The sequence below is a fragment of the Balaenoptera musculus genome, chromosome 9, assembly GCF_009873245.2.
Source record: "Balaenoptera musculus isolate JJ_BM4_2016_0621 chromosome 9, mBalMus1.pri.v3, whole genome shotgun sequence".
NCBI lineage: Eukaryota > Metazoa > Chordata > Mammalia > Artiodactyla > Balaenopteridae > Balaenoptera > Balaenoptera musculus.
Genome location: NC_045793.1, coordinates 48,232,155 through 48,475,947, shown reverse-complemented (window position 1 = coordinate 48,475,947; position 243,793 = coordinate 48,232,155). Strand labels below are relative to the sequence as shown.

Genomic DNA, 243,793 nt, shown 5'->3' with positions numbered 1-243,793 from the left:
ATAAGTCCACACCTCCCACCAAACACTGAGGTGCCCCATAGAGCTTTCCAAAATGAAATGAACTCACCCAATACATTAGGAAGGCGGGAAAACAGACTGAATAGCTCAGCCTTCTGTCTTCTTTTCCTGCCCTCATCCAGCCCCAGCCCCAGCTTTCAGTCCTGGATTCATGGACTCTGATTTCACTCCACTTGGAAATTAGCAAATGGCAACACTGACCAAAAAACTTGTCATCAGGCAGGACCTTTGTGAAATGGCTCTCTAATTAGCCATTTCATATTTCTGTTATTTCTTTTGCGATTCACGTTAAAAATATGTTCCACGGATGCCAGCCCACTAGGACGCGAGGAGCCCTTGTCACTCAGCAGTAATTCAGTGAAATAATAAATAACCGCGTCGGCAGCCCTGCCGCCCACATCAGCTCTTCCCCATACGCTCCCAGGCCAGGGGGCCGGGCTCCCCACACCAGTCTCCATGCTCTCCGCGGGGCACGAGTGGTCGCCACAAACAAGGAGGGGATCTTGTCCTCCCAGGAGCCTGCTCTTGGTATGTCTCCTGTGTCGGAGGTCACCCAAGGACTCGTGTAAAAAGCTGTCTTCTCTGACACCCTGTTATCACAAGCAGCATATCTCTTGAGTGAAATTTCAGGAATGGAGGTTCCTAAGGGAAAGACGCCATTTCATCCACTAAAGCCAGATCAGCTGGAACTGGGAGACAACTGCTTACACCTGCAGAACAGCTTAGACCAGGACCTTGTGTTCTGTCAGCTTCCAGGTGGGATCCCCTCGCAGGCTCTCGCCAAGATTTCAGCCAGGTCCTCACCCTACCCTGGCCCATATTCGTCCCCCCTGAGCATCTCAGGAAAGAAAGAGTAACTTCCCCTCAGAAGCTCACCCTTCCTCATCTGTGTTAGAAAAACAGTAGGGAACTATCAAAATATGACAGAGAAAGATGTTATTCAGACAACCCTGGGCTACAGTCACAATGCTCATGAGGGCAAGCCAAATGTGGCCTGACATACCAGGCAGTATGTCAGTGGAGATGATGGAGAGAGAAAGCAGCGAGGCAGAGAGAACTCAGCCTCCTTCCTCACCCCACAGAAGGCTGGATTCTCATTTAGGGCTAAGGGTTTTAATCCAGCCTATCGCTGGATGTCAAAGAAATAAGAAAATTCCATAGAAGCACTAGAATTTATGTTCAGTCAGGGACACTCAGAAACACTCCTATTCTTTTTAGAACCTTCTGTACACAATGAACAGAGTTCTGATGAGAGATTCTCACTTCCCTTATTTTTTGTACCCTTATTGGCACACCATCCCCAGGGACTGGGTCTTGGACGCCTTTTACTTCATAGATTTCTAGATAATGTCAATCTTCTGATCTAGCAGCCATAGGTGAATGATAAGGGAGACCACCACTGAAAAATCACATCTCCTGTGACAGGAAATGAGCAGAAAGGGTAGAGCAGTTCTGTTATTCTTCCAAGGCCCTGTAGGATGAGATAAAGAATAAAGGCAGTTAGTGAAATGTTCTAGCCATTCATTTTTCTTTTTGCTCTCTTGATTTTTTAAGCAATCATTGTGTGATTTGGACATCCTCAAAAACATTAATTCTTTTGAAAACTCCCTTATATCCATCATGTATCATTTCTAAGTAAAGAATAGGTTTTTCTTCACTTCTCTTAAACTTCGTCAGTGCTGCCTGCATAAAAGGTAATTGATTTTAGAAATAGATTTTTTCTTATAGTAATCTGAGGTTTCGCTGAAATCTCAAATTGTCAGCATTTTCTTTTTTTTTTTTAATTTTATTTATTTATTTATTTATGGCTGTGTTGAGTCTTCGTTTCTGTGCGAGGGTTTTCTCTAGTTGTGGCAAGCGGGGGCCACTCTTCATCGCGGTGCGCGGGCCTCTCACTGTCGCGGCCTCTCTTGTTGCGGAGCACAGGCTCCAGACGCGCAGGCTCAGCAATTGTGGCTCACGGGCCTAGTTGCTCCGCGGCATGTGGGATCTTCCCAGACCAGGGCTCGAACCCATGTCCCCTGCATTGGCAGGCAGATTCTCAACCACTGCGCCACCAGGGAAGCCCCTGTCAGCATTTTCTGATCATTTGGTGTAAGTTTGCTTAGTGCTATGTTTTCTGTACAGGCAGATTATCTTAATCCAAGACTCATGAGGAATGCAAGCAGAACCCATGTGTTCCATGATTTCTTTTCTCGACACTCCAAACATTAAAGCAATTGAATTTACTTTAGAACTATACACCTTCGGAAGAAGATCCTTGCAACAATCTAGGAAAACAGAACAATGATGTGGCCACAAATGGCCTCTTGATTGTTTGCATGGAGTTTTTTAAACTGGTCCTTTCTGGGGAGAGATGAGGCACATCTCATCTTTAAAAGTCACTGTTTTAAAATTGCATTTCATACCAAAAAAAAAAAAAAAAACCCTGAAAGCAACATAAATGGCTAACTTTGGAAAGTCAGTTGAATTAATTTTGATATATTTGTATGGTGTAATGCTCGAAAGCTTTTTAAAATGGCGATGACTTCTGTATTTATCCATAGCAAAAGACGCTCATGATACATTAAGTGAAAAAGTAGATTAGACTGTATAGTATAATGCATATTTTGGTTTTTTTAAAGGTGCATGTAGATCCACAGAAAAATATCTGGACAAACATATGTCAAAATAGTGTATGTGTCAAAATGGAACAGTGCTTATGCCTGAGTTTTGGGTGGAATTATGAGGGATATTTATTTTCTTCTTTACACTTTTATTTATGGTGTGACTTTATTTTAATTCAGGATATCTATTACTTTGTACTAAAAATAATGAGATTTTCAATTAAAATATTTTTCCTTAAAATGTGGATTCTTAGCACATTTCTAAACTGTGTTATCTCATTCTGTCATTCAACACTGAAGATTCTGGGATGGCTAGGAAGGTGTCTGCCCTCAAAGACACTTTTACGGGGGAAGACAGTGCAAAAAAATCTAGAGGTGATAAAGAGATATTCAAGATGTAAGGCTGGCAATAAAGAATGAATAGACCACATATCCAGGGTGTTTTTAAATTCTCAACCTAAACAGTTTTTGGAAATGTTATAGAAACACTTTATTAATTCAAATCCCATAAATTCAGAATTTGTAAAAAGTCTTTAGGAGCTGAATGGAAGTTATCTTTGGAAAGTTATTTATTAAGAAAGACCTATTAAACAACAAGTAATTCTTTAACTTTCGTAAAAGAGCCACTTGGATTGTGTCTTCTAGGGGACAAACCGCATCCTTCTTAATTCTTATGTAAGCCCACTCTGTGCAGTGCAAGACATCATAGGTGCTCGACAAAAGGGTTGTTATTATTATTATTATTACATTTCATATTACTTTACTATAATGCACTTACAGTTCATTCCTTACATGCAAATAAGGCTATTTCTTACAAATGGAAGTTATCAATAGTCATTCTGTCGAATTCACTTGGAAGTAACACTGTGAAAAAGGTTCCTTTTATACTGAAAAGTACTGATAATACAACTGCATTCTAGTCAGGCTTTGAACTAAATTTCTTCTGCTGATTAACCTACAAGATTAACAGGTTATATAACTTGAGATTTAATTAACAAAATTTAAACTGGTAGTAGAACGTCAAACGAATAGTAATCAAATACATTTCATCTGAAAATTGAGATTCTTTTACATATTTTGCTTCTCTTGACTGCTTACTGTTTGATTAGATTATACTAACATTTTCTTTTCATCCTAATCAAATCAAATAATTCTAATAAGAAATGTCACTTTCCTGCAAGGTATTCTTATGGTGTAACATTCTTTTCATGCACAGCATTGTAATTGGTATTGTTTGCTGCTCATTGAATTACATTAATTATATAGAGGTATCAAATTTGCAAATAAAGAACGTTGGGATGCAACAAAGAATAAGATGTTATTCACAATTTCATTGTCAGCCAACAGTGATGATATTCAAAGAGAAAGAAAAGTTGTGTGTGTGTGTATCATGCACACAGTATAAGCCATAGAAACATTACATCTAAACAATAATGAAACAGAATAGTCTTCTATAACTGTGACCAATTTGGAAAAAGAAAGGAGGGATTCACTTCGTTAAATAATATCCTTCTTTAAATTCACTGTGAATAAGATAGTAGAAAAGAACATGTAATATTCTTATCCCAAAGCAGAGGCTTTCTGCCTCCCCAGTTCTTTTTCTTCCTTTCCCCCTGTTGCTCTGTCTTCTTTGCCCCCCTTCCCATCTCACACGCACACACACACACACACACACACACACACAGCATTAAGTAGCTAGGAATTTACCAAAACATAGCAATACTAAAAGAAAAAAAAAATTGAAGATATTTATGCACTCAACTCTAAGAATAGTCTGAAATGATGTACCAGAAAAGTCTAGATTCAGACCTCTGGCCATGGCACATGGGGTTTTTGCAGGTTTCATTGTGTGAAGTCAGAGGTCTGTCATCTATGAAACACTAACACTGACTTGCTACTTAGAAAATAGCCAGTGGTATAACTATTCCCATCTTGATTCCAGATTTAGACAAACAACTGAAGAGAAATGCAGTCCTTCTTGAATTGGGGAATCATAAATGGGACAGGGGCACCAAAAATGCCCCTTCAAACCTGAGTCTTATTTTATTTCTATTTTTGTTGTTAACAAATGAAGTCCAAATTGCTATTTAAATATCAAAGGAAGATTAATCCAAAAATTCTGATAATGAACCTATTTTACATTTTAATTTTGTTTAAAAGTATGAATATTTTCTTTCTTTTGTTTCTTTTATTTATTTAAAAAATTTTAGCATCAAGTCAAGGAATTCCAGCATAAACTCTCATCTTCCCCAAACGTTTCATTATAAAACACCCTTTCTTTGTATTTGAGTTCATTTCTTTTGGGGGGGGGATGGGGGAAGAAAGGGCGAGATTCTGACATAAGAGAATGGCAGTGCTTCCCAGATGCTTTCTGCCACGCTTTAGGGCAGCTTACTTTAAAATGTACGTGGGAGAGGTTTCTAGACTCTGCCTTTCCACACCTAATAACTCACCCTTCAAGACTTCATGCCCGTACTTATCAGGGTTGGGAACGATTTTTTTTATTATTATTTAAAAGTCTTCCTTGCAGTTACTTCCTCTGAAACAGACCACCTCTTTCATTAGGAATATTTACGGGAAATAATATATTTGTACAGTTGAAAGCATCACCTGTTTTGCTAAGTCAATTCGTGTCTGAATGCAAATAGACTGTTAGAGGGTTTACTCAACAACATTTGCTAATGGAAAGTACTAATCAAAACTTTTCTACAGCAGTAAATTTTTATATTTTTTAACCACTGGATTCCAATTAAATGTATTCAATAGAGCAAGCTTTGATTAAAACAAATTTTTTTAAGAGATTATGTATACAGCACTGTGGAAAACAAGGCAGGCTGGGTATGCAGGCACTTGTACATTCTTAATAGAAGTTTTACCTGAAGGTAAAACCCAATAAAGTGTACCCTGTAATGTGCTGTGGACTCTATGTTGATTTACCTGAGTTACCCTGTCAGCAGAAATCAACTTTACCAGGTACACACTATGCTTATATATTTAGTGCATATAAGAGTGCATATAAAAGATCCTTTTTTCTTTTTTATAAAGAAGTACTGAATTTCATTAGGGCACATTTTTTTTTCTTTAAAAAGTTCTTTGTTAACCATGGGATATACTGATTGCAAATAAAGGAAGTTATGGCACTGTGCTGATGTTTTTAAAGGGAGGGAAAATCCTTAATGTGAGCCTACAATTTCAACGAAAAAAAAAGCATAAATACAAGGTTTGGCCTTACTCGAATATATATTAGCAACATCTTTCAAAGAATCTCCTTGATTTCACTGATATATAAATATTTTCCTAAATGACTCAAAAAGATGTTATTTTTTTTTAATTGAAGTCTGTGAGGAGAGGTCTGGGAATAGATGGCTGAAAATCATTTGGGTTTTGCGGGGGGGTGGAATCCCAATTTTTTTTTTCTCATCTGAGGATATTTAAACACAACATCTTTGCACATTTCCTGTAAAAATTTCACAGACCTTTCATATATAGGATTCTTACCCCTATATTTAAGTTTCAGGATTAGCTGCAGTCCTAAAAAAATATTTAATTCTCTTTGCTCTGCGACATGGCTTAATGAATCTAGGTTGAGTTTCTTTAGGAAACATAAGAAGCTTCTTGACAACTGAGAAGTCTCCCAGACACTCATTCCTGTCAGAGTGTTCCAAAACCACACATAAGCTGAGGCCACGAGGTTCCTACATCAGACAAGAAAAGAAGACCGCGGCTTCCCTCCCTGACCTCGGTTATGACTGAGTGAGAAATGTGTTTATTGCTCAGGCTCGCTGAGTGTTTAAATGTCCCTATTGTGCGAATTATGAGTGCTTTGAGTGCAAATTATGAGCAGAGCAGCCACTCTTTATAATTTCCAACTGTCTGATCTACTCTATTTGTCCTTTCTCACCATCCACCCTTGAGAATTGCAAAATCCCAGGCCCGTTATTATTTTTAATAATGCCGTTGCATTAAAACCTTGGTTGAAGTCCTCTAGTGATTTTTCTTTCCCTCAAAATCTATATTGCTTTTAAAAGCATTTCATTAAGACTGCGTTTTTAAGGAGGAAAGAGAAAGGAGAGATGGGTGACATTAGCTGCGGTAGACATCCTTTTTAATCCTAAGACTAAACTCCCAAAACTACAGAAAAGAACTGCCTCTTTGCCTTGGGCCCCTGACTTTTAAGGGGGTAGCACTGCTGGTGAGAGGGGCAGTTACGTAGGAGAGAGATGCAGACCAGGCTGCAACTTTGCAGCAGCCGGGCTGCGCGCTGCGCGTGGCCACCTGGCCTGCGCCAGGCGTCCTTGCGCACCCATGGGAGGGGAGCGGAAGCCAGGTGCCTTCCTCTCGGGACAGGGGGCCTTCCGACGCCCCGAACACTGAGACACTCTGCCCTCGGGTTTCAGGAGTAGGAGGTAGGGGCCGACAGTTTGACAAATGAGGCAGGAGACACCTCCGGTCTCTCCTCAGTTGTCCTGGGGCCGCCGCCTCCCTCCCCAGCAAGCGCCCCTTCCCATCCCTTACAAAGGAAAGCGAATCTATTAGCTTTTCGCTCCCAGGACTCCCGTCTGCCCCTCCCTGAAACATGCACAGAAAGGGTGGCAGCCTAGATAGGGGTCCTGGGGAAGGAGAGGTATGAGTGCCAGGGGCTCCGGGTCACCGCCCCAGATTCGCCGGCGTCGCAGCACCGGCTTCTTGGCTCCTCCTGGAGCCCCGCGGCGTTTTCCTCTGCTCGCGCGCCCTCTGGCTGCGCTATGGAGAGATTCACCCGGCGCGGGGAGCCGTGGGGGGAAAACACAGAGCAGCCGCGTGCCTTTGGCCAGGAAGAAAGCAAGGTGGGCGTGGATCTGGTGGCCCGCCGCCTACCTAATACACTGGACTGGGCTCTTCCCCAGTGTGTCAAGGTGATGGAAGCTGAGGTCATGGCTTCCCTGGGCTATATGTTAGTCACCAATGCACCCCAAACAGACTTTCCTAAGACCCCAGATTTAGAAAGGAGAGCAAGGAAGTCCCACCATTTCTGGTACCCACCTCCCCGCCCTCCGCCCGCCCCCCAGCTCCATCTACACACACACACACACACACACACACACACACACACACGCACATGCACACGCACACACCCAACCACCTATTTTCTTTACTCATCCACAGCATCTCCAACACATTCTTAAACCCATGTGATGGCTTTTTTGATGTCGGCTTGGCTAAGCTAAAGTACCCAGTTATTCCATCAGACGCTAATCTAGATGTACTGTGAAGGGGGTTTGCAGATGTCATTAAAGTCACTAATCGGTTGGCTTTAAGTAAGGGACAATCTGGGTGGGCCTGACTTAATCAGTTGGAAGCCCTTAAAAGCAGGGCCAAGACTCCCCAGAGAGAGAGAGAGAGACAGAGAGCTGGAGAAGAATTCCGCCTGTGGACAACAGCTTCAGCCATGCCTACACAGCCCCACTCTGCTGTGACCTTCTCTTCCTGATTGCCTGCCCTACAAATTTTCGACTTGCTCCGCCAGCTCCCACAATAGTATAAGCCGGTTCCTTGTAATAAATCTCAATATATAAATGTATTGATTCTGTGTCTGGTTGAACCTAGATGATACAATTCATATGGCCCAAATCAGAAGAAAGTACTAAGGAAATTCACAGTGCCAGAAGATTCCACCCCAGTTCCTCCCAACTGTCAGCCAATAGATAGTTTCTGAATGTCTATTGGTGGCAGGAACAAGGCACTGTACTCTGGAGATGCAACCGAGAGCTGACAGGGTTTCTTCCCTTGGGAAGCTCTCTCATACACACACACCCAGCTCCATGTGGCAACTTTGGTCTTTTCAAACCTGCCCCAGAAGCTAGCTTTAATTAATGGTTTGTTGTGGGTACCAGTGGCATGCTTGGAGCTATACAAAAGTCTAGTAGGAGGAGAATGCCAATGAGGAGAACCAGAGAGCAGTCTTTGTCTTGAGGGCTCTCCATCTATCAGCAGGAAAGGTGAAGTGCTCATTTATCCCATTGCCAAACATCCTGAGTCATTGGCCCCCAAGGTGCGTTTTCTTTGCCCTTACTGTTTCTATATATGGCAAAGGGGTGACACTTACTGATAATGGATCAGAGCTGTAGAATGTTGGCAAAAGCAAACTCAACTCAGGCTGGCAAAAGGGCGGCTCCTCTCTAGATTCATCAGCAGAACCCCTGGTCCTAAGCCAAACTGAGAAGCCCAATAAAAGCCTTCATTCCTTCTCCAGCATCTCCTACCCCTGCCTCAAGGCTCAGGGCCTGTCCCATGATGGCAGGAACCCAGTGCATTTCAATCCAACAAATGTTTAATGAGTACCTTCCATGCTACAAGTTTATCTTCTACAATCTCATGTCCTGAAATAGCTTTTGTAATCACCATTGGCCTGCAAATGAATTGCTCTATTGAGTGATAATTTCATGGGCATCCTATTGACTTCTCCATGTTGTTGCTGTTCTTTAACCTTTTATTTTCTCCTCGATATTGACACCTTCACTTGGGCTGGGTCAGAACTCTTTTCTGATTTTACCTTCTGTTAGTCTGTTTTGCTTCCTCTCAACCCCGTCTGGAAGGATTTTCTTCTCACCCCAGTCCTCATGATTATAAAGCAGGTGTGTTCAAGGGCTCTGTATTGGTCACTCTGTTGTCTGAATCTACTCCCTCACCTCAAGAGATGAACTGTACACTGATGGCCCCATATCTATACTCTGGATGGACCTCTCTCCTGAGCCATGTATTCTATTGCTGTGGACACTTGTGTGTAGCACGAGCACCAGTTCCTCCAAAAGAACTCAGCATCTTCTCTCCTTCTTTTCTAATCTGTTGCTCATTCTAAAAGCCGTAGCTGAGTTAATGGTGTTGAGAACTGTGTCTACCCAAAAGCCCACTCCAGGAACTCATGAGGCATTCCTGCTTTCCTCTTCCTTACCTTGTGCGTTCAATTGGTAGCTGAGTTTTATCAATCTGTTGCAGAATGTCTCTGGTCTCTGATCCTCCTTCCCAGACCCACTGGAAGTGCCTTAGTCTAGGCCTTACGAAGTTCACATCAGGAGCAAATGGTCTTCTAATGATATCCCTGCTTGCATGTGTCTGCTCTCTCTCCCATTCATCTTTCTAAAATGCAAATCCTCTTGTGACACCTTCCCATGTCAGAAGTGTCAGTGGTTTCCTGAAAGCCTTCCATGACCTTCTGCCTTCCCTCCCCGTGCCCACTCTGAGCTAGCTGATGGGTGGCCCTCCTCTTTGTTCCCACTGCATCCCAATCTCACCCCTATCATAGCACTTAGCACAATGTAGCATTTTCTTCCTTAAATATTTCAAACAGAGAAAAGTGCAAAAAAAATAACATGACAACTACCAACATACTCACCACCCAAATTGAACAAAACTTTGATGTACTGATTTCAGTACTTCTTTTTAAAGGAAATTAGCCATGATAAAAATAGTTGAGATCCCTTTGTGACTCGCCTATCATTGAAGCCACCACTGTTCAAGTTTGGGGTTGATTTGTTTGCTTAGCTCTTACACTTGATTATTAACTCCCAATAATGGTTTCCCTCTCTTGTTCATCTATGAATCCCCCGGGACTTGCCAGATGGAAATAAATAAAGGGTATGAGTAAACGTCCGTTAAACGATTGTATGAATGGGTAGGTCCACACCCATGACTCCTGTGGATCAATCCTCATCACATTGAAATGCTATCTCTTAAAATTTTGCCTAATTAATGTACAATACTTTTAGAGGCATTTGATCCTAATAAGTTATCCCTGCTTTCCAGAGGTGTTACCCTTAACTAGTAGCTCTCTATGTTGACTGCACGTTGGAATCCAGTGGGGAGGTATTAGAGGGCTAATATCTGGATTCTGCCCCCAGCAATTCCTATTTAATGGATGAGATGCCTCCTAGGCAGTGGGTTGTTAAAAGCTCCCGAGTGCATATGATATACAGACAAGGCTGAGAACCTCCATTACCTCCTACGAGGCATCATTATCATTAGCGTCATCATTAGCACCAGCACTGGCAACTGGTGAGTACTAACTTTATGCTATTTATGTACATTATCTTGTTTATTTCTCACCACAACCTAAGTATTTTTATTATCCTCATTTTACGAAGGAAGAAAGAAAGCAACACTCAGAAGGGTTAAGTAACTTGCCCAGAGTCAAACAGCCCCTGGGCCCTGCTGTTCTCACTGCATCACCAGCTTCCACCATGACCAGAGTCCCAACCCTTAACTTGCCTATGGCTCTTACAAAGCCCAGGATTAACAGAATCTCAAATACCCCTAAAGAAAGTCGTTGAAGCATGGCATCACCAGTGCTCTCTAAAACCCTGAGCTTTCATTGCTAACTCTCCTTCTTTCTTGAGTCATTTCCTGAAGTTGGCCATAAACTCCTTGCCTGAGCAGCTGCCAGAGACTCAAAAAGGTGGAGTCCCTTCAGCCTCTGCCCACCACACCCTCTTTGACTACAGGAAGATTCATCTCAATTACACTCTTTAATGCTCTGTTCCTCCCTCCCTTGTCATGCTGGACTGCTTTTTCCATTGCTCTCTGTCTCTTGTTCTTCCTTTACTGTATTGACACAATACCATTACACCAAAAATACACAAGACTTACAACTCGAGATCACACTACTGCCTCTTTATTCTCCTGCTCTGTCTTTTTAAGGCAAGCGTAGGAGGAAAATACACATCAGTACTTACTCTGTATACTGATTTCTTTATAGGCGTAATGCATGTGCTTTCAATAGTGTTCACTAGTGTTTTTCAATAATGTTCCAGCAACAGGATTTTACTGTAGGAGAGACCAAGGTGCATCGTCTTGGAATCTTGGAACGTTACGGTGTGAAGGGATCTGGGAGATCACCTAGTCTGAGTGCGGCCATAACAAAAGAACTCAAAATGGAAATCTGTGGCACTGCCTCAATGGTTAAGCGGTGGACAGTGAGGAAACAAATGTCAGATTTGGGGGAAATGCTCCTCCTTGTTATGCAGTCTATTGGCTGCAAGAACGTAGGAGACCAAAATGTAGGCGATCACAGGGTAGTAAGCCTACCACTCCCGGGGAAGAGGCTGCTGTTGACTCTGTGTGGCAAAGTGTAAGAAGAAAGAGATGAGCTCAAGAAAGAACTGACTGTTTTACAAGCAGAAAAGAAAGGAAATACATTCCAAAAATTTGAGGCCTGATGAAGTTGGTCAAGGGACCACTTCCTGATTCCTAATAGTACTGAGGAAACATTCAAGCAACAAAGATTCAAAGCAACTGAGGGAAAAAAATCAGACTAATGGCATGGTGCTCAATGAAACCTTTCCGTTGGATAAAAAGACTCGGGGTAAAAGCCTGTGAAAGGAGTAGCTTTCCCACCAAAGCAGAAAAGCACCATGAAGTTGCGACATGGAGGGCCACGGAGGTAAGAAAGCAAGGAAATAAAGATTGGATCATTCCTCTAAAAGAACGATGGGCGTGGTTGCTGGCTCATAGAATTGACTGGAAGCAGATAGATGAGAAAACTGCTATTGGTTTGAAAGGATCTATTTGAGATTTAATATTTTGCAAGCAGGAAATGGGCTGAGAAAGCCATTCATCTCTCTAACAGGACGTGCCCCCTAACACCCACCTCATATTCGACCAAGGAAAATAAAGAAAAAGGAAGAGACTTCAACAGGTGGGGCCAAACGCTATGAAGAATCTTGAACCCTGTTATTTTTTTTTAATAGATCTTTATTGGAGTATAATTGCTTCACAATACTGTGTTAGTTTCTGTTGCACAACAAAGTAAATCAGCCATATGCGTACACATGTCCCCATATCCCCTCCCGCTTGAGCTTCCCTCCCATCCTCCCTATCCCTCCCCTCTAGGTCATCACAAAGCACCCAGCCCATCTCCCTGTGCTGCTTCCCACCAGCCAACTATTTTACATTCAGTAGTGTATGTATGTTGATGCTACTCTCACTTCGCCCCAGCTTCACCCTCCCACACCATGTCCTCAAGTCCATTCTCTGTGCTTACCTCTTTATTCCTTCCCTGCAACTAGGTTCATCAGTACCTTTTTTTTTTTTTTTAGATTCCATATATATGTGTTAGCATACGGTATTTGTTTTTCTCTTTCTGACTTGCTTCACTCTGTATGACAGACTCTAGGTCCATCCACCTCACTACAAATAACTCAACTTTGTTTCTTTTTATGGCTGAGTAATATTCCATTGTATATATGTGCCACATCTTCTTTATCCATTCATCTGTCAATGGGCATTTAGGTTGGTTCCATGTCCTGGCTATTGTAAATAGTGCTGCAGTGAACATTGTTGTACATGTCTCTTTTTGAATTATGGTTTTCTCAGGGTATATGCCCAGTAGTGGGATTGCTGGGTCATATGATAGTTCTATTTTTAGTTTTTTAAGGAACCTCCATACTGTTCTCCATAGTGGTCATAGCAATTTACATTCCCACCAACAGTGCAGGAGGTTGAACCCTGTTATTGACCAGATACTGCGTTATGTCTTACAATCTTCTTTTTTCCAAAAGGGAGCGTGCTTTGTGATTGATCCATCCCTGTACCACCATTGTATATTGGGCGTGGGGGGAGGGGGCAGATAATTTGTCATTTTAGTTCACAGGTCTGGACCATCATGAGCTTTATCCTGACCCAGTAGAGATGCTACATATAGCACATCCCCTGCAGATCCAGGACTTAGAGCTGGATGCAATGACTAGGTGGGACTTCAGATAATCTCCCTTGGACAGGTGTGAGTTGGTTTATGTGTGTTCAAGGGTAGACTGTTGTAGAGACATTTTCCTCACCAAATAGTCATTCACTCCTCCATATTGCAAGCCCCCTTGCAATTAGGCAGAGTCTTGTGGGCAGCTCTGGCTAATGGGCTGTGATCAGAAAGAGTGTTTGTTCATTTTATAATCCCTTTTAACCTGGCAAAGATGTTCACCCTTTTCCCATGTCCAGTTATAAGAATAGAATGGTAAATAGCTAATAAATTAGAATTAGGTTTATAAGTTTATATCCAGAAAAATTACCGGTTTTTAATATGCATTTTAGCTTATCTGTAAATAACCTAAAAGTGATGTTAAGATCTAACCAGGTAACATCCCTTCTGTCATAGTCAAGTATAAGCTGGTGGGTGCTGTGTGTTAAATGACCACGATGTTCCAAAAACACGCAACATAATGTATCATATATTTTAAATGTTCAGTAAATATCCATTTATTATCCTTTCTTTAAAAAAAAAAAAAAAGAAAGAAAGAAAAAGAGTTTCTTGCTTCTGGGCCAAAGCATTCAGAAGCTGGTGTGTGAACTGCCAGCTCTCTCTTTGCCTGCTAGGAGACCAGGGAGCCACGTATTATGATGGCAGCATGATAATATCAAAACAGTCTAGATAGTGGAAATGCCTCATGGAGAAGAGGTGCCCTAGAGAGTGGACCAGCCTGCAATGGAGTTTGTGTGAGTAAAAACCTTTTGTTGTATTCAGCCACTGAGGTTTTCAGGGTATTTGTTACTGCAGCCTCACCTCACCTAGCCTATCTAACACAATGGCTATGACTTCTGGTGAGTCATTCTGTTACCCACATGACTGTGAGGCCCAGAGAGAGAGACACAATAATGGGCTGACCCTGAATGCTACTCAGAAAATCATTAATCAGGCAATAGGAATGGATTTACTGAAAGCCCAACACATAAATGTCGGTGTGTGAGCCCTCTTTGATTCATTCACTCAGTTGTGTTTATTGAGGTTCTACCATGTACCAAACATTTATAGGCGCTGGAGATACGGTGCCCAAAAGAGGGAAGGTCTCTGATCTGAGGTAGCTGACATCCCTGTCGGAGATAACCAAGGAAACAAAAAGAGCAAACAAGATCATTTTAGAGAGTGGATAACTTCTACGGAGAGAATAATTGGGGCAATGTGGTAGAAAGTGAGTGGGCGGTCAGGGAAGGTCTTGGTGAGAAGGTGACAGCTAAGCTGAGACCCTAATACCAGGAACCAGCCATGCAAAGATCTGGAGGTGCAACTTCCAGACAGAGGGAACAGTAGCTGCCAAAGCCCTGAGGTGGATGAGTTCTTATCTGGTGGGTTTGAGTTTTCGGTTTGACAGAAGTCTGATTTGGCTGGAAAAGTGTGAATCAAGAATACAGAGAATGAAATCAGAGAAGTAGATAGGGGATCGTCTAGGACCTTTAAAGACATCTTGAGGTGGTTGGGTTTTATTTTAAGGACAGTGGGAAGCCGTTAGATGATTCAAAAGAGGGACGTTACAAGGTCTGATTGGAGACTGATTAGCAGCAGTGGCAGCAACCCAGGTAAGAGAAGATGAGGCTTCAAAGGAGGTGGATGATCGTGGATAAATGTTGGAGAAAAACAGCCCTTGCAGATGGTTTGGATGTTGCAAATGAGAACAAGAGAGAAAGGAATCAAGGATGACTTGTAGGTTTTCAGCTTGAGTAATGAATAGTAGTGGTGCCATATACAGAGCTGTGAAGACTTGGCGAAGTCTGGACTGGGCATCGGAGAGCACGCAAAATTCTCACTTTGAGATGCCGTGAGACATTCCCATGACTATGTGAGGGAAGCAGGTGGAGTTTCAGGGCAAGGTTTGGCCTGGAGATATAAATTTGGGGCCAATCAATTTATAAATGTTATTTAAAGCCAAGGAACTGAATGAGATCACTTAGAGAGAGTGTGTAAATACACAAGAGGTCCCAAGACTGGGGTCTAGGATCCAACATCTATCTCGAGGTCAGAGAGAGGAGGAGTCGTTCTTCCAGAATACTGAGACCTTTTCCACTCCAAAGGGCGGTTTGCTTTTTAAAAGATGTTCTAAGACATATAGATTTTTCCACATATCTTAGTAATAAATGTTACATCAGAGTCTCCTGTGAGTTTTAAGTCACACGTGTCACTGTGGGGAAGCAGCTGTGGTATAGTGGGAAGTGCATGCAGCCGAGGGTCAGAAAACCCTGGAAGCTTTCAGCCACTTTGCTGCTTACTAGTGATGTGATGAGATAAGTCATAGGTTTGGGTTGTCGCCAGAATTAACGAAAGTAACGGACGTGAATGTATTTTGTACGTTCTCAGCTGCCCTGTCTCTTACAGTAGCCTCTAGCCACATGTGGCTATTTAACTTTAAATCAAATCAACTTAAATACTCAGTCCTTCACGACTAAGAAGACATGATGAGTAACTGCAATGTGGGATCCTGGATTGGATCCTAGGACAGAAAAACAGACACTAGTAGAAGAAACTGGTGATATCTGAATAAAGCCTGTAGGTGAGTTCGTAGTCTTGTATCAAGGTTGATTTCTTCATGTTGACAAGTGTAATGGGTTATGTAAGTTGTTGATGTCAGGAGAAGCTGGGAGAAAGATATAGGGAGCTCTCTGTGCTCACACAATAAAAAGTTAAAGAAAGAAAGTTTCTCAGCCACACCAACCACATTTTGAGTGTCCATTGGTCACATCGACATGGACAATTTCCATCATGGCAGAAAGTTCTATTGGACAGTGTTGCCTACAGTCGTAAATGAATGTACAGTTCTACTAAGTAGGGCACTTGACCACAGCACCGTGCCTCACCATGATTTCTGTGGGAGAAAGTCAATGGCTTCAATGAAAGGATTAAAGTCATGTCTAGGAACGAAAATCCAGTCTGCCCTCTCACACCCAAATTAAGTGTGTTATTTTAGACTAGCTTCTGTTTTTTCCTCCAAAATGTGACAGGGTTAAACCAAATGATGTCTGAAGTACCCTTTCCATCTAACATGCCATGGATCGTGAACAAAGAATACTATGAGGAAATCGCTCATTATCTCAGTAGCCCATGGAGAAGATGCTTCTGTGGCAAAATTTAAGTCCGCAGGGGTGGGAGGGGAGCAGCAGTTCCCCATCCCACCCCTGATTTGCCCCAGTGCCAGGTCATTCAGCCCTGTTGATGGTGCAGGAAGGATCTTGAAACACACCCCCCTTAACAGAGAGAGGCGGCATACACAGGGTTTTGATGAGTAGACGATAGAGGAGAATAAATAGGAAGTACTTTTCTTAATGTTACAAGCATCTTACTTTATGCTAATTTTTTTGTTCATGACTCACAGTTTTAAAAAGTGAAATAACTCAGCTTAGACTACATAGGGATTTAGAAAACACTACTGACCAAGGAAGGTAGTGACTATTGATTTTTTTCTCCTCTTCATACCCCAGTGAGCAGTCAGTAATAGTAATCTGCTGTCCTAATGAAGCACTTTCCATCCAAAGACATTTAAGATGAAGCATGAATATTAACCCATTTATTTCCACCATGTCCGTTGACATTAAGATACGGTATCTTAATCATTGACAGTAAGATGTGGTCTGAAATTCTGAGCACTATTTATTTCCTTCCTTTCCTTGTTCTTCATTAAGTATACATCGGTTGGGATTCTTGGCTAAAACTTCTGGCAAATTTAAGTCAAAGGGATTCTTACACCACAGATCTCCTGGGAGACTTGCCCTGAGACCTCATCATTCCCCCAAAGGAAACTGGAGTGACAATAGGAAAGGGCAGCCAGAATGAGAGAATGCCCACCACAGAGTTCAACCCATTTTTATTTTGGGTTTTTATGCATATTCATTTGTTTTATAAATTAATCATAACCTGAATGCATAAATGTGGAACTTTTATTACTTAAGTTACTGTTATACTCCCCCCCCCCCACCAACCCTCTCTCTCTCTCTCTCTCTCTCTCTCTCTCTCTCTGTGTTCATCAGAGAAAGTATATGTAGTCATTGATACTCATCATTGTCTTGAGTTAAACAGCAAAGAAAGATCCTATTAAGGGCCCTTAATCTCTAAACACTATATTTTCAATAAGACAAATTAGATATATGAACAAAGGAATAGATATCAGTATAACGTATCATTTGCCAAGGCTTAATAAATGTTGGTTTGATGAGTTAGTAAGTCCTATAATAGAAACTGTTGTTTAAATAACCAACAATTAGGTTGAACAAATAAGTATTAAAAGAAACACTTTCTATCAATAACTTGATATTTAATGATCACTAACCATGGAATATATACTACGGCTAGGAGAAAGATGACAAGAGGATTCTGCTATCTTTTCAAATGCACTCTTGTACCTTATGTGCATCTAGAATCCAAGTTCTCACCTGTAATGTAATAGCTGATGCTTATAAACTGGGTTCTGTAATAACCTTTAAGAGTTTAAAAGAATTCTTTCTGTCCTATCCAAGCCTAGAAGAAGGCAATATTATATCTCTTTGTTACAATATTTGAGTTTATTTTCACAGCATGTTAGGGCAATAATAAAGAACAGTGGCTTCATTACTTTCTCCATCTACACCCTTGTTACAATCCTTTCCACCAGCCCTTAGAAATGATTAGTTTTATTCGTTAAAAGCCAAACTACCATGGAACTGCATGTTTTTTTATGTCTTGAGATTAACAGCATCTTCTTAAGAGAAATGCAAACAACTGTTGAATTCCAGAGGAAAGGCAGAAAGCAGCCAGTGAGATTCCAGATTGTCACTGAGCATTAAGGTATATTTCTAAGGGAGGGGTGGCACTGTTTGTTTCCACACCCTCTTCTATAGATGGATCATCCAGAACAGACCTAGGGAGCCATTGGTGGCCTTGAATTCTCCTGGGAGAGAGAGGACTGTCAATGACATTGCTAGACAAGTTCAATGTTCTAATAATGTAGAGACTGTATCAGGGATGTGACTTAAGCATGCTAAGCAGAGACAACCCCCTCCCTCGCATTGCAATATGTTCTGCACCCTTTTAAGAAGCATGCCTTTGCGTTTGGAAATTACTCAGATATTTTTGACAGTGATGTTTTCTCTGGAGGACTAACACTAAGAGTCTATCAGGCAACACCTTGGCAAGGATTGCTGATGGCTAATCCATGCTGGTTCTGCTCCAGGAACCTAATAAAGCCTGAGGGAGCACCCCTGAGAGGGGGTCTGTGCCGTGGAGAACCAGATTCCAGGTCAGGTCAACCTGGCAGCCGTCGGTTGAGTGTCACAGTCAAGACATGGCAAGGGCACTGCAGGCAGTCAGGCATAAAGGGCAAGATGAGAACAGCCCAGAGAGAAAGGTAGATGGCCAATAAGTCAGAGTTAAGACAAAAGCAGAGTTAAGGCAGAAGAGGCTCCCCAAAGCTCCTGGTTGCTGGATCCCTTTATATAGGAAACTGAGATCTCTCATGGCTTAAAGGAGCAGAGCCTTCCCCGACCAGGCCCAGGAGAACTTACCCAGAGAAGGCAGGAGAGCACCAATGGGTGAGCACTAAGATGAAAACCCCACATCTGGGGAAGGTATTTGCATTCCTCTCTAACTGTTCCTCTACCAAGCACGCTGCTGCCTCTGGGCCTTTGAACTTGTTCTTCCTTCAGCCTGGAAGGCTGTTGCTCCAGGATTCACAAGTCTCCTCCCTGGCCTCATTCAGATCACTGCCCCATCAAAGAGGCCTTTCCTGACCACCCTATCTAAAATAGCACCTTCTGTACTGTCTCCCTCTCATCCTCCTTTATTTTTCTACATATTCTAGCACCCGCTTCTACATTAAATATTTTCAAAAATAGAACGCAAGCTCCCCGAGAGCAGGAACTTAGAGTGTTTGGTCCATTGCTGTGCCCCTAATGCTGAGCACTGTTCTTGGTAGGTGCTTAAGAAATATTTTTTTGAATGAACGAACTGAGGAATTATTCTTGCATCTTTACATGGGTTTGGTTTACATCATATAATTAATCCTCTTGTACTGGGGATGTAATTATATGATCCTTCTTTGCTCTTGTAAAATACTTAGGTTATACCTTGTAGTCCCTGTCTCTCTTTCTCTCTGCTTTTCCCATGCTCCCTGCTATTTCTTCTCTCTCCTACCCACCCACTTCTAAACCTGGCCACCCGTAAAATATTTTTGCATCCTGCATTCATGAATCCAATCAACCAGCATTATTGGATGCTCACCATGTGCTAGGCACAGTGCTAGGTGCTGGGGATTTCATGGCAAAGGAGGAAGAAAGAAACTCTGCCACCAGGAAAGTTATGGTCTACTGGAGAAGCCAGGAATTAATTTTTAAAAGCTCACAAATAAATGGAAAATCACCCCTTGATGGGGTTGTCCAGGATCGGTGCGTGTGCTAAGTGCTGTTTGTGGGGAATGAGCTGGTCAAGGAGCTCAGGGAAGATTCCAGTGAGGACACAGTGAGGCTCTACCATGGGGCTGAGGAACTTGGGCAAGAAAGGCAAGAGGCCAGTGTGGCTACAGAAGTTGGTAGGAGCAGATCATGCAGGGCCGGGAAAGTGACCCAGAGGACTTTGGCCATTATCCTGAGGTCTGAAGAACCACAGGAATCAATGCACTGACAGGTTTGAGTAAATACGTGGGGCCAGTGAACACTGTGTGGGAGAGAAACACGATCACACTGGGTGGAAATTCAGTTGGGTCCACTCTAGACACTGGGGTTCATTCTTATAAAAAATACAAAGATAAATGATCCCTGTCCTTAAAAGCCTTTAAAGCCAGAAAGCCCCATTGGCTAAGTAAAGGAAAACTTACGTGGTACAAACAAATGATTCCTGGCCAAAGGCTCCGAAAAATAGTTTATCACAAAGTAGCCTTGTTGAACTATATTTCCGATGATCCCTGGATAGTCCCAAACCAATCCATTGAACTCTACTATTCTCAAATAATAAGGGAACATTTCCTTCAAAGATTAAAATGTAAGTTTTCTATGATTCTGAGATGGCAGATGGGGAAGAAACTTACCTGCCATTGGCCTTTTATAGGATCAGCTGTGCCTGATGAGATTTTGTACTGAAAGGCTCTGGGTTTGTTTGATCTGGACAAACCCCCTGGCCAAGTTCATTGCTAGCATTAACTATAATAAAGGAAACTATCAATTTTACTATAGAAGCGCAAGGGCACTTAGTGCCTTCTATGTGAGGGGTATTATCCCTCTCTGAAGTAGCTTGGGAAAATAAAAAATGTTATTTTGTGTCAGACTTATTTAATGTATATTTATTTATTTGACTTTAAAGCTATTTAAGGGATAAAGGGGCTCATCTTTAAGTTTCTTCCAGCATTGGTGGAATGTTACCAAATAAATCTGAAAGGCATAATAGGTGTGGAATAAAAGGAGGCAGAATTAAGGTGTGAAAAGAGGGACATATCGTGCGTGGTACACTTACAACATTTAAAAACTGGTTTCTTAATATGCTCTCAGATGTGCTTATGATATTATGTCTCCAGAAAAAAAAAAGAAATGGGCTGAGTGTGGAGTTGTAGAAGCATGGGTAGGGAGACAAGATAATATACACTCTTCTTTCAATGAGGAGTCTCTCTCCGTCACCTGAAGTCTCTTGTGCAAACTAAAGATATAAAGAGCATGGAAACCGTAGTCCAACCATCCCCACAGTGATGTGTGTTTTGTGTGATGTTTGATTTCATTTTAGTTACTATTTAATATTTTCTTAATCTAGGCTGCCTTTTATCTGACATCCTGGAACATTTCCTTGTACTTTCTCTATTATTTCCTTCCCTACTAATGATGTTTCTGGAACTGAAGTATCCTCTTGATATGGGTTCTCTTCATTAACAAAGGGAGCACTGGGTTTGATTTATCTGTAAAACCCCTGGGATGAATTTTGTGCTTAGATGTCAAAGAAATTCTCCAACTCCTTCTCGACCATTAATTTTATCATTATCGAAATAGCTTCCATAATTGATAAAACATTGTCAACTGAGTTTGACAGACTATTAAAACACTTCTGAAGATTTGTAATCTCAAGCTCCTGTCTCTTGGGGCTTGCTTAAAACATTCACACCCATATTTATATTCTCTCTTAAATGTCAGTGGAAAAAAATGTTTGTGATAAGGTCATTGTAATGCACACAGACAGTGATCAAGAATCATTTCCCTCCAGTCCTGGCCAAGTCTTGTTATTATTAATAAAACAGGGTAGGTCATTCATCTTTTCCCACTAGCTGAGAAAGTTGAAGCTTTGCCATAAAGAGGAAGAGGACTACCCTACAAAAGGCATAGCCTATTGTGAAGTCTGGAGTATCTATTTTTTTAATTAAACTTTTTTATGTTGAGATAACTGTAGATTCACATGCAGTTGTAAGAAATAATAGAGCTCCCATACGCCCTATACCCAGTTGCCCCTAAAAATAACATCTTGCAAAAACTACAGAACAATATCTCAACAAAATTATTGACATTGATATGATTCAGATTTCCCGTTTCACTTGTACTCATTTGTGTGTGCATGTAAGTTCCAGGCAATTTTATCACATGTGCATATATTTGTGTATCTACCACCACAGTCAAGTTACTGAGTAGTTTCTACACTACCAGGATTCCTTGTGTTACTCTTTAATAATCACACCCACCTTCCTTCCTCTCCCTTCCCTATATGGTATCTATTTTTCTTTGAGCTTTTTTGAGCTTTTATGCATAATAAAGAGAAATCAAATTATGAAAATTAGTTGCCTTCAATGAAAGCATTTGAGCTTTTTAAGAGAGGTGTCCCCTTGTGATGGACGCGGCCAGAGCTTGATTTCTACACCTGGTTTCAGCCCCCCCTCACCTACCCGGATGGGCAGCTTTGTAAAGGGTCTAGCCTGCACAAGTGCGTGTGTGCTTTGCATTCAAGGCGACAACAGTGATAAGAAATGAGGCATTATGTGTTAGTAAGCTTCATTTTTTGCAAAATGCCATTGATAATATTCCACTGAAATGAGGAATTTTCAGATAAATCAGGAAATTGAGGCCAATCTCAGGGGTTTCTTGGAAAGTTATAAGTGGTAGCATCCAAGGTGCACAATTACCTACTAGTTAGGATGAGGATAGTATAACTCTCTGGAATTTATACTTCGATGAACATGGATCATGAGAATTTTCCAAAATTCTTTTTTAAACCAATGTGGAAAGTCAGCTCCAGTTTCTATGTTTTGTTGCAAACTGAGTTTTTTTTTTTTTAAATATGAACTCCCAGGCCAATACTTTGCATCTGCTAATGTAGGCATTTTTGCCCATCTGATATAAAATGCCAGCAAGTAAGTCCTCAAAGCCAGCTCAATGGCTCAATAAAATATGGTCTTCATGTCACCCTTGGTGCTTAAATCATTTGTTGTCAAACTGGGTGGCTTTCAGAGTTGACATTTACTGCTGTTTGCTGCAAAAGAGATTGTAGCTGCAAGGAGAGGGCCAGAACTGTCATTAAGCACTGCCAACTATGAGAACAAAGGCCTTGGCTAATTTTTTGTGATTCTGTTGCTGTCTTATGGTTCTTAAGACAGATGGTTTTTAAATGATGGATTTTCAACAAGAGACACTCAGGAAGTGTTTACCTAGTGGTCCCAATGGCCTCATGCATATACAGACACTCAAACCCATACAAAGAAACATTATAAGATCTTTTATCTTCCTTCTCCCAACCCCCCTCCTCTCGCTCTCTTTCACTCAGTTCTTTTTCCAAAGTCTCTAAGTAAGTTAGATCCAACATGGATAGGCCATATACATATAAGGAATTCATATCAGCAGTAGGAATGAATTTAAGAAGCTTTCAAAGGTTCAACAAAGACGTTATCAAGTGCCTTATATGTTTATGGCACTATGACAGTTGCTTTGGTAGACACCAAAATGAGTTTCATCCTTCAGAATGGAAGAAGCTAATATTTATCAAGGACTCATATGAGCCAAGCCCTTTGTATTTGTCATTTCATGCTACTCTCATGAAGACTCTGTGATACTTTGGCGCTATGATTTTCCACATCGGGAAGCAGGAGCCCAGACAGGTTAAAGGACTGGCCTAAGGTCACAGCTAGTAAGAGGCAGAGCTGAGATTCAAGCCAGGTGTATTGGAAATCCATGCTCTTTCCATACTGTGTCCTTTAACTTGCAAAGAAGGGGATAATACAGGTTTGGAAATGCAAGTATACACAAAACTGTAAAACAAAGCAGATTACAGTAAATTGTGTAAGAAATGTCAAATCAAAGAGTTACAAAGAGGGACCTCCCTGGTGGTGTAGTGGTTAAGAATCCGCCAGCCAATGCAGGGGACACGGGTTCAATCCCTGGTCCGGAAGGATCCCACATGCCATGGAGCAACTAAGCTCGCGCGCCACAACTACTGAGGCTGCGCTCTAGACCCCGCTAGCCACAACTACTGAAGCCCACGTGCCTAGAGCCTGTGCTGCGCAACAAGAGAAGCCACCGCAATGAGAAGCATGAGCACCGTAAGGAAGAGTAGCCTCCGCTCGCCGCAACTAGAGAAAGCCCCCGTGCAGCAGCAAAGACCCAATGCAGCCAAAAATAAATAAATTAAATAAATAAATTTCTGAAAAAAAAAGAAAAAGAGTTACAGAGAAACTCAACATAAGGTTGATGTGGTGGACATTTCCATGATTACCTTTCAATGACAGACTCACTGTCTCAGCTGCTGGGAGTGCTGGTGACATACAACCATTCAGCTGTCAGCCCCTTCAGGGACTGTCCCATCTACATAGAGCTACCTTGTCTAAAGTCATACCTTTTCCCAAGAAGCCACATCTACTGATTGTTTGATGTGGAAGCAAAAGCTTGGACATCTCGGCTCGACTCAGTATACCTCTTAAGGATCATTCTAGCTCCAGAGCTCCCCATGTGTTGGCTGCATCTGTTGTTGATCCTTCACGAGAGCTCCTGCTTTCATTCCCTCCCTTCCACAGGGGTTGACCCCAAGGACACTCCTTAATAAACATCCTACATGCTAAGCTCTAACTCAGAGATTACTTCCCAAAGAAACCAACACACGACAGTTGGATAGATTTGAAAATTCTTCACAGGAAACAGCACATGAAGTAGGTCTTGGATGACAAGTATGATTCCAACAGGACAACCACGTAGTTATTGTTGGAAAGGCAATTGTGACTCTGCTATAGAAGGTCTTGAAAACTAGATAAGGAGTTTGTACCCAGCTGAGAAATAGAGCACCTTTGAAGCCTTTGAGCAGAGATGTGACGTGAAGCAGGCTATAACTTAGAAAATGGTGTGGTCATTTATGAGGACAAATGTTGAAGATGGAGACAGAAGATTGGGAGTTCACAGAGAAGATGGTGGCCCAGACAACTCCCATCGGCAGAATATTAGATAATTTGGCAGAAGATTTAGGTTTGAATCCTGGCTCTGCCACTTACTATCTGTGGGACTTTTGGAAGTCCCTTTATCCCTCCAAACTCAATTTCTTCTTCTGCCAACTAAGACAATACTTGCAGTGTGGAATGGTTGTGAGCTTGCAAAACATTACACACACACACACATGAGCACACACACACACACGCACAAACCAATCTATAAATCCCTAAACAAATGCAGGTTTTAGCTGTGAAGATAAAGAAAGCTAGCCTAGAGCAGGAGCTAGCAAACAACCCACCATATTCAGTCAGCCTGTCTGGAACACAGCCATGCCCATGCATTTAGATATTGTCTGTGGCTGCTTTCAGGCTACAATGGCAGAGATGAAGAGTTGCTATATGACCCTGCAAAACCTAAAATATCTACTCTCTGGCCCTTTACATTAAAAGTTTGCTACCCCTGACCCTGAGCATCAGAAAGAAAAAGGAGGTGACTGATGTAAAAGACAGGACAGAGGTCAACTCTATAAGACCAGCAAATGCTCCGGCTTAGGGAAATAGAGAGAGCAAGAGAAAGGACCAATAACCTTGAGGTTTCTAGCCCAGGTCCCAGCAAGACAGCATTGTCATTAACTACACTGAAGAAATCGGAACAACAGTTTCACTTAATTGTTGGTTTCATTCTGGACATTCTGAGTTTCAAGCGCTGGTAAGAATGTTCAGCAGAAGGATGAAGACGTGAACCTGGTACTCTGGCAAGGGGTCAGAGGTGAGGTTTTGGCTTTTGGAACAGTGTGCATTGACATGAAAAAAAAAATGAAGGAAAATTGGTGATTCTGTAGGCAGTATAATTTTGACTTTAATCTTCCACTTTTAAATGGATTGAGTTCTGTCTCATATTTGAAAAGTTACCCAAAAGACTTAATGCTTAAATTGGATAGTTAAAGCAAGGCTTTCTGATCATTATTATATTAAGCAGAAAATGAGAAAAAGACAGTAAAGTTCTATTGTTGCTAGAAAGGAAATATTTTAGAACCAGGCAAATGCTCCCCTGCATGGAGGGCATCTGACCATGTTACTGGCCACTAAGCAACACTTGAAAACCATTTCTCATGTCCCAACTGACGTGGGTCCCAGGAGATATTAAATGGTTTTCTGCAAATAAAAGGATTTCATGGTTAAACAACTTTGGATAAAACCAGATGAAAGAAAGTTAAAGCTTTCTTTATTAAAGAACTTCTTAGAGCCTTTATTGTGTTAAGAAGCACTGGAATCCCCAAGAGGTAGACAAAGTAAGTAGATAAGAAAACTGGGGTTTAAAGCAGTAACTTGCCCAGGATTACAGAGCTATTAAGAAGCAGAACTAGGAATCAAACTCAGAAACTGCTTCAGTGCTCACAGCAATTACTCTTTCCTAATAATGATGATAAAGGGATGATGATGGTGGTGGTGGTGAGAAGTGTGATTACTGCCAAGTGGTTCCTGTGGTACTTGCTATCCCTTGGAAAGCTGTAGTAATCCTTAGACCAGTGTATCAGTCACCTGGTGACAAAGGAATGTCATATCAACCACTCGAAACTCAGTGACATACAATAGTAAGCATTTATTCTATTGCATGCATCTGCAGGTTGGCTGGGCAGTTTTGCCGATCTCATTTGGGTTTGGCTCCAGCCTGTGGGTTCAGATCAGGTCTGCCATATGGAGCTCTCATCTGTCTCAGATGAGCAGGCTGCCACTGGCACAGTCCCCTCACGGTGGAGGCAGAAAGCCTCCTTTCGCATCACAAAGTCACAAGCCCGCACCCTAGTCAAGGGGCAGGGATTTCCCCTCCATCTCTAGGGAGAACTGCAAAGTCAAATGGCAAAAGGGGTAGATACCAGGAAGAATGAAGAAATGGAGCCAATTATTCAATCTCCCATGACCCATGTGTAAAATTCAGCTTGGGACCATACAATAAAAAATTTAATCTGTCTATTTAAATAATTCACAGAACCCTGGCACCATGAATTCAAGTTCAGTCAATGCAGTATGTAACAATAATTTTTTTTTACTCTTATGCCTGCTTATTTAGAACCTGCCCAAGCCTGGGCTAAATAAAGTATACACTCTTGAAACAGCTCTAAGGGTTTACTAAATATATTAACAAATGGTCTGCAAGTCTCTTTGTGTTCCTTTGCCCAGGGTATTAGAACTGTTCACATGGCCTGTCTGCTGATGCTTCTCTGGGTCCTGCCACGCTTGGGGCCTGCTGTCCAACCGCCTCTCCCCAGCCGGTGAGACTAGAGGCTCAAACTGAGGCTGAGGTTTTAGGGGAACTGAGTAGGGCCAGCTTGAGTGTTTTTGAGTGTCCCTGAGCCTTCGAGGATTGCCTGGGCCAGGAGTCCAAGGGGGTGGTCAGAGAGAAGGGTGAACAGCAGAAAACTTGCTAAAAGGAAGAAGATCTGAAGGTGGAGCTGCTGAGAAAAAGTATGGAAGGAGGGTGAGGTTTCTGTGAGAGTCTTGTGGCCTAGTTCTCAAGAAGGAGTGAAGTTGGAGACCGTATCTCTGAAAGCTGTAAGATTCTTTGATGACAGTGATGATGAAATATCTGATACATGAAAGAGAAGATATGTAATATATACTAACTTAGAATATAAAATGATACCTGTCACCTCACTGCTCACCTTAGAAACCAGTATCTTACAGCATCCACCTGTACGCTCCACCTCTTTCCTGAGGGAAACCACACTTAGAATGTTGTGTTGATAATTCTCTTGCTTTAAAAAAAAATTGTCATATCTTGTATGTACATTCTTGAACATGCAGGAGACAATGCTTAGTTTTCCTGGTATTTGAGTTTTATAAATATGGCATCACATTACATGTAATCTCCTGCACCTTGTCATTATTATGTCCCTGAAATTCTTCATGGTTTGGAGTCGCTATGTTTTATTCATTTTCACTGCTCCACAATATACTTTATTAGAAATATACCAGTTTATTCATTCTCCTGTTCGTAAACATTTTAAGCTGTTTCATTTTTGCTACTATGAACAATTTCATAATTTGGATGTGTCTCCAGATACACGTACCCAAGAGTTTCTCTGGGATATGTAATTCAGAGTGGAATTTCTGCTTTAAAAGCTTTTACACTGTTGTTTGCAATTTTATTCCAAAGTGACTCTTTCGGTTTGTAAGTCACTAGCAGGGTATGAGAGTTCTTGTAGAATCACATTCTCAGCAACACTGTGTATTGTCAGACTTCTAAATTTTTGCCAATCAAGCAGGTAGAAAACAAATTCCGTTGTAGTTTAAATTTGTATTTTTTGATTACCGATGATGTTGAGCATCTTTTCATGATTTAATTCGCCACGTATGTTTCTTCTTCAGTGAAATACTCATTTCTTTCTTTTGCTTATTTTCTTATTTCTACTAGGTTTTTTCTTATTGATTTATTGTAGTTCATTATAAATACTAGATACTAATCTCTTGCCAATTACATATAGTGCAAACATCTTTTCCCATTGTGTGGCTTGTCTTTTCATTCGTTTTATGGTGTCTTTTGTTTTTTTTAATTGATTTATTTATTTTTGGCTGTGTTGGGTCTTCGTTTCTGTGCGAGGGCTTTCTCCAGTTGCGGCAAGCGGGGGTCACTCCTCATCGCGGTGCGCGGGCCTCCCACTATCGCGGCCTCTCTTGTTGCGGAGCACAGGCTCCAGACGCGCAGGCTCAGTAGTTGTGGCTCACGGGCCCAGTCGCTCCGCGGCATGTGGGATCCTCCCAGACCAGGGGTCGGACCCGTGTCCCCTGCACTGGCAGGCAGACTCTCAACCACTGCACCACCAGGGAAGCCTCTATGGTGTCTTTTGACAAACAGAAATTTTCAGCTTTGAGGTAGTCAAAGTACCTCAAACTTTTCATTGTGTTTTCTTAGAGATATATCCCTGCCCCAAGTTCATAAAGATATACTCTCCATTTGTCTCCTAAAAGTCTTAAAGTTTTGTTTCGAACATTTAAGCTTTTAATCTATTTGGGATTTTGGGGGGTGGGGTGAAGCTATGGTGTGACGTAGGGATCTGAATGAATTTTTTTCCATGTGGATAACCCATTATCTCAAAATATTTAATGATAGTGACTCCCCCACCCATCTACCTCCTTAGTCATCTGCAAGGACACCTCTTCCAGGTAGCAAGGCTGCCTCTTCCAGGTAGCAAGGCTGCCTCATGTACAGGGGATGTTGCATTGATCAGTATGTCTTCTCCTGTACCCAAACCATACCATCTCAATTACTCTGGCTTTACAATAAATCTTGGTATCTGGTAGGACCTCCTGGTAACTAGGTTACAGTTTGACTTTGAGGCAAAGAATGAGGCTCAAACATTCTAATGAAGAGGATAAGAGAAAAGATGTTAAAGAGTTTAGCCCACTGTTTGCTTAAAAATAATATCTGTTATTCTCTCCTGTTCCTTCAGGCTAGACTAAGATTGCTGTCATTAGAAATGCATGTTAGTGATTCTAGCTGATATACAAAATTCAGACTCCCCGGTGATTCAGATGAAGGTGGTGAAATTTGACTTTACTCTTCTCTTTTTGCTTCAAGCCATCAGCTGAGATATGTTGCAAAAATGATCAGCCCTTTATGACCCTTAGAAAATAAGGCCACATTAAAATGTTACTTTTGTGCTTATTCTCAAGTATCTCTAATGCTGTGACATGTCTTTGCATTTCTTCAAGGTTATTTATACAGGGCTTCATGTTTATAGAGCTAAGATAACTGGAGGAACTTGAAGTTTCCTCGGGGCAGGGGTGGTGGGGGGTGGGGGAGTCTTAGGGACTCTGCTATAAACTCTCTGCTCTCTATGGATCACACATTTTATAACTCATTCTGTATAAACAGCCCAAATCTTTTGAGCATTTTCCATCCAGTGAATGTTGAATAAATTCCTTTCAGTGGTGACATTGACTTTTTAGGCTGTTTATTTGGACTTCCTCATTGGAGATATAGTCATACAAATTGAAGAATCTTTTAAATGTGATGCCCAGGATGCACTGTAAGTCATGTTTATAAATGGGGTTATATATGAAGGTGCAGAAAGAGAGACAATATATAGTATACACAGTACTCACTATTCAGTCCAATACATGGTAGAGCACATAAAAAGTAGCCCTGGGGTTGGTAAATGTGTATCTATATAAATGTATATTTTAAAGAACTTTGAAAATTGGCTTACAAAGAAATATTAAAGTTGCAAAGAATTAGCAATATATATTTAAGTATCACCTACTAGAGAACATACTCATGGTTGAAGAGCAGGAATCAATAGCTTAGAAAGAAGAAAGCCAGCCTTCTGGGTTCCCTTTCATTTCCCGTCATCTCTCTTACTTCCTTCCAAGCCCTGATACCCTTGTCTTCCCTTCGCCCACCCGCAGGTAGCAGCATTATCTTTCTTACACGTGCTCATTGAGCGCTTTCTGTCTCTTTCAGTTCTCCTCTCATGTTCCACTCCACTGTGGACCCCAGGCCTGTTCTTCCATTAGAAAGGTCTGTGCATATCTTGGTCCACCTCCTGCTTTCCTTGATGGAGTAAGAAGCAAACTTCCTTAGCTCTCCCAAGGTTTAACCACCACGAGTATAAATGGTGACATGGCTGGTGTACCACTGGAAAATATAAAATCCCCAAAGAAGTTAGACCTTGGAGCAAAGATGCTTCTCTGTTGCCTCTGGCTCTTTTTCCTACTTGTACAAGGGAGGTGCCTGCCTAAGAAACGAAGCTCTGCCTAAGTGTAAAGTTCACAAAAAGCCTTGCCAGAAGCTGGAAGGGCTTTGAGATGAGGTGTGATTCTTGCGTCATTGAACTCCCACACTGGACTTCCTTTGGGCGTGTCACACATCTGCAGAGGGAGGCCCCACGGGAAAGTTTTACAACCTCTAAGGGAGGAACATGAACTAACCTATCTATACAGTTTATGAAGCTTATTTTTTACTTTTCTCCATATATTCCCTTTCCTTCCTTTTTCCCTCCCTTCCTTCCTTCTTTTCTTCCTTCCTATCTTTTTTCTTGTTCTCATCCTTTCATTCTCAACCTGTTTTTTTGTTTTTTGTTTTTTTTCCCCTGACTTAAATCTCTTTAGCTTTTCAAACCAGTCCCCACCTTGGCTCATAGCACCTATAGGATAAACATGATTTTTCCCTTGGACAGTTTTCATATTCTGAAACTTCAGTATTTAAACAGTCCTCTGGAGTCTATTCTCCCTTCTCCAGGCTGATGTGGTTCTCATTATCTTCTGGCCAGGTGTCTTCCCACTTTTATTCCTGCTGGGGTGGTTTTCTTCTCCCCTTTGTGCATTCAGAGAACTGAGAAGAATATACTCAGTGTCACCCAGCTGGTTATTTCATTAAGTTCGCAGGGCTTGCTCCATATTACCTGAAGGAAAATATTTTTCATGGCTAAATTGAAAGCTAGTATAAATTATGGTATATTGGTTGCAGAAATGAAGTTTACAATGGGAAGAGATTCTAATTGGGGGTCAGAAAGCATGATGAAAAACGTTTTAATGGTGTCGTTAGTATTGTAATTTATTCATTGATTCTTGGTTTGTTACTTATGCATTCATAAGTACCTGCTTGAACCATAGCCATCCCCTACACTGAGAATCTCATGATGAGAAACTTCAAATTGTCTTCAGAAAAGCATGGATAGCATCAATTTGAAATAGATGGTGTATTAGTTAGGGTTACTAGTTAGGGTTAGGCTTCTGTAGCAAAGAGACACGGCTCAAATACAATGGCTTAAATAAGATTGGATTTTATTTCTTTCTCACATAAATAGGCAGTGGGGCAGTTCTGCTCAGATTCATTGAGGGTCTCATTTTCATTTCATCTTGCTGTTGTGCCCGCCATCCTTAAAATGTTATCTTTGTCTAAATGATTGAAACTGGGTTATTGTTTTGCCTGATTTTAAACCCTTGGGAAAGGGAAAGAAAGGAAATAGAAGGCAAACAATTTCCTTTCAGATAAATGAGGTGGAAAATGCTCACATCATTGAAGCTTAGATTTCATTGGTGAAAAACAGCCACAGAGCTATTCCTAACTACAAAGGAGTCTGGGAAATCTAGTTTCCAGCTGGGAAGCCATATTCCCAGGAAAAAAGGAGGAGGAATTTAAAGAGATAAATAGTAGTCTGTAATAGGTACTCTGAGGTATCAATTCTGGAACCAATTCCAATTATCATCAGTTCTTCAAGGCACTATAGAATGATGGCCAAATGCTCTAGCTCTGGAGGCAGAAAGCCATGAGTTCTAGTTTGGGCTCTACCATTTACTAGTTGTGTGGCCATAAGCAGGTTACTTAACTTCCTTAAAACCTCAGTTTCCTCAACTGTAAAATGGGAAACATAATAGAACCAGTGTTAAAGATTATATGAGGGACTTCCCTTGTGGCGCAGTGGTTAAGAATCCGGCTGTCAATGCAGGGGACACGGGTTCGAGACCTGGTCCAGGAAGATCCCACATGCTGTGGAGCAGCTAAGCCCGTGCGCCACAATTACTGAGCCTGCACGCCACAACTACTGAGCCCGTGCACCGCAACTACTGAAGCCCGCTCGCCTAGAGCCCGTGCTCCGCAACAGGAGAAGCCACTGCAGTGAGAAGACCGCACACCACAACAAAGAGTTGCCCCCACTTGCTGCAACTAGAGAAAGCCTGTGAAGAAATGAAGACCCAATGCAGCCATAAATAAATAAATTAATTAATTTAAAAAAAAAGATTATATGAAATACACAAGTGCTCACATGATAAGTGGTCAATAAATGTTTCATTGACTTAGTTCCCTGAAGGGAGGAATTGACCTCTTGTTAATAATAAGACTTCCAGGCCAATGAGAGGTCATCCAATAAAGAGCTTCCTTGTTTCAGCAAAATTGATTTAACAAGAGTCTACTTTATAGAGGGCACTGGGATCGTAGCTATTAATTTATGAGCTAGTTCTGCACCTCAAATGACATGGATATAGCAATAGTCCTTTTCTCATTGAATTTAGAGGGATAAACAAGATACGTTTTTCAAGAGCATAACTCCCTCTCTGGCATATAGTAAGCACTGACTATATGTTAACTCTTAATATTATATAAGGTAAATGCTAAATATTGTTACAGGCAGTGCTATGGGAATACAAAGGAAGAAACAATTCTGACTTGGAGGAACAGGGAAGGTTTCAAAGAGGTGATAGCACTTTAGCTGGGTTACTAAGGATGAGTAAGATTTCAAAAATTTGAGATTTTAAAGGGATGATTTCATCAGAAAAAACTACATGAGCAAAGTATGTAGGTGAGCTACAGTGTGGCATGTTCAAGGACAGAATGTCTAGATCACATATGCATGAAATAAGAATGGGAGAAGTTGTGGAAGATAATACAGTGTGAGATCAGATAGTGAATGCCACACTTATGAATTTAGACTTCACTCATGAAGCAGTGGAGAGGTTTCTGAGGAAGAGATTTTCATACTCTGAGCTATGTATGAGGTTGCCCACCTCTGATATCAGAAAACAGGTAGATTAGAGGGGAGAAAAATGGATGAAATGAGAGGCTGGGAGTTCAGATGGGTGACCACTGCAGTAGTCCAGGAAAAGAATGATAGGGTCTGAATCTGGGCATTATCATTGATAATGGAAAATAAAGGATAGAAAAGAGTCATTGAAGAGGTAGAGTCAATAGGTCTTTAAGACGGACCAAATAAGAGATGTAAAGGAGAGAAGAGAGTTTAAAACACGTAAGATTTCTGAGTATTATAACTCAGGGAATGTACGATAACTTCAAATAGATCTGCTGAAACTAAAATCTACTTGAACATAGCTATTAAGATTTCCAATATAAATGACCTGAGGCAATGGTATTTCTTGCATGATGGTGCTGTAATAAGTTTGAGTAGAAAAAAAATGCATAAATCCCCAATGTGAGTACCCAATTGTATTCAAAATTTAGCCTGACAGGGTCTTCAAATGTCACCAGAGAATAACATTCACTTTAAGAAACATGATATGAATATGACTTCTGCTTCCAGTTTAATGACATACCTGGTATCAGACTACACCTCCTGCTGGGAACAACTGTCAAGTTGGAAAAGATACAAAGAAAAAAATCAACTGTTTGAAGCTATCAGAGAGTATCCAAAGAAAAGAGGACTTGAGATGCTCAGATCCTAGGGAGAGGAAAAGTGCATTGAGGAGAGCCCAATACTCTGTACTGGTTGCCCCTCAAGGTATTTGCTGACTCCTGAGATGTATATATGCGAGGTGAAATTTGTGAAACTAAACCCAAAGTACTTATTAGGTAGAGATTTTGACAGTTTCACAGCACAAGGAAGACAAAATAAGAGCTCTGAGCCTATAACAAGGAGTCTCCAATGATTTTTAGTTGACAGCCCTGAAAGCGATACACCTTAAAAGTAAGAGCAAATGAGAACTCTACAGTCCTCAACTGGATCAAGGTGATTTTTTAATATGCTATATGCTTGCCAGAAGAAAATTAATGTCCGGGTTCAGGAAGATAACACAATCCAGATTCTCTACAATTTTTCATATTCAGTGTCCATGATCTTTCATAAAAGATATAACAGGCATTTTCACTAAGATAAGGAACAAGGCAAGGATGACCACTGTCTCTTCTATTCAACATTGTACTAGAATTATTAGCCAGTGCAATCAGACAACAGAACTCAAAGGTATAAGGAGTAAAATGAAGTAAAATGATCTCTATCTGGAGATGATATAAAAGTATACTAGTAAAGCCACAAGGAATCAATGATGAAACTAACTTAAACAATAAAACAATTCAGTAATGTAGCAGGATATAAAACCGACATTAAAAATCAATAGATTTCATATATACAAGCAATCTAAAGTTAAGAGCTATAATGGTAGAGGAAACTTCATTTAGCATCAAAAAAGCTAAAATACTTAAGAATAAATTTAATAATAAATGTGTAAAACTTATATATACAAGGAACGTTTAGTAAACTCCTGAAAGACTAAAAAGTAGATCTGAACAAATGGAAAGACATCTTCTTTTCTCGGACAGGATAGCTCAACATTATAAAGATGTGAGTTTTCCCTAAGTTAATTTACATATGCAGTGCAATCCCAATAAAAATACCAACAAGCTATTTTATGGAGTTAAGTTGATCCCAAAGTTTATATGGAAAAACAAACATGCAGGAATAGCCAGGAAACATTGAAAATAAATATTTATGAGGGGGAACTAGCAGACACTAAAACATACTATAAAGTCTCTATAATTAAAACAGTGTGGTACTGGCACAAGGCCAGTAGAATAGAATAGAAAGTCAAGAAATAAACTCAAAAACATACGAAAATTTAATATATGATAAGGGTGGCATTTGAAACCACTGGAGTAAAGATGGACTTTTAAATAAATGATGATGGACAACTGAGTGGCCATTTGGAAAAAAGGTAAAATTAAATCCATATCTCACATTATACATAAGAATAAACTCCAAATGGTTTGGGGATATAAAGAAAAAGAAATGAAACTATAAAGTACTAGAAGTTTATATGGGTCAATTCTTCTTTAGCGTTAATGTAGGAAAGGCTTCCTAACTATGACTCAAAATCTAGAGGTATTACAAGAAGAGACAGAAAATAAACTTGACTAATAATAATTAAAAGGTTTTGCATGACAAAAACGACAAAATACAATTTTTAAAAAGCCAAAAGACAACTGACAAACTGGGAGAAAGTGTTTCCCCAAAATATAAAAAATACTTAAAATGTGTAAATAAAGGTATTGATATTTCACAATGCATTACAGATTGAATTCATTAATTCTCACAATGCTTTTAAGGTCGGTGGCCAGTATTATATGTGATACTTTCAGATGGAGAAAAAGGGGCAGAAATATTAGAAAATCAGCCTAAGTCACACAAAAGACTAAAGTATCAGCAGACCCACTCCCCAGCTAAACCTAACCCTAACCCCCACTAACGATGGTCTCTTTAGAAAAAGCTGGGAGGTGTTTCTCTAGCTCCTCCTCTTAATTTTACATCACTCTGCCAGTTGATCAGGGCATCAATTCACATTCCCTGTGAAAGCAAACAGCAGAGAGGAAAGAAATTGTTAGGGCTGCTTTGGACTCTCTTAGAGGGTGGAATTTTGAAAACATCCTACAGTGTTAAATAGTTATAAATTCTGTTTTGTTCAACCCAGAACTCAAAATTTCCTTTTGTGTATGTGCATGTGTCATTCTATTAAATTATTAAGTAATTTAGTAATTTATTAAGTTAAGTAATTTTAAAATTCATTCCCATTATAAATTATTCAAGTAAATAGAAAAATATATACAGGGCAACACATAAAGTTCATCCTGCTAAGCCTTATAAAAACATCTTGATGGAAATTTCATTGGAATTAAACCGAATTTTTAGATTAATTTGGGGATAAGATTGTCATTTTTACAACTGATTTTTTTCCTCTTCAGGAACATGGTACATTTTTGTTTATTTAAGTCTTTTTAATGTCTTTCAGTAAAATTTTATCATTTTCTTTTTTAAAGTCTTGCATATTTTTGGTTTCATTTGTACTTAGGTATTTATTTTATGTTTCAAGTTGGTATTTTGAATTGGATATATTTTTCCCCAATAAAATAGTGTATAAAAGCACAGTTGATTTTTATATGTTGATCACTATCTGGCCACTTATTGACCTTATTTGATTCACTTGCATTTTTTTTTTAAATAATGCTTCCTCTCCACGACCAGAGAGTTTATTTATTTATTTATTTATAAATTTATTTATTTTTGGCTGCGTTGGGTCTTTGTTGCTGCGGCGGGCTTTCTCTAGTTGTGGCAAGCGGGGGGCTACTCTTAGTTGCGGTGCGCGGGCTTCTCATTGCGGTGGCTTCTCTTGTTGCGGAGCACAGGCTCTAGGCACGCGGGCTTCAGTAATTGTGGAACGCAGGCTCAGTAGTTGTGGCACACGGGCTTAGTTGCTGCGCATCATGTGGGATCTCCCCGGACCAGGGCTCGAACCCGTGTCCCCTGCATTGGCAGGCAGATTCTTAACCACTGCGCCACCAGGGAAGTCCTCACTTGCATTTTTAAGTAGATATTTGTATTAGTTTGTTAAGACTGCCATAATAACAACTACCACAGAATGGGTAGCTTAAACAACAGAGATTAATTTTCTCACAGTTCTGGCGGCTAGAAGTCTGAGATCAAGATGCTTGAATGGTTTGGTTTTTTTGAGGTCCCTCTCCTTGATTTGCAGATGGCTGCCTTCTCACTGTGTTCTCATATGGTCACACCTTCATCTGCACATGTTTTGGTGTCTCTATGTGTCCAAATTTCCTGTTCTTATAAGGACACCAGTCATATTAGATTAGGGCTCACCCTAAAGAACTCATTTTAACTTACTCAGCTCTCTAAAGACCTTATCTCCAAATATAATTACATTCTGAGGATTAGGACTTCAACATACAAATTTAGTGGGGGAGGAGGGGAATGACAAAAATTCAGTTCATAATAACAATTATATCTGCAAATAGTGACAATTTTATTTCTTCCTCTTGTTCTAGTCATACTTCTAATTTCTTTTTCTTGTCTTACTACATTATCTAACTCTCTAATATAGTGTTGAATTCTATGGTAATAATGGACATCTTTTTCTTTTTTCTAATTTTAATAGGAATACTTCCCAGGTTTCAATGTTCAGTGTGATGTTTGCTCTTGGATAATCTTTATTAGGTTGAGTAACTTCCTTCTCTTATAGCTTACTAAAGGTTTGGTAGGGTTTTGTTTGGCTGGTTGGTTGTTGTTTCTTTTGTTGTTTTTTATTTATTTATTTATCTATTTATTTTTGTAGAGCTGCTATTTGATTGTAGCTGAGTTTGACTTTTCCCCCCTACCCCACCCTGATTTCAATTAAACATTTAAAATATTTCAACCACCAGTAAGAGGTACATGGAAGAGATTTGGAATGACATTAAGATCTGTTTTCAATCTCACTGTTTTTTTCAGTTTTATCCTCAACAAATAATTATGTTTGTGAATGACATGGGATTTATTCCAAAAATGTATTTTATAAACGCAGTGTTTCATACAACCGGAAAGCTAGACAATAGCACTGCAAAGAGTGAAGATCAGACCTCAAATATTCTTTAAACCATGAAATAGAAAACATTCCTTTATACTCTCCCTGCCTAAATCTTCACCATGCCCTCCATTCACCTTTGTCTTTTGGTTTCTCTAAAAGACAAATAGAAAGTCTTACAGCTAATATAAGATTATCTTTACACATTGAAGTAGGAAAGCCCAAAGAGAAAACTATGCTGTTCAACCCTTTAGCAGTTGTTACTGAGTACCCAGTGATAATGCTAAGAGTTCCCACTCATTGGGTGCCTCTCAGTTCCAGTGTTTTTCAGAGTGCCAGGGAACTAACAATGAGTAAGACACAAAGGGCTTATAGTCCAGTTTTGGAATCAAACTGCTAATGCAGGTTTGTTATATTTTTCCTTAGATTCTGTTTAATTTGTTGGCAGTACTTGGGTAAGGCCAGATAGCACTTAATTGCAAATAATTCTGGAGCTTCTTGGCAATGCAGAGCTAACTGAAATGAGAGAAAAGCAAGTGTACTTATATGATGAATAATATTAGGACCCAGGGGGCATTTAAAAGATGGAAAAAAAGGAGTGGGTTAATTTTGAACCATTTTCAATTTCCGTACCAGTCATTACCCACATTAGTGGATTTATTATGTTCTTTTTCTTTCCCTAATAAGAGCCTTGTAAAATTCAGCACATCATCAGGCAACCTAATAATTACCATATTTAGGGGCAAATGTTAGATCTTAGACAGAGACTATTTATTATGCCCATTCCCTAAAGTTTGACTGAATGGTCATTTTTCTGCTTCCTCATTAATAATCATAATAAGTAAACTGCAAAAAAAGAGGAGGAAAGAACTCAGCAAGTCAAAACTTAGAAAACTGAAAAGGTCAGAGCAATAAAGCATCCTGCCATTACTCACAGACTGTGTGAGATACTAGAGTTATGATTCTTAATTTTCATGACCAAAATTCTAAAGGGAATGAAAATGGCACCAAATGAATCCATTCAATTAATGTGGAAGCTCAGATGGAAAAAAGAGCAAAATAAATAATTCCCTGAATCTGCCTTTTACCAACTCAAGTCCAAAATTGTAGGCCTCCCTGGAGCTTAAGAATCACAAAACAAAAGTTAATGTGACTGGTAATTTAAGTGTTTGCTAACCTTTTGTCCTTTAAGCTCCATGGAACAACCAGAAAAACATTGCGTGATGAAGTCGCGCTGGTTGAATGTGCACTGGGTAATGGCATCAATCTTCGAATATTCCCGATCCAGGATTTGAAATACAGAAACAACTCCACCCCGAAGATTTTTTTTAGAAAGCTCTTTTGTTTCTTTGGATTACACTCAAAGATTTTCTTGCTGATTTCCAAAAGCGCATTATTCATTTAGTAAGCTTACCCCTTGCTTCATCACAAAAGATGTTATAGATACTTAAACTCTAACTCAATACAATTACACGTCAAGGAAATATTTTGGAGCTACAACATAATTTTTTGGTTACCCACTGTTTGGCTTTCAATTTGAAAATGCCTTTTGCAACAGACAAACATAAAAGTCTGCTCTGGAAGATTTTGCATTTTTTTCCTGCCTTTCTGTTTTCTTATCCAAATGTGAAACCAATAGCTTTGTTCCCATTATAGTTTTCTTTCCTCCTCCTAAAATCTGGGCATATTTGAGTGGGTGTTTAAAGACACCTTCTTCAAGTATTCCCTAAGGCTAAAGCAACAAGAACTCACTCTCTGTTTTTGAAAAGTTAGAACAGTTGGAAATTTTGAACAACTACTTAGTGCCAACGCTGCCCTTGATCTTCTTTTTACAGTACATGGGGTTTACACTTTGTGAGCCAGATTCAATCCCAGCGGACCTCTGCTGGAGAACACAGGAAGAAATCTCCCCGCATGTCTGCAGGGAGTATTTTCCGGCCAGAATGCATAAACCATTGAGAATATCTTCCATAGAGTCTGCAGAGAGGAAGATAATCCATTACCCTCCAGGCATTTGGCTGGGGTAAGGGAGGAGGGGGAGCCCCGCCTCCAGTGATACTAATGGGAGTTACATTTGAAAATCTCTCAAAAGCCAGATCCTGGAATATAGTTCTTTCTCCCCACAGGTTTTGCATTTCTCTGAAAGCAACATTAGGAGAGCTAGGGAACCAGAAAGTAAATCATAAGCTTTAAGAAAATATATAAATCAAAAGAATGGATAAATATATTCTATTTGCATAGCCGCTCTGAAGAGTTGCATTAGCTAGATCAAGACAAACCTTCGTGCCCTGGTTTCAAAAACCCTTTCCACATTGACCAAATAAAATCAGCCTCTCCTAGTGACCCTCAACTTTAACACTTCAAAGTGACACACTGAATTACTTTTATTGTTACCACAGTATTTGACAGCAATCCAGAGAAGGCCAATGAAAACCAGGACCAGAGAGAGTTAAATGCTTTCATGGAAAAAAAATGCCCTTTGCTGACGCTGAGTGCCAGCACATCATTAAGGGAAAGATAGGAGTGAGGCCTTCTTAAGAGCTGACATTAAAAATTGACATCCATTCTGTAAAAGACAGGCCTTGTGTATTTTTTAAAGCCCAAAGCCATAGCAACTAAAGGGTAATAAAAATCGCATATAAGAACATTATGGTGGTTAGATTGTTCCTAAGAACGCTTGATCCAGGATTTGGTATATATTATATAAATTTGGAATATATCTACATGAAAACTCCACCCAAAGCTAGTGGGACTTTTCAAATTTCAGAGTGGGGAAAACCAACAATCTGATAAAAAAAAATGGGCAAGTAATCTGAAAGCATGCTGTTCACAGAAAATAAGTAGAATACAAATATTTGAAAAGATACTTGACCATAATTATAATGAAAGAAAATCAAATCAGAAAAAAAAGTATGTTTTTCACCATGAGATAAGCAATGATGAACTAGTTTGGTGACACACAAGTTAAAGATGTAGGGAAATGGCATGTTTATTCTCTATGAGTTGGCTGTATATTTGGAGATAGTTTGAACGGAAATAGACTTAATCAGTTTGGCAATATTTAGCAGAACAAAAAATGTATATATCCTTTGCTCCAGCAACTCTACTTCTAAGGGTTTACAAATAGATATACAGCAAGTTTTTAGTAACAGAAAACAATCTAAATGTTTAGGACTGGCTACATTAAATACGGTGCATCCATTCGTGAAATACTTGGGGCATTGCTAGATGTAATGAGGCAGATCAACAAATAAATACTGACTTGGAAAGAACTTCAAAGTACAGTGTGAACTTTGTGTGTTTTTTCTGTAATTGTGATAATACTCTCCCGTTTGTGTAAAAAAAAGAAAGAAAAAAGAAACATATATGCAAATGTTTATATACTTGCATATACATAGAAAAAATCTGGAAGGATACATAAGAAATCATTAATAATGGTTGCCCCGGGGAATGGGATTGTAATGTGTGTTTGATTGTATGTTTTTTGTAGAGTTGGAAACATTTTATCATATCATTATATATATATATATATATATATACATACATATATATATATATATATATATAATCAAGAAAAAGTGCAGAGATGCTCAAATTGGGATGAGGTGGAATTGCTCTGGTCCTCTTGCACATTGCTCTGGTTCTCTTGTTTAAGTGGCTGGAAAACAATACGGTACCCCTGATGGACAACTTAGACATGGAGAGAGTGTTGTCTTCTATGAAGCCACCAGAGGACAAGTTCAATCATGCATATATTATACTCCTGGATTCTTTCTTAGGAGAAATTGTCCTAGACCTCCTTTCTTTTTAAAAACTACAGTCACCAACCATGCTGTACATTACATCCCCAGGACTTATTTATCTTATAACTGGAAGTTTGCCCATTTGACCACCTTTACCAACTCCCTACCCCTGCCTCTGGCAAAACCAATCTGTTCTCTGTATCTATGAGCACGGGTTTTTGTTTTTTTTTGTTTTAGATTCCATATATAAGTGAGATCATATATTTGTCTTTCTCTGTCTGACCTCACTTTTAATTGATGCCCTGAGCATAAAGAAATGATTTCCATGTTTAGAACTCTGTTTAAAGTGGTAAGTACATCAATTCAAACAAAGTAAATGTTTTACCAGCTTTTGTTTCTCAATGAAAGTACTCCTTTCGACAGAGATTTTTACCAAAGAAATGTTTGCTTTTCAGGCAGAATTTCCATGAGTGTCAACAAATATTTGCAAATGCTTGTTGTCTTTAATTAATCAACTTAAGTCTATGAATTTAACGTGGAAGTATATGGTGTAAGTGTTAAAAAAGGAAGAGGAATTGACAGCTAATAGACAGTGGTGTTACAGATTTTCATTTTTAAGAAAGCATTTGATGAAACACTGGACTATCATTTTCCACTGAAAATCTATTGTCAGTGTTATATGAAGAAATGACCTGTTCATCCAAACACCAGTCATCAGCGAAATTTGCCATCTATCCTACATCAACTTCATTTGGGAATACTAAAAATGAAATAAAAGGGCTGAAGAACAACAGAGCTATCACAAAACCATGAAAAAGGCAAGGTGCATCTCATGTTTGTTCATTGAACAGAGAAAGGAATGAGAAGTGACAATGAGGGGAGGTAACAGAAGAGCATCAAGAATCTCTTCTAGAGGCCCCTGATTTCATGAAAATATTCCCAAAGAAGTCAACTCAGATACAGGATGGAAGTGTTGTCTGGCTGCAGATTTGTAACCCCATGGATGGTCAAGGTTGATTCCATGTTTTTCTTTCCTTCCTCTGAGCTTCCAAATTGGAGGAAGGTTATTCTTCCATTGTGGATATAAGTAGGGTGGCTCCATGGCCAGGTTTACCAGGGATGGTCCTGGTTCATTCCTGTAGTTTCTAGTGTCATACCCTCCCCTTTCACTATCAAAACTGTCCTAGTTCAGATGATAAATTATATAGTCACCCTAATATAAATGGATTAAAGTGGGGAATGAGGAACAGGGCCCCTTGGATTATGACTGCTATGCTGAAAACATTTTTTGACCACCTCCTCAAAAGCTAAGTAATTGCTAGGATATTAAAAAAAAAAAAACATTTTTGGAAATCAACTGAATTTCTCTGCAGATACCACTCTACATGGCTCAGAAAAGAGAAAACGATTCTTCTCTGTTATTTGCCTAGAGTATGTTGTCTGTAGGGTGGAAACACATCGTAGTATACTTTGTCTTACCATTTACTCTGTGGAGTAGGTAAACATCTAAGATAGTCCGTAAAGATCCCCACGTCCTGGAATTATGCCCTATATAATTCCCATCGCTTGAGCGTTCTCATAAAATCCCCTCTCCTTGGCTGGACCAAGTGATTTACTTCTAATCAATCGAATATGGGAAAGGTTTTGGTGGAGGGAGGGTCAAAAGATAAGACTTGCCTTTTGTTAGCACACATACTGTTTTGCTCGTTTTGATGAAGAAAACTGCACCTTTAAGAGGCTCCTGCGGCAGAAGATCAGGGGAAGCTTCCAGCCAACAAACAGAAACTGAAGTCCTCAGCCCAACAGCCTCAAGGATATGGATTCTGCCAAAACTACATAAATGAGCTTGGTAACGGGGCTCTTCCCCATGCAAGTTTTCACATGAGACCCCAGCTCTGGCTGATACCTTGATTGCAGCCTTGTGAGGAGTCCCTGAAGCAAAGGGCCCAGCTAAACAGTGCCAGATTCTGGATGCACAGAAACTGCAAGATAATAAGCTGTTTTAGGCTGCTAAATTGGGGGGTAATTTGTAACCTACACTGGTAACGATTAGATTCTGTGTGATGTTGGTAAAAACCACTTAACACCTCCAGGCCTCAGTTTTCTCTTCTGCTTGGTGCAGAGTAAGGCCGAATATATAAATATTTGTAGCCTAAATGAATGCGACACAGAGGTGGACTAGTTAATCTCTAAAACTCCCCCTAATGCGAACACTTGACAACATATTGTTTAGAAAGGGACAGCTCTTGCTGACAGATTTTAAAATATGTGTTGTACTACTTTTCCTTTGATGCTACATTTTTCGGTATTTTTATATTGCCTTAAATTTTGATTTGCTTTTAAAAAGAACCTCAGAACAGAGGCTTCTTGTTTGAAAGGTTGCCTCACCAACTTCTTTTGTTTTAAAAATATTCTGACCTGTGCACATCTGCATAGTCGAGGATCACTGCAAACCTTTGATGTAAATGGTCATGCACCCTGCAACTTTTGAGCAGATACGGGTGTGTTTTATGATCACTGTCTCACCTGGCTCCAGAGCAACACCTGCCTCTCATTTAGGATGCAAGGCGACTGCAGCCTGGCCAGAGTGTTGGACACATTTCATTTCACCTTTCTCTGAATTCATGGTAGAACCTTTTTATAAATTTTCCAGGTCATTTCCAAGAATCTCTGGTACTAAAATACCACAGGTCTGTGCTAACCCTGCTTTCCTGAGGATTAAACTTTGCTTCATTGTGGGTAAAAATGGTGTTTTACAGGCTGGAAACAATGTCTTTGATGTTAAAATCATTCCCATGGTGAACTCCAAAAATCTTTTTGGAGGCGACACTTTAAAGTCTTTACCAAAACTTATTTGAACATTTTAAAAAAATTACTTATTTTTTAGGGAGTTATTTAAACAGTGAAAGAAAAATGCTACCATCCCAGTGCCATCTTGCACGTGTACCCATACACAAGTTCCACACATTCAGCTCCAGACAGCCAAATAGAAAGAGTAAAACCAATTATGCCTCTGTCGCAAAGTGCCTGGGCTCAGCGGTATGCAGATAAAATACTCAGGCTTGGGGCTTATTTTATTTGTATATGGATATTCTGGCTTTGTGTGATGACTCATTGATTATGCTTATGATGGTATTCTACAAAAGGGAATGCTTTTGTTTAAATAAGTAAACAAAAACACTACATAGAAATGTCTCCTTTCTCGGGTAGAATAGTAGGAAAAACAATATGAAATTTGTGTATATGAAAAAGGTTATAGGTTATAACTTCATGTTTTCTAGAATCACTGATGTCTTCTTAATATCCTTTATATTTTCAGAGAATTTAAACGATTCCTCTTAACCCCCACTGCAGGATCTTACTTGTCCCCAAAGTATGGCTTCATATGTTAACCACACAGTTTCCACAGAGGCCTTGTGAGGTGGCAATTTCAAAAATCTTATAAATAAGTGTATCTAGAGCCGATGCATTAACTCTATCATCCTAACCAATGAAAAGATGCAGAGCAGGTATATTTTGGGTATGAACAAGCACTTCACTGCCACAATACCAGGTGTTTCTGAGCAAAAGTCAGCTAAAAGAAGTTGTTAGGAAGGAAAGGTCATTAATTCCAAGAACTGTGATTTCTGCAAGCTGGTTTTGTTTTGTGACATTTTAGTGTAGTTTAAAAAATAATGACTGTATGACATTTCACATAAGCATGAGATTTCTAGTTGTAAGGCATCTTAGAGATCAGTTTAATTCAATCACCTCATTGTCTGAATTGAGGAATCCAAGACCCATCAGTAAGTGAGTGAGTGACTTAAACGAGAACATACATCTAGTGGAAGATTCAAGACTCTGGCTCATAAAGGAGGCTATTACAAGAGTGAGTGAATGACACTGAATAATTTATAAGGAATTAATGAGAATCCAAAGTTGAAAGATGGCCAAAACATGAAACCTCTAAATTTACAGTTTTTGTTACTATTTAAAAATATATTTGTGAGGAAGCACCTTAGAAAGATGTAGTATGTACAGTATTGGAGGGAGAGGTTCTGGTGAGGAAATCTCTCTCAATGCTTTATTAGCATCTATCCTACTTAACAGATAATATGAAATCTCACAGCCATAACCAGGGGAGGTTTTCCATTAACTTATGAAGAGCATGAAGCTGGACTGAAAACACCAGCCCTTTAAGCCCAGAGAGTTTGCTAGCAACACGGAACCAACCTGCCAGATGAAAAAAAGGTAGGAATAAGCTTTATTTCCTCCCTCGTGGTCTGATTCCTGGCTCAGACTGAGAGACTAACCAAAACAGTCAAAAACTATAATTATGATAGCAAAAATAAAGTTAACAGTAAAATGGTCAAGAGTAGAAATGTTGCTTTAGGACAACAAATCACTGAGATGAAAAAATCCCTTGAAGGATCAGGAGAAAGGACAAACTGATGAAGGGAAGTGATAGTTATGGAGGCACAAGCAAGACTCAACCTATAAAGCACAGTGATTCCAACCTACAAAGTGCAGAAAAGCTCAAGGAAAGCTGCAACAGACTTGATACCAAAGATATGACTGAAAAGAAGTTAATACTTATGAACTTACTGATTTTAATAGTTATAATTATTTAGCTTTGGGGTGTTTTAGAAATAGGATAAAACAATGAAAAGAAGGTAAACGTGAAATAAATAAAAACAGAGACATGAAACTAGGCCAAACATATCAACTATAACAATAACTATACATGGCTTAGTAAAACCTCTTTTTAAAAGATGGGTTTAGAAAACCTAAATCCAGTTATATGCTGCTAATAGGGGATATGCCTAAACCAAAAAGACACTAAAAAGTTAAATTATAGGCAATTAAGAGAGTGTGCTACTAGCAGAAGGATAAACAAATAGACCAGGGAACAGAACAGAGAATCCAGAAACACACTTATATAGTTGCTTCATTCATGACAATATGACACTACAGTGCAGTGGGGGAAGCACAGACTTTTAAATCAATGGTGCTGGGTTAACTGGATAACCATATGGGGGAAAAACCTCATTCATTACCTCACACCATATACCAAAATAATTTCAGATAACTGATAAATGTGTGAAAGATAAAAAAAATTAAGTACTATGAAAAAAAAAAAAAACAACCTTTGGAAAATATCTTCATGACCTGGGGGTAGGTAAAGGTTTCTTAAACATGTTACAAAAAAGTACTAACCACAAAGGGACAAATAAGTGTGTATCATTAAAATTAAGAATGTCTGCTCATTAGAAGACACCATTAAGAGAGTGAAAAGGCAAATCACAGAGTGGGAGAAGATATTTGCAATCTGTATATTTACAAAAGACATATGGAGAATATATAAAGAATTTATACAAATTAAAAAGACGACCCAATAGAAAAATGGGCAAAAGTCTCAAACAGGCACTTCACAGAGAGAATATTCAACTGGCAAATAAGCATAGAAAAAGGTGTTTAATATCAGACATCAGGGAAATTCAAGTGGAAACCATAATGAGATACCACGGCATACCCACTAGAATGACTGAAAGTAAAAAGCCTGACAATACCAAGTGATGCAGAGCAACCAAAGCCCTGATCCACTACTACTGGGAGTGAAGTTGGCACAGCTACTTTAGAAAATGGTTTGGCACTGTCCACTCAGTCAGAACACCAGCATATCCAATCACCCAGCAGGCCCATCCTGTTTTATAGCAAAGTGAAACGCATGTGCGTGCACACCAAAGACGGGTACAAGAATGTTCAGAGCAGAACGATGCAATTGCCCAAAACTGGAAACAACCCAGATGTACATTACTGTTAAGTAGGTAAATGGTGGTATAGTCATAGAATGGCTTCTACTCAGCAATGACAATGATTGTGCTCTTTCTCCATGCCAACAAGTGAACGGCTATCAGAAGCATAATGATGAATGAGAGAAGTCAAACACAAAACAGTACAACTGTATGATTTCATTTATAAAAGGCACAAAAACAGGTGAACCTAATTTTTGCTGTTAGGAGTCAGATTAATGTTTATCTTTGGCATGGGGTTGTGACAGGGAGGGAGCTTGATGGAAACTTTTGTGACGCTGGTGATATTCCATTTCTTGATCTGGGAACTGGTTACACCAGGCAGTTCACCGTGGCAAATTCATCAAGTTACACATCCTCATTTCTGTATATACGTTATACTTCAACATAAATTTTTTAAGTGTTAAACGCAAATTATAGGCAGGCTTTTCAAGCAAATACAAACTAAAAGTAAGCAGAAGTCGCAATCATAATATCAGAAAAGGCCATTTCATGGCATGCAGTATTACATGAATCAAAGAATGTCATTTTCTATCGACCAGATCAATCCACCATCAAGGTAATCAGTTGCAAACCTCTATGCATCAGATGAACTAGAATCAAATCATATTAAGTAAAATCTTTGAAAAAGAAATTTACCAAAACAATATTGTTAGGTATACCACGTAGATTCCCATTTATAAACATGTACACAATAATTAATGATGGCAGAGGCAGGGTCTTCAACTTGAACTTCCTCTCACTAAGGCTAATTGCACGAATGTCACCCCCTTGGTCAGAAAACCTGTAACCTAATACTTTCTGTTCCTCGTGAGGACCAACCAGCTACTTGATGTCAGGTCCAATGTATATGGACCCTCTCTAGAGGAGGGGTGGCAATTTGTTCTCACTGTGCACTGTACATCTGGGACAGGAGGTGACACAGCAGAGATGAGGCTGTATCAGGTGGGCCAGAGTGGGACAAGAAAGTTTTAGGGAAACTGGTAGCATTGATTCCTCCCCAAGGCCATCACTGATCTTGGTCCATGTGTGCACACTTTGTAAAGTTTGTTGCTTTTAGACCTTGATTGTGCACTCATGACCAAAAATAACTAGTGGGAATGCTGATCTTCAAGAGAATCTCTGGTCTTTGAACTGGCCCATCCATTACCTGGTGTGTGAAACTTGATGGACCCAGTACCACTTTCCTGTCTTATGTACAGGAAAACTCTAGAAGGAAAAAAAAATGTCAGTGCCTACACTTTGGGCATTTGGCCTAATTTTCTAGTGCTGTCTGGGAAAGGAAATGTGGAGGGTTCCACCTACATCAACTCACAACTTTGTTTATTTTCCTTTCAAGACTCCTTCAGAGGCCAAGATGTTGGTGCGATGAATAGCCCATTTATTGCCCTGGGTTAGGACATCAGAGTCTGTCATTGCACCATGTGTTTTTATGTGTGAACTTGGATGCTATATGAACCCTTAAAGTGGGGGAGGCAGTAGGGGGATGACAGCTGGTGGGAATGAATGGACTTGTTTCAAGATTGATTTAAAAGATGATGGGGTCGTAGTAGACCCTACCCTGAATATCAGTGGGCGACGGCTGTAAGAAAATAAACAAGTCTAGAATAAAATATGTGGAAGATAGCACTAGCACGCATTAAATAAAGTTGACACATTTAATCACCGGGGTTCATTTGTGATCTGCGTGGCCAAAGGAGAATTTGTAAATACTGTGAAAAGTCAGAGGAGATGCTAACCGAGTGAAACAAAATAATTGTTATAAAAAATGAATAATGACACCCATCTGCCCAGCTGCCACTTTAAGAGAACAAAATATAAATGCACATGCCCTAAGTGGGGTGGGGGCACCACTGTATTACGGATCACTAGAGTAGGAACATGCAAGAGTCTTATAGAGCCATTCCATTGAGCACAGTCTGACCCAAAAGAAATGGAGTAGATGTCAGAGCCCTGGAAGAGGAGGGGGAGGTTGGGGTCCAGATCTGGGCAGACAGAAAATGAAGACAACTAAAAACAGATGATGAAAACTTCTGGAGGATTAACTAACAGTAGCTGCCCTGCCTCAAGCCCAGGATAAAGGAGTGTTTCAGCACTTGTACCCTGTCTTCCTCTGCAAGGGATGAATAACATCTTAAGTTGATCTAGAAGCCAGTCAAGCAGGGACAATTTTTTCTTGTCTTAATAGCCCAGAAGCTGTTGTTTCTCCTTCACTACTGATTAGTTCATGTCTTAAGGACCTGGGACTCCTGGAACTTACCATGTTTCTTCTTTGTTTCAATTGCTAGCAAACTCCAAACTAAACCTATGATTCGCCAAAAGTTTCACAGAACTTCATTTTCCTTAGTGAGCTTTGTGGGCTGTCCAGTCTGGCTCTGTTTTATGTCCCTTTCCTTTTCTCCTTTTTCCTTATGCCTTGTGCCTATTTTTATTTTATGTTATTTTGTATTCTATCTAGATTTCAAAAACCATCTTAAATATTTTGACACGAAGTTCTGGTAAAAATAAATGGCACCAGGGTGACTTTTCGTAATTGTGCTCTATAAAATATTATTTGCCTTAAAAAGGACATTTTTAAACAAGATCAACAAATACGGAAATGGCGAAACTGGAACTTGGGAGAAGGAATCCACATTTCTTGCCTTCCTGGGTCACACTCTTCAGCAGGTAATGAAACTATTTTAGATCTGTGGTCAAATAAGCTCCTCCATTTCACCTTAAGAAGCAAGGAAAATACCAGGGAATTAATACAAATTCTACCAAAACTAATATATATTTTAAAGTTTTAAATAATAAAATAAAATACAATATTTCCCTAACCTGTTTATCATATTTTCAGGGCGTGTTATGTTTCAGATGGGCATATGTTCGGTTCTTCATTTTTTTATCTGTATATTTTATTTAGGATTGTTTTATTATGAAAGATACACAAATTTGTGTTAATACATGAATGAATGATCAAGTAAAAGTCTTCATTCTCTTGCCCTCATCTTCATCTCCAGAGGTTAGGATTATTGACCATTTCACACCTGTCATTCTTGAATTTCCTATGTGTCCACACACACAAATGCACAGATTTGTGATGTTATTGATACATTACAAAAAGAAGCTTTCCATTGTAACTGGATCAAATTAATATACCACAGTTTGTTTATCTTTTGGGTGATCTATTTAACGTTTTCAATGTTTGCTCTCATTTGATTTAACAGCTAAAATGGGAAAACAGACAGTGGCCATGTCAGCCCATGGTCATTGTAGGCATTCCCCATTGAATCCTAACACATCGGTGGAGCTGAATTCACTTGCTGATGATCTCTTTCACCTACAGCAGGAATTTAATGACATCAAACATGGTCGTACTTCACTGGTCACATGTCAGTGGCTTCAGGTTCCCTGGACAGGACTTGGCAGTCACCAACAGGCTTCCTGGGTGCTAGAGTTCATTGCTGCCTTAAATTTGTGTTAAATTAGTAAATTCTCAAAATGGCCACCAGAGGGCAACAACCACCCAGAGCATTCAAAGCTATTGAGCCCCTAGCACTGCCAGGCCGATGTTTAGCCCCTAGCTTGAATGTGTGCTTCTGCTCACATTGGCTAGTTTTTTGTTTTGTTTTTTTAAATTCCCTTATAATATTTTAAAGGGACATGATTGACCTCCCCCTCCCCAATTACTGAATGCAACAATGCAGGTAAAGTGCTTTACACAGTGCATTGCTAAATAAACATTTAGTTATTATTTTCTCTCTTATCCCATGGTAAAAAACAGAGAATCATCCCTTGCTGTGATAGTCTCCCTAACAAATATATCCTTGTCATGCTCTTCCATTTAATATCGGTCAAATGCAGGGTTATTGCGTCATTTCCAAAAGTGCTTCTGCCTTGAACTGTTTGATTAATTCACGTATAGATGAGGGAGTCTAGCTAAGTACACTTTAAAACTTTGTTTTGATTCTTATTTCTTGTTAAAGATGTATTACCTTATGTACTCCCCCCAATAAAATATATTTTGTGGAATATACACATCATATGTACTTTTTCTTCAGCATATTGGGGGAGATATCCTTTTAAAAGTGCATTTTCTTAGTTACCATCATCACAAAGGCAGAATTGTGGCCGAGATTAAGCTTGTTATCACTCACAAACATTATTCAATCACTTTCATGCCAAGGACAAATGGAAACTTCCTTTTACTAACAAGTGGTTCACAAATGCAGCTGAAGGAGGGTTCCACTGAATTTTGAAAATTTTCCATTACGTCCATATATTTTACATGTAAATATAGGCAAATGTGTTTTAATTTAAACAGATAATAGACTTTTGATACTTATCTGCCAATATTTATAATTAAAAATTCAAAGGTTTAAATGAGTAGTGAAGACAGTAAGCCATGAGACCACGCGGTGGCGCTATTTCACTGACTTGAGAAATGCTAGAAACAACCCTGGTGAAAACAGGAAGACCATGACTATATGCGAATGAATTGCCTTCATAGTATTACCCCAAGTAGGAGGAAAGAATCCAGTAGAGTTTAATGTTTTCAATTAATTTCTATAACCTATCTAAACAATAAAGCAGCACCAAAGTGCAAATGTAAGGAGTATGAGGAAATCTCATTGTTGAAAAGTGAGTTAAGAAATTACGCATAACGGCTCCACGATGCTAACTTATACTATTGCTTTTAATAGCAATATTTTATAGCTCTCTCTAGATGTACAAGGAATTTCCACTTGCATTGTTATATTTTGTTCTTCCAGTGAAGCAGGCAAGGGAGCTTTTGTCCCCATTTTACAGCTAAGGAAACTGAAACATTAAGAAGTTAAGTGATAGCTCCTGGCATTCAAAAATTGCAAAACCTTCTGCAGCGCTGAGGAGCATTTGGGGTCCTAACACCTTACTGATGTCTGGGAGGGAGTATAAATTCCACTGGTGCTTCACCTAAGCCACTTGGGCACTCTGGCTCTCAAGTGCTCCCCACACCCCACCCAGGCGGAACTGGTTGTATCCTAAAGTCTCCATCCATTCCCCATCGGCCAGCACAGGCTACATCCACAGTGCCTATCATGAAGAAGACCACAGCTTCCACAACCACAGAATCCCCAAGGAGCCTGTCTTCCATCCCAGAAATGTGAAATGATTTATTATCTGCACCCTCCCTTTAGCCATGGAGCAGAAATCTGCATCCTGTATCTAGTCTCATGATAGGGGACTGCAGGAAACAAAATACCATCCCCTCATTTCTTATTCATAGAGAAGGCAATGTATAATCTGATTACATACATGATGGATTGGATCCGACAGACAGTATAAAAGGCACGCCGGAGAACATTAACTAGGGAATGGGTTTTTCACTGATATTCAATGTCTCCTGTAGTCAACAGGGAAGGGAGACAAATGCAAAGAGGGGAGTGAGACAAATGCAAAGAGACACACAAATAACTTTCCATATCAAACTTTCAAATAAATCCCTCCATCAGGCAAAGGCTGTTTGCTCCATGCCAGGCACTTGGTTGTGTGCTTTATATACTTCATCTCTTTTAATCACCCTTGTTTTATAGACACGAAAAAAGAGGTTCCAAGGAGTGAAGTGCACAAACAGGACTTGGAACCCATCTTGCCGAGCACACCCAGACCGATATTCTTGACCATGAACTACACTGCCTCTCAGCATGTTTCCGGGACGCACCCTCTGATGCTCTTCAGGACCTTCCTGCATGGCCACAGGCTGCTTTCAGCTGCTGACCACTCTGAGTGATGGCTCCTGAGACTAGATGTGAAATTTGAAGAAGTGAATGAAGCTGAAGCCTCCTGCCTTCTTTAGCTCAGGCCACTGTGAGTTCTAGGAGTCACTGAGGACTCCAGGGCAGCAGAGGAAGCCAGGTTGCAATCAGAAAGCATTTCTAATTAAGCATCTTTGGTACACTACCTAAAGAGGTCTTCAAGAGAAAGGACCGAAGCCTCCAAGTTTCTAGTAATTTGTTGTGATTTATTTTTTCATTCTCAGTAAATATTCTCTATCATGCCTAATTTTGTACTTGTCATTGTATAGCTTTTTTGTTGTTTTTTTTAAAGAGAGAGTTCCCGGGCTTCCCTGGTGGCGCGCAGTGGTTGAGAATCTGCCTGCCAATGCAGGGGACACGGGTTCGAGCCCTGGTCTGGGAAGATCCCACATGCCGCGGAGCAACTAGGCCCGTGAGCCACAACTACTGAGCCTGCGTGTCTGGAGCCTGTGCTCCTCAACGAGAGAGGCCGCGATAGTGAGAGGCCCGCGCACCGCGATGAAGAGTGGCCCCCGTTTGCCGCAACTAGAGAAAGCCCTTGCACAGAAACGAAGACCCAACACAGCCAAAAATAAATAAATTAATTAATTAAAAAAAAAAAAAAAAAGAGAGTTCCCCAAATTGTATAAGCTTCAGGCTTCACAAAGTCAGGATCTGCCCCTGCCTGTGCCTTTGTTAAACATTTTGCCTCTCATCTCCTAAGAGGCTGAAACAATTTCTCACAAATCTTCAGGCTGTCATGGCTCAACAGAGTGCCTGAAACACAGCTGTCCTGGAAAAGGAGAGGGAAGGAAAGAAAAAAGGAATGGAGAGAAGAAGGAAATGGACAGGATTATATGTAGTTGGAAATCGGTTTGATCCATGGAGGGAGAGTCAGCACTGTTAAGAGCATTTTTTTTTTTTTAAAAAGCAACCTTCTAAATGAACTGGATCTCTGCTCTTCTGATAATTCTAGCACACTTAGGACAGCTTCAATAGACTATCCAATAATAAGCCAAAAGGCTCACTTTATCAGGGCCTCCGTATGGCTAGAGACAAGATCTAGACTTTATTCCTGTGATTTTTTTGGACATTTTGTTAACAAGAATTACACGATTATATTAACCACTGATGATCAATCATGTATTACTTGGCCCTCATCCAGTTGGAGGGTCTTGAAATTCCTTAAACAACTAAGCCACTTGTTCTAGAAGTTTGCAGCAGCCCTGTCTCCTTTGTCACACAGTAGCTGCCCCCAGTCATCTTGGGTGCTGTGTTTACAGAGCTTTAACTGTCATTTAGATCCTTGGATCTGAGGATGGGTAATGTAACTGCTATACCAACTTCATTGGCCCAAGCTACCTGGGTTCACCATCTATGCTGATCATACTGACAAGTTCATTGATGATAACCCTTCTTTTATACCTCCATAGATGTCATCTTTTCTTTCAGGTAGTATCTATCTCCAGAGTATTGGGGCTCAGGCTCATGTCAACTTGGGGTGTCAGAGTCATACTAAGTAAAATGACAAGGGAAAAAAGGTTAAACAAGCTTCAGAAATATAAACAAACACATAGGAAATGCTTATTCTTTCCATTTTTTAAGTAAAACATCTACGCTTGTTTTATGGTCTTAAGACACAAGCTGCTGCTTAATCAAGTCATTCACATTAAGAGACAAGAAAAGAGGAGAGATTTTTTTTCAAATGTGGGGCATTTAAAGGAAGTAGTGGAGTGTCTTCATCTGGTGTATGTTCATATAAAGTAGAAATAAACAAGTGCATGTTTATTCTATTAAGCCTATAAATCTTAAGGAAACCCAGCTGCTGCCCATCCCCAAGGCTTCTGCAAATTTCCTGTTCATAATGTCTGACCTTTCAGGCTCTTTGTTATTTGTTGTTCTTTGTTTGTATGGCCTAAACTCAGAACTACATTAATAGCTCTAGTCTACAATTAAACTTCTGGGTCATTTGTTTTACCTAATTGTTAAGAGAAAGTCTAGCTCCCATAGTCTTGAATAAAATTTTATTTTATGGAAATAGAAAACACCCTTTGCAAAAAAAGTAAATATCTATCATGAATTCACCATCCAAGCTTGGGTGGGTTGATGTTTGAGCATTATATTTTGAGACAGGTAAATATATAATTGAAGCCGACATGTAGATATAAAGTTACTTTAAAAAATATCCTCGTTGGGGCTTCCCTGGTGGCGCAGTGGTTGAGAATCTGCCTGCCAATGCAGGGCACATGGGTTCGAGCCCTGGTCTGGGAAGATCCCACATGCCGCGGAGCAACTAGGCCCGTGAGCCACAATTACTGAGCCTGCGCGTCTGGAGCCCGTGCTCCGCAACAAGAGAGGCCGCGATAGTGAGAGGCCCGCGCACCGCGATGAGGAGTGGCCCCCGCTTGCCGCAACTAGAGAAGGCCCTCGCACAGAAACGAAGACCCAACACAGCCATAAATAAATAAATAAATAAACAAAATTAAAAATAGCTTTACAAAAAAAAAAAATCCTCCTTGAAGACGAGGTTTAACTCTGTAGAGTAGCTTTGTCTCCATTCTCTTGGTTTTCATCTTTTTTTTTTAAAATAAAGCTACCCTCAAAAGCTTTATAGGATTACTAATTACCCAATGTCACCTACTGACAGAAGAAAGCCGTTAGAATGGTCTCTAGTTACCTGAAATTCAAGTCGGCTTGCCAAAGCTCTTAAGATGACAAATACATGCATTTGTTGGGCTGCTCCTGACCCACGGGGTTAACTAAATGATCTGGAGGTGGGTGAGGAGGATACAGGGGCCCTTGCAAAGCAGCGCTCTCCCCCGGGGAGGAAAGACATCCTGGGGAAGTTTCTGAGGTCCAGCTTAAAATAAACAAACAACAAATTATCTATATTTTTTCAGCTGAATCATTTCTTTTCACGTAGCAACTCTCTTCAGGGCATTCATAAAACGCTTCTCGTCGGATATTTCTAGCTACAGGATGCTCTTTTTATTTAAAATGGAAGCAGCTTTGAATTCTCTCCGCAAAGAACAGGCCCAGAACGCCGGCGGGAAGGAGCAAGGGGTCATGGGCTGCTGGGATGAGCAGGAGTGGGGTCGCAGGAAGGCCGGGTGGGGCTCGGGGAGGAACGGGCGCGGCTGGACGAAGGCGTCCACGTATCACAACGAGGCTGAGGCAGAAGCTACAGTGTTCTTTGCACCCGCCCACTTCCCCAGTCCCCTCCTTGGCTTCATTCTTAAAAGCAATTTCAGGAGCGCCTTTCTTCTGTGCGCTACAAAACGAAGTGGCCGCTAGAGGGCAATATGGTGCAAGACAGGAGCTTGGTCTCACCGCGAGGTGAAATAATAGCCATATAGATAAACAAAATAAAACAGACAGGCATTGCAAAGAAGTGTGCTGAGTATGCTTTCCAATCCTTCTTCTCCATACACTCCCCAAAATATCAAAAATTAAGTGAGTGATAAAGTACTGTGGATGCTAATCCATCATTTTTTCTCTTAGGCTCTGAGAATTAGAAGGAATTTTAGAGAAAATCTCAACTCCTCAACCTCAAAACAGTCTAATTTCTGGAAGCGTTCTCTGCTCATAAACCCAAATTACACGATCAAAGAAGTGGAACTCAACCAGGGGAGTTTTGCTCCTCAAAATGTCGATAGTGCAGAGGTTGAGGAATCCTGGTCCAAGGCGACAGCACAGCTTTTAGATGCATTTCTACCCAGGGATGTAATCTAGTCCTGCAGCATTTTAAACCAGGCACCCTCTCCTTGTTGTCTATATGCATCTCCTATGCACTGTGCATCTTTTCCCTAAGTAGACCTGTCAGTCTGACTGACATGTATTGAGCAGATAAGCTGGTTTTTCAGATCCCTGCCAGACCCGCGAGACCCCTCCACTGCACTTCACTCCTTCATCTCAGGAGTGATGAAGCGCTTGGGGAACCCTCCGTGTCGCCAGAAAAGCTGTCACCAGCTGCCCCCTCACCACACCCGGACTCTGGGGTCCTGGACTGACAGCAGTGGATCCCCTGGCCCTGCCCCCGGAGGTGGCCAAGCCAGTGGGCAGGAGATCAACTCTACCCCAAGGCACTCTGGTCTGGGTTTCCACCATTTGTCAGCTGTGTGATCTTAAACAAGTCACTTAGCCTCACCTGTAAAATGGGGATGATAACAGCACCAGCCCCATAAGGGTGATGTGAGGAGCAGATGAGCTAATATATGGAAATCCCGGTAGGTCTGTAAACATGAGGCATTTCCCTTCTCTCCCCCATAGTGCACGATCCACTTTTTGTTTCTTCTCTCACAGGGCTTCGTCCAAGTGCATGTGCAACTTCTGTCATTGTCTCATCATTTAATTGTTTAAAAAATACTTATTTTATATGTCATTACTATATGTTTCACCTTATTATTAGCGCTTTCAACTATTTTGCCCAGAGACAGTGCAGAGCAGTGATTGCAAACTCTAGCCCCAGATTGCCTGAGACTGAATCTCTCTCTGCCTGTCTCTAGATTTCTGATCTTGAACAAGTTACTTAACCTCCCTATGCCTCAGTTTTCTCATCTCTAAAATGGGTGTGATAATAGTACCCATTGTTATAAGATTAAATTAATATTGTTAAAGTATCTGGGGCAGTGCCTGGCACATAGTAAGTACTAAATAAGATATATGTAAGTGAAAACAACAGTGATAAGGTTAATACTATTTCCCCAGTACCTAAAAACAGAACCCAGATGTGCCAGAATAACAAATGATGGAATGGCTGAGGCTAAACTTAGAGGGCAAGAACTCCAAGGTCATCCATTCTCTGTGGGCGGGGGCTTGAGGGGAAATCTTCCTTTCCATCTACGAACATTTGTGTGCAGGAAATGCACGTTTGGTCCAATCCTCTAATTTTACCAAGAAGACAAATTGAGCACGACGTAGTCAGTGCTGCCTTGTTCAGAGGGAGGAAGACCAGGACCTGGGCTAGACCCGCAGCTGGCTACCCTTCTCCCTCCATTTAGTGAGTTCCATAACTGCAGTATTGATCTGACACTGTTACGAACCTTCTCCGAGACTTGCAATCCAGCTTCCCCACAGCCTGAAGCGGCGTTATGTTTCTTACCATGTGGCCCTCCGAGGACGTTTGATGTCTCAGGGGCACAAAATTCAAAGTATCTAGAAAATAATAGCTGATTTTTTTTTCTTCTACCAGTGGGTTTCACCTCAACTAGAATACCACTGAAAGAGAAATTAAAAGGAAATAAAATCAGTAAACACACCACAAGAAGGACATTATGGAATTGTTCTTTAAAAGTCTGCTGTCCTTCAAGGGTCACTCCAATAACAACCTGTACTTCCCAAATGTGTTCCGTATACTGCTGGCTTATTTCTCTCTCTAGTCTATGAAATCTAAGGACAGGGACTGTCACCATGAACTCTGTGCCCATAGCAGCAAGAGCACAGTGTCAGGCACACAGCAAATCTTACAAATATTTGCTGCTGCCTTGGAGGATGATGTGGACCCAGGCCCACGAGGACAGCATTTCCCAGAGTGTGGCATGTGGACCACTGCTCTCCCTCAGATTTTAAGTAGAAAGAGAGATGATTTTAGATAGGACATGGACAAGGTATTAAACAACATTGAATTATATAATGAGAAAGTTATCCCTCTTTCAATCATCCTTCTATCTTTCTGATTCCTTCAGTGAGAAATTTTCCATTTGTGCTAATATGTTTTAGGATGTCTTCAACTCTTCTTTCTCCACCCCCCCCAACATCTCAGACAAACTAAATAAACCTAAGAATCAGAATGTTTAGCAGGCAAAAATATCTACCAAGAATTTAATACACTGTCCTCATTACATCTGTTTATGACCGTCTCTTATTCACAGCAAGTGACAACATCAGTTTTCCATTTTCCATCCTTGCGGCAGAAGCAGTTGTGCTTGGCAAATATCCCACAAAACTCTGCTCCCCTTCCCTCTGCAGTCAGGAGGGACCATGTGACTGATGTTTACCTGTGAGATGCGGGTGGAAACATCTGAGGACATAGCAGACACTATCCTGCCCACTCTGCACATGTGAACTCATTTAATCCTCAGAGCAGACAAATGCAGAAACCGTTATGTTATTATCCCCTTAACACTGATGAGAAAACCAAGACTTCACTGGAGAGGGTGAGTAACTTCTTAGAAGTTACTAAGTCACTCAGTCACTAAGTGGGGGGGGGGGGGGGCAGAACTCAAAGTCAAGTGCATGTGGGCACGGAGCCCACAGTCACCATGCTTCCTTCCTCCCGGAAAGGACAGGCTGCTAGGGAAGGCAAGCTGTGGGTTGTTATTGACTCCTCGATGTGGTTCTTTGGACTGTCACACAGCCCCAGATTTTTAAACCAAGTCTGGCTTCACAGGGTTAATCTGAATAATCTGAATCGGGCAGGGTTGGACAGGCAGGTGACGGCCAGCACTGCCAGAGTGCACCACGCTACTTAGCAACGGGGAAAACAAGGGGCGCTGCAGAAGGGAGGGAAATGAGCCTCAGGGGTGGGTGGAGGAAAGAGGGCAGGCGGGGGAGGGGTTGGATCCTGCCGAATCTGGGAGGTTGTGAGCGGGATGGGCACTGAGGGCTTCGGCCCTTTCAAGCCAGGAGAGGATCTTGTGGGGAGGACACGCCCACGGCCAAGGGCTTTCCTGTAAAGCAAGAAAGGCTCTGCTAGCCTTGGAGGATGACAGGGCTAGCAGAGCCATCTGTTTTGACATCCAGACCCTATGTCTCTCTGGTGCTCTCTCCCTGGCCTTATGGATGGTATAGGTGACATCAGGATTTTGAACATTTTAACTTGAATGCTGTTCACTTAACTAATCTGAACACTTTCTCCTTATTATTCTCAACTGGTCACTCTGCTTATGAGGTGCCAGGGCCAACAAGGAAGGCAGAAAATGGAAATCCCTGGTCATCTAAGTTCAACTTAACTTCGGCATATAGGTGGCCTGTAGATGGTGAGCAGAGGTGCCAGCCCTCAAAGCCACTAGACTGTGGAAGCATGGCCTGAGGATGGGCCAGAGAGAGAACGCAACTCTCCAAAGCCAAAGTCTGCTGAGACCCTTGACAGGAGAAAATTCCAGATTAGTAAGAAAGCCCCAAGGAAGGCCCATCCATCCAGGGAAAAAGTATGGGCCGTTTCAAACTTCCAACTAAAATGTGTGAGGAGGTAAAATGGATACCCCTATCCCTCCTCAGTGTGGGTTATTTCTGTTCTGTTATACAATTAGAGAGATACAGAGAAGCTGCACCTCAAATACCTCCATGAAATTGTATTATATTTCCAAGGAATTATTTTTAATTTTGTAAAGGGTGATAAAGATACTGTGTTTATGTTTTTCTTTTTAAAAAGAGGCATTTTGAAGTACGATAAGATGATGTGATGTCTGGGATAAGCTTTAAAATAATTCAACAAAGAATAAAAAAGAAAAAGGGGGCTTCCCTGGTGGCGCAGTGGTTGAGAGTCTGCCTGCCGGTGCAGGGGACGCGGGTTCGAGCCCTGGTCTGGGAGGATCCCACATGCCGCGGAGCGACTGGGCCCGTGAGCCACAATTGCTGAGCCTGCGCGTCTGGAGCCTGTGCTCCGCGACAAGAGGGGCCGCGATGGTGGGGGGCCCGCGCACCGCGATGAAGAGTGGTCCCCACTTGCCGCAACTGGAGAGGGCCCTCGCGCGGAGACGAGGACTGAACACAGTCATAAATAAATAAATAAAAGAACGTGAATTTCTAAAAAAAAAAAAAAAGAAAAAGGAAATGTTGCAAATCATTGATAATTGTTTATCTGAGTAATGAATCTTTGAGGCTTGTACTATTCCTACTATTGTACTATCCCTACTACTTTTATGTGTGTTTGAAATTCATCATGAAAAATAAAACGTATTCATGGAACAGACACCAAAAAAACTTGCCAATGTGCCCAGGATATATTCCTTTGGTTTGAGTAACGTCAAAACATCTGAAACAAATTTCAACAAAAACTTCATGCCTAAAATCTCTGTGCTTTAACAGTCACTTTGTGAAAATTGATTAATCAGGTGATATTGTTATTAATGTAGGGAATTAGGAGAATGACAAATGAAGAAAAATGTGTTTTTGAAAGAAAAAATAGAGGCTGGGTACCAGGAAGCTGGTAAAGGAGGATGTAAAGTGCAGAAACTACATTGTGGGTTTCAGGAAGTTGGCAGAATGTCTTCTCAAAGGAGTTCTCTGATGGAAATAAAGTACCATGGATGGAAGACCAGCATATCTGGGCACTACTCTGGTCCTTGCCACTAACTTGTTGTCTGTCTTTGGGCATCTCATTTGTGTATTTATTCATCAAACATCTGAAACACCAAGGTGGGGAGAAAGACCCAAATGGCACCATCTAGTCCTGGGCTGCTCAGCATCTCTGGGATTGGATGCTGACTAACCAAGCCCCATTTAGCGTGGTCCAGTGCTGAGTGTGCACTATGGAAGGCACGATGGGGTTGCTGAGGCCCCAGGGGAATGCAGAAGGATGAAGAAGAGAGTGGCATGTGTAAAAAGGGGAGACAGGGTATTGCAGGGGGAAGGAACTGCACGAACAAATTTATGGAAGCGTGATACAGATCTTCACGGATCTAACACGGCTGGAGCGCAGGGTGTTTTAGGGAGGTGCCAGCTAGAGAAGTAGGTGAGGCTCAGATCCATATGACAATTCCCTCAACACATAACTATTGAGTTCTTACTATGGACCAGGCAGTGTGCCAGGGATGGGATACACCAGCGAGTAAGTTAGAGAAAAATACCCAACTTGGCAGAAATTACCTTGGTGCAGGTGAAGAAAAAGACCACAAAGGAGGCAAATGAAGACAAGAGTCTATCAGCCAACAAGCTGACAAGTGCAGTGTGGTACTGAGACACACCAGTGGGGGGAGCGGGGGTGAATGAGGGGTGGGGAGAAAGATAAGGAGTGTCAAGGGTGTTTGGTTTCAGTTTGAATATTTGAAACATGTTCTGAAGGAAGAGAGGAATGAGCTTTGCTGGTAGCTGGGGGAAAAACATTCTGGAAAGAGCTTTTAGGACCTCGCATACTAAGAGGGAAACCTTTGTCCTCACAGCTATGGAAACAATGGATTTTATTCCAAGGATCCAAACCATCAAATTTCAGTCTGTAAAGGACCATTTTCATAGTTCTATACAGCAGGTAGGTAGAAGGAGGCTGGGAGACCAATTGGGAAACAATTCCAGAAAATTCCAGAAAAGACACTCTAAGGGTATAAATTAGAAGGAGTTGGGGAAGGGGGGTGCAGTGCAAGAACATACAGAGAAGAACTCCAAGGTGGTAGGATCCCCGTGACGCTGGCTGGGGAGGAGGAGGGCGGGGGGATGGAGGTTCCGATGACCCCTGTTCTGATTCTCACAGAGGGGAGGTCTATGGGGCAGGTTTGAGTTGGCCACCTACTAACCTTGCCCGATCCTTGGTCACATGTCTTACCACCAGGGACACAACTCTCACCAGGACAAGAAGGGCCAGTCCACACCCAGGGCTGCCAGCAGCCACCCCAGCACACGGAGGGTCACTCTTCCTACTCGTGGTCAGCATCTCTCCACGTCACACAGCATGGCCTCACTCCCTGGGGAAGGATGCACCCACACCACCAGCTGCAAATCTTGCTTATTTTGAAAGGAACACCCTATCCTAAAAGGCGCATGGCAATGAAAATTTCCAAGTAGAGGAGAATGCCACTGTGTCTGTGAATTACCAGAGCCACGTTTTGTTTGCTGGGGCAGGTTGTTGTACAGCCATTTGTATCCGTTCTGCTCCATTAGGCTAACTTGTTTTCAGATATAAATTAAAGCTGATGTCCCGAACCCACTGTGCTGCCTCTTCACACAAACACCCCCTTCCGTGGTGAATGAGTTAGTAGGTTTGGTAGATGCAGAAGGTATTTCTTTGATTTAATATTCAAGCTAAACAAGAAAAACTGCCCACTGGAGCACAGAAATAATTATGCAGTATAATAGCGAGTGGTCCACGCAAAAGCCACATGCCTGGGGCAGGTCAAAGGTCTAACTGCTTCCTGATGCGGCATTTGCTGTTACACTTTCTGCATCAAAAAGCACTTGGCCACTGAGAAGATGCAGCAGGAATCCTCCTGCCCCTGGGCCATATGCAGGAGTGTTCAAAGCATAGGAATCACCCTGAGAGGCCTGTAGCCATCTGGGCAGGCAGGGCTGGTTAATATAAGCCCCCTCCATGGCTGTAATCACCTAGGATGGCAGAAAGTTCTCTGTCCCCGACATCTTTCCATACATCTGCCTGGTTACCACCATCACCACCACTGGTGACTTCATTAAGTTAAGGCAATGGCTCTTGACTAGGGGTCAACAGGACTGGCTACATATTTTGTTGGACGCAGTGCAAAGTGAAAATATGGGGCCCGTTGTCCAAAAAGTAGGGAAAAAGTGCAGTTGAACAAAAATATAACTGTTTTTCCTTCTTCTCTAGTCTCTACCTCAACTTGTTATGGTATTTTTAACTTGCTATTTAATGTCATGCTAAGTAAAGAAAACTTTAACATTTAAAGTGTCCACGTGGGGCTTCCCTGGTGGCGCAGTGGTTGAGAGTCTGCCTGCCAATGCAGGGGACACGGGTTCAAGCCCTGGTCTGGGAGGATCCCACATGCCGCGGAGCAACTGGGCCCGTGAGCCACAACTACTGAGCCTGCGCGTCTGGAGCCTGCGCTCTGCAACAAGAGAGGCCACGATGGTGAGAGGCCCGCGCACCGCGATGAAGAGTGGCCCCCACTTGCCGCAACTGGAGAAAGCCCTCGCACAGAAACGAAGACCCAACAGAGCCAATAAATAAATAAATAATTAATTAAAGGTGCTAATAATTTTTTAAAAAAAACAACTTTAAAGTGTTCATGTGAATTTCACTGTTCATCTTTACACAATGCAATGCTAGTTTTAAAGGCAAATAGAAGTGCATTTAACTCATACATGAAACCATCAAAATTACACAGCTTCCGTTTCATAGCTCATGCATGCATATGTATTTCATTCTTACCAGAATGGTGGAAATGTTGCACAAAATGAACTCAAATCACTTCTTGATCACAGGCCTTCTACCAACGCTCTCTGCCTTTTGCTTACTGAGAATTAAGGAAAGAAAAAGGAACTACAGGCTGTCCTGTCTTTCCCTTTCCTTCTCTGTTATTGTGTCCAGGGTAAGTGGTGGCCTCATACAGTTCATAATAACTGATCAGTGTTAGTTTCCTAGTTTTGACAGATGTATCATGGTTGTGTAAGATCATAACATCAGAGGAAAATAGGTTGGAGAACGTATATGGGACCTCTCTGTATTACCTTTGCAACTTATATGTAAATCTAAAATTATTCCAAGATAAAAAGCTTATTAAAAAGAGAAAAGACTTTTGTAGCACACACCTTGTCAAGAATTACTGGGTTAAAAAGGAAAAAAAGAAAGCATTTAAGGCATGACAGCAGCATTTCTCTAACTTGCCTGATAAGCTTCACCTGGGATGAATTCCTATACCCATTTCTAGACGATTCTGATTTATTCGATCTGTAGTGGGTCCCAGGATTGGATTTTTTTTTTAATTTTTATTGGAGTATAGTTGATTTACAATGTTGTTACTTTCTTCTGTACAGCAAGGTGACTCAGTTATACATACACGTATATCAGGATGGGATTTTCAACAAGCACTCACGCTGAGAAGTCTTAGCAGACAAATTCGGGAAATATCGCATGAGAGTGCAGTGGAACTAGCATAGTTTTAAGAGTCAGGCAAACTTGGGGCCACACTCCAGCTGTGTGGCCTTTTCTTACCAGATTTTTTTACTTACCAGCTATGTGACCTTTTAAGCACTGACTTAACTTCTTAGAAAATCAGTAGTAATAGGGCCTTACTGTAGTAACATTTAAATGAAGTACCTACAAAAATACCTAGCACAGGGCTTGACACGCCATGAGTTATAATTGGCACAAACACCTTGTATTCTGATTTCTCCTTCTAAGGAGAACGTGAGGTTAACGAACTGTGACCGTAGTTCTTTAAACAAGTTACACAAAGACCCATGCCTTTTTTCCAGAAGATAACTAACACCAAGAAAATAGGGGGTATAATCTCTTCAAGGGTCCCTTTATTTAGAGATTGTGCTTGCTCGTCCATTTTCTGGTAGACAATAGAGAGACAGTTGCCCTTCATCGTGCCAAAAGACAAGAGAGTCAGACTGGACATTTCCACAGGCTTTTGCCCTGAGGGAAGGTCGCTTGCGCAAGCACAGCTGTGGCAGGAGCAGAACCCTCTGTGTGTCCTCCTTCCCCACCGGCCACCCCAGTGCAGGCCCCAGAACAGCTGGGGCACTGGAGGAAATCCCTCCTTTGACAGAGGCCAAGAAGCAGTGTGGGTAAAATATGAACACTGCTTAGCGCTATATTTCATGGGAAATAAAAAGACAGTAAAATCCTTTGGCTGCTTTTTGTCTCCGGATGTCCTGAAACTTCTGGTCTCTTTGTGATGGAAAGAATTGCCCCCTAATTGAGACAAGCCCTAAGATAGTGTGCCACAAAGTCTCTCACCCCTGATAAAATAATACATTAAATTTTTATCATGTCTGCACATCTTAGAAAAAAGTCTTTCATGGTGCTGAGAAGAGGGACGTGTCGCAGGCATTGGCCAAGAAGCAAATGAGACGAAGAGGTAATGAAGATTTGAAGCTTAAGAGGTAACATCCAGGGGGCTTCCCTGGTGGCGCAGTGGTTGAGAATCTGCCTGCCAATGCAGGGGACACGGGTTCGAGCCCTGGTCTGGGAGGATCCCACATGCCGCGGAGCAACTAGGCCCGTGAGCCACAACTACTGAGCCTGCGCATCTGGAGCCTGTGCTCCGCAACAGGAGAGGCCACGACAGTGAGAGGCCCGTGCACCGCGATGAAGAGTGGCCCCCGCTTGCTGCAACTAGAGAAAGCCCTCGCACAGAAATGAAGACCCAACACAGCCCAAAAAAATAATAAAAATTAATTAATTAATTAATTAAAAAAAAAAAGAAGTAACATACATAAACAACAAGGTCCTACTATATGGCACGGGGACTATATTCAATATCCTGAGATAAACCACAATGTAAAAAAATATTAAATATATATATATATATCTGAATCACTTTGCTGTATAGCAGAAATTAACACAACATTGTAAATCAACTAGACTTCAATAAAAAAGTTTTTTAAATAAAAAATGTTTTTTAAAGAAGAGGCAGCACCTGGCACAAGGTCTTATAGAGAGGACACATGCAAGATCTGGGGGGAGACCAAAAGGGAAATGGAGGGTCATCCTTTATAGAAGGTTTCCCCTTCTACAGTAAGACCACCCTCGATGCCAGGGCTATTCTAACCATCCTTTCGACACATATGTAATGGGGCCTACCTACCATATTCCAAGTCTCATGATAGATAGCCGTTCATGACGCTGTTCTCAGATGCCATCCAAGCCCAAGGAAATGTTAGATGGTAATGTAGTTTACACACACACACACACACACACACACACACACACACACTAACCTATTGAGAGCAGCCAAAGCAAAAAGGGAGACTTTACTGGGAGACCCTAAGGGTTCCCAATGAAGGGCAATCAGGCTTCACAAGGGTCTGAAAATAGGAAGTGGATAGTCACTCTGAATCAAGGAAGTGACTCGCCTGGCTCTCCAGGGATGGGCAGTCTCTGGTATCTGCTTCCCTCACCGTCTCTGATTCACGGCAAAATTCCCCCACCCCCTCGCTTTCCACCTCTCTGGACACATGGCTGAAAATGGTGGCCCCAAACTCCAGAGCTCTGCCTTCTCCAAGCTCCAGCCCAACCAAACAACCAGCCCACTTTCCAGTTCCTGGAGCAAGAGTCTACTGTGCCCAGCTTGGGTCATGAGTTGACCAGCCTTGTGGGGTCTCATAAATTAAGCATGATCTACACTCACTGTCCTTCATGTGGTATGGGAGGTCAGGACCAATTCTCCAAGAAAGGGGCTTGGTCTCAGTAGATACCTCAAAAGACATTTACTGCAGGTGAAAATGTTGTGCTGCTAAGTCAGAAATTTTTTCTAGCACCTTTGCCATCTTTTTCATATCTCCTCTGCTCATCAGTTCTGTGTTACCCGCTAGGATGTTGGGATCTGGATGAGAAAGGAAATAAAGTGAAGGAAGACAGCAATGACAAACCATTTTAACGTTAAGATTATCTGCAAAACAGAGATATCCAGACTGCCTGCAATGTTTTTTCTCACTTCACGTGCTTGAAATCCATATTGCAGCAGAAACATCAGTCAATTCTGCAAGTTCCACTTATGGCACGGAGGAGGGAAAAGGTGCCTTTTCCCCAAGAGTGGCCCTCCAGGCCACAACTCACAGGCGGAAGGCACACACAGGGGAGGCTATAAACTGCTCACAAAGGAAGAAAGACAGAGTGGAAAGGATAGGAATGAAAAAGGATCTGAGGGCAGGAAAGCTGGTTCAAATTAATGAGACAATGCGAGCCTTGACATTCTTGATGGATGTCAGTGGTTAAGTGCTAGCCGGACCTTCTGAGGTTACAACCTCCATTCAAACCTCAGCCTAGGATGGCAACCTGAAACCCAAGGCCATGGGCAGCGAGCATCTGTGAGCCCGGCACGGATTAGTGCCGTGGCCTTGGGAGGCCCCTCCAGGCGGCTGCTTCCTCCCTGTGTACCAATTACCCCCCAAGCCAGGTGTGCTCTAGGGGCAACAACAATACCAAGTAATTAAGACAAAATGTTCTTGGCTGTGTCTCAGGCATATTCCTTGTGACAAGAACAAAGGGTTAGTTGATGAACTAATTTTTGGTGGGGAAAGCAGCAGCGTCTATTATTAAATGAATGCCTAGGATTTTTGTTTGTTTGTTTTTCAATAGCCCCATTATAATTTCAGTTCAGATACTCCAAAGCTCATGTTTCCTAATTTATTATCACTTGCTGCAATCCTCTGGGATCCAGTAATTGAATTTTACTGGCGTCATTACCATGTCCACAAACAAGCGAGTCTTCCTGAACTAAATCAGTCAAAGCCTGTTGGCTGGCCCACAGGAGATGTGCCCAGAGTGGGAGCTGATCTCAGCATAGAAAGGCGGGCATGTTTCCCTGGCCAGGGAGACTGGTTACTGCTGGGTGCCAGGGAGGCTGCATGTGGTCAGCTCTGAACATCTGCAGGAGCAGTAGGAAGAGAAGAAAAGAAAAACAGGAGGCTCCAAAGACCAGACCCCCCAAATAACCAGATTATTATCCCACTGCAGTCCAAAATAGACGAGCTTCTGACAGGCGGGATCTACATACTTGGTTGAGAACCAGGAAATTCCACAAGGAGATGTTGAAATTCCATCTTAAAAAAAAAAAAAGCAGATCGACAGCCTACATCCTCTCCTTTTTACATCCAAAACAGGAAAATAAAAAACATAACTTTAGATGCATTTTAGGGCTACATGGACACAGGGTGATCATCTAAATAAACCCAGTCTCCTCATTTTACACAGGATGCTCAAAAGAAAAAAAAATTTTTAAAAAGAATTCTTATCTCAATGTGATATTTAAGATTTGTTTTTAAAAAATCCACGTCTTTCAAAGATTTACCTTCAAAAACTTAGGGCAGCAGGGAGGCGGAGTGCAATGAATACAGACAGTAATCAACTGCCACTTGATGCCTATAAGTCCCTGGGCAAGTCGCTGAACTCTAAGGCTTGATTGCTTCATCTGGAAAATGGGAATAGTCATACTATGGGCTTCTCCGAGGACTGACATAATGCATACAAGATATCTCACAAAGCATCCGGCGCCCAGTCTTAGCGAAACATCATTCTACCTTGGCATTTGTTAAGGAAATAGATCACTTATCTTGAAAACACTGTACTACTAGGAAAATAAGTGGCTGACAGGATAGGACTGTTCTGATGGACCTGCTCCTTCTCAAATAGTTCCCACTATATTTGAGAGCCCAGGAAAGGAGAAAGGCCCCTCAGGTGAGCACCACCAAATTTATGAAGGCATCAGGCAAAGACTTTGGGTAATTTTGTCTGGGTGGCTGAAATACACACCACTGGGAGTTTGCAAAAGCTATGGGGACTTAGGTGCTCTGACCCACAGATCATATTTCAACTCAGATACTGTCTGTGTCCTCGAAAACATGACTATCCTAATGCACAATGAGGGAATCCTACTACTTCTCCCCACAGGCTTCAGTCTCCCAGGTCCTGATTCTTTGTCAGAAGAAAAAAAGCAACTGCTCCACCATTTCCTCCCGTTTCCATGTCCCTTCCCTATATCCTTTAAGTAATAATCAAGAAAATACTCCCAACTAAATCAACCATCAACACGTTGAATTCTGTTAGGGGCTGAGTTGTGTCTCCCCCTTGACCCCAAAATTCAGACGTTGAACTCCTAACCCCCAGTACCTTAGAACGAGACGTTATCTAGAAATTGGGTCATCGCAGTTGTAATTACTGTTAAGATGAGGTCATATGGAAGTAGGGTAGGCTTTTACTTCAATATGACTGGTGTCCTCATAAAAGGGGGAAATTTAGACACAGGCAGAATGTCACACGAAGATTAAGGCAGAGATCAGGCTGATGCATCTACAAGCTAAGGAAAACCCAAGATTGCCCGAAAACCACGAGCAGCTAGGAGATAGGTGTGGAGCTGATTTTTCCCACAGCCCTCAGAAGGAATCAACCCTGCTGACACCCTGATCTTGGACTTATAGTCTCCAGAACTATGAGAAAATACATCTCTGTTGTTTAAGCCAGGCAGTCCATGGTACTTTGTTACAGCAGCCCTAGCAAACCAAAACACATGGCAACCACTTTGTTCCGGAAATAAAGCCTCTTTTATCTCCTTAACCTTGTTCCAGGACCACTGTGACCTGAGCACCTAGCGCCCTGCTACCCACACCCCCTTCTCCACAACAGCTTCAGGGAACAGGCTTGGTGGTGTCTGTGAACTCAGGTCCCAAAGTTTGCCTCTAAACTCCAGGCCAGGAAGCAGTTAGTACCATGCTGGGGTAGGGGGTTGGGGGGAGACAGCACCAGCATCATCCAAGGTCACATCCCTCACCCCTGGCCTCCCCTCATCGGATGGCAATCATAGCCTGAGAGATGATAACACAGATTATCCATGTTTTGCAGCCTTATTCAGCTCCCTTATAAGGAAAAACTATGCCCCTAGAACTCTTGCAAACTGGAGTAGCTATTATAAATCTGAGCTTGCAGATGAGAGACTGATGTCATCCTCTCTTTTCAGTAAAAATAGAAAAGAGTTAAAAGAGGAAAGAAAATGTAAGAAACCATCTCTAGCTCCCCACCCCCCTCTCTCTTATCAACACACACACACACACACACCACCTATACACACAAATTCTTTTCCACTAGCTTGTGTCTCCTTTTATGGATGTGTATTCACAAGAATACAGATACTAGTTTCTGTCCCCTGGGGTAATGATGATAAATATGCCAAGGTCAGCAGCTTCATCAGCCGCGGAAGCTGCTCACTCTGGCAACTGCAGATAATCATTCACCTGGTGAGACTGGTTGCCTATACGTCAATTCATGCTTCACCATATTGCTGAAATGTCCCTTATCTCACAAAAACACTTGTCTTACTGTGTCTTTCTGGTGCACAAAGAAATTCATACATGATTGTTTTGCCTTGGATTTTTTTTAAAGTCTTAGTCATGATTTTGTGGGGGAAGAAGTTACTAAAAAACGGGCCTAGGTGGAAAATAACATCAGTGTGTTGACAAAAATATTCTGTTCCACATCCTAGAAAGCAAAAACTCAGGCTTCAGTAGATCCAAAAGATCTTCTATGGAAAATTCCTCCTAGCCTAACTCTCTTCTAATAGGACTAATGCTTAAAATTAAAAAAAAAAAAAAAAAAAACCACCGGCTTTTATTGAGAAGCTACTATGTGAAATGCACCATGTTAGATGATAGGAATACCAACATAAATAAGACACAATTCCAGATTTATTCTAAGCAACATGAAATCTGTACATAGTACACAAAGGGAAAAAATGTATGTTAAATTTCCCAAATGTTCACTTTTTAAGAACTATGTTCCTATATTAAAGGTAGAAAAAGTAGAATCATATGGTACCCCGAGTCAAATATACCATCTTACAGCACCCATCAGTTTTCAACCATCGCTATATAAATGGACATTTGGATGGAATTACAGTTATTAAATGACTTGCCCTGATACACGAGTGTACATGACTTACGTGAACAGTCTGGCATGTGTGTCTCAGTGGGAAAGGTTGAATAGCTGCCTTGCAGCACTCATTAATAAGCAGGTAGCCAGGAACTCTACGTTAAGCTCGCCAGGCTCTGTGGAGACACAAAGAGAAATGCAAGATGGGATTTTTGTCCTAAGGGAGCTCGCAAACCAGTGGAGAGAACTAACCTCACAGCATAAGACAGTGACCCATCCACGTCAAGACAGAGGGAAGCGTTTGTGGCTGTGAGATGGACTACATGTCTCTCATTAAATATTTACAGATGAATAATGTAACTCTGGGTATTGTCCTTGACGTATAGTACAGATTAAGAAAAATGGGCACAAATAAAGGCCAAACTACTTACAGATGATTTTTAAAGTGTTGTATTAGGGAAAAAAAGACATGTTTGCAGTGAACCTTAAGAACAATCCCCTGATGTTTTATCAGTTGTCCTGTGTGCATGCAAGGCCCGAGTGTCAGGATTGACAGCTAGGACTTGAGCCAGCCTGGCTTCCAATCAAGACTCAAACACCTCCCCACTCAGGGATCTTGGTCTGAATATATAACTTCTCTGTGCCTCCATCTCTTCATCTCTTATGAGAGGATAGTAATGGTACCTACCTCAAAGAGTTACTGTGAGGACTGAATGAATCAGTGTAGGGAAAGCTCTTAAAACAGTGCCTGAAACAAAACTAAATGCCCTCTGTCCCCAAATAGTCAATACTTGACTCTTACATACTCACTTTATGCAACACTCACTTTAAATCTTTACATACAGGAAATAATACAGATATAAAACCATATAGTACAGGGAGATCAGCTTGGTGCTTTGTGACCACCTAGAGGGGTGGGATAGGGAGGGTGGGAGGGAGATGCAAGAGGGAGGGGATATGGGGATATATGTATATGTATAGCTGATTCACTTTGTTATAAAGCAGAAACTAACACACCATTGTAAAGCGATTATACTTCAATAAAGATGTTAAAAAAAAAAAAGATTTAGACAGGAGAGTCTGGAAGGCAAAAAAAGGAGAGTGCATTGCATCTTAAACCAGACAGCTGCTGGATACTGGAGTTAGCTCTTAGAAAAGAGCTCAGTGAAAATAACTGAAGAGGGAAGACTAAGTGCCTTTTGGATCTTGCCTAGTTGCTGTTACTGTGTAGCACTTTGGAAGAAAAATACTGTGTAAATTTACTAAATAAATAAAGCTTTGGCAATGTAAAAAAAACAAAGATAAAAATCTCAGATAGAGCATCTCCCTTCTGTAAGATATTCCACGTTGCCAGTTAATAATAGGCAATATTAAAACTAAGTATTTTTATTTTCTCTGTGACAATGAGCTATTTTTTGTCATCTAAAAGTTTGAGATCTGGTGATTATTACACAGTATCAGGTTTACACAGTCCTTGCCAGGAGTGGGGCATCTGTGGATTATTCCACTAAACAAGAATCCTACTGTATCTAAGTCTTTGTGTTCCTCCTCCACCAGTTTGGGTTCAGGTTAAGTATTTGTTTAGAGTTCAATGTGAACAATAGAAAGGCATTGGTTTTTACAAGACAGGGCTTCTTCCTAAGCAAATGAAGTATATAGTAAAATGTCTAATTGAGAATTCATGATACCATGATTGATGATGTTCTCAAGCTGACACTGAAAGTCCCAAACATAGGGCTTTAAAAAGTACACAACTCTTCACTCTCCTTCACTTGAACTCTTTCAGATGCTCCCTGCATGTAATCCAATTCATAGAGCTGTTCATTACAAAAGAAATCTCACATTAATTTTATTTGGAAAGGAGTCTCCATGTTTTATATAATGTTGGGGGGTTAAGAGTTAAGTAAAAATAAAACATATTCCTGGGTGCTAACTTGCATTATATTAACATAAATTATTACACAAACTTAAGAACATCCAGGTGTATAAAATCTCCAAAAACACAGTCTGTCAAATCAAGGAAATTTCTTATTTACTACACATAATAAATGCTTCTGAAAATAAACACTTTAAAAAAATCAAGGTTAAACATGCTGTTTGACAAATAAATCTGCATATGACTGAATAAATTCGAAGTCTGTGGTACACTAATAGCAACAAGAAAATCCAAACTCAGCTCAAGTACTGACTTAGTTGATTCAGTTCCTCACTGGTATAGCCTAACAGAAGAAGAGTTGTATCCACTTCTGGGCATAAATATTATTTGTCTCGGTCTTGCATATTCTTCTGACATGATGTCTAGCATTCATTTATAAGACTTATAAAGCTCAGAAGAAAAAAGCATGATAAAACAGCCTATTGTTTAAATATAAAGGAATCAATAAAACTAGACTCAGATGCCTAGATGTTGAAACTATTAGACAGAGACTTTACTACAACTAAGAATTAACATATTAAAAGATCTAGTGGAAAGTTACACAACATGCATGAACAGATATGGAATTTCAACAGAGAGGAACATTTTTAAAAAGAAACCAGGGCTTCCCTGGTGGCGCAGTGGTTAAGAATGCAGGAGAGACGGGTTCGAGCCCTGGTCCGGGAAGATCCCATGTGCCATGGAGCAACTAAGCCCATGTGCCACAACTACTGAAGCCCGCACGCCCTAGAGCCCGTGCCCTGCAACAAGAGAAGCCACCTCAATGAGAAGCCTGCACACCACAATGAAGAGTAGCCCCGCTCGCCGCAACTAGAGAAAGCCCGTGTGCAGCAATGAAGACCCAGTGCAGACAAAAATACATATATACATACATACATTAATTAATTAATTAATTTTAAAAAGCATTTATTAAAAAAAAAAAAGAAACCAAAAAAAAAGCTAGGAAAATAAAAAGGTATCAGGGATGAGTAATTCCTTGAAGGGCTAATTAGCAGACTAGAAGAGTTGGAAAAAGATTAGTAAACTTAAGGATAGGCCAATAGAGATTATCTAAACTGAATTACAAAGATTTTAAATGTGTAAAAGAAAAAGGAGTACAGAATATCCAAGAGGTACATAGGAAAATAACAAGTGGTCTAACATACACGTAATTAGATTTCCAGGTAAAAGAGAGAAGGAAACCAGAGCAGAAGAAATATTTGAAAAACTGTTTCAAATGGCTAAGAATTTCCTAAAACTACTGAAAGACAACCACAGATGCAAGAAGCTCAAAGAGACCTAAGCAGTTTGAACAATGTTTAAAACACATGGACACACCACAAGCAAACTGCTGAAAGACAACTTAAAGAGAAAAATCTTGAATGCAGCTAGAACAAAGACAGACATTATATAGAGAAACCAATGTAATTAGAGCAGACCCCTTGCCAAAAGCTAAGCAAGCTAGAAGACAATAGAGAAACATTTCTAAAGTACTGAAAGAAAAAAAGTCAATGAAGAAATCTCTACACCCTCAAAGAAATATCTCAGAAAATAAAGACATTTTCTGAAAACAAAAGACAAGATAATTCACTGCCAACAGAACTACAAGAAATGTTAAAGGAAGTTCCTCAGGCAGAAGGAAACTGGGACTTACTCTCATAATTATAGAGCACCAGAAATGATTTTTTTAAATGAGAATATATGTATGTATTATAACATATATAATGTTATATATAAGTACATATATTATTTTATATAAACATATATATAATTTCCCCCAAAGAAAACTGAACTGGCTATATTTTTAGCAAGGATAAAGAGAAACATTACATAATGCAAAGGGTTTGTTAGATAATAAGATAAAACAAGCCAAAATAGAGCTTCAAAATACACAAAAACAATTGAGATAACTGAAAGAAGAAACAGACAAACCCACATTATATTGGAGACTTCAAAATTTCTTTCTCAGTAATAGAGCAGATAGACAAAAGAATCAGCAACAAAATAGAAGAGCTGAACAATACTATCAACCAGCCGCATTTACATTTATTAGACACTTTACATAAAATAGCAGAATATATATTCTTTTCATGTGCACATGGAACGTTTATCAATATAGAAAATATTCTGGGCCATAAAACAAATTTTGACAAGTGTAAAAGAATTGAAATCTCTGACCACAAAGGAATCAAACTAGAAATCAACAACAGAATGATATCTGGAAAAATCTCCAAATATTTGGAAATTAAACAACACACTTCTCAGGAGAAACCATAATGAAAATCAGAAAATATTTTCAGTTGAATCAAAATTGAAATACAACATAACAAAATTTGTGGGGAAATTGAGAGCCTTTATAGTACTAAATGACTGTATTAGTAGAGAAAAAAAGGTCACAATGATCTAAAGTTTTTACATTAAGAAACTAGAAAAAGAAGAGATCCAAAGCAAGGAGAAAGTTGAGAATGATGATGAAGATAAGAGCATAAATCAATAAAATTGAAAAACAATAGTCAATGACATCAATAAAGTCAATGACATCAAAAGCTGACTCTTGTAAAGATCAATAAAATTGACAAACCTTTAGCCAAACCGAAAAGAAGAGAGAAGACACAAATTTCCAATATCCAAAATGAAATAGGGGACATCACTATAGATTCTACTGATATTAAATGAATAATAAGAGAATAGTCTAAACAGCCAATAAATTTGATAATTTTGATGAGATGGGCAAATTCCTTGAAAGACATAAATTACCAAAGCTTATTCAATAATATTAGATAATCTGAAGAGTCCTATATCTATTTAAGAAATTTAATTCATAGTTAAAAACCTTCCCACAAAGAAAACTTCAGGCAAAGAAGTGAACCACCAACATTTAAGGAAGAAATAATGCATATTCTGTACAAGCTCTTCCAGAAAATAGAAATGGAAGAAACAGTGCTCACTTTATGGAGCTAGCATTGCTCTGGCACCAAAACCAGACATAGACATTACAAGAAAAGAAAACTAGAGACAAATATTCATTATGAACATAAATGAAAAAATTCTTCTTCACAAAATATGGAGAAGTTGAAACTAGCAATACATAAAAATGATAACATATCATGACTAAGTGGGATTCATCCTAGAAATTTGTGATTGGTTCAACACTCAAAATATCAATCAATGTTAATTCACCATATCCACAAACTAAAAAGGAAAATAACATGATCGTTTCAATAATGGAGAAAAAGCAACTGACAAAACTCAACATACTTTCATGATAAAAACTCTCAGCAAACTAACTTCCTCATTCTGATAAAGGAAATCTGTTAATATACAAAATCTTGAGCTGACATCATACTTAATGTCAGTGATTGACTGTTTTCTCCCTAGGATTAGCAATGAGTCAAGAAAACCTTATCTCACCACCTCTATTCAACATTGGGTTGCTGTTCCTAACCAGCACAATAAGGCAAGAGAAAGTTATAAAAGGCAAAAGTAAAACTATCCTTTATCACAGATAATATGATGACATACATAAAATATCCAAAAGAACCTACTAAAAAGCTATTAGAACTAAGTAAGTTTAGCAAGTTCACAAGACACATGGTCAATGTTTACAAACCAATTTTATTTCTATATGCTAGAAATGGACACCTGGGAATTGAAGTTTTTAAAAAGTACCATTTACAAAAGTATCAAAAATGTGAAATACTTAGAGATAGAGCTGACAATATAGGTGCAAGGTTTGCAGGCTGAAATTATAAAACATTTGTTAGAGAAATTTAAAAGAACTAAATGAATTGAGAGATATACTGTATTCACAGACCAAGAGTCAGTATTAAGATGTCAATTATCACCAGCTGATCTATAAATTTAAGGCAATCCAAATCAAAATCCCACCAGGCTTTTTAACTTTTTTTGGTTGCAATAACAAGCTGATTCTAAAATTTTTATGGAAAATTAAAAAGGCTAAACAGCCAAAATCAACTTTGATAAAGGAGAAAATTTGGATGATTCACACAACTTGATTTCGAGAAAATTTGGTATTGGCACAAAGACAGACATATAGATCAATGGATCAGAATAGAGTTTCAAGAAACAGACCCGCACATAGGGTCAATAGATTGTTTTCAACAAAGTTGCAGAGATTTTTTCAATGGAGAAAGTATTGTTTCTTCAACAAAAGTTGCTGGACCAGTAGATATACCTATGCAAAAAAAAAAAGTTAACTTTGCTGGATTCATACCTCACACCATATAAAAAATCAATTTGAAATGGATTACAGTCCTAAATGTAAAGAAAAATACCGCTAGGAAAATGAAAAGGTAAACCACAGACTGGGAGAAAATATTTGCATAACATATATTTGACAAGGGACTTGTATCCAAAACACATAAAATATTCTTATAACCTCATAAAAATACAAAGAACCCAATAAAAACCAAAAGATTTGAACAAACACTTCACCAAAGATACACAAGTGGCAAATACTTACATGAAAAGATTCTCAATATCATCAGTCATTAGGGAAATACAAATTAAACCAAATAAAATAATACTACACACCTAATAGAATGTCTTTATTGAAACAGGGAAAAACCAAGTGCTGGCAAGTGTGTAAAACAATGTGAAATTTCATATATTGCTGGTGGGAATGCAAAATGGTAGGGCAACCTTGGAAAACAGTTTGGCAGTTTCTTATAAAGTTAAAGACACACTTACCAAACATCCTAACAATCCCACTCCTAGGAATCTACTAAAGAGAAATGAAACACATTTCCATACAAAGACTTGTATGCAAACGTTTTAGCTGCTTTGTTCATAACAGCACCAAATGAAAACAACTCAAATATCCATTAACTGGCGAATAGATAAACAAAGTGTTGTACATCCACACAATGGAATACTACTCAGCAGCGGAAAGGAATGAACTTCTGATTCACACAATAAAATGGATGAATCTTAAAGCATTTTGATGAGGGGAAAAGGCAGACACAAAATGCAACATACTGTATGATTGCATATATATGCAATTCTAGAACAGGCAAAACTATAGGGACAGAAATCAAACCTGTAATTGCCCATGGCTGGAGTCAGGGGGAAGGGGATTGACTACAAAGGAACTTAATGTGGTGATGGAAATGCTTTATATCTTGATTGGGGTGGTAACTACATGACTGTACGCATTTGTGAAAACTAATGGAACTGTACACTCAAAAAGGGTAAATTGAACTCTACGTAAATTATACCTCAATAAACCTTACTTTAAAAAAAAGAAAACAAAATTGAAAAATGGAGAGGGAAAGAAAGAAAAAAAGAGAGAATAACATGACAACTAAATGCAATGCATGATTCTACATTGATCCAAGGGGATAATAGCTAAGGGCATTATTATGACAACTGACAAATTCTGAATATGGAATGTAGATTTGACAATAGCATTTTATTAGCGTTAAATTTTCTGATCTTGATAATTGTACTATGGTTATAATGAGTGACACCAACAAGGTATAAGAAAGAACAGCCTAAGCAGAATTAAGCACAAGGCAAAAACAAACAGAAATTGGTGTGTGTGTGTGTGTGTGTGTCCAGCAATCACAATAGAAACAGAAAAAGCATACAACCAAACAAGGTGTGTGAAGGCACTAAGAGCACATAAATGAGATCTTCCAAGAAGCAAACTATATTCTTCTCAGAGCGAGTCACCCTTTTCCTTGACACAAAGAGTGTCAGAAAGTCTTTCAAAAGAGATGGGAAGCAGAGGTCAACACCTTCTGAAAAGTGGTTCCAGAGCGGGTGGGGTAAGGGATATACTTAGCCCAGGGATGTACTTAGTCCTTTTTTCTTTGTGGAGCCCTTCCTGAGAATTGGGGAAGTAGTAAGTGTGCAAAGGTAAGAAAAGACACACAAGTAGGTACAGTTTAAATGTATGATAAGCAGTCCCAAAGAAGAAATATAGAGATTCTGCACATGGAGCAAGGGAGCAAAACACTTCAGAGAGAATAACTAGAAAATATCAAACTAAAATTGTTTTAAAAGAAACCCTTCCCACTTCCAGCCTCAACACACACAACCAAAGCCACCATCATCAACAATACAACCACATGATGTGGTTACCATTTAAAAGACAAAAGATTGCTAAAAATAAAACTACTATATGATCCAGCTACCCACTTCTGGGTTTTTATTCAAAGAAAACAAAAACACTAACTTGAAAAGATAACTGCACCCCCAATATTCATGGCAGCATTATTTACAGTAGCCAAGATGTGGAAACAACCTAAGTCTCCATCGACAGATTAATGGATAAAGAAGATGTGGTATGTATATATATATATATATATATATATATATATATATATATATACGCAATGGAATATTACTTAGCCATAAAAAGAAGGGAATCTTCTTAGTGCCACATTTTTTGCATTTTCCTGCTTTTTGTTGGAGATTTTGCTGTTCAAAAGGGCTCCCAAGCACAGTGCAAAAGTGCTGGCTAGTGTCCCTAAGTGCAGAAAGGCTGTGACGTGTCTTGGGGGAAAACACACAAGTTAGATACACTTCCTTCAGGCACGAGTTATGGTGCTGTTGGGCATGAGTTCAATGTTAATAAATTAATGATATATATTAAATAAGGTGTCTTTAAACAGAAACACACATAAAATAAGGGTATATATTGATAGGTTGATGAAAATGTTGTGACCAGAGGCTCATAGGAACCTAATTCTGAATTTCTCCTGGGAGCAATGGTTCAGTATTTGCTAATTCAATGTTTGCTGTGACCTTATACAACATAACTTCTGTGAATAAGGAGAACTGACTGTTAGAAGGACACATATCCAACTCACAGTGGTAGTTACTTTAGAAGACAGAGTGTGGGGAAGGAAATCAGGGGTTTTGTCAATAAAGACATTTATTAAGGCTGAAAAAAAAACATTGCAAAATGTTAACTGTCATTGAATGGTGCTAATATGGGTGTTTGTTATTATTTGCACTCAGTTTAATTTCCTAAAATAAAAATCCTTAGAAAGACACCACAATTGAGAAAGAAAGGAATAAGAGGGTGGTCACCATTAAAAGTATGTCTGCACATGCTACAGTGAACATATACTAAGAGTTAAGTATACAGTCAGCTGTAGGGTAAGCATTACTTCATCAAAAACTGTAACTTGGAAAGGTGAATAATTGCTACTTGGCTACAGCTGGTCTTAACATACAACAGTGCTACCTGTCTCAGCATTAACTATGGCACAGCGCTGGCATTTATAAAACTTTGGTGAGTTTGAAAGAAATGTTATGAAGTTCCACAGCCAGGAGCTGCTGTTGCTTGCAATGTTGGCACATGACAATTTATTTGTCTAGTGTCCGATGCCAGTTCACAGCCAAACTACAAAGCCACGTTTCTGTGTCCCTACGGAATCACATTGCCTGGAGCTTAAAAATCTCTCAAACATATGTAATGGGATATTTTGGTTGTCTGCCTCAAGATAAAGCAACCAGGTTTCAGGAAGCTACATTTTTTCCTAATTATTTCAGTAGTCAATAAAAGTAAGTATAATCTCCAAAAACTTCAGTCTCCCGTGCAAAATGAAAAGAACACTATTTGCCACATGATTGGGAAGGATGAAGTGACCTGAAATCCCTAGGAAAAAAGCACTTGTGTGTGCAAAGTATCCTTCTGAGTAAACTAAGAGTACAAGGACACTTGGAAATGCTATCACTAAATTAACGGGAAGAGGGGCCCTATGTAAGCAAGACCATTCATGCAGCCTTAGTTCCGATCTAAAGGATGAATTAACTTACGCCAACAGTTTACTAAACAAAGGAAAGTTTGCTCAAGTACTAGCATATTCACTTCTTTTAAGTAATGAGAAAGTATTTCAAGAGCTATCCTTCCACACTAAATTACAGAAGAGTCTCAATTAAACAAAACAAGGGGAAGGGAGAGTCACTGTAATCTCATTATATGAATCTTCTAATTGGTTAGGGCAGAATGCCTTGTCCGTGAAACTTCTAAAATGTATCATACAACTGTCATCCTGCACACAGAATACTGCTACTAATAATACATCTAATATTTATTGAACACTTGCCCTGTAACCGGTGCTAACGCTTTTTACCCATTTATTCCTTAAAATTGCACTATGGAGTCAGGACCCAGGATTCCCATTTTAACTGCTGCAGAAGCGAAGGCACAAAGAGATTAAGTAAATGGAAAGAATGCAATCTCAGACGACTTAAAATTCTTTCACCACTTCTTTAAAATCATTCTGAACTTTAGTGATGTTATAATTCTCTGAGATGATGAAGATATGAGGCTGGGAAGGAATCTGTCTTCATCCCGGGTCATGGTCTGGAATTTTGAATACATTTCTGGCATGAGAATGCTTCATTATCACTTATCCCCAACTCTCAGAGGCAAAGGGGGGAGTGCTTAAGTACAAATACCAGGTAATCCAGTGTCTATTGTAATAGTTTCTTAATATACAGTAGCTGCCCCTGTTACTGTACTTCTGGTGAAAACCAGGTGTTTGGCAAATCAGTGAAGGTGGTCTGATCACATGCTAATTATTACCTGGCAGCATCACAAAATGATCTGCCCTCATGAAAGCAATCATCTTACTGGCTGAGCCGAGGACCCCAACACATTCCAGACTGTGTCAATGGCTCTTTAATTGAACACTCCTACCTCTTACAAAGTTTATTCTTTTTTTCTTTAGGAATTTTATTTTTCATGTACTTCGTAATGGCAAAGATGGCCTCCAGTTCAAGGTAATTCCTTCTCATTGACCATGAGAGTCAAAGGGCTTGACTTCTAATTCAGTGTCCTTTAAACAGCTGAATCCTGCTGAGACCCATCATTTTGCTGTCACTGGTGTTTTAACAGCATTTTCACACCACAGCTGACCACCTGCTTTTAGAGTCATCTCATTGTTTCTCTGGCTAGAAAGTCACACAGCATTTCTTAAAAATTAAGTCCACACTCTACTGTGGAAATGGAAATTAAAAGACAATGAAAGAGGAAAGACTCCCAGCTTATGTTTCATTTCCATTGATGAAAACTGCTGTAGAAAAATGCAGTGTACCATTACGAAAGGGTATAAAATATTTGGAAACTCCAACAAGAAAACATCTCCGTTAGTAAGTGGGTTTATTGACATAACTGAACAGAACAATGTATAACATTTATTCATTTCCCACTGAAAGACTTTCCAGTGAAAGTGTTTTTACATGGATTTAGGCATTAAGCATTTTCAGTGATTTTTGCAGTTGAAAGGGTAGGTGGTGGGAAGAACCAGAGGTCTTTTTCAGACTTTCAATGGGACTCACTTTATTACACTACTGTGTAAAAGCGAGAGCTAAGAAACGCAATTGCTCTCTGAATGAAAAAGCTAGGAGCACAAAAGGTGCAAGATAACCAAAAGGTTGCAAATAAGAGCAAACAACTACACTTCTCCCAAGTACCAATACGCTTGGAATCTGAAGCAAGCCCTGGCAGCAAACTAAGAATAACAGTCTATTTCCTGTGGTTTATTAAGTTTGGACCCCACGGATAAGACTGCCAGAAAAACAGCTGTACTTTAAGTGGTCTGGACATTTACTCATCTGAACATAAACAAAGATCAGCTCATTTAAATCCCTGTGTCCCTACTCAGCTGTTGGGACAACGGCAGGCCTGGCTCAATGGAGGCCAAACATAAAAGGAGTGGAATGGGGTTGAAGGATCCCTGGACTATGATAGATTCCCTGAGTCTTCAGGACCCTCGGGGGCTTAAGGCCCTAAACAGAAGATTCACTGTTAGCCTTAGCACCTTTGTAGCGGCCTCCCCGGCACCCCACTGCCAATGAATCTATAACCACGGTGAATACAACCATCCTGTACATCTTCCAAGTGACTGCGTTTTTAGACCACACACAAAATTATTAATGTAAACCAAAGCCCTACATTTAGTGATAAACATCTACTTCATAAATATCAGGGAATGAAAGTATCCCAAATAGCTGAAAACAACTGAACAAATAAAGGAGCCTAACCCTAAGTTTAAAACAAAAACCTTTAAAAGAAATACTGCAATTATTAACTAAAAGATAAGATTTAATAACATGGAAAAAAACACTGGGTAATGGAGGGATTCATTTGCAAAATATATAATTATTTCACAGTGAGGTTTAAGTACTCATAATCTTCTGGTTTTAGTAGAAACACACAACCACCGATGTACATTTTTTTCACATTTTCCCCCTCTACTCTTTCATATAAAGACAATAACATGATCAAACATTATACTATCAATTGCAAGTCACCTTTTGCTCACTTCCTATTAGGAAATTACCTTGATCACTTAACTGTGCAGCTCAAGAGAAGTAGGGCACAGTCGACTGCATGTCACTGATAAAAACGTGAGAAGTACCACATCACATTTATTCCAATCTGGACAGGTTGTCAGAGACGTGGTAAGTGAACTAGAACACCGGCATTCCCTATGGGGTCATCGGTTATGTACACGTTACATTCTTCTATAGAGCCTGGCATTGACATTTCCTTTTCCACATATAGGTTTAAAAAAATAAAATTAAAAAGCCACAGGAGCAACCCTGACAGAGAAGTCTTGCATGCAGCCTTCTCCTGAGAAACTATGTAATCTTAGTTAACCCCAAGGTCAGCAAAAGTTTTTGTGGTGTTAATGTTAAAAGGAAAATAGTTGAACTGCCCGGCTCAACTAAAATAGTCCTTGAGTTTATTGGTCAGTTTGTTAAATGTTAGAGCTCTTCACATTGTTGAAAAAAAAAAATAGCGTCTCTAATTATTTAAACATTAAGTTTTCCTGAATGTTCTATCAACCAACAAAGAGTTCCTCCGCGAGTGTGTTAAACTTTACCACCTGTTTACAACATCACCCTTCTTGGCAGAGACCACCAGGCCAGTGGAGTCAGTTGCCAAGCCTCCTTTGTAATGGTAATAAGTTCTTTTTTCCTTAAATAGAAACAAAACTCCTCAGTTTGACACTGAACAAACAAAAAAAGCATGCATCCAAATCTCTTTCTGGTGACGTAGGGAGCAAGGTGCACCCCTTTCTATCCCAAAGGGGACCAGCCTACTGCATTACAATGCTAAAAAAAAAAAAAATCCATTCTCATAGCTGCACCAATGTCTGCACGTTAAGAAGGCCTCCCACCTCTGGACCCCACCATCCATTTGTCTCCTACTCTTGGTCTTGACCACCAATACCATCCATTTACTTCACGAGTGAGCACTGGGATTGGGAGGTGGTGCAGAATTAGCCATCTGTCCCCTTTGGCCTCTCTGGCAAGCGCACAAAAGGGGGAAAAGAGAAGGTCGGATAAAATGAGATCTTCCCCTGAGGTGGGCTGCGGGAGCCCGCGGAGAGGTGGCTCCTCAAGGCCAGTGAGATGGTCTCCACACCCCTGGAGGCCCGGATCTACCTAGTCGGCAAATCGCTGCAGGAGATGGTCTTCCCGCCTCAGGCTGCCGCCCGCGCCGCCGCCCCCGCTGTCCATGAAGCGGTCGCACGGGAACTCGATGAGGTCAGCCTCGCTGAGCGCGCACACCGTGGTGCGCGGCCGGTGCGACTGGAAGCCAGAGAAGTCGGCGGACACGCCGGTGCCCATGGAGCGCAGGGGCCGTCGGGTAGAGTACATGTGGCGAACGTGCACGGGGGCCCCGCCCTTCCGCCTGGCACGCAGCTTCCTACGCAGCCAGCGTGACGCCCAGGCCGCCAAGGCCAGGAGTACCAGCAGTGCGTTGACGGCCAGCAGGGCCAAGGTCAGCAGTTGGTAGTCGACGCTGCTCCGGCTCCCAGGCTCCGGCAGGGTGACCAGCCCCGCGCAGTGGTCCCGGGGAGCCACCGGGCAGACCCGGCCGCCTAGCACGCCCTCCACGCACACCAGGTAGGGGGTGTCTCCCCGCAGCTCGCGAAGCGTGGCCGAGTCGCTGCGCTCAGGCAGGTAGACGAAGCGGTGGAATTTAGGCTGCTGGCCAAAGCGGTCGAAGAGTAGGCGGAAGCGCGCGCCGCCCAGCGGCCGGGGACTGCGGTGCTCGCGCACCGCCCAGCGCACCGCGGCGCTGTTGGCGCCCACTGCTTCCACGGTCAGGTTGCACAGGATGAACTTGTTGAAGTCACACGGGTCGGATACCAGCGGCGGCAGGCCGACCCCGCCGTCGGACTGGGCGGTGCTCTCCTGCTGCTGCGCAGCCAGGTGCTGCTTCGCCGCGCGCTGCCAGGGGTCGCCGGCTGGCGCAGAGCCCAGCGTGGCCGTCGGGGTGGGCTCCGTGTGGGTAGGATCCGACGGAGTCGGACGTCCCCGCTCAGGCTTCTCGAGGAGGTCCAGGGGGTGTGGCGCCGGGCCCGCGGCAGCAGCGGCGTTGGAGCTCGGCTGCTGGAGGCCCGGGCCCCGCCGGCTCAGCCTTAGGGCGCTGCGGTTACTCAAAAGCTCCCTGGCGGCCCCATCCCAGGCCACCCCTGGCAGAAATCGACCCCGTTGCTGTGGCTGTGGCTGCGGTGGCGGCTCCTCCGCGAGGGCACCTGCAGGGGGCGCCACCTCCTTCCCCGGGGCTGTGGGTAGGGCATGCCGCTTACTCTCGGCAGTCGGGGAAACCGAGGGTAAGGGATCTGTGCAAGACCCGTTCTGCAGTTGCTGGTCATCCAGGTAATCCAGGTACTTGCCCCGCAGGGCCGGAGGGTGGCGACACTGCACGAAGACGGTGAGGAGCCGGCCCTGCGAGTGCCAGTCACCCATCCAGCGCTTTAGGTCCCTCAGCCGGCAGTCGCAGGTCCAGCCGTTGCCGTCTAGATCCAACCGATAGAGGGCTGGGCTGGAGGCGAAGATGTCCCCGGAGAGGGCACTGAGCGCATTGTCGCGCAAGCTGAGCTCGCGCAGCCGGCCCAGGTGGCCAAAGATAGTGGGGTGCAGAGCGGACAGCTCATTGCCGCTCAGGTCCAGCGCCTCCAGGCTGTGCAGAGGCTCCAGCAGCGCCACGGGCAGCTGGCTCAGCCGATTGCCCTCCAGGCGCAGCTCGCGCAAGGCCTCCAACCCCCAAAAAGCCTCGGGCGCGAGGTGCGTGAGCTGGTTGCCCCTGAGCGAGAGTAGGCCAAGGCGCGGCAGGTGCTGGAAGACGCGCGGCCCGAGGTGCTGCAGACTGTTGGCCGAGAGGATGAGGGTGGAGAGGGAGCGCAGCGGTGCGAAGGTGGCCGCGTGGCGTAGGGAGGGCTGCAGCTCGTTGGCAGAGAGGTTGAGGAAGCGCAGCTTCCCCAGATGGGCGAAGGCGTTCTTGCCCAGAAAACGGATCCGGTTGGACTCCAGATGTAGGTAGAGCAAGTTACCCAAGGGGGCAAAGACGGCGTCCGGCAGCACCCCCAGGGCGTTCCCGTCCAGCCGCAGCTTGACCAGACTCTCCAGTCCTTCGAAGGAGCCGCGGCTGAGGCGGCTGATCTCGTTCCCGTTGGCGTAGAGGATGCGCAGCTTGCGCAGCGGCGCCAGCGTGCCCGGGGCGAGCGCCTGCAGGAGGTTGTTGCCCAGGTAGAGCTCCTCCAGCCGCGAGAGCTTCTCGAAGGTCTTGGGGTGCAGAGAACGGATCTGGTTGTACTGCAGGTCCAGCCGTCTGAGCTGCCCCAGGCGGTGGAAGTCGAAGGCCGTGATGTTGGTTATGAAGTTGCCGCCGAGGCTGTAGGTGAGCACGTCCTGCGGGCTCGGCAGCGAGCTGGTCTTGGGCACGGCGCGGAGCCCCCTGTTGGTGCACAGGAGGTGCTGGGGGTGCTGGCAGTCGCAGCGCTCCGGACACACCGGCTGGGCCCGCGGCGGGAGCGCAAGGCAGCCGCACACCACGAGCAGGAAGCGCAAGGCGCGGGCAGCCTCCATCGCCGCCCGCCCTGCGTTCTGCGGCCGGATCGTCCTCTTGGCCCGCCGGCTCTGTGTCTCCTCTGCATTCCCCTTGGCCTGGCCAGAGTCGCTAAATGGCCTCTTTCGGACTTCGCAGCGCCGTCCAGCCCCTCCTCCGCCCTTTGTCCGGTGGCTGGCCCGGGTCTCTGCAGGCGGGCTTTGCCTGGCCAAGTCAGGAGGCGCAGGGCGCTCCGCGAGCTCCGGGTGCTACTTGTTGCATTTTTGCAGAACTTTCTCCGGGTGCGCGTCGGGGGCGGGGGGGCGTGGAGGGAGGGAGCAAGACCTGAGCTTTTTGTTTGCAGCTTGAGTCCGGAGAGCTGGATTCCCTGGCACGGATTCTCCCCGCCAGCGGATTCCCCAGCTGCAGGCGGGAGCCCTTCCAAGAGCTCCTCCGGGCGCGGCTTGGCTGCTGCGCCGGGGCGGCTCGGCCCCCGCAGCCCGCGCCTCCTCGCTCCCAGTCCGGGACCGGTAGCGCGGCCTGGGTGGAACAGCCCCGGGAGGAGCCGGGGGTGTGCAAGGCTGCGTCCGGAAGGGACCCAAGTCTGCGAGTGGCGAGCAAACCGGGCGGAAATTCGTTCTTCCCACACTCTGCCCCCCGGGGATACAGGCGGGGGGGCGGGGGGAAGGAGATGGCGGAGGGAGGACAGACCCCGGTAGGGGGAGGAGGAAACGCTAAGTGGCTCCGCGTCTGGTCAACCGGAGCCCGGGACGCCAAGTGAGAAAAGTAGGGATTAAAAACAGCTGTACGAGTCGGACACGCCGGGCTGGGGGCGGGGGTGGATTACCGGGCGAGCAAACGGGATTTGCAGACAGAAACCTTTTTATTTTAGACGAGCACACCAGTCGCTTCGAAGCAGTGGGAGCGCGACTCGTTTTATTCGTTTTTAAGACAGTTGCTCTTCCTGGTGGCCCCCTGCAAGAAGTTGGGGCAGCACGGAACCTGCCAGCGTTCTACGGGAAGTTTCGGGCAGCACAAGGCTGGCTGCCAAGAGCTGTCGGTGGGCTACTGTCAGAAGAGGCTAGGTCAAGCCATTCTGGCTGTTGCGTGCTTGGGTTTTTGACATCGTTGTACTGGTGCCCAATAGCCGAGGAGAGGCACCGCCCCTTCTTAGGGATCTAAACTGAGTAGTTGCTTGGCCCTGCTGTAGGCAAGAGCATGGAGGAAGCTCAGAACTGGTTCTGCCACCGTGAAAGTGTCAGATTTAGGTGATTTAGTCCCATTAATCCTCCTCCAGTCTTAGAGCCCTTGGGGCAGGCTCTGCACGTGTGCATATATATATATATAAAATAACCTTCACAGACCCTCTGGTAACTGCTACCTGCTGGGCCCTCCCCCTTTATGCCTGGGCTTGCGGTGATCTTCAGAAATTTGGCCCACAATTTTTCAGACCTGGTTTAGTTGGGGGAGTCTTCACACTTATTATCAATAGGAAGTGGAGCATTAATGGCTCCATTCAGGGCAGCCCCAGCTGAGAAGGAGAATGGGCAAGAAAGAGCTGTTAATTACCGTTTGTTCCTGCAAGCCATTCCCTACCCTCATCCCAGGATGTTCAGAAAACGTAATTTTAAGGACCTACTGTGTGGAAAATTAAAGGAGAGAGACATAGCCTTACCTCAAGAGGCTGACAATCTAGTGGGGAGGGCAAGACAGGAAAGGTCAAATAACAATGTAAGGCTGTAGTATGAGAAAGCTGCTGAGATGCAAATGATTTTGAATAATTCCAATGTTCAATGGTGATTAATTGGCTCCTTTAGCGATTCATATAAGCAAGTGAATTTAAAGAAAAGTGAGACCATTGGCAGCATAGTCAGTGAACACTTATGGATGAGCAGGGACCTTGGGTCCAGGGAGATGGGGCTGGAGAATGGAAGGTAGGGAGGCAGTGAAATGTCCATTCAGGGCACAGTGAGCAGAGCAAGTTTGCTTGTGATTTGTTTTGAGATTTCTAATAAAGGATGAACTTGGGGAACCAAGTATCTTTCTGAACAAGATGAAAGATGAAGTTGCCCAGGCAGTTTGGTAGTTTGGGTTTTAGTTCTCCTTGTGAGAAACCTCTGAAATCGTTTAGTTCTTGACTCCAGTCCTCCTTATGAAGGTCTGGCTGCCCTAGAGGGTGAGGCCCAAGCTTGTACCGTGTAGCACAATTTCTGATCTGGGCCCCAGAAGCTGCGAGGAGGACCTCAGTCCTTGGTGGCAACAGAGGTGACTCGATTGTTCAGAGGAAAGAATACTAAGCAGCTGCTGGCTTTCAAATTGAGCCACTAGATCTACCTGGGATGCAGCTGTAGCAGCATCTGCTTTTGAGGCCCTAGCCTTGGGACGCACAAACGGCCTTCTGAGCGGGAAGGAGGTCGGAAACTGAGAGGTGTGATGTGGAAGAGGAAGAAGCAGAAATCAGACCCTCCTCCTTTGCATAAGCTTCCTCTTTTCCTGACTCTTCCAAGAAAACTTTCAGAGTAAACGAGGCCAGGAGGGGCATTCCCTCAGAGGTCACTACAGTTTGGACTAATCGCTTACTCCACTGAGGGTGTTGTTCCGTTTGTAGATGCCTCTAAGTAAGATTAACAAAGTTATCAGACCCCTGCAGTTGTTCAGTATTTTTTAATGTCTTGGGTATTATTATCCAGTGCCTAATATTTCTACCAGTAGTCCTGGATTGCAGGTAAAAATAACATCTTCCGTGGTTTCATGTCAAAAGACAATTGGTTTTCCATGATGTTCCGTTTTCTTGAAGTAACACATCTGCCCCATGTAGTTAACCTTGCTTAAAATAGATAATAGTATGCCAGATTTCAAATAAGTAGAAACAGTTTCTGATAGGTGTCGCTAGCACCCTTAATCTAGTTTCAGTAAGGGTAAAATTTTGAGATCTGCAGGTCAAGTACGTGTGTGTATGTGCGCGTATACGTTCTTTCTGAAAAAGCGTGATTGCCATCTTTTAAAGAAATGCTTCCCTTTTTATAGGCATATAACCTGAGGTCCACTTTACGAATGAATGACATTAAAAAACTTCAGATTACACATATGTGATATCCATATGTGCCCCCCAATGGTCTCCATGTCTGTGGTGCTGTGTGTTCAGGTGTTTGATTTATTCTCAGACCATGTCTCTCTTCAGGAGTTAAAATTTTGCTTGAATTTGGTAGTCTTAGAGCCCCTGGTAGTGAAGAGCTATAAAAGTAACTCCGTATTGCTGCTGGTGATCAGGCAAGAAGCATTTAGTGAGAATTTAGCATGTGCCGAATCCCAGGATGAGCTGTGGGAAGGCAGTGCTGATAAGACACAGGGCCCGACCTCAGGGTGCAACAACTTAGCGGGGAGACTGATGGGCGGGGAGCAATTGCAGTGCTGTGGGAGCCCTGAGGAGGTGCACCTGGCTGGACTGAGAGCTTGAGGAAGGCTTCCAGAGGAGGGGAGTGCTGAGTACTACCTATGTGATGGCGAGCAGGGCAGGAAGAGGGGAAGCCTGGGGACAGGTGCAAGAGAGTGACTGAGAAACCTCCAAATCTTCTGTCTGAATCTTTGTTGGTGAGATTCTTTTGACATCTGTGTTTTTTAATAGTGTCACACAACCTGTTCATACAATGACTTCCAAATAAATAGTCCCTTATTCCCCTTTAAGGCTTTCAGCAGGGAGTTGACATAATCACATCTGCACTGCAACATCAAGAGGTATCTCTGCCTAAATAAAGTAGGTGCCACACAAAGAAAATGTTCTCTCTCTAGTTCTTGCCGTCTCTAACCTTGAAATCTCTGACAGAGATTTGTGTGGGACATGTTTTGACAGAACATCCAGACCAAGGTATTCACTTATGTAACATATGTGCAGGCATTATATAGATACTATATATACAGTACACTCTTGGACCAGGGCAACCTAGGTCCCTACCCTGGACCCTGCACTTTAGAGGGCCGTGTTCCAGTCCTCCTTTGGGTGGCCCTCACCATAAGAGCAGGATTTTGATTTCAGGCTTCCAAAGATATGTAACCACCCACTGCCCACATCCCCACTCCTGCTCAGGATTCCTGGGACCCTGGAATTCCTTACTTAATTGCCTAAGTCTGTGCAGGCCTTTTTCCCATCTGTCCTCCTGGAGACCAATCATGTCACAAGTGTATACCCCTAGGGCCAAGAGAAGGCTAAAGGGTAGCTGTCAAAAGAATCTGGAGGTGTGGGTTGGGATTTCAACTGTAATGCCTGGGAGACCTCCAGGAGACTCCTGGTAACGCAGGACCCAGAGCTAAGAGGAGGAACCATGGACCAGTGCTCTAAACCCAGGCTTCTCAAACATTGGAGATGTCTGTCCATATGTAGCATTTTAGGAGAAGAAAGTACATGTACTTGGATTAAAGAACAAGGAGAAAAATTACAGGAGTTTGAAGGAAAGCATTTTTTAAAACGTAAATTCTACTTTATTATAACATAGCCTATACCTAATTTTCTATAAAAAGCAATAATTTTTAGTAAGAGTAAGGACAGAGTTGTCTCCATTTAAATGCCTATCTCTTAACTATGTAATGTCTTTGTTTATGGATGGATCCCAGCTTGATCAGGTTCCAGGAGAGTCAAGTATTGATTATGCTTAAATGTATAATTTGCATAATCACAAGTAGAGAAATCCAGGAAGGAAAGCTGTTTGTAAGAGAAACAAGAGCTTTGTCATTTCACTTTTGGAAAGTTTGCCCTTTAAATCTCAAGCACTCTGGGGGTAGTTTCAGAAGCACAAGCAACTCTGGGCTGGTTCCATGACACATATATGTGGCATAAGGGTTTTCAGCTATTCTTGCCCAGGCATGGAATCTTGGGCTTGCCAGGGATGTACACACTTTCTTCCCAAGCAACCTGTGGTTCCCTTGATCTTCAGCTATAGAGGCAGGAAGGATTCCAGGCCATGTCTTCAGCAGCCCCTGGAGCTAGAATGAGTTGGCCCAGGCTGCCCTGGTGCAGGACAGGTTAGGCGAGAAGAGCTCAGGCCTAGCTCCCCGCTGCAGGGAGAGGTAGGCCTGCCACTCCCTGCTGGAGCGGCAGACTTAACTTTCTCAGCGCAGCCTGCAGAGACGGCAGCTGTTTCCTCATCCTTAGTGAGCCAACCCCAGACAGGCAGTGTGGCCCCTGACACAGATGAAGTAGGAAACCAAGAGTCCCAGTGGTTCCTTGGCATGCTATCAAATGACCCCCAAAACTCTCTTTATCTGAATTGAGCCTCATCTTAGCCCCAGTCTGAGAGGCAAGTTTCTTTGTCTTGGGGATTAGCAATGTGAATGAGAGAATCACGGGTTTACAGTATATCTGCTGATTCTCCATTTTTGCCCTTAAGGAAATATAGGAATGCTGATTCCTGGATAGGTATTAGCCTTATTAAATCAGAATCTCAGGGGGCAAGGCCCCAGCACCTGCATTTATAAGCCACCAGATGATTTTTATGCACACTTAAGTTTGAGAAAATTAATAGACACTATTTCCAGAACACCTGTTCATGATTGGCTGATCATATTCTAGTAACAACAGTAGTAATGCTGGCACTGATGTAGTGCTGAGTGCCAGGCAGTAGTCTAAACACTCTACATAAAGTAACTCATTCATTTCCACACCTACCTAGTGAGGTAGGAACTACTGTTATCCCCATTTTACAGAGGAAGAAACTGAAGAGCTTATTAAAAATACAGGATCCTAGGCCCAGCCACAGAGAATCTGATTCAGAACCTCCAGAACAGGGCCTAGTGATCTTTATTTAGCACATTCCCAGGTATCGTCTTAGGTATTGTGACTGAATGAGAATTCTTACAGGCTTATTCAAACATTTCAATGTCTCCTTTTCTAGGAGCCTAGGGATTGACAGAGTAGACAAGGTCCATGCCTTCTGGGAGCTAAGCATAGCCGGGGAGTTAAATGCATATAAGAATCTGGGAGCATGGTGCCATCATAAACAGGATGAGCACCATTTGCTATGCTCATAGTAATTATCTTTTGGGAAGAAAATAATAAAGAGCTAAAACCTTTGTAGAAAGCATCAGTCCACATAATACTGTATGTGTCTAAGGCCATTTACAAGGTGACTGCTTCCAACAGTTCAAGGAAATTATGTCTGGGGAAAAAAGAGTCCAAGGATTTTATGTCCAAGGAACATCCTTATCCATCAGTTCAGAGATGCCTGATTATTTGAAACCGATGTGTACAAATAGATTGTGTATCTACAGGAACTACAGTGAACTGTGGGCAGTCTGGCAAAAGCTAAAAATGGAGAGACGGTTGGTGGCTGAGCGTAACATAGGAAATAATGCAAATCCACATACTGTTTACGATTACAGTGTACAGTGTTTCTGTGCACCTGAAATTTTATAGCAGTAATATAATGATGTTCTCCCTTAGAATAGAATTGAGTCAGTCGCCTAAGGAAATGCTTTAGGTATAAAAGTGTCCCTTATTCCTAAATACTGAAATATTTGTCATCTCCAGGGACCAGACCTGTAGTTGAGTATGATGGTACAGCTTTTCAGTACTTTTTCATTTGGATTTCTTTATACTACAGTAATAACATTTATTTAACCATTTTATATCCCCACCCAGCTGGAAGGACATCAGCCTTGTTTTATTTCATTTTTGTAGTACTCAGCAACTATTGTTGAACTGTCAAAGGGTTTTCATAAAAAGCTAGAAGAAAATTTTTGAAATGTTAACAGTTGTTATCTTTACATGGTGAGAAGATGAATAATTGTTTACACCCTATGCTTTGGCATTTTCTAAATGCTATACAATTACTATGGATTTCTTTGAAATGAATAAAAAATTTTAAAACAAATGCTTTCATATTTAATATCTGATTTCACCTCAACATGTCTCATAAGGCAATTAGGTGAGGAATATTCATATCCCCAACTTGGAGGCAAGGATGCTAAGAATTAAAGGAATTAGCTAACTTCTGGAATGATCCACCGCTGTAATGATAGAGTTCAGACCACAATCTAAACTGTTGACTTCTGACCCCAGGATTTTATAGTTAGACCTCGCTGGGCTCCCTGTTGATACAAGCCTATGTTTACAACTAATGAGGCCAGTTTGGGGTGATAGTCAAAATATTTAGCAATTGGTCCAATAAAAGCACCAGCCAACCAGGTTTGCCAACCAGGTTTGGTGCTGCCTGGTCAGGAGAGACAGAGGCCGGGCCAGTGCCCACCCCCTGAGAGTGCACTCACCTGCACTTGACTAAACTTTCTGAATGGTGCTTTAGGTGTCTCTTTTTTCTCTTAATAACTGCATTATTAAAAACAATTTATGTAAGGCTTGGGCACAATAATCAGTAACCATGAGAAACAACACACAAAGTTTTCCTGGGTCCACATTTCTTCCAAACTGCAAACTTGCCTGAGGCCTGGTGCGTTGCAGTCACTCAAACTTAACTGCAGGATGTTGGTGAGAGGGCACAGATGATCCACTTTGACAAAATACGAGTTTTGTTTTCAATATTTTAATTCAGAAATTGTCTCCCATTGTCTTTGGTGGACTGACAGATATATTTGAAGGGAATTTCATAAAAAAATACTATTTTTCTCACAACTTGATCTGAATTGTTATAATTAATGGCTTAACAATATTTGTAGGGAAGACACCTCTTTTGAAGAGTATCAATTTCAAGGATTAGCAACTCATCCTGTAAATATTCAGTGATTTCTTATCAAAATCTGGAATGTACAAGTGGCAAGTACTCCCCACCCAAAAAACCTCCCCCAGAACTGTAGATGTCTCCTTATTCTAATATCACTGTATGGGGCCAAAATAGTGGAGGCAGTTTCATACCCATGTGGTAATTGAGCACGAAAACCATGACTCTGTTCTGGCAAGAAACACTGTCAATCTTAGTAATGGAAATAATCTTGGACAGTGAAATAATTGACTATATACAGTGTAAAATACCCTCAAACTATTTGCAGATTTCATCAAAAGACCAAATGTTTTTTACTTAAGACCAGGAACATGGCAGGAAAGGAAATTAGAGGAAGGAAGCATCCGTCCCTTTTTCAGTCTCTGTAATTTCTATAAAGATTTGCACTTTGATTATGCTTAGTAGCACCATATGCTGGAGTGGGACTCAAGATCAAAGGTCCCAGCCGCAGCACTGGAGCCTGGCTGTGGGCAGGATCAAACATTTCTGTTGGTAGAACGCTAATGTATCTGTAAGGACACCCCTCCAGCTTCTACGCATCCCTATTTAATTTCCAAAATGTAATTGGTGTACCTCAAACTTGAATGCTTTTTTATTGTCTGCTATGATACATTGTAGGTTGAAAAAAAAGTGGTTGTTACCATTTAAAGATATTTAGAACTAAAGAATTTTCAAAAGCTTAATGTAAGTTGTCAAGTTTTATAGTGTGTATGACTTTAAAAATCGGGGGGAGTGAGGGATGGCTGAACACTGCTTTGCTTTGGTTGACGAGAGAACAGATTTTATTTTTCATTCTACTTTTCTCTGCAATCAAAATTTTCTGTGATGAACATTTTTTTTAAATAAATTTATTCATTTATTTCTTGGCTGCGTTGGGTCTTCATTGCTGCGCATGGGCTTTCTCTAGTTGCAGCGAGCAGGGGCTACTCTTTGTTGCGGTGCACGGGCTTCTCATTGTGGTGGCTTCTCTTGTTGTGGAGCACAGGGTCTAGGCGCACGGGCTTCAGTAGTTGTGGCTCTTGGGCTCTACAGCAAAGGCTCAGTAGTTGTGGCACAATGGCTTAGTTGCTGCGTGTTACATGGGATCTTCCTGGACTAGGGCTTGAACCTGTGTTCCCTGCATTGGCAGGTGGATTCTTAACCACTGTGCCACCAGGGAAGTCCCTGAACATTTATTTTTGCAGTTAAAAATCTTTGGTAAAAAAGTACATGATACCATATTCACTCTTGCTTTCTCCATTGCCCTGCCATGTCTTCCTTCCCTTGTTACAAATTGTTTTTCTTATAAACCTTTTTTAAAAATCAGTCTTAATAATGTCAATCATCTTGGATACAGTCAAACAATTTACTGTATGCAGTGTAAAAACCCCAAAAGCATTTGCAGTTGTCATCAAAAAGCCAAACATTTGTCATAAACTGCCCATGTGATATGTATGGGGTGGTCAGAAGATGGAGTCCACTTGCTGGGTCTCTGACCTTGAACCGTGTCACAGTCTCTCTGATCAGTGGTTCATTTTCTCATGTATAAAAAGGGACAGATAATACTTGCCCAATATATGAGTTTTGGGAAATATATGTGAAAGCTCTTACAAACTATAAGTGTTAGGAAAATAGGATTGTTGCTAACCTTTCAACTTCCTGTGTGCCTTCTCACTGAGCATCTGAGGTCCTCCAGGGCAAGACCAAGTCTTATGCACAGCTTTTTGTCATCCTCTGTAACACGCAACGATATCTTTCTTAAATTGTAGGTCTTTAATAAATGTTAGGCTGAGCAGAAAGGCACAGAGGAGGAAGGCACATTCTCAGGTGACTGTTTCTTCTCCCTTTCCTTGTAGGTTCTGTTTCCATCTTTTCATTGTTCCTTTGCTCTACTCCAGGCTGCTCAGGCCCAGGGCACAAAGTCTTCAGCACACAGGTTCTCTCCAGAGAGCTCTACAAACAGGCCTAGATTCTGAGCCAGCTCTGTGATCATTTAGTTCACCAAGTGAATCATTTGGCCTCTCTGGGCATTGTGCTCTATGAAATGGCTATAATACATCGTCGTTTGCCCGGAGGGTTCTTATCACCAGTAACGGCCCTTGTGAAGTTAAAAAATTATAAGGGCAAAAAGGAGGAGCTTCTGTGGTCAGGATGGGTCATATACCAGGTCTTGGTCTTGGAGAGTCACAGTGTACAAGAGCATGTTCAAGGCTTGGGAAAAAAATCCTGCAGAAAACAAAGGAAAAAAGAAATGGGAGGTGGCAGGTAGGACCATGAATCTAGTCTGAGACACACTGAATTAAAATGATCACTAAGATCCCTTCCAGCTTTCAACATTAAAGAATCTATTGCATTTCTTCCGTGGAACATTATTCAATATCACTAGAGTTTGTTAATGATAAAGTTCTTCAAATGTGGTGTTTTATTTGTGCTTGACTGATCTCAACAACTCACAGTATCCGATTGGTTTAATATCAATTCACAATGAGCAGGATGATATATACTGAAGTTGTCTCCAGTCTCTCATCCTCCTGGAAAACTTGTTTTCTTTGCCCCCAAGTTGTCAAACTAGCAAATTATTAGACTTCTCTTTCTAACAGGTTACAAGTGTTAGAATCCCATAGTGGTAAGTGCCATTCGTCGTATTGATGATTCTGGGCTAAGTAATTGTTGATGCTTCAGAATTATTATTTAGCCACTGTACTGGCACTGGTGGGGTGTTTTCTGAGAACCCAGCCATTTGGGAAAAACTCCCAATAGTGAAACCCTCAGGGTAATTACTGTAGTCTCCTGTGGGTGTAAGAACCCTATTGATAATCAGTGCATGACTCTCATGATTTTTAAAGGTGATAGATTATAAGTACCAGCTTAACTAATCCAGAGTGATTTTCCATCTGAGACAGGTGGCTACAAACACCTGCCAGAAAAATAAACAAAAATGACTAGCATTTACAGAGTGTTTGTCATGTGCCAGGCACGGTTCTAAGCCCTCCACAGGTTTTAAATCATTTAATCCTTCAGTAACACCATGAGGAAAGTACAGTTATTAGCTTCATTTTATAGATAATGCAATGGAAGCAAGAAGAGGTTAAATAACTGGCACAAGGTCACACAGCTAGTAAGTGACAGAGCTGAGACTTGAACTCACATTTTATGAAAATTGTCATTCACACTTTTCACATGAATCTTTGATCACAGTGTCCTTGTCATCACTAGAGTCATTTTTCAGATACATAGCATTTTCCAGAATGTCATCTGCCATTTCATACACGTTGTTTGAACTATAGGATTTTTTAATATGATTCTGTCAGTGGAAATTTTCCAAGCCACCAATACTTATTCACATATAATTAGGTCACATGTTTTCTTTATTCTTACTATAGGTATATAGCCGTGATCTCCAAAATACTACCACTTAATGATATTGTTTCCTCCCCCGTCACTATACTTATATTTCAATGAAGAATAGCCTTTTGTTATTACAGAAGCAGCATATATGCATTGTAGAAAACCAGAAAATACAGAGAGCAACAATAAGAAGATAAATATCATGTTCCCACTGTGGTAGGCTGGATAATGGCCCTTCAAAGATATCTATGTCCTGATCCCCAGAACTTGTGAACATGTTAAGTTACATGGCAAAGGGGAAGTAAGGTTGCAGGTGGAATTAAGGTTGCTAATCAGCTGACCTTGAGATGGGAGAGTATCCTGGATTATCTTCATGGAACCCGATTATCACAAAGGTCCTAAAAAGTGGAAGAGGGATGCAGAAGAGAAGTTCAGGGCGATTCAGTACGAGAAGGACTTGACCTGCTGTTGCTGGCTTTGAAGATGAAGGAAGGACCATGAGCCAGGGAATGTGGGCAGCCTCTAGAACCTGGAAAAAGCAAGGAAATGGATTCTCCCCTAGAGCCTCCAGAAAGGAATGCAGCCCTGCCAACACCTTGATTTAGCTCAGTGAGACCATGTTGGACTTCTAACTTACAGAAAAAGTTTAATCCACCAAATTTTTGGTAATTTGTGTGCAACAATAGAAAACTAATACACCCACCAACCAGAAACTGTTAAGTGTTAATATTTTATTATATATATTTCTAGATCTTTTTATACACACACATGTATTTTTTAAACTAAAACAAGATCATGATGAGTTTGTTTTCCTTTAATAATAATCTTTCTCTTTCCCTGTCAATAAATTTTCATAGCATCTAATACTGCAATCATATTGAAATTACCCTAATTGTTCCCCAGCTATTCCCCCAAAGCTGGTTTGTCCAAATCAGGATTTAGGTCTGGGCCATGCATTTTTAATGGTTTTATGTCCCTTAGGTATTTTTAATCTAAAACAGTCAGTTTTTTCATCTACTAATTTTCCTTCTCAATGTTTGTCTGATTGCTTCCTCATGTGGTCACTTAGCTTGCTCCTCTGTCCCCTGTATTTCCTATAAATTGGAAGTTACATCAAAGAGCTTGGTCAATTCACGTTAATAAAATTTTGTCTCGAATACATTTTGGGTGCTGTTGTGTGTTTCATATGGCACTCCATCAGGAGGTACATGCCATCTGGTTTCCACCATTAGATCCTGAAACTCAGACTGTCCTCTGGTTATGGGATGACAGCCCGAGCTTGCTGCTCTAGAGGGATGTTATTCCCCTGTAACCAGAAAGTATTCTGTGTGGATTTACTTTAATACCATACAGATGTGCAGTTTCCCCTCAACTATGCACCTACTGGCCAGCTCCATCTGACAGCCCTTGCCTGAATTACTGTTCATTAGAAATCACAAAATGGTGATTTTTCTAACGTTATCATTTTTTTCTATATTAATTAGCTGCCATTTCTTAGTGAAGAGACTCTTTCCCTAATCAACTAGATCTGTTTGGTTACCCTGACAAACATTTTGGACTGGGGAAGCATTTTGGACTGCTTCTTCCTTTAGTCATCAATTCTCAAAAGGAGGAATTTAACAACAACCTCAATGATGACAACTAATTTTTTTCTGCCTTTCTCTTTTCGAGTATCATTATGAGCTCACAGACTTTCACAAAATCAGGGTATTTCTTTCTATAATTCTTCTGTGTGATCATGTTACCAATTTGATATATGTTTAGGTTTTTCAATTCTAGGATTTTTTTTAGTTGTAATTTTTTAACAGGTAATGCATTTATATAATTCAATATCAAAATTACATGGAAAAATATTCACAAAGAATTCTTATTTCTACCCCTGCTCCCTTCCCTCCTACATAACAATATTTTATTAGTTTCTTATTTATATGTCCAGTGTAGTGGGGTTTTTTTGCATATATAAGTGTGTGTGTGTGTATGTGTGTGTGTGTGTGTGTGTGTGTGTGGTGTAGATATATAGCCTTACTTTAATCCCTCTCCAATTCATATATATACCCCTTGCTTTTTTCTTCCACTTAATGGTATATTTTGGAGATCTCTCTATTTCAGTACACAGAAGCCTTTCTCATTCTCTTTAGAACTTCTTAGAACTCCATTGTGTGATGTCCTGCAGTTTATTCAACCAGTTGCCTGTTATTGAACCCTTGCATTCTTTCTAACCTTATATTATTGCAAAAAAATGCTTCAGTGAATAAATGTGTACATTTATTATCTTGTACTTGAGCAGATATAAAGGTAAATAGATTCCTAGACTTTGCATTGTTGGGTCAAAGGGTTATTATATCAGTAATTCTCTTTGTGTTTCTAGATTATCCTGCAAGGACTCAATACTTTTAACTACTATGCTAAATTGCTTCTTGAAGGTCTTGGTGTCATCACACAGATGAGTGCATTAAAAAAAAAATGGAGCCTTAAAATAAAAAAATATTAACAACACTAAGGTGAGACCATGTAGCAACTATCTATAGAGCTCTTGTACAATGCTGGGGGGAGCATAAAATGATACAATCATTCTAGGGGACTGTTTGGCAAATTCTTTATTAAGTTAAACATGCATCTATCCCATAGCCAAGAAATATCACCTCTAGGTATTTACCCAAGAGAAATGAAAACATGTTTCTGAAAAAGAATTTAAGAAGAATATTCAGAGTAGCCTTATTTCTAATAACCCTAAACTGGAAACAACTCAAATGTCCATTAACAGTAAATGGATAAACAAATTGTGGTATATCTATAGAATGTCACTCAACCATAAAAAGGAATGACATGTATTGATACATTAGTAATGTGGATAAATCCCAAAATAATTATGCTGAGTAAAAGAAGCCAGACCAAAAAAGTACCGTGGGTTCCATTTATATGAAGTTCTAAAACAGATAATGCTAATTTATGGTGATTGAAATCAGAATGGTGGTGGCCTCTGTGAGTGTTGGGAATTGGCTAGATAGGATCAAGATACTAGGGAACTTTCTGGGGTGATGGCAGTGTTCTATATTTTGATTAAGGTTGATTACATGAGTGTATACAATGATCAACAGTCATAACTGAATGCTTAATATCTTTGTAGTCATTTCATTGTATCATGTAAATTATGCCTTCAATTTTTAAAAATTTGGTCCTCAGCAAGACTCTTTAAGAAGTGACATAGCCTTCTTCCCTCATCACCCCAACCCTGTCTCCTCTCTTGTTCTGGATCTCTTAATACTCTTTACCTCTCTGACCCAGTCTTACATTTGACTAGCTTTTACTTTTATAGGCCCAAGTCTTAACTCCCCGAGTAGGTTGTAAGTATCCTAAAACAGAGTTAGGATCATGCCACCTCAATACCCTTTACAACAATGGTTGTTAACCTAGGCTGCATATTATTAGAATCACCTGGTGTCTTAGCTCAGCCTGCCATAACAAAATACCAGGGGCTGTGTGGCATAAACAACAGAGATTTATTTTCTCACAGTTCTGGAGGCTGGAAGTTCAAGATCAGAATGCCAGCATAGTCAGGTTCTGGTGTGGCCTCTCTTCCTGGCTTTCAGATGACTGCCTTCTCACTGTGTCTCACATGGCAGAGAGGGAGAGCAAGCTCTCTGGTGTCTCCTCTTATAAGGACACTAATGCCACCATGAAGGCCCCACCTCATCACTTCATCCAAACCCAGTTACCTCCCAAAGGCCCCATCTCCAAATACTATCACATTGGGGGTTACAGCTTCAACATATGAATTTGAGGGGGCCACATTCAGTGCATAGCACTTGGGAACATTAAAAAAAAATTAGCAGTGCTTGAATCTCATGCCCAGAGATCCTGATTCTCTTGATCTGACATCTGTGGGACCTGGACATCTGTATTTCTTTTAGATTCCCCCATAACATGCAGCTAGGGTTGAGGACTACTCTGTACCTTCCTGTTCAAGGTGAGGTCTGTGGACCAACAACATCAGCTTGTTAGAAATGCAGAATCTCTGGTCCCATCCCAGGCTGGTGAACCCAAATTTGTATGGTAACAAAATCCCCGGCTGATTCCTTCACACCATAAAATTTGAAAAATGCTGGTTTACGGCATCTTGCATAGACTCTCATTTAAGTATAAGAATGCTTCATCAGTCAATTCCTATTTAAATCCAAATAGATGAACATTTTGTCAGCAAACCAAATTTCAGCTTTTTTTCATCTTGGAAGCCTGACAGGGTGCAGATCTTGCCTACAAATAATTGCACCTTAGTGTGAAGCTTTTATATATTGCCTTTATATCACTGTCTATTAACAAAAAAGCAGCAAATAGACCCAATGTTAAAAACAAAATCCCAGTGTTTTTGAAAATATTTATACTACCATCCCAGCAATTCTATCACAATGAATGATTACTTCCTTAGCTTCAGGTGAGCTTTAAAACTGACAATGAAACAGAATAAGGTACTTGTACTCCAACTGAAAGAGAAGTGGCATTTAGCACAGAGTCTGAATACTGTGTAACTAATAAATAATTCAGTAAACTAGGGAAAGAAAAAACATGCAAGCTTAAACAGCAGAGAATTCCTAATGCTTAAAATATCCTTAAGGTTGGGAAATGAGAAGATTATTATATATGATGCTATTATGTGGCATAGAGTGCTAGGTTTCAAAAGATTTGATTACAATAATTATGCTTAATACTAAAAATATAGAAAGGAATGCAGTCTTACCTGATGTTTCAGAAGGCACTTCAAGGTCTTGTCATCCATCAGGATCATCAATGTGGTCTTCAATATGAATGTGGCTCATGAAAGTACTGAATAAGAGATTCCAGGCTGACACACTAAAAATGATGAATTTCCACTTTCCCTTTTCAGAAGTATCTAATGGATAGTTCTTTATTTTTAAGAACTATTAATATGAGAACCTTTGTGTTTAGAATATCCTCTGAATTCAGTACAAGTGTGTTTTTAAACTCCAACCTCAAGGATAATTTCTGCTACTGCCGATTGGTCTCCTTCTCATTTTCCTTTCTGTTCCTAATTGATAACTTCCTCATTATTAATGATATAATTAAATGGTTTGCTAAATTATATCAAAATAACTTACTGGTTTAGTTCATAGCACCCTTATGTTCTATCCAATAAACTAAAAAGAAAAAGAAAAAATGCTAATCTATGTTAAGTACACATACATGTATACACACCTACAAATTCACCTTTATTTATTTATTTATTTAAAACCTTACATATTTTTTATTATTTTTTTTGGCAGTGCCACGGCTTGCAGAACCTTAGTTCCCTGACTAGGGATTGAACCTGTGCCCCCTGCAGTGGAAGTGCGGAGTCTTAACCACTGGACTGCCAGGGAAGTCCCACAAACTCACCTTTCAAAGAAGGGAGCCTCAATAATGTTTTGTATTTAAATTCCATTTCCCAATGCTTACAGTTGACATTCATCTAATTAGTGATCTGATTCAACCCAAAATGTTTTTATGGGATGCCTATTGTGTGCCCAACAGAAATACACTTTGAAACTAAAAATCCTTTTTTCTTAATTGAATTATAGTTGACTTAAAATATTATATTTGAAACTAAAAATCTTTTATATTGGGTAAACATAATGAGAATTTATATCCCAGTATTGCACATATTGAGTAAAGACCTTGCTGGTTCAGTAAAAATCAATTTAAAAGAATTTTTTTCCCCATTCCTTCCAAAACAACCTAGAAGATAATGGCATTTCTCCCTTAAACATTATATAAGAAAATCTCCTTTACATTAATAAAGTAACACACAGACAGAATTTTTTAATTTACTTTTCTCCTTTTAGCAAAGATTTTTTTCTATTTTTATTAAATTTTAATGAAAAATAATAAATACACTTCTTAAAAATAATTGAAACATTAGAAAAGGATATCCAGTGGGAAGTAGGTCCACATCTCTCAGAAGTGTTCCATGCACATACAAACATATGTTTTATATCAATTTATAACTCTATCTTTGCATATCATCTTATTCTCTACTTTTTTTCACAGGTACCATGTACTCTTCTGTACCTTGATATTTTTCACTTAAGTAATTTTGGAGGTTTTTCCAGAACAGTACATGTAGATCAAGCTCATTTTCAATGCTGCATGGTATTCCAGGTATGGATTTAACCATCCACTATCCATATACATTTAAGTTTTTTTCTAGGCTTTTGATATTATATACAGTGTTTAATAAATAATGTGAAAATGTGTCCTTGCACCTAGATGCTAATATCTGCAGAATAGAATCTTGAAAATAAAACTGCTGTGTCCAAGAATATGTGCATCTATAATTTTGATACGTAATGCCATATTTCCCTTCAAAACGTTTGACCCAGTATGCAGTATCTCCAGAAGGGTTTGAGGGTGCCTGTTTGCCTGTATGGGTGCCCATACATCATTTTAGCAATTCATTCCTCACTCTCTTATATCATCAGTGTCTCCCGCTCTACTGGATCATTCCAGTCGGAATACGAACATGCTGTTGTTTCTTGCATCTTAAAAGAAAAAAAACATTTATTGACCCCAGTCCATTACTGCCCCATTTGTCTGCTTCCTTTTTGTGGCAAAACTACTAGAAAAATGATGTCTGCACTTACTGTCTCTAATCCTTCTCTTCCCTGTCTTCTTGAATCTTCTCCAGTTAGGACTTTCAGCCTCACCACTTTACCAAAACTGCTTCCGGCAAGTTGCCAATGACCACTGCTTCAGTAGTGGTGAATTCTTAGTCTTCACCTTGCTCTGCTTGTGAGCAGCCTTTGAGAGGGTTGATCCATCCATTTTTCTTGGACCATTTCTCTTGGCTTCAGTGATGCCACACTCTCCTCCAACCATACAAGCTGCTCCTTCTCACTTTCCTTTGTTGGGTTCTTCCCATCTCCATGACGTCTTTTCTTTTTTTTTTTTAATAAGTTTATTTATTTATTTATGGCTGCATTGGGTCTTCGTTGCTGTGCACGGGCTTTCTCTAGTTGTGGCGAGCGGGGGCTACTCTTCGTTGCGGTGTGCAGACTTCTCATTGTGGTGGCTTCTCTTGTTGCAGAGCACGGGCTCTAGGCGCATGGGCTCAGTAGTTGTGGTGCATGGGCTTAGTTGCTCCGCGGCATGTGGGATCTTCCCGGACCAGGGATTGAACCCGTGTCCCCTGCACTGGCAGGCGGATTCTTAACCACTGGGCCACCAGGGAAGTCCCTCCATGATGTCTTGATGTTGGAGTGCCCCAGGTCCCAGTCTTTGGACCTCATCCCTGCCTGTGCCTCTCCTTTGGCAATCCAGTCTACCCACATGGCATTAAATACCTTGTCTGTCTCAAGGACCCCAAATTGTCTGGTTGATCCCTGGCCTGGATCTCTCTTCTAAATACAAACTTGTGTGTTGAACTACCTACTTGATATCTCTACTTGCATATCAGAGGGATCTCAAATTAGACATGTCTAAAGTGTGGTATTTCCCTAAAACGTCTTTCTTCCACACTCTATCCCATTTCAGGTTATAGTCATTCCATCCTTCCAGTAACTCAGACAAAAAAACTCAGAAGCATTCTTGTTTTTTTTTTAATTTATTTTATTTGATTTTATTAATTAATTAATTTTTTTAACATCTTTGTTGGAGTATAATTGCTTTACAATGGTGTGTTCAGAAGCATTCTTGACCCCACGCTTTTGTTCACACTTCACATCCACCCCACTAGGAAACCTTGTTGGCTCTACCTTCAGAATATATCCAGATTCTGTCCACAACTTGGCACTTCCACCTGCAACACTCCGGTCCAGGCAGCTGTCATCTCTCACCTGGATTATTTCAGTAACTTCCCGCTTCCATTCTCGCCCCCCACCATCTGTTCTCCATAGCACAACACAGCAACCAGAGTGATCTTGTTATTACCTATCAAATCACATCACCCCCTGCTCAAAACATTTCCATGGCTCACAGAGTTTAAAGGCAGAATGTGACTCTCCCCCCACCCCCTGAGAACATTCCTCTCTCATCTCATCTCCTATTACTCTGCTCCTCTCTCTCTCTGCTCTAGTCCCATTGGCCTTTTTGCTATTCTTCTGGTGCCAATGCAGGCATAAGCTAAGGGATCTAAGGGAAGAAAAGAACAGAATCCAGAAATGGACTTATCTGTATATTTAAATGCTTTATTTAAAATGCTTGTTTTAGCATTTACTGAAAAGGGGGGAAATGATATACTTTCCAAGAAATGGTTTTGGGACATTCAGGAATGAAATGCAGGCAGATCTAAAGTCTGAGCCTCCTGGGTGATACTCTGTGAAATTGCATTTCATTTCACCCTATCTCCTAGTTAACACTCAGAAACACAGGGGTTGTTTTGCACCCCATGAGTATGTAGGCACGTTAGCAGAGTCTCGGGAACAAACAGATGTGAGGCAGGGCCAGGAGGGAATAAAAGCCCACGAGTGTACTTCTAGGCTACAGTGGAACCCTCAGTGCTCAAGACAGTACCATCCACAGCTGCCTATCTCCTTTGCGGACCTGGGAAGCTGTGGCTGTGTCTGGGAGCACGCCGTCTTATCTCTTACCTTCTCTATGGAGATATAACCATCTCTATGTGTTTCCACATCATTTGCCATCATAACTGGTACATTGAACAAGCAGGTCTTAGAAGGTTCAATTGCAAAGCAACATTATTTGTATTTCCAGGTATCTTCTATAATTCACTCCATGGGATATTTCTTTACCATCACCTAGATGAAAATTCAGGCAGACCCCTGAGTTCTCTGGTGACTCTTCAATAATACAAATGGATCTCCAGTCAGTCACTTTAAATCGCAACAACCCACTCATTTTAGTAATTAAATTCCATGTAATAATTAAAACCTTGCTTTGCAGATAAACCTCATCCTCTAAGCCTGCAGTAGGGGTGGGGTTGTGATCAGCTTTTTCTCTTTTTGCCCAAGCAGGGCTTCTACTCTTGTTACCCTATTATGCTAACCACAGTTTCTGGCTTCTCCAGGATGGAGATCTGGGGAGACAGAGTGGTAAGAAGAATGGAAAAGATCTTTCCTGATTGATATTATTGTGGTCAGTCTTCTCCAGACTCGGCAGATATTTTAAGGTAACTCTCTTATGTGGGGATTCTTCAGAAACCCACCGATGAAAGAAGACACCTCCATTAAAACAGACTTCTGGATTTCCATCAGTGACAGGCTTCTGGAGGGGCAGAGCCAAGTGGCAGCCCTTGACAGCCAGCAGCAAGGTGGGTGCAGTTACTATAATGGGCAGAGTGTCTGCAGCAGCAAGCAGAGTATTTCAGCACACAAGAATCTTTGATGTTTGTTAATTGTTCATGGTGGCCCTAGGACCAAAACAGATTGGAATTCTACTAGGAATCACTTGATTTATGTAACTGGGAAATCTCTAGATCCGGTGACTAGAAACCTGAGTTGTTCAATGTAGAGTCATAGCTCATCACCCAAGTCTCAGATCTGAATCAGTTCAAAGACATAGAAATGCCCGGATAACTGATTTTGCAGCTGGGTCCAAGGAGTAGCAGCAGCAACAGCACCTGGGAATTTGTTCGAAATGCAAATTTCCAGACCCTTCCCCAGCCCTATGGACGCAAACACTCTGGAGGAGGGTCCAGCAGTCTTTGTTTTAGCAGGAACTTCAGCTGAGTCCTGTGCATGCTAAGGTCTGAGAACTCTGACCTTAAGAGAAGGAGAGGCTGGGAAGCCTTGAGAAGGGACCCTGTAACATTGCTGTAAGTACCTAGTGTAAGTCTTCCTTTAAGTCTTCTCCAGAAGATCTGCAGCCATTAACTAGGGTAACTGCAGTGAGGAAGGAGGAATATCCAGGCCTTTGGGACATTTCTAGACGTTAGCTCTGAGTCGATGCTAATCTGTAAAGCTCCAACATGCCTCTGGACCACGGAGAGGGGTTGGGGGTAGGGGTCTCATGTGGTGATCAAATGATAAATGAAACTTTGGGGTGTGGCTGCTTCACAGTGGGTCTACTCACCCCCACTATGGTTATTTTCCCATCCCTGAATAGAGCTGTAATAGGTGTCCTCAGCGACTAAAAGAACCCCTGTATTGATTCCCTGACCTGGGTGATGAGCCTCATTATGGTAGGCAGGACCATGCGGAAGCTACCTGGAATTTCCTCTTCTTACCTAAGAGTAAACTGAAAGCAATACCGCATCCCTGGGAGAACTGCAGAGATTAGTATTTCCATCTAATACTTGAACAATACAGGGGTTGTTCCACCACATCCTCATTTAACTTATCTGTTTGGCATGACAGAAGGAAGATGGTTATTGGAGAATGACTATGGATTCTTATAGAATCATTCAGGTACCGGACCAGATGTAGTCTCTTTACTGGATAACACAACAGTGCTTCTGGTACTTTGAAGGCAACTATTGATCTGGCAGATGCTTTTTTTTTTCTCAATACCAAATTAGCAAAGATCACCAGATGGAGTTTGCTCCCAATTAGCAGGATCAGCAAAACACCCTCCCTGTCTTACTTCAGACCTCTGTGACTCTTCCGCTGTCTGACAAGATCTTGTCTGCAGGGGCCTTGATCATCTTGATACTCCCCAGAACACCATGCTAATATATGACATTATTGACATGGTGAGCAGGAAGCAGCACATACTCTAGATGCCTTAATAAGACATATGTATGCCAGAGGGTGGGACAGAAACTCCAAGAAAAGTCAAAGGCCTACTACCTCAGTGAAGTTTCTAAGGGGTCCAGTGGTCTGAGAAATGTTGGCATTTCGTCTCCAAATTGAAGGGCAAATTGCTATACTTTGTACCACCTACCACTGAGAAAGAGCTATAGTGTTCTCTATCTCTTGATTTTTGAGATAACATAGGCTCTTTCTGAGTGTATTGTTCAAAGCAACATTTGAGTAATCCACAAAGCTGCCAAGTTTTGTGTGGGGACCAGCGCATAAAAAGCCTCCCTAGCAGCGTTTCTCAACATCATCAGTGTTGACATTTGGGGGACAAAGAATTCTTCGATGTGGGAGGCTACTTGCGAATTGTAAGATGTTGTTTAGCAGCATCCCTGGCCTCTATCCCCGGTTGTGACATCCAGAAATCTCTACAGACATCGCCAGATATCCTTGGGGGAGCAAAACTGCCCTCACTTGAGAATCCCTGACCTACAGCATGTCTAGGTAAGCCTCGAGGTGAGTAAAGCACTGGCTGACACTTAACTGCAACCTCGTGAGAGACCCCGAGCCAGATCTTTCTAACTAAGCTAATTCCTCGATTCCTGACTCTCAGAAACCATGAGAGATAATGAATGCTTGTTGCTAAGTTTGGGGATAATTTGTTTTGCAGCAATACACTGATCCACCAAGCCATACGGTTGGCGTACACAGCAGCAATTGTCCAGTGTAGGTAGTGTACACCAGACTGGAGTTGAGCAGGTCCTGAATGTGCAGGTGAGCTCCGTGAGCAGGCAGCTCCTACTCCCATAGCCCCTCCTCTTGCTGCGCCGTAAGTCTCCCTCAACCCACACCTTTGTCCTTTTGGGATTGACAGATGGTGGAGGAAGAAACTGTTTGGACCAGGTTCACAGATGGTTCCTTACAATTTGAAGGCATCAGATAGATGTGGACTGTAGAAGCATTACAGCCCAAAGCAGGAATGGGGTAAGAGAAGTTCTCTCAAGGCTGAACCCTGAGCAGTTGTCCACTTTGTCTGGATGGAGAGATGGCCAGAGTAGGGGTATATGCCAATTCGTGGGTGACTAGTGGTTTGGTATATTGGTGGCACAGGAGTCTGAGGAAGACGTTTGCAGATGAACCTCTAAATATGGGCACCCTCATATGTGAATGCTCACCGTAGGGCATCCGGGATGAGGCTCTCAGTAACCAATTGGACGGGATGCCCATTTTGTGGATGTCAGGCAGCCCCTTTCCCAGCCACCCTGAGGCTTGCTCAGTAGGCTCACGTAGGATGTGGCCATTGTGGCAGGAATCCAAGTCATGTGTGGGCTCAACAATATGGACTTCCCCTCAGCAAGGCTGCTCTGGCTGTTGTCACTGCTGGATGCCTAAGCTGCTGACAGCAGAGACTAATGCTGAGCCCTGATGCGGCATTATTCCCCAGGGGGACCAGCCAGCCACCTAGTAGCAAGTTTATTACATTGAACTCTTTCCATTATGGAAAAAAACGTTATTGGAATAGTCACACTCCTTAGAAAGGAAGGTTGAAATCATCTTGCCAGGAAGGAACCTCAAACAACTGAAGTGTTGGTTAAAGGCAAATGGAACATGGGATAGACACTGGAAGAAGCTCATTAACAATTATTATTCAACTATTATCATTATCAATCAACTAGTTTTGTTACCAGTTACCAAAACAAGAACTATTGCAACTCTGCATTTTCTTCTTTGCTTGTTAAGCATAACACTGAGTGTCGTTGGTGGTTAAATTTACAATTTAGTCTTTAGGTTAAGGAATATCCAAGGTGCTATGGTGATTAAAAGAGAAGAACTGACATCACCCAGAGCTCAATACAGTGGCTGAGGCTGCCTCCTTATAGTGGCGCCACTCTGTGTTACCCCCCTTTTGGGGACAGAGTGAGCCTACATTCATTTATATGACGTGGAAGTATGACGTTGGATGGATACAATGGAATGTGTGGATCTGAGTAGCAAAAGAATGGATATGCCAGATTGTGTCTCTTGGCTGTTAGGTCCAAATTCATCCTTCTAGATACTCTCCATCCCCTTTTCCAGACTCACTCATTTGGCCAATTTCATGTTAGGTTCTTCTAATGGGCGGCATAGGTAGTAGGTCCCAGTGTGCGAGAAAGAGATTAATCATTTCCCCGGCTACTGGCAGCAGCAAGGATGTGCAGCTGGGCTTGACTGCTTGTGCTACAAGCTCCACAAGCCTGGGGGTGGTTTCAGCAACATGGGCAGTAAATAGCCACTCCTCGGATCCAGCCGAGGGACAGTGGCAGCTTCCCATTCTTTAGGTTACAGCTGCCTTCTTTGTCTGCTCCTAGCCCTTCCAGCAGTTTTTAACCAGTTCCCTACACTGCAACCTTCTCTGCTTGAAATATATACAGCGGTTTCTACTCTCCTGTTTGGACACCGAGTGCTACAGAGATCTTTCTGTATCAGAACAAAGTCAGCTTCCTCATTCTCTAGTTTAAAAAAAGAAAAAAGAAATGCATCATATTTATATAAGAAGACCCAGATAATGGATACTTAAGTTGCTCTCAATCTTCTTTCTTAATCAGTAAGGGCAATAAAGACATTTCCATTTTAGGAAAGTATCATCAAGGCATATATTTGGCAATGTTTGTCTCTCCCTCAATCTGGAACGATACCTGCTAAAGTTCTTATGCAGGGATCTAAATGGCTATAATGAGATTCAACTAGACTCTAGAATCTAGAGAGTGTCCATCTGCAGCTAGTTATTTATTGCTTAATAAATATTCTAAAGTATTGTCCGCATATATCCTAGTCTTATCTCTTCCAAACGAATTTCAAGCACCTTGAGGCTGGATCTTATATCACCTTTTGAATATGTTAATGTGTGGGGAGAAGTTTTAGTAGTGCCTCTTCCCTTATGACTAATGTCATCTGAATGTGTCATCTGATTGGCAGTCTGGGAAGAGCCCTACATGCCTTCATGCGAATGGGGCTCAGGTTTTCTCTTGAGAAAGAAGCTGATGACGCAGCTAACACTGCCACATAGCGTAGTGGCTCAAATCGAGGTCCAGTTAATTTTATTATTGGTCTTACTCCAAATCCCTTTCATGGAGGCAGTGCTCCTTAGAAACCATTCTCCCTTAATTATAAAATATTTTAATTGATTTGTGGGCAGTGCTCTAATTCCGCCTGTGTGGCCTGTCCCCTTGGTCCACCTCGGGGCTGGAAGGCTGCCCAGCCCAGCACAATGCCCTCGTCCCCGCGAGGCTGCCTCAGTCCCCATCTCAGCCATCTGATATTCTGCTTCCGCTAGACTGAAGAATGAAGCCCTCTTTAGCTCTTTGCTAACACCATCCTTCTACTCTGTCTTCTGATTGTATCTTCTTTAATTAAACAGCACTTTTGCTATCTTCTCATCTTTTAGGTATTCAGATCATTCTGGCATTCTACTTCCAGCTCTTAGATTTATTTGAATTTTCTAAAATGGGAGAGGTTGGGTCCTGTTTACAGTTGCCATGCCAACTCCCAATCAGCCTTTTCCTTGGGAGGATTTTTCTTTAGCTGCTCTACACTTTCACAGCAACTTATAGTGTGACAGGAATCTTCAAACATTCGCAAGCAACTTGGCCAATAGGGATGTGGGGCTGCAGTTCCTAAGATGAATATCCAGGCTTTTTCCACGAGGGTTCTACTTTTATAATCTTCAACATAATCCCTTTAAAGCAAGAATCCCTGGCAAATCCAAGCTGCTATGGTATGAAAATTCTAATTAAAGGCAAAAATCAAAGCTGCTTTTGGTGGTAATGCTGTTATACTGTCAACCTCATTGTCAGTCAAATTAACAAAATACATTTCTAATAACCCAGCTAATGCAGTGAGAAATAAATAGCCAAGTCCATTTAACTCTCAGAAGCTTAAATGCTGTTAAATCACATTTCCTGTTTATGAGGCTGAATCTGAGATGATACGCATTAATTATATTTCCAAATAGTCCAAAAAAATGAGAAGGCATGCATGAAAAGGAAAATTTTTAATTTTTTATATTTCAGTAATAATCACACATAACAATGATTTATGATCACTTCTACTACAGTTAACAAAATAGTTTATACTGAACATTTAGTAGATTAAACAGCAGTTATCCAAGATAAATGGTCCATTGATATGCTCATTTTCTCGATAGCCACATCCACAGGCTAAGTCCACAACTGGATCACATCCACATTTCATGGTAATTGGTTTTAAAACTATCAAAACAGGAGGAACATGGAAATTCCATCCGCAAATCCTCAACGGCCCATTGGAGATCTCTTAATGCATGTGCTTTTCTTTTCATGGGAATTCCACATGCAAGTTGTGAAGCAGAGGAAGGTGCTATTAGAAGTACCAGGTCTGACATGAACACGAATTGGTTTTACCTCTTGCTGGTATGTATTCCCTATGCTCAGGTTCAAAGAAAACCCAGAAAACTCTTAGATCTCCATCTGAATTTCAGTCAAAGGATTCAGTTCTGCGTCTTTCATCCCAGCCCAGTTTTCCTGTCAGGAGCACCACTGGTTTTCTCTTTAGCTGTCAGCACATTTGGAACAGATTTTTCTTTCTGGCAAAAGATTCTACAGCAGTCTAGATTTTAGTTTATAATTTCATTATAAATAAGAGAGACTTTTAAAGAGTCACTTCAGAATCACTGCACAGCTTCATCTGGGATTTGGCCAACAGTTGTTAGAGTTCTATTAAATCAGCTTTCTTCTAACAGTGAAAAGAAGAGGTGGAAAGTTTGTATTTTCTCAAGTCCTCAACAGCTCCATCAAATAGCTAAGAATGATTAAAAATAAAACAACATGGAGTATTTTGGGACTGTACATTCTACTTTTGTTTTGTTTCCCTAAAGATGAAGAGAATTGAGAAAATGTCATCTTGGCATATGTAATTTGAAGTCTGTCCCTTCTACCCGCGCCTAGAATCCTCTTGTTAGGCATAACATAGGGTGTGCAATATGTTGTTATTACAGACAGGGCTTAGCTTGTAGCTGACAAAGGAGTACTGCTATGACAGAAGATGGAATTTTTATTTGTAATGGAAGAAAGGGTTGACTTTCTAAATACCTAGTGGTAGATCGCAATTTTAAAGTAAGCTAGATAAAAATCTATTTTAAGAGCCCTGTTGCTTCCTAAGAGTGAAACTAGAATTTCCCTTCTTAACCCCAAGATAGATAAACACTTCTGTTTCACACGAAACACCACAAGTCAAACGATGGCCAGACTTGCAGTTTCCCATTAGAAAATACCTCGGTTCATTCAACAGTAAATATTAATGAACACTTGTGAAGTGCCAGCTACTCTGTTAGAAGCTGTATTAGTACGGGGTTGAACACAAGAGACCAAAGTCCCTGTCTTTATAGAGCTCATGCAAGCTTCTCGTAAGGGCTTCTGGAGTGAATTGAAACATTAACAAAGCGTTGATACGATGAACAAACTAGTGTTCTTCACTAAATGGGTGAAATCACAAATGTGATAAGAATCATAAATTTTAAAATACTACATAAAGAACTTCTGCGACATTCTTTTCCTTTATGTAGCACCGAGGTCCCTGAATTTCTTCACTGTTGTGCTAATTGTAATGAACAGAACTCTTATATTCATTTGTCCTGTGCAAAGTGTTGTTTTCCGGAAACCCATCTCGCCGAAGAGAAAAAAGTCTCTTTTCTGGGGAGATTCAGACATGGAGCTGTAAATGATTCTGGCAGGATGCGTGCTGAAGGGAGAGGATATTAGCAATTGGAAAATGGCTTTGTTGCCAGAGGCTACATACGAAGGCATTAGAAGCCACATGATAGAATTAGATGGAGGATCTGTGCAGGTCTGGTTAAGCTCAAAATGTCTAACAACCCACCAGGAATTGATTGTAGGACAGCCTTAGAGCAGCCAAATGTACCTTTTATTATCTCTGAGAAGGGAGTCTTATTTTGAAATCCAGAATTTTGGAAGAGTGATCATGACTAAAGTCCTAGCTGCTTTGCTCTATTCCACCCACCCCGCTCCTCAGTTTTGGTACCCAGCTGCATCCCACTGTGCCTTCTCATTTGAAAGAGCTCCAACCTTGAACGTCCCCATTGCTGAAAAAGGAAAGAGGAAGAGAAAGAGGAAGGAAGGAAATACTTCTCTGCTACTGCAAGTGATTTGAAGGTTTGGGACTGTGCTGGCTGATGCACAGCCGCTTCTGTCCTTAGACACGTCCCAACCATCTGGTCACCTGGGCTCCCCCCTCCATCTGGCTCTAATCATCTCAGCCAAACTAAGGGTTGTTTGTTGGTGGTTGTGATTTTCTTTTCTTAAATTTCCCGTTAATTTTGTCCTGCCTTAGTTTTGTTTTCCTTTTAGTAATGCAAGTCTTGAATAAATTAATTTGTTGCTCATGGGCAAAAAAGTGGCTTCAGCAACCAGCCCAAAACATCCTCAAGCTATAACAATGTTGATTCACCTGTAAAAATCTGCATTTATTCTCCACACACTTAATGGTGTCTTCCTTTTGGGCCATGAACACACCCATTATATTTCTCCGGGGGCTAAGAGGACACCTCAGCACAGGTCCTACAGTTCTTCCAGAAAGAGGTGTCCCGAAAGCAGATGGAAGGATAGGAGGCTGCATCAGAGAAGAGCTTAGGCTTGATTTCTGTTAAGTCCTTTCTGATTTTTTTTTTAAACCCACGCACATGTTTATTTAAATAGCTGAAGAGTTTATAATCCTGGACATTGAAGATAAATACATTTTCTCTTAGATGTTTTGACTTGGTTTGAGCTATGTTTCCTTGTGTTACAAAATGGTCTGGCTCTTTTAGGAAGCCACAAGTTGTAGACACTGAATTGAGCTGAATCATTTATCCAGAGAGAGCATTAGGAACAGGTGGGAGCAGTTACTAGAGGTAAAACAGAGACCCAGGAAGAACAAAATGACTCTCTAGGAAATGTTCCAATGCCTCAAGACCAGAGGGATGGGGGGAGAATTCACAGGCACCATCTTGCTAATGATGACCACACCCTGTGCGCAGGGAAGGCGGGGCATTCCCTGTATTAGAGAGCAGCGGGCATCCTGCAGCCAGGAGATCCACGCTGTCACTCTGTCTCAGTCTACAGGTTTGGTGGCCCGTAGATCCCCCTCCTCATAAAATTCACTGGCTTCTGAGCACCTCCTGTGGCCCTTAAGAAAGAATCAGTTGCTTTGTGACCACTTTGTCCAACCAGTTAGGTTTCAGCAGTTCAACTGCTGAAACCAGTTAGAGATACACTTAAGTATCACTTAAGTATCTTCAGTGAGTTAGTGGATGATATTAAAAATCACAGTAGGATTAAGTGAAGACAACAGGACATACTGTTGTCTCAAATGCAAACAAAAATAGGATCTACAAATAATAAATGACCAGAAGGACTAGTATTAAAAGTTTAAAGTTCGTTATATCTGGGCTACGAGCTTATGGATCGTTTTTAGGTCCTATATTTATTCGTATTTTTATGTGTTATCTATTACTTCTCAACGTGGCATAAATAGTGGTGCTTGATGCTTGGACCACCCCCCCACCCTTCAGTTAAATACTTCCTGAGCACACACTGTGCGTGGCGCCCGGCGCAGGGAGCAAAGCTGAGCACGTTCCAGGGCTTTACCTTGAACTACCGCCTCCGTGACTCTGACAGCACCGGCCCCTCCTCCAGGATGAGATCCTGAGCTTTTATTCCCTTCACAGGCCCAGGACTCCCGGCTGGTCCTGCAGTGTTGGTAGTATACTCTCTCAGGTATGGGCGAGGCTCCCTCCTGCTCTTCCTTCAGACCCAGCTCGGATGTCAGCACATCAGGAGGGCTTTCCGGACCACCCGATGTGATCATGCCCTCACCTCCCACCAGGCCGGATTCCCTGTCGTGCTTTGATTTTCTTCATGGCGTTTGTCAATATGTATCTCTGTAGGTATGTGTGCACTTGAACACTAACCTGCCACCAGAATGTAATGCCTTGGAGGAGGGGTCTTCAGGCTTGTTCATTGCTATATCTCTGTCCATCTAGAACAGTGCCTGTCACATAGTGGGCACTCAATAAATATTGTTGAATTGAAGTTCTCTTCCTCAAGGGAAAAGTTGCGATAGGTGTATTTAAACATATCAGGAATGAATATCAATCCACAAATTCAGGTGATAAGAAAGATGGTATCTCTGTTTTTTACAATAATTTTAAAATTCTGCACCCCTACGCTGCTGGGCCGGTGGGAAGTTTCATCTTAGTCATTGCTCTGCTCCCTTCCCCCACCCATCCCCAGAGTTTGTGGGTGGAGTTGTGTTAAGGTGTCAAGAGTCTTATGCAGTGACAAGGGCTTTGGAGAAGGTCCTCTGCTAATCAGCCCATCACACTGTGTCTGTCCCCATGGTCCCTTCACACCTGGCGGCAGTCTGCTGCTTCTGGGCAAGACAGAATGTCATTACCCACGGCCCCACTCCCCAGGTGTTTCACCCAGAAGCTCTTCCTCTCGGGGTCTTGCCCCTGCCAGGAAGCAGAACCTGCAGCGCTTGCTTCTACCCCCAATCGGGAGAAGGTCCTTTTAGTCTGGTGTTTCTCCCGTTTTTCCAAGCCACTAACCTTTCCTCAAACTCTATCCTCCCCTTGGGCCTCTGGCTTTTAGAAAGCAAAAGCCAGAATCGTCTGCTTCTCATCCTGCCCCTCACCTCCCAGAAGCAAGGGTCGTGGAGTCTGCTACCTGCTCAAATGGGGAACGAAAAAGAAAAACTTCAGACAACTCTGACACAAGACAGAAATGTGTGTTACAGGAGTGCAACAGATAATGCAGAGAAGAAAGTGATTCTTTGGGGATGGGTGGGAAGAGAGAAACCAAGGTGGGAGGAATGCTTAAGGCATCTTGCACTTTTGAGTGAGTCTTGAAGGGATGGGAGTATTTCATTTCAGAGAATGTGACGGATAGAAAGAGAGGCATGAGCAAAGAGAAAATAGGCATATAGGTGAGGGCAAATAACCTCATCTGAATGGTTGTATTTGAGCAGTGGGAAAAGGAGCCACCCTCCCAAAGTAGGTGGGGTCAGTTTGTGACAGGCCTTCAAAGTCAGGGGTTTTTTATTTTTTTAAATTTTATTTTTGGCTGGGTTGGGTCTTCGTTGCTGTGCGCGGGCTTCTTATTGCAGTGGCTTCTCGTTGTGGAGCACGGGCTCTAGGCACACAGGCTTCAGTAGTTCTGGCTCATGGGCTCTAGAGCACAGGCTCAGTAGTTGTGGCGCACGGGCTTCATTGCTCCGTGGCATGTGGGATCTTCCCCCGGACCAGGGCTCGAACCCGTGTCCCCTGCATTGGCAGGCGGATTCTTAACCACGGTGCCACCAGGGAAGTCCCCAAGTCAGGGTGTTTTGATATTAACTTGAAAGTACTTGGCAGCCAGTGGGTCAGAGAGCAAGTAGATAGATTAGAGTTGTACCTTTGGAAATGAAATAGCAACACTGTCTAGGATGGATTAATGGTTGGGGCTGGTGATGGTAAGGCTAGAAGCAGAGAGAACTTTCAGTAGGCTGTGCAATAGTCTAGAAACAGGAAGGAAAAGGAGAACAGAGATGTAAAAGACATTGCTGAAGTAGAGTAAACAGGATTTGACCACTGGTTGAATCGGAGAGAAAGGCAAGAGACGGATGGTGATTGCAAGAATGGGCGTGTTCTGAGCAGACAAAGAAAACCTAAGAGGAGCTTCTGGTCTGGGGGGAAAGAGGACCAGTCTGGACATGTTAAATCTGAGTTTCCATCCAGAAAGTTGGAGCTGTGGGTGAGAGGCTCTGAAGAGAGGTCATGACTTTGCCATGGTAGAAAGGGAATATGGGCAATGATGTTGCAGCAGCATGTTGGGGTGAAGGAGGAAAACAGGGATCCAGTGTCGGATCCTTTTGATCGTCTCAGTAGAGTAGGAGGCAAGGCCACTTGCTGAGAGTAAGGAGAGCAGTCAGTGTGTCATTTGGAACTTGAGCCCAGGCACAGTTTGAAACAACTCCTCTGGTGAACATACAGTCAACTCCTGAGGAACAGCAGGGCAGACCCATGCAGTTTTCTCTCCAATAAATATAGAATCCTTTTATAGTGGTTTTATGAAAACTATTCAGGAAGATGTGAGAAGGAATAGCCTTGACATTGTATATCCATTTTGAGGCATATATTAATTTTATCACTGTCTCTGCTTTCTGTTAGACAGTTCTCTCTTCTTTACATATTGTTATGCCTTTCATTAGGAATTTGTTTTTTGGGAATTTATTAAGATGCCAGAATCCTTCAACATCATAAACATGGAAAAGTGGCAACTATTGGGCTTCCCTGGTGGCGCAGTGGTTGAGAATCTGCCTGCCGATGCAGGACACACGGGTTTGAGCCCTGGTCTGGGAAGATCCCACATGCCGCGGAGCAACTAGGCCTGTGAGCCACAATTACTGAGCCTGCGCGTCTGGAGCCTGTGCTCCGCAACAAGAGAGGCCGCGACAGTGAGAGGCCCACGCACCGCGATGAAGAGTGGCCCCCGCTTGCCACAACTAGAGAAAGCCCTCGCACAGAAACGAAGACCCAACACAGCCAAAACTAAATAAATAAATAAAGTAAACAATGCGTTAAAAAAAAAAAAAAGTAGCAACTATTCATTGCCAACATTCCCAACTCCTCTGCTATCTTTCCCAGTGTTGAACATCTGTCCCCAGGGAAGCCCATCATCACCTGCCCTCCACTCCTAATGCCAAGTTGTTTTCTTTACTCGGTGGCTTTGGGCAGAGGGGAGAAAGAGCTTATCATGAAGACCAGTGGTACTTGGGCCTTCCAGGCCCCTGTTGCATCTACAAGGGGAGCAGGGGAGAAAGGGGGATCCTAAAATCCATCTCACTCTCTGGGGAGGGCACCACATGCTGCCCTGGTGGTTCAGGACCCATCCCTATTTACCTCCTTTTGGTCTTTTCCAAGCATGCCTCCCCTATCTCTCTAGATCTGATCTCTTGTCTTTATTTGATGGTACCTCTGTTGGGAATTTAGGGATTTGTGTGGAGTGAGAAGCAGGAAATAATAAGAGGAATCTCTCTGCATTCTTAGCCTTACCAGTATTCACCAAAAGATAATTCCTTGGGAATTGTTGGCACTAGTGTTTTTATTTTTTTTATTTCTTTAATATCTTTATTGGAGTATAAATTCTTTACAATGTTGTGTTAGTTTCTGCTGTACAACAAAGTGAATCAGCTATATGTATACATATATCCCCATATCCCCTCCCTCTTGAGCCTCCCTCCCACCCTCCCCATCCCAACCTCTAGGTCCTCACAAAGCATCGAGCTGATCTCCCTGTGCTATGCAGCCGCTTCCCACTAGCCATCCATTTTACATTTGGTAGTGTATATATGTCAATGCTACTCTCTCACTTCGTTCGTCCCAGCTTCCCCTTTCCCCGCTGTGTCCTCAAGTCCATTCTCTACATCTGCGTCTTTATTCCTGCCCTGCCACTAGGTTCATCAGTACCGTTTTTTTAGATTCCATATATGTGCGTTAGCATATGGTATTTGTTTTTCTCTTTCTGACTTACTTCACTCTGTATGACAGACTCTAGGTCCATCCACCTCATTACAAATAACTCAATTTCATTCCTTTTTATGGCTGAGTAATATTACATTGTGTGTATGTGCCACATCTTCTTTATCCATTCATCTGTTGATGGACGTTTAGGTTGCTTCCATGTCCTGGCTATTGTAAGTAGTGCTGCAGTGAACACTGTGGTACATGGCTCTTTTTGAATTATGGTTTTCTCAGGGTATATGCCCAGTAGTGGGATTGCTGGGTCATATGGTAGTTCTATTTTTAGTTTTTTAAGGAAACTCCATACTGTTCTCCATAGTGGCTGTATCAATTTACATTCCCACCAACAGTGCAGGAGGGTTCCCTTTTCTCCACACCCTCTCCAGCATTTATTGTTTGTAGATTTTTTGATGATGGCCATTCTGACTGGTGTGAGGTGGTACCTCATTGTGGTTTTAACTTACATTTCTCTAATGATTGGCAGTAGTGTTTTTAAACCACCCAATTCCAGTTTTCATAACTGGGTGTATTCTAATAACTCAAGTTTATTGAATTCTTTTTCTTGTCTTTGTAATGTTTCCAAATTGAATATGTGACTAACAACTCCTTTTATTCTACTTAAGCCCAGGGAGAAAAAATTCCACTAAAGAGTTGAAAATCCCAGAAAATTTGGAATTGGGGTTCAAAATCACATGCTCCCTGGGCTGGTGCTCTTTTTTACTCTCTGACCACTCAGCAAGGGAAGAATATGATCTAGAAGCAAAGCTACATGGAGTTTGGTTTACTTAAGAGGCCAAAAGAGAATTACATCTCTCAGTGCATAAGAAACTGGAACTCTTAAATAGTCTTAGAACCTCTTAGGTTCTAGGCTAACAAATGTTAAGATTTTTCAGGGGTAGAAGGTGCTCATTTGAGGGAGCTGTGTCTTATTAGAGATCCCTTTCCCTCTGTCCCTCACAGCCCTACCCAGGAAAGTATATGCTGGTGAAATTTCACCCTGAACAAACTACCTAATTTACTAAACAAAATCCCTCTCCACTATCCCCTCAGTCCTGCTCAAGATCAGCTTCAATTTTCCAGTGCAACACCACTCCCAGTCTTTTTTTTTTTTTTGGATAGAATTGATGTATTTTTTTCACTTTTGTTTATTTTTGCCCCAAAGCTTTTGGCATTTCCCTCCAGTGAGTCACACTCTGGGACCATCTCAAAATGACCTCCTTACAGGATGTTTCTCTTCCCCGGGGAGATGGGAAATTGGTATAAGACAGCCTGTCACAATATGTTACTGTATAGTGTGTGGGGATTTTAATAAAGAGATGCCATTTCACATGCCACCAAAGCCACTTGATGGACGGACTTACAGGCAGATAGCCTTCTAAATCTTTCCCCAACTCTATAGAGACAAGATGGAAAAACGAAAGCATGGTCGTTAGGGGTTTACTCCAATCAGTTGAATATGGGAATCTGTCCTTCTACTTTTTCCATCACAGAAGTTTAGAGTAGTTCTTTGAGAATTCAGATTTTGTAACAAAATAATTGAACTATCAGGGGTGGGAGGATAAAAACAGGAGGAGAGAAGGCAGGGGTGCTCAGAGCCTCACCATTTCCCCAGCACACTCACACTCAAGCTTTAGGCAAGGTCAGTGCCACTCTTGACCTCTGGACCTCCAGCCTTCCTCCACCCCTCAGTTTGGAAAACTTCTCCTCCCCAGGAATAATTCATCACTCCTTATTCTCTGCTCTCAGAGCGCTTTGTACCTTCCTCTACGAAAGCATTTAGCACTCTGGGACTATGGTTATTTGTGCAGTGGTTACCCACCTTCCCTCTCCCATGCTCCCCTCTCCCCAGTTAGAGGGCCTCGGAGGCAGGGGAGTGTTGGCAAAAATTGTCTCTTTGTCTTTAGCACCCCGAACAGGTCCTGTCACCTATGAGGTTTAATATGGCACATCCTAGTGCAACCATGATGGCAGCCATGATGGGGCCAGGGATCCAGGAGAATTTCTAGTCATAATGTTGATGTGAGTGTCTGGGTTTCCTGTTCTCTTCCAACAATGCTCCCCCTTCCCCCTCCTCAATTCTGTCAGGCACTCACTTCCTTTCTCCCCTTGGAGTCATGTAAGAAAATTTTAAGTATCATCAAAGATTACTAGATGTACATGTGAGTTTTGATTATAAATATTCCTTGGGAAATTAGGAAGATTACCAATGTGTCTTCCCACTGTATGTCAAAATGTAGAGGTTGGCTTTACTCTTTCTACTGAGCTTTGACTCCTGCATATGGTGGACATTTTTTGGCTCTGGGCTGCCTGGCATCCGGGCTTCCTTTCTTCTAGTAACAACACCTTGGTTTGATTTTTTTTCGGTGGGGCAGTAATTGTCTTCCCCCATTGGGTGCAGTCTTAGTGGTACTGAGTTCAAGGTAGCCCACCCTCCCTTAGCCTGGGATGAGTTATCAGTGGTCACCACTGGTATGGTGTGGGGTTGGGGAGGGGATGTTTTTACTTAACTTTTGCAATGAACAATTTGCAAATTAAAGATTTAAGAAAAAGAGTAATATTGACCCAAAAGATCTGGCTAGATGCAATGAATTTTCCTGTTAAATCCGTTTGAACAGCAACCACAGGCCTGGCCTCTTCTACTCAATTGCAGGGCCCCGGGGAATGCAGACAGGCCACGTCACACTCCTGAAGTTGCCAAAAATCCCTTTAAAATGATCCAACAGATGTCCTTCCTTGGGGTCGAGCGGATATAAATCACAACGGTCTGCTTTCAATTCCTAACTCGGTGTCTTAGGGGCAGCAAAATCAATCACTCTCAGGTTTGTTTTCTGAATGTTTTTTAAATCTTCCAAATTATAATAGCAATAACCATTACAGTATGCAAGAAAAGGTAATCTGAGCAGGTAGTTGTATTTCATCCCAGTGTACAAACTTCCTTTGTGATGGTGGAGTTGAATGGGCCCCCATCACTCATCTTTGCAGTTAGTCCCATGGACCAGAGAGCAACCCCGAAAGGGCTCAGCATGAAGAATGAAATGGTTTCTGAGCTTAGAACCAGGGGCCTACATGGCATAAATATCGATACGGCCATGCCCACATATCATCAGCAGTAAGAGGAGGGGTCTTGTCATTCACATGAAGAAAGAAAGGGAATGCCAGACTTTCCCAGACGAATCAGGGCTCAAGTCAAGCAGTTTATCCCAGGATCTGTCTTTGTTTTCTGGCCTTATCTACCACATTTCTGGTAGTATGAGAAAAGATGGCTAAAGAACTTCACATACATAAGTAATTAAATGAAAGCTCTTAGTACTTTCCAGAGAATCAGGATTCCAATTTAAACTAGTTCCTCTTGGGTGGAGCAGATACAACATCTAGTTTCCAATAATCTGGTGTATGTAATATTTAAAAATAAAGCCCATTTTTAATGCTGGTATACACTCTAACCCCAAATGGGGTCACCTGACACTTACCCATTGATGTCATCAGGTGAGAAAGAGCTTCAGGATCAGGAGGCAGGGTGCCTTCTCCGTGGAAAGAGGATGGAGTTTAAGGAGAGACACATGAGTTTGAATCTGGACTGGCTCTGCCATTGGCTGTAGGAACCTCAGGCAAGTCTCTCTGTATCAATGAAGTTCCATGACCTCCTCTGTGAAATGGGAAAACCATCTACCTGGTGATGTCTTGGTGAACATCTGGCGCATTTTAGGGGCTTAAAAAGAATAGCTGTTATTATTACTTCTGATTCACAGAATTAGGTGTCTACAGCTGAAATGAATCCCCAGGGAAGGCCTATTTCGCCTCTTGGTAACAACCTCTGAGGTCGAGGCTGGGCCTTCCAGACCTACTCATGGGCCACCCAACAGACTTCCACTGCAACAGAAATGCTTTTCTGCCTCTTTACAATTGCAACCCAAAGGTCAAATCAAGTCACTCCCCACCGCCGCCCCCCCCCCCACCCCGCCAGCACAATGCAACGACAGCATTCAGCAAGCTCCCCCTGCCCTACTTTGTGCATGGTGGGGGTGGGGAGGGCAGGGCTAACGCTGCTCCTCATTCCAGGTCCTGCAGAACTCTACACTTCTCTGATCTCAGCAGACATGTGGCCAGAGTCTCCCTCTCTTACCTCCTCAAACCCTGCCTTTTCTTGAATTTTTAGCAGCATCTCCTTTCCACTGTCAGGCTGCCCAGGGAACCCAAACACTCTCCCTCTGGCCTTCTGCTGAGCAGACTTAGTCCATGGACCTATCCTCTGGGCTCTGCTTCCACAGAAACATAACCCAAAAGGCAGTTCTTTCTCTGAGATCCTGGGGCCAGAATTTTAATATTTACATACATAACATAAGCACAAAATGGTATAAAAATCAAAATATACTTAAAAAATTGTCTCTTTCGCACCCATGCCCAGTAACACATTGTCCTTCCTCCCCTACTGTTATTGGTTCCTTGTTTATCTTTCCAGAGGCACTCTATTCCTTACAAAACTTCTGTGTGTGTCTCTCTCTCCCTCCCTTATTTATTTATTCATTTGATTTTATTTCCCTTCCTTCCTTTCTCCCTTCCTTTCTTATAAATGAAACATACTATATTTTTAGATGCCTTGTTTTTTTAACTTAACAAAATCAGTGCGTAGTTTAAGGCCACTGTTAAATTTAGACTTCTTCTGTCCTTTCAGTGTTCTCCAAACCTTTATGCTATGTCACCCCTATTGTTAAAAAATTGCTGAAGGCATACCAAAAATGTATAATTATTCACTCATTTATAAAGTATAACCATGCCACTACTGTACTAATAACATATATACTATGAAATAATTAAAATGGAAACTTTGAAATGATAAAGGATGAAATTTTAAATACTTAATTCTTAAAAATTGATTTTTAGTAGTACAAAATATTTATACTTTCTAAAATATTACTCTTAGTATTTTTAATAGGATCAATGTGTTGAATATGCTTTGTCATGTTTGAAAATCTTGGGTTACCCTTTTGTGAGATAACATTCAAATGTCTGGTTATATGTTCAGTTTATTTTGACACTTGGTTTCCAAGTCCATCAGAGCTGAAAAAGACACATTCCAGAGATGTAGATCCAAATGGAAGCAATACCTTATTAGATGAGCTTTGTTAACTCCCAACATGCATTTTTCAATCCCATCTTTTATGTAAAGACATTTGTTGAAATTTTTCCTGAGTTAAGGATTTTTTTTTTTTTTGGTAATGCACACACAGTAAATGGAAACATTTCCAAACATCTGTTTTCAAAATGCTCTTGCCATAGATTAAATTTCTTTTGAAAAGAAATTACATTCTCACTAATTTTTAAAGCATCACTTCTTTGAAAGGGCAGATTATGTGTTCACTTTTTAAAAAAATATCTGCTAGATGACATACTAACAATAGCCACTCGCTCATCTGCAACCCTTGTCTTTTTGTCAAAGAAAGAAAGAATGCAGGACCCATTCTCAGGTTCTACAGCTCCTTTAAATACACTGCCCTGAGATAGCCCATGTGGTACGAGAGACCGACCTGGCCATTTCCCATCGCATGGCAAAGAGTTATAAAGGTCCTACTATTTGAAGACTTTGTTTTTATGAAATGAACCACATTGATAACATCCTACAGGCATGTACATTGCAGTCACTGGCAGTATGCTAGACCCAGAAGCTTGAGAAGATGCCTCACCTGTCCTCACTGTAATTCCCCTTGTTTATATAAGTTGTCTGCTTGCAGTAACGGCAGTCATGTGAGACTTTCTGCCTGTCTCTTGTCTGGACTAAGGGAGGGCACCTTAATGGACTGGTGTATCTCATGGGGGACGCCTACCCCACTGGGAGAGTCTCTCCACAAAGGACTCTCTCCAATTAAATTCAAAAACTTGCTTTTCTTTAGTCTCTGAACTACCCTACCCTCCCTTCTTTTAATGTAAAATACCTGCCAGTTTCAGTCTCCATAGGACTGTAGCCTCAAGGGACTTGGCTAGGGTTGCTCTGGGAAGGCCTGGCAAGTTGTCCCCAACAGTCCCCACTGGCCTGGTGCCTGGGACAGGGAGATGATAAAAATGACAACATCTAAAACAATGACAGCATCTACCACTTCCACTTACTGAGCTATGATTTTGTGTTGATCCCTACTCTAAGTGTTCCATAAGAACAGTCCATTCTGTCTGTTCACTGTAGATATTTTCTATAACACCTCCCTAAACACTGAATTAGAGTTCTGAAACACTGCTCCCCGGGAAATCCAGGACTTGGTTTCCTACTAGTCTTTGGTCACAACATTTTGGTCATCCAATCAAAACATAACCTTGTTTTATGTGTGTTAAAGAAACCTTATTTAACATATATCGTTGCTTCAATAATATTGACCTCATAGCCAACAGCATATAACTCACGCCTGAACGAACCTTATCTAACACACATCTTTTCCCCATAAGGCACATCACAGCCTTCTTGTGCTCAAGAACACTAGACGGCACTTCAGCACTATGCTTGGGAGTCCTTTTAAATAGCAAAATCACCAATAAAAGCACAAAGATGCAGAAAATGTGGCACTAAGTAGACTGCCAAAAGGATGCTTGTTTACATTAGGAGAGCTGAAACAAGAAGGCAGTGTTGCCTCGTTTGACCTCAGCTGAGAATGTGCATATTGGGTAACTCAAATTTCTCATCACTCTGTCCATGCTCACAAATGACCACAAAGTGAGCAAGTATTGATTTGGGGATTACAAATAAATTTTAATCAGTAGGTGATGCAAATATGGAATCCACTAATAATGAGGCTTGACTATATCATCTCATGGTTCCTTGGTGAAACAGTCACTATGACAATGATATATGAGCTGGAAGGAACCTCAGAAATCTCTTCTGGCTATCTTCTTTGAGACTTTGGGAGGCTAGTACAGTGAGATGACTTATCCAAAACATCCAGTGCATGTGTGACACACCTGGGACTAAATCCCAGGTCTCCCAGCCACAGTTGGTGCTCTTTCCACTACACATTATTGGGACCAAATGCAACTATTTAACTTGCAGGTGGGGCTATATGCAAAGCTTTGTGCACACTTCCCCCAGTTTATTCTCTGCAATAATTAAAATTTGCTTTTGATCAGAATGTTCAATTTGAGGTCTCACAGTATATGGGCACAATGAACAACATGTATAAAAAAAAAAAAGGAAAATCTCAACCCTGAATGAAATCAGGCACAAAATGAGAAATTAAAAGAACTCAATAAAATATCTGCAGCAAGAGGCTTTGACTTTTTAAATTTAGTTCCCCAGTAAGCCAATTCATAGATGGGTAATATGAGGGGGAAATGATGTGGAAAAAGCCAAACGTGCTGTAGAATTAGAGATGTGAGTGTGTGATGCATAAATAGGAAAGATGTGCCGAGATGTGATATTTTAGTTGGAAAATTACTCATGTATGTATATTTATAAATGTATATATTTTGATGCAAGATGATCTCAAATTTTTTTGATATTCCAACAATTATTATACAAAATTAGGTTATTCTTTATTTGGCTAAAAGAAGTACAGAATTTAAAACCCAAATTAAAAATGGCTCATAACTAATGTGGCCTGCAGGCTGTTTGATAAATGCATATATTTCAAATGAACTGACGAGCAAAAAAACCAAAAAAACAAAAAGAAGAAAGAAAAGGCAAGGATTTAGTATGTTCTCTGATTAAGATCCTCTGCTTATCATCAATCAGTACATCATTTCTTTTACATATAAGATTTCTAATTCAAAGAATTCCAAGCTACCTTTCTTGCTAAGACTTTCTACATTCCAAAGTCTCTTCCTCACCACTATTATAAGGTCACCCATTCCTTTGGAATGATAAGTCAGATGTTCTTACCTGATATTTACCAAACACCTTCAGATGCATGGTATGATAAACTTTTCTGTTATTTATAGAACAAGATGTAGTTACACCTTTATTCATTTACTGCACTTTTCACATTTTAGAAGGAATTTAAAATTCCTTTTCAAGGCCCCAGCATCCCATTTATTTATCCATTTCCATCTGAATCGGTGTCTCAGAATCCATCCTTTCCATCCTTTAAGTTAAAAGATGTAATTCTCACTCATGCACAGCATCTTCTTACAGTTAATTTTGTAGTGATCCTCCAAAACAGAACCTCACTTGTTTCAAGGATAATTTTTATTGATGAGAAACATTTTGCAGATTTAAAAAGATAATTTTCTTATTTATGTGACATTTTCTGTTTCGAAAATTTTCTTTTCAAAGATTAAAATCCCTGACATTCTCTTTTAGGAAAGTAGCTGATCCATCAATAAGGATCCCATCCTCTTTCAAAAATGAATCGATTAATCATGTCAAAAGATCTCAAAGGCTGATCATAGGGCAAAATGTGGCCTCCACCTCGAACAATTACCTTAAAGAAGAAAAACAGAAGAAAAACTGAAATTTAGAGAATCGGATATTCTAGATAAATGGAAAGTTTTAATTTGGATTAAAGTATTCTTAAAGCTTACATGAAATAAAGAACATATTGTATCAATCCATGCCTTTGGATATGCTGATTGTCTGCTTTTGATAGCATTAATAATAGGTACCTTAATGTAAGAAAGTTTTAAAATTGTGTAGTTATTCAATTTTATACCAAGTTGCGTTTATCTTTGACATGTATAGAACTGGAAAATTCCTCCTTGTCTTTTTCCTCTTGGGACGGAGCTGTCTGCGCCTCCGTGCTGTGCTGTGCTGTAATTCTACCCGGTTACGGCACTAAGGTGGGGAGACCTAACCCAGACCAGCTCTGCCTGCAATTGGGGGGAGGAATCTACCTAATTCCACCCTTCAGTTAGCTGGTCCACTTGGCTGTCACACTAAGCTATACCTTCCACCTTAGCCTGTACCATTAATAAAGGAGATATTTTGATCCTCCAAAAAATTAAAACAGTAACAAAAGAGAAATCCTTGATAGCTGAAATTTTAAAAGCCCATTTTTGAGCAGCAAAGAGTTAGAACATTCTATTTTTCCTGACATTTTATTATGAAACATTTTCAAACATATAGCAAATTTGAAAGAATTTCATATATGCACTATTGAGATATTCTCATTAACACTCACTTGTCTTCTTACAGATGGCTCTCACTATCCATCTATTAATCCACCTTATCTTTTTGACGCATTTCAAAGTAAAATGGGGGTATCAGTATACTTCTCCCCAAATTCTGTGTAAAATTTACATATAACGGAATCCACTAGTCTTAGGGGTAAACTCAACAAGTTTGGATAACAATGGACCCCTCTGTCACCTCTCAGGATATATAAAGCATCCTTAAAACTTCTGTAGTTGAGGTGAGTTCAGACTCACACAAGGGCCTACAAGGGGCCACCCTTACGCCAGGCTCTGCACTCGGAAAGTCTATGGTTTCAGCCAATGTCCCAAGGACCTCTCTACAACAAGGGCAGGCCTTCATGATTCAAAAAGGGAAAGAACCGACACTGAGTGCTGGGAGGCCGCATGCAGGAGAGATCCTGTGGCCTGAGAGGTCCTGTTGCACGTGTGGAGAACGGACAGGAGTTAGTAGTGGCTGATGTAAGTGAACACATGCTATAAAGCAATCACATTCAGTGACTTCTAGCTGCTGAATCACAATCAAGAATTAAAGACTACTTTTAAAAAGTCCCTTTATTAGAGGCCGACCTTGTACCTGCATCAATCTGAAAAGAACTGAAGCAGAAAAAAAAAAAAAAAAAAAGATTTGCATAGTGTGTTGATTATATTACCCCCTCCCCCCAACACCCACCATCTTCCAACCTTGCTGTGAGATAAGCGGATCAACGTTATTAGATGAATTTTATTTTGCAGCTTACAGCTGTAGAAGCTGTGCCCTGAACAACGGCAGAGAGCACCCTTCACAGCAGCGTCGAGGAGACTGGAGCTATAAGGGGGCTTGTCCAGGTCATACAACTGTAAGTAGAGGAAGCGGCTAGAACCCTGGCTTCTAATGCAAACGCCAGTGTTTTTAATCAAATTACAGTACTTACACAATAATTCCTTACTTTGAACAGAACTTTACGGCGTAGTCACAGAACGTTTCACTCGCCTCTGAAGAGCCCTCTGAGGTTGGCCTTACCCCTCATATACCATTGGAGACATCTGCTTTATGCTACCCTCCACCAGCCGTCATCTGTGCCTTGCTGCTATGACAGTGGCGTCCATCTACCATTTGTGTTCCAGCTTGCATCTGGAAACCCACCGTGTCCCACTTTTTGTCACAGACTGAAAGTAAACACATCTGTGACAAGAGCCCGTGCATGTGGCTCTGGAGGGAAGCTTCTGCTGCCCCCACTATCCCAGGCTAGAATTCTCTTCCTGTAGCTTCTCATCCAATTCTCCGGCCTTGGCAGGAATCCGATGAGTGATTTCTATGCAGCTTCAGCTCAGCTGAGGACATTTAATGAAGTCATGTTTATGACAAAACCCAGCTGCTTAAACTGGAAATGAGTTTGGTGGCAACCATCCAGAACAGAAATAAACTGAATACTCAGGAGCTAAAGGTCACCCTGTCTTCCAGACCAGAGCTGCCACTAATGGGGGGATAGCATAGTGCTTGATGGCCTGGGCTCGGGAGTCAAAGTGCAGGAGCATGACCAGAGGCACAGCAAGCTGTGTGACCTTGGGCAATTAACTTCATGTCTCTGAGTTTCAGTTTCCTTAACTGTACAACAGAGAATAAAATATTATGTCCTGGGATAGTTGTATAAGGAATTAATGGAATAATATCCATTGGAACACTTGGCACAGTGCCTGGCCTGGGATGGTACTTAAGAAATATCAGCCATTGTAATTATTCTTCCAGTAATTATCTGTGTTCAAAATCCAAGATCAAAATGCTTGTATCAACCTAACCAACCTAGAACATTGTGTTCCTACATTAGCATGGAAAAATCTTGGTTTAAGCGAGTTAACACAGTAGTTCTCAAACAAGCGTGCATAAAAGTACCTGAGCTTGTTAACGCAGACTGCTGTGCCCCCTGCATTGGCAGGCAGATTCTTAACCACTGCGCCACCAGGGAGGCCCCTAAGAATTTGCGTTTCAAACAGTTCCAAAGTATTGTTGTTGGTGCTGTTGGTCCAAAGACTACGCTTTGAGAACCGCTATTTAAACCAACTTTCTATTTTGTGAGAAATCAGGCAGTTCTGTTTTTACATCAAGGGAGAATACAAAGAGAAATTTGGTTAACATCTACTCATGACCTGACCTTAGTGTATTTTTTCCTGATCATCTGCTCTCCTGGTGTTTATACACACACACACACACACACACACACAGTCTCTCTCTCTCACACTCTCACACACACACTAATATCCACCTTCTACATCCATGATAAACAAGTGGTAAAGAAGAGATGACAGGGGTTAGGTGTTATAATTCTTATTCACAGTGAGTTGCCTAATCCCTGGTCCAATTCTGAGCTGCCATATGTAATGACCAAATGACATCATAAATGGTGTCATTAAGATTGGAAAGAAAAGCTCATTTAGGAACAAAGTCTTTTTCACATACCACAAAATTCTCGATGTTCTCTATCAGATTCCCATACAGCATTTTACTGAAGTTAACCTCAAAAATAAATTTATGAGTGCTGAAAAAAACCCACTCTGCTGTTTATAACCAAGCCACTCACCACTCACGAATCAAGAACACAAATCACTACAGAGTTTTTAGAGCTGTGTAAAAAAATGTGACAGGGTCATGATTACATATTTAAATGTGACAAGATTAATCTCAAGGCTCCCTGGATAGAAATGGTCTCATCACCAGAAACTGTATTTTTTGGGTGCTTTCACACTAGAACTGAAACCCCTAAACTCATGTGTTCCAGATGTCATGAATTTTCAAAGGGTTATACAAAACACTTTAAAGCTTCATTACACTTTACATTTTAGAAAACAGTACAATGCTCCCTGGAACTAGAAACATGGACCTAGCAATAAAGGTTTCTCAGTTGTGCCTTTTGAGATGAAATATAGATGGAAATTCACAATGGGTGTGTTGACATAGATGTGTCAGGGGAAACTTCCTGGGAGTCCTGGAGGAGCAGATCACCGGACAATGGTGGGTTGGGGAGGGGGGAAGGGATGCACTAAAGACAAAGGAAACTGTGAGTTCAAAAGCAGTGGGGTGGGCTTCCCTGGTGGCACCGTGGTTGAGAATCCGCCTGCCAATGCAGGGGATGCAGGTTCGAGCCCTGGGCCAGGAAGATCCCACATGCCAGGGAGCAACTAAGCCCACGTGCCACAACTACTGAGCCTGGGCTCTGGAGCCCGCAAGCCACAACTACTGAGCCCGCATGCCACAGCTACTGAAGCCTGCACGCCTGGAGCCTGTGCTCCGCGGTAGGAGAGGCCACGACAGTGAGAGGCCTGCGCGCAGCAGCGGAGGGTGGCCCCTGCTCGCCGCAACTGGAGGGAGACCACGCACAGCAACGAGTACCCAACGCAGCCAAAAATAAATAAATTAAAACAAAAACAAAAACAAAAACAAAAAACAGTGGGGCATGAAACTGCATGGCACGTGCAGTAATCCAAAAGAGGTCCCAGTTGTAAAGAGTTAGTGGGAAAGCAGAAGGGACAGTTGAACAGGTAAACCCCATATGACATGCTGCTGGGATGCATGGACCTTATCCTATAGGATTTGTGTGTGTGTGTGTGTTAAAATACACATAATATAAAATTATCATTCTAACCATTTTACATTGAACAATTCAGTAGCATTTAGTATATTCACAGTGTTGTGCAACCATCACCACTATCTAGTTGCAGAACGTTTTCATCACCCCAAAGGAAACCCTATACTCATTAGCAATCACTTTCCATTCCCCTCTTCCTGCCAGTCCCTGGCAATCACTAATCTACTTTCTATCTCTATGGGTTTGCCTATTCTGGATATATCCTCGAGGGGTTTTTTTTTTTCGTTAAATTTTTAAATTTATTTATATTTATTTTTGGCTGTGTTGGGTCTTCGTTTCTGTGTGAGGGCTTTCTCTAGTTGTGGCGAGCGGGGGCCACTCATCATCGCGGTGTGCGGGCCTCTCACTATCGCGGCCTCTCTTGTTGCGGAGCACAGGCTCCAGACGCGCAGGCTCAGTAGTTGTGGCACACGGGCTTAGTTGCTCTGTGGCATGTGGGATCTTCCCAGACCAGGGCTCGAACCCGTGTCCCCTGCATTGGCAGGCAGACTCTCAACCACTGCGCCACCAGGGAAGCCCATATCCTCGAGGGTTTTAAGCAGAGTAGTGATGCGCTCAGATTTGCATTGTAGAAAGATGACTTAATATGTAATGAGGGGGCTGATTTGGAAGGAAATGATACTGGGGTAAGGAGGCAAATTAGGAGACTACATCTTCAGGTGAGAGATGATGTAGGCTCCTAAGACAGATGGTGAGAAGGGGAAGGGAAGAGAGATGTTGGGGTAGAAATAATAAAATTAGTGATTAATCAGACAAAGTTTAAGTGAAAGCATCCCCCTCCAACACACCAACAACCTCCCCATTTCAGGCTTCTGACATGTGCAGCTTTGCAAGAAGTGATGTTATTAACCAAGAAAGAAGAAAAGAGGCACATGGCAGAAGCAGGTTTGGGAGGCAGGTGATATAGGATAGTTTATAGTCCTTGTTTTCTACTACAGGTTGATGCAGACACTCAAGAGAGTCTTGTTTGTTAGTTTCTGATTTACGCTAAATTTCTTTTATTATTTTTATTCCATTCCACATTTACAAACTCTTACCTTTTTGTTTTCAGACACTAACCCTGAGTAGAAATAAAATAAATATGCACTCAAATAAAAAGTATACTAAAAAGAAAGGGTACTTGGTAATGAGAATAAAAATAAGCCAAAGCTTGTTAGCAGCCGCCTCTTAACAAAGAGTGAGGCAACTCACTTCCAAAAAAAAACAAAAAGCAAAGTGAAGGTCAAGGCTCACGGCTGCTCCCACAACACTCAGGGAAAACGCCTTCAGATTCACCACTGTAAGTCCTAGGGTAGCAAATAATTATTGAGGGGAAAGGGTGCTTTAGCTGACCTAAATGTAGCCATCGCAGTGGCATCGTTTCTAGAGTAGTCAATATAGAGCTTTGATGCTACCTTACAGTTCCCAAGAGGCTCTCATCTAACTTAATCAGTTGCAACAATATCATAATTTAGGATTTCCACTTTTGATTATGACACAATAATAGCATGGGTCAAACCAACCCCACTCTATTAAGAACAACAATAAAAGCTTAAAGGCATGGACTCAGGATTTAGCAGATCTGGGTTGGAACCCAGCTCCGTGACTTGGGCACAATGACTTAACTAACTCTATTTTCCCATCTGTAAAATGGAGATAAGAATTAGGGTGACCAGTTGTCCCAGTTTGCCCAGGACTGAGGAGTTACTGCGAACATAAAACTTTTAGTACTAACACTGAAAAAGTGCCAGGCGATCTGGAATGGTTAGTCATGCTAAGAATATTTAACTTTCTGTGAGAATTCATAGAAATAATGCATATAAAATGTTACATGGCACTTGGTCCACAGATGTGTATTAAGCTTGCACCACGTATCATACAGGCAAATAATAAGCACTCAACCAAAGGTCATCATACTATTATTATCTGAATTTTTATGGTCAAAGGAATATGTTTTCCCTTTAAGAGCAGAGAAAGATTAGAAGTTACTAGGAACTGTAAACTTCATTACTATACTTTTTCAGAAGATAGATTATAATATTTTCTTTAGGAGGGGAAAGATAGATTATAATATTTTCTTTAGGAGGGGAAATATTTCTCTTCCAGGCTTCTTTTATTTCCGTGCTATGAATCTTTCCTTCCCATGGGAAAGAATGTTCCAGTTAAAGTAAGAAAGCAACTTAAATAAGAAATCAAACCTCTGTCAATAGGTTTAACTGTCTAGAGTGAATTGTATCCCTTAAGCCTGCCAACACCAGGATCCATCCCATTCTTTCCACCCCCTTTCACCTCATGCAACGCCTAACACCCTCTTCTCCCCACACAGAAATGTCAATCAAGCAAGACCTTACTTGTCTCAGCAGAATGGCAAAAAGCTGTTGTGTCTTTTTTCCCTTTTAAGAACCCACTTTACAACATAGGGCTTCATGCAATTAAAAAGTAATCAAAACTTTACTCCCTCCATGTGCAGTTTTTATATTAGATATCCACAAGAGGATAAAAAGCACAATCCAGTTCATTAATTACCCTTACTCAATATCTAGCTTTATGATCCACATTTGTAGTTTTCTTTGGGAAGAGCGAATGAGAATGGGGGAGGAGAGGGCAGAGGTTATAGCAGCAAATGCTCTCTGCCAGGAGTGTTGTGAGGACTTAGACCCTGACTCACTGTCTTCTGGGTAACATGGAAACAAGAGCCAGCCAACCTGCCAAAATTTTGCTTCCTGCAAACAGTAGTGTAGGCTAGCTCCAGCAGTGGTGTGCTGGAGTTCTTTCCCACTGGTTTAGGAGATTGGATTACGCACGTGGCTGCCCCACTCCACATTTGGTGACATCATGTTGGTAGCCTGAAATCAGCCATAGTGGGAGTATTTACACCACGGAGATTGGCAAACACTACAGATCAGTGGCTCCCCTCCCTCCCAAGCTGGTTTACTCTCAGACCACTGGTTCTCTGACATTTTGATGTTCCTGGGGAAACATGACACATTAAGGCATTCTTCCTCTTTCCCAAAATAAATCAAAGAAATATCCATTCAAATGGGTAAATTATCTTCTCTGAAACCTTGGCGCAGGATATCAGATGGGCTGGGTTTCAAATATTTGCAGGAAGGTAAGAAGGTCCTGTTGCCTGCTTCCATTCCTGTCTGTCCCCACTGAGTTCTAGTATTACTGGCAGTAATAGTTTCAAGACCACACCACCAAGTTGTCAGGATCCTTCTGTGTATCAGAGCCCCTAAGACACTCCAAACGTGGTCTTTTTGGGACCACTCCTGACCACAGAGGGTATCTACATTCAACTGTGTTCCTGACCCACAGCTTAAGGGGACCCCAGACCCGCAAATGCCCCCAGGTTCCGGGAATTTAGAAGACAAAATATGGCGAATGGTGCAACATTTTCAATGATGCCATTTGTTGAAACAGAACAAGGCACACTGTCTTTACTGCTAAACCAAAGAGCGCAAGGCAAAAATAATGCCCTTAGTCCAGCTGACAACGTAGCAATACTGCAACACAACTTTATTTTGTTCCTTCATGCTGCCCATTTCTCTACCCAACTCCACACTCTACCTTGTTTGTTTTTTGGCTCCATTTACTATTCCCACAAGCAACTTTGTAAATCTGGTTATGCTTCAAATTGAAACGACGAAAAGTTATTGTTTAAAAGGCAAACCCCCATTCCTCTTTGTTCCTCAAATAACATTAATTTTTAAAACCTGTTCTGCATGTGCAGATAATACTTTAAATGTTAGCCTTCTTAGTATTTATTCACTTCTCATAATGAAATGGTTCTCTGTTAAATTTCAATAGATTATTGAAAACCACTCAATAGCTAAGAGAAAATTATGCATCATTGCTGAGCTGCTATACCTCAGCAACTAGATCTGCTATCCAATTTATATTTTAAATAATACAATAAATTAGCCCCCTGAGTATTAACTAAGTGCATATTTGGGTAGCTTAATTTAGTAGCCTTCTTTTTAAGCTAATCAGTCCTCTCTAATGAAATAGAACCACATGAACTAAGAGGACTCTTGGCAAATAATCAGAGTAAAATTGGGAGTTGCTATTGTTTATTATTGCCTTTGTTTTCAAGAAGCGAGCTGTATGTTTTTTTAAGAAAAGGGAAAAAAAACCCTCAAATACCGAGAATTCAATTTTTTTTAAAGGAGAGGATACACTAGTCAGCCACTGAGATAATGAAACTTCTACAACCCCTTCCATAAATTTTTTTCCCAGAATATTTCTCCTTTTTTCTCTTATGTAACACAGAAGGGAAATAGTCTTCAGTGGACATAAACAATGCATCCTTTCGTTTGATGGGCATTGTTTTGAACTATTCATCATCTCAGCATGTCTAGTCTATTTCCTAGAAGACATTCTGGTATGTACAAATGGTGAGCAGCTATTGCATTCCTTGAGAATTGTAGTATTTGAATATACACACAAATGAGAGGGGTGTGGGCATAAGGTAGGGGACAATTTGATTTTAATTCTAATTCGCTGAACATTTACTGAGTGCCAGGAACTGTGCTAAGGGGTTTGCTACAATCATAAATCGTACATTATTCCTGTCCTCAAGGAGCTCAGTGTCAATCAAATAGAGGAGGAAGGCAATTGAAGAGGCAAATGAAAACCCAGTGTGGTACATGCAACAGGAGATGTACATAGAAAGAGATGCAGAGAAGGAGGAATTCTGGGAGAAGGGCTTCCTAGAGGTGATGCTGGAGCTTAGCTCTGAAAGGCAAATGGGGGTTTTCCAGGCAGTCAGAGGAGTAGGAAGGGCCTTATAAGAAAAGCAGAGGGAATCCATGGGAATTATTGGCTGACAGAACAGTAAGGTGTGCTTGGGGAATTATAAGGTGTTTTGTTTCATTTTTCAGGATTCTAGTTAAGAAGGAGGGAGAGTGAGAGTCCAGGTTGGGGAAGGAAGCAGAGGCCAGATCAAATATCTTTACTCTCTTATGTAAAGAGTTCAGACTTCATTCTTCAGGTATCAGGGAGTTAGTGAGGGATTTTAAACAGGGAAAAACAGGATCGGACTTGCATTTTGGAAAAAGCACAGAGAGAAGGGTAGGTTGGAGAGAAACGAGACTAGTTAAGACCAGTTAGTGAGGCTATTGTAAAAGGGAAAAAGTTTAAACAACTTAAAAACACATATTCAGAGTGTTCTTGAATAGCATCTTTTAAAATCTGTGCCTTTTCTTAAAACACCACAAGGCAAAAACTGTTTCATTTTAGAATTTATAATGTAGGGTAGCCATTGTTTTTTTATGTCCCCCAAAATGCTGTACGTTTTTTATTGGTTTGTATAAAATCAGTGTTTTTCTTTTTAAGTAGTTCTTTGTGGTTTCTGTGTCAAGCACTAGGAAGTGAGTAAATCAGGTCAGTGAGAAGGATACTATAAAGCAGATGTGAGAAAGGCTAGCTAAAGAACTGGGTGAGTAGTATTTGCCAATTACTATTCTTCTTAATTTTCTGGTAAGACTCACAGCAAAGCAACTGGCTAAAAAACTTCACTTCCTTGTCGTTTCAATGGAAAAGTGATGGAAGTGAGGGGATTTGTGCTGTGTTGGAAAAAAGATTCAGGTTCTTCTCCCTGTGGTCTAGGCCTTGCCTGCAAATCCAGGCTTAAGTTGAAATGTCTATTTTATTAGTTGCTTCTTATACTGAGCCACTGCTGGTAAGCTGAAGTGATAAGGTGCTGAAGGAATAAATTTCTAATTTTTTTAAAGCTGGTTATTTTGATAGCCAGCATCAGCCCAGGCCATCCAGAAAGAAAAGTGCATCCACAGAACCAAAGCAGTACCAAGACTTGGATATGACATGTCCACTCCACCCTTTCACTGGGTGTGGATGCTACAGTCTTTCAATTGATGGTAGCCAGAGAAGAAGACGGGAAAGAGAGCAAGAGAAAAAGAAGACAGACCATGTATATTAGACATGGGAAAGGACATTAAGTGCCCCCTTCCACTTAACAAGCCCAGCTGAAAGATGCCTAGAGACAAGTCCAAGAGCCGGTGAGATAGTGGAATAACCAGAACCCTTGTACATTACTGGAAAGAATACAATCAATTTGGAAAACAGTTTGGCATTACCTAAAGAAGTTGAAGATGCTCAAACCCTGTGAACTCATCCATTCCACCTCTAGGAATTATTCTTAGAGAAAGTCTTGCATGCAGGCCCAAGGAGATATTTGCAAGGTTGTGTACAGCAGCAATATTTATAGTAGCAAAAAGCTGGAAACAACCCAAATGCCCATCAGCAGTGGAATGGACAAATGATATAATCACACAATGGAATACTATGCAGCAATGTAAAAGAACGAAGCACAATTTTGCATGTATCAACACGATGAATCTCAAAGTATTGAAGAGCAAAAGTATATTGCAGTATCATACAGAATAATTCCTTTTGTATAAAATTAAACATGAAAAGTAAAATATCATTTATGGAGATGTATATCTGCAGTAAAACTATTAATTTTTTTCAGAAAGGAAAAGGGTGATAAAAAAATCCAGGGCAGTGGTTTACCTCCAGGGCCAGTGAGGGAAGGGGATGGGCTGCTGGTAATGCTGCATTTCCTAAGTGACTGGTAAGCACAAGGGTATTCAGTTATCATTGTTTGTTTTATCTTACACAAGTATGTTACATATTTTTGGATATTATTCAATTTTCAACTACAAAAGAAAAGAAAAAACCCACCTACTGATGCTGCCAAACTCACAAAAATGAATCTTGAAGAAATTTAACATGTTCTCTGTTGTGCTTTTTCCTTCTGCCCAACACAGGGATGATGAGATGGACCCTTTGTCTAAAAACAGTAAGTGAGGAGGATACAGAGAAGCAATTGAAGGAAACAAAGGCAAAAGTGGGAAGTCCCCCTCTGGCAAGCAGCTCCAAGAAGACAGAGCTGGTGCCAGAATGGAAACCTTGGGACTCCAGTTGCTGCATAAAAAAAATAAATAGAGGAACAAAAATAACACCCACATCTCCATGCTGGACAGCAGAAGAGCAAGAAGTTGCCGAACATTTGTTTTTTTTTTGTTTTTGCTAGATTATTTTTTACTCTCTAAATCTAAGCTCCTATATTCCCCTTCTTCCCTGTTTCTATATGTTAGAAGCTCAGTACAAATGAAAAAAAAAAAAAAAAAAAAAAACCAAAAAAGCCCCCAAAAAAACCCCAGAACAAAAGCATTAAGGCTGGGTGCTTCATTTATTGTCAACAGGGATGTTTCAGACTATTGTTAAACTAGAAGGGACTCAATGCTTTAGAAACATCTCATCACTCAATTTAGTGATTTTCATATACTTTTGTTAGACTGCCATGCAGCAAAACATGGAACTCCTCCCCAGTCCCCTCTACTTCTTCCATCTCTCATCAAGGCAGTTTCCTTGTTATGGTGAAGGGAAAACTGGATACAACTGCAGTATTTCTAGTCCTATCTGATGAATAATACTCAGCCCATTTCATCACCTGAGCCTTTAAGACATAGTAACTCTTAAGGACCCTGTTAGATGGGGTTGGGGGAAGCGTCTTGCCCTGTGAAAACAGATTCATGCTAGGAGAGGTCAACAAAGACAATAAAATAAATACTTATTACATGCTTACTAGATGCCAGACAGAGTGTCAAGTAATAAATGAGCATTATCTTAATTAATTCTAATAATGAATCCTTCTGCAAGAGAGGTAGGTATTCATATCAACCCCAGTTTACAGATGAGGAACCTCTTGGAGAGGTTAAGTAACTTGCCCAAGGTCACACAGCTAGTAAGTGGTAGAGCTGGGAGCTAATCCAGGTCTAACACAGTATTCATTATCTTAATCCCTAAACTATAATGTCACTTGAGTATGGTGATAATAGAAGTAGTGAGAATCGCCAAGGTAATAAAAAATAAATAAAATTCAAGCTCATAATTTCTCAATCTGAGGTCACCAAAGGTGGTCCATGGTTTGGGTTGGGGAGAGTCTATGAATTATTTTCAACAATTCAAATAGTCTAATCCATGGGTTCTTTGTCTTTTGTGTGCCATGGACCCCTATGGCTGTTTAATGTAGCCTATAGATACCTCTCAGAATAATGTTTTTAAATACATGATTCACTCATATATATATTATGATACATATCATAATATATATACATATATATTTAGATTACAAATGAAGCCATTACATTGAAATGATCAAAACAGCTAAACATGAATTTGTGATACATCAACATACACCTTTCTATATGAACACATATAGAAGAGCAACCCGTGGGTCTGATAACTCCTGTAACTTTAATGTAGTGATGGTCATAAGCATTGTTCCTAGCTATTTGCAACAGCATCTGTGTTTGATATGAAAATATCTCTGCTTTCTACGGTGACAAAGCCAAAGGCACTGCTAATACTGCTGTGGTTTGTTGCCTACATTCATAATGGAAGGAAATGATGTTTCAGTTAGAGGTTAGTGAAAATAAAGACGCAATTTTTTTCCCTTCTAAGTTCACTGACCCCTTGAATCCTAACCATAAACCCTTAACCCAGGTTAGGAATCTATTAAATAACCTAACGATCACCTAATGGAAGTGCTAAGTTTACTCCTGATAAGGCTTCAGTCTAAATCATTGCATTTTTATTTTTGCTTTGGCATGGAACTAATTGTATCAATCTATTATATCAATAGTATTTGATCAATAATTAATATCCAGAAACACACTGTTACTGGTGGGCAACATCTTTGCTGAGAACTCTTCTGGATGATGTTTACAGGAGACCCTGCTTGATCTAGTTGTATCTTTGTTGGAAAGTAACAGAAGACTTTGCACATGAGGATCACATCATTTCAGTATGGGACAGAATGCTGCTGGGAAAAGGAAGCTAATGTTTTGAGTAAATAAAAGAGTTCTTCTACGAGTCTAAATTACCAGTGGTCTATCAGTATTTTGAGAGAACAAAGGTCACTTGTAAACCTACAATGCATGGCAGGGAACTGAGGTTTAAAATTTAGTTTAAGGTTTTGGCTGAGGATTTCAGAGAACCAGAGCCATACCAGTAAATACTGTTGACTAGAGGACACTTTTCTAAATGTGATGCTTCAGATCAATGGCTGGTTTGTTAAGAGTAAATCTATGTTCTCAGGTTTCTGGTTGGCCTGTAAGTAACTAAAATAGGTCAGGATCTAGAGCACCCTTTAGGCATCAGAACGGAAGTTTATCCAAACGTAAGCCACACAGGATTCCTGCAAGACGGAAGCCATTTCCTTATCAATAGAGGAACAAAAGACATCACAGTTTAGGGTTCCCCAAAACCAGCTGCATATTAAATTCCCTAAGAAGCTTAAATATTGATGCTCAGGTCTTACCCCAGACCAGTAAAGTCAGAATATCTGGAAATAGACCTTGGGAATCTATATTTGCAAGGGTTGAGACACAATGGCTTAGGAAAATGTAGTGGACAAGGATGGTTCCAAATTCTTTGCCGTTCTTGCCATCAGGAGGAATCTGGCCTTGCTCTGTGATTTGCTTTGACCAAGAGAATGCAATGGAAATAACAGTCTGGGGCTTTTGAACCCTGGCCTTAAAAGGACGGGCATCTTTTGCTTCTCAGTTTGGGAGACCTGCTGCTATGCTGTGAAGTCCAGACCAGGACAGTACATGGTCAGAGGTCATATGGAGAGAGCGCTGGAGGACAGGAGATTCCCTTGGAGACTACCTAGGAGACTACCTTACCCAGCTTTAGCCAAACTCTCAGCTGAATGCAGCTGCGTGTGCGACCTCGGCCTACCCCAATCAGAAGAACCGCTCTACTGAGCCCATTCCACCCACATAATTGTGAGAAATAATAAATTATTGTGGTAAGCCAGTAAGTTTTGGAGCGATTTCTTATTCTGTAATAAATAACTGAAAAAGGGAAATATTTCCTGACAATTCTTGATTCTTTTCCCTGAAAGATCTGTTGCTCCTATCTTGGAATCTTGATGTGAACTGAAAAACAAGGCTGGATCCATCTTTCTAATGCAGATAGAAGACATAATGACACTAAGAGCTCAAGTGAAAGCTTACATTATGCAAACAAAGGAAGACCAATACCCCATGTGGCCTTAGGGAAACCACCAACTCCTGCTGCTGTCTACTCACCCACCCCCTCGCAAACCCTGAGAGCTTGCAACTGCATTGTCTCGGTGGCCTTTGTGGTAGACAGATGCATCATCAGATCCCCTTTCAAGGATGGACTTGCGGCCCAGCTGTGGGAAGTCAGTCAGCAGACGGCTTCCAGCTCCTTCGGGGTCTGCCTCAGCTGCAGAGCACAGCCTTTCCCCAAAATGATGCCCTTCCTGGGGCATCCCACATTTGGTGACTAAGTGAGGCGGGGGGTATAAAGGCCCGATCATTTTTGTCTGATGTAAGATGCTCTGATGGAAACTACTCTCTCTGGAGCTCCCTTGCAGGTTGGCCAAGGTTTGTCAGGCCTCTATCATAGTTTGGTTTTCTCCTCTGCCAATTCTGCTTCCTACCCCTTCCTTTCTCAGGTGTTAATCCCTAATAAATATCTTGCACTCCAAACTTTGCCTCAATGCCTGCTTCTGGAGAATCCGTGAAGCTCTTGATGGAAAGTTTTATATTGAGGGCAGGGGTATGTTTTGATTGCTATGTCTGATTTTCTGCCCACAGCCTGATTCCCAAAAGTGGACAGAAGTACTTTCCCCAGGTCTGGAAGATGGAGACAAAGAACCCATGAATCAGGCCATCCCTCTTGGTAAAAATCCAGACCTGGGAGAGAGATGAAGATTCTGTTTAACAATTTCTGTAACAAAGCCAAAACATGTTCCCAGGAATTAGCTGCATTTGGTAATCACTGTCTCAAATCTGTTTAACAGTTACTTTCCTCCATTAAATATTGTTTTAACTTCTCATGCCTTATCAACTAGTTGAATGCAATAGTTACATTTATTGCTCTTTGCTTACTCTGATTTTGTCAGTGCAACCAAGGACTTGCTGAAGACCTTTCTGGAACTGTTGGTTTCTTCGGAAATAGTTTCTAATGCTCCCTAAGATGTTTAAAATTCTAAATTAAAAAAAAAAAAAAAAAGAATTATCAGAAAGTTCAAGAGAGGCAGGTGGCCAGCTCGGTCATTCTCTCTGTGGATTATCCGTGGACATGTTGAAATCCTAGCCTGAACTTCCCTTCCACTCGAAGGACTGTGGTTATTCTTTTCTCCATTTTTCAGTTGTGTGTAGTCAAAGAAACAAAATGGTTGATGTTAGTTTTAGAAAAGCACAATTAAGAAGCCGTAGTTGTTCACTGTTTTCTGTCTGCACACCAGGCTTTCCCCATCCTCCTACTCCTTGTAAGCACTCTGCTTTTCTTTAGAAAACAGCCTCTTCTATGTGGACGGGATGCACTGCCAAACACACTGGCCACCACCCGCACTCTACCCACCTCTGTCACCACCACCACCAAGGGCAGACTTGTAGCCCTGGTCCGGTGGCCAACCAGAATATTCCATCCTTCCCGCTCCATGGCCCCCACAGGTACTTAAAGCACAGCGGTGCCGGGGAAAGAGCAAGATGTGGGCTGTCAAATCTCAGATACTATTACTATTTGAAGCCTTAATCAAGTTTTCCAGGTGAAACTTCTGTTTCTACATTTATAAATTAGTAAATACAATCACATAATTTACAGGGGAGCTATGAGTATTCCATAAAATTGTGGATAAGAGAGTGTGTGGCAGACCACTGGCCTGAGGGCTTGCGAATGCTGAAGGATTGGTAGCCATCCTTAGCGTCTCCTTTGGCCTTCCTGACACCCCCATGCACCAGCGACCAGCCCACAGCCGGTAAGTGGCAAAAACTGAAATTCACATAGGTTGGTCTAACTCCACAGTCCACCTTCCTCTCATTACCCCAGACCGCCTCCCATTGGTCATGACTCTCCAAAACAGTCAAGCTTTGAGGGTGGTGGGCTCCTTCCCTTGGTTTCAATGTATGTAACCCCTAACAGAAGGTCTGATTCCTGTTGGAAACTCAGGGAGAAGCCCCTGCGAAGACTGTGGCAGACCACCGTCCTGAGGACTCCATAAGCCAAACCTGGGTCAAGGTCAAAGCGTAAGTCATGGCTCAGGGCTTGTGCTTTTGGGGGCTGGGGGACTCACTGTGGCTGCCTGAGGAGGGCACCAGGATGACACCAGCATGCCAGGCGCTCCCTGTGGATACTTAGCTTTCAAGCTGGTTTAACTACACAGGAAACACCATGTCTCAAACAGGGATCAGTCCTCACAGCTTAGACATGACAAAGCTTGTCTCCTCTATTTCAGGACCTCAGAATCAAGTATCAAGAAGGTGGTCTCAGGAAGTAGATGGAGAACCTTCTTCCAATACAGCTCCTAACATGACTCCCTATTTCCTGGGGATCCTCCTTCTCTGACCTCTTTCTACCCTGAATTCATCCTATTGCTGCCATTTTAAACTTTCCAAAGCTTTGAAAATATGCTTAAACATCTTCCACGGCGACAAACACTGTATGCTTCCACTTACATGAGATAATTAGAGTAGTCAGATTCATAGAGACGGGGTAGAACGGTGGTTGCCAGGCTCTAGGGAAGGGGGAATGGGGAGCTGGTGTTCAGTTACAGAGTTTCAGCTTTACAAGAGGAAAAGAACTGTGGAGATGGATGGTGCACAACATTATGAATGCATTAATGCCACTCAACTGTATACTTTAAAATGGTTAAGATGGCAAATTTTGTTATGTATATTTTATCACAATAAAAAAATTGGAAAAAAAAAATCCCTTCAGTGGCCCCCCACTACTTAAACAACGGAACACTCACCCCTTTGCCTACCATCAAGGTCCCATGATCTCCTTCCAGTTTCCCTCCCAGCTTTCACCCTTTAGGCTCCAGATTAGAAACCAGACTGCGTGCTCTGCCTGTGCCCTGCCCTGTACGCTCTCATTCTGAGGCTCTGCCCACCATGTTTCCACTGTTCATTTTAGCCAATTTCAGCATCTGTTCTTTGACTAACATCGGAAATTCCCAGGTAAAGCTATAACCTTTCTTAACACTGGATGAACCTTGCCTCACCACCTACTGAGCTCTAGCACCTTTTTAAAAATCCCGATACTCTGTCTGTCTATAGAAGGTCACATGCATGTAACTGAAGAGCTAACACTGGAAGTAAAATACATTATTTCTCAGGCCTGCTTTAATTATGGCAGATGTGTATGCAGGCTCCAATTTTAACTGTACTAGTTTACTACTGCCAATCCATCATTCCAGAGGTGGGTGCCCTTGTGAAGCAGAAAACCTCTGGGCTGGAAGCCAGGGGGCCTAGAATCTAATCTCAGCTCAGACATGAAATGGGTAGGAGACTTTGGAACAGTCACTTAACCTCTGGGCTTCAGTTTCCCCACCTGGAAAATGAGATCTAAAATTTGTTTCAACTGGAAAATGCTACCTAGAGGATGGAGATAATCCATCCTGTAATTATTGAATAACCTAAGCTGATATTGATAATGAAAACATAAAATAAAATTAATGATGACTCAAATTGCAATCAGGAAAAGAGAGTTGTTGGAAACAATGCAAAACTCATGGTAGAAGAAGCTATACCCAGTATGATTGCATAGGAATGAAAACTGACCAGGGACTCAAGTCTTCCTTTTAATGTTTACATGGAAAATAATTAATCTCCGTAAGAATATTTTCATTGAAATAAAGATAGAAAAAATGCTTTTTAAAGAAAATTTAGCTTCATGAAGTTTTTTTTCTAGAAAGATGTTTTTAAAGAAATTTATCAGTGTTATTATTCTGATTAAAATTTTATATTCTGATTAAATTTTATATTAAATGTGGCATCAAAAAGTCTTTGGAGTTGAAATGACAATTCAGTGATGTAAGAACAAAATGTCCTGCATTTCAAAAGCAGTGGCAACATCAAAACAGACCATGAACAGCAACTGTGACATTTGGAGAAAGGCAGAGAAAGACCCCAAAAGGAGCAGCAGGGTGGCCTTGACAGTGATGGACATGGGTTGTCACCAGCTAGTGGGAGAGAGAGGATTAGACCTTTGATCTAGACTGCAACACTTCTGAGTCGTACAAACACACACATCCCACTCTGAAGGCAGCTATCTATTCTACATTGCTTGCAAACTGAGCCCCTCCGGACATTAATGAAAAATATACTTCAGATCTTTCTTTGAAGATATCTTAGAGATAACTCAGTTCAAACCTTGTATTTTACAGATGAACAAACAGAGGCTCAGAAAAGCCTATGACTTCCCAGATGATATAACAAGGGAGGGTCCAAGTCTTAGAATGGCACAGATTGTGGAGGCCAGACCAACAAGGGGCAACAAATAGCACTCATTCTTCATCTGATCTCCGAAGGCTGGATGGAGCTGGTTGGTTTTCCTGGGCCTCCCTTGATGGAGAAACTGCTCCCCATCTCGGTACCTTGACACTCCCCTGCGAGAGCTGTCATTCCTTTAAGTGGACATTTTAGGGAACCATCCGGAGACAAGTCTACTTTGGTTTCGATTTTTAAATTAAGAGCTGTGGAGTTTGGCAGAGAGTGAGTTTTCTTTTTTGGCAGACACATACACATGCTTCTGTTTTGTGTGTCAAATGCTAAAAAGCCAAGTCCATGGTTGAGGCCCGTTTCTTTCATTATCAGATGCCTGACATCTGAACAGTATCCTTAATCCACAGAGAATGCCTTTGTGAACACCAGAGCTCCTTTCCCTCCTTCATCCCTGCCCCTCCCCCCAATCTCCACACACCACCCCCAATCCTATGCTGAGGCATTAGGGGAAGGAGCGCTGCCAGCATTGTAAAATCACCTACATAAAATGCAGATCCCTCGCCGCTGTGTGGTAAAACACTTCTATCACAAACATATGTGGGCCTCGCTTCTTTTGTTAGCCGGTTTTTGGCAGCCGGAGGAGTGCCATTTCATCTCTCAATGTGTTTTGCATTCACCAGAAGAGTCAGCGGGCTCAGTGTGATATTTGCCACAAGTTTCTGAGTGGTGGTCAATCCCTTTTCCCACGTCTACGGCCCAGGCTGCCCTGCAGCCCCAATCTCGCCTCCCAAGCTGGGCATTCCGTGCACAGCACCGAGCAGGACACGTGTGATGCCAGGCACTGGAGCGTTTCACAAGGAAGGTCCAGGGGACATAGAATAACAGGTGGCTGAGGCAGCCGTCAAAGGATCTGGAGGACGTGCCGAATGTGCCTGGTGGGATTCTCATCATAAAGCAGTGCAGCGGACAGGGGGTTAAGGACGTGCCCATTGCTCCCTGGCAGCTCGGCATGCACGTTTGCCCTTAATGGCCTGAACACTAATATTCCAACTTTCCTCTAAGGGAAAATCAAATATTTTCCCTGATCTTGACTTTTACCATTTATAATTTTCCTTTTTTCTGTGTATATTCTTATAAGTGATCCATGGTAACAATAATAATAGCAAATGTTTCCTATGAGTCAGGGACTGCTCTAAGTTAATTAGCTTATTGAATCCCCTCAATAATCCTATGAGGATACGATAGACTGAGTGGCTTAAACAACAGAAATTTCTCACAGTTTTGGCATCTGGGAAGTCCAAGATCAAGGTGCTAGCTGACTGGGTTTCTGGTGAGAGCTCTCTTCCTGGCTTGCAGATGGCTGCCTTCTTGCTGTGTCCTCACATGGCAGAGACAGAGTGGGGGCAAGCGATCTCTCTGCGGTCTCTTCGTAATCCCACAGAATCAGGGCCCTGCCCTTATGACCTCATTTAACCTTAATTACCTCCTTAGAGGCCATATCTCCAAATACAGACACATCCTAAGTTAGGTCTTCAACATCCTAAGTTAAGGAGACACAGTTCAGTCCATAACAGGTAGATATTATTACTACCCCTATTTTATAGGAGATGAAGTCATGGTATAGAGAGGTAAAAAACTTGCCCAAGGTCACATAGCTATTAAGTAGAAGATTAAGGAGGCAAACCATGGTCTTCCTGACTCAAATACTCTATTATAGTACTGAGGACACTGGAACACTCTATTATAGAATTGGAGGCCACTGGAACACTCTATTATAGTATTGGAGGCCACTGGAACACTCTATTATAGTATTGGAGGCCACTGGAACACTCTATTATAGTATTGGAGGCCATTGGAACACTCTATTATAGTATTAGAGGCCACTGGAACACTCTATTATAGTAGTGGAGGCCACTGGAACACTCTATTATATATTGAGGCCACTGGAACACTCTATTATAGTATTGAGACCACTATAATACCCTATTATAGTATTGAGACCACTATAATAGTCTATTATAGTATTAGAGGCCACTCTATAGTGGTCTCTAACCACTCTGTTACATAGTCTCTACATATGTTATAGGTATACGCATGTACAACACACATACACAAACACACATATCCATACAACCTAATACTGTAAACAGTTTTATTCAGTAACAATGATCATTCCTAAACTAGTCAGTAGTTGAGGTAAAAAAAATCTCCCCAACAGAAAGATGTCTACAAGCAAATTTTTCCTTGTGGGAGAAAAGAACTCAATTAAGAGTGTGTGTGTAGAGGGTCATGATACCAAAGAGGATAGCATGAATATACTAAGAATTTGTACTGGAAGGGATCTCAAACCAGAGCAAGAAGTTTAGAGCTCTGTCTATGGGATGTGATTAACTTTCTGAGTACAAACTCTACCCTGACCCACCAGGTCCCGTATGATGTGGCCACAGCCAATCCTCCATCTTTGCTTCCTCTCTTTCCCTATTCCTCCCTCAGATCCACTGGCCCTCCTTCCTTTCCTCAGACACATCCGGCTTATTTCTGCCCCTTGGCACATTTAGACATTCTCTGCATGGAAACGCTGGCCCACATCTGCACATGGAGACTGCTTCACGTCCTACTGTCTCACCTCTTCAGGGAGGCTTCTGGGATCCACCATCCAAAGTAGTCCCTGTACCAGCTCTTTCACATCACCCAGTTTTATTTTCTGGCATTATCTGATTTGTGAATGTCTATATTTGCTTATTTTCTGCCTTTATTTCTTCCCTCCTTTGAGTAAAATCTCCTTGATAGAATAGACTTTATTATCATATTCAGTCTGACCATCCAGTCAGTGAATGGGAGGATGCAGTCAGAAATAAAAGAATGTGGGCATTTCATTATTAAACTAATATTTCTTCATTTCTAGCCACAGGCAAAGTATTACTGTATTCTAATCATGGGAGGTAAGTTTAGAACCTCATGAGTATTGATAAATATCTTTTTTTTATACTGCCCCTAAGGAACGCATAACAAATGTCTTTCAAACATGTGAAAAGATTAAATAAACAAGTTTTTTTCCTGAGTGTTTCTCTTCTCTTCAATTTAGTTAACATTCTCCACCTTACTGGCAATTAAATATCAGGGGCAATCGGACAGACATAGGCACACAGGCTCTGGCAACAAACTGAATAAAGTTTGAATCCCAATGCTGTCATTGGATGATTCTGGATTAACTGTTTACCTTCTCAGAGTCTGTTTCCTCATATGCAAGTAAAATGGAAATTATATTATATAATTTTCAGAGGTTGCTCTGATAATATCCATGAAGTACCTATCACAACAGCTGGCACATATTTAGTGTTCAACAAACGAAAGCTATCTTTATCATTATTGAACTTAAATATAGGTAGATGAGCCCATCCCTTATAACTCTGATCTTTTATTTGTCTCTTCTCTTTCATTTATTTTGCACACAAAAAATCATAATCTATCTTTTGCCTGATTTATTTACATAATTTATGTAGATCAGTAGGACTACTGACACACATGATATTAGTTGGAAAATTAGCTTATAATTAATAATAATAATAACAGCAACAAAAGGAAACAACCTTATGTGGCCAACAAGAGGGTAATTAAGAAAATTAATTTTATCAATTCAATGGAGTATTACTTAAAAATAAGTTAAGAATCTATACTGTAACTTTGAAAATATGTATGATATAATGTTAAAAGAACAAAACAGCTAATTATTCTTGCCAAATTAAGAAACTGAATCTGATCAAGACTCTAGATATAAATCGTACTTTACAATAAATATGTGGATAAGAAAAACATGTTAAGTACCACTGAGGAAGCAATCAGCAAAATCAAAATGTGTAAAGTTGATCTAGTGTCTTCATGAACTAAATTAAGCAAAATAAAAATGTGAGGGTGGGTATAGACTAAGGGATGTGTTTGGATTACAATTCAAATGAATCAATCATCATAGATAAGTAAGTATATACTTATTGGAGGAAATATATTGGGGAAAACTGAGGGAAACCGAATAGCAGATTTGTATAATGTTAGATCACTACTGTTAATTTGTTCAGGTGTAAAACTGGAATTGGGTAGTACTTCAAAATAGTCACTGGAAGGGGCAGGGGGAGTATAGATAAAATAATATTGGCTACGTGTTGGTAATTGGTGAACCTGATAGATATATGGGGATACACTGAACTATTATTTTTACTTTTGTAAATATTTAAAACTTTTTAAAGTTTCAAAATCAATCAGTGTAATTCAGTAGATTAACAAAAAAAGGAAAACCACACGATGATCCTGATAGTTGCAAGAAAATTTATGGTATGAAAATTCTAACAAAGAAAAAAGTGGAAATCATGAATCTGCAAACTATTATGTACCAAACGCTGCAAAAAAAAAAAAAAAAAAAAAAAAAAAAAGAACAAAACAGCAAGTGCCACATCCTGTACTGGCAGAGACACTTGTTGCTCTCAATCCTCCTACTAAGAAAAACTAGAAAAGCTGGACAAAATACAGAACACACCCACTTGAAAATCCTGAGGATCACCCAAGGCAGCCAGGATATAAGGGGTGTATTAGTTTCCTATTGTTGCTGTAACAAACCACCACAAATTTAAGTGCCTTAAAACAACAATAATTTCTTATTTTATAATTCTGGAGGTCAGAAGTCAGAAATGGTCCCACTGGACTAAAGATGTTGGCTCAGCTAACTAAGATGTTGGCAAGGTTCCATTCCTTCTGGAGGCTCTAGGGGAGAATCTGTTTCTCTGTGATTTCTAGTTTCTAGAGGCTGCCTGCATTCCTTAGCTCACGGTCCTTCCTCTATCTTCAAAGCCAGCAACACTGCATCTTTGAAACCCTCTCTGACTCTGACTCACCTGCTTCCCTCATTCACTCATAAGGATCTTTGTGATTATACTGGCCCATCTGGATAATCCAGAATAATTTCCCCATCTCTAGGTCAGATGATTAACAACCTTATTTCCATATGTAGCCTTAATTCCTTCTTTCCATATGATACAACATATTGACAGGTTCCAGAGATTAGGGGGAAGGTCTCTTTGGGGGCCCATTATTCTGCCCACTACAAGGGGCCAGGCTTGCAAACTGAAGGAGAGGGCAACAAGCTGAGTGTGGCATTCTCTGGCCCTGGCCGCGTCAAAGCAGTAGTTGATTCAGCGGCCAAGAGGTTACAAAACCAAGCATAAAGTGGTAGTTAAGAGACTGGAAACTTGAATGGAGCTTTGGGAGACAAATACTGACGTTCATGCTCTGCCAAACGGTAGAGGCCCTGGTTAATGCCACAAACGTCAACTTAGGGCCACGGAAATAGGCCAGCTAAAGTACAGATTTAAAGTCACTCAGTTCCAGACTCGATAAAGGTGCTTGCCTCTATTCTAATTAATTGCCTGACAGAAGCAAAGCAAAATCTCTTTGAAGGTAAATATCATCAGCCAAAAACTCAAACTATCTCCATAATTTTACCTGTTCAATGTCTGACATTCAACTGAAAATTTCTAAGCATATCAGAAAAAAGTACCAAATTACCATATAAAAAGAGAATAAATAAATCTCATGAACACAAAGCTGAGCAAACATACCACACAGGAAAGAGTACATACTGAATATGTCCATTTATAAAAATTCAAAAACTTGCAAAAGTAATCTAGGCTATTAGAAGTCAGGACGGTGGTTACCTTGGGGAGGAGAGGAGTAGTGACTATGGGGTGGCGGGGGAGGGGCACTGGTTCTATTCTATTTCTTTATTTAGGTAACAGTTACAGGGGTATGTTCACTTTGTGAAAATTCATTTACCTGTATATTTGTGACTTGTTCACTTTTCCATATTATGTTATAACTCAGTAAGTTTTGTTTTAAGTAACAAAGTAGAATCAACCTTATATTACACGGTTAAAATTATGCAAAAACCTGAACCTGTGCACATATGAATCAATTAAAATGTAATTTCAGATGTTGAAATTGTTTAATTTTTTCTTTTTCTCTTTTTAAAAAAATTTGAATTGCTATATAACTTGTGTTACTTAAAAAGAGACAAACAACAAAATTAAGTCCAGATTATTTTCTGCACTCAAGAGCCTCCACTTGTCCAGGAATTTCAATATTTTGGAATCTGTCTTCAGAGTTAACTATTTATTGTGGTCCCCAACTCAATACCAGATTCAAGATCGCTCAAATTTACAAAAGCAGATGGGGCTGACAAGGCACTTTCCATCCTCTCTTGAGATCTCTCTGCATGTAAACAGACACTTCTTTCTGTCCTTCCCTGTCCCATTTTCAGACTTCATATATATACTGCCAGAACTGTTCCTGCTCTGAGTCATTTAGTTTGCCATTCCACCAGTAGTTAATTCTTTGGTATAATTTATCTCGATTTAGAAACTGTAACGTTATAACTTTTCCAAGTTAACCTTCACTTGAGCCCAGAAATATGTCTCTCAACTGTTTCCGTTGTCCAAGGTAGTTAACATTTTGTGTAATATTTAAATTTCTGTTAAATTTCATGTTATTTAATGGTTAGAATGACCGGGGTAGGGTAGGAAGGGTACCTTTTCACATTAGGATACCCGTAATTTCTGCTGGATCTATCATTTTTTTAAACATAAATGAGCAATTCAGGTGATAACCCAGTGACCCCTGATAAAATACTTTGTGATCTCTCATTTACAATCCCAAAGCAAAGTACTTTTAAAGTAGTATTCCTATGATTAATTTCTGTTTGGAGCATGGATTTGCCTAAAGGAAAACTCAAGCATTAGAAAGCTATTCTTCCAAATACTTGGAGGTACAGAATTGAGGTCCCAGTGTTGCCTCACATAAAAAATTGGGGAATAAAATCAAGTCTAGAAGAATAAATTTCTCCTCTTGAGACTAACTAAGCAAAACTAAGGGGCTTTCTTAATTTCTCCAGAAACTTTCTGGAGGTAAACAGTGTAATCATCGTGTAAACATTAAGGAAGACCTATTCATCTTCTAGGAGCTGAGACATGCAAACTGGAGGAGCAGTGGACAGGCTTGGCCAGAGTAACATCTGACCCCTAAAGGAGAGGTCACACTAGGGCATCAGATAGATTTTGTCCTCGGGCTCCATGTGTAATACGTGAATGTGATCATAGGTTTGCCAGAGGAGATTACATTGAACCTTCCTCATGTAATTTGTTCACGCTCTCTTTTGTTCCCAAAATAGACTAATTCTCTCATTAATGATTCACCTTTTGGGGTTGAGTATTATCTTTTTTTAATCTTTTTAATTGTCACCTTATCTCTTAAATCATACCTATACTTGTGTCTGTCAACTTTTGTCTTAAACATTGAGTATTTGTACTTTAATATGAACTCAGACCACCCTTCCCTGTGGAAAGGAGGGCAACAGAAGACACCTTTTGGTAGTTGTATGACTTTGCTTAAGGCTGACCATGTCTTACGGGTATTCAGGCTTTCATTTCAATCTCATCATCCCATTCTTACAACCTGCGTGCCGGGAAGCATTTTCATACCTGATAGAAGCTATCCACTTGCCGTACATAACCAGCCACTTCAGGATCAGATTTAAGGATCTTCCAAACTTTTCTTTCTGCCTTCTTATAATCCTGGGATCCTTTCCAGTTCATGGCCATCAAGGAGCGCTCTGTCAGGGGAGCGGCCACGATGATGTCCAGTTGGCCGTTGTAGATTAGAACCTGAAACGAAATTGAGCCGTGGGCAAATGCAGGATTCAGCAGGGGAAGCCAGTCAATGTATCTAGGTACAGATAGTGCACACAAGAGAGAAAAGGGAATGTTAGCGGCTCTGGGGCGCTGCTCAGAGACGCCAACCCAGGAACTCCGTAGGGTCACTTTCTTCCAGTTGGCTACATATACCAACAACCTGAAATAAACTCAAGCCTTGTCTCAACCACTGCATTCTTCCAAAAGTTTGATTCTTCATAGGAATCTGCATACATCTCTCTTGTTGCAAAAGCATTTGTGCTGTATTACCCAGCAACATAGGTTTTACTTGGATGTATGGCTATGTTAAGGAAGAAGACTGTGGTTACAGTTCGGTGGAGCTAAGGAATGGTACACACTAGGATTGTCATGAAGCCTGCATTTGATTATCTTCACTTTTCAGGCCCTGCAGCAGCTGGCAAGCTGGGCATTCCCTCGTGGCTGCTGTTAATCCATGTTGCTTTTCCCTCCTACATATCAGCGACAACTATAATTTTTTGAGGCAAACAGATAGATGCAGGTGCCTCAAATTTGTTATTTGTTGGAGGCAACCATGTCTGCTATGCCACTTCCAAAGACGTCCTTTCTTAAATATGATAGCCATTTGTCAAAAATGAGGAATGTCCTTCAAAATGCCTATGATACATTTTTTTTTTTAGCCAAGTTGATGGGTACCGTACGAGAAACTCTGAGGCAACTCTTGTCTTTTCTTCCCAAACAGCTTTCAAGATATTCAGATAATACGCAATGCTGCTGAAGTTGCGAAGCTACTGGGGACAGTGTGAATGGCATTACTCTTCAGGAAAGCAACCGTCACTTTTTAATGCAAAGACTTTATCATGTTGACACTTTGTCCCACTAATCCCAGTTTGTGGAATAAACTCTATGAAAATAAGCCCAAAGAAATTTAAAAAAAAACTATTTAACAATATTCACTGAAACTTTATAATGACAAATTTGAACACAGTCTAAAAGTTCCATATTAGTGAGTGGTTAAATAACCACGGTACAGAAATTCTATGGGATACTGCAAAGCCATTTAAACTGTTGGACTACAAAGTTGTCACCTCATTCTCCTTAAGTCCAGCCTCTTTCTCCTGAACTCAGGGAGATGGCTATCTTAAGCTTGTGTTCCTCATCCCATTTTTCATTCCAGAAGTGCACATTATGGGGCTCACTGCCTTTATTTCCCTGTTCTTTGGATCTGTGCTCTTTACTGCCTGTTGATAAAGTCTGAAAATTATTGCCTCATATACTATGTCCATCTTATATCTGTTTATAGTGTAAGTGCAAACTCAGTGGACGATAATGCCAGAAGAAGAATTCTGATTTAAAAAAAACTTGTTCATCATCAGCTTTCTCACAAAATAGTTGTGGTTCATTTATTCTCTGTAAATAAAAAAATTTTTTTTTCCTGGTAAAAATAAATAAGTAAATAAACTGTTGGACTAAACCACGAAGCAATGTGGAAAATGCTTATCACAGAATGTTAAGTATGAAAGCTGAATGCCAAATATATATCCCAATTATGATATATAAAATTGACATACTGATTTACATATATGGAATGAAACTTTAAAAAAAAGGAATAGAGTTGATTAATTTTGGTGGTGGAAATCTGAGTAATTTTCCCCTTTGTTTTCTACTCCCCTTAGGCTATTTTTTACACTTGTTGATTCTCATAAGGTATTGTCACTCCACCACCAACAAAGAGATTTTCTTCAACTCCATGCTACCTTTGATCTATTTGGAAGCTCTGGTTTGACTCAAGTGAAGACCTTCGGTTGAATCCTCAAACTGGATATAAAATGTTTCACTGCAATGTTTCCATCTCTGCCCTCCTGGTACAGGCTTCTTAAAAGGCTTATACATAATTAAAAAGCCCAGGACTTTTACACACTCCAAATCCTCAAGCAGCAGTGGGCCAGGATTCAGCCTAAGATGAAAGAGCCCTGGGCCTCACCTATAGGAACACAGGGTCTTTCATGTTACTCAGTCATCATCACCACCTCCACTCTCCTATGAAGAACGCCCCCCTTACAGAAAATCCTGACGGATTTAAAGCCTCTTTAAAAAACTCAACTATAGCAATAAAAATTTGCATTGTTTATAAAAAGAAATTGCCTCAAAGACCTTGAGTACTTATGGCCCATGCAAAACTCCTACAGCTGTTTTGCCAACAGTATGGAAACAATTACACATGATCTGTACCAGGAAACAAGGCTTAAATACTTCACCATTCTAGGAAGGCCTGATTATAGCTGATTAACAAAGATAATCATCTATAAAGTAATTCTTCTAGAATTCAGTGAAAAGATGCTGATTAACCAGCACACACACAAGTGTACGTAGCCATCTTTCTTCTTCGTGGCTACTCTATGAAGCTTGCATCTTTCTGAGTGTCATCAGGATATTGTCACCTTACTATCATCAGGATATTTTGAAACTGATTTGAATTTTCATCTTTGAGGGATGATAGCAAAATCCACAGGTTACAGCAAAAACAGGCTGATATGTACAGCATTAGGGTACACGTTTGTTGAAATGAATTGAAACGAAGCCCACCCCTGCCTGAGCCATTTCCCTTGTTTCTCAAGACATCATAAACAAGAATACTAACACTCCAGAATGAGGCAGCGAAGGGCTGGACTGCATAATTTTGCACATGTGATGTGCAGAAAGCCTACTTTTGGGGGCAAATGGAAATCCTTCCTTTGCAAAGCAAGGAAAACAATTTTAACTACTAAAGGGCACATAAGTCAAATGCAACAAAAAAAGAAATCAGATTAATGATCAAGCGAAGTGATTTCAGACCTGGCATTTAAGGCTGCCTTAAATATAAGAATTCCAGAGCTTCTATTTTAATCTAAATGTCACATTCACTCTCTTCAGCCCCCACAGGAATATCCCAGTTGGGTGCCTCCAGGGCTGGGTGAGTGGGTGAGATATCCCAGGATCCGGTGACAGTGAGCTGAGAAGCCAGGTGGGTGTAGCACAGGGCTGGGTGGTCCTGAAGCTGGAGGGCACGTGTTGGCCACCCACATCCTGAGAGACAGAGAAGTTCCAGGACAAGGCTTAAACCGCAACGGGTTGGCCACTTACGAAGGATCTGCACACATTCGCCCACTTCTTCCTGGTGGGGTGATCTGTCCCGGTTTGCCCTGGACGGAGGAGTTTCCCAGGATACAGGGCTTGCAGGCTAAAACTGGGACAGTCTGGGGCAAACCTTCCCCTGAGGCTTGCTGATATTTTAAGCAACAGGGTGTAAAGACAGAGAGGTGGAGACAGAAGTGAATGCAGCTTTTAGCTACGCTTCCCTTGTCAGGAGTGACTCTAACAAAACGAGGGGCAGGGAAAGCGCTGGTTGTAGTAGGTTCCCAGGGACACACCAGGCAGCACCCCTGAACAACCAGTGTCCTCACTTTCCTTTCTGGTCAGCTGTGAGGCCTCAGTTAAAGAGCAGAGGCACTCCTTTTAGAGAATTTTCTTTTCTTTTACTACTTAGAGGTCTGACTGGTTAGTCTGTTGAAATTGATGGTGATGCGAAGACATGGAAAAATACTTATTAAAAAAATCAATGAAAAACTATGATCCCACTGTTCATGCTCTATAATTACTATATTTTAAAAGGATGCTTCAAACTTGGGAAAAGAATACATCAAAATACTAGCAGTTAAGGTAGTCAAAATATGGGCGATTTGTTTTAACTTGGCTATTTTCTAAGTTTTTTGGGTATGTTGGGATGCTTCCATAATGAAAAAATAATAAAAAGAACAATAACACTAAGAGGTTGGACACCTCAATTTGGCAAATGATGGGTCTTTATTCGGGAATAATTTGTGCTAACTCAAGTATTACCAGCTCTCAGTTTTTTTTTCATGACAACTAGGTAAACAGCATAACTTTAGTTCAATCACAGATGATCTTAAAAACTCATTCCAGAATTCAAGCATTTACAAGAGATGGCACTAGGTGATTTGGATTACGAGCATCTCTCTCTCTCTCTTTTTTTTTTTCAAAAGGAAGAGATGAGAAAATCATTTTTTTAATGTTCTTTACTTTTCAAAGTGTTTTCATGTACACATGGCTTTATTCACATCCAGCTTCACAGGGTGGGGATGAGAAGTATTACAAGGCCCGCCTCCACTTTACTGTAAAGGAAATCGTGACACAGAGAGGTGTCAGAATGCATCCTAGATCCCACACGAGGTTACTTAAAAAACTAAAAATAGAACTACCATACGACCCAGCAATCCCACTACTGGGCATATACCCTGAGAAAACCATAATTCAAAAAGAGTCATGTACCAAAATGTTCATTGCAGCTCTATTTACAATAGCCAGGACATGGAAGCAACCTAAGTGTCCATCCTCGGATGAATGGATAAAGAAGATGTGGCACATATATACAATGGAATATTACTCAGCCATAAAAAGAAACGAAATTGAGTTATTTGTAGTGAGGTGGATGGAGTTAGAGTCTGTCATACAGAGTGAAGTAAGTCAGAAAGAGAAAAACAAATACAGTATGTTAACACATATATATGGAATCTAAGGAAAAAAAAAAAAAAGGTCATGAAGAACCTAGTGGCAAGATGGGAATAAAGACACAGACCTACTAGAGAATGGACTTGAGGATATGGGGAGGGGGAAGGGTAAGCTGTGACAAAGTGAGAGAGTGGCATGCACATATATACACTACTAAACATAAAATAGATAGCTAGTGGGAAGCAACCGCATAGCACAGGGAGATCAGCTTGGTGCTTTGTGACCACCTAGAGGGGTGGGATAGGGAGGGTGGGAGGGAGGGAGATGCAAGAGGGAAGAGATATGGGGATATATGTATATGTATAACTGATTCACTTAGTTATAAAGCAGAAACTAACACACCATTGTAAAGCAATTATACTCCAATAAAGATGTTAAAAAAAAATAAAGAAAGAAAGAAAATCAAAACACAAACCAAAAAAACGCCTTAAGAAAGGAGCTAAATTCCTGCAAACAACAAGCATTTACTGACTGTCCACAGCTACATGTTTAAGTGCTACTCCAAGCCTTAGGAAACAGCGAGTTGGTGGAGAAGGAGACATAGTTCACATGTCCGCTTCAGAAACAATCTCATCTGTTTGTCCAACTCTGGAGACATCCCTCATTCCTCACTTTGGCTCTATGGACCGGGATGTGTGCAAGGACATTACTCAGCTGGCAAGAGATGCCTCACTTCTGTTAGAGGGACTGGCCCTGACTAAGCAGCTGGGAAACAGCATCAGCTCCTGAAGAACAGAGCTCTCTTAGCCCTCACTCCACTGCAGCCCTTGCACAGTGCCTGACACCCCATAAGACGTATGGACACTTGTAGAGTACAGGCAATTGCGCTCTTTAAAGGCTTTCTGTAACGCTGTAGAGTGATTGTCGTTTTGTTTGGCCCAGGTCCACTCCCCCTTCCCCTGGTAACTGTATTCTCATTCCCTCAATGGATACAGCCCTAGTGGAGGCTGGCGATCAGTGTTCTTCCTCCTCTATGCAAGGGGTGAGCATGTGACCTAAGCCAGGGCACTCAAATGCTCTCTCCCTAGAATTTGGATTGTGGACAGAATGACACAGGGTTCCCCGATGAGTCTGCCCATTAGTTTTGCTACCTGGATCCCCAGAGTTTTCCCTGGTCCCTATCTTTCCTCACTCTAGTTCTTCAGTTTGTCCATGAATTCTGTGACCTATCCTGTCTTCTGACCAGTTCTTTTCATGCTTCAAGTAACCACAGTTGCTGCTGTTGCTAAAAGTATGAAATCCAAACTCATACACCATTGGACCAGTGCCTCACATGCCCCAGCACGCAGTAACTGGGAATTCTTGGACACGTGGTTTAACCTCCATGAGTTGTGGTTGCCTTTCCTGGACATGTAGATGTAAGACCTACATCTCACTGTAGTGAGAATTAATGAGAAAATATAACAGGGTTCTAAGCACAGCACTGGATACAAATTGGGGGAGTTAGGTAAATACAGTCCTCCTTTTCAAGTAGGTTGATAACGTGATAATGACTTGGAAGACTGACTCAACAAAGAACTTCTTCTAGAATAAACCTTCAAAATATGCAGATGGTCTTTCTGTGTCAAATACTTGGTTGTCAATCTCACTCTTTTAGACAAAGGCCGACAGTAGGAGGGAATGCAGCCAGGGTAAACCTGAACTCTACGTACTCAAATGCATGAAATAACATGCCTTTCATGACTAATTTTACACACATTGGGCATGGTGTCTCAGCAGTCTTTTCTTGGTACTCAGAGCCATAAGTCTATAAATTACCCTTTAAAAGGAACTTGTAATTTTGAAGCATCCCAAGAAATTTCCCCATACCTAAATGCTAGAAAAGTATGGTTAAGAGTATAGCTTTTAAAAGGACATTTTGGAATAGCAGAACTCTCTCATTGTTCTTATTATGTTGCAGGCACTCTGCTAAGCATTTTACATCCATGATTTCACAACACCCCCAGAAGGCAAGTGTTATTTATGCCATTTTAGGAACAAAGGGACAGAGATGCAGGGAGGTGAGCCAGCTGGTAACAGAGATTCAAGTTCAGATCTGCCTGAGTCCAAAGTGTGTGCTTCTAACCCCTCTTCCACGCTGCACAGTGTATTCCGCCCCCCCCCCCACTGCCCCCCGCCCAGAGAATACACTGAACAGGTGGTTTATTCTTTGTAATTACACATGCAAGGAGCAAACTTAAATGTAAGTATGACTCTTTGGAATGAAGGATACATGTTTATAGTTAAGAGCACAGGCTCTGTAGCTGGGTTTGAGCCTAGCTCTGCCACTTACTAGCAGGATTATCTTGATTAAGTTACATAGCCTGTCTAGAGGTCAGTTTCCTCATCTGTAAAATGGATAGAAGAGAAACATATATGAGAGAGGGTCAATGGGAGAATTACATAATATAATGCATGTAAGCTCTTTGTGTCCCAGGCACACAGTAAGTGTTCAGTTAACACTAGCTATTATTATTATTGCATTTGAATAATTCAACATAGCTATTCAAATAGCTCCACAATTTCCAAATGAGATGTTACCTGTGGATTTCAATTGTGATTTAGGAGGTAAGAGTCAGAATAACTCTTAGGATGGCAAGAGTTCTAACGTAACTGCACTAGGTCATCAATTTCATAAAACAAATGGCAGGGGCTTATAAAAGTCATATGACACTTGCAGACAGGAGTCTTGAGCTCCAGCCCTGGCTCAGCCTCCCAAGTCCTGTGCTACTGAGTGCCTTGGAGCTGTCATCTACTCACTCTGAGCCTTAATTTTCTCCTCTGTGAAGTGGAATATCTACATCCTAGAGTTCTTGGGAGGACCCCATGGGATACTAGTTATAAAAATATCCTATAAGCTGAAGAGCAAGGTTTTATTATTGTTTTTGTTACTCTTAATTAAGAATAATCTGAAAAATAAATTTCTATAGTGGTGTGCAAACGTTTTCAATTGGCTGCATTTAGCTTGCAGATATATTCATCTAGGTCCACATGGTGTTGTTATTGTTTTTGCAATTAGATGCTGTCATTTAAATACTCAGAGATCTGACCACGCCAGGCCTATATTTCCACTCGGCCACGATGAGTGCAGGCTGTGCAATAGTTATCTCCCTAAGACACAGTCCTACCCTTTCCTGAGTGTCCTTCCCTCACCCCCAACAGAGGTGCAAGGGCAGCTGTCATTTATTCAATGCTTATGCTGTCGTTCTTCTTAGAAGAGAAACATATTCCTCTGTATCCATGTCTCTGTCACGGGTAGAAAAGAAAGATCAATAGGTCTCAATCCAACTCTACTCATTCATTTCATTTTCTTCAGCTAAGTTTCACTTCCATCTGAAATGGAAAGGAAGTGGCCTTTTGTCTGAGCTGGAGAAAAGAGTTCGTGTTCACTTACACATGGAATGTGTTTGTTTGTTTGTTTAATCTGCTCATGTGAAATTTCTATTTATTCAACAGTAAATCTTTGTGGTGAGCCTGAGGATTGGGCACCAAGAGAACAGACATGAAAAGATGTGACCCTGTCCTCCCTATACTCCAGATATTTTTTTAACTTTTCAATATAGTGAATAATCAAAAGAGGAAAAGCAAGTTTACTCTTTCGTTCTCTAAGTTTTCCTTAAAAAGAGGACTTTAAAAAAGTCAGTTGCACTTAAATCTTTCTAAAATCTAAATCATTTTAACATTTAAAACCATAAACTTTTCAGGTTCTGGATGTACATAAATCAGTAGTTTTTCATGGATTTCACCCTCTCAGCAAGAAAACCTCCCTCTAGGAACGACCTAGTGAACAGAATCAGATGATGATTAACCCTTATTTTACACAGTATAAGCTTCTGAAGGATAAATATTTTCCAGGCAGATATAAAGCAACCAATTGCGTCAGCTAAAGATAGCTGCACGCCAGTTTACCTGCCAACTCAACTAAGAAGATCCCACACCCTCTAAACTCAGACTTTGACTTCAAGTAAGTTCGGGGGGCAAGGGATGATACTCAAAGGGGAAAAGAGACAACTGTGTTTTTGATGGTGCCTGCGAACACTTGAAAGAAGGGGTTTGGGGCAAAAATGTATATAAATGTGCATTTTGTTATATTTTCATTGTTGCCTGTATTAAAGCATAAGACTGAAGATAAATCACATGAGGCCCACTTTCTGGTCTAAACTTTACTTTTTTAAAAATCCAAACCGAAACACACGTGTTGCTGACAGAGAACACAAAGCATTTCTCTTTAAATCCCCGATAACTCCCCTACTTAGTAGGAAAATTACAGAGATGCCGCAGAAGGAGGCTTTGGTCTCTCAGCACAACAGGAAAGCAAACTGAGCTTTTGTGAGAAGGCTGGATTTTTGTTGTTGCGTTTTTAGACGAAAGATTTATGCTTATATTTTGGCCCATTTACAATCCATCATAATACTTTGCAGACAAAGTTATGCTCTTTTCCCAATGATCCAGTGACCTTAATCTCTAACATTTTGTGGTTTCCTGTTTGGGGAAACAGCCTAAGCTATTCCAGCCTGCACAGCATTCCCAGTTGGCTGCTATCTGTCTTAGTTTTGAATGTTCTCCTGTTCGCTAATCAAAAAAAAAATTTTTTTTTAAAAAGAAGCCTTCCCTACAGATGCTAAATCAATGAAACTCCTACAAAGCAGCCCTCCACACTTCCTCTTCTGGCTGCCTTACCTATCATTATTCTATTACAAACTCCAACATAGCCAGGAGTTCTTTCTGCCTGGAGCAATTAGCATGACCCACCAGTAACTTTCTCACAAATAGAAGAGAATTAATTTCATTAATATCCAACCTAACCCAGGGCAATTCTCAAGGGTTTCTCAAAAGCTCAGCTGCAAAAGAAAAACAATTTCAGCTATATAGTATAACGTTTAGCAATTTTCCCCACTGGAGGCAAAGTTGTTATTCTTCCAGGGACAGCGCCTGGGCCCCAGTTGCCCATCGCTCGCACTTTTGGCCCTACTTCCTGGTGACTTTGCAGGGATATAGGGCTATAACACTCAGGAAGCCTGAGCCCCCAGGGCCTGCCTGGAGGAGACTGTGGCAGAAAAATAATGCCAGCATTGAATGAAACAGTAGTCACTTCTGCAACCAAGTCGTTCTTCAAATGAGACATATTTTGCTTCCAAGTTTAAGGAAGACAAAGAAAGAGAGAAAACGGACTTAGAATAAACACCCCCATGTTCGTGCCATTCCCCTACCAGCTGGTTTTGCCAAGATGAGTAAAGAAAAATGAGAGTGGGGCAGGGAGTTTGAGTGAGTGTCCAGTGATTACACAAATAATGTCTTTCTGCCAAGGAAAATTATTCCTGCTTTCTTGCAACTTAACGCTAAATAATTTAGTTGCTTTTAGAATGGAACAAGAAGCAAAGCCAACTTGAAAATAATCCAGTGAGCCATCACGCCAACCCTTTGAAAAAATTTTAACTACCTAGAACAGCATAATTAACATGACTTTTAATAATGACCCAGAATAATATTTTCCTCCCATTTGAATAGAAGAGTCCTGGGGGCCCACTCTAGGGGGTCCTTTGCTCTGCTTCTTGTTTCAGGGTCTGTTCTCATAGCCCTTTTCTGATCCCCTCACCTCTAACCATCACCTCTCACCTATTGTCCATCCTCAGTAACTGCATTTAATGAACTCAAAGTGCTCCAGGAGCAGGCCCGCTTCTCCCCCAGACAAGTCTCTCCAGAGAGGAGTGTCCTCCCTGGTTGTCAGAATGTCAGCTTCAAGGTCATGCCAAGGGTCCTCTCCAAACACTGCCCCATGCTTGCCAATGTTATCACTCTACTAAAAGGTGGGCTGAGGAACTAATTTCTTTATCTTTCCACATTATTAAATGTACTTAATTAACCAGTACACATTGGCACAGAAACCAAACCAACAAGAGACAGCCCCAAAAAGCAAACAAGAATTGCTATAATTTATAATGTTTAAGTCTATAGCAATTGACTCACACTCATCAACAGAGTAGCCACTGGCCACAAGTGGCCAGTGAGCACTTGAAACGTAGCTAGTCCAAATTGAGATGTGCTCTAAGACACACACTGAATTGTGAAGACTTAACACAAAGAAAAGAATGTATAATCTCTCAATAATTTTTTTTTTTTTATAATGATAATTTTTTTTTTTTAAGTTTTTTTTTTTTTTTTTAATATTTATTTATTTATTTATTTATGGCTGTGTTGGGTCTTCGTTTCTGTGCGAGGGCTTTCTCCAGTTGCGGCAAGCGGGGGCCACTCTTCATCGCGGTGCGCGGGCCTCTCACCATCGCGGCCTCTCTTGTTGCGGAGCACAGGCTCCAGACGCGCAGGCTCAGTAGTTGTGGCTCACGGGCCTAGTTGCTCCGCGGCATGTGGGATCCTCCCAGACCAGGGCTCGAACCCGTGTCCCCTGCATTGGCAGGCAGATTCTCAACCACTGCGCCACGAGGGAAGCCCTCAATAATTTTTTAATATTGATTAAATGCTGGTGTGATAACATATTGGATATACTGGGTTAAAGAAAACATGATATGAAATTAATTTCACCCGTTTCTTTTGACATTTTTAATGTGCCTTCTAGAAAATTTAAAATTCTATACGTGACTTGCATTCCTATTGGACAGCAGCCACATACCTTGGATTTGGTGTATCCTGCGAAGAAAATCGGTCCCTTTGTCAACAGCTGCCAGATGACAGCAGTAACTTCCAAGGACAGCCACTCTTCGAGGAGTGATCTGCAGTTCAGGAAGCTGGATTTAAGCAAATCAGAAAGACTTTCCTATGGAGGAGTGGAAGATGCTCCTACAGTCTCAGTCATTACAGCAGAAATAGGCAGGAGCTACAGGAAAACCCCTTGCCATCAAGTCCCCCTGCCACCTCCCTGTTCCCCCACATTATCAACATCACTCAAGTTCAAAAAAACAATAGTTATCGCCATAAAATTGAATGGATTCACCAAGGACTTTGAGGGTGAACAAAACCTGAAAGCTGAGCCCCTGCCACTAAACAGTGTCACTGCTGCCCTACTACCCGTTGTGCCCAGGCAGGACAGGGAATGACCTCCCTGCTGAAGTTATCCTGAGGGCCAGCTGAGAGCAGAGTGGTCTTGTTGCAGGAGGAACGCTAAACCACCCGGAAAAAGCATTAATTTAGAGGCACCTGGAAGCTCCCAAAGGAATATAAACAGTGGGAAGGGAGGCCTTAGAGAGGCCGTAGAGTACTCAGCAAGCAGCAAGGTGCAGCTCACTTTGGATTCGGGCTGGCCTTTGAGACACGTCGACCCACTTCTCCCATAACAAACTTGCCTTCCAGCTTGAGAAAATTCTAGTTCTCTGTGGATGAAGATTACTTTGCCTTTCTCTTAGGAGAGGACTAGAGTGTCAGTAAGTAGGCCCTCATCCAAAGAGCCAGAGGGGTCACTTCTACAAGTCTAATTCCTACCTGTTATCAATCTCCAGGAGAGTAGCAAAGTCAGTGAAAAGTTTCCAGCCAGGCTGATCTCACGAAAGAAAGCAAGTGGCTGGTTGTACAGCTTACTTTTCTTTACCAAAATTTTTTTTAAAAAGTCTAAGTGGTGCTCTGGCTCTTTATGTTTTCATCTACATGGGAAAACCTGGTATCAGTCAGGTTGCACGATTCTCTGCCCCATACTCTCAATAGTGATATTCACCAAGGTCCCCTCATTACTTTGCAATTAGGGTTTTTTTGGTGGTTTTTTCCTCCCCCAAACACAACTCCCCCTTATTTGGTAAGGAAAGTATCCCTTTCCCTTTTCTTCCTAGAGAACATCAAATGGTCTCAAAAGGATTGTACACATCCCTGTAACAAATAGGGGGACTGTCAGGAGGCTGAAGAAACAGACTTGAAGATGCAGAGTGAAAGGAGCACCAGGTGAAGAAAATCAAGACAGAGGCGGTCAAGGGCTCCTGCCCAGAGCGATTCTTTCCAAAGCTTGGTTGAAGGTTCTTCTGGCTTTCATTTAGTCACATGCCATTCAGCACAAGGACACTGTGCCAGGTGCTGTTACCCGGTGACAACACTCGGGAGCTGCTCATAACGAGCAAGTAGATAGCACAGGCTGCCCCACTGGGGGGGAGCGGGGGTGGGGTCAGATGACTTCTACAGTGCAGGCCAGGCAAATCCAGTGGGAAAAAGCCCCTAGGAAGGGCCCGAGAGGCTGTGAATGTGGCTTCCTTAGGCAGTGGGAAGTATGTGAATGCTGCTCTCCTTACTGGACTACAAGGCCAGGGCCAAAAGCCATGGAATTAAGTCATCCATTCAGATGGAAGCAGAGGAAAGTGCAGTGCAAAGAGCCCTGGGCCTGGAGGCAGATCCTGTGGCAAACAGACTTAAATGATGATGGTGATGATGACTATGATTAGGAAAATCCAAACCCAAACCCAAACCCAAACCCTGGCTCTATCACATCTGATGTGACTATCATAGAGAGCAAATAAGCGCCCTAGTGCCAATCTATCCATTAAACATGAGTAAAGCTTATTTCTTAATTTCCTTTTTTTAAAAAATAAAATATTAATGTACACTATTTTCCTCCCACACCCAGGGGATGGTGGTTGGCACACGCTGCTTTGAAGACCACTGGTTTCCAATGATCCAACCTTTTAGAACATGTTGGCATCGTTTTGCATCTTCTGTTATACTAAGACACAAGAAATAAAGACTGAGAAGCTACTGCAGCGTGGTGACATTTATTGCACAAGAGATATTCCTCATTGTATCCAGAGAGCAATACTCTTCTCACGCTTTCCGTATTTATCTTTTCAAAGTAAAGTCAACTGATGTAATTGCCTGTGTCTCATACCAGCTGGATTTCATAGCAACTGGATTTAAGTGTGCATTTCTTAGCTTGTTGATTTTTAGGTCCCTGGAATCTACATAACAAATGGTATCACCCCTTAATATCTTTCTTCTTGTAACACCCTCACTCTGCTGTATTTGGGTGGCTCCAGATTAAATTCTACTTTTATGTTGCCATAAATCACAAACGTACCTTCTAATGTTTTGAGCATGAGGTACCTTCAAACAACAACAAAATAAAGCCCTGACAAAATGATGACATCATCACCAAGCAAAGCAATTTGAAATAAACCAATTCATACAGCAGAATATATTATCAAATGGCTTAAAGAAATAAGTAAGAGTAAATAAAAATATATGCTGGTTCTCATTTGAGTATTTCATCCCAACATCAGTTTAAAGGACAAACAAGAAAAGGTGTCAACAGCATGGCAATTTGGGGTGAAATCAAAGTCTGTTTAATAATTTATGGGTATGCTTTTTTCCCTTTATTCATTGAAATGCTCAAAAATCAAAGAAATCCAGCAGAAGCATGCCTCATTAAAAAAAATTACTGCTGTTCTTGCACTTGGATTATAACTAAAATAGGTAAAAGTAATTCACAAGGAACTCGACAGTATAACTGATTTTCAAATGCATACTATTTTTATTTGCCTGCAAAGTGATGACTGCTTATTGATAGTATGATTACATAAAACACATGTCCCAGGATTAGCTTCCCTCTCTTCTGTTATGCTTCCCTAAAAACTACTCCCTCCTCACAGAAGTTTTTCACAGAATGGTACTGGCATTCTCTTTACCGTCTTCAAAGGGATTGAAAGAAAAGTGATCATATCAGATTATAGTCAACAAAGCTAGACTTTTCCCATCACGGTCCGATGAAAGCTCAGAGTCCAACTTAGCAGTTGAAGAATCGGACCCATTTAAGTGTTAAATTTTTATTGGTATGCTAGACATTTATCAAATCTAGTTTCCTGGCACTATTACCATTGACATTTTGCCATCAGAAGATGTTATGAAGGAAAATGCCACAAGCAATTAAAATGACTGCTAAAATGACTCAGATTTACTAGAAATATTTACCTTTCAAACTTCTAAGTCACATCCATTAGCCAGGAATTGCCCATTTCTAAACGAAGCTCTTTTGATAGCCCAGGATAAGTAAAGAAAACTCTTAACGACCTGGGTGTTAAGATTTCAGTCTGGTGGTGAAGCTGAGAAACATTAAGATCCTGAATTCTGAAGATGCAATTAGTTGAAACTTAATGAGCCGCAGAATGATAAGTGACAGGGAAATGTAACTTTATATTTACAATTTCCTGACTAGATGAACTTTTAAACACAGCAAACTAAGCCCTACCCAAGGGCAATTTTAACCTTTAAAAGCAAAAGCATATGGAGGGAGGTATTAGCCTTTGGAGATGGTACCTGTTAAAACTGCAGTGGCCTTCCAGACAACTTAGCAACAAGGGCAACCTCAATCCAAGGGCAACATTTTGCTTTGGATCCAAATGGCCTCTAGAGCTGTAGCTCCTGTTTTTTTGAAATAATGGTTTCATACAGGGAATACACCACACACACACACACACACACACACACACACACACACACACACAGACACACACTCACATTCTCTCTTTCGTGTACTCTTAGTCTTTGAAAATATAGCTCGTATATTTTTAGGAAGGCAAGAGCTGCAACCAAACAGAGAAATGGAGGTTGGAAACATATTCAGAATCTTTAGCAAGAATCTTCATAAGAAAATGTAACTTCTTTATCAGAAAGTACTAAGGACCAGGGGACTTCTACAAAGAACACGGGATTCAAAACCAATAGCTTTTATGGGGTATGGGTTGCATTTCCTAGATTTTAGAGATGCCCTATCCCTATCTATCTATCTATCTATCTCTCTATCTATCTATCTATCTATCTCTCTATCTATCTATCTATCTACCCACCTGCTACTGTATTTTATTACTTTGAAAATCAGGATACATCTTACAATCAGTGTATTTGTTTTTGTTTTTAAAAAAATGCTGCTTAAAAGAGGAAGGAATATAACATACATAATATAATCAATAGTAACTGGAGTGGTGAATTATTTGCACTTACTAAAATTCAAATAAGTTTACTATAAAGACAGCTTACGACGTAAATGAACAGATCATCTGTCTTCTTTCTTTCTGTCCTTTTCCCCCTCCTTTCCTTCCTTCCATCCCTCCTTCCTTTCTTCAAAGTTTACTGCACACTACTATGTGCTAGTTGCTATACTAGGCAACTAAATCAGAACCTTTGGTGGAGGGGGTCGTAATTAAGTATTTTTTAAAGCTTCCCAGGTACTTCTAATGCAAAGAGAACAATGTGAACCACAGCTGAAGTGGAAAAACAGTTTAAGAATGGTAGGAAAAGAGAAGATTAAGGGAAGTAAAATGTTCTAAGCAACATCTACTCTCTGTGAAGCCTTTTATTACTTCCTTTGTTCCCAAGACAATTCTTCTTTCATTATTAACGTTTGTTGAGTGCCTACTATGTGCCAGGCACAGTGGTAGGCCCTGGGTACAGAGTGTGAACAAGAAGGTAAGATGGCTGCCCTTACACGGTTTGTTGTCTATGAGATAGAATTTTACAGATTAGGAAGTTAAAGGGAGAACTTCAATTCCAGGCAGCTTGACTTCTGACACCGGACGTATTTTAACATCACCATCAGGGAGTTGTAACATAATTTGCAAGTAAATTGGCTACCCACCAATGAGCATATAGAGCCAGGTAGAAAAAGATTATTTTAATTACCTGCTATTTTGGATAATGTAATCAATGTCTACCAGCGAGGAAAACTGATGGAATTCTCTGTGAGAGTAGATCAGGGTCCTTGCCTCCACCACAATGCCTCATAATTCTCTGAAGTATGCTGAGGGACTTCAAAGTCACGGTCATACTAAGCAGTCCACATGCTCACAACATGGTCAATTAAATCTCTGCAAAGCACTAATCACAGTCTACCTCCTTCAAAATTTTATTGTATATATTATATATACGCCAAAGAATGTATTATAACATATCTGTAGGTTAGGAAGTATAATAATAAATATACATTCACAAATGCACCAGCCACCTTAAGAACTAGTATAGTACCAATATCATTGAATCTACCCAGTGAACTTCTCCCCTATCCCAACCCCCCTCTGTCTACCCCACAGAGAGAACCACTATATAATACTATTTCATTTATAGGCAATATCTAAAATAGGCAAATCCATAGATACAGTAGATTAGTGGTTTCCAGGGGGTGGAGGGAGGGAGAAAATGGGAATTACTGCTAAAGCATAAGGGGTTTGGGGGGAACATGACAAAAATGTTCTAAAATTAAATAGTGATGATGGTTGCAAAAATTTGTGCATATTTAAAAAACTACACACTTGAACATTTTAAATGGGTGAATTATATCTTCAATTAAGCTGTTAAAGAAATAGTATAAAGAAATCCTGCGTACTCTTTATGTAGCCTTCAAAATATTAACGTTTTAAATAACCACCATGCAATCATCAAAACCAGAAAATTAACACTGATATAATACTATTTTCTTGCTACAGATTTTATTAAAAAATTTCCACTTGTCCCTTAATAACCTTTTTCTGATCCTGGATGCAATAAAAGGTCACATGTTATATATATTTAGTTGTAAAGTCTCCTTAATCCCTCAGTGTTTGTGTGTGTGTAGGTATGTGTGTGTCATTCATGTCCTTTGACAAGTACTAGCCAGTTATTTTGTGGCTAAATTTGTCCCCTAATTTGAGTTTGTCTGCTGTTGCCTCATGATCAAATTCATTCATTTTTGGCAACACACATTAGTGTTGTTGTGTCCTTCTCAGTACAACATATCAGGAGGCACAAATGCTGATTTGTCCCATTACTGGTGATGTTAACTTAGATCCTTTGGTTCATATGCCAGACTTCTCCACTATAAAGCTACTATTTTCCTCTTCATCATAAATATTTTGAAGGAGGATACTTTGAGACTACGTAAATATTCTGATTCTCATCATACTTTCACTAACTGATGTTAGTATCCACTGATGATTCTTTCCTGAAGCAATTATTACTGTCCTATTTGTCAAATAATGATTTTCTATTCCATTATTTCTTACACATTTATTAATTGGATTTTTCTTCCATTCATTTTTTATTTCTTTACATCATCATGAACCCTGATTTTAAAGGGAATGCATATTATGTTTTATAAAACAGAGTAATGCTTACTGGTAGATTTTTATTAGGTCAAGAAAGTCCCATACTATGGTAGGCTAAATAATGCCCTGTCACAACATATCTAGTCCTAATCCCTGGAACCAGTGAATGTTACCTTATGCAGAATAAATAAATTAATTAATTAATTTTAAAAAATAGAGACTTTGCATGTGTGATTAACTTAAGCATCTTGAGATGGGGAGATTATCTAGGAAGTCCCTAAATGCAATCTCATGTATTCTTCTAAGAGGGAGGCAGACGATATTTGACCACTGAAGAGGAGAGGGCAATGTGACCACAGAGGCAGATGTTAGAATGATATGGTTCCAAGCCAAGGAATGCCAACAGCCACCAGAAGCTGGAATGGATTATCCCATTAGAGCCACCCTATTGACACCTTGGTTTCAGCCCAGTGAAAGTGACTTTGGATTTCTAACCTCCAGAACTGCGAGAAAATAAATTTCTGTAGTTTATGCCATCAAGTTTGTAGTAATCCATTACAGCAAGCATAGGAAATTAATACAGATACTACTATTCCTCGTTTGCTAAAATTTTTTATCCTAAGTGGGTTTTAATTTTATCAAATCCACTTTTTTGCATCTATTACGATAGAAAATTTTTTTCTCTTTTAACATTTTAGGTGGTAAATAACATGATAGAACTTCTAATGCAAAAATATCCTTGCATTCATGGGATCAACCCAACCTGATCTTTTTTATTCACTGGTGGATTAGGTTGTATTAATATTTTGTTTAGGATTTGTACATATATGTTCATAAGTGAGGTTGCTCATTGTATTGCCTTTGCTCCTTTGTCAATGATCAGTTGACTATATTTATGTGGGTCTATTTCTGGGCTGTCTATTCTCTTCCATTTATCTATTTGTCTGTTCTCCAGCCAATACTATACTGTCTTAATTACTGCAGTTTTATAGTAAGTTTCCAAGTCAAGAAGTGTCATTCATCTGACTTTGTTCTTCTCCTTCAATACTGAGTTGGCTATTCTGAGTCTCTGCCTTTCCATATAAACTTTAGAATTAGTTTGTCAATACCCATAAAATAACGCACTGAGATTCTGGTTGAGATTTCATTGAACGTGTAGATCAAGTTGGGAAGAACTGACATTTTGATAATATTAAGTCTTCCTATTCATGAACATGGAATATCTCTCTATTTATTTAGTTCTTTGATTTCATTCATCAAAATTTTGTAGTTTTCTGCATATAGGTTTGTACATAATTTGTTAGATTTATGCCTAAGTATTTCAATAGTTTTGGTGCTAATGTAAATGGTTTTGGATTTTTAATTTCAAATTCCAGTTGCTCATTGCTGGTATATTGAAAAGTGACTGGTGTTTGTATACTAACCCTGTATCTTGCAACTTTGCTATAATCACTTATTAGTTCCAGGAGCTTTTTTATTGATTCTTTCAGATTTTCTACATAGACAATCATGCCATCTTCATTTATTCATTCTCCAATACTTATATTTTCTTTATATAGAGCTGAGTTTCTGAACTATAACATTATCCTTCCCTGTGAAGAACTTCTTTTAACATAATTTGCAAGGTAGGTCTATTGGCAATAAATTCCTTCAATTTGTACTTGTCTGAAAACATCTTTATTTCTGCCCCATTTTTGAGGGATAGTTTCATAGGACCAGAATCCTAGGTTGGTGATTTTTTTCTCTCTTCAGATATTTCACTCTCTTTTCGCTTGCATGGTTTCTGAGGAGAAGTCAGATGTAATTCGTACCTTTGCTTCTTTATAGGTAAGGTGTTTTTTCCCCCCTCTGGCTTCTTTCAAGATTTTTTTCTTTATCTCTGATTTTCTAAAGTTTACATATGATATACCTAGGTGTCGTTTTTTGGCATTTGTTTGCTTGGTGTTCTCTGAGCTTCCTGGATCTGTGGTTTGGTGTCCGACACTAACTTGGGAAAATTCTCAATCATTATTTCTTCAAATTTTGTTTCTGTTCCTTTCTCTCTTTTCTTTCTGGTATTCCCATTATGCATATGTTACATCTTTTATAGTTGTTCCACAGTTTTTAGATTTTCTGGTTTTGTTCAGTCTCTGTTCCCTTTGCTTTTCAGTTTTGGAAGTTTCTACTGTCATATCCTCAAGATCAGCAATTCTTTCCTCAGCCATGTAGTCTACTAAAGAGCCCATCAAAGGCATTCTTCATTTCTGTTACAGTTTTTGATTTCTAGCATTTCTTTTTTCATTCTTTCTTAGAACTCCCATATCTTCGCTTACATTATCCATCTATTATTGTATGTTGCCTACTTTGTCCATTGAAGCCCTTAGCATATTAATCACAGTTTGCAAAAATGCCTGGTCTGATAATTTCAACATCGCTGTCCTATCTGACTGTGGTTCTAATGCTCGTTCAGTCTTTTTAAAGTGTGGTTTTTGCCTTTTATTATGCCTGGTAATTTTTTGTTGAAAGATGTACGTGATGCACCGGATACAGGGTACTGTGGTAAATAACCCTTTTGTAATATGGTGGTAAGATGTGGGGGATGGGAAGTGTACTAGAATCCTAGGATTAGGTCTCAGTCTTTTAGGAGCCTATGCCCCTGGACTGTGAACTTCACCAGTGCTTTGTAGTTGCTCCCCCTCACCTCTTAGGTGGGACAGCATAGCTAAAGGCAACTGGAATTGGGTATTTCCTTTCCCCCACATGGAAGTCTAGAGCTGAAGTTGAGTATTTCCCTTCCCACAGGTAGATCAGGCTCTGATAACCCCTCAGTGGGTTAGGCTGTGGTAAAATAGCTTTCTGAGGGCAGGCCTTGTTACAAAAAACAAAATGCTCTGGTGTATTTCAAGGTGGCTACTTTTTACCTCCTCCTGCCATAAGCAGAAGGGATTTTTCTCCAGTATTCACTGTGATGACATTGCAGAACTCCTGGAGATAAAACTACAAAAGTGGGGGCTTCCTCCCATGACTGGATTCCCCTGGAGTTTTTAAGTCTCAGGCTTATCCCCACTGAACTTCCAGTAATTCATGAATTACAGCTCAGGTTTTCCTATCCTGGTACTGGTTCTTGTGGAGGTTTCTGCTCATGGATTTCTGCTTAGAAAAGTTGTGATTCTCTGTACCCACCTGCTGGTCTCTCCTGTTTGTGAAGAAGTAGTTTGCCCTGTGATGACTTCACTTCTCTCACAGATCTAAGAGGAGTTGTTGCTTTTTCAGTTTGTTCAGCTTTTTACTTGTTGTTAGGACAGAATGGTAACTTCTAAGTTCCTTACATGACAGACTGGAAACCAGAAGTCTGTCAAGTCTTTTTTATTTTTGTATTTTCCATAGTTTTTTGTATACCTTTTGTATATAGCAGGTGCTTAAAGGCTTCTGCTGAAATGTGTTGAACATCATTAGTAATAGCTTATATTTTCAAGCACTTTCTAAGCACCAGTCATTGTTTTAAGTGTTTTACCTACATAATCTATTTAAACCTCATAAGAACTCACCTGTAAGTACTATTATTATTCCCATTTCACAGATGAGGAAGCTGAAGCACAGAGTGTTTTAAGTATCCTCCCCCAAAGGAATATAGCCAGTGAATAGTGGAAACAGAATTCAAACTCAAAATGTCTAACTTGAGAACCCATGCTTATAACCACCATGTGCTATGGACCCAGGTAACTCCTAGAAATCCTGATAATATTTAACCATGATCTGATTTAATCATGAATTCCAATAGTCCAACAGATTATTTCTCATTCTAGTTGTTCTGGAAACTGCTAAAATGATATTTCAATTTACCACCTAAATATTTGAAATTACTGAAAAGAGGATGACTTTGAGTACACATCCCTTGTAGGTCTTTACAAGAAAAGGATTATGTTTTCACATAGTCTGTACAGAAACTGATGTACTACACCCTTGTTCTTTTAGTTCTATTAGTTTCCAGAAACTGATGAAGGTCTTCCTCAGCCCATCAGATATTCCACATTGCCTAAAATGAATCTAGTACTAGAAAGAGACTTCCATGTTCCTATGAATAGAAACATGTGCACTATTTTCTATGACAAATTAGTACTGAGTCTTACATAAATATAACCTTGAGGGCACTAATGTTTTAAGCCAACCTAGATTGTTCTGATTCCACTGCATACACATTGAGGTTCACCACCATTAACAGACAAGCCAAGGATAATCGCTGCCCTGTGGGCTATGCCAGCTGTAGCCATGGATATGCGGTCTGTTTCAGCAACAGCCGCTGTTTGGTCTGCACTCAGACTGACTGCATACTTTGTTCTCTTTCTTTCTGGAAACATGGTTTATCCGCACCACTAATCTAGTCTCTTTTTCTGACAACTGATTCAGAGTTTGAAAGTTTAGAAAACATTCTGATTTCATTGGAATTCATATTGGTAGATTTAGGATACATGGGAAACAGAAACAGATATGTTTAAATATCAAAATGCAGGCTCATCTTCAATCAGCATATTCTCCCTTATCAAGCAAGTGGACACTGTATGGCGATCAGCCAATACCAGGAGAGTTTACACCATCAGGTGAACTATATATCTCACGCTATCCTCACTTGGCTGAGAAAGCAATCATACTCTAGTTAAATTTATACAGTGAGAAAACCTATCTTGCAAGGGCACAAAAAAATATACATGGGAACTCCCTTATCTGCTCTCCACTCAAAAAAACCATTTTGCATTCCTTAATGTTACATTATAGCCCAATGTTTACATCTTGAAAACATAAGTGCTAAGCTCTTTTTGGTTTAATAAATTTGTGGATAATAAATACCTGATGGATTATGAACAAGTTTATTAGATATATTTTTGATAGACCACTAATTTATAGAACTGATTTTTCATTCATTCATTCATTTATGTGTTACTGACTTCTGCTCAAGGCCCATAATGGCAGTACAGTGTGCTAAGTGTGACCACAGCAGTAGAGACCTCAGAGAAGAGGACAACCTGAAGGTGCTCAGAGAAGGCTCCAAGCAGGCAAGCACTAAGGGCCACTACATTTCCCTGACAGAACCAAACACAAGAGTGGCTGAAATCCTGACCTCATCCAGTTAGGCCCTTTCTTGCCTACAAAGTAAGTATTTCATGAAGTTCTGCAGATATATAATGGGTTTGTAGACTCTGCATGCCATTGGCCTTAGATTATTTTGAATAAAAGTTGTATGTCTAGGATTCAAACTCTGTGTACTAGAGGCAGGATCAGAAAATAGGTCTTCTAGGTCGGGCATATTCTAAAACACAATCTAGTAAGGGTGCATTAGGTCAAGGGCTCCCTGGGTAGTACTGAAGGTTGTGCACTGAACAATCCCAAGAGACACTATTCCTAACATAGACATTGTTGAAATGTGTTTTCCTTACGTCAGAAAATAGCATTAAAGAGTCTGGTTCAAATAAAAGCAGTATATTAGGACAATTTTTGGACAGATAGAAATAAAGTATCTTGAGGAGAGGTTGCCTTTTGTCTAGTTCATGTGTTGGTTACTGGTTGCCCTGTTTTTTGTTCATTCCAAACATTACTCTTGCCTCTACCAGGAAAGAGAGAGAAAGTGGATCACCTCTGGTGGTGATCTTCTCTATCATTAACACACTTATCCTGTTGAGCTACCCCCAGACCATGCCTAGGACAAATGCTAACAGTCCTGGAGGATCAGAGGAGGAGGTAAGACGAGAAATAAAGGGGAAAGAAATGCACAGGATGACTGTCCCCTGTCACCTGCTCGTGGTGTCCTTCCCTCACAGTGAGAGTTCGAGGGTCCACAGTTCCTCTGCTTGAACCTCTGGTACCACCAGCAACAAATCAGGCAGAACATCTCAGTCAGATAACACAGTGATTGACTTTACATGTCTCAAAACAGGGACCTTGTCTCATTCAACGCTTCAACCTGACAGACTAGCACAACGTTTGGCTTAAAGCCGGCCCTGAAGAAACTGTGGTTGAGCAACGTGAATGAATGCAATTATCAAGCAAAAAGCATTTTTGGAATAACCAGTTGATTTCATTTATCCCTGACTTCATTGGGATTAACATAATAAAGCAAACAATAAGGGAAAATTGGCTTACACAAGGCCAGTCATCTTCTCGGCTCTGCTCTCCTTCTATTTTCAAGAAATGATGGGAGGTGTCATGTGCCAAAGAGAATTTCATTTTTAGGAACTTTCGGGGGAAAGTGATTTAATTAGAAGGAAAAAAATAAAACTTTTAATTCAAAGAAATCAAACAATGCAGCAGTTGTTACTTACGCTTGTAAGATATCATAAAAGTAAAAAATGGCAGGAGTCAAATTAAGAGTAAAAGAAGGTCACTTCTGCTTTGGGTGATCTGAAAAGTTCCTAAAATAGATAGTAACTAAAGTTAAGTCTCTTACCTTATAATTATTCATGATTTCAGTTAACCATGGTTTCACTGACTTTACTGTATCTTCTCGCAAGTACTTTTCAACTTTGGATCCATCACTAAAAGTCTGGTTTCCCACGTGGATGGCTTGTCTCACTTGTGGGAGGGACAAAAATTTCCTGTAGTAACTTTGGTCCTCAGGTACCTGGCATCAGAAAAATATTAGGGAAAACGAGTGGGTGGTGGGAACAGCACTCTGGGGAAAGCTTCAGATTTCTCCTAACATATATCACAATGAACAAGATGTGACACCACTATTAACTGGTCTCTACCCTGAATATCTTAACTTGGGGGTTTGGGGAAATTCAAATTTTACCAAGCAAATCTGGATGATCTGATACTCTTAGAGCCAGTATCCAATTTGCAAATGCTAGATTTTCCTTTTTGTAACAACGAAACTTTTGTGATCTGTAACTCCAATTAAAAACCCCATTCAAGGCAAAGGTAGGAAAAATGAAGAGGCGAGATTATCAAAATCATTTTGCTCCTTGTTGGAGGCTCTCAGGAAAGAAGGTGAAATGGACCACAAGGGGCCAGGAAGGTGATGAGGTGGATTAAAAGCTGAGGATTTCTTTTTCATGTTCTGCCGTTTATTAAAGCCACACACACAAAATAATCAGCTGACCATAATTTAAGGGGGAAAATATATCAAGTGTAAGAACAGATGATACCTTATGAAGGACATAAGACAAAAGAGAAGTTGTCCATGAGCCTTATTTTTTAAAAATACTGCATAAAAGTCTCTGTAAGATTCGTTACGCTAAAAGAAAAAAAAAAAGGAGTAAATGCTGTTTTTAAAAAGTTACAAAGGATAAAAAAAAAGAGTTTGAAATCAACAATTTTGTGAATCATCAATATTTTTTGCTAACTGTGAATACATTTTCTTTGTAAAGAAAAAAATTTAATCACAAATTTTGCTTCTTTCTTGCCTAGCATATGTTTTTCTCTTGGTAGAATCTAAATCCAAAACCACAGGGTTGGCAAATTCCATTGAAATTAGCTTTATATTTTATTTACAAAATAGTTCATAAGTAAGGCAATTTTAAAAAACAGAATGTATTGTCATATCCACTAGACATGGTTATACAAATCCAAATCCCCACTCTGGCTCCCTCTATCTTGTTTGATTAATTCCACCCAAAAGACATCAAATTTTGGCCCACTTTTATGAAAGAAACTATCCGAATACTTTGAGAAATATTCCAGAGGGCTTGAAGTGAGGGCCGTACTGAATGCATGAAACATCTTAAGTTAAAAGTAAGACAAAGCAAATATTTTCATACAGGCTTTGGCAGTTTGGGTTATCCAAGCTGTCTTAAGTACAGAACAAATAATGTGGGCATTTTCAAGAAACTCACTACAGGATTGGAGCTCTGGGACCCGATACCCAGAACTGCAATCCTGGCCTCTCTCCTTCACAAAAGAACTTCTGTATAACAAGATCTAGTGGGGGGAAATTGTGTTAATCGGAGATTTTTTTTGAGTTATCTGGACTATCACACAGTCTCAATGGTCAGATTATAATGTATACAAGATTGGCAGGGTAAAAAATCCTATAGATTAGTAGACCAAATAATGCAATACAGTTTGGACATGTTTGTCTAGTGTAAAGTCAGCTCTCCTATTTCCTAAATCGGAGGAAGTTTGGTTTTGCCAAAAGTTTTAAGCAAACACTATTATGGTTTTTTAAATTGTTGTCATTACCGTGCACTGTAAAAGGTTGTAGTAATTAGAACATCCTGTAACATTCTGGAAGTAGGAAGGCTCGCTTATTAAGTCACCACCTAGTAGTTTATCCAGTAACTAGGTTGGGAGAGAGGGGAGAAAGAAAGGAGGAAAACATCAGCATGGGTAAAAATGTACAGGCATTTGTTATTTCATTTATTCAATAACTGTTTTATTCAACAACCGCTTCCCATCTCTGCGCTATAGACACTGTCCAAGGCATTGGGGAAACAGCAGTGAACAAGGCAGGCCAAAAATGCTCCCTCATAGAGCTTATATTTTAGAGGGTATACAATAAACAAGCATTCATAAGTAAAATATGCAGTGTATTACAGAGTGATAAGGGCTAAGGAGAAAACTAACAAGGAGAAGGGGAGTAGGAAGTGCCATGGGTGCCTGTGGGGTTATGTGTGCCTGGGTGGTGGGTGTGGGGGACACTGCAGAGAGGAGGAAACGGGTCTCACTCACAAGGTGGCATCTGAGTAAAGACCTGTTGGAAGGGAGGAAGCAAGCCTGGCAGACATCTAGGAAAAGAACTTTCCAAGTAGAGGAAACAGTGAGCCCAAAGGCCCCAACTGCGGGAGTGAGTCTTGTGGGGAAGGGTTACCATACATGATCATTGACCACTCACCCATGTACGAGGAGACAGGGCAGAGGATACGGACATACACCCAGGTGCTTGGCACTGGTGGAAGTTATCTTTGGACTGCTGACATTGAAAACCCGGTCATCAGCTGAAGATGAGAGCAGTCGGCACGGCTGTGTGCTTTTCTCAGGTCATGTTGAGCTGCACAAAGGCAGGCATGGAGTGGCAGAGAGGGGCATCTAGCCAGGACTGTGGTTTGGCCAAAGGAGTTGGAGGAGGTGCAAAGCGGGGCGTAGGTCGGGAATGTATGTGATGACTGAGCTTGGGTTTATGTTGGGTAATTAGAGAAGTTAAGACCTGCAGGGGTAGGGGACCATGAAGAGGTAGTAGGATCCATGGACTGAAAGACAATGGGGTTGCAGGACTGTAATTCAAGTTGGCATATTCAGAGAAGTGAGCTGGGAGGATGGGAGGCGGCAGTTGGGGGAAGACGTTTGAATCTGCTGAATCTGAGATTGTGGAGTGATTGCTGGCTTTCTTGCAGGGGGTAATGGGAATGAGCAGCTAAGGTAAAGAGAACAAGATCACTAAATGAGAGGAGACTAAGAAACAGAGGGACCAAGTATTAAAAAGATCATCCATGTGGAGACTTCAGTCACCAGAAATGATGATAAGAGTACTGCTGGAAAGTGACACTGAGGCAGGAGCCAAAATATTCAGAGAATGAGAAGGCGATCGCCAGGGGTGTGTGTCGGGAGAGAAGCTGATCCCTAAAGTTCCCTTCAGCTCCAACTTACCGCTCTTTTATTAACGAAATCATTTTAAGGGGATCAGAACATCAAAAAGGCTTTATTATTTAGGCTTGAGATTTTGACATTTGTAATCTCTTGGGTTTCAGGATTTCTTGGAGTCTTGTATTGCATAACGTGAAACACATTTTACCACTACTTGATTACTTTCCTAAGTATCATTTCATCTATTTCCTGTGAAAAAGCAAAAGTCTTTTCATTTATCACTCAAGATTTTGGACCAGTGGTCACAGAGACATTGCATACCTTCAGGAGTTTTTTTTCGGGCGGGGGTGGGGGTGTTTCTCTATTTTTTGATGAATCTGGTTTGGGAGAGTCCTCATGGGCCATCTTCTCATCATCTCTGAATACACACAATATCTGAACTTTTCAACAGTTTCACTAATCCTGTGGACGCTTAGGCTGCTGGATCACGCACCACAGACATCTTTCTGCTTTCTTTATCCCTTTGAGTCTATCAAATATTCTTTTTTTTTTTTTCAAATTTATTTATTTATTTATTTATTATTTATGGCTGTGTTGGGTCTTTGTTTCTGTGCGAGGGCTTTTTTCTAGTGGCGAGCGGGGGCCACTCTTCATTGCAGTGCGCGGGCCTCTCACTATCGCGGCCTCTCTTGTTGCGGAGCACAGGCTCCAGACGCGCAGGCTCAGTAGTTGTGGCTCACGGGCTTAGTTGCTCCGTGGCATGTGGGATCCTCCCAGACCAGGGCTCGAACCCGTGTCCCCTGCATTGGCAGGCGGACTCTCAACCACTGTGCCACCAGGGAAGCCCCTATCAAATATTTTTGCTCTTGACACTGCTTATGCTTGCTCTTGACATATGCTTCTTCAGAAACACATCAAATGTCTCACTTGCAGATGGGTCTCATGCAATGTAAAATTTCCTATTAATTCTAAATTCTAAACGTTTCGTCCTTTTTACCCTTTCTGCCTACCACAGCAGATAGCCTACAACCAGTCTTGAAAATACTGTGATTGCAAGTTGAAGAATGACCCAACCTGTCCCTGATAAGATCCTTCTTCTTTCCTTCGCATTCACAATTGCACAAGAAATTCTGAATCCACGCTCTGCAGCCACATCAGGTGTCCTGGCACAGAAAGGGGAGCCCGCCAGGGTGCTGTGGGGTGGCTCGGGACTTCCTGAGTTCTCCTATTTACACAGCTTGCTGCTGTCAGAATTCACAACAAGGGCAGTCACTGCCCTGGCACCCTATTTGTAAAATGGAGCACAACTTTGTTACCCCACCCTTCTCCATAAGTTTGTATGTCTCCTGTTTTGATCTGAACCAGCTGACCTACAGCGCCTAAAAGACTATTAATACCAGGCCTCAGCCCTAATAATAACAATGCTGTTAGGTAAACTGTGACAGGCTGTGCTCCCAGTAACAAGATTAAAGGTCTCAAAATTCAGTCCTCACCTCATTTACTAATGTGTCAAACACGCCGGCTCTATGGCAAAGGTGACAAAAACCCCCAAGGAAGATTGCTTACACATGATCTTTGTCTGCACTGGCCAAAAAACAAACGAGCAACAAACAAGACCCTCCTGCATCCTAATATTTAGTATAGTCTTACATTTTAAACAACCAAAGAAAAAAAGATTGAAGAATATAACCATGTTACTTGATCCTCAAATTTAATTTTAGGAGAGCGATGTGACGATATTTACAAATGCCAATGGCTCTTTGTAAAAGTTTCAAGCGACCACCCTTTATACTCTTTGTTCCTGACACACAGGAACATGTGACATTTGTTACACTGTGGCCACTTCCCCAGCTGGAGCCCTGTGTGTGGATATTACCCTCTGAAGGGTTTAGAGCACATGTGGAAGCATATGCAACCACTTTCCAGGTTGCCTTTCTTCTGATTTCTTTATGGTAGGGATGCCTTGAGGGCCTACACAGCATTTCAAGAAATCAAAACAGTTAATGAAAGACACAGTTAGATAAACACCCCGAGGTGATCTCAGGTTTAAAATATGGTCAAAGTAAATTCAAAGAAACCCAGATGGTTCTCTTCTTCGTTATGAGCCCACTGTCTCGCCTCCTGATCTCGGGACAGCACCACGGAAACACCTTTGCTAACAACAAAGAGCCAGGCCAGGCACCGCAGTGCTTCCGGGACCTTCTCAGATGGTGCTCATTGCGCCAGGGCAGCGCAGGCCCCAGAACTCACTTCAAAGGCCTGAGACCACTTCTCCTCCTGGATGTATTTCACGCACTCATCGCACTGCTTCTGGAAGTACTTTCTCTGCTTCTCATCCAACAAGCCAATTTGGAACAGGAATGGTGCATAGCCCGGTATGATCTGAGGAGAAAAGAAGCAAACACAGACGCTACATGGAGAGAGAGGGACGTGAGGGAAGCCCATCTGCTTGTGAAATAACCCTTTGTAACTTCTCAGTTAGCGGAGCAGGACAACACACACACATATACACACACACCCCGCACAAACATACACATACAACACACACAATGCATGCACAACACAAAATACACCAAACACACACAGACATAAGACGTACAGACGACACACACATACACACACACATACACAAACACACACACACCACACACATACACAAACAGCACACACACAATTCGCGTATAACACACAAATACACCACACAAACACATATACATAAAACATACACAAACACATACCACATAACCACACAAATACTCATACAACACACATGTACACAAAATACACACAAACACACCAAGCACAGGTGCACACACTCGTACATACACACACTGACACTTGCACTCACAGCCAACGTAGGCTGACATATAGTAAGTTGACACTGTAAAACATTTGGTAAAAATTAGAAGATTTAAATCATTAGAAAGTCAACTGAGCAACAGTATTTCCCTTTATGAAGTTAGGTCTGTAGGGTAAGAGGAGCCTCCATCTGATTAAAGGGTATTTAATCTCCTTAAGGAACAAAATGGAAAGGAAAAAAGAGCCACCTACTGACTCGGGATCAGAATACGCGTCTCCAAGAGCAATTCCCTTCAGGTTGATCTTCACGATCATCACGGGGTTGAGCATGTGGATGTAGTGGGCGATGGCTGGCACGTATTTCCCCGCGTAAGACTGAGAAGGGTAGACGTTAAAATGAACCATCACAAATCAATGCTACTAAAATGAGGTGTTTATGCAAATTAAAATCACAATAAAACAATCAGTATTTCCACAAGACACATGTATTTCTTAACCTTACATTGCAAATTTGACAACAGCACGGAGCTCTGTCCCTTCCTTCTTTTGTCATCCCGAATAGCATGAAATGACATGCAGGTCACAGGTTAGGAGCGCAAAAAAATAATAAGTGAACATGTCCTAAGTGAACATTCTAATTTCCTTCCAAAAGAAATAACATGGACACCAGTGAACACAATTCTCCCACCCTTAGGGTTTTCCTTACCAGAAAGTTCCATTGCAAGCTTTATTAAAAAAAAAAAAAATCCCCAGGCCAAAATTAAGATTTCAAAATCTGTACAATGATGCCAAAATTTGAAATCAACATGTATTAACGGAAGAGGAAAAGGATAAATAATATTTATTGGCCACTAAAATGGTCACTTGAACTTACCTCTGTTTCCAACCTTTTCCAGTACAAGGCTCTTTTTCAATTTCAAAATAGTTTGCTGATACAAACATGATAATTCTGCTTTTAGATTATGCTGAAAAGAGTCACTATTGGTTCAGTAATATTTTAAAATAGTTCTGTGTTTCTTCCATTAAAGAGTTGCCTTCCTGACATCTCCACTTGTATGTCTAATATTAAACTTCCTATGTTCAAATCGAAGCTCCAATCCCCAAGCCCTCCTTGCAGCCTCCGTTTCCATTAATGTAAACTCTGTTCTTCTAACTGCTCAGGCCAAAAATCCTGGTGCCACTGTTTATCTCTTTCACTCACACCTCGTGAAAGTCCATTAGTGAATCTCATCAACTCTACCTATTCTATCAAAACACATCCAGAATCCAGTGTCTTTGCACACCCCCCCTTTATCACCTTGTTCCAGGTACCGTCATCTCTCACCTGGATTCTTGCAGCAGCCTCCTCAATGGGCCTCTGCTTTTGCTCTTACCCTCATCCAGTCTAATTTCAAGACAGTGGTCTGTTAAATTAGATCATGCCACTCCTCTGCTCAAACCCTCTAATGACTTCCCATCTCTCTCAAAGCAAAAGTGAAGTGCTTTTTCTGGGGCATAAGGGCTGACATGATCTGGTCACTTCACTCACATTATCCCCTACTATCCTCTTGCTCATTCCTCTCCAGCCTCTCTCAGACCAAATCATAATTGTGATCTGTACTGTTCCTTCCCTTGCATTAGCTCTTTCTGTCCCTGGAATGTTCTTCCCCAGATATCCATATGGTTAACTCCCTCACTTCCTTCAATGAGGCTTTCTGAGGGTTGCCCTCCATGGCCACCCTATCAAAAATTTTAACACCCCTCTTTTGATATTTTATATTCCCCTTCTCTCCTTTTTCATCTTAATCTTTATCACTCTCCAACAAACTTTTACTTATTACCTTGTGTATTGTTATTCCCCTACCCACACTAGAATAGAAGATCCACAGACACAGGGATCTGTCTGTTTTGTTTATTAGTGTATCCCTTGTACCTGATGCTGTTTGTTAGTGCTCAATAAACAGCTGCTCAATGAATGAATCTTGAATTAGCCTACATGCATCTGAAAAACAGCAATGCACATATATTCTAGATAGACTAGATGCATTATGTGGGTACATATGGATCTGCAGAACTTTCACAATATGTCCAAGGCTCTCCAGGGCCCTGAAGTTCAAAGACTGGGAATTCTGGAGAGCTCTCATTTTTTCCATGCCATAATCATATGCTGCAGTTATCATTATTCCCATTTCAACGTAAGGACATTGGGGCTCAGAGAGGTTAAGTGATAGAGTCAGAATTAAACGTGGTCTGACCTACTCCAAATCCTAAACCCCTTCCAAATTATGATGGAAGAACTTAATTTACATAACTCACACAAGATCCCTTCACTGATGCACTCCCCTTGTGCAATAAGAATTATTTAGGCAAAGTATTAAATCAAAGCAGCTTATCCATTCATACTCATGAGTACTTTTTAGCTTCCATGTCTGAAATTTGGTTTGTTGTATAACTTTGCTATATTCTCCTTTTAGGGACAGTACGTGAACATTTGTCAAGTAAAATTTCTGTAAATTGACCAAAAAAGCAAATTTTCTTGACTAATCATTTCACTGGTACAGATGTTATTATATAATCTTCATTCAATGATGGTTTATTGGGCAACTCTTCTGTCAAAGGTACCATAACAGATACTTGAGTAGACACAAAAATAAATAAAGCACAAAACTTGTAAAGATCACAATATCTTTTAAAAGTACATTATGGAAAACTTGACTCAAATGTGATAAGGCAAAGTCTACCATTTCATGGCTTATTATTTCCACAATGTGTACAAGAGCCAGAACATAGTAGGTACATAAAAACATAGTTGATAATTGAATGACTCACCTGACATTATTTCTAAACATGTTTTCTCTATTGGAAATTAGTACAAATGCTAAAAAAGTACACCTTCTAGTGATGCTGTCACTCAAGTTGTCTTGTTTATAAGACCTAGCCACAAAACACCTCCCTTGACTTTTTCAGAGATAGAAGGGTATGTACTTTATAGGTAGTGATGACAAACTTAGGCTAAAACCGTCACATTTTTATGGCACCTTCCCCCTTGCGACCATTATATGTGTCCGGAATTCAGGCAGGAGATTAAAAAGGAACACCCACTCAATCTGAGCATCCACCATGAACAGATTATTTCACTTACTTTAATTTGAGCCAATGTAAAGTTAACATTATCTTTCTATATTTTAAAATGATGAAAACAAAGGTCTGTGTGTTTCACATGCCCACCTGGAATTCTATCTGGGTTTGGCTGCCTCCACGCTTCCCATTTCTCATATCAAATCACATTTCAGTCAAGGGTCCTGGATAGACTATGGATCTCTGGTCCCCCAACCTGGGACCCACCCTTGGATTTATCCACTGCACACTTGCTAAGCGGACCATTTAGGAAAATGAGACAGTGAGATGGGTAGTTCTATAACCACATCCAAAACAGATTCCTTAATGTTCAGTCTACATCTGCTAACCTAACAGTGATGATGTTTACCTTGATTTTTGCTTTCTAATGACTATCACACACTTCTTTGCCCTGTGTCAGTGTGACAAATCCTTCACTGCCGTTTTCATTAATCATTCCACTGGTTGAGCGACTCAGGCTGTCACACAGTAGACAATTATAGGATTATTTTATGGAAAACAGACACCGAAACATTACAATGAAATTTCAATTATTTTCACTCTCCTTGTTGAGACACATTTCTTTTTTTCTTTTTTGTTCAAGATCAGATTTGTTTATTCTTCCTGAACCATTTGTTTCTCGATTTAATGATTCTCTGACCACCAGGAGCACTTTAAAAGACAACCAGACAATAAATCAAGTATGTTTGATTTTACCCAGTTTTCCCTTTTCCGGATATGTTTTAAATAGAATAGAATGCCAGACTCTGGGGGGAGAAGTTAGGTGTGGTTGTCTGATGGATCAGAAATGGACTATATGGCCCTTAGGACTTATAATTGTGATCCTGTAATTGTATGAACTCTTGTTTCTTTTGTTCTGAGTTCTGCCCATAACAACAACTAAAGCAATGACAACCACAACTATTAGCCCTGTGGTTTCTCTGATCTCTGGCTGGGGTTCACCAATGTGGGCAGCAGCTGGCCAACGAAGCTCCTGAAGTCTGTGAACTAACACTAACCTTCTACCCTCAGATCAGACGCTGGCCTCAAACAAGCTCTGAACAGCATCAAAGCAATTATAAAAGGAAAGAGGAAAAGTGTGGCCAGAAACTATTTGAACACATACTATTTTAGAATTCAGCAGTGACCTTCAAATGAGGAACTTAGTCAGACAAATATATTTAACTAACATAATAATTCAAACTAGATTAGCAATCAACACATCAGGATTTTAGTTTGCCCTTAGTAATTATTCCTTTCCAATATTTAAAGAAGCTGCAATTTCCAACACTATTCTTGTATGGTTCCTTTGCCCCACGGTGACAACATTTTGAGCTCACCTCTGACAAGAAGGGCCAGAGCCATTAGGGCATGTTTGTATGTGCTTGTATTTGGAGCTTAAAGAAGCAGTAAACCTCCAGTTTTCCTCTGACATCAGAAGGATCTCAGAATTCAGCTCTCAAACTTTTATTTCCCCCGTGAGAGAAAAAAGGTCTCAACATCAGAGTTGAATAGTGTTTTTGAATCTTGGTTTGCAATCTTTCTGTGTTCTTAAATGATGTTTGGAACAGCCTAATGCAAATCACGTTAGGAGCATATTGTACTTGTAAAAATATTCTAGAGAGAATGTAATACTTGGTTAATTATCCAGATGTGTAAAAGCAAAATGAAATTGGACTTAAAGAAACTTGTAATTGTGTATTCCATCTGAATCTCTCCCTTCTTACATGTTTCAACAACTTTCATAGCCGACTTACTGTACCCCTGCCACCCGGTTACTTTTAAGGGAGTCAAAAAATTCATATCGAAAATCAAGCTGCTATCAGCTCCTCCAGAAGAAACAAAATCATGTCAGAGAATAATATTATAATGGAAACAATGTCCTCTTACAGAAATTTCACATATGTTAGCAGTTACTATTGTTTAAGCTACTCTTAGTTGTCTGCATTTCTTACTGAAGTTTAGTTTAAAAAAAAAAAGTAGATGCAGCTATATTCATTCTCTGACTTGCTTCTAAGTATACCTTTTATGGTAAAACTTGCAGAACCTTTATCAGTGATAATGAGCAATGGCCTTTGAACGTGGTTACCAAGTGTCACTATTCACTGGCCCTAGCTCCTCACCTCTGCCTGGAAGTGGAAAAAGGGGGTTGTCATCCTCGGCAATGGCATGTCAAGGATGGTCAGGGTCATTCTACGTCCGTTTCCCTGCTCTGCCCCCAAACCCCCAGTCACTCCAGCTAGAATGAATGTCTCTGAAGAGTTCACTTCGGGGCTGGTGAGAACTCTTCCATGTCTTCCGGGAGGAAACCAGGTGGGCTGCCCTTCTGGAGAGGGTCACATTGGTGTCATGTCCTCTAGCTGTCCCCAAACACAGACTATGGTGGAACCAGCCCCATGTACAGGGGTGATCAGAGTGAATAGGTGGATATGCCTTGAAGAGAATTTTAAACACACATTGAAAACTACAAAACTTGGTGAAAAGCCTAAGTTTAATGGAGTCACACAGGACACAGCAGCCAAGAGGACAGGATTAAGCTAGGGTGACCTTGACTTCATCTAGCCTTGGGGTAGAATCTTACTTCACTTGGCACCATTATTTCTTCTGAGGAGAGAAGAGGTGTGGCCTTAACATGGCCAGTTCAGAAAATTAATGAATGGAGAAAACTGGAGCTTTGGTATTGTGGTAATCTCTACAACTTCCTAGACATTGCTAGACCATGTGTCATCTAATTTCAAGACCACACTGCTGAGATTAAAAAAAAAAAAGGCTTCTAACGAGAATATGACTTTATCTAAACATCTATTTCTCTTGACTATGAGCTTAAAAAGAAATGTAGAATCTACAGGAATACACATATGAGAAAAACATTTTGATCTGTATCCAACTTTTAGTCACGTAAATTTATGCAAAAGTATGTACTGCCTTCCAAATATGTTCTTATTTCATTTTGAGATGATGCTTCTTTAAAAATTAATTCCATCAGTGACAAACATAGGTGAAAAGGATGTACCTCACCTCCCCCCAACTCTAACTTCAGTGCCAGTTTTGGAGACATTCATACCCAGCTTGAAGCCAGGTGACTTGAACAGATGAATAAACCCTTTTGTTTAGAGATTACAGTTAATTTGACTTTTAAATAGAGAGTGTGAATATACTGGGCCACAGTCAACAAACTGAGTCCTTCACTTGCTCACTATAGAGAGAACTCAGAAGGTTGAAGCCGCGTAATAGATATAATTTAGCATTTCTGGTCCCCAGCCTAGACATCTCATCCAATTGGGTACTATTTGTGTCGCCATGCCACTTGGTCCAGCATAGTAGCTCACTTCAGACAAAGCTTATATTGACGTCTGATTTACTCATATTCTTTTCCACGTAACTAAAGAATCAGCAAATATGTGTTGATCTGACTTAGATATGCTATCCAAAAGCCTGAGGCCCAATTTGCAAACATTTCCATATGCCCCTGTTCCATTCTCCAGGTTGCAGCTTAAACCTTGACTTTTCTAATATTAAATTCATTAAATAGTCACAAATCCGTTTTCAATTCTAAAAGAAAATATTGGCAAGTCAGAGGAACAGAACTGAAAATAGACATCTGTCATGAGCTCAAGAGTTAAAGCAGCTCGAATGTCATCTAGTAATATTCAGCAAGTTCCAAGTTTTGAGAAATAATTACATTCCAAGGACTTCAAGCCTTTATATCACTTGAAACTTCCATTTACTCCATAAAACATTATGATCAAAAGACAGAACTATCCAAGAAGCTAGAGAACTTCTTTTCTGTTTGTATAAGGTTAGTAACCCTTAGAGATTCTGTACAAAATATGTAAGGGATGTCCGACTCCCTTGTACAGACAGTGCATCTATTCTGTGGGAAAAGGCAAGTCTTGGAAACAGTGCAGTTTGGAGGAGCCAGGCTCCAGAGAGCATCTTCACGAAGCGGGTTACAATCCTTAGCCCATCCTGTGACTACAGTCTTTGGGTGATGGAGTCTGGCTGCTTAGGTTCCAGTCTTGGCTGGGTGAGCTTGTAAAGCCTACATGACCTCTCTAAGCCTCAGTCATCTCAACTGTAAAATGGGGATGATAATAACAGTGCCAGCTTCATAAGGCAGCTGTGAGGATTAAACAAGGTAATGCATGAAACACTGCTTAGCATCATGCCTGTCATACGACCCACTCTCAATAAACACTCTCAAATAAGATCTACAAATAAAACAAGGGGACTAGATACTTTTGAAGGCATCCTTCTCATCACCAAATTCAATGATCACAAGCCTGGACTAATAAGATAAAGGTATGGCCTCCATAAAACAATTATAGGCCTACAGTTAGGATAGTTCTCTCTTCCCCCCCTTCACAGGTATGTCAGTGCTTGAAGTTCCCCTATTACAAGTATCTTTCTATGGCTTAGGCTCTGTCCTCTATTCAAAGACAAGTATGTTGGAAGTACATTTAATGGATCAGATTCTCTCTAACGGACAGTGAGCTGCTAATAAGTCAGAATGGGGGAGAGAAACAGAACAATCATGATGCGGATGGAAGAAGCACGGGAGAAACAGGACCTGAGCACAACACAGCCAAGGAAAGGAAGGCCAAGGGTGGCAGGTAGGGCACTGGATGACCCTGGAAAATAAGGGAGCAGAAAGGAGGTTCCCAGGGCCTGGGGTGCAGTACAGGGAGAGAAGAGCCATGAAAAGAGATGTAAAAAAGCCAAAGAGAAATATCATTGATATTTTTATTTTATCTGGCAAATGCCTTGTGTGAAGCCACTCTATAACATCCATTCAACACTGTGCCTGGTACTGTATGAAACAAATGAAACAAACCTGGCTCTCACCTCCTGGGAGCCTGCCACCAGAACCCAGTGGACCATGACGATTTCAATAAAGAAATCAGACTCCGTGAGCCCAGCAGGACTTCACTCATGCAGATGAAGATAAAGTATCCTATTAAGCTCACTAATTTTTAAATAGCTTCAAAGTTTTGCCTCAGATTCAGCCTTCGAATTAATCACGGTTGCAAAACTGCTTCTAAGGAAAGTAGGCCTCTCCCGCTGATCAGGAGATGCCCGGTTTTAACCACATGCCCTGCCAGTTTGGAAGCGCTCCCACCCATTGGCACAAACGCCTCTACACGCTAAATCTTTCCCATGAGTGGACAGAAGGCCACAGGCTCAGAGGACAGTGGGCAGACCCCTCCCTACCGTCACCTCCCTGCCTTCCAGCGCCAGGGCTGTTGTGCTTTAAATTTTAGCTGGGCCCACATACACTTGCGTGGATTCTAAAGAGTGTCTGTACCTCAAGAAAAAGAGCAATCTCACTAATAGTTACTGGCTCGGAAAGGATAACACTTAGGAAGAAAGTTAATTATATGAATTAAATGCAGCTTGTTTCTCTTTTTGAAGTACATTTTTTTCATGCCTTGAGGAGGGTGATTTATAGACACATTTGTCTCTCTTTAGAGAAAATTAATTCCAGTTGGTGTTTTCGGCAGAAATGGAGAGAAGGGAAGGAGACAAAGCAGTTCTTCCTTCTCCGCTGCCCCAACTGCAGGTCTGCACTATGCCTTGCTGTGGCCTCGCGTGGTCCACACGGCAGGGGCAAAGGGCCTGGATCGGTCCCCACACATTTTGTTACCATCCAAAACTTCTAAGTTCCACCATCACTTTCTGATGAAGCAAACAATTTCTTTTAAAGATGATTTCAAAATAAGAGGGGAGACAATGCCATACCCCAAGAACAAGTGAGCAGAGCTTTTTAAACATCTCAGCCCCTGTTTACATGCATTAGGCCATATGCTTTGGAGCCATAACATTTTAATCCAGCTTTTCAACATGAATGGTAATAATAGTCATCATATGCTGGGTACTCACCACAGCCAGTCACTCTGCTAAATATTTGAGGAGGATTATCTAATTAAATGCTCAAAACAACCCTATGCAGTAGGTACTGTTATTACTTCCAGACTCCCTTACACCAAAGTTAGGGTGCTAAACAGCTGTTCCAGCCCCTTTGAACATCAGGCTACCCTCATTCATAGCACACAAATGTGGACCATATTTAGGTCCAGTACCTTTGCAATCAAAAGCAGAAAACCATTTCTGAGTTTATGCATTTGTTTTCCAAGAACAATTCTACAAATCTAGTGGCATTATTTGTTCAGGAAATTAACAGTTCACAAGAGAAAAGATTTCCCTTTCTTGAAAAACCTATTACAACATTTTTTTTGGTGGCGGACACAGGGAGGGTGGGTTGGTATTATGTTAAAACTGCAATTGTATACAGATGCTTTAAGAGTACATCTAGGTAACTACAGTTGAGTATCCAGTAAAGCAAAATATCCCTGGAAGTGATCTAACTTAAAAACCAGCCCTTCTGATTGTAAGACGAAAAGCAGAGGCCCAGAGAGGTTACAGAACTTGTCTGGAATCATCCAGAGAGAGGCAAAGCCAGCAATGAACCTCAGGTCTCCTGATTATTAATCCAGAATTCCTTCCACTTCTCCATTCTGCCTCCTAGCCTTAAAACAGAAGACCAGGTGGAACGAAGTAGACTAGAGAAACACAGCATTCTGCCAATAATAAACCATCAAGGCATTATTTAGTGCTCTACCTTTTAGAAAAAGATGTGCCCCCAGATTTAATGTATCTTGTGTGGTTCTTATGAAGATGCTGCTGACTGGCAAGTGCATCTCCATCCCACGCTCTGCCTGCCCTCATTCCCATCTTCCTTCATCACTTGGAAGGCACAGGTTTCCTTAAAAGTATTCATCCTGGCAGCAGAGAACATAAAAATAAAATTGTCCTTTGCTACACACATTCAGAAACTACATGCACGAAACCACCAGACAGACATGAAGTAGACAAGTCAAATTTTTCATCTGGAATTTGGCAGCTTTGCTGGAAGTTCAACATGATGGTTAACAACATTGTCACACTATTTGCAAGACAAGGAATTACACAGTAAGCAGATCACTCTTCTGTTGGAGGTGGAGACTGGGTGTTTTCCAGGGTTGCTACCAAAATGACAGGAGTGTCACTTCCTCCATCCCCCTGACTCCAGTTATTAGTTCTAGAATGGCCATGGGATTCAAATGGATAATGAGATTCAGGTATCTGGTGGAATTATTGGGAAAGAGAAGTTGAGCTGGTAGGCTATACCTAGAGCTCTGGAGTGGGTTGGAGAGTCAAGGGCACAGGTGAAAAGAACTTATCTGAGAATGAAATCAGTGAAGTGCAAAGCCAAGTGAATAGATGGAGAGAACATGAGACAAAATCCTGATAAGGTTTGAGCAACCAGATCCAGCCACGCCTGATGCCAACAATTCAATCCCCTGTTTTACTTAAGGCACTTTGAATAGGGTTTCTGTCACTTGCAAGCAAAAGAGCCTTGACTAATACACCCATATTTATCCTTCAAATCCAATTTAATTGTTGTCTCCTCTGTTTGACTTTTCCTGAGGATCCCATATTGAGAGGTAGCTATTTGCTCACCTTATACTACTTGTCTTTACAACTACTTCTCTAATTGTACTCTTCATTCTGTATGGTACTTATTATTAGACTCAGATTTACAGTAGAGTTAATGTCTTAATCATTGACTTTCTAATACTTGTCCAAAGCCTCAGACATAGTACATACTCAATATATGTGTGTTGAACTGAATTGAATTTGATTCTAAATACTCTTTCAGGGAACAATGAACCCTTCAATGGTTTCCCATTACACTTAGAATAAAGTCTAACCACTCTGCCAGAGCAACAGGGCCCTACACGATCAGCCTGCCTCCCCCATCTAAGATCCTTCTACAGTGGCTCAATGCTTTTCCTTGAGTGCACCAAGCCTGTCCCTACCTCAGAGTCTTTGCATTTGCTGTTCCTTCTTCCAGGAAAGCTCTTCTCACGGATATTGCAGAGATCACTCCACTACGTCACTCAGGGCTCTGCTCAATTGTCTCCTTACCGAAGAGCCTTTCTCTGACAATCTTATCCAAAATAACACTTCCATCACTCTCCAGCCCTCACCCTGCTTATCTTTTTCATGACATCTTTTTCAGACATGTCGCTGCCTGACCATATGGTACATATTTATTTCTTTCATTATCACTGCTTTCACCTCTGGAATGTACGAATGCAGGGAATTTTTCTGTTTTGTTCACAACTGTACTCCTAGCACCTAAGAATTCCTCTGTTCTCAAAATATTGGCTGCTATACATTTTTAAAATAACCTTAAATTTAAAAGGATGAAAAAAAGCAAACCTTAAGATTGAAACCAACATATGCAAATGAACCTGTTCATTAAATTGTAACATAATCACCCTGGAAAAAAATAGAATTAATTCCCTGCTAGGGCAGGGAAAGTACAAGATAATCCTATAACTTATAACTAATTTGTGCCAAAGAGCAAGGAAATGCTCAAAGGCTAACAGGGACAAATGGGGACAATGTGTCAAAAGGACACAGGAGCCAGCCTGAAGGGTTCCCATTGACCAAATATAGGAAAATACAAGCATCAAAAACAATAATGATAGCAATAAAATTTAACACAGCAAACAGAATTAACAATCCATGAGTCCCCAGTGATATTTTTAAAGTACATATCAGAGAGGAGGAGGAGGGAAAGGTGTTCTCTACAGAAGAATGCCAGATGATGTCTAAAGGAAGATAGATCAGAAAAATCACCATTTTATAACCCCCAGTATAATAACTGATTCAGACAGGAATCATCAGTGGATGCTAAAACTACTTGGTGACATATTTGGTGTGTGTGTGGGGGGGAACAGATGTTCACATGGTCTCAGATTATTTATTAATTTCAAAGGGAAAATGGTACCTTTTCAATGGTGAGATCTGGCAGATACCACCTTGACTAAGTGACCAGCAGTGGAACAAAGATGCTATATGCCTTCTGATGTGATAGAATAGAACGTAAACAACAACTTCTATGTAGTGTCTTGCCAAATGTTTTCAGTGAATCTAAGCATTGGAAAAGAGTCAAAGTCAGAAAATGGGACATTCTACAAGGCACCTTGTCTAGACTCTGAATAATCATCATCACAAATGACAACAACACCAACAAAGACATGGTACTGAGACATGACAACCCATTGTGATATATGAACCTTTACTGGGCACTGAATTTTTAAAACTACGTTATGGAGGACGTTTGGGGGATAACTGGAGAATTTTTTATATGGGCTGAATTAATACTGATGTGTGTGTGTGTACATACTGAATGAATAAACCACAAGTGTCATAATATATTTCAGTCCTGATGATGTTGGAAGCATGCAAGAAAACATGACTTCAACTCACCTCCCCAGTGGCATAAAAGTCATTGTCTTTATAGTCAGAGAACAACTGGAAAAACTGAGTAAGTGCACTGCAAAAAGAAGAACAACAATAAAAATCACACGGAATCATGCTATGCTACCCAATTTCACCCTTGGACAATAGGTTTCACATTTGAATTAAGATACCACTATGCTATAAGTTCCTGTCGGCATTTTTTCAACGACTCATGTGTATAACACTCCATACTCTGTGGATGGTTAGAAAAATACTTGTGGGCTTACTCTGCGATACTCAAAGTTGAGACAAGTGAACATCAACACTCTGGGAAGGTTTCCAAATCCCTGCGTTACCAACTTGGATCACCCACCTGTTGAGGGGACCCTTGAGCAAAGTGCTACAGGCTTTCACCTATTACTTAGCAATTTGTGGAGTTAGTTCTGCAAACCTTATGACCCCATTAATCTCGGGTTGCGGTGAGGTAATGGGAACCTTAGTTGCTTACCAACCTCTCTCTGTGGGGAACCTGAACATTTCTATATTCTAACGGGGCTCCCAGCATTTCAGTGTTTTAATAACCAAAGAACAGAAAAGCTGTAAAATGACTGTAGTCTAAGGGAAAACCACCAAATGGTCACAGACATTGAAGTAAATGCACAGTGGCCTCCAGGGTCAAAAGAATCACATTTAGGAAAGAATGCCAACAGCCACCTTGGTATGCTGAAATAGATTTAAACAGCCTCAAGAAATTATTTTATAGTAAGCAAGAAAAGGGTGGATTATTGAATCATTCTCTACTTGAACAAAATCTTTCAGAAAGGAAACAAAAACCTGTGAAACTCAGAAGCTTTATGAATGTTTTGACCCAGATTGCAATGCCTGAGAAGCTAGGCAGGGTTTCTGTTCCAGTTTCCTGCTGAGGGACTAAAAGCCGTAAACCAGCCAGTGAACATGAAAGGCAAGGAGGCCCTGCAAAACCAGGAGAAGGAGAAAGTTCAAGGGTCACCCAGAGGCAAAACTGGGTCATTACAATCACCGTGATCCTGGAAATACTTAATTTTCAAAGGCTCCATAAAAACCCACCATTAAACTCTACTGTAGAGTTTCAGTGTATTTCTCTGTTTATTATTTATAGTAACTAAAATCTTTGTAGCAACTAAATCTGGGAAGCTGCATTATATAGCGTCCATGTTTGTGCTGGCAATGAGCTGGCTTTAGAGCTGAGATAAAAATAGGAGTTTATTCTCCAGCTTTCCCTCTCCAACCTTCAGGCTAAAAACTACTTGTCTTTCTCTCTGCCTGCTAGGTGGAATGGCAATAGACATTTTAATATAGTAAATCTGAACTAAGCCTTGTGCTTTAGCTTAAAGCTTATTTCCTTAAAGAATTTGTTGGAGGATTGTCAGGGCTGCTAGATTTAGCAAATAAAAACAAAAGATGTACAATTAAATTTGAGTTTCAGATAAACAACAAATAATGTTTCAGTATAAATATGTTCCAAATATTTCATGCGACATACGTAGATTAAAACATTATTCGTTGTTCATCTGAAATTCAAATTTAACTGGGCATTCTGTATTTTATCTGACAATCTTAGCTGAAGGAGATAATCTCCCAGGTTGCTTCCAGCCTGAAAAAGCAGGATTATCTAGCTGAAGTTTCCAAGGCAAGGTCCCACTTAAGGAAGCTATCACAGAGATTTAATTTCACAGTAGGATATGAACAAAAATTTGGCTAATCATAGCAAGGCCTTAGTAGGTCTTTCTTAAATGGGAACGAAGAATGAAAAAGGTAAATTTAGTAAGTTGCATGTACATATGTCATTTGCTCTTTGAACTGTGTTTTCATCAAGGACTATACCATTACGTGGTGAAGGGTTGTTTCAAAATAATATCTAGAATCATGCTCACATAAAATTGCAAATTTTAGAAGTAGAAATACCAAAATACATAAGGCATAATACATACACGTGTGTGTGTGCCATGCACTCCACGCATTTACTCAGGCACAAGCGCCACATGGCACACAAAGCATGCCTCTTCCAGGTGTTTCCATTTGGCGACCTTGCTGGCATTGTGCCAAGGCCTTGTCAATTTGAGTCAAATTTTAGTCAAAGGCTACCTGGTGGCAGAAAGGTACATTAAAGGACAATAGGATGAAACACAGATTGCAAGGGTAGGAGAAAATACTCCTCAGATAATTTTTTTAAAAGGGAAGATGGGTTCGGGGCAGAGAAGGTAGATGTAAATGATAACGCATTATAGATCCAAAGACAGCCTTGGACTTTGGTCAGCTCTAGTGGAGTCAGGGCCATAGTAAATACAAGACATCCAGGAGAACTGAGGTTAAAATAATCTCAGCAGAAGCTCCGTACGAACAAAAGCCAAACAAGGTGTAGCTTTAGTCGCTGACAGGCTGAAAGAAGCACAGCAACAAGAATCTCAGTGGTTTCGTTCTGTTGCATCAGATGGGGTGCCATTCTCTGCATTCATTCATTCCACTTCTAGTATGGCCAGGCCATGATCTCTGCCTGCACCCATCGTGCAGTATTGTTCTCATTTAATATATGAAACCTGTTTCATAGTCACACTGTCATGAAACTTTGTTTAGCAATACATACTATCTCCCATGCAAACCAATACGTGGAACAGAATAGCAGCATTTCCCTTTGGCTGCTAAGAAAATAACTTCAGGCACGCCGGGAGAGTGGGGACTGGGGAGCTTGCTTACTACTGTATCAGCAGCACCAGGAACCATGTCGGGCACATAGTAGGCAATCAAAAAATAGTGGTAGAGGGAGAGTGGCACCAGCTGGTCTACTCCAAAGTTAGAAAATTTATTATTCTTTAGGAAATTTATATTTTTTTCTAAACCAGAGAGGCACTGTGGTCCTAAACACATTCCAAATAGAAAAAAAAATTTTTAAACATCTTGTTAGTGAAAAAGTTTCACTTCCAAACACAAAGAAAAGCAGCCTACATGTGAATGTCAAACGTCTTTAGGAGTCTCCTCCTTACAGCCGTGCACTAATAATAGTGAAAAGGAATTGGATTTTCAGAAAAAAAGAAAGATGGTTTTCAAAGGGAGAAAAAGAATGTTCTACTCTTTTTTTTTTTTTTTTTTTGTTCTACTCTTTAAACCAATAGTAGACAATTTATAGGTTTCAAAGCGACCTTCTTATTCCAAACACCCATCTGGACAGCTGGAGAGAAGACTGTAGTCACAAAGGGAAACAAATAGTGCAAACCATAAAGGAAACAGCTGAAATCAGTTTTCTGCACTACTCTTGATTAACTACTTTCCAGTTCTAAGAGCCTGAAGCAAAAAGAACTAAAACAGCTATAAACAATGGATGCTTTGAAATAGGTTCTCTTTACATGTCTTGCAAGAGGAGATGAACCACATGTCAGCAGTAAATATCCACTCAGAGGGTCAACTGGAAGCTGTGACCATCTCTGGGGGAGGGGCAGGAGAGCCAGAAAAGGAAGGGCAAGGGTGCAAGGCTCTGGCTTAGAGGGTCTGATGCATTTCTTTAATACAGACCCTCCGCCCTCAGGGTGTTTGCTAGTTAAACAACTGAGGTTGTTTGGATTTAAGCCAAAAGAGGGTTGGAGTAGGAGGAGGGTATGGGGGAGAAGTAGGTTTCCGATCTGAAAAATGAGAGCTCACAGTCAGTGCTAAATGAGAAAGACATGGCGCTTGAGTAAACTTGTAAAGACAGCCGGCAGGATTATGTCTGTGGCGGGAAAAAGGAGGTGCGTGAGCTGGGGGCAGGGGAGAGACCCCTGTCAGGAGCTGGCTAATCTGCCCCCAGGACCCATTGTATCTGGAAGCAGAAGTGTGGGTCCTATCCAGCCCGCCTAGAAACTGAATGAAAGTGTTAAAATAATGGGACATGTGGCAGATGAAAGTGTGCAAGACAGACAACAGCCATATCATTTTCTGGGGCAGCAGAGAAGAGAGAAAAATCTCTGGGAGAGAGGCCGGAAGTTCTTCCTTCCTCTCCCCCTCTCCCACCCCTCCCAGCCATTGGCCTCGGGGAGAAAGAAGAATAAAACGGAAAGCTTTTGTCAGAGATCAAAAAACTCTGACTCCTATTAGATTCACTTTCACTTTGGGGATTGGTTGGGTTTGCTCACCAAGTAATTAGCAGAATGAGTGTTTGGGCAGGGTAAAGGAGCTAGTTAACTCTTCCTGGCCACTAGGATTCTTTTAGTAAATTATTACAATGCGTAAAGTGGTGCCCTAGTGATCTGAAAGAATCCAGGACTTGGTCTCTAGTAATAATTTACAGACTGGAAAAAAAATGTGACTGAATAAGAAAGGTCACTTACTTTAAAAACAAGTACTAAAAAATAGCTATAATGAATGTAAGAAAAAGAAAGGAAGACATTATACATATACTGTTTGATCAGGCTTACAACGTCACATTTTCCTTAAATTTTTTTTTTTTTTTTTTTTTTTAGTAAAAGAATAATTTTGTAATATGAAGGGAAAAGTAAGAGACTCGCTAACAAGCTGAGCTTTCAGCCTGGAAAAGGCATGAAGGAGAAACACAAGAGTAAAAAATTGCATTTTGTGAAGGCCACAAAAGGAGGAATCCTGGGAAAGAAAACAAACAAACATCCGAGATGTGGTTTCCTGGCAAGTGCAAAGTTCAATATAATGTTGGAAAGCAAGTAGAAACCTCTCAGGCATCTAGTTGAAAGGTTGGAAAATCATCTTTGGTTGAATAATTCTGCTCTGTTTCCATTGTTTTTCAAAAGCTATGTTTACAAAATTAAAATTATGCCTTAAGATGTCAGTTCTTCTTGCTACTTTCTCTACATTCATACTCATCAATGATAATGTAATAAAGTGGAAAATAGGCCGTGTGCGTGTGTGCGCGCACACACACCTCACATAGAAGTATTCTTAAAAGATCTTCAGGAAATGGACTATGAAGACCAATCAATAATACTTCTACTACTGGAAGAATTTTCCTATTGAAACAGAAAAACGTTTGGTCTGAAGAAGGCTGAAAGAGTCAGGGCCTTTTACCTGTATAAGTCTCGTGCTACGTCATCCTCATCCACTGCGTATCCCTGGAGATGTTCAGTAAAACTGAAGCCTGTGCCCACCTGAAGGTGAAATGAATAAGCAGGTATAAACACAGAGGAACACATGTCCTGCTGAGAGATACCACATGGGAAGGAAATCAATCTTATTCCAAAGGCCATGACTTTGACCTCAGATTTTTGCCATCACCCATATGCACTCAGCCGTCCTCACAGGAGGATGCTGCATGTCACCTATGTTCCCCTTCCCCCCTCCAAGCCCAAACAAAATAGCAGCGCAAAGCTCTGCCCTGAAGTCAGTGACTGAGCTGCTCCGATCCTGCAGTGGGGACCCTGCCAGATGTTGCTTTAAGAACAAGAAATTCACCTTTCCTGGCTCCTGCTACAGTATCAAAAGACCCCAAGTTGTCTCCTCTCTGAAACCTGGAGGGTGCACTGCTCTGCCTGCTAAGAAGGAAATTAGGCTGGAGATAAAAGATAGTTGTGTGTGTGTGTAGTTATTTTTTCCCATTTCTTTATTTATGGGAAATATGGCCACTAAGCCCTTTCACCTTCAGCAGACAAGCGGCTTCAAAATAAAGATTAGCTTTAAACTAATACTTCCTTATACCTAGAAGTTCATGGACAATTGAGCTGTAAATCAATAGAAGAAGCTACTATTTATTTTGGGTCAATAATATACATAAGGAATGCACCCCCTCCACACACACCAGTTGTAAATATTTTTGCTTTTGTTTTTTCTCCAAACCCCCAAGAGAACAGGACATTTAATTAAACTTTTATTTAAATATGGTATTATAGACTAGGAAAAAGGATGGTTGACAAAACATGGGGGAGGGCAAGAATGTTGGACTTTTTTCTCCCTATTTTTCTGTTTTATCTTTGAACCATCTGGGAAATGAAAGAAGTTAGAGAAATCAGTTAGAGGACAAAGATACTCCCAATCTGCAGAAGCTGACCCTAAAGTTACTTTCCTATACTGCAGTTTATAGGATTTAATTTCATAAGAACTTCCCAAGGAGAATTCCACCTTTTGCTGCCCCCCGAGATGTGGCATTCTGTTCACTGTGATAAGTGAAGGGGGCCAGTTTTGACTTTTTATATCTAGAACTCAATTTGAAAGATTAGGACTTCCCATACTATATAATAACCCATGCTATAGAGAAACCCATATCATCAGCAGAAAGAAACTAATCCCTTATCCTGGATGGTATAATTCAGTCATCAGGATATTTTATAAGATTAGAAATGAGGGAAGGAGAGAAGGCAGCAAGTAAAATTCCCAAACTTGGATGTAATGATACATGTTAGAAAAGTTAAACTTCAAATGTGTTCTTTACATAGACAATTACATTTTAAAAAGAAAAAAATTAAATCTGTTTTTTTTTTCTATTTCTTAAATGTACTTAATGAAAGAAAAAAGACAAGAGAGACCAACACTGCCATTTCACAGGACCCTGGAGATACTCACTGGATTATCAACGTAGAGCATGGAAAATGTAGTGGTCCAAGGAAAGTCTCTGGCACGCACTAGTAAAGCAGAGAAGAGGTTTTAGACTGGGTCATTAATAAAACATCCCATCTAATGCCTAGCTCTGGTTAGGAGCCCAACATGCCTACCTGTCCTCTCCAGGTCAGCGAACCCTTGGTGTCCCTCTGATGTTGCGTTATACTCTCATAGTAGGGAACAGATATCAGCACCTTTTTCTTCTCCCCTCCTCTCCTTTACTTTTCCCAGAACCAGAGAGTTTCTACATCTAAGATGAACTTTGGAAACAAAACCCCGTGCAACTGGTTCATGCAGAAACACCCATCAACCAGGGATGCAATAAACCCATCTGTCCAATTGGGTGAATCATCCTTAATGTCCAATTCTCCAGAATCTGCTTCCTCCCATCCAATGCTGAAGAGAACCACAACTTCAACAGAATTGTGTACATGAATATACTGAGTCACAAACTGGTTCACCCTCCAAATTTGACCCAGGGAAAGTAAACAGTCTCCCCTCCCCACCAAAAAAATGAGATGGAGGTAAACCTGGGTTACAGCTGGATGTGGTTCCTTCTCCATTCCTTCCTTTATGCCAGCCCCAGCCCTCAGTATCTTGCTTCCAAGATATCCGATCATTCATGTGACTGAACCGTACAGTGTTCAGTTCATGTGAATAACTAGGGATATAATTCCACCCATTTGTCCTACGCAAAAGGGCTTACCCAAATAGTAATAAATACCAACTGTTTTCACAAGCCCGGATCGCTTGAGTCAGCAGCAGACTGGCAGAACAAAGCTTGGAACCTTTCACCCAAATTTTAAGGGAGAAAGCAGCCCAGCCAGGACACGCACCCTGGTGGCTCCTCCTTCTTGGACAAACATTGCCAGAAAGTTATGTTTTTATAATCTGGAACTGTAAAGCTATTTCTAGTGGTTCACTGTTCACTCTTAAGTTATTTCTAGAGCAGATAATAAGGTTCAAATGAAGAACTCTCCATGGGAAAACAGAGTCCAAGCAGCACTTACCGGTCATGTTTCTTGTGACAATATAAGGTCCGTGTTCCACAAAGAGTCCAAACATGGATGAGCCTCCCGGCCCGCCCTGCAGCCAGAGGACGACTGGAGCATTCCATGGCTCTATCTAGAAGGGACAAAGAACCCAGTGACTACACAGAGTGCTAAGGCTGCAGAATACATCCAAGCAAATTTACCCAAATCCTCCGTCTTTCACAGCCTTTTGACTAAGTCTCATCAAGCCTTCCCAGACCCCAGTGACCACTCTCCACTGTCATCTCTTGTTGTTTTGATTTAGTATTTGTTTCATATGCCGGTATCGATCTTGTGCAGTTAAGTCTTTTCTCACTAATAGCCAGAAAAGCCACAGATTGTAGACGCTTAGCCCTTGTGTGCCCCTAGACACCCAGCATACTGCCTAGGGCACGGTTAGATTTTTTTAAACTCTTTAAACTTTCTGGGGACTCTTCCATTTGACCGACATATTCCCAAAGAGGCACAACAAAGAATCCATCCTCCTCAGTGACAATTTGCCCCTTTCACTGAGAGCCCAAATTGCCTTTCTGATTTTATTTACAGAGAAGGTGTCCACAGAGATAACAGGAACTTCATTCAACATGATGAAACTGAGAAGAACAGAGACAGGCCCTGAGTGATCTAGTCCATGCAAACAACAGCAACAAAACCCTGAACAAGGTATGGATTTATTTAGGAGATGTGGCCGATGTAAATAAGGAAGGGTCATTGGCAGGGTTGGGATGCTGGAAATGAGCCAATAAATGAATAAATGAATAAATACGAGGATTAAAGAGTGTGGAGAGGAAATAAGGGTGATGTTAAAAGAGCGAGTGAGGGCAAAGAAAGAGGCATTTCCTTTGGACACAGTGATCAGGGAAGTTCTCAGTGAGATCCTGAGAGTGAAATTGAGACGTGGAAGCTGAGAAGGATCCAGCCACAAGGAGAGCCAGGGAACGATGCTGTAGATGGAAGAAATCCTCAAGACAGAGAAGAACTGGGTGGGAGAGCAGTGAGCATGGAGGTTGCCTGGCCCTACATGAAGCCTTGGGAGCAATCTGAAGGAAGCTCCACTTGGTCTCCACAAGGCTCAAAGCAGAACCTGACAGTGAGTCCTCATTTGATGTCATGGCTCATCTGATGTGCGGTCAGTCAGGTCTGGTAAGAAAGGATCCTACTGCTTCAGCCCAGAATGAAATCCTGCAACCTCTTACTTAGCCCAGTCACACAGAGACAAATCAGTATTGCATTAGAAGGTCAGAGTGGATTGGCTCATCCACCTGGATGATGTGAGAAGGCTGTGGGCAGAAGGCAAGATGAACTCAAGGGGAGGGGATCTGGGACCCACAGCCAAGAACCTGGAAGAAGAGCTGATCTTACAGGGTTCTAACCATGAAAACAGGGGGAGACAGAGGGATTTCTCTTATCTAGTCACCAAATATCTACAGAGTCCTTTGGCAGCTTTGGGAAGGGGCCAAGGGAGCGTGCTGAAAGAGTGGCAGTGGTCAGAACAGCTGTGAGCTGGAGAAGAGCCTCCCCAGGAGGGGCCACCTGGGATCCACTCTCCAGTGTTAAGGAATTAAATGAGATAATATAATACTTGTAAAGCCCTTGGAGCAAAACCTAATGCATGATAAAAAGCGCATTAAGCACGAATGATTATTATAACTAAGGAACCAGGTAGAAAAGGTAGGAGCCCAGAGTCAGACTGGGAACTCAGATCAGCAAGTCTGTAGCTCCAAGAGTCAGCACAGTGTAATGGATAAGTCTTGTGAGCTCTTGTCCCAAACTGGATTCCAATCTGGGCCACTAGCTGTGCGACTTTAGGCAAGTTGCCTAAGCCCTGTGGACCTCAGTTTCCCCACCTGTAAAATGGGGATCAATAATAGTACCTATGCCATGTGGTGGTTGGGAGGACTAAATAAATTAATTTTCATAAAACCCAGTGAGTGGCATATAGTGCATGTTCTACACGATGTTAGCTATTGCTACTGGGTTGGCCAAAAGAGTTCGTTCGGGTTTTTCTGTACCATCTTATGGAAAAACCCGAAGGAACTTTTTGGCCAACTCAATATAATAGAAAAATACTAGGAATTTATAGACAGTTTTCATGTAAACCATCTATAAATGAGAGAATAGGAAAAGTGGGTTGTTTGCTGTTTTTTCTTGCTCCTTTGGACATCTTCCCTGGTCAGTTTTTCGCTAGTTGGTTCTCTTGCCTCAAGTGTTGCAAATGTCTATAAAGAATTCAAGAGAACCAGGAACTTATAAGTTGAAGCAGAAAAAATTAACATCAAAGCTGGACTTTTAAAGCCACTGTGGGGAAGCAGAGTGACCCTGGAACTGGTAGCCAGACAGGTGCTGGTTCTACTTGGCCACGTAATAGCTGTGTAATCCTGGGCCTCAGATTCTTCCAGCCCTCTGCTGCCTCATCCATCAAAGGGCAATAAATGCCCACCTCACAGGCTTGCCCAAGGACCCTAACGAGAAAATGTATCATGAAATGATACTGTCAACTCTACTGTGCTGAATAAATATAACCACCTCTGCCCTAGACTGCCTGGCCCCAACTGTGTGTTTTGTTTGAACAAGTGATTTTTATCTCCCCTCCGATCCGCTATCTTGCTATTCAATATCATTCCCCAGGACCACCTTCCACTTGTATTCACTCAGCAGTAGGAGAGTATTAGAGGTGGAGAGAGGATGGAATCTAGATGGAAGTAGTTCCAGCCTCCCGGGCGTGTGAGATACTGTGAGTCCATCCATTCTAGCAGACCTCCAGCCCCCCACTTCCTTTCTATCGTGCACATGAGCTTCTAGAAGCCCTGGAGAGCTACCCATGAGCCAGTGGTTCTCAACCTTGGCCACCCATTAAAATAATCTGGAGAGCTTTTTTTAAAAAAACTACTGCTTAGGCCCAAATCCCAGCGATTCCAATTCAACTGGTCTGGGGTGAGGCAGGCATCAGTCTGTTTTAAAAGCTCCCAGGTGGTTAAATGTACAGGCAGGGCTGAAAATCTGTGAGAGTGATGGAGAGTTTGCCCTCTTGGGTGCCCAGGGCCCTCTGATCTCCACCCTATCCTCCCCTGCTTTTCATGTCCCTTCCTGTGACCTGGCACAATGATGGGACCTCCGGGCTCTCAGAAAAACAGGCTGACCCTGAGAGGCCACACTACAAAGTCAAGTCCAACACCTCAGTGCCAAACATCTATATTATGCGACTTTGAAGCACAGGACACTGCATTCTTGGAATGCTTAAATAATAGGAGATCTGCACACACACCTCCAACCTCAGCTGACCCTGCTCCTCAAATTTACTTTCCTGAAGGAGGTGAATGAGCTCAACAACCTCTGAAGAAGCTCATTTTTTAAAAGAAAACTCCACGCATACATCTTCTTATTCTGATGAGCCAACCAACCTATGAACTAATACTACCCTTATCTGGAATGAAATGCAAAAGTCAGATGCTGGAAAAGAAAGGTTCACGTGTACATCGCAAAAAGCCCAGGAGTTCGTTATAACGCAGCCTGCGGACTTCTGTAATATGCTATGACATCACAATATCATGACATATAACAATAATTATGTCAATAATAATGGCATAAAGTTATTATGTGATAATTCCTTGGGTGATATATTCAGCTCTCAGTTGTGAGAATGAAACCCTTCTCCCACTCGCTACCCCCCATTTAGGAAAGAATAAAAGTAAATGAAGACACCCTGAACAAAACCACACTGCAAAACTTAGTATCAAATGAAGTAAGAAACAGCTGCTTTACTTCATTTACAGATTTACAAAATTCAGGACTTCTAAAGTACTTATTATTTTGAAACTATAATTCAAGAGTGTATGAAACAAGAGAGAGTGTTTATTTTTGTCAAAATTTTGAAAATTTTTACTTAAAGCTTTTCATATTATAAAGAAAGTACTTATTCTTAATTTTTTTCCTAAGAGGGTATAAAAAAATTCCCCCTTTCCCCACCAATCCTATTCCCTAGAGATGATCATAGAAATATTTAGTCTTCCAGATTTTTCTCTATACCCCACCTCATCTCCCCACATGTACATATACACATATCTTATAGATGTTACATATGCGATATACATAAGCACTTTTTTTTTTCAAAAATAGAATCAGGCTATACATAATATTCTGTATTTGCTGTATTCACTTAACAACATGTTGTGGAAATATCTTCATATCAGTACATATTATCATTTGGCTGAATAGTCCGACACTCTGAATTTACAATAATGTATTAATTCATTTAACATATAACATGAACAGGCATTATTCTAGGGCTGGGGATTCAGACCAGCTCCACTCATGGACAGGAAGGATACTTAACGATTAAGAGCATGGGTTTTGGCACCAGACTGCCAGGGTATGAATTCTAATTATGTGATTTTAGAGCTGTGTGACCTTGGGTAAGTTACTTAACGTCTCTGTGTCTCAGTGTCTTCTGCTTGAAAATTATAATAATAATGTCTATCGTACAGGATTGCTGTGCAGATTCAGAGTTAATATATGCCCAGCATTTGAACAGTTCCTGACATGTCTACTTAAATGTTAGCTCTGATTATTTTTCTGGTAAGGTGGGAAGACAGGTAATAAATAAATAAGCGGGTGATATGAAAGAGCAATGGACAGACATTAGATTGAACATTTAAAGAAGTCCTCTGGTGATGGGCTAACATTTGAGCTGAGACCGGAAAGGTGAGTAATCCCCTATTGATAAAAATTTATATATTTAACTAAAAAGAAAATAAAATCTCTACTAATGACATATAGGTCAGAGTAGTGTAGCAAGAAGTGATGATCAAAAAGAAGGGACAAGGAAATTCTAAATATAAAAGAAGGGACAAAGGAATCCTAAATAGTTAAGTGAAAAGTCTTTCTAACAACAGAAGGGTGGGCACGCAGGTCCCACAAATCTGCCCTCTTCTTGGTGAGCAAGAAACTATGGCTTTGCCTCAGAAGTCCTTTCAATTCTTCTGGTGACCCCTGGTGGCCAATTCATGAACTTGGACATTCCTCCCTCAGGGTTTGTTCCTAAAGGAACAGCCCAGAAGGAGGCAGGTTATCTATTGTTTTTTAGATCCCTACTGAAGTAAATTTCAGTCTCACATTAGCGAATTCCATTATTTATTCACTATGATAGTGAAAAAATCTACCCTATGCCTTAATAGATTGTCATTCGAAGTAAGTAAAACATTTATTTGGTTTAACATTCTGTACTTAAAGAGATTCTTAGAAACACCCAGCTTTTTCCTTTCTCCTTGCTTCTAAGTGAGCATAGAGGAGACTCTATATGGGAACACTAATGAAATGAAACCAGTACTCAACGCTCCTGCCCTACTGCTTCCCACGTGGGTAGCATCCCCTTATGTTCTGAGTCTTCCTTTTCATCCCTGCTCCCCATCAAACCATACCCATCTTCGTTCCATCCTCCCAGGCCCTCCTCTACATCACGTGGTAGAGATAACCTTCTACTCAGGCCTTACACATAATCACTGAAGTAGTACATTCATACGTCGGGGCCAGGGGAGCACTATAAAGACTTGCCGATTTCAGTACTGTCAGGTAACAAGATTGTATTTTACACAGAGGACTTGCTGGAGTAACTCTAGGGAATCTTAGGTACCCAACAAGTATTGGGGCAATATTTTCTGCCAAGGCCTAGGGCTGGGTACATATTCTAGCCACCCTCTTCCTGAACCCCCAACAAGGAACACCACACTTTGTAAGAGAAAACAGCAACTTAACCACTATAGACCCAAATCAATGTACCACTTAAAATAAGAAGTGCAATTAGTAAATTAATTAAGTCTCTCTTCACACTTCTATATGCAGAGGCTGATCATTTTTGGTTTAAGTAATGTGTTCTGTCATAAAGGAAGTCATTAGTACCCCAAGTAAATGTCTTGAAATTCCCCCAAGTATGTTTGAATGGACTCCCATTGTGCCACACAGATCCCAGTTTAGCTGCTACACTAATGGTATTAATCAAGACAGAGCTTTTTATTTAAAGCAATTGGTTTTGTGCCTAGAATTGTTAACTAGGTACCTAACAACATTTTTTAATAGTATTTGTTAATTAATTTATTTATTTTTGGTTGTTTTGGGTCTCCGTTGCTGCATGCGGGCTTTCTCTAGTTGCGTCGAGCAGGGTCTACTCTTCATTGCGGTGCGTGGGCTTCTCATTGCAGTGGCTTCTCTTGTTGCAGAGCACAGGCTCTAGGCGCGTGGGCTTCAGTAGTTGTGGCACGCGGGCTCAGTAGTTGTGGTGCACGGGCTTGGTTGCTCCGCAGCATGTGGGATCTTCCCAGACCAGGGATCGAACCCGTGTCCCCTGCATTGGCACGTGGATTCTTAACCACTGCGCCACCAGAGAAGTCCCCCTAATAACATTTTTTTTTTAACTTATTTATTTATTTTTGGCTGTGTTAGGTCTTCGTTTCTGTGCGAGGGCTTTCTCTAGTTGTGGCGAGCGGGGGCCACTCTTCATCACGGTGTGCGGGCCTCTCACTGCCACGGCCTCTCTTGCTGCAGATCACAGGCTCCAGACGCGCGGGCTCAGTGGTTGTGGCTCACAGGCCCAGTTGCTCTGCGGCATGTGGGATCCTCCCAGACCAGGGCTCGAACCCATGTCCCCTGCATTGGCAGGCAGACTCTCAACCACTGCGCCACCAGGGAAGCCCCCCCAATAACATTTTAATTCTACGTACATACTCCCAACACATGCAAACAACTTGCTTAAGACATTCAGTGCTTTTCACGGGAATTTTACTTATAGTGGTTGGTTTCGACCACTCACTTAAAACTTCCTGTACAATGATTGTTGCCACTGCACTATCATACAGACAACTAACTTTTCCAAACTTTTTTCTGTTTCTGAAGCCTCCTTACATCACTCCCAAGCTCCCACTGACTCTCAACAAGCTTTGAATTGTCTCACTAATTTGAGTCAACTCACATCCCACTAGAATTCTCTTTACGTTTCTCCTCTTTAACCTTTCTACCTGGCTCTCATTCCTTCATGAGGTAATTCTGGCTTCTCTGTGCCTCCTTCAAGAAAGTTGGACATTAGAAGGAATCAGGGGGAAGGTGTTAGAGAAAAGGCCTGACTTTCTTAACGCATAGAAAGAAATGGCTGAAAAAGTTGCTTTCTTCTCCGTGTTAAAATTTCATTTCTCAAAGGGAATCAGGCACGCAAAGGTTTCTTCAAAGATTGAATGTATCTATGGATGGGATAATCTGTAACTTATCTTTCTTAGCTACTTTCTTTTTGATTTGTCTCACTCACCTAACTTCTACTTTTCTAGGTCTCTGATGCCATTAGTACATAGCAAAGAGAAGATAAACAGTGAAAGTTAAAAAGATAAATGTCTGTGACCTCCACATCTTTACTGTTACTCGTGGATTTGTAGCCATCAGTGGTAGACATATTTTAAGAGATCTGTCCAGACCACATTCCCTTCTCTAAGAATTGACTCTCCATTCACCAATGGAAAGAGCCCATTAGCCATGTTTATTATCACATGACCCAGCAACCTCAGCCTCAGCTGACTGGACCAAGAAAGAACACCTGACCCAAACTGGGCCAATCACATTTTGCCCCCAGGAGAAGTGCTAGTTAATCTCTGTTGATCGCATAATCCAAGGACAGATAGGCTTGGAAACTGTAGGGTAGCCATCTTCTGCCAAATGCCTGTAGAAGCAAAGCACGTTGATCTGCAACAAAGCACAGATGAGTGATCCATTGGTCTTGACAGAATAAGGCTGAGACAGAAAGACTGGCTGCCCTGGCTCCTGACACCTTCTCAGCAAACACACAATAAATTTTTCTATTTTTTTAACTATTATTTTTTTAACCTGGAAACATTGACCTTCAATTCTGTTACAAGTTCTAGTGTTTGCCCTGGCCCCCATCAGCCATGAGTATCATATCCAGCCCAGGGCAAGAGTAGGGGCAGAATGCCAGAGGGGTCTGCTTCCCCCTGAGCCACTTCCTCAGTGTTCACCAAATGCCAGCATGCTAGGTAGGCTTCCTGTGTCCACCAAGGAACAGGAAGATTTTAACATAAAGGGGTATTCATTATAATGGGAGAATAACCATAAATATATAAAGAGAACTCTAAAGTGTATCCTGGGCTGAGGGAGAATGTCCACGGATGGACAAACTCATAAGGTGGGGCGCGGCCCTTCCCAAGGCTACGGTCCAGACCTTGTTGGGTAGCTGAGAAGTTCACTGAGGTGCCCAGGCAAAGCTGGCCAACAACCCCTGGGCAAGTACGAAAGGCCTCCTGGACAGTGGGCTGTGGTGGCAGGGCCGGGAGTGCAGAGGAAGTCAGGATGTTGGGAGCCTCTTTGCTTGAAGGAAGGCACACAACCAGGAGTGCACGGTGCCCACGTCAGGAGGGCTGCGGGAAGCCACTCTCTGGGATGCAGGTGGTCCAGGCTGGTGAGAGGGTGCCAGAGAAAGCTGGGCTGTAGGAAGCCTGTTCGCTGGCAAGACCTGGGACGAATGGTGTCTATCTTGCGAGGGCCATAGTCAGGTGGTCACTGGGACAGAGTCCAGACTGTAAGCTTGCTGAGGGTCTTCGCGGTCTGGGTGCCCAGCTAAGGCAGAGTGCCACTAGTTGTCCCTCCACACACACTGCTGACAGACTGGGCAGCAGGGCCAAGAGAAAGCAAAACGCAGGACAAGGGGCCAGGAAAAGAAGCCAACTTCCTCCTACAATGTCCCTCCAGCACCCTCTACTGACAAAGCTTAATATCGTGTTCACTGAAAATTCAATACATGTTAAGTTGATCAGTTATTATTTGAACATAGGGAGTATAAGAAAATACGTTTGGAGATTACACTAGAGAAAAAATGCAGGAACTAGTCCATAAGGAATCTGGTGTGTCTAATAAAGTTGTTTAAAAATTTATAATAGATAATACTTGTTCGTGGAAACCAATCTGGAAAGCATAAAACAGACAGAAAAAAAAAGTTTTTTTAATCCTCCTAGCCTAAAATCATTGTGAACATTTTGATAGCATTTGTATTCTTGCTTTTATATTATGATTTAATATGTAAATAAATTTGCTTTTGTCTTCAAAAAAAAATATCGTGTTTGCTGAATAGGAAAAATGTTTAAAACTCTAGTATTGTGGAGCAGGTAAGAGGGTAGAATTGGAGCCAACAGGCAAAAAACACAAAAAACAAAAAAAACTGTACACAAAGCACAAAAGCGCACACACACACACACACACACACACACAATCAAAAAAACCTGGTACAGTAGTCACCACTCCAGAAGTTCTAGATGTCACAAGATATCACAAACGTAGCCCAAAAGTACATGACAAGAGGCTCTATGAGCTATCTAATGCTGCATACCATGTCTCTAATATTTAGGGGCTGAAGACAATAATAATCACTTATTATCTCTCTTGCTTTCTGTGGGACAGGAATTTGGGGCTATCTGGCTGGACAGTTATGGCTCAGGGTCTCTCATGAGATTGTAGTCAAGATATCAGCTGGGGCTGCAAGTCCTCTGAAGGCCTGATTCCAAGGTTGACGGGAGGGTGGAGGCCTCACTTCCTCTCCAGAAGAGTTTGTCCATATGGCTGTTTTAGCATCCTTCCAACATGGCATCTGGCTTCCCTCAGAGTGAGTGGTCCAAAACACCAAGGCAGAAGCAGCATTGTTCTTAATGGTCCAGGCTTGGAAGTCACACACCATCATTTCTGCTATTAATGTGTGGGTCACCAAGGCCAGCCTTGATTCAGTATGGAAGGGGACTGCACAGGAGAACACATACCAAGAAATGAAGATCACTGGGGACTCTCTTGAAGGTCAGTTACCACAGAGGCCACAAATTCAAGGGTTCATTCACAAACCAGAGTTCTCGGATGCTTTTATAACTTTGGTTGCACATTTAAGGATGTTTTGTAGGCAAGCCGACTAAAACTATAGATACCATAGAATGTAAGACTGGGAAGGGACCTTAGGAATCAACTTTAACATCTTTATTTCTCTATGAGAAAATGGAGGCTCAGAGAGTATAAATGCCCTGTCCCAAGTTATATAGTGAGGAACCGCAGACCTGCAACTAGAATCCCAGTTTCCTGACCTCTAGTTCTCTCTTCCCAAATTCAAGTGCACTGACAACTGCACTGGAATCACTGTGGAGCTGGATAGAAATACTGATCCCTGGGCCCTCTCCAGATCAAATGAATCAGAATCTCTGCTGGGAGGGGCCGCACACTGAGCTGGGGAGTCTATCATATTTGTAAAGCTCCACAGGTATGTCTGACGAGCTGTAGCAAATTTGGGAGCTACTGCTCTCTACCACCCTGACTGTTAACTGAAGCAGTCCAGACACCCAGAGGAGGGAGTGAACGGAGTTTGTGCAGAGGCCCCGTGGAGCCTGATTCCATGTCTGCACTCCCTGGGTGGGCTTTCCTACTGGCTTCCAGGGACCCTTGGGGACCTGCTCTCCTGCTCCCAGAGAGAATGCCTTCTGCTTTGGCCATGAGCATCAGAGTGGCTCACTGCCCCTGCACCACACTGTGGATTTGTGGACCTGGACCGTGTTCGCCTAATCCCCGTGCTCTCCTGCTTTTCCTGGTGTCTGGTTAAGCAGGGTCAGCACCTGCATGATCCCGCGAGGGAGGGAGCGCCTCCAATGTTGCCTCCAGGTGCCTCCCATGCCTCAGCCTATCCTGGCCTTGCTAACTCCTCAGTATGATACTGACCTTTCTCAACCACCAAATAGTCAGATTCCAGGAATCCCAGCCACTGTCCTCGGCTCGAGGAGCAAGATGGGGCCCTGAGTAAAGGGGCTTAGGCCCAACTCTAAACATCTCAGATTTTGACTCTATGACAGTTGAATAATCTACAGGTTTTAGCTAAATGCATCCAATAAATTACCTCTATTCCTATATCTATGAAACAAAGTTCAAGGCTGGATATCTTTTTCCAATGAAAAGGATGCTAATATCAAAAAATAATAATCCATATGCCTTTTTATATTCTTGAACATGAAAAATCCCAATTTCACTTTGTAATTTCCTTACCCAGTAACAATTAATCCACATTCTTGGCTGGCATCCAGCTCCTTCCAATTTGGAATTGCTCCTCATCTCTTGCCTTCTTTAACCTCCCAAATTGTGTCTGGTTTTGTTCTGTAGAGTATTTGTGTTAATAGGAGGAAAACTAACAATAATGATGGTGATGAGGATAATTACATAATAATAGCCAATCTACTTACTATGTATCTAATAGCAACTCTACTTACTATGTATCAAACACCATTCTGAGACTTTATCATATTATCTCATTTCTCTCAAAACCATTGTTCAGTACGTATTTTGATCCTCATTTTAAAACAAGGAAACCAATGCTCAGAGAAGTTAAGAATGTGCCCAAGGAAGATCACATTTGGCAAAAGGAGTGGAGCCAAGGTTTTATCCAAGCCTGACTAACTCAAGAGCTATACTTTTAACGACTGTAATCTATTGCCTTTAATGACTCATTTTCTCAGGATCAACATGGGATGATCAAGAGCAAAGATTTCTCCACCAGAGACCTCATTTTAAAATCTAATTCTGCCCATTTCTAGTTGGGTAACTTGGGGCTAATTATCTAATCTCTGTAATCCTCTTCATCTGTAAAATGAGGATAATAATTCCCTCCTCATGTGGTTTTAGTAAGGTCTAAAGAAGAAAGTGCACAGTGCTTTATTAGCACATAGTCAACGTTCAGTTAAGAACAGCTATTTTAATTGTTAACATTTTTATTGGCTTCATTGTACTTTTTTTTAATAAATTTATTTATTTATTTTTGGCTGAGCTAGGTCTTTGTTGCTGCGCGTGGGCTTTCTCTAGTTGTGGCGAGCAGGGGCTACTCTTCATTGCGGTGCGTGGGCTTCTCATTGCGGTGACTTCTCTTGTTGCAGAGCACAGGCTCTAGGCATGTGGGCTTCAGTAGTTGTGGCTCGTGGGCTCTACAGCGCAGGCTCCGTAGTTGTGGTGCATGGGCTTAGTTGCTCTGTGGCATGTGGGATCTTCCTGGACCAGGGATTGAACCGGTGTCCCCTGCATTGACAGGCGGATTCTTAAGCACTGAGCCACCAGGGAAGCCTTTCATTGTACTTTTTATTCCATGCAAAATGCCTATTCACTTCTCTTGTAGATTGCGTCCCTAACTGCACACCGATTTCAAGTTCTGGAACCCATTATGCACTGATTTGTATATAATAACAGGGGAGCCTCACAGAAATAACAGGAAAAGACAATTAATTTCAGAAACAGCAGTCCAAAAAAATACTCAGAGGATATTACAAGTGTGGCATCCTTCCTGGGTTTTTCATTTTCTCTACAGTTTTTTTAAGGGGTCACTTCTCTCCTGATAATCATATCAGCTGCTTCCCTGTGACAGGCAACAAACTAGTATTTCTGCCAAATGAAAGGAACTCTCTCCCATCTCGGTGACCACAGCTTCTCCTCCTCGCATGCTTTATCTCCTTCACCTAAACTTGCCTGGTCCATAATTTACAGACTGACTGGCTGCGCAGGAATGGTTGCCTTGGGGCCTCGGAGACCTGACTGTGCATGTGGGCTCCCCTGTAAGGAGGTCTCGGAAAAATCTATCCCAGCTGCCATGTGGGGACACCTGGTATCGTCTGTGGTGACAGCTGTCAATGGTACCATCTTTTCATCTCTGCCTCTTCCTGAAGCTCAGTCTATCACTTCCAACAGAACACTATGTGCTTAAGCATCTTCTTTCCTGCTGTGGTGGTGTTGTTTTTATGTCTTCTGGGATCATCTTAGAATGTATTTAGGGCTATAATTCTGGGCCCAAAAGAACATAATCTGGTCAGGGGGTGCATAGGTAGGTCTTCATTTAATTAAAAGGGGGGCCCCAATAGCACAGTTATTGTTTACTGCAGGGGGTTTCAGTCTGGAAACCAGGAGTGGGTACAGCAGACCCTAAGCCCACCTCTCTGACTAGCTTTATAGTCCCAGAGAATCACCAATATCCTAGATAAAGCTGTTCACCTCTCAGAGGCAACCTAAAAAGGAAAAGACTGGGTCTTTGTTTGGTTTTCATTTGATCACTTCCCTCAACATTAATTGCTGTTTTCACAAATCTGGATCATTACTAAAAAAAAAGCCACCATGTAGAAGTCAATGGGGAACTTACTGGTATCATAACCAGCCACCGAAGCAGAAGAGAGAGTAAGGAATCAGGTTTGGCAGGGCTGGGGTGGAGGTGGGAGAGGCAGAGGGTGCAGCGGAGGTGGAGCCCCCCGCAGGACTTAGAGGAATACCAAGCAGGATTAGGAGACCTGACCCCACAGGCTGCACTCACCTCCTCAGTCCTCCATTCTAGCCCTCATCCTAGGTGGATGCATGGGACAACATACCACCTCTATCGGGGTTTGCCTGCTCTAGGTGTTTCCAATAAAAGGAGTGTGGGCCACTTTGGGGCCAGGAGCACTGAATCCAGGTGGTAGCCTGTAGGCTAGAGTGATGGTTTCTCAAGTGTGGTCCACCTGCTAATTCTACAACTTGCTGGTCTCTCCCAGTTTACAAGTCAGAATCTCTGGGGGAATGTGAAGATCATTCCTAAGTACAATAAAATGTGAGGATCACTGAAAGAGAACATACTGCAAATCACTAATCCAGGTAAAATTTTCAAGTATCCATTTTGCACAGAAATAATGGCCTCCAAAGATGTCACATCCATAACCCCAGAACGTGTGAATATGTTAAGCTACGTGGTAAAGGGGAATTAAGGTTGCAGATGGAATTAAGGTTGCTAGTCAACTGACATTAAAACAGGGAGATTATCCTGGATTATCCAGGTGGGCCCAAAGTAATCCCAAGGGTCCTTAAATGAAGAGGGAGGCAAAAGACAAGAGGCACGGAAGGTGATATGAGTATGGAGTCAGCCAGAGTGATGCAATGTGAGAAGGATTCAACTCACTGATACTGGCTTTGAAGATGGGAAAAGGAGCCATGAGCCAAGGAATGCCAGCAGCCTCTAGAAACTGCAAAAGGCAAGGACACGCATTCTCCCCTGGAGCCTCCAGAAGGACCACAGCCCTGCTGACACCTTGATTTTAGGCCAGTGAGACTGGTGTTGGACTTCTGACCTCCAGAACTGTGAAATAATAAATCTGTGTTGTTTAAGCCACTAAATTTGTGCAAATTTGTACAATAGCAATAGAAAACTAATACAACTCCTATTCACGATAAGTGCCTGTATTCATGATAAACGCCTGTATTCAATGATATGGATAGATGTGATATCGCAAACCATACAGTATGGTTTCTGAAAGGCATGGAGTTTAAGGGACTTCCAAGAACATGAGGAAAATTTCCACCTGTTAGAAACAGGTCATCTTTCTAGGCTTAATTTATCTCCTCAAGATAGCTGTGCTGGATATTGGGATATTTACTTGGTTGCTTCTGAAGATCCAGTCTCTACTCTGCTCTGTGCCCCGGTAGGCAGATCTCTATGGACCAGACTCCCTTGCCCTTTGGTTTCCAGTTGGGTTCCCCCAATGGGAGGTACCAGCAGGAGAGTCTAGAGGTCACTCAGGTACCAGCCTTGCACTTGTACAACCCTGAGAGTGAGTCTCTCCTTAAATTTTGTGCTCTAGGCACCTTACTTGCCTCACTCAACAGTAACAATGAGGAAGAAATATGTAAGGGGTCCAGGAGAAGCCTTCCCAGAGTGGGTGACAGCCTGAAAACTGCTATGAGCTCCAACTATAAAGTATCTAGAATTCCTCACCATTTCTTATATGCCTCCTTCCACCCACAACTACCTGGTGAACTGTCAGAGGCCATGGTTGAGAAAGTGAAAAGTCAAGAAAATACGATCCAACAGTACCAAGAGAAGCAATTTAGTTCAAGCAATTTACCCAGTCATTACATATGCAATGCTGTTATATGCAAATCACATGCAAATATAAATACTACCCTCCACAGGAGGGTAACCTTTTTTTGTTTTCTCTGGCTTCTAAAGCAAATTCAATTTGGAAAATAAAAATAGAAAATTACCCTGTGGTGGGATAAAATTTGTTTATGCATCTCACTACCTCTTACAATAACCCCAATAGTATCCATAAGCCTAAAGTAATTTGTTCCTGCTGAAGAACTGTGTGACCTTGACGTGAGCTAAATAGAATTGCTAAAGTACAAGCATATACGAACCTGTGTCTGTATGGATGTGAGAAGGTAAATAGCTCCCTCATCCAGGAAGCCATCCTGGGTCACTAGTCCTCCCCACCCCTCCCCTAAAGGCCCACAGAGTGAGTTCAGTTCTCTCTCCTCTGTATCCCCACAGAGCACTACTCAGTAAATGGGTATTGGATGCATGAAGGAGTGAGTGTAAGAATGGTAACTGGCACGGCAAAATCCATAGACAGAGCAGCCAAATAAGACTACAACTGACTAAATTTAAACAGGCTTAGACAGGCATCACCTGTGAACTTCAGGAATCTCCCCACTCCTTGTCCTTCCTTGGCTCCCCACCGCCCAACCCTGCCCCCAAGTATTTTTAGAACAAAACAACAAAAAGATAGGAAGAAGACTGTGGCAGCATTAATATTCTGAACAAGGCTGCAAGGAATTTAAAAGCCGGACCTCCCCCACTAACGTTTGTTTCCTGCACATAAACAGGAACACCACGGCAGAGTCACTGGCACTTATTTTTAGGAAAAAAAAAAAATCTAAAAGATTTAAAAGAAAAGAAAAGCACCCTTAGGTTGGTTGTAGACCAACGTTTCTACCTGAAGCAACAGAGTCGGCTCTTGAGCATCAATGTCCTGTGAGGGCGCTGCTGCAGGCCTACCTGAGCTGGAAAGAACCAGAAGAAAAGGTTGCTGTTGTAAGTCTTATTCACAGTGATGTAGCCAGAATAACTCGTCAAATTCCATCCTGGGAAAGGAGCCACCGAGCTCAACCGTCTACCTAGTGGGGGAAAAAAAATTTACCCGAGGATTAGACAAATAATAAATACAGGGTGAGCCACCTCCATCTTGGCCAGACTTCTCCCAGGGGCCAGGTCTGGCATGAAGTGATCAGAAAGGCTACAAGGGGATCGGTATAAAGGTGCTTACTGGTAGCAACTTCCAGCCTGCCCTGGCCAGTTCCACATATTCAAAATTCACCATTTAGCCAAGGGCAAGTGACATTTTAAACCTTTTTTTTTTTTTTTTTAAACCTTTTTTTTGGTTCATATCTTATGAACTATAATAAGATTTTTTTTTTAATTATTATTATTTATTTATTATTTATTTTTGGCTGTGTTGGGTCTTTGTTTCTGTGCGAGGGCTTTCTCTAGTCGCGGCAAGCGGGGACCACTCTTCATCGCGATGTGCAGGCTTCTCACTATCGCGGCCTCTCTTGTTGCGGACCACAGGCTCCAGACGCGCAGGCTCAGTAGTTGTGGCTCACGGACCTAGTTGCTCCGCGGCATGTGGGATCTTCCCAGACCAGGGCTCGAACCCGTGTCCCCTGCATTGGCAAGCGGATTCTCAACCCCTACTCCACCAGGGAAGCCCAATATTTTTTTTTAAGAAGAAAAGAAAATCACCTATCCTCAGCTCCACTCTAAAGAGTAAACCAAGGTGTTCACATGGGGCCACGTAGAAGGCCAAGGCAGGATAAAGTCACCTAACCCCGAAAGGTGGGGGGGGTGAAAGAGAAATAACAGCTAAGGAGCTCTCAGCCTGGGGGAGGCCTGTGTTCTCCACACTCTTCTTGTGGTGAAAGCAAAGGGCCTGCCACTTCCACTAAGGGAAATGCACCAGGCATGTGGGGAGTAAGGATGGCTAGGGCCGGCTGGGGAGGGTGGGGAGAGGCAGGCAGTGAGACTGTGGGTGCTCACGTGGCTACTCAGAAGGAGCCAAATAGGACAAGGGGCAGCTGTAGAGGGCAGAGGTCCTGGTTTTCTAAGGGCAGCAAAAGGACAGGGACAGGGAGGAGGAAAGAGGGAATGCTCAGAGAGGTGAGGCGCCCAGAAGTAAACAATACTAATAGCAATAGAACTAATAACAAGGGCTTTACATTACATGGTAGGTATAATTATTATCTCCACTTTACAGATGAGAAAGCTGAAGCACAGAGAGGTTAAGTAACTTGCCCAAGGTCACACAGTTAGTAAAGGAGAGCTGGGATTTAAACCCAGAAGTCGGGCTGCAGAGTTAGCTCCTGCCCCTACCCTGCTACACTGCATCTCAGCTAGAGAGTTAGTCAAAAGGTATAAGTAGCAGGGAGTGGAGGGGGAAGCAGTGATTAGGAAAGGAGTGGAGAAGGAACAGTAAACAGGTAGGAAGCAGGGTGTGGCGGGGAAGTCTGGGTGAAGAAGAGTCCTTTAGGGGGAACAAAGCAAGTGTCCCCAGTAAAAACAAAATCGTTCAAGAAAAGCTACTTAAGTCTGAGACTTATTAAGTTGGAGACTGTTTAGTAGACAGTAGGTAAGGAAGCTCCATCCTACTCATGTGCCACCAACGAAAGATGTCTTCAGTGGCGTAACAGAGCCCATGGGCCCTGGAGTGCTAATTGACATCTCTTCCCAACTCGGCATTCAGTGACAGCACAGATAGGATGCAGTAAGCCATGGTGTCAATGTGGATACTGATTTGTCCACCCTGGGCTTTGTGTGAGGATCAAATGAAAACATGCATATGACCCTTGAGCACAGAGATGGACATAAAATAAGGGCTCAGGCAAAGAGAGGGATGATTCTCATTAGCCTGTGGGCCACCCCAAGAATAGTCTAGAAGACTTTGCCTTTTTGGGGCTCAGTCCAGTTCCCCCAGGAAAGATTGTTTAACCCAACCTCTTTACCTCTTCCCCATTCTCTTCCCAATGAGATCTATCCCTCCCCACCGAAAAAAAAAAAAAGACAAAGAAAGATTTTAAGGAAAAGAAAAGGGAGATGTTTTGGGGAAAGTGGTATGTGCCTGCCCTTCCCATCCCCCACCCTTCCCTTTCCCATCTTTGCTTCCACTCTCAATTAGCCCACAGAAAGATCACCTCCAGGGCTGGGCAGCCTTTAAAACACTTCTTTTGGCCTTTTTTTTTTTATTGAGGTGTAATTGACATACAACATGACATTAGTTTCAGATATATAACATGATTGAATATTTTTATATGTTGTGAAATGATCACCACAATAAATCTAGTTAACATCCGTCATCACACACAGCTACAAATTTTTTTCTTGTGATGAGGACTTTTAAGCTCTACTCTCTTAGCAACTTTCAAATAGCAAGACAATATTATTAACTACAGTTACCATGCTATGCATTACATCCCTGGAACTTATGTCTTTTGTAGCTGGTAGTTTGTACCTAAAATACTTTGGAAATATTTTTCACAAAACTATTAATCTTCTCAAAATCCAACAGAGATCCCCCCAAAAAGGAGGGCAGAGAACCAAAGGCTGAAGCGTTGGGAATGAGTGAGATGTGAATCCCAGAGGGCTAAGTGAGCATTTGAGAAAGACAGAGAAAAATGAGAAAGGTCAAAGTAGAATGAGAAAAAGAGAAAACATATAATAGAAAGGAGCTGGAGGGAATGGACTATGGGAGATGGGGTGATTGAATCAATCTATCTCTCTGAGACCAGCACAACACAAGGTCCTCTGGCCTGCTCTGAAAATGACTCAGATGCTTACCCAGTCCTCCCTTTCTGAGCATTGTAAAGTTGTTTCTCTGCTGCCTTGTACTGACTGGGGTATACTTTCTACCTTCCCTCCTGGATCAGGGGCTATTGGGAAGCAGGGAGTTTGTCTTGTTTATTTTTATACCCCCGGGGACACAGTACGCTGATTTATACACTTAGGACATTCGATACACATTTGTTGATGAATAAATGTGAATGAATGAACTAAAACATGACACACTGGCAATGCACTAGGATTAGCTTACTTCTACAAAAACCTCCTAAGGCAGGCAGGCCTTATTAAGATCTCAAGAAATTTAGAAAAACTTTTCTCTGGCCCACAAAAAAGTGTTTCATCCTGTTTTAAATTTCCTTTAACTAAACCCCAGTAAAATAAAAGTTCTTTCAACTAAATTGATTTTTTGCATTTTCAAATGTCCCCCGTTCATCCTTCTAGAATATATTAATGGAATGTGGAAAATAAACTCCCAAGATGGAGGAGTTTCTTTCTTCCTGGAACCGTGACTCATAATACAAATGTTTAAAACAGTTGAAAAAAGGAAAAAGGTTTTCTTTGAAGCGACTTCACTTCCTACTTGCTATTTACTGTGGTTACCAGTGCTTGTGATAGTAACACTTTCAAAAAGATTAGAGTATGACCAAAGAAGGGCTTGAACCAGTTAATCAGGCACTTCATATGTGCAAAGACTTGCATCATCATCAGGATGGACAGGACACTACCAGGCCATAAGTAATAATAAATTAAGACCTAATAGCAAAATATTCTCTAAAGTTGGTGAAAAGGCAGTGTCCGGAAACATGCTAAAACTGGCCTCCTACATTCATTTTGTTTCAGAGAGTGAGGATTTATTCTAGCTGCAGAGAAAGCAAACATGCAATTACACTTACATAAAACTAAGCCAGTTAGTTTATGTTGGGGATTTTTAAAAAAATTAAAATTTCCCTTGTCTTTTTGTGAATTACTGTTTATCTCAAAAATGTTCCATTACGATATTAAGACTCATGTTCCTAAGATTCTGACAGACTTGATAAACAAAAGGGATTCAGGGGAGTGAGCTGACCATCTGTCCAGAGCTTCCTGAACTTTCAGTAAAGCGGATGAATACAATTATCCTTAATTGTGTTGTCAGGACTGCAGTTGAATACCCAGATGTACCTGATTTTGGATTAGCCATTTAAAATTCTGTTCAAAGATTTCTGACAGAACTTTAGAAAGTGACATTATACCAGATTTAATATTTTAAATGTTGTCACTCATCAGATGGTGATCTATCAGGCTTAGCACAAAAGGACAGAGATAAAACTATCTCCCTCAGAATCTTTCTTTACTACTGCTGACACCCATGACTGTGAAATGCTTGTAGGCGAGAAATCCAGGAATGGGAGGGATGTGGACAATCTCTCAGGCAGATTTCTCTGTATTCTTTGCACTTGTTCTACCAGATGTACAATTCAGAGACACCATGGCCAGCCACGTTGCCTTAATGCTTTGTTTAAGCTGTCTTACTCAGTATGCACAGGCCCTTTCTTATTTGCCCAAATCTTACCCTACACCCTCAAGTCTGGTAACATAGCACAGTGGTTCACACCTCAGGCTCTGGAGTCAGCAGAGATAGGTTTTAATTCCAGATCTGCCACTTACTACCTTTAAATGGTCCTGGGCAAGACACTTAATTTCTCTGGGCTTTAGTTTTCTCATTCGTAAAATGGGAACAGTAAGTATTCATTTTTCATTAGAGTTGCTGTAAGGATTAAAAGAGCTAATTTGTGTAAAGCATAATGCCTGAAACATAGGTCTCAAATTTAAATTCTACAAGTATTTATTGAGTGCCTATTACATACAGCTGCTGCGCCAGGTACTCGGGATATAATTACTACTAAATGTTAGCTATTTATTGATACTACGACTACGACTACTACGACTACGACTACTACTACTACTACTACTACTACTACTACTATTACTACTACTACTACTACTACTACTTACTACTACTTACTACTACTACTACTACTTTCTATCTGGATTATGCCAACCAACAGGGATAGCTTCCTTCTAAAAATTTCCAGCACGCCTACCTCAAATGTAATACTTTAGAACTTTAGTACGCATTGCCTGATTCCTTAATTGTTTCATATGTGTGCATCTGGTCACTCCAAAAGAGGACAAACTTCTTAAACAAAGGAAAATAAATTATAGCAGGCAAATTACAGAGCGCAAGCCAGAAAATCTGGGTCTTAGACCCATCTCTGCTACTATTACCTGTGTCCCCTTGGGCAAGTCATGTAAAATATTTGAGTCTCAAATTCCTCATCTGTGAATTGGCAGGGTTTGGTTATGAGTATTTAACTCCTTTTCAGCTCTAAACGAAATGATTTGCTTTGATTTACTGTGAATAAACATAATCTAAGTCATCAGTATCCATGGAAGCCAAAAGGAAGGCATATGATCCAGTTTGGTGGATTTGGATTAATGATATTTTGCCTCTTCATTTATGTCTAGTGATGTCAGCCTATGCCATTGGGCTACCATCTTTTCATGACTTTTCTACATCAAGCAAAAATGAATCTTTAAAAAAAAAAAGACTACACAGCCTCACTACATTATCACTGACTATATTATCAAAGTTTTTCATCTTTTCTTAGAAAAGAGACGGTGAAACACGGAGCCAATGTATATTTCAGACAAAGATATATGAGCAGGACTCCAATGCACCCTTAAGAGGGGAGAATATTTTGGTTTTAAATCAAACCAAAGACAAAAACGATGACAGCCTATTGACTATGAGAACGAAAGAAAAGTTGTTTTATTTTAAACTTCCATACAGAGTATATACATTTATTTTAGATCTTTAAAATGATCATTTCCCTAAAATTTCCAGTTTCAGTTCCACATTCCCATGAAATCTACCAACTTATCAGCCTCACAAGCATTAACTCTGCCTTCCCACCTGTGACTAGGGATAAACTCCGAAGCAAACACCAAGACCTCCATCCATGGATGCTCATCTCCTTCAAGAAAATGTTCCAGCAACAGACGTCCCACCCCAATCAACTTTCCCCTCTCTACTGGACTATTTCCATCATTATCTCCTACCCTCCGTAACTCTCTTCCCGACCCTTCCTGACTCCATAACTCCCTCCAGCCACCACCCCATTTCTCTGCTCCCTTTTACAAACAGCTCTGCCTATATACCATTTTATAGTTCAGGAGTGTCCTGAGGTCCAGAAAGATTACATAATTGATCCTACACAGTGATTTACCTAAGCATGAAGAAGCATTAAGAGCAGAGGCACGTTATAATTTTTAGTCTCTGATGACATCAAAAGATACTTTTTTGTATTAATAATAGAAAAACCCACAAACTCTAAATAAAAGCCATCAGCAAACACTAATATTTAGAGAGCAATTTACAGGTTATAAAGAGTTTTCACATGCATTTCCTCATATGATTCTTTTAACATCCCTGAGACTTGGGTGGGTTGTTTTTTCTCCATCTTATTAATGAGGAAACTGAGTCCTAGGATGTTCAGGCAAAGGGGCCCAGCACAGTGGCTGTGAGCTTAGACTTTGGAATGAAGCTGTCTGGGTGTGAATCCTGCATCTACCAGCTGGTGCCTGTATGACTCTGGCAAGTAACTTCATCTCCTTCTGCTTTAGTTTTCTTGTGTGTAAAACGGGTGCACTTCCTGGCTTGCTGCGATGCTAAAATGATTTTTATATCAAATGCTTGGAAGCAGTAACTGACACGTAGTAACCAATTGCAGACAGGCCCTATACTAGTTTTACAAATAGATGTGCAGGGACTCAACCACTGGTTAATCTGACCCTGATGAACTTTCATTTTAGCTCTAAACTCTGATACTATATGACACCAAATCATTAATATTTGAAATAAAACAATTGAATAAAATACCAGAATGTATTTTGGATCCTGTGAGACAACTGCTAAAAAAAACCCCGACTGTTGAAGCTACACCAGTGGTTTCTGATTTAAACTTACCTTCTGCAAACTTCCCAGCTTCAATATAAGGAGTTAGGAATAATGGCTGTCCTGGATCTCCTTTAAGTGGTGTGGAAACATGGGCTTTTCTGTATAAGGAGTGAAACAGCCCATCACCACCAGGGCTGAGCACCACCAGGGCCAGCAAAGCAAGCGCCTTCCACATGGCACCAACCATTCTGTCTAGACCTAGGATGGAAACAATAACATTCCACAAATAAATACAGAGTAAATATGTACCGAGCCCCTTTACACGCAAGACATTCATTTAGTTACTCAAAGAAAAATATATATAAAGCTCTTTGCTAAGTACCTTAGATACAACCTAAATAAGATAGACCCAAAAAAAAAAAAAAAAAGATAGACCCAATCCTTGCTCACCCTGAAATTAACAGTCTAATGGAAGGCTATTCAAGGGATTTACAACACAACTAAAGAAACAATTTATATTTCTAAAACTGTGGTCTGGAAAGTAAATTTGATGAAGGATTACATGAAGCATCAAGACAACAGGGACTCTGTAAATAGATCATGAAATGAGTGGGAGAGACAGTCATCTGCTACAGGCAGGACTGAGAACACATTTCAGGCCAAGAGAACCTAGGAAGGCCTTACCAAGGTCGGAGGCGAATAAAAGGTGGGTGGAACTCAGCTAGGCAGAAGAAATGGGGAAGGCATCATTGGTGGGAGGCAGAGCTTGAGAAAAGGTGAGACCTGAGTTGTCCCTGGGCATTTTGCACGTGATTTCTGGTCACCTTTCTATCTCTGACAAATCACTAAATTTTGCATCCAAGAACAAAAAAGGAAGAAAGAGGAGAGGGAGGGTCCTACAACAATTTTTAGGCCCCTGCCCCTCTAGCTAGCTGACAAATGAACTCAAGAGTTAGACTTCACACTTTATTAACACAAAGCTTTCCAAGGATCTTCCAGTCTGATGTTTGCTTAGAGTATTCATCTGAGCTGATAATAATAATGGCGTAAAATTGTACGGTGATTTCTCTAAACTTGTAAACACATAAATTGTATTTACAATGGGCTTTCCCATGTATTTTTAGCTGATTTGAACATCCTAATAAATCAAGCAGGAAAGCGAGGATTATTATCATCAGTCTTAGACAAAGAAAACTTGACTCAAAGGAGTGCCTTATCCATGGACATCAAAGTAGAGAAATAGGAGTTAGTATGCAACCAGGGCCGGGACCAGGGTAAGGTGAGTCTGGTGCAGATGCAGGGTGGGAACTCGTTTTTTTTAAAATTTTGAGATTTTGTCTATCGTGGGGTTTTTTTTGCACTGTTTTTGATTTTTTCAAATATTGCATTAAAATACTATTTATCTTGATTACTGAGTTTTTTGGCACTCTTAAATTTTATATCCAAGGCAGGTACCTCACTTGCTTCCCCTTAATCCTGACTCTGCTAAGTATTATAATGCCTACATCAGTGCTATTACATTACTCTGCACTGCTGCTAGTTAAATACTCTGCTCACTCAGATTTCTGGATGCAAAAAGAAATATACAATTTATGCAAATATAATGCCCACTTTTGACTGTTCAGTGCTTTAAAATACAAAGCCACTAAAATACCTTAAAAACTCAAAATGTGTAGAAATCTATTAATCACATGCTTATCACAACCCAACTTGGCATAATAGGAAAACATTGCTTGTAGCAAATTTAAAAAGCTTTTCAGCCACATTTCCCCAATAAGATAAAAGTTTATAATTATAATTTGATTGAATACATAATCCTTGTCAAGTCTTTCATGGTTAACTTAATAGAACCCCCCAGACTTAATGTAAACAAGCCCAACCAAATAGAGTATGTAGCTAAAAAATGCTTTTCTCTATTATTTACTACAATAAGGAACAAAATGAATTTAGAAACTAAATTTAGGTTCCCAAGAAGCCCAAGGGTAATTTAATGATCACTATGGCACTGATAATACATTTTTTTAAATTATGAAAACTTGTTACGCTAACGTTTTACAAACAGCTACTTTCAAGGAATGCTTGAATCAACAATCTTACTCTCTAACAGGTTCGCAGGGAAAAAAAAAAATCTGTGGTATTAAAAACATATTGGAAGAAGCTCTTCCATTAAGAGGTTTTTTCCCGTGGGCAGAAACAAGAAACTAATCATACCATCTAATTTCTCAATCTTTCTGCTGCAAACATCCAGCCCCCGTTAATGGAAGTCATTAATATTTAAACAACCAGGGTAGTTACAGCACTTCTTCTGTAACCAGATGTTGACTCAAGGATGTTAAAGACAGAAAGGTAAAACCAGTCTCGTTTCAACTGACATAAATCTAACACATGAAAGTAAGAGTTGGGTCAATTTAGGAGCTCCCATTGACATTTAATCAAATAACTATTAGAGTCATGGTTTCCCATGTAGGTGAATTAAAGCAACAACATACTTCATTTCACTGTTTCATTTAATGGTCAGAATTCCTGAACCGCGCTTAGCTGTCATCTCTCTTAATGAGAACGAAAGCCATGTCATGAACGGAGAAGTGTTTTTTTTTTTTTTTTAACATCTTTTACAAATGTTTTTGCCTACCCTAAGTTAGCCAGAATCTTTTTATTTATTGAACATTTATTGAGTACTTTCTAAACTAATAAACCCTGTACTGGAAGTTATTGCCCACAGAGAGTGAAAAAAAAATTATTAACCCTACACTGTATCACGTGTCTACTTGAAGTGATATGAAAACATTCGTGCTATTTCCAGTTCAAATACATCCTACTGAAGGATTCAGGCAAACTGTTCCTCTTAATAAATGTTCAGAAACAGAATAAAATCTAGGCAGATACAAAACAATATTGGCAGAATTAAATAAGCTAAAGGTCAAAACCATGTGATTCACTAAAACTGTCTTACGAAGCCTTAAATATTACAATTGGAAATCATGTGTCTAATGTAAATTTTTTTGATATAAAAAAGCTATTTATCACAGTGTTATTTAGAATAATAAAAACTGTCAACAATGTAAACAATTTAAGATAAGTAAGTTACTGTACATCAAAAAGATGGAATTATATACAGCAATTAAAATGACTCTACTGAGAATGTTTTGGAAAATATACTAAGATATTGGGTAAAGAAAAGCAGACTATTAAAATAGTTGTATGGTATTTTCTCCTTATTTAATACACTTAAGAATTTCTAAATTTTCTACAATAATTAATCTTATAATTAGAAGAAAATTATTTTCGGTTTTGCTTTTTTATCACACAGTGAAGCAACTGGTAGGCATGGCTTGTTCCTTATTCCTTATTACTACCTGGTTATGACCTCTCGCGTTTCCTAGGAGTAAGAGTTCCGTTGGTTCTTTTAGAATAAGTTCTGCTCTCACTAACATTCTGTGAAGATGTGTCCTGATCTCCTAAAACCACAGAACCTCAGAGACTCGAAGTAAAGTTTGTCTTTGGTGAATTAGAAGGCTCTACACTAATGTGAGATGTTGTTCTAATAATAATTCCTCTTATTATATTTATATTTAGTTCTGCCTGGAGTAGAGTCCATAACGAATGTGCATATAATTGGTACTAAGCAAATATTTGTTGAACTGGTGGGTCTAAATAGTGAATCATGATATGTTAGACATATGGGCGATAGTAGATGTTCATATGGTTCAGTTCCTTCATCTCACAGACTAGACAACCGGACAACTAGAGAAGTAAGCAAGTAACTTGTAAGTAAGATTACACCACTGGTGAGCAGTGAGACCAAGACTCAAAGCCAGGACTCACTTATGGCTCTAAATCTAATCTGCTTTCCACTCTCCCATCTTTGGTTATGATTATATATATTCAAATATTTTGACTCTTATTGTCTCAGTAGATAGTAACAGTGTGTTATAGTCCTAAACCCCTTTCATTAGATCATTAGAGCATGCAGTAAAAAAATAAATAAACACATGAATATACAGAAACATTAATAAGTAAGTCTTTCTAGAGAAATTTGGGTTTTAGAAACGATTTGTACTAATCCAGGTTCTAACACGACTCATTCACTGAACCTTGGGCAGGACACTGACTTTTCTGGGTCCTGGTCAATGTGTTAAAACCAATGGTTAGATTTCCAGGAACTGTGAGAGCCAGCTGTTCAACACAGCCATTGTTTAAAATTAAACTATAAAAGCTTACCATTAAATAAGTTATATTAAAAACATAAGTAATAAATACTCAAAACTCATCACTTCTTAACTATTTTACTACATTTTACTGTCATCTATGCTCTGGAGTTATATTTTTCATATTTGTCTAATGGACAGATTATATAATGGTTTGCTACTGTGCATTCCTTTCCAACTTGGTGTTCAGTAACACCTCGTAGCTTGAAATCAGCCATGGTGGGAGTATTTACACCACAGAAATCAGAGACACCACAAATCAGGGCTTCCCCTGCCCACCCTACCCCAGGGAACTAGATGTTCAACATTTACCTGCTCATGTGAGTCTCACGTTCCTTATTTGAAAAATGGGCTGGAAACTACGTTCCATCAACTCACACCCCAATCTAATGGAAATGATCAGAAGACACAAAAGGAGAAAATCTGCCAAGCTGTCATCCGTGTGTAGAGGCAACCAGTAACACGCCCAGATAGGCAAGGCTTCGAGAAAAGAAACCTGAAAAAGCCACTGGAAAGTGTGTGTTCTACCAGTGAAAAAAAGAATCGGAAACAAAAACTCCAGAATGAGGACAAAGAAACAAAGAGCAACCGTGTCAAGCAGCCCTATGTTTTCCTCTTCTCTCCTTCCCACGTCTCCATTTTACATTATAGATTATTCCAAACAAAGGATAAAAATCGTTCACGTAATAAATGTCATAGCTGCAATTAAAACAATTATTTGGAGTCCCCTCACATATTTAACCAGCTTTAATAGCTCCCAACATAAGACAAACATTCCCCTGGACAAACAAACAAAAAACAGGCCAACCAGTAACAGACGTTTCCATGAAATCTGTAATTAAAGAAAGGGACAAGAAAGTGATCCCTCTATTCAAAAAAGACTCAGTCACCTCACAAGATTATTCAGGCATATCCAAAGCATTTGAATCCCGTAATGAAGGGCTATTGTGCAACCGTGAATTAAATACCAACCCAAATCCCAAGTCTAGCTATTTTTGTTAAAGGATTTCCATGCCAACAAATGGTAAAAGAAAACCTTTATTTAGAAGGATCCAGTATTCATTTTCCTTAGGACATCATTTTAATTTCTAAAATTGATATTTGAAGCACTCTTTTCCCAGAAAGGACATAGTACATGACACAAGGTGATGGGCAACCTTTGGCTGAAGCATCACTGAGACTTACATGCCTATCTCCCTGCCACAGGCTACCCCTCTGGCATCAGACAGTGGTGTCTAATCTTGCTAGTTGAGTTAGTCATCCCTATCTCTGCCACCATATCCTTGGGCTCACAGTAAAGGGAAACAAACTCGAGTTATGTGGCAGGTAGAGAATAAAAAGAATCAGGAAGAAGAGGAAATAATACCATCTGACACTATAGTAGGGAGCTTACCTTGAAATCTCACTCCAACCAGAAGGAAAATTTGCATGGGGGTAGGAAGTACAAAGTAGACATGTCCCAAAATGTTAATAACAGCTTTGAAACAGAAAGACCATCCCCATGATCCAAGGCATCCTCATGATAATGATACCAGTAAAAGCTACCAATAATTGAATGCACTCCAGGTACATGAACTGTGCTAACTGCTTTATATTTTTATTTCTAATCTTTACCAGGTAGGTACTATTATCACCCCATTTTACAGACGAGAAATTGATCCTCAGAGAATTTAAGTTACTCGCCCAGGGTCACACAGCTAAAAAGCAGTAGAGCAACGAATTGAGGCCAGTACCAATCAATTTTCAAAGACCATTCTATAGTCCCACGCCAGCATCTCCCAAAATGTGCTATGTGTGCCACGGGCTTATCTCCCTCTTGAGGTAAGTTTGGAAATACAACATACAAAAATAAAATTTTTGCCAGAAGGTAAATGAGGATGAGGGAAGATTCTTTCCCCATGTTTCAGAGGGAACATGGCGCCACCAGCACATTGATTTTGGACTTCCAGCCTGCAGAAGTCTGAGACAATAAATTTGTGATGTTTTAAGCCACCCGGTTTGTGGTACTTTGCTATAGCAGCCCTAGAAAACTAATACGTGGATAGTTGGGAAGACTGTGGAAGGAGTCAAGGTGGAGGGGATTACAAAGAGAGGAACTTAAACAGTTCTACTTAGTTATTATTTAGCATCCAAGTGAAAATTCTGAGAGGTCAACAATAAAATGGGAAAGGGAAGCTAAATTGATTTTGTATCTAAGACATGTCTGGCATTCTGGTAAGCCAGGATTTCCCACAGAATCCTTTATGGAATACTAGTTCAGCAATATATAATTAGATTTTATAAGAACAAAACTTTGGGAAAATCTGGGCTAAACAAACTTAAAAGGGTTTCTTGGTTACAGAATGAACATTTCCGAGCCTTTCACTTGCTAATGGATAGCATGTGTTTATTTGACTGTGTCACTATCCTTAGGCCCTAAGTTCCGAGATTTATATAAGACATACTCAGATGAAGAAACTAAATCCTAGGTTGACTAGTTTCTCAAGCACTAGGTTTAACTTTCTCAAGCCCCCGACTCAACCACTAGATAGTAAAGCTCGAATTTGAAGCCAGATCTAAAGATTCCAAAGTCCATGTATTTTTCATATATCGTTATATAAATGACATAATGCAACAAAATCTGCCTCCCTGCAACTTTTGACAAAAGCAGAATTCTGGGTAAACTGGATTATCTTGGCAGGCCATTTGCAAGATTTATTGGTGCTGAAATTGCAAGTGATTTAAGGGCACATTTATTTGCAAAGAAGTGAAACTCACATGACCAGAGACTGCTTCAAAATGAATTTCTAGCTTCCTTCTGTTTTGAAAATAATTTGAGGGGATGGATGAAGCCCTCAGTCCTCATGGCAAAAGAAATGTCTTCCACTGAGCAATTCCTTATTTTTGCTGAAGTAAATGTAGCCCCATTCTTTTTAAAATGATCCTCCTTTTTGCTATCTACTATGACTAAATTTCCCATACAAAAAATCAGGATACACAGTGTGGCAAATACAAGGATAAGACTGGGTATAATGGATAAGAATATTTTATATGAGGATGATCCTGGGAAATCCTTGCATGTTGTCACCTTAACCAGGTGACAGGTAACTCCTCCTTGATTCCAAAAGAGATAATGTTGTCATTGGGAGTAATCTCCATGCAACACTCCCTTAGATTATTCCAGTGCTTCCCACATCTCTTCTCTACACATAGTCTCATTGGATCTTCGCCACCACTCTTGAAAGGAGTTAATGCAGCTCTTCAACAGAGGCCCAGGTGGATGGAGGAACTTCCCAAGTAATGACATTCTAGTCAGTAGCAGAGCTGGGACAGACTCCAAGTTCACTGAACCAGTTATTCATTCGATAAACAAATATATTTTAGCTCTTACTATGTGCTAGACTCCAATGCAGGCACAGAAAACAAGAGAGCAAAGTGTCTGCCTTCATGAAGCTTCCCATATAATGGAGACAAGAGAGAGAAAATCTATTAAGAACATCAAAGCAGGGTGAACGGTTACAGAGGGATGGGGTCAAGGAGTGATATTATTTTAGATTGGGTGGTCAGGGAAGGCCCCTCTGAGATGGTGACAGGTGAGCAGATCTGAAGGTATTAGAGAATTTCAAGTGACTATATAGGGAGAAGAGAGTTCCGGGCTGGAGTAAGGAAAAAGAGGAACATAATATGTAAACAAGTGGGACAATGGGAAAAGCAGAAGATTGATGGAGTGAAACAAGCAAGTAAACAAATAAAAAAGAGAGCTTTTCTCTAGCTCACTTTAAAAAGAAATCAGCAGAGGACTGAAGGTGTGATCTTCAGGAGAATTAATGAAGTGATTGTTAAACTCAGCCTTAGGGGGTGCCATTTCTGAGAGGATTTGACTCTTCCTGCAGAGTTAAAGAAGTTGAGTGACACAGACATAGAGAACAGACTTGTGGTTGCCAAGAGTAAGGGGGGTTGGGAGAGGGATGGATTGGGGGTGTGCGATTAGCAAATGCAAACTATTATATATAGAATGGATAAACAACAAGGTCCAACTGTATAGCACAGGGAACTATATTCAACATCCTGTGATAAGCCATAATGGAAAGGAATATGAAAAAGAATGTATATATATGTATAACTGAATCACTTTGCTGTACAGCAGAAATTAACACAACATTGTAAATCAACTATATTTCAATAAAATAAATTTAAAAAAAAAGAAGTTGAGTGAAAATAAGATAGGGCCAGAGGGTAGATACCCCACCAATAATAACCAATTGAGCAATTTTGGTTTGAGCTTTCCTCTGAATTACCTACCAAACCAGAGGGATGAAATGAAGGAACCCACATGTGCAAACACCTGACATAATGCCTGGCACACAGTCAGTAAGTATTTGGGAAGGTAGTACAGTCCAATGGGAGGAGCAGAAAGAATTTAGACACAGCTTCAAATGTGGCTCTGTCACTTAAAAACTCTGTACCACTTGACAAAGTACTTTTATACTGAGTGGACCCACACTACCGCTCATTGTTATGGTGACAATGATATCGTACGTATATAAACTCATACCAGGTATAGCAGAGAGATGAAAGACAGTCCCTGCCCTCACCTTCTAACTGAGACCTTAGAACGGTCCCTGACCACAGAAGAGATGCTAATTAAATCTAATTTCCTTTGCCTTGTCAGTGAATTATTATAAGATGGGTTTACAGACCTGAATATTTATTCAACACACAGAGCATATATGAAAATATTAATATAAAAAGGGGGAGGGGAGTTTTGGTTGCTAAATATTTGGATAAAGGCTTGGTGACCATGCATTCAGAATGTGTCCCACCTGAGGTTTCATTTGGAAAATATGGCCACCATCACGATAGGTTGTTATGGTTCCCAGATTAAGTAGGCACTGCCTTCTGAAAAGATAGACAAATTCATTAAATTACCTGGCTTCCTGATATTTGGAAATGGTTGACATGGATAAAGCTCTGTGTACTCTAGAAGTCCAAGATAAAAAATATTTCACTTTCCCTCTTTCCTGCCCTCTGCCACCTGATTCTCCATCCTCTTTTCACACCCTACCCGCCCCCTCTGCCCCGTGCCTCCTACAGTGGGAGCAGGAAAGACTCCACTCCAGTCATATGGGTACATTTTTTAGTTTGTTATAAGTTATCAAGGAGAACTGAGGCTACAATAACGTCGTAGATAGAACCATCATTAATATACAAACTGACAATTAACACGTATTTTTTTTTTCTGTTTCAAGAACTCTATATATTCAGATTTTCCTCAAGGTCCTGCCCTTTTTTTCTCCTTCTGTACATTCTCATTCAACCATCCCTTGATCACTAATAGCTAGTCCAGAATTTTGTTCCTGACCTTGCTGTTGGGCTCCCCACACTCAGAAGGCTCCTTCACATGGGTACCCAGTTGGTTCCTCAAACCCATCGAGTCTTATAACAAAACATCAACATCCCCCCTGAACTTCCCCCTCCTCTAACTTCCTGATTCTTAATGACACCCAAGGCTCTAAAGCCAAGTCCTCATGTTAAGTCATTCACAAAGTCCCACCTTTCTTCCTCTTTTTTTCCCTTTTGGTTCACAAGTCAACCCTCACTTGCCCTGGGGACATTTGCAAAGCCTCCTAACTTGTCTCTCAGACTTCAGGTCCTCTCCACACCCATTCAGCCTAACACTGATGCCGAAGTGAGCTTTCTAAAGCACAAGACACTTCCCTCCTCAAATGCCTTCAATGGTTCCCAACTGCAACCAGAATAAAGTATAAACTTCCTGCCATGAAATTCAATGTCTTCCACAATGTGACTCTGGCATAACTTTCCAGAGCAAAGTGATACGACCCCTTCATAAACTCTATGTTCCAGCCAAATCAAACCCTTTTGTGTTCCCTAACTTTACTCTGCCTTCTATGTCTTTACAGGTAAGCATAGATCCAGGCAAATAGTAGGCACTAAATCAATATCAGCTGAATGATAATAGAATTTAGGTGGGAGTATACAGTACACTGTAAAATTCTTTCAACTTTTCTGAATGTTTGAAAATTCTCATAATCAAACATCAGTAAAAATATTAGTCCATTTAGGATGAAAGAATGAATCTCTTGGGAGGTGGGTTATCCTCCCCAGATACAGGTACAAGAAGATATGTCAAGGGGTCTTTCTGAAAGATGAGTAACAGAATATGAAGTCGCAAAAGGGAAAGGAGGAAGAGCTAGCCCCCGGATGCCTACATAAATATTTTGGCCAGTAAGCAACCTTAGCAATTTAAAGACAGCCACTAACTAGAATCAAAACACAAAGAGAAGGTTAAGAGGTAAGACCTAAGGATACTGGAGAGATGTGATGCTAAGAATTTGCTTTTTCGGGCTAATGGATCTAAGGACATCAAGACTTATTACCACCACCCCGATCTTGCTCCCCAGATTCTAAGGTTAAAGCAGTAAAAGAAAAGCATGTGGTTTCATGTCCAAGGCAGTACCTGCAATATCTTCAAGGGAGAGGAATCTCAATATTCTGGTTTTGGTTCAGTTATACTCAGGAGCATAGGTTTTATGAAGAAAGCACTTGATCACTGTCTTGTGAAGTGAGTCTATTGCTTAAAGCTTTGAACTTGCAACTAGATAGCATGAAAGTTCAAACTCCATCACTGGTTTCGACCAAGTACAGTTCTCAGCCCTCTGTCCAGGTTACCCCTCTCCCGAATCAATGTAGATATTAATGATTTGTTCTTTTAGAACAAATTCTAGAGGAACCTTTCTAATTATGGGAAACTTGTCCTTCTTAAGTTCTTTTAAAATGTTCTTAGTTCAGTTCCTGAAAACCCCACATCATTAAAACCGCTGGGAACGTTAAACAAAAATAATCATGTTTGCTCTTTAAAATGAACTATACTTCCTATTAAGAATGGGTCATTACCTCTTTACCTTGGGTATTTGGGAAAAGATAAAGGGGTATCTGATGTTAGTTGGGGCAGTAACTAAGCTCTGCCTCTCTTATTGTCTTAGTTTCATGCACACCAGGGTAATATTCAACACAATTTTTCTTCTAAAAATCATACACTTTCCAAAACAAAAACAGTCATTAACAAAATACTGTTATGCTGTTTGCATTTTGGTTTTTTTTTTTCTCCCCCCAAGGGGAGTGAACTGATAAGCCCAGTGGACTTCCTAAACACTCTTCTAAGTCATTTGAACTGCCTGTCAGTCAAAGCCCACTTATTTCTCAGGCTATAAAATCAGTCTAATAGAACCCCACTGTAAATTGGTTTATAAGCTGGACTCATATATATTGTTGGGCCAATTATGTCCCTCCAAAAGAACCAACATCTATAAAAGAAGAATAACACAGCTTCTTGCTAAGAACACTTGCATTACATTATAAAGGGCTTCCACTGGACTTAGATTAGCCTGCAGTACAATTCTAGAAAGCCCAATCAGCTAAGGGGTTTTGACAACTTTTCAGACTTTCATATGCCAGCAAAGCCAGTGCACTACTTTTCCAAAAGCGTTCCAATTCCTATTTTGAACAGCTTTCTTAAAAGTTATTTTTCAAGTTACTAAAATGCTCCTTGGATTTTTTTTTTCTCCTTACATCTCTGTTCTTCCTCATCCCTCACCAAAAAAAGTAAAAAGCAGTTGTACAAGTATCTTTCAAATGGGGAGACTGAAGCTTAGTAAGCTTAAATAATTTGTTCAAGGTCACCAACTAGCCAAAGGCAGAGCTAGGATTCAAATCCATACATATGCCAAAGCAGCTTTTTTTTCAGGACACCAAGCTGACCTGAAAGGCACTGGATGTTTCCATTTACACACATCTCTACATGTTCCTCTGGCTCCTAAGAATTCCCCTGCAAGGACCTAATCCACTTGGCAGAAAGCTGCTTCCACCTGTGCCATGCCCCTGGTTTTCTCCTAATCCTACATTCCGGGAAAAATAGCCTTTTCGTGTGCCTTCCTTCACTCAAGCTAAGTCTCCTTTTGTGGGACACGCACTAATTAAAGGCATTTTCCGCCTTCCTCCACAGCACCCACGAAATAAAACATCCCAAAGAGACTCGCTTAAGGAGAAGGAGGACGTGTCCGAGGCCCACCCCTCGCACTGAGAGTGACGGTGGACCACACAGCTTCGCGCTTCCCTGGAGGGGCGCCTGGCCTGGAAGAAGCCCGGGGGCGACCTCCTCAGATTGTGCCAGAGGCCTTCGGGAGCACTTTCCGGGCTGGGCGCACACAGAGCAGAATACCAAGCTTCCCCAGGACTCCGATTTGGAAACTACTAGCCGGCCCAAACCACCTGACCCCAATCTCACCCCACCGGGCTTTCTTCCTCTTCGGTGCTGAAGGCTTCTGAGACCGCCCTCCTTGCGCTCCGTGCGTCCGGGGACCAGTGACCCCTGCGGAGCCGCGCACTTACGCAGGGCACACGGCGCTCCTCCCTGCCTCGCGGTGCGCGGAGACCTGGTCCCGCCGGGTTCCCGAGTCCGGAAAGAGTGAGGCGGCCTCCCCTCGTCGCCCCTCGCAGTCACGCGTACCCTGCAGACCGTGAGTTTTTGAGTGCTCCTCTCAGGAGGAGGAGACCCACGTGACCTAGACCTACGGAGCCAAAGGTACGTCCCCACCTGTCTCTCCCCGCGACCTGGCCGCGCCGGGTCAGCGCTTTCCGTCGTGGAAGAAGCCAGCAGTCGCAGAGTGAAATCTTAAAAATGAACAGAGAAAGACTGACCACGGTGCAGCTCCGTTTGGTTTGTTTGTTCCTTTGTGTTCCTTTTGATTTTCTCGCCTGCTTTTTTGAAGCTGCTATCTTAGAATTTCCACCGTATTTTGAAATAATGTCCCCACGCCCGTGCTTGCAAGCCTGGTGTTTGCATCTGGAAGCAGAGTGGTGTTTTACTCCCCCCGTTTAAAAGGCCCACATGCATTCCTGGATAGTTATTACACATGGTAATGGCGCTAACACTGGGGAGACAGAGCCAGTACTGTGTCCAGTGCGTTCTCTGCATTACTGCATCGGAATATTAGAGCAACGCGATGTGTTCTGTGCTATAACTATCCCCACTTTGCAGGCGGGAAACTGGGACTTAGAGAGGTTAAGGAGCCCATTCAGGGTCATCTCTTGTAAGTGACCTACCTGAGTAGGTAGTATTAACCACCACCAGGTGCTGGCCACTAAGCCAGACACTGGAGGAAGACAGACTTGTTTAAGAAAAAAGAAACAACAGACCCAAAATGGGGTCTCTTGTGCTAAGCCCCTGTCACCAAACCAAGACCTAATACCTAACCTGATTGCAATTCCAACCTTCCCTATTAACATAATCTTAACCAGTCAGTCTGAAATTTCCTGGTCAGCACCAGTGAGGTAATTCACCTGATGGACCCTTTGTCCCCCAAAAGAAGGCGACGTTGCCTGAAATAGCCTAAAATAATTCTTTTTCTTTCATTTATGACTTCCTGTCCCACCCCCACCCCCACCCCCACCTTTAAAAACCTTTCCTTTTCTGCAGCTATTTGGGACTCCTTTCTATTTGCTAGATGGGATTCAGATGGGATTCTACCCAGTTCACGATTTAACAAAGCCAATTAGATCTTCAAATTTACTTGATTGAATTTTGTTTTTTAAGACTAAAAAGGTAAGGAGATTGCAAGAGCAAGGGGATAAGACAAAATACAGGAGTGTCATCATTCCCATATCTAAGTCCCCAACAGGTCCCGTGGTTCAGAGAAGGCACAGTTATTAGAGCGTCCCAGCCAGGCCACTTGGCTTTGAATCCTGGCTCTGCTATTCAGCTACTAGCTCTGATCCATTGTTTTTAAAGGTGGCCAAAACAAGGTCACCATGCTCCTTTGCAAGGTGACTTGGCCGTTCCTTCCATCAACAGGTGAAGTCTCTCTTCCCTCCCCTTGAATCAGGACTGGCTTTGAGACATGTTTTGACCATTAGAATGTGGGCAAGTGCCAGTTCTATCCCAGGAATCAAAAGACCTTGCAGCTTGTGCTCTGAGACAGCTGCCCTGGGACCACCATGACAAGAAGCAGGTGTGGCTCCTGAAGAGTGAGAGGTCATGTGCAGGAGAACCGAGGCATCGCAGAGACAGGAGCACCAACTGGGAGACTGGTGAGAGAAGCCATTGGGGCCTTCCAGCTCAGCCCACCCTGCAGCAGGGTGCAGCTGCATGAGCTAGCCCAGGTGAAACCAGCAGTGGAATAGCCCGGCCAGCCCACCAATCAGGGGAAAAAAAAAATCACTGTTGTTTTAAGCCACTTAAGTTTTGGGGAGTTTGTTATGCCACTAAGGCTAACTGTAGCATTAACTTTCGGATCTGGAACAAATTGCTTAATGTCACTGAGTCTCAGTTTTCTCATAAATACTTACTTTATTGGGTTGTGGTGGGCACTAAATGTAAGTCATCTGGCCCAGAGTATGTGCTGGGTGGCTGCAGCCATCACTATCTGCCATCATACACTATGCAAGGAAGTATATTCTACACACTTATCTTTTTATGGAGAAAAATTTATTGGTGGGAAAAATTTTTCCTTTAAGACCAAAATCAGACCACCCTTAACAAACTATTAAATAAAATAGGTGCAACCTTCCTACCTTGACAAATATACCTTTGTAATGACCTGCAAGGCCAGATACAAACTCCTTGATGATCTGCACCTAAATGTGGTGATGCAGGGAGAGCTGGTCTCCAGCCCCTGGGCTGCAGCCACTTCCCTTTTTCCCACTAAGCTCCAGTCCCAGTATACTTTACTGAAGTATAGTTGATTAACAATGTTGTGTTAATTTCTGCTATACAGCAAAGTGATTCAGTTATACATATATATATTCTTTTTTATATTCTTTTCCATTATGGTTTATCTCAGGATATTGAATATAGTTCCCTGTGCTATACAGCAGCCCCTTGTTGTTTACCAGTCTTCTTTAAGAAACTTGGAGTTTAGCTCGGGGGGCAGGGGGAGGGAGGCACTTAAATTGATCCTTTAATTGACACTTAAATGCTAAGTACTATCATTGAGGCCTATTAAAATAGCTGTAGGAACAGAGAACAGGGACCAACTGACTCTGCATAGGAGCCAGGGAAAACCCCCCAGAGGAGGTGACATGAAGCTGGGCATTAAAAATGAATAGACATTGAGGGGAAAGGGTATAGCACAAGCACATAGCATGCCGTCTGTGAATTGATGCTATGTTCTGGGAATGATTGACTGTTTGGAGCTACTGGATGCATTTGGGATGGATCAGAGGTTGGCTAAATGGAGGTTAAGAAATTGGTGTGGAAAAAGGTTGAATGAAGTCTGATGACATTCAGAATTAGTAGACTGGAAAATCAATTTTCTTAATGAAATAGGATAGAATAGAATAGAATAGTCCTGTATCTGCCAGGACTGCTATAACAAAGTACCCAAAACTGGGTGGTTATAAATGGTAGAAATTTATTGTCTCACAGTTCTGCAGCTTACAAGTCTGAAATAAATGTGTCTGCAGGGCCGCATTCCCACTGTAGTAGGAGGATTCTTCCTTGCCTTTTCCAGCTTCTGGTAGCCCCAGGCACTCCTTGGCTTATGGCATCATAATTCTAATCTCTGCCTTGGTCTTCATAGGATGCTCCCCTTTTTTATAAGAACACCACTCATATTGGGTTAGGGCCAGCCTAATGACCTCATTTAACTTACTACCTCTGTGAAGACCCTATTTCCAAATAAGGCTGCATTCTGAGGTACTGGGGAGGGGGGGTGTTGAGGAATTCAACATATCTTTTTTTTTTTTTTTTTAACATCTTTATTGAAGTATAATTGCTTCACAATGGTGTGTTAGTTTCTGCTTTATAACAAAGTGAATCAGCTACACATATACACACGTTCCCATATCTCCTCCCTCCCGCATCTCCCTCCCTCCCACCCTCCCCATCCCACCCCGCCAGGCGGTCACAAAGCACCGAGCTGATCTCCCTGTGCTATGTGGCTGCTTCCCACTAGCTATCTATCTTACATTTGGTAGTGTATATATGTCCATGACACTCTCTCACCCTGTCACATCTCACCTCTCCCCCTCCCCATATCCTCAAGTCCATT

At 41.2% G+C, this 243,793-nt stretch overlaps 2 protein-coding genes and 1 long non-coding RNA gene across 15 annotated transcripts; 1 reads left to right on the top strand and 2 right to left on the bottom strand.

Moving 5' to 3' along the window:
- Nucleotides 1-346: 346 nt before the first annotated feature.
- Nucleotides 347-87,617, bottom strand: TRIL (TLR4 interactor with leucine rich repeats). Its single transcript, XM_036863174.1, has 3 exons — nucleotides 84,691-87,617; nucleotides 71,413-71,518; nucleotides 347-1,489 (listed from the first exon to the last, which is right to left on the bottom strand). The coding sequence occupies exon 1, from the start codon at nucleotides 87,121-87,123 to the stop codon at nucleotides 84,691-84,693; it is 2,433 nt and encodes an 810-aa protein (XP_036719069.1). The 5' UTR covers nucleotides 87,124-87,617; the 3' UTR covers nucleotides 347-1,489; nucleotides 71,413-71,518.
- LOC118900666 lies at nucleotides 85,072-145,773 on the top strand. 10 transcript variants are annotated; one of them, XR_005021199.1, is made up of 9 exons: nucleotides 85,072-85,155; nucleotides 100,502-100,634; nucleotides 104,176-104,286; nucleotides 107,147-109,589; nucleotides 109,690-109,799; nucleotides 113,170-116,772; nucleotides 123,038-123,206; nucleotides 139,886-141,545; nucleotides 142,689-145,773. It is a non-coding gene; the product is annotated as an uncharacterized LOC118900666 (long non-coding RNA). The 10 variants fall into 10 exon arrangements; XR_005021198.1 differs by lacking the exons at nucleotides 139,886-141,545; nucleotides 142,689-145,773 and adding an exon at nucleotides 123,874-124,001 and having other exon boundaries at nucleotides 107,147-107,389; nucleotides 109,250-109,589; XR_005021200.1 differs by lacking the exons at nucleotides 139,886-141,545; nucleotides 142,689-145,773 and adding an exon at nucleotides 123,874-124,001 and having other exon boundaries at nucleotides 107,147-109,319; nucleotides 109,486-109,589.
- CPVL (carboxypeptidase vitellogenic like) lies at nucleotides 102,913-240,302 on the bottom strand. Of its 4 annotated transcripts, XM_036863182.1 has the most exons (14): nucleotides 240,031-240,301; nucleotides 236,549-236,624; nucleotides 227,608-227,796; nucleotides 220,764-220,882; nucleotides 204,899-205,013; nucleotides 203,853-203,911; nucleotides 202,365-202,444; nucleotides 197,349-197,415; nucleotides 185,184-185,306; nucleotides 184,383-184,514; nucleotides 180,792-180,890; nucleotides 179,059-179,232; nucleotides 154,906-155,088; nucleotides 128,143-128,786 (listed from the first exon to the last, which is right to left on the bottom strand). In XM_036863182.1, the coding sequence occupies exons 3-14, from the start codon at nucleotides 227,783-227,785 to the stop codon at nucleotides 128,682-128,684; spliced, it is 1,434 nt and encodes a 477-aa protein (XP_036719077.1). In that variant the 5' UTR covers nucleotides 227,786-227,796; nucleotides 236,549-236,624; nucleotides 240,031-240,301; the 3' UTR covers nucleotides 128,143-128,681. The 4 variants fall into 4 exon arrangements, with proteins under 4 accessions (XP_036719079.1, XP_036719077.1, XP_036719076.1 ...); XM_036863184.1 differs by lacking the exons at nucleotides 128,143-128,786; nucleotides 236,549-236,624 and adding an exon at nucleotides 102,913-102,954 and having other exon boundaries at nucleotides 240,031-240,302; XM_036863181.1 differs by lacking the exon at nucleotides 236,549-236,624.
- Between the last annotated feature and the right edge of the window lie 3,491 nt (nucleotides 240,303-243,793).

Bases quoted from the DNA above. Each gene is read 5' to 3' on its own strand.
- TRIL (XM_036863174.1), bottom strand. From the start codon at position 87,123: ATGGAGGCTGCCCGCGCCTTGCGCTTCCTGCTCGTGGTGTGCGGCTGC.
- CPVL (XM_036863182.1), bottom strand. From the start codon at position 227,785: ATGGTTGGTGCCATGTGGAAGGCGCTTGCTTTGCTGGCCCTGGTGGTG. The intron at 203,912-204,898 runs GTAAGTGCTGCT...CTGCTTTACTAG, and splicing joins TGTCACAAGAAACATGACCG to TGCGTGCCAGAGACTTTCCT. The intron at 184,515-185,183 runs GTAGGTGGCTCT...TTTTCTCCTCAG, and splicing joins CGTATTCTGATCCCGAGTCA to ATCATACCGGGCTATGCACC.